This window comes from Aedes albopictus, chromosome 1 (assembly GCF_035046485.1).
Source record: "Aedes albopictus strain Foshan chromosome 1, AalbF5, whole genome shotgun sequence".
NCBI lineage: Eukaryota > Metazoa > Arthropoda > Insecta > Diptera > Culicidae > Aedes > Aedes albopictus.
The window spans coordinates 295696847-295980437 of NC_085136.1; the positions used below are offsets into that span (position 1 = coordinate 295696847).

General features: G+C 39.9%; 9 protein-coding genes, 3 long non-coding RNA genes and 2 pseudogenes across 14 annotated transcripts; 10 read left to right on the plus strand and 4 right to left on the minus strand.

Moving 5' to 3' along the window:
- Positions 1-1071: 1071 nt before the first annotated feature.
- On the minus strand, positions 1072-5466 carry LOC134285710 (cytochrome b-like; annotated as a pseudogene). The gene has a single exon (XR_009996567.1). The product of XR_009996567.1 is annotated as a cytochrome b-like (transcript).
- Positions 1297-3908, plus strand: LOC134291968 (NADH-ubiquinone oxidoreductase chain 1-like; annotated as a pseudogene).
- A 347-nt stretch (positions 5467-5813) lies between the features above and the next one.
- On the plus strand, positions 5814-9627 carry LOC134285711 (NADH-ubiquinone oxidoreductase chain 4L-like). The gene is given in 2 exon segments (XM_062847027.1): positions 5814-6081; positions 6413-9627. Coding segments are annotated over 2 exon segments (315 nt in total). The 5' UTR covers positions 5814-5828; the 3' UTR covers positions 6475-9627.
- LOC134291969 (NADH-ubiquinone oxidoreductase chain 5-like) lies at positions 7443-9627 on the plus strand. Its single transcript, XM_062860535.1, is given in 2 exon segments — positions 7443-7446; positions 8265-9627. Coding segments are annotated over 2 exon segments (843 nt in total). The 3' UTR covers positions 9104-9627.
- Positions 9628-21068: 11441 nt separating this feature from the next.
- On the plus strand, positions 21069-24495 carry LOC134287577 (uncharacterized). Its single transcript, XR_009997386.1, has 4 exons — positions 21069-21731; positions 21802-22171; positions 22528-22630; positions 23590-24495. It is a non-coding gene; the product is annotated as an uncharacterized LOC134287577 (long non-coding RNA).
- A 5549-nt stretch (positions 24496-30044) lies between these two features.
- Positions 30045-42059, minus strand: LOC109403613 (golgin subfamily A member 7). The gene is made up of 4 exons (XM_019676430.3): positions 41892-42059; positions 41630-41791; positions 41340-41492; positions 30045-31496 (listed from the first exon to the last, which is right to left on the minus strand). The coding sequence occupies exons 2-4, from the start codon at positions 41774-41776 to the stop codon at positions 31356-31358; spliced, it is 441 nt and encodes a 146-aa protein (XP_019531975.1). The 5' UTR covers positions 41777-41791; positions 41892-42059; the 3' UTR covers positions 30045-31355.
- Positions 42060-56133: 14074 nt separating this feature from the next.
- On the plus strand, positions 56134-58982 carry LOC115266663 (uncharacterized). Its single transcript, XR_009996568.1, has 2 exons — positions 56134-58444; positions 58527-58982. It is a non-coding gene; the product is annotated as an uncharacterized LOC115266663 (long non-coding RNA).
- Positions 58983-62156: 3174 nt separating this feature from the next.
- LOC109410784 (uncharacterized) lies at positions 62157-73654 on the minus strand. Its single transcript, XR_003897753.2, has 3 exons — positions 73367-73654; positions 72870-73305; positions 62157-62335 (listed from the first exon to the last, which is right to left on the minus strand). It is a non-coding gene; the product is annotated as an uncharacterized LOC109410784 (long non-coding RNA).
- A 10513-nt stretch (positions 73655-84167) lies between these two features.
- Positions 84168-84569, minus strand: LOC134291970 (uncharacterized). Its single transcript, XM_062860537.1, has one exon. It carries the CDS (start codon positions 84567-84569, stop codon positions 84168-84170), a length of 402 nt encoding a protein of 133 aa, XP_062716521.1.
- Positions 84570-92282: 7713 nt separating this feature from the next.
- Positions 92283-115749, plus strand: LOC109414760 (uncharacterized). Its single transcript, XM_019688587.3, has 3 exons — positions 92283-93105; positions 104272-104643; positions 115431-115749. The coding sequence occupies exons 1-3, from the start codon at positions 92760-92762 to the stop codon at positions 115565-115567; spliced, it is 855 nt and encodes a 284-aa protein (XP_019544132.3). The 5' UTR covers positions 92283-92759; the 3' UTR covers positions 115568-115749.
- A 12425-nt stretch (positions 115750-128174) lies between these two features.
- Positions 128175-243528, plus strand: LOC109414761 (neuropeptide F receptor-like). Of its 2 annotated transcripts, none has more exons than XR_009996570.1 (5): positions 128175-129157; positions 206723-207264; positions 216180-216349; positions 216767-217684; positions 238262-243528. XR_009996570.1 is itself a non-coding variant. In XM_062847028.1 (5 exons), the coding sequence occupies exons 2-5, from the start codon at positions 207006-207008 to the stop codon at positions 238370-238372; spliced, it is 1257 nt and encodes a 418-aa protein (XP_062703012.1). In that variant the 5' UTR covers positions 128175-129157; positions 206723-207005; the 3' UTR covers positions 238373-243528. The 2 variants fall into 2 exon arrangements, 1 of the variants encoding a protein (XP_062703012.1); XM_062847028.1 differs by having other exon boundaries at positions 216767-217483.
- Positions 141190-143465, plus strand: LOC134291972 (uncharacterized). Its single transcript, XM_062860549.1, has 2 exons — positions 141190-142506; positions 142626-143465. The coding sequence occupies exons 1-2, from the start codon at positions 141190-141192 to the stop codon at positions 143463-143465; spliced, it is 2157 nt and encodes a 718-aa protein (XP_062716533.1).
- A 19401-nt stretch (positions 243529-262929) lies between the features above and the next one.
- Positions 262930-264847, plus strand: LOC134291975 (uncharacterized). Its single transcript, XM_062860559.1, has 3 exons — positions 262930-263235; positions 263311-264632; positions 264722-264847. Exons 2-3 carry the CDS (start codon positions 263337-263339, stop codon positions 264845-264847), a joined length of 1422 nt encoding a protein of 473 aa, XP_062716543.1. The 5' UTR covers positions 262930-263235; positions 263311-263336.
- A 1384-nt stretch (positions 264848-266231) lies between these two features.
- Positions 266232-268247, plus strand: LOC134285712 (uncharacterized protein K02A2.6-like). Its single transcript, XM_062847029.1, has 2 exons — positions 266232-266703; positions 266760-268247. The coding sequence occupies exons 1-2, from the start codon at positions 266692-266694 to the stop codon at positions 267903-267905; spliced, it is 1158 nt and encodes a 385-aa protein (XP_062703013.1). The 5' UTR covers positions 266232-266691; the 3' UTR covers positions 267906-268247.
- The last annotated feature ends 15344 nt before the right edge of the window (positions 268248-283591 follow it).

The window sequence follows — 283591 nt, forward strand, 5'->3', positions numbered from 1 at the left end:
AATAATTAATATAATATAAATAAATTATTTACTTGGGATTGAACTAATTATAATTATTATTAAATTATTTATAATTGATTTAATAATATGTGTATATTTTATAAAATATAATAATATTTATTAATAAATTATAAAATAATTATTTATATATAAATAAATTATTAAAGTATTAAAATATTAAAATAAATTAAGGGGTTATTTTAATAATTTTGATGCTCCTAGGAAGAAATGAACTAATTATAATTATTATTAAATTATTTATAATTGATTTAATAATATGTGTATATTTTATAAAATATAATAATATTTATAATTAAATTATAAAATAATTATTTATATATAAATAAATTATTAAAGTATTAAAATATTAAAATAAATTAAGGGGTTATTTTAATAATTTGGATGCTCCTGGGAAGAAATGAACTAATTATAATTATTATTAAATTATTTATAATTGACTTAATAATATGTGTATATTTTATAAAATATAATAATATTTATTAATAAATTATAAAATAATTATTTATATATAAATAAATTATTAAAGTATTAAAATATTAAAATAAATTAAGGGGTTATTTAAATAATTTTGATGCTCCTGGGAAGAAATGAACTAATTATAATTATTATTAAATTATTTATAATTGATTTAATAATATGTGTATATTTTATAAAATATAATAATATTTATTAATAAATTATAGAATTTTAAATTATTATTTTAATTTATAAAATTATTATTTTATTTTAGTTAATATTTTTGTTATTATTTTATTTTACATGTAAATTTTTGTATGAATTAAATTAATTTTTAAAAAATTAAATTTATAAATATTTATTCGCAGTAATTAATATTAATTAAAAAAGAAATTTTGTATTAGTAATAATATATAGTATTGGTAAAATTTGTGCCAGCTACCGCGGTTATACAAATAATACAAATAAAAATTTTTAGTATTAGTTAAATGATTAAATTTATAGTATAAATTTAAATTTATTAGGTGAAATTTTTAAATTTATTTATTTATTATTATTAAAAATAATTTAAGCTATAAACTTTTTATAATAAACTAGGATTAGATACCCTATTATTAAAAATAAATATTTAAATGCTAAAGTAGTATTAGTTATATTCTTAAAATTTAAAAAATTTGGCGGTGTTTTAGTCTATTTAGAGGAATCTGTTCTGTAATTGATAATTCACATTGAACCTTACTTAAATTTGTTTAATTTGTATATCGCCGTCATCAGAATATGTTATAAGATAAAAATTTTCTAAAAATTTAATTTAATAAAATGTCAGGTCAAGGTGCAGTTTATATTTAAGTAGAAATGGATTACAATAATTTTATTTAAATGGATAATTTTTTGAAATAAAGATTTGAAGGTGGATTTAATAGTAATATAAAAGAGATTATTTATATGATTTTAGCTCTAAAACATGTACATATCGCCCATCGTTCTTATTTTTAAAATAAGATAAGTTGTAACATAGTAGATGTACTGGAAAGTGTATCTAGAAAGACAATTTAAAGCTTAATTAGTAAAGTATTTCATTTACATTGAAAAGAAATTTGTGCAAATCAATTTAAATTGATTAAATTTTATTTATTAATTTTATTTATTTAAGTATTATATTTAATAAAAATAATTTTAATTCAACATAGTTTTAGTATTTTTTAAAGAAATAATAATTTTAATAATAGTTTATTTGTATTGTAAAAGAAGATTGAAATAATTTGAAAAATTTTTATTTTAAAAGAAAATTTAATTTATTGTACCTTGTGTATCAGGGTTTATTAATTAATTAATTATTATAGTAATTTTTCTCGAATTTTAAAGATTTAATTATATATAAAAGTTATTGTGGAATAATTATTTTTAATATATAATTAGAAGTGAAATGTTAATCGTTTTAAAATATATCTAGTTTTTTAAGAAATAAATTTAATTTAGATTTATAAATTAAAAGTATTATTTATTTAATATTTTTAATTTATAAAATTAATATTTTAAGGGATTAGCTTTAAAATAAATTTTTAAATTTTAAAAAAGTATTTAATAAATGTAAGCTTAAAAATAGTTATCATTAATAAATTTGTTATAATTTATTTTAAATTTTTTATTATTTATTATAAAATTAAATTATTTATTAGAATATAAATTTTAATATTAATGATTTATAAATTATGATAAAATTAGTATATTTAATTTATATAAATTATTTAAATTGAGAGGTTTAAATAAGGAATTCGGCAAATTATATATTCACCTGTTTATCAAAAACATGTATTTAATTTAAAGTCTAACCTGCCCACTGATAGATATTAAAGGGCCGCAGTATTTTGACTGTGCGAAGGTAGCATAATCAGTAGTCTTTTAATTGAAGGCTTGTATGAATGGTTGAATGAGATATATACTGTCTTTTTTAAATTTTTATAGAATTTTATTTTTTAATTAAAAAGTTAAAATATAATTAAAAGACGAGAAGACCCTATAGATCTTTATTTTTGTTAATTATAAGTTAAAAAGAATAATTAAATTTATAGTTTAATAAAAAATTTTACTGGGGTGGTATTAAAATTTAATTAACTTTTATTATTTGTTTACATTAATATATGTATATTTGATCCAATTTTATTGATTAAAAAATTAAGTTACCTTAGGGATAACAGCGTAATTTTTTTTAGAGTTCTTATCGACAAAAAAGATTGCGACCTCGATGTTGGATTAAGAATTATTTTTAGGTGTAGAAGTTTAAAGTTTAGGTCTGTTCGACCTTTGAATTCTTACATGATCTGAGTTCAAACCGGCGTAAGCCAGGTTGGTTTCTATCTTTAATAAATTATTATATTATAGTACGAAAGGACCTAATATAAAAAATATAAATTTTAAATTTATGAATTATATTAATATTTAATAAAACTATTTTGGCAGATTAGTGCAGTAAATTTAGAATTTATTTATATAATTTAATTAATTATAAATAGTATTGTTTTTTATAGATTATTTATTATCATTAATTGGAAGTTTATTATTAGTAGTTTGTGTAATAGTAGGGGTAGCTTTTTTGACTTTACTAGAACGTAAGGTTTTAGGATATATTCAAATTCGTAAGGGGCCTAATAAAGTAGGCTTTATAGGGTTATTGCAGCCTTTTAGTGATGCTGTGAAGTTATTTACTAAGGAACAAACTTATCCTTTATTGTCAAATTATATTTTTTATTATTTTTCTCCTATTTTTTCTTTATTTTTATCACTATTAATTTGAATGAGAATACCTTATTTAATTAAATTATATTCTTTTAATTTAGGTATTTTATTTTTTTTATGTATTACAAGTTTAGGAGTTTATACTGTAATAGTTGCTGGATGATCTTCAAATTCAAATTATGCTTTATTAGGGGGTTTACGAGCAGTAGCTCAAACTATTTCTTATGAAGTAAGTTTAGCATTAATTTTATTAAGATTTATTTTTTGAATTGGGAATTATAATTTTTTAAATTTTTATTTATATCAAAAATTTATATGGTTTATTATTTTTTTGTTTTCCTTTAAGATTAGTTTGATTTGCTTCATGTTTAGCTGAGACCAATCGGACTCCTTTTGATTTTGCTGAAGGAGAATCTGAATTAGTTTCTGGATTTAACGTAGAATATAGAAGAGGAGGATTTGCTTTAATTTTTTTAGCGGAATATTCAAGAATTTTATTTATAAGAATATTATTTAGAGTAATTTTTTTAGGTAGAGATATTTATAGAATTATATTTTTTTTTTTAAATTAACTATAATTTCTTTTTTATTTATTTGAGTACGAGGAACTTTGCCTCGGTTTCGTTATGATAAATTAATATATTTAGCTTGAAAGAGATTTTTACCTATATCTTTAAATTATTTATTTTTTTTTATTGGTTTAAAAATTTTTATTTTGTCTCTATTATTTTAATGAATAATTTTTAGTATTAAATAAATTAATAGAAGGATTTAATTCTTTCTTATGTTTTCAAGACATATGCTATAAAAGCTTATTAATTTAATTTAATAATTTATCTCAATATTTAGATAAAATTGGATTAATAATAAAATAAGAAAAGTATAAAACTGTTAAAATTTGTCCTGTTAATACATAAGGGTCTTCTACAGGTCGAGCTCCAATTCATGTTAGAAGAGAGGCAATAATTACTATATTTCAAAATAAAATTTGATTTAATGGATAAAATTGAAATCCTCGGAATTTACTAATATGAGTAAATGGAAAAATTATTAAAATTGCAATTGATAAAACTAATGCAATTACTCCTCCTAATTTATTAGGAATTGATCGTAAAATTGCATATGCAAATAAAAAATATCATTCAGGTTGAATATGAACAGGAGTAACTAAGGGATTAGCAGGAATGAAGTTTTCTGGGTCTATTAATAAATAATTAAATTTTCAAATAAATCCTATTAAAATTCATATAAAAATAATAAATCCAATAATATCCTTATAAATAAAATAAGGATGAAAAGGAATTTTATCAACATTAGAATTTAATCCTAATGGATTATTAGACCCAGTTTGATGTAAAAATAATAAATGAATTATAGTTAATGCTAATACAATAAAAGGTAAAATAAAATGAAAAGTAAAAAATCGAGTTAAAGTTGCATTATCAACAGCAAATCCTCCTCAAATTCATTGTACTAAATCTGTTCCTAAATATGGAATAGCTGATAAAAGATTAGTAATTACAGTAGCACCTCAAAAAGATATTTGACCTCAAGGTAAAACATACCCTAAAAATCCTGTTGCTATTACTATAAATAAGATAATTACTCCAATTATTCATGTTGGAATAAATAAATAAGAGTTGTAATAAATTCCTCGACCTACATGAATAAATAAACAAGCAAAAAAAAAGAAGCTCCATTAGCATGGCAAATTCGTAAAAATCAACCATTATTTACATCTCGATAAATGTGATTTACTCTATTAAAAGCAGTTTCGATATCTGCTGTATAATGTATTGCTAAAAATAATCCTGTTAAAATTTGAATAATTAAACATAATCCCAATAATGATCCAAAATTTCATCAGGCTGAAATATTAGAAGGAGCAGGTAAATCCACTAAAGCGTTGTTAGCTATTTTTAATAAAGGGTGAGTTTTTCGTAATGATTTAGTCATTAATTTATTGGTCGTAATGGGCCATAATTTTTTTTTTGTAATTTTTACTGTTACTAATAAAGTTAAAAATAAATAATTAATCAATAATAAAGTAATTAAATTAGTTGGAAAATTATATATTTTATTTAATGAAATTGTGTCTTCTATTAAAAAATTATTTATTAAAGATAATTTAATTATTTCATTATTATTAATGAAAGGTTCAATGATTAATTTATCAAAAAATAAATAAAATATTAAGAATAATATAATTATGAAAATGCTAATAAATGTTAATTTTATTGATAAAGAAAACATTTCATTAGATGAAAGGGATGTTACATAAATAAATAAAACTAATATTCCTCCTATAAAAATTAAAAATAGCACATATGAAAATCAAAAAGTTTTTATAAGTATTCCTGTTAATAAAGAAGTTAAAAATGTTTGAATTAATAATATTAGACCTATAGCAAGAGGATGTTTTATTTGTATAAAAATAAAACTAATAATAAAACTGATTAATATAATTAATATTGTAATATCAAGAAATAGTTTATAATAAAATATTAACTTTGGGAGTTAATGAAGAGGAAGAATCTTTTTTCTTGAAGTTTTAAAAAAATAATTTTTATTTTTAGTTTACAAGACTAATGTTTTTTTTTAAACTATTAAAACTAATGATAAATTTATATATATATTATTTAATAATTATTATATTTATTTTTGGGTGTATTGTTTTTATTTCTAGACGAAAACATCTTCTTTGTACATTATTAAGATTAGAATTTATAGTATTAATACTATTTATATTATTATTTTTATATTTAAATTTTATAAATTATGAGAGTTATTTTAGTATATTCTTTTTAACTTTTTGTGTATGTGAGGGGGTATTAGGGCTGTCTATTTTACACTGAAAGGAGCCTTGCAGTAATGATAAGCACAAAAATGTTTTTAAATTTACCATGGCAAAACATGACCATCGACCCACCAACGCTTCTTGTGTGCGTTTTGTTTCTTCTCACATCAACCGGTTCAATAGCTGAGTGGTAGCGTGCGAGCCTGGTGATGTCAAGATTCTTGGTTCGAATCCGGTTGCCAACAGAAACTTTTTTTAATTGAGAATCGAGTCCATGGTAAAATTGAAAACATAATTCTGTTGAAATAAAACGAAACTCAGTCTGCACAAATTTAGTGGCGTTGTGCATTTAAATTGACCCTCAGAATAGTAATTTTAACCGCAAGCCGCCGTTCAGTGTAGTATCAATAATTCGGACTCATGGAAATGATTATTTTCAAAGTTTTTCTATTTTACAATGTTAAAATTTATTTTTATACTTATATTTATATTTTTTTTACTTTTTAAAAAAAATATTTATTGAATGGTTCAGAATTTAATTTTTTTAGCAACAAGTTTATTTATAATTAAAATTAGATCATTATATTATTTTTGTAATATTTCTTATTATTTTGGTTTAGACATAATTTCTTATGGTTTAATTTTATTAAGATTTTGAATTTGTGGTTTAATTTTAATAGCTAGAGAAGGAGTAATTCGTTATAATAATTATATTAATTTATTTTTATTTATAATTATTTTTTTATTATTAATATTAATTTTTACTTTTAGTTCTATGAGTATATTTATGTTTTATTTATTTTTTGAAAGAAGTTTAATTCCTACATTATTTTTAATTTTAGGATGAGGTTATCAACCAGAGCGATTACAAGCAGGTGTTTATTTATTATTTTATACATTATTAGCTTCATTGCCTTTATTAATTGGAATTTTTTATATTAAAAATGATACTTATACAATAAATTTTATTATATTAAGTTATAAAAATTTATATAATTTAGATTTTTTATATTTGTGTATAGTGGTTGCTTTTTTAGTAAAAATACCAATATTTTTAGTTCATTTATGATTACCTAAAGCCCATGTTGAGGCACCTGTTTCAGGTTCTATAATTTTAGCTGGAGTTTTATTAAAATTGGGGGGATATGGTTTATTACGGGTATTTTCAATTATACAAATTTTGGGGACAAAATTTAATTTTATTTGAATTAGAATTAGATTAGTTGGAGGAGTTTTAGTAAGTTTAATTTGTTTATGACAAATAGATTTAAAATCTTTAATTGCTTATTCTTCTGTAGCTCATATAGGAATTGTATTAAGAGGATTAATAACGATAACTTATTGAGGATTAAATGGTTCTTATACTTTAATAATTGCTCATGGATTATGTTCTTCAGGTTTATTTTGTTTAGCTAATATTGCCTATGAACGAATGAGTAGACGAAGTTTATTAATTAATAAAGGGATATTAAATTTTATACCAAGTTTATCATTATGATGATTTTTATTATGTTCTGGAAATATAGCTGCTCCTCCGACTTTAAATTTATTAGGGGAAATTTCTTTATTAAATAGAATTGTTAGTTGATCTTGATTAACAATAATTAGTCTATCTTTATTATCTTTTTTTAGAGCAGCTTATACATTATTTTTATTTGCATATAGACAACATGGGAAAATTTATTCAGGAATATACTTTTTTTCTTCAGGAAGAAGTCGAGAATTTTTATTATTAATATTACATTGATAACCATTAAATTTATTAATTATAAAAAGAAGTCTTTGTATATTATGAATTTAATAATTTAAATAGTTTAAAAAAAATATTGATTTGTGGTGTCAATGATATGATGTTATTCATTTTAGATCGTGAATTATCTAGTTAATTATTGTAAAAATAGATTTTATATTTTAATTTCTATTAGCCTTATTTTATTTATTTTGAGATTAAAATTTATGTTAATAGATTTAGTATATTTTATTGAATGAGAAGTTGTTTCTTTACATTCAATATCTATTGTAATAACTTTTTTATTTGATTGAATAAGATTAATATTTATATCTTTTGTTTTATTAATTTCTTCTTTAGTAATTTTTTATAGTAATCAATATATAGCTGAAGATTTTAATATTAATCGATTTATTTTATTAGTATTAATATTTGTAATATCAATAATAATATTAATTATTAGTCCTAATTTAATTAGAATTTTATTAGGTTGAGATGGATTAGGATTAGTTTCTTATTGTTTAGTTATTTATTTTCAAAATATTAAGTCTTATAATGCAGGTATATTGACTGCTCTTTCTAATCGAATTGGTGATGTGGCTCTATTGTTAGCTATTGCTTGGATATTAAATTATGGAAGTTGAAATTATATTTTTTATTTAGATATAATAAAAAATAATTTTGAAATAATAATTATTGGAGGGTTAGTTATATTAGCTGCTATAACTAAAAGAGCTCAAATTCCTTTTTCTTCTTGATTGCCTGCAGCTATAGCTGCTCCTACTCCTGTTTCTGCTTTAGTTCATTCTTCTACTTTAGTAACTGCGGGGGTTTATTTATTAATTCGATTTAATATTTTATTAGAAAATTCAACATTAGGTCAATTTTTATTATTAATATCTGGAATAACTATATTTATAGCAGGATTAGGAGCTAATTTTGAATTTGATTTAAAAAAGATTATTGCTTTATCTACATTAAGTCAATTAGGTTTAATAATAAGAATTTTATCAATAGGATTCTATAAGTTAGCTTTTTTTCATTTATTAACGCATGCTTTATTTAAGGCATTATTATTTATATGTGCTGGGGTAATTATTCACAATACAAAAAATGCTCAAGATATTCGTTTTATAGGAAATTTAAGAATAAGAATACCTTTAACTTGTAGATGTTTTAATGTTGCAAATTTAGCTTTATGTGGCATACCTTTTTTAGCGGGATTTTATTCTAAGGATTTAATTTTAGAAACAGTAATGTTATCTTATATAATTTTTTTTTCTTTTTTTCTTTTTTTTTTCTACTGGGTTAACAGTATGTTATTCTTTTCGATTAGTTTATTATTCAATAACTGGGGATTTTAATATAACTTCTTTAAATATATTAAATGATAAGGGTTGGGTGATATCTTTTAGAATTTTTTTTTTTGATATTTATAGCTATTATTGGTGGAAGAATGTTAAATTGGTTAATATTTTTTAATCCCAATATAATTTGTTTACCTTTTTATATGAAAATATTAACGTTAATAGTATGTTTTATAGGGGGATTAAGAGGATATTTAATCAGAAATATTATTTTTTTTTTTTAATAAGTCAATAAAATATTATAAATTTAGTTATTTTTCTGGTAGAATATGATTTATACCTCTAATTTCTACTGTTGGGGTAATTAAATGATCATTAATTTTAGGAATATATTCATTTAAGAGATTTGATCAAGGATGAAGAGAATATTTTGGGGGTCAAATATTATATAATCAATTAAAAAATTATTCATTATATGTGCAAGAGTTTCAAAATAATAATTTAAAAATTTATTTATTAAGATATATATTATTAGTAATTATTTTAGTAGTAATAATAATATTTTTAAATTAATTAATAAATTTAAATAGCTTATAATTAGAGCATAACATTGAAGATGTTGGGGAAATTATTTTAATTTTTAAATATTTATAAAAAATAAATTTTTATTTTTACAGTGAAAATGTAATGTTTTATTTAAACTATATAAATATTAATATTTAGGTGAAGAAATATGTTGATCAAGAAAAAGCTGCTAACTTTTTTCTTTAATGGTTTAATTCCATTTATATTTCTTAATTGGAATAATAATTATTCAATTATATCATTAACAGTGATATACTTCTTTTTGGTTTCAATTAATTAAGGTAAATTGAATTAAATTCAATACTTTTTAAGTGCAAATTAAATGTTATAATTAACTATTACCCTAAAATATGGGTGAATTTCACCTAAGATTAGGTCGAAACTAATTGCAATAAATCGTATAAGATGTTGAATAAGATGTTAAAGTGGAGGCGATATGCGTACATTTTACATGCGCCTAAATGGAGGCATGCACGCATATGGCCTCCACTACTAGGAATATTGGAAGATGACACTTGTCGATTCTGTAGAAGTTGCAAGGAAGATTCGGAGCATTTATTGTGTAACTGTGATGTACTTTTCTATAAGAGGTGCATATATTTTGATAAGAGTGTAATACAACCATCAGACGTATGGATGACTTCTCCTAGCAAGGTTATACATTTTATTCGATCTGTAATACCTTACTGGGATAATGCCTACAGTCAGTAAGTGGAATCACTTAACTCATAGTGATATGACACACTGGCATATGGCATATATATTAAATAGGGGCCCGCCACAATAGATTAACGATTGGTCGCAGTGGAAATGTACCCAACAGGAAAAAAAATGGCCTCCACTTTATCATCTTATGCAACATCTAATATGATTACTGGTTGTCTGGGCAGGATCTCGTCGATTACGACGAGGAACAGTATCGGTGATAGGATACATCCTTGCCACATTCCAGCAATGACCCGGATGGGATCGGATAAAACACCGTTGTGCAGTACTCTACGAAAATGCCCTGTACTGTGCTTCAATGAGGCCGATGATTTTCTCAGGGGGACCCTTGCGCCGGAGGGCTTCCCACATGTTTTCGTGATTGAGACGGTCGAAAGCTTTTTCATAATCAATGACAACAAGGTAGAGAGACTCTTGGAATTCATTGATTTGCTCCAGAATGATACAGAGCGTGACAATATGGTCCACACAGGATCGTCCGGCACGGAATCCTGCTAGCTGCCGTCGAAGAGTTGCGTCAATTTTCTCATGTATCCGGTTAAGGATCGCTTTACAGAGGACTTTGAGTGCGATACACAGTAACATGATGCCCCGCCAATTATCGTATACAGTCAGATCATCCTTTCTGGGTACCATTTCTAAGACGCCTTGCATCCAGTCGGCCGGAAATGTCGGGGTTTCCCATATGTTGCCATTGGAAAATCTGGCTTTTTCTTTTTTCTTGCTTACTCTCCTAAACAAACACGAGAAAGAGAAGGATGGAAAGGGGTGCCGCGGCAAAAAAAAAAACAAATTTTCTATCAAACTTTTAGGTGGATTGACCATTTTTTTCTTTTTCAATAGAAGAATTCGAATGACCCCCAATTGTAGAGGCGCTAGGTGAGATGAGGAAAAAACCGTTTGTTTACATCAAAAATTCAATTTTTCGACTTCAAAATTAACTAACATTTTGCCTTGGTAGTTGCTATTTTCCATTGGTAATGGCTTCCATTATCATCATTCTTGATGCCCACGCCGACAGACACCGGAGATTGGCCAGCTAACAAAAAATTCGGAAAATCGTCCGCCGGAGGCATAGCAAGAGCTCCTCAAATTAATCACATAAATTGTTCGTAAGTACCTACCGGATCCAAGCGCATCTGAAAGAGAAGTAAATTTTCTTTCCAAAAAGTGCTCGTTGTAGTGTTCGTACGCTTTTCGGAACAGTCAAGGAAAATCGTTGCATGTTCAGTCGTGTATGAATGCACGGGAATCCATCTTTTCACCCCGAAAAAAATCATCATTTTCAGCGACACAAAATGCACCAACAAATCAAGCAAATTCAATAAACTTACCCTGCTTCCGGTCACACATTCTGCATTCCTCCATCCTCTAGCCAATAAAAAATCGAAAACGACTTTTACGTACATTCAGAACATTTATTCACAGAAACTTTTTTTAACTTTTTTTTTTATTGATTCATCATTACTGCTCCTCCGTCCGTTCGTCTCAAACATCGTTCACAAACTGGTTTCATTCGTTTGCCGTACTGTGCATGTCCGTTCACGCCTTCTCGTTCACCCATTCGCTAGTCATTCATTCTCGCCTCCCTTTCCTTCGTATCCAGTTGTTCGTCAGCGCAGCGCGAAAGAGCTTTCCGATCACGCCTAGACATCGTGAGCTCCAAAATCTAAAGCTCAGTTGCAACGGGTAGAAGTCATGGGTACACTCAGAGAAATAAGATTGTGGTAACTATTTGAATTTTAATCGAAATATTTTCTTTAGTCAACCTATATCACTACAATCGCCTTCTTCTCTATTCTTAATTTATAATCGAAATAAACATATATTTAACTAAAAAAATGTGCAATTGTAAAGTAAGCCCTCTTTTTATGTAACAGTATTGACAAAATAAAGAATCCGGAAAAAAATATTGCATCAAACGTAATGGGTTCCTTAGGTGTTCTTGGGTGAAAAAAAAAAAATTTAGGCCAGCTGTCATTCTATCGATTGAACAGTCATTCTATCCACGGAGTTTAAACTTTTTGTTTTGCTTTTTTTTGACATTATTTTTTTTGCTTATTTGACTTTCAAAACAGCGATATTGGAACGCAATAAAATTGTGTTATTCTTAAAAAAAATGCGCTTTTTTGATTAAGGTTAAGAAATCAGCAATACTTTAAGTGTTAACCAATTAAATAATGTTAACTTCTTAATTCCTATATTATATATTAACTAGACCTTTTGCTTTTAATTGGACAGTGTATTCTTAGTATAACTTTGCTCAAAGAACAATAAATATCCTGTCTTTGGTAGATCATTTCGTATTGTTTTGTTTTCATTTCTCATTTAAGCAAACAAACACAATTCACACTTATAAATATTATACTGACTAAATTATTTACAACACTTTTCAACTTTCATGGAATTTGATAACGCAAAATAACTATATTTACATTGTCAAACTAATTTATAAACAGATTCAAGGAATAACTCCTAATTCCAATTCCAGCATTATCATTTGAACTTTTTGTTGTTTGTTCTTACCTTTTAGAATAAACATCGCATCTCTTCAAATGTTAGTCTTAACTTATTTGACTGAGCAACTTGCAAACGTAAAGGAAATTTCCTTGACTTCCTTGGGCATAGAGTATCATCGTGCCTGCCACACGATATACAGATGTAAAATGGTCATTGGCAGAGGAAGCTCTCAGTTAATAACTGTGGAAGTGCTCATAGAACACTAAGCTGAGAAGCAGGCTTTGTCCCAGTGAGGACGTTACGCCAAGAAGAGGAGAGGAACTTGCAAACATTCCGGAACAGGAATATATATTTTTTTAAATTACAATTTTACATACTTGGAATCAAAACAAAACCCCTCAATTCTCATAGGATACAATAAAAACGCACATACTAATCGTATTTAATGTAATAATGTCCTAATAGATACTATGTAACTGCTGCCAATAGAAAAACATGATACAATAAAGATAAGTGACATCTCAACACAGGAACACTAACGCGAGTTTTTTTTTCGCTGTTTCACAACTACATCTACAGAAAAGGCACGCATACATTTGAACGTGATTACCACTATGTGCTCAATACTAGAAATCCTCTACACGGAGAAACTCAAGTACCTAAATTTGAGTATTTTTAAACTCACTTTTGAGTTCTTTTTTTTGTCTTCTCTCTCATCCACTCTCTTTGTTGTTGTCAGAGAGCGAAGAGCAAAACAACTCAACTTTGACAGTTCAGTGCGTAACTTCGTTGCGGTTCAAGTTGTTTTGTTTACATTTTCTAATTGCGGCAGATTTTATTTTTCAAAATTTTGTTAAAATAGCGGAGCAATCGACAAAATATGAAATTCATTGCAAAAGTGGTACACTACTCATGTCGGCAGAAGTGAAGCAAGAAGCAGTATTTGATTTTTTTTTTCGACAAGTGCAGTAACAAAAGTTTCGTCATAAGCATGAGCTTTTGAAAACAGAATTAATTAAATTTTATCTTTTTACTGAACTTACATATGCCGTCAATTTTTTTTATATCAAAATAAATAATTTTAATTTATTTAGTTCCGATTGCAATACCATTCAAACGACGCCTTCCTACGAACGACAAGCATGTTCATTTGGTTCACACTTCGAAAGTTCTCTCTGCACAATTGCCTTACAATGGCCGCCTCCACAGATCTCTATAATGAAGGATTACTACTAAATTCTTATTTCGGGCTATCATCTTGATGATACATAGAATGATATGTACTATCATTAACATAATCGTCTATGTAAGATACATTTTCATGAGGGTGAAGCTTGGACGAATTTACTTTTTATTTTGGTAGGCCATACACGCATCTACTTATATCAAAACAACGTTGTTCGTCTAGCAAGGCTATAAATGTCACTTAATTAAAACTCCCAGTTAAAAATTTCGTATTATTATTCATATTATCACCACTTTTCTCTTCGAGTCTTGGAATTGGAACTGAGATTTTAATCAGTTTAAACATGAACATTGTAAATTTATTAATCATAACACCACAAAGAAGCTTCCACAAAGTTTCCACAAAGTATACTGGTAGGTACTCCGAGTGGTGTACATTTGAAATATAAGTAATACACAATTAAAGTACCAATTATAAACAACCGATTGTGAAAAATGCTTTTTTTTTGCATTTCAAAATTAATAATAACCTTAATATGGTAATGTCAATTCATGTGTCAATTAGTTTCTTAAGTACTTGCAAACTTATTTTCCCCCAGTTTTTTCACGTCAGAACTAACTTTGATTCATATTAGCTATATCATACATGTAATCTAATCAGAAACAGTGTTCACTAACCAAGGATGGGAAATATCATGAAATTTTTATATTTCCTTGATGGCAGATGCAATTTTCCTTCATGAGTATTACCGTATTACTAATCCAAAGAGGCTAATCACCAAGAACTGTAAAATAAGAAAAACAAGCCAACAATGAAATGACACTTACATGACTGAAGCTTCCGTGTGATGCAGAAAAAATTATTTAGCGTTAAAATCAGAAACTTATCATCCAACATCATCATCTAACAACATCCATCGTTAGTAATTCTTTCATAATCGTCCCCATATTACAATAATAGCTTATCTGAACTAGCACCAGGCTCTACAAATCTCTCTTGGGCATAAAATTACACTATGTAATAAATTCTGTTGTGGTCATTATTTTTCATATTTCATTGAAGTATTATTCTGATCAAGAGCGGACCTGGTGTGATGGTTAAAGCACGTGACTATCACGCTGAGAACCCGGGATCGAATTCCACTCCCGACTCACCGAACTCACAAAATGTGCGTAAAGCGCGGGTCCCGAGATAAACTAACCGAATGCTAAAAAATCTCGTTGACACAGTTTGAAAAAAAAAAATATTTTGATCAAACTACATTTTCATAAATTACACATAGTTACACACTATGTTTCTACTACTAGGCTTATACTACATTCCATTTTCTGTATAGGTACAATCTAAATGCACAAGTTCTATCCTCAAAGTCATTGAAAATTATGTTGCCTACGCGGTTTCAAAATCATCCGTTAAGCTTCAAAACTCAATTATAAGCAAATGACCCTATTTATGTCTAACCTCCGATAATCTACGATAGTTAATGCCAAGACTGCTGACACAAAAATCATCCTCAAATGTATTTATGTTGCCCAATTTACATTTTCCGCTCGTTCCACAGCCGCTAACTTTAAGAATTCTACCATTTTCCTTGACTTGCACGCTACAAATACATCGACGAAACATCAATATAAGAAAATCATCAACAAATATCTCTGCCTCATACAAGAAAATACATTATAATCTTGAGACTGCTTCCATGATTCACTAAAAGGAATACTTTAAAATCTTAAGACTGCTTTTATGAAAAACTCCAACGCCAGGCTCCAGAATGATCCATCAAGCATCTAAATCAAGTTAATCTTCATCAAATTGAAAGCCTTGTTTTCAGGCCGAGTTAAAGCTTATCTGGATTGTCAATGTATTACCCCATTGCAATATTAATTGTAAATATGTATCAGAAAAACCATCATACAATACACGAATTCTATTATATGCTCAATATGTACACCCTACTTCCATACTATTCTATCTAATATATAAAATGGATTACAAATTTCTATGCTTCGCCAGACTCCAATCCTTTCAATAAGCGCCCCGGAAAAATAATAATCAACAAACCTCTGCATATTCAGTTTATAAGTCCTATCTATCCACCAACAAATATTGAAAGAGATTTCAAAGGTGCTACCATGGATAAAATTCGCCAATATTTGTTAAATATATATCCTATACTGACTGATGCCGCAAAGTTGTACTGTTATTTTAAATTTTGACTATTGTTGCGCTGATTGCAGCACCGTACTCTAGATTAATTTTGTTTTCATTGTATTGTATTACTACCCAATTCATACAAATATCTTATTTCCACATTTTTCTACTTTTTTTTAATTGGTTTTCGTAACTTTTTCTACATTTAACAGCTACCCTAAAGACGGATCGAAGAGTGTCACAATTTTGCTGATCGGTTCATCTGTTCATGAATTTCAATGCTTCAAATCTATTTTAATAATATTTTTCATAAATAGAGAATATGAACTACAACAGCTGGTCTTGCGTTTGTTTTTATGATGGAGATCATCATATTTCTAATTGCAGTATTCATCGAGCATTATAATCAGAAAACCATCACTGTTCTTCCTGTTCTCTCCAATGCACATGCCTCTCTCTCTCTCTCTCTCAAAATGAACAACCGCTGATCTTCAAATTATTTGGAGTTACATATTTACATACCTTAAAAGTATCAACCAGGCATTAAAAATTTATGGATACCAACTTGTTCGTCAAGACCTCTTAGTTTATATTTATTTATTTATTCGTCGTCAATCATATGTAGACCATTTGTTACAACTATGTTTTCTTAACCTAACATTATTTTTTTAGTATCGGATTACATTCAATTGTCTCTTAAGCTTAGCTTTCGACATACCGAAGTCAATGGACTCACATTGTTCATTATATAACCTCATCATTTGATTTATAGGTCCAAACATGGCATAATTAGTACGATAGTGATTAGTAGAAAAAATGCTGCGATTCCGTAATTGACGAATAGGTGCACTTAGACTGATTGTAATGAATAGGTTATTTAATTACTTATTATAAAGATGTCATAATAAATGGAAACGGGTATAGAATGTGTTGATCCAAAAGTAATCACCAAGTATTAAGAAAAAAATCACCTTCAAATATCTATGTATCTTTATGTCTAATAGCTTATATGTCTGCCACTAGCAAGTTACAACAACTGACTTTCAGTTGGATGTAATAGGCGGAGCTTGTCAGATTCCGAAAGTTCCATTAAGCATATAAATTGGGAAAACATCTATCAACTCCTTCGTACCTCACAAATTTCATACTCTACCTACCCTTAACCTTATTCATGCATTAGCTGACGTTCACCCCGTCATACAATCCTAAGGAAACTGTAACAACTGAACATAATATTGTTATAATGTGTAAACAATAGAAATACTCTTGTTAATAGTTTATATTTTTGTTGACATGTTTCATCATTAAAAATGCAATACATCTGATTGTGAAATCGCTGGGTGAAGTTTTCCAGGCTCCATGAGTATCCATCAAGAAAAAAAATAGGAAATCGTCAATAAACCTCTGATACTGCTTGTATGGTTTCAAAATTGGCAAGTGACAAAAAAACTTCGTATTCTTATGTCTTCTCCACTCTCATGTTTTCTTTCTGAAAAAAGATGCTGCAAAACTAAATTTGATATTGCTACATTGTGTAGAGTTTTCCAGAATCCATTGCTTTACATCTAAATATCAAAAATTATCTTGTTTTTAATTTTTTTTTTGCATGTTTCCTTATTAAGAATCCAAAATCTCTGATTTTGAAACTGTTCAAATAGGTGGCGCTTGCCAGGCTTCCGAAGTATCCCTCGTACGTAACAATTAGGAAATTGTCAAGTAACTCCTTCGTAGTTCTAGTTTTACCCTCAAAAACTACTGACACAACTGTGTATTTGTTTCGACTCCTTTTGATTATTGCTAAACATTAAAAGCAAAATATTACCAACACTCTAGTTATTAGTGTTTGCGTTCTTTTCATGTTTTACCATAAAGAACTTAATACATCTAATTCTAGAATCGCTTTGATGGGTGAAGCTTGCCAGGCTCCAAGAAATCCATCAAGCATAAAATCAGGTAATCGCCAATCAAATCCTTCGTATCTCACAGATTTCGTGGTTTACCCTCAAGAAACTACTCATACAGATTGCATGAGTTTAGCTTGCAAAGTTTATAAAAAATCAGTTAAGCGTCAAATTTCCCAAATTCATTTATCTTTCTCAACATAGACGCTACATCATAAAGAAATTACACATTATTTTAGTGCGTAGAGTTGTCCAGACTCCAATAATAACCATTAGGCCCAGAATATCAGAATTATGTAGTTGTTAGTTCGTGTATTTTTTTGTATCATGCTCTCTGATATGTTTTTAAATTTAATTTCCATAACCTCTGTGTTGAGCATTACTATTATGAAGAGGAACTATATCTCATCATTAGGAATTCTTAATGCATCATTTTGCTTATCACTACACTTCTGCTAAATCCCCAATAAGATGCTATGCAGAATTATCTGTAATACACCTACTCATTTATCTTTTCATATTTTTTAACTTCTTTGACACCTAGTTTATTCAAAGACTTTGTACATACTCATTTGTAATCTCATTTTCTTTCTACTCTGGCTTTTGTTGTCACTTCTGTGAGACCTAACTCATACAGAGACGCACACAGAAACATAATATCAATAACTACCGCTGCTTTTTTTTGTTGCATTGTTCTTCTGTGAGACCTAACTCTTAAGGAGACGCTACACAGAATGGTATATAGACAATCATTTTATTTTTTTATTTTTTGCTGTGATTCTTTGAGACTTGACCCATCCAGAGACGCACACAGAAACATTTTGTGTATCAACCATCTCCTCTGTTTTTACTGCTTTGTCTACCATCTGTGAGACCTAACTCCTAAGGAGACGCTACACAGAACCATCGATAAACCTTGTTTTTTTTTTCTTTTAAACTTCTGTGAGACCTAACTCATATAGAGACGCTACACAGAATCTGTAAGAATTCCGCTGACTTCAAAATTCCAATTATTATATTGTTGAACTTCTGTGAGACCTAACTCTTATGGAGACGCTACACAGAATTTATGGTTCGCACTGCTTAGAACAATTGGTAAAATTATAAAAATGCGCAGACAAACACTTTAATTTACCACACTTAATCCAAAATACGATACCATTCCATTCCAAACAGATAACTGTTAAAAACCAAAATGAATTCTTATAAATAAAAACTTGCAACATTACAATAACCTTTTTATCTGATATATAAATCCATTCCGATCTTTGTAATAATTCTCACCTTGAAACCAACTTATACTCGAAACTCATTAAATTCAGCACCAATTAAAACATCTTTGAAATAATACTTGATAGAATCGAAATGTATTTTTAACTCGTAACCCAATATTGTTCGAGTTAACGCTAGTCCTTTGAATTACTGTAGCACATAAATATTCCTCCTCTAGTTTAAACTAAAATCCGACATAAATTATTACAGCAAACAACAAACTTTCAATGACGTACGTCCTGTTTCATTCTAATATTTGATTCATACACTCGGTTGTACCATATCACAAAAATGCTATTACGCCCCTGTAATAATCCAGATAACTAACAAATTGCTCAACGAAGAGCACTTCAACACTATGTCATTTCGATTCACACAAAACTTCCCATAAAATCCCATAAACTCCATTCACAAAATAAGTAAACCAGCAATGACTGATTATACAAAATGATAGCAACGTTGATTTTTTCGTATTAAAACACCACCTCCTGTCAAACGTTCATTCATAAAATCGGCCCGTAAAATGACCATTACGCATTTTCTTGTTTCGACATTCCACCCACAATTCGTGATCTCGGATCAAAAAAAGAACCTCTGAATTATCAATCCATTAATGTTACCATCAGAGCTATCGCGGTGCCCCGGCGCCACTTAACCCAACTTTTTCCAACATCAATTGCCTTCAAAATTATCAACATAATCAAAGAAGCAATTCCACATTTTCTTGTTTGACGTTCAACTTACAATTTGTACCGAGCAGTATGGACCACAACCAAATGAAAATTTTAAACGAAATAAACCCATACCAACTGCGCCATGTAGTGTTCGTACGCTTTTCGGAACAGTCAAGGAAAATCGTTGCATGTTCAGTCGTGTATGAATGCACGGGAATCCATCTTTTCACCCCGAAAAAAATCATCATTTTCAGCGACACAAAATGCACCAACAAATCAAGCAAATTCAATAAACTTACCCTGCTTCCGGTCACACATTCTGCATTCCTCCATCCTCTAGCCAATAAAAAATCGAAAACGACTTTTACGTACATTCAGAACATTTATTCACAGAAACTTTTTTTAACTTTTTTTTTTATTGATTCATCATTACTGCTCCTCCGTCCGTTCGTCTCAAACATCGTTCACAAACTGGTTTCATTCGTTTGCCGTACTGTGCATGTCCGTTCACGCCTTCTCGTTCACCCATTCGCTAGTCATTCATTCTCGCCTCCCTTTCCTTCGTATCCAGTTGTTCGTCAGCGCAGCGCGAAAGAGCTTTCCGATCACGCCTAGACATCGTGAGCTCCAAAATCTAAAGCTCAGTTGCAACGGGTAGAAGTCATGGGTACACTCAGAGAAATAAGATTGTGGTAACTATTTGAATTTTAATCGAAATATTTTCTTTAGTCAACCTATATCACTACACTCGTTTCTTTCTCTGCGATGCGGAATTCGATATGAAAAAGTGAAAAGAGTGCACTTTGCCTATGCTGCGCCATGGCAAATTTTGGCGGAGTCACTTTTTTCATAGGATTCTCATTCCTGCCACCAGAGAAAAGAGTGATCGTTAGCTTCCGCCAAATTCGCCTATGGCACAAAAGAAGCAATAGCAGTGAAAAACTTCTCCGAAAAAAACCGAAAAAACTGCAACGCTCAATATTATCGTTAATTAACGTTAAATTATTAACTGTGCGCGCTAAAATGACGGAATCAGCCATTGTGCAGTGTTACGCGTATCCGAAGGGGTGACACTTGAATCTTTTGAATTTAATCTTTTCTGAATCTTTTCGGAATCTTTTTGAATCTTTTCGAATCAGCAAAATTCCGATAAAAAAATCAAATCACTTTTGCTTCAGTGTTTTGCGCGCAAATCTGTCAATCCTGAAAACGATCGAAATTGTCAACAAAAATGGTGCGGTCTTGTGCGGTCGATGCTGTGTAATTCCGTTTTTTTAGTAAAATTCGTGCGCGATCGATGTGATTTTCGTAGTGTTTTATAATTCTACGCATCCGGGAACGAGAAAACGGTAGGCTGTGAGCACCAGAGCCATTACGAGGACTGGAACTAGAGGGGGAAGTGCGGGAAGTAGCGACTGCAGGAGCAGAACACCTATGAACACTTCGGAACCAGGTATGATGGTTTGTATTCATTGCCGGAACGAGAGCAGCAGTTTTTGAGGCCGGAGAAGATTTTTATGATTGATTGAGACGCTTCCTTACTCTGGAAAACCCCCCATAAACCGTGAAATATATTAGCTGAAAATGTCCCATTTGAAATGGTAAAACAATGTATTTACCTTGCCAACAAGAAGCATTGCGTGACAGTGCTGGACTGCTTCCCGACTATGGAAGGAACTGGTGTTCTACGTGCTGGATACGCTGGTGTACAAGGAAATGAATCTGGTAATGTGAGTGTCCAAGCCTTTTTATCCTGAATTAAAACAAAATTAACGAAAATCTACCTCTCGTCGCTTGCAGGTATCTTACATATGTTGAACGGCACTCGTTTGGACGGATTTATGTTTTACCACTAAGAGTCGAACTAGTTGTACGAACATGTACGGCCAAACGCCGCTGGTGGCTGTTTTTCTTTATGGTTCCGGATGTGCTCGGAAGCGAATAATGCCAGGCAGTGCACCATCATTATCTGCAGCAGGAATCCATCGGTTACCAAGATTAGAGTTACAGGGCATGGACGACATGGACGGAGGGTCGGGAGAGGTGTTGGGCACCTAGGAGAAGATGTCTGAGGTGCCAGTAAAGAAAACAACGGTTATGCGGACGAAGACCGACAGCGGAAAGAGTTGGACGAGATTTTGCGTCTAGAGATAGAGGGGTAGAACGACAGGTGGGTATCGATTTGCTAGCGATCAATACAATAGAGAATAGAAAATAGAAACTTTGACGATGCAAATCTCCAATTCCAGTGGACTGATCTAACTGAAAATTTAGTCGATTATTCATCACATGTAAGCATACAAACGATCAATTTTTTCAGCCCATTCCATGCAGTGGAACTCGAGATTTGCATCTTCAAAGTATGAGAGCAATGATTGATGATTCTGATGACGCCCCGTAAAGCCTTAAAGCTCCTTATTACGCTCCGTCCTGCCAAAGCACAAGATAATAATTTTTCTTGTCATTATTGAAGTCCTTTCGCTTAACTAACGAGTTGTACTTATACTTTTTTTCTCGTCCTCTTAGTGTTTTATTAATCGGATCCCGGAGTCCTCGCTTCTGATATCAAACGAACATCTTTTGAAAAATGGTTACAATGATGGTCCTGGATGCATCTTTTTATCGACAGGTAAGAAAATACTTTTAAAATATTAAAAAGAGTGAACGATTCGATGTAGGGGATCGTATCCAAGAAAACTTTGTGAGAAGGATGCATACATTTTCTATTTCTTGAAAAAAGAATTCTGAGATACCTATGGTTTGCTGGGGATTGCGATTGAATGAGATCTGATTCCATTTTCGAATTAGAATTTGAATCCGCTTTCTAATATTTATCCTTTGACAGATATGCGTATATTTCGACTACCACTTGCAGTGCTGAAAATGTAATTTCGCCATATCTAGATTCAATTACGTACAGCTCATTTCAGAAGCTGAACCTATGGTATATGAAAGACTTGTGCGGCTATATCAGTGTTTCAAGAAAATTTCGGAAAACCGCTTTACTTTATAATTAAGGTAAATGTCGTCGACTACCTAAGAAAAAAGCCAATTGTTATTTACCGTGAATTGGCATTGTTCGAAGATAGTGGATGACATTGATCTTATATATTGGAGATAGCGCGGTTTTCCGTGACTTTCTTGTAGAACTAGTCTAGTTGCACAAGTCTTCCATAGGTATACCATTTTTTCAGGTTCAGTTTCTGAAATGAACTGTACGTGATTGCTTCTACCTAGATATGGCGAAATGACATTTTAAGCACTCAATGCACTTGTAATCTTGCCCAGTATCGGTTAGATCTGATTATTGTTTTCCAATTTTTGGAACATTCAGTACGCCGTTCAGAAACTCCTTAATAGTAATCTTCTCCAATTTTTATGGTTTGCTTTAGGAGTGGTTTATCGTTTATCGGCTGACAAAAATTTGGATTTTCTCTTATGTCAACAACAATGCAATTGTCTGCTAATAAAATTTTACCTACTGGAGAATAAATAGTGTGTGATTTGACACCTACATTTGGTTTCGCTAAATCATTTATCCCACTTATCTAGAACCAACACATGAATTTATTTTTAAATCTATTGCAGACCTATTAACCATGGCAAACATTTTTGTTGAAAGGTACCGCTTCGCCATCCATACAAAGGAACCAATGCAGTGATCCAAACGGAGCCATGTCTATTTATTATTTTGTTATTGTTATATTAATTTTCTTTTATTTTCGCCTTTGTCAATAAATAGTGTTGTGGTGGGTGGGGAGTTTTGATGGGTACTTCTAAAACATCCGAAATTGAAATACGGGTCTCTGAATACGACCATCAAATGCATGGTCACCTGCATTGTTCTAGGGAGCTTAAAATAATTATAGGTAATAATTAGGATTTTTTTAGAGCTTGCTGATAAAACCTTTAAAATTCTCGAAGTGACACAAAACAAGGAAGTGTAATTTTGTAATCAGTTTCAACTCTCCAAATACCATGGCCAAAAAACATCGCAAGTTGCTAGGTGACGCAGGTACGTTTAATTTTGACTTTTCTCGAAAACGACTTAGAGAGTTCAAACGGTTCTTGCCTGCAAATTAATCAGAATTTTTGAGAACAAGGAAGGTTCACCAAGTCATCTGAAATTGCGAGGTGATGCAAAATTTGTTAAGTTTTGATTTTAAACATTTTCCAAAAACTTTTTGAAAAGTTTAAAAGTTCACCATATCCTCCCAAATTGTAAGGTGACGCAAGTACTAAAAACCTTGATAAGAACTTTAAGAATTTTTTAAACGATTCATGAGATATTCTCCTGTCGTTGTCGATGAAAATGTTCATCAAGTCCTCTGGAGTTCTTTGGTGACGCACAATTCATCTGCTTTGAAAATAGAACCACTCCTCCTTCTCATTAGAACATGTCGTTGAAAAGGTTCACCAAGTCCTCTGTAGTTGTTTGGTGACTCACAATGCATCTGATTTGAAAATAGAACCACTCCTCCTACTCATTAGAACATGTCGTTGAAAAGGTTCACCAAGTCCTCTGGAGTTCTTTGGTGACGCACAATGCATCTGCTTTGAAAATAGAACCACTCCTCCTTCTCATTAGAACATGTCGTTGAAAAGGTTCACCAAGTCCTCTGTAGTTGATTGGTGACTCACAATACATCTATAGAACTACTCCTACTCATTAGAACATGTCGTTGAAAAGGTTCATCAAGTCCTCTGTAGTTGTTTGGTGACGCACAATGCATCTGCTTTGAAAATAGAATCACTCCTTCTCATTAGAACATGTCGTTGAAAAGGTTCACCAAGTCCTCTGGAGTTCTTTGATGAAGCACAATGCATCTGCTTTGAAAATAGAACCACTCCTCCTTCTCATTAGAACATGTCGTTGAAAAGGTTCACCAAGTCCTCTGGAGTTCTTTGGTGACGCACAATGCATCTGCTTTGAAAATAGAACCACTCCTCCTTCTCATTAGAACATGTCGTTGAAAAGGTTCACCAAGTCCTCTGTAGTTGTTTGGTGACTCACAATGCATCTATTGAACCACTTCTCCTTCTCATTAGAACATGTCGTTGAAAAGGTTCACCAAGTCCTCTGTAGTTGTTTGGTGACTCACAATGCATCTATTGAACCACTCCTCCTTCTCATTAGAACATGTCGTTGAAAAGGTTCACCAAGTCCTCTGTAGTTGATTGGTGACTCACAATACATCTATAGAACTACTCCTACTCATTAGAACATGTCGTTGAAAAGGTTCACCAAGTCCTCTGTAGTTGTTTGGTGACGCACAATGCATCTGCTTTGAAAATAGAATCACTCCTTCTCATTAGAACATGTCGTTGAAAAGGTTCACCAAGTCCTCTGTAGTTGTTTGGTGACTCACAATACATCTATAGAACCACTCCTCCTACACATTAGAACATGTCGATGAAAAGGTTCACCAAGTCCTCTGTAGTTGTTTGGTGACGCACAATGCATCTGCTTTGAAAATAGAATCACTCCTTCTCATTAGAACATGTCGTTGAAAAGGTTCACCAAGTCCTCTGTAATTCTTTGGTGACGCACAATGCATCTGCTTTGAAAATAGAACCACTCCTCCTTCTCATTAGAACATGTCGTTGAAAAGGTTCACCAAGTCCTCTGTAGTTGTTTGGTGACTCACAATGCATCTATTGAACCACTCCTCCTTCTCATTAGAACATGTCGTTGAAAAGGTTCACCAAGTCCTCTGTAGTTGATTGGTGACTCACAATACATCTATAGAACTACTCCTACTCATTAGAACATGTCGTTGAAAAGGTTCACCAAGTCCTCTGTAGTTGTTTGGTGACGCACAATGCATCTGCTTTGAAAATAGAACCACTCCTCCTACTCATTAGAACATGTCGTTGAAAAGGTTCACCAAGTCCTCTGGAGTTCTTTGGTGACGCACAATGCATCTGCTTTGAAAATAGAACCACTCCTCCTTCTCATTAGAACATGTCGTTGAAAAGGTTCACCAAGTCCTCTGTAGTTGTTTGGTGACTCACAATACATCTATAGAACCACTCCTCCTACACATTAGAACATGTCGATGAAAAGGTTCACCAAGTCCTCTGTAGTTGTTTGGTGACGCACAATGCATCTGCTTTGAAAATAGAATCACTCCTCATTAGAACATGTCGTTGAAAAGGTTCACCAAGTCCTCTGGAGTTCTTTGATGAAGCACAATGCATCTGCTTTGAAAATAGAACCACTCCTCCTTCTCATTAGAACATGTCGTTGAAAAGGTTCACCAAGTCCTCTGTAGTTGTTTGGTGACTCACAATGCATCTGATTTGAAAATAGAACCACTCCTCCTACTCATTAGAACATGTCGTTGAAAAGGTTCACCAAGTCCTCTGGAGTTCTTTGGTGACGCACAATGCATCTGCTTTGAAAATAGAACCACTCCTCCTTCTCATTAGAACATGTCGTTGAAAAGGTTCACCAAGTCCTCTGTAGTTGTTTGGTGACTCACAATGCATCTATTGAACCACTTCTCCTTCTCATTAGAACATGTCGTTGAAAAGGTTCACCAAGTCCTCTGTAGTTGTTTGGTGACTCACAATGCATCTGATTTGAAAATAGAACCACTCCTCCTACTCATTAGAACATGTCGTTGAAAAGGTTCACCAAGTCCTCTGGAGTTCTTTGGTGACTCACAATGCATCTATTGAACCACTTCTCCTTCTCATTAGAACACTAAACAAGTTGTTTGGTGACTCACAATGCATCTGATTTGAAAATAGAACCACTCCTCCTACTCATTAGAACATGTCGTTGAAAAGGTTCACCAAGTCCTCTGGAGTTCTTTGGTGACTCACAATGCATCTATTGAACCACTTCTCCTTCTCATTAGAACATGTCGTTGAAAAGGTTCACCAAGTCCTCTGTAGTTGTTTGGTGACTCACAATGCATCTATTGAACCACTTCTCCTTCTCATTAGAACATGTCGTTGAAAAGGTTCACCAAGTCCTCTGTAGTTGTTTGGTGACTCACAATGCATCTGATTTGAAAATAGAACCACTCCTCCTACTCATTAGAACATGTCGTTGAAAAGGTTCACCAAGTCCTCTGGAGTTCTTTGGTGACGCACAATGCATCTGCTTTGAAAATAGAACCACTCCTCCTTCTCATTAGAACATGTCGTTGAAAAGGTTCACCAAGTCCTCTGTAGTTGTTTGGTGACTCACAATGCATCTATTGAACCACTTCTCCTTCTCATTAGAACATGTCGTTGAAAAGGTTCACCAAGTCCTCTGTTGTTGATTGGTGACTCACAATACATCTATAGAACTCCTCCTTCTCATTAGAACATGTCGTAGAAAAGGTTCACCAAGTCCTCTGTAGTTGTTTGGTGACGCACAATGCATCTGCTTTGAAAATAGAATCACTTCTTCTCATTAGAACATGTCGTTGAAAAGGTTCACCAAGTCCTCTGTAGTTCTTTGGTGACGCACAATGCATCTGCTTTGAAAATAGAACCACTCCTCCTTCTCATTAGAACATGTCGTTGAAAAGGTTCACCAAGTCCTCTGTAGTTGTTTGGTGACTCACAATGCATCTGCTTTGAAAATAGAACCACTCCTTCTACTCATTAGAACATGTCGTTGAAAAGGTTCACCAAGTCCTCTGGAGTTTTTTGGTGACGCACAATGCATCTGCTTTGAAAATAGAACCACTCCTTCTTCTCATTAGAACATGTTAATGAACTCAAATACGGGCCCGAACAGCCGATAAAAATTGATAGGAATGCTTTTGAAGTTGTTAAACTGAAGGAGAATCATCCAAGGTCGTCAATAGACAAGTTTATACTGAACGATATGCTTGTCACCGGAGTGTAGCCATCGTGATATCCAACTAAAAGGCGTTTCGGACCAGCAAAAATTTCACAAATTTATGTTGGCTAACATGAACCTATATTTCCATCCATTGTTCCCTAGATTTTTGAGATTTTTTTCAAGTTAAGTTACTATTGTTTTGTATATGTGTGTCACTGTAATCATTTTCATAAATGTATGCTATCTGATTTTCTCGGCGAGTTAAGGTTAACCTTGGATACCACGAATGAGACATATCCTGCTCGGCATGTCCCGGGCAGCTCGGTACGTTGTCAGATCAGCACCAGCACCGCCATGTCGGACACCCGGATGAGTTCAATGTCGATCACTTCGCTACCGTACCGCGATAGGACGTATTTGTGGTCAGTCGCAATCGTAGAACTCAATTCGGTGGATGATGCATAAAGTGCTCTAGGTTGACGAGCTCCTTTGGGTTGTCGGCGATGTGTCGAAGTTTTGGAACGTGTCGTGCGTTGCAGCATATTTCGTTTATCCATGCAGCATAGTTCCGAACCTACCCCAGCTTGCTTCACTGCGTGCAACGAAGCACTTCAATATTTTCGCCTTGGCCGACGAACTACACCGGTTTACGGAGGATGCCCTTGGTGAGTGCCTGAGGGCCAACGGATCGCAGCGGCTGAATGGCCATCTCCCATCAGTTCTCGTCAGTGAAAACGTTTCTTACGGCATTCCTCGGGTCCGGGTGTATCGCACGACCATCCGAATTTCTGAATAGAACTGCGGAAGACGGCGGAAATGCCTGAGGTACAACTGAAATAGGTTTAGTTTTCAATTAGTTATTTATTTAGTAACGTAAATTAAAGTAAATTACCTTTAGTTTCGTATTATTTTCTGCTCTCGCTGATCTGAAAGTTGTCCTGCCATCGTCCTCTTCAAAACAAACACTGAACGAAATGGTCCAGTTATTTTGATATAACTGACAGATGCGTTTTTTTATTAATCCCGCCGAATCATTTTGAATCTTTTCGAATCTTTTTGAATCACTTTAAAAGATTCGAAAAAGATTAGAGTGTCGCACCCCCTGCGCGTATCAGACAAACAGACAAACACTCTGATAAGTACTATCGTACACCGATTGAACGGTTTATTTAAAAAATGATAATTGGCCAACTGGTCATCCGTGACGCTCGCATCGTTTTTATTCAAGTTTGGCATTTCTAGATTGAGTTTAAATAAGGGCGAAAGTTACAGGAGAGAGTTCTCTTCATCGACTCTCTCTTCTGCAAATTAAAGTGGCTAGATACAAATTCAATCGAACTTTTTTACACTTAGACGCTAGATTGCATTGCAACCTAGCGATTTATGACCAAAAAGTGCAATCATACTTGCATCTTGTCACTTTAATTTGAAGAAGAGAGAGTCGATGAAGAGAACTCTCTCATGTTACTTTCGCCCTTATTTAAACTCAATCTAGATTTGCCCTCTACCGCCACCTAGTTGATAGTTGGCCAAACTCATTCCTTTTAGCATTGGGCGAACATGTTTCCGTGACTATGATTTGAATCGAAAAATGTTCGAAGTGTTACGTCAGTTTGTCTGTGCTGTGACATTATCTACTACATTCCTGATTATTTAAAATCAATGAACAATGTCAAGCTACATTCCAGAATTTTGTTTACGATCATTTGCACGTTAAACATTTGATACGCCATTTGCTGGCCACGAGCATTGGACTTCTGGCAGCATTCTTTTCGTTAGCCACTTCTCGTCCAACCAACCATATTGCACTGATTTCGCTAAGCGGTGTCACAAGCCGCAGCTCGTTATCTTTGGCAACGGAATGAAATTCATCCGAATCATTATGAATTATTTAAAGGCCGTTTCATAAGTTGGGCCTTATGGAAATCTTGAGGTTATTTGGCTGAGTATACGCTAAAGACACGAAATCTGATGATTGGTGCTGTTGATGATGATTGTCGCGTCATGACGATGATGCTGTCGAGCAATGCTTTTAAAGCGCGTTTGACAGGTCTCCTGCTCGATTGGAATAACATTGACAGCAAATTTGGAATTCCAATTGGAACATTTCGTGTCTTTGCATATAGTGTCTTTAGTCCATACATTTTTTTTAAATGAGTTGAGTGATGGTTTTCTTGAATCTCTTTAGTTCACGGCACTGCAGAGTTCGCCTATCAATGCTTTCTTTCCAAATAAACAACCCCGTTGGTATCTCTTAAATTTGTTAATAAATATACTTTATATGTTATATCCCAAAAACATTCTTCACATTTATAAGAACCCGAGCTCGTTTCGCCGGATCTACGTGATCTAGATGGATTGTATTGCTGTAACTCAATCGATAAAAAGAAAACTTCACGTTGTAAGTATGTTCCATAGGATGTGGTTTTTGGAAGTCATGTGTAGGATTTTTTCCGCCAGTTGCGAGACTTGGATTAGTTATCCAAGTGCCTTTCACCAGTGCGAAGTATCTCACTTTGAATATGCCCTATGGTACATGGGATAGCTATTTCAACAAAATAAGTATAGCTTTTGAGTTGCTATGAATAAAAACGGAAATAGATCAAACTAGTCTTGGTTTCTCCTCTATCATACTACGATTCGAATAGTTTTTTTTTTGTGTTTTTGTCAGGGAATATTCACGTAGGTATGTCATTGCGGATGCTAATACGGTTACCTCCTTTCAGCTGTGATACTGTCATTGTCCAATGCAGCGAATTTCTGTTAATTTCCTTGCATTTCAGTACACTAAATCTTTCTTCTGGATCTTTCCACTATACACAGTTTGTTACAATTTTCCTTGAACTAAAACCATGCAGTCTAATTAGCTTCGTTGATGTTTTCATTGCTGGGACCTAAAATCTAAATGCGATAGAAAAGAGATGAACTAAAATCGACAATTTGTGAATGCTTATTCATTCGAACTTTAACGTATTATTTGCATATGTATCTGTGGAACGTACGGATTCCTGCCTACATCGGAACAATTGGAAAAAGGAATTCCCAGGTATGCATTTGAGTTGGACCTAAATTATAGAATAAAACGATGTATTGAACAGAACATAAAACATTTGCACAAAATTAGTTTTAGAATAAATTTTAGCTTAAAAAAATGATTGCAACCACAATGACATCAAAAAGGCTGGCCTTGCCCCATATTCGAATGAAACTTGACACGTTTCCGATTTTGTCCAATAGGTATAGCCGAAAGCACCTATAGTTTCATCCAAACCGTCAAGAATTCGCCTTATCTTACTTGTGATAGCGTTTTCCATCCAACGCAGCTGGGTCCGATTAAATTAACATGAATTTGCTAAAACTGTTTTGCTTGACGATCAACTAACTCTCCGAACGATATATCACCGCTGCTGGTCTGTCCGCCCTTATCTTGCCTAAAACGTTGTTCCGATGATGGTTTTTGTTTATGTGTGTGTGGAGTAGTGTAGAATGTTACATGCATATCCATCCCGTCCGAAATAGCCTGAATTTACATGAAGAATTCCTCCGTGGAATGCGACAGCGGCAGTCACGTGCGCCCTGGGCGGTCCAATATCGAGATCTCTATGACCCGCAGTCCCCGGCAGACCGGATCGGTGATTTGCAGCCCCTTCGGATTGTACACGCGCTCGTTTTGCATGGCAATGTACTTGGACACCTTGCGCAAGCACTGGAAAAGACAATAAGGTTTAAAATCAGAGAATGATATGGTAAGGTACGCTAGGGGTGATGACCCAACGTGAACGTCGTAATGGAAATGTTTTTGATTTCTTTGACTCGAGGTTGAAACAACGCAACGTATCTGCTACAAAATATGCGAATGTAAAATAATCAAATGACTAAGAAAAACCTTAAGCTAGTATGGCCTGAAGTACACAAGGGCAAATATTTGACAAGGAAAGAACTCAAGAAAAAACATCAGATTCATTATGAATTTTAAATAACTCAACGTGCATATGTACAGATGGGTAAATTATTGATTAAATTGGGAAAAAATCCACAGCTCAGGTGAGATTTGAACTCACGACCCTTATTCGCTAGACAAGTGCTTTACCAACTTGCTTTAGCACTTGTCTAGCGTATAAGGGTCGTGAGTTCAAATCTCACCTGAGCTGTGGATTTTTTCCCAATTTAACCAATAATTTACCCATCTGTACATATGTACGTTGAGTTATTTGAAATTCATAATTGACCACACGGATTGGTATTACCGAAAATTTGCACTTTGAGTGAATCAGATTCATCATGAAAGATATCTTAAGGTGTCAATGCATCACGAAGCTTTCAAACGAATCATTGACTTTTTGCTTTTCAATGATTGTTTGCCTCGCGTATTTGAAGTGATAAAAAATTGTCAATTCTGCAGCAACGCAGCTGGAAAAGTATCATCGTAATCACTGCGAGTGAGCAAATAGAGTGATACTTTTTCATACGAATATTCGCTTTGATTGCAGAGAATCATCACATTGAAATTTCGAGCCGCATATCCAACATGGCTGCCGATGCTGATGATGCCGTAAGAAGCCTTAACCAACAAGATTGAGGTTCCAGCTCCCAGGGCTAAGTCTATAGTGAACGTAGTATCAGCTTACTTTCCTGGTGATGAAGAAGAAACTTCACTGTCCCTGATCATCGAGTTCATCAACGAAAGACTGAAGACAGCGAAATGAACAGTTCATTTTCGGCTGTGACGCCAGACCATAGACATACATACATACATATATACATTTATTTGTTCAACATCACATTTAAGACAAGACATAATCAACAATAGCGGGTAACTCTCGCTGAGACCGGCCCACTATTTATACACTATTAAATGTTTAAGGTGCCGATTTTCTGAAAGTCCTCGCTAAACAAGTAAGGAAAATGCATTTGGTTAATCAAATTGTTGAACCCCCGTTAGTTAGAGCAACAACAATTTTTGCAGACCCCTCGATTTTGGTCAAATGATGGCTCATTTAAACCGTTATAACTCGAAAGTTTCTCCAAAAACCACCTCAAAACGAATTGTTGTTGAAAAGAGGAAAGATAGAGCTACTATTTACAATAATAAAAAGTTGGGTCGGCCATATTGATTTTGACCGCCATCTTGTAATTTTATACAAAAACATTGTTTTCACCACGATGGCAATCACCGATTTTCAAATTTTTTGCATCAATTGAAAGCTGAGATATTTATACATAACATATCAAAAAATTAGAGATGTCTTTTTTTTCCTTTCAAGAGTTATCTGCAGTTTTGTAAATTAAGCCACGTTTTCTCCATACATTTCCATGCGCACCGGCAAAGACATGCAACACACGCTAACGCCGCTCAGCACTAAAGTGCATAATTTCCAGACTACACCAAAAATGTGTAACCCTTGCACATTCACAAAATCAGCTCCTGTGTCCGCAAAATCGTTGAATTCGCTAGTGACCTTGGAAAACAAAAAAAATATCGACATTTCGCATCTAGACGAGTGTACGAGCTGTTTTTGAGAATGTGTAACTGTAACACATTTTTGTGTGGTCTGGAAATTATGCACTTATGAGCAGGGCTTACACATTTTCGTGCTAAGCGGTTTCAATGTGCAGCATCCGATTTTACTCCTGCATGTATACACAAAGGCACCAGCCGCAAAATTCGGGCAAATCGGAGGTTCTTTTCCGTTTTTAACTGTTTCTCAATGATGCGGGCATTGCTTTTATAACTTTTTTAGTGTTTTGAAAAGCTTGAACTTTCAGCCTTCCATTAGTGTGTTCAGATTTTAAATTCATGTTTGTTAACACAGCGAAATATCGCTGCATTTATGTAAACGACCAGCACCGGGCCCAGTGCGCAAAAGTGGCATGGTTTACAAAACGGCAGATAACGTTTTAAAGGAGAAAAAGACATCTCTTATTTTTTGATATGTTATGTATAAATGTCTCAGCTTTTAATTGATACAAAAATTTTGAAAATCGGTGGTTGCCATCATGATGAAAACAGTTTTTGTATAAAATTACAAGATGGCAGCCAAAATCAATATGGCCGACCCAACTTTTTATTATTGTAAATAGTAGCTCTACCTTTCCTTGTTTCAATAACAATTCGTTTTGAGGTGGTTTTTGGAGAAACTATCGAGTTTTAACGGTTTAAATGAGTCACCATTTGACCAAAATCGGGGGGTCTGTAAAAAATGTTATGGCTCTAACTAACGGGTGGTCCATCAATTTGAGTAACCAATTAAATGCATTTTCCTTACTGTTTTAGCGAGGGCTTTCAGAAAATCACCACCTTCAACGTTTTTGAAGACAAGGTGTAAATAGTGGGCCGGTCTCAGCGAGAATTGCCCTAGTACGCCACAATGCACGGTTTGTGGCTGTCGCTCTCCATCCTCGGTCACACCCAGTGCTCGCCAGGTCACGTTCCACCTGGTCCGCCCATCATGCTCTTTGCGTTCCACGCCTTCTTGCGCCAACCGGATCAGTTGCAAACACCAGCTTTGCAGGGTTGTTGTCCGGTATTCTTGCAACATGCCCTGCCTACCGTATCCTTCCGGCTTTGGCAACCTTCTGGATGCTGGGTTCGCCGTAAAGTGCAGCGAGCTCGTGGTTCATCCTTCTCCGTCACACACTGTTCTCCTGCACACTGCCGAAGATCGTCCTTAGCACGCGTTGCTCGAAAACTCCGATTGCTTGCAGGTCCTCCTCGAGCATGGCCCATGTCTCGTGTCCGTAGAGGACCACCGGTCTTATTAGCGTTTTGTACATGGTGCATTTGGTGCGTGGGTGAATCTTTTTCGACCGCAGTTTTTTCTGGAGCCCGTAGTAGGCCCGCTTCCGCTGATGATGCGCCTCCGAATTTCACGGCTCACGTTGTTGTCAGCCGTCAGTAAGGATCCGAGGTAGACGAATTCCTCCACCCCCTCGAAAGTATCCCCGTCTATCGTTACATTACTACCCAGACAGTTCCGGTCGTGTTCGTTTCCGCCTACCAGCATGTTCTTTGTATTCGAGGCATTCACCATCGTTCCGACCTTTGCTGCTTCGCGTTTCAGGCGGGTGTACAGCTCTGCCACCGTTCCAAATGTTCTGGCGATAATGTCCATGTCGTCCGCAAAGCACACAAATTGACCGGATTTTGTGAAAATCGTTCCCCCGCTCGTCGCATCACACCTTCCAGAGCGATGTTGAAGAGTAGGCATGAAAGTCCACCACCTTGTCGCAATCCCCGGCGAGATTCGAATGAACTGGATAGTTCACCTGAAACCCTTACGCAGTTTTGCACACCGTCCATCATTGTTTTGATCAGTCTAGTCAGCTTCCCAGGAAAGCCGTTTTCGTCCATGATTTTCCATAGCTCTGTGCGGTCGGTACTGTCGTATGCCGCTTTGAAGTCGATCAACAGGTGATGCGTTGGGACCTGGTATTCACGGTATTTCTGGAAGATTTGCCATACGGTGAAGATCTGGTCCGTTGTCGAGCGGCCGTCGATGAAACCGGCTTGAAAACTTCCCACGAACTCATTCGTTTTAGGTGACAGACGACGGAAGATGATCTGGGATAGCACGTTCTAGTCAGCATTCAAAATAGTAATCGCCCTAAAGTTCTCACATTCCGAATGGTCGCCTTTCTTGTGAATGGGGCAGATTACCCCTTCCTTCCACTTCTCCGGTAGCTGTTCGGATTCCCAGATCCTGACTATTATTTCGGCTGTTCGGGTTCGAAAGAAGTTGATCATCAATATTAATTTCTATTCCCGATCAGTCTAGATAGCCTTGTAGTGGCGGTAGCAGTTCCTTCAACTGGCTAAGAATATAGCTACGGATTGTCTGATCCGGTGGTAAGAGTCCACCAAACAGGCGACCCCTAATTCATGGTGTCATGCGGCTCAATCAGTACCGTGCCTAAGAATGGATGGTTAGGGGGGTCTAATAAAAATCTAACCGCTAACGGTGCCTGTGGAGTACCTGGGCGCCCTCCACACTATTTTGCCCTTACTGTGTTAAACGGAGCTATAACGTAGTGGACATTATTTTTCTACCGTAAATAGTAAAAAAATGAGTACCATGAAAATTATTCAAACTAATTTTCACCACGCGAAGAGTGCTTCAGCTGTGCTCAGCAGAAGATTTATTAGAGAACAGACGTCGTAGAACAGACGTAGAGAACAGACAGAAGAATAGACGTGAGATCAAGAGCCCTGGGTAAATAGTGGAAGGGTAATGGGTTGCTTTTCGCAAAATTGTAGGATCTTGTACGACGAAAGTCAGTCTTATCCAAGAACAGCCATTTTAGTAAGTAGGAGAACAAAATTTGTCCCAATTACTGAGTTTATTACAAGAGTATGGTATGTGGGGGCAAGATGGGTCAGGGGGCAAGATGGGTCAGTACCGTTTTCAATCGCACAATATATGTTTTGAATCTTTCAATAATTTTCCCAGATGAACGACGGGGATACACAAAAAAGTGGTATATTGTTTCGAAAATTCTATACGTTCCTCGTACAGAAAAAAATAAAATATTTTTTCGTTATACTCCTTATGCTATACATTCCATATAACTACGTGTATTGTGTAGACGGGGCAAGATGGGTCACCCTAATTTTTCGGTATGTTTGCATAGTTTTTGAAAATGTTTTATTTTTGATGGAAAGGCTATTCTGTGACCTACATTATCGAAGCGATGAGAGCACTGAAAATTTGAGAACATATTTTTTAAATTTTCCTTCAAAAAATATAGGTTTTCAAAGTCCGTTTATGGCTACCCGAACAAAAATCTTCTAGTTCTGAGAATAATCTACCGATATGTTTCAACACTTTCTTCATGTAATCTGTACGTCTATGAAGCTTAAATGTATAGAGAAAAACTAGAAGATATAGTATTTTTTGTTGGAGGAAAATCGAGTTTTCTTATAGCTGACCCATCTTGCCCCCGTTAAAATGAGGTGGGGCAAGATGGGTCATGTTTTGAAAATTGTTTGTCAAGAAGCAGGTTTCAAGCTTTATTACCTTTTTATACTCTTATATCATAGCTGACTAGTGTATCTGAGAGTCGTGGTAGAATACAGAGAAATGCGATTTATATTCAGAAAGTTATAGGGATCCATTTCTTAGGTGACCCATCCTGCCCCCACTTACCATACATTGTTGCGATTAAAATGGAGGTCCCAACAATCCAGGGAAAAACTGAGGTATGCATTGCTTCTGCATATTTTCCGGGAGACGTTGATGATGTGCCGCCATCTTTGGTCGTAAGTTTTGTTGATTATTGCAAAATAATAAATGTCCAATTGATAATGCCCATCATACCATATGGAGCAGTACAGATATTAATGAAAGAGGTGAGAATCTCCTGAATTACATTTCGTCTAATAACAGGCATATGCAATAAAGGGGATTCTCCAACTTTCGTTACTGCTATTCGACAGGATGTTTTAGATCTTACGCTTTGTAGCTATCAGATAAGATCGCGAACTGGCATGTTTCTGATGAGGATTCATTGTCAGATCACAAAAATATCAGGTTCGATTATAAAGCCGAATCAAATTTAATTGAAAGCTTTAGAAACCCAAAGAAAACTAACTGGGACCTCTACCTTATATGAATGGAAATTCATATAAGGGTGAGCAGATCTTGTCTGTTTCACAGTTGGAAAATGCCTCTGATGAGATTATTGATAAAATGATTTCATCATATCATGCTAGCTGCCCAATCCAGCAGAGGTCATCCAACAGGGATGTCACTTGGTGGAATAATAAGCTGGCAGAACTGAACGGTTGTTCTGATTGGGATCAGTTAGCCCTTACAGAATACAACAGAGAATTGAGGCTAGCCAAACGGAAGGAATGGAGACGGGTATGTGAAGACATCAATAACGCTCCTACGGCTGCAAGGCTTCATAAAGTCCTCCCGAAAGACCATTCAAATGGTCTTGGAAGTCTTAAAAAAGAAGATGGCAGTTTTACTGTTGATTCTTCTGCAACATTGGAAGTAATCATGAAAACTCACTTCCCAGGGTCAATTCCTTATTCGGATGAAGAACAGGACTCAGATAAGGCAAGGATCGATCAATGCCTATCACAAAGCTTGTGAAATCTTCACACCGTCGAGGGTCGAATGGGCATTGAATTCTTTTCAACCTTTCAAATCTGCCGAAAAAGATGGAATTTTCCCAGCTTTACTTCAACATGGAAAAGAGGCAATTTGTCCGCTCTTAACCGAAATATTCAGAGCCAGGATTACTTTAGCTTACATACCAAAGGCGTGGCGTAAGGTTCGTATTGTTTTTATCCCAAAAGCTGGCAAACGGGACGAAACAACTCCAAAAACCTTCAGAGTTCAGATCCACAAGCCTTTCCTGTGTTCTGTTAAAGACCATGAAGAAAATAGTGGTAGAAATGCCTCTAAGCAAATTTCAATTTGCTTATCAAACAGGCAAATCTACCATAACAGCGCTACATTCGCTAGTCAGCAAAATTGAGAAATCGTTTCAAGAGCCGTGGTAGCTTTTCTCGACATTGAAGGAGCATTCGATAACGCATCCTACACTGCCGTGAATCGCATATCAGTCCCATCTTTGCTGGTTTTCCTATGCAAATGGGACAGATATGCGATTCACGGCAGTACAGCTCAATGCGTTCAGCAATGGAAGCAAGAGGCTTGGATAAATGCATTATCGAATGGATTATATCGATGCTTAAAGATTGACAGATCTCTTCCGTTCTTGGAGGTGCGTAACCATCAGTAAGATCTGTAAAGAGCTGTCCTCAAGGATGAGTACTATCGCCCTTATTGTGGTCTTTGGTAGTGGACGAACTCCTTAAAAGGCTCATCAATCAAGGCTGCAATAGTCCGCACTAAGATTACTTATGACTCACTTGTTTGGTGGTCGAAAACAAATGAGGTAACCGCTCAAAATAAGCTAAGTAAGCTACAAAGACTTGCTTATTAGCGTGGTTCAAAAAATCGTTTATGCTCCACACCGCTTATTCGATTCATAACCAGATTCTATGCCTTCTCCCAAAATTTGAACTGAATTGGTTGAAAATTGAGAGTGCACAAGCCCTTCAAAGTTTGTATGGGAATTACTATGGGAAGAGAACGTTTTTCATTCAATTGACCGTAGCATTTCCCCAAGTGCCCTAGAGTGTTAGTTGACCCATGGAACTCCTTGGCTACTCTATGAGCTACTACTTTGCCGAAGACCACATTCAAATCGGACGCCTCATTAATTAGTTATCGATTTTCATCCAGCTGCAGAAACTTTAACAGTGATCTTTCTGCTTCCCAGCAGGCAACATTGCTGCACATGGCGCCAAAGATAGCACACATAAATCATGGCTACTATGTTTCAAGGCAAATTGCAGTGATGCCCATCGAATAGTGTAATCATCATGATCAAAGATTTTCATTCTGGATAAAAATCGATAACAAATTAATGAAGCATCCGATTCGAATGTGGTCTTCAGCAAAGTTGTAGCTGACAGAGTAGCCTAGGAGTACCATGGGTCAACTAACACTCTAGGGCACTTGGGGAAATGCTATGGTCAATTGAACGAAAAACGTTTTGTTCCCATAGTAATTCCCATACAAACTTTGAAGGGCTTGTGCACTCTCAATTTTCAACCAATCCAGCTCAAATTTTGGGAGAAGGCATAGAATCTGGTTACGATTCAAATAAGCGGTGTGGAGCAAAAACGATTTTTTGAACCACGCTATTGCTTATATATCCATGACAGGAGCAATGAAAAGCACTCCATCAGTTGCTTTGGATGCCCTTCTCATTATACTGCCATTGCATCGATTTGTTAAACTACAAGCGGCAAAAAGTGCCCTGCAGTTTATACGCTACAATAAAGTCCTAGACTAGGATCTTGTTGGACATTTGAGGATCATCAAAGATTTGAATTTGAACATGGACATAAATCAGTAGAAATTGGATGATAACGAAGATCAACTACCGTAAACGCACCATACTTTGCGCACCTAGGGCCTAACTTTGCGCACTTTTCAAAAAATCGTTGAACAATATTGCTGATACATAATGCAATTTTTTTTCACGAAATACTAACTAGTGATTGTGAGCATGTGTGAAAAATCTGAATGTAGACGAAATTGGCTTTAAAGGAGTGGTTATCACTCAAATGCGCAATGTTTGGCACTGCGCAAAGTTTGGGGCCTACACGGTATGATGTTCCCTTCAAAGTGGTGAAACCATGTCCCTATGTTTGGGATGCTGGTGGGCCAAGTTTACGTCCAGGTTCTATTGTATATTATACTGATAGGTCCAAGATGGGAGAAAATACTGGAGCTGATGTTTTTGGCCCTGGTACCAGTAAGGCAATACCAATGTGATGCAGTCCCACTGTATTTCAAGCGAAAGTTCAAGCCATTCTAGAGTGTGCCAACATTTGTCTGAATTAAAGAAATTATAGGTTTGCCAAGATCTGTATTTTTTCGGACAGTCAGGCGGCTCTAAATGCGCTAAGAGCTTCCACTTGTCAATAACCAGTAGCAATGAGGAAACTTTATACTGGGTGCCCGGTCATTGTGGAATTCTGGGAAATGAAAACGTCGACAATTTAGCCAGACAGGGTGCGGCATCAAGCTTTGTAGGCCCTGAACCTTTCTGTGGAGTTCCTGAGTGTGCTCTTCGGATGAAACTATAAACTTGGGAAATGTCCACGGTAGAGATCTCAGGGTGATTACTGGTCTGATGACTGGCCACTGCCCGAGTAAATATCATCTGAGTAAGATGGGAAAAATCCAATTCTCCGAGTGTCGTTTCCGTCAAACGAAAAACGAAACTGCCAAGCATTTACTCTGCAGCTGCAGAGTGCTTTTCCATCACAGATTGGCGGTATCTGGTAAAGGGTTTCTAGCGTTTCTAGAGCCCTTGGAAATTTGGAGAAGTAATCCCAATAGGGTAATAAACTTTATAAAATGATTTTTGCCTAGTTGGGATCAGGTGTTGGATGAATGGTTGAGGGGGTTTCAAAGATGCTGGATCTTTAATGTAATCATGCATATGTATAATCATTTCCATAATACCTAGGATGCGTTTTCTCTGCCTTATAAAGGGTTAAATCGTTGGATTCACGGCTGAGCCCAAACACATCAAATAAATAAACTAGATAAAAAAGACTTATATCTAACAGACCCTAAAGATATCTTTCCATGGATTTGGAAGTCCTAGGTGCCTATACAATATTCTGCTAGATCAGAATTTTTCTAAGCAGACGTGGTATAGTCGTATTTTCTTATTTTGAAGTTGATTAGAAAAATACTTTCCTAGACCTGATCAAAGCTTTAGTAACTTGCAGTCTTGAACAAATTACAAATGCTAATGCATATGCATAATCCACATGCTCGTTCGTCAATCGAACACTAAGAAACTGATGCTGATCAGAGTGATCAAGTACTCTCCACATGACCAGTTCCGTGCTAAATTCGTGGGAGGGCCAAATTTTGGGGGCGAATCCGCGTAAATTGTAATAACCATAATAATTATGTGCCGTTCCCTCATACCCCCTCGAAAAACTCACCTTTTCGTAGTGCGTTTCCGTGCAGATATAGATTAGATAGGCGGTGATGCATGCCAGACAGCCCTCGCAGTACGTACTGCAGGATCCCTTCTCCGCCTCGGCAAAATACTCATTCAGTTTATTCATCGTGCTCTCGAATGTGTGGCGATCGATCTAAAAATATTCGCACATCGATTTTAATCAAATTACACCATCGCAACAAACAAGAAGAGAAATCGATAACGCTAAAACAAAAACAGCTGGATGGTCCATCTCCATCGCCGTTCTCGCACGCAGACACCCTGACTCACCCGACTCTCCAGCTCCGGAGGAAACCTGGTCTGGAATTTGACGGAAGTGCCCTCGCTGTAGTCCCGCTGGATGAAAACCTTCATGTAGTTGGACTGCGTCGCGGCTGGCGTTCCGGGCTGGGACATCCGCACTACGTTTCCAGCCATTGTTTCCTATTTGAGCTGATTGATGATGGATGAGAAAAAAAACAACTTCAGTCAGCCCTTCAAGATAGCAGGAAATTTTTGAGTAGATTTTCCGACCCTCAGCAGCCAGTCTTACCTTGATTTCCGTCGGAAACCGCTAGCACACCGATAGACGATCAAAATTCAGCACAAATATTGCAAAACAATTGCAAATTAGTGCAAATAATTTGCAATGTTGATAAATTTTTCACTCCCACTTTTGTAGTTTTGTGTGATTTTTTCTCATGTTGACATTTTGCTGCGAAATGACGGAGCAAGCTGTCAAATCATGAAAGATAAATATCAACGGGGGAGTGACCGGTTCTGAAATGTTTCAGGCAAGATTTCAGGCGAACGAGGGGCGCTTAAATTAGGTTGAATGCGCATATACACTGAACGGCGGCTTGCGGTGAAAATTACTATTCTGAGGGTCAATTTAAATGCACAACGCCACTAAATTTGTGCAGACTGAGTTTCGTTTTAATTCAACAGAATTATGTTTTCAATTTTACCATGGACTCGATTTTCAATTAAAAAAAGTTTCTGTTGGCAACCGGATTCGAACCAAGAACCTTGACATCACCAGGCTCGCACGCTACCACTCAGCCATCGAACCGGTTGATGTGAGAAGAAACAAAACGCACACAAGAAGCGTTGGTAGGTCGATGATCATGTTTTGCCATGGTAAATTTAAAAACATTTTTATGCTTGTCATTACTGCAAGGCTCCTTTCAGTGTAGTATTTAAGGTGAAGATAGCCTCAACTGAAATGATCAAGAGCCCAAATATGAAGATTGGATTCATTCCCTGTTGTGCATTTGGACGAGTCGGACGTGTGCTCCGTATCTCACCACGCGATAGCCTTTAAACAAGTAGAGTTTTTTCCCCCGCAATTGCGGAAGGTTTTTTATATCGTGCGTTCTCCTGCTTGTGCGAAGTGTAGTGTCGCAAGGTGGTATCCAGCGCAACGCGGAAGCGAGGTGCTTGCATCATCGTACATCAAGGTCAAGGAATAATCGCATCCAAAAGTCATCATTATCGCCATCATCAGCCCCTCCGTCAACAAAGAGGACGGCGGCGACGGGTGCGAAGGCAGACGCGACGGACAGCTTTACCATCTGCCTGCCTGATAAATATCTACCTGCTCCGGTCAGATAAGTATCACTCTTTCGATACACTCTTTTGTCTGCCCAATTTGTTTTGATCGCTTTTGTCAATTGTATCCCCAGTCCACATTCGACCACGTGCTTTTTTTTGACATCCATTACAGTGGTTCCCAAACTACTGTATACGGGTAAGGGTGTACAAACTGTAAATAACAGAACTTTTTTTTTTTTTTGTTTTTTTTTATTAGCTATTTTTTCCTTTTTTTTTCAATACCGTATTTTTGCATCCTACAGGGTGCGCTAAAATAATCATAAGAATTGAATTCGTATATTATTAGTACAAGTTTTTTTTTTTTTTTTTTTTTTTGCTTTATTTTTTTTTATATATTATTAACATTGTTTGGTTTACAAACCAAACAGTTGTCGTCCTAAGGAAGAAAGTGCACTGTAAATACTTTAAGGTTTTTTCTCTTCCTCTTTGCACTTTTGAGTTATTTTTCATAAATTTGTTTCCACATGGAAGATTCGATTGGAGGCGAAACGCCTCCTAATGATATCATTGCTCGTACGCGGTTTTATCAGCCATCTTCGCCTGGACCTTGGGTTGTCTATTTCCGGCGCAAATGCAAACCATTGAATATGCTTTCGATTTCTCGAGAGCTGACGCGTAAGTATCCTGGGACCGTTGTTCACCAAGTGAAAGCATCCAAGCTGCGTGTTACCGCACCTAGCTACAAAGCAGCAAATGAAATTGCTCAACACGAAGCGTTTACTGTTGAATACGCGGTCTATGTGCCAGCACGAGAAGTGGAGGTGGAGGGGAAGATCCTCGACGAAATGCTGACATGTGAGGACATCAAGACCGGCTTTGGTCGATTCAAAAATAGGTCAATTCCTGATGTGGCTATCCTAGACTGTAAACGCTTATCTAAGGTTTCCATGGAAGGAAATAAAAAGGTGTACTCGCCTTCAGCGTTTTTTCGAGTGACTTTTCCAGGTTCCGTCCTCCCGGAATTTGTTGTAATTGATGGTGGTTTTTACCCAGTGCATCTTTTTAGGCCGAAGGTTTTTAATTGTACCAAATGCAAGCAGTTTGGTCACAGTGATAGCTTTTGCGACAACAAGCCCCGTTGTGGCAAATGCAACCAAGCTCATTTGGAGGACTCTTGCACACAGGAAGCGGAAAAATGTAGCTACTGTGACGGAGATCCACACGACTTGCAAGTTTGCCCGGCTTACAAAAGACGCATTCGAAATGAGAGTCGCTCTATCATAAAGCGCTCCAAACAGACATATGCGGAGATGGTGAAATCTTTTAAAACACCAGATTCCGTGTCTGAATCAGCTGTCCCAGTTGAAAATCCCTATCAGGAGTTGTCTTCCGATGATCAGGACGATGGCGAAACTGATGAGGGTGGATCTCTTTCGGAGGTACACGCACCTGGAAAAAGGAAGTCATCATCTTCCCCGGGATTGCGCCGAAAGGTCTTTTTAAAGTCTTCCCTCAAAAGTTTGCCTAATGTTAAAGGAGACGGGGTAAACTTAAAAACTCCGAAGAATCAGGTTCCTCTAGCTTCAGATCCATGTTGTAGCAAGAACCTGTCACCCCCGTCTCCGCCTGTTAAATACACTTCAAAGAGAAATAATCGACAAGGTAGCAAGAAAAAAGCTACCAAAGTTCCTCGCAGTTCAAGCAAGCCTCCTAGACCCAAGCGAGGACTGTTTACTTTTAGGGTTCTCGTGGATCGCTTATATAATGCCCTCAGCCTTCCAGAAACATTTAGAGGCATTATTGATATGTTTATACCTACAGTAGAAGAATATCTTCGGAATCTGACACAATCATGGCCCCTCCTTGCTGCGATCATATCTTTCGATGGATAATTCATCAAGTGAGGTACAAGATATGATCACTGTGCTACAGTGGAACTGTCATAGTCTAAAACCTAAATTAGACCTGTTTAAGTTTTTGATTCACAACTCTGATTGTGATATATTTGCCCTTTGTGAAACATGGCTTTCTTCTGAAGATGAACTCAACTTCCACGATTTTAACATTATACGCCAGGATAGAGATGACCATTATGGGGGAGTTCTTTTGGGGATCAAAAAGACTTACTCATTTTATAGAATTCCAATCGCGACTCATCCTGGCGTAGAAATCGTCGCTTGCCAAATAAACGTAAAGGGTAAAGAACTTTGCGTAGCTTCCGTTTACATTCCTCCAAGAATTTCAATTAACCGCCGTCATCTTTGGAATGCGGTTTCTGCACTATCACATCCAGTTTTAATTCTGGGTGATATGAACGCGCATGGTACAGGGTGGGGCGAACCATATGACGATAATAGAGCGGCCGTTTTCTATGATTTGTGCGACGATTTCAATTTGAACATTTTAAATACAGGTGAAGTGACACGTATTGCATCTGACGGCAAAGAAAGTCGTCTCGACCTATCACTGGGGTCAAGTTCACTATCATTCGATTGCTTGTGGAAGGTAATCGAGGATCCTCATGGTAGTGATCACTTACCCATTATAACCACCATAAAGCATAATAGTGAAAGGTCAGACCATCCAATTCAGGTTCCTTTTGACCTCACAAGGAATATCGATTGGCAAAAGTATGCAGAAGCGGTATCTTTTGGCATCGAATCATTCAATCCCCTCCCACCTTTGGATGAGTATCGATTCCTGTCTGAACTGATATATAAGAGTGCATTAGAATCACAAAAACGACGTGTTCCAAGTGCAACCTTCAAAAGAAGACCAGCCACACTAGGCTGGGATGATGATTGCACCCAGTTGTATCTTAAAAAATCTGATGCTTTCAAAACTTTTCGTAGGCACGGTACCTCAGATCTTTATCAAGAGTACGCAAAGCTCGAAAGACAGCTGAGAAACCTGCTGAAAGCGAAGAAGCGTAGTTATTGGCGACACTTCATTGAGGGTCTCTCAAGAGAAACTTCAATGACAACGCTTTGGAGAGTGGCTCGCAACATGCGAAACCGCTCTTCTTCTAATGAGAGTGACGAATACTCCAACCGTTGGATATTCAGCTTCGCGAAAAAGGTCTGCCCAGACTCAGTCCCAGCACAACCGATTTCTTGGGAAACATCCCCAAGAGACGGTTCTCTGGACAGACCCTTCACTATGCTGGAACTTTCTATGGCTCTTCTTTCATCAAACAATTCCGCTCCGGGAAGCGATATGATAAAGTTCAATCTTCTAAAGAATCTCCCAGATATCGCGAAAAGACGATTACTGGACCTGTTCAACTCATTCATGGAGAACAACATCGTTCCGCATGAATGGAGACAGGTCAAAGTAATAGCTATTCAAAAGCCTGGTAAACCAGCGTCTGATCATAATTCATACCGCCCAATTGCTATGTTATCATGTTTAAGGAAATTGTTGGAAAAAATGATCCTATCACGACTCGATCATTGGGTCGAATCGAATAACTTGCTTTCAAATACACAGTTCGGGTTTCGCAAGGGCAAAGGAACAAACGATTGTCTAGCGTTGCTTTCAACAGATATTCAACTGGCCTTTGCGGAAAAGGAGCAACTGGCTTCAGTTTTCTTGGATATTAAGGGCGCCTTTGATTCAGTTTCCATAGGAATATTGTCAGAAAAACTGCGCAATAGTGGACTTCCAGGAATTTTGAATAATTTCTTGTATAATTTGTTGTCAGAAAAACATATGAGTTTCAATCTCGGACAACTGACAACTTCCAGAATTAGTTACATGGGCCTACCCCAAGGCTCATGTTTAAGTCCCTTGCTTTATAATTTTTACGTGAAAGACATTGATAGTTGCTTGGAAGGACAATGCACGCTAAGACAACTTGCAGATGATGCTGTGGTTTCTCTAAAAGGCCCACATGCAGAAATGTTGCAAAGACCATTGCAAAATTCTCTAAATAATCTGTCAATCTGGGCAAGAGATTTAGGGATCGAGTTTGCTCCGCAAAAAACTCAATTGGTTGTGTTTTCTAGAAAGCGGAACCCAGCCCAACTGAAACTCAATCTTTTGGGAATAGAAATCGACCAGTCTTTGACTTCGAAATACCTTGGGGTCTGGTTTGATTCAAAAGGCACTTGGGGTACCCAAATCAAGTATTTGGTGCAAAAATGTCAACAAAGGATCAATTTTCTACGCACAATTACCGGAACATGGTGGGGTGCTCACCCGGAAGACCTCATAAAACTTTACAAAACGACTATTCTCTCTGTTATTGAGTATGGCTCTTTCTGCTTCCACTCAGCAGCAAACTGCCACCTAATAAAGTTGGAACGAATTCAATACCGTTGTTTGCGTATTGCTCTCGGCTGTATGCACTCAACGCATAATGCGAGCCTTGAGGTCCTGGCAGGGGTGAAACCTCTCCAGAACCGATTCTGGGAGCTCTCGCTAAGGTTACTTATCAAGTGTGGAGTGAGCAACACACTTGTCATTGAAAACTTCGAAGAAATGCTCAGTCTGAACACTCAATCAAAATTCATGAGAATCTATCTGTTCTACATGTCATCTGACATAAGCCTACCAAGTTATAATCCTCCCCGTGTACACTTCACTAATGACAGTACCTCTGTTAAATACGATCTGTCCATGAAACAAGCTATTCATGGAATACCAGATCAACTTCGATGTATATCTATTCCTCGCATTTTTAACGAAAAGTACCAAAATGTCAATTCCTGTAAGAGATTTTTCACTGATGGGTCTCGCATAAATGGATCCACTGGTTTCGGTGTCTTCAATGAAAATTTCACCGCCTTCCGCAAACTTCAGGAACCTTGTTCGGTTTATGTTGCTGAGCTGGCAGCAATCAATTTCGCTTTGGGGATGATTTCAAACATGCCCGTAGACCATTTCTTCATCTTCTCGGATAGCCTTAGTTCGATTGAGGCACTCCGGTCGATGAAACCTGTAAAACATCCATCTTACTTTCTTACAAAAATAAGGGAGCAGATGGGTGCACTGGTCGAAAGATCATACAAGATTACCTTTGTATGGGTCCCCTCACATTGCTCAATTTATGGCAATGAGAAGGCGGACTCTCTCGCAAAGGTGGGCGCACAGGAAGGTGAGATCTATGATAGAAGAATTTCACATGATGAATTTTTCCATTTTGTTCGCCAGAGTTCTCTTCAAAGTTGGCAAAATGATTGGCGAGATGGCCAGCTGGGACGGTGGTTACATTCCATTATTCCTAATGTTTCTTTGCGAGTGTGGTGGTATGGTCTGGATGTAAGTCGCAATTTCATTCGCGTGATGTCAAGACTTATGTCCAACCATTACTCGCTAGACGCGCATTTACACAGGATTAACCTCGCGTTGAGCAATGTTTGTACTAAGTGCGGTTCCGGTTATGATGACATCGACCACGTAGTTTGGCAATGCCCGGATAATGATGCCTCCAGAGCGCTACTTTTGGATACCCTTGAGGCCCGAGGTAGACAACCCTTTGTTCTTGTGAGAGATGTGTTGGGGACCCGCGATGTCACATACATGGGATGTATTTTCGACTTTCTTCGCTCTGCTGGTATAAAAGTTTAATTTGCTTGTGTTTTCTTCTCCAGTTTTTTTTTCTCTGTTTTGTCCTCTTTGTGTTACCAAGCTGCTCCTGGCCATCCGGAAGACCAAGTCCCACAACAAGTTGGTACCAACACCACAAGGCACCGAATACGCTAGCAAGATGCGATTCACCCCCGGATGAGCAGCAGTGAAACCTTTGGCCCAATCCTTACCCTGTCCATCCCTCAAAATGTGACCTTCTAACCTCGAGCTGCCACGAGTACCCTGGCTTCCACCCATTACTAACAGATATCATTAAAAAGTTATTACTCTGTATAATGTATACTATTAAGTACAAAGAAAGATCCTCGGCTCCGTAAAGCGTTATACGCGATTGAGCCCCAAATAAACGAACTAGATAAAAAAAAAAAAAAGAAGATTGGATTCTTTAGCGTGTGTTGGTTTGCACTGAAAAGTTGATCGATTGGTTGCGATTGCACTGAAAAGCGCGATTTTGCGATTAAAATTGAGATGCCTAATACTGCAGGGAAAAAGTACAAGAAAAAACATCACTACCCTGATAAAAAATATCACAAAAATACAATAAATTTTACTGTTACAACACCATTTTTTCGAAAAATATTCACCATTAAATATATTGTAATTTGCACAACGCACTCACCATCACCCCTATTGTTCTATCCTATTCGGCGAATGGTAAATGGCAGTTTTACAATAAAAAATGGTGGTCGGTATGTATCTTAACCATAAAATTTTGAAACAATTTTCATACCTTTTTCCACGAAAAACAGTATAATGTATTGTGTTTTTATGAGACATTTTTAGGGCAATTTTCAAAAGAAAACAATACGTCCTAAAGTTTTTTCATCGTTCTTACAATACAAATTCAATAAATTGAATGACGTCAAATGAATCGTTGTTACAATAAAAATACAATAATATTTGTTGTTATTTGTAAGCAGTTTTCGCTTATGAAAACCCATAGAATTTATATTTCCCGCATTAACGAGCACTAAAGGCCGCCAGAATGATATGTACATTTAATGATAAGAATCAAACACTCTGATGTCTGGTATGTATTGCTTGGCAGCTGTTGATAAGATCTATCATTAATCTTTTCAAATAACTGCCAAATATCACATGTCAGACCTCAGGTCATATCTGGAGCTCGATTTGAATAGGTCGTATGTGCTTTCGTCGATATAAAATTTGATCAGTTGGATTCGCTTATTGAAGCAAAAGCTGTTGAAATTAAACAAAACTTATACATACAGCCGATTCCTTACTTAACAGGCTTTCCGTTCAATCACTAAAAGTCCTCGAAAAATAATTAATATTGCTATAGTAACTAAAATAAACTGATCGATTTTTATATCGACGAAAGCACATACGACCTATTTAAATCGAGCTCTAGATATGTTCCATACCATATCGTACACAATATGTACATAAGGCCATATGTAAATGCGGGAGAAAAATGTTACCGAGAAATATGAATTATATGGTTTTTCAAAGGCGAAATCTGTCAACATAACAACAAATAATATTGCATGTTTATTTTAACCGTTATGTGCCCGACAAACTTTTTGCTTTTTTCTACACCGTGCTTTTTAAATGGGCGCTGGGTACCCGGGTACCCTGTCGGCCACATAAGGGTTAACATTGGTTCAATCGAACCCATTAAACTAGTTGTTTTTGTACAGTTATCAATGGTAGTTTCTATTTACTAGATTCATTTAATTTATTGGAAAACAACAGAAAAATCATTGTTTATCTTTTTCTTGTCGTAACGGCCTCACTTAGATAAACCTGCTTTTCAGCAAGTGTTCTATAAGTACTTCCTCAGGTTTTAATAGACAGCTTCCCTTGCCAATATCTACTGTATTCAAATTTGAAACGAAAACTAAAAAAATATGTCAAGTGATTTTGTATTTGATTATACAGAGTAGAATAACATGATCCAAGCAACAATAATATGTATTGTTGTTAATTTGTGGCGAATTGTTTTAAAGTGTAATTGAGAAATAAACTCTTTTTTAATAAAAAGTCCGTGAGAACTTTACAGGCACTTTTCCAAATGTATAAAAACAACTCATTTTTTTTACTAATAGTAACTTTAAATTTTTAAAGAACTATTTAAAAACAATCGAATCAATTAGTCACTAATAAAGCTAATGTTCACTTATGGTACAAACTATATCGGATTGATTTCTATTGTAAAAAGTAACCATATCAGGCCAAACATTTCAATAGGTCCTATCTGCATTTGAGAGGCTCTCTTTGTTCACTTTCTCTTTCAATTATTGCAATGTAATGGTACACTTTTCAACTATTTTTGCAGTACAAATCAAAAGACGATTGTTTTGACCATCGTTAAATGCAAGGAGACAATCATAATACAAGTAAACAGCTGAGATATTAACGAAAGAGAGGGAAACCAAAGAGAGCCTCTCTTCTGCAGATAGGACCTTTAGACATGTTTGGCCTGATATATCTACTGTGTGTTTTATTGTGAACAATAAAAGCAGTCATATATTAATAATATTTACCATGTAATGAATGGTCATATTTTATCCGGGTAATAAAATCATTAGGGCATTCACAAATAAATTAATGACGATTTGAAACTCTATAAGCAACACAATTTTTGAATCTTTCATAAAGGTCCAATAAGGACCGAAACATCGGGTTACGAAAACGTGTAGACAAGTGCACCGATGAACATTGGTAGCACGGCGGGGTTGACTCTCAACAACTTCTACTCAGAGATGCATCACCAAAATGCGCTGATAATTTTTTTCTTTGATTTCTTAGGCTGCGGCCAGAGTGGACGCGGCGCGCGACGCGACGCGGTGTGGCGCGTTTTTGACGCGGCTTCCAACGCGGCTTGATAGCCACAGTGAACGCGGTGCAACGCGTCTATTCGTAAAGCAAACTTAAAAGTTTTCATAATTTCCTCCATCTTTGCACATGAATACTGACCATAACTATTTTATTTATTAATTATTTTATTAAACTCACCATAATTATTTTATCTTTCAAATTACAACACACGGTGAGAAGTTTTGATAAGATTTTTTGTATTGCATCTTGCATTGCTGTATAGATTATCGTGCAAATGTTCAATCGTCTAAAATATTTGTTCACACGTCAAACACCAAAGAAAGTAGCAAGTAAACAAACCGATTATTCCATGCACCATCCAAAAAGTGTAACCGACGCTTAAAATTTCTAGCAGCGAAACGAACCAATGTATGCCGAAACTGGTGGGAACATATTGTGGTGTGACAAAAAATTTCTGCAGGGGGTCGAATACGGTGCAAAAAAAGCAATATTGTTCGTGCAGTTGAAAATCGGAATTTTTGAAACGCGAAAATCGTTGTTTCTCCTAAACCGTGTGTCGGACGTATGTCGGGCACAGTGCGCTGGATAGAGGGCCAGGTCCGCTGTCCAGCGCACTACGTCCGACATTAGGTTTCACGTATGGATTTTGAGGAAATTCGATTGTCGGGTGTGGGGAAACTTCGGGTTTCAACCGCGACGACAATATATTGGATCACTTCACACCATCAATGTATAATTTCCAACTCGGGTTGCAGAGATAGTTTGTGACAGGTTTGCCTTGACAACCAGTAGCACACAATCAAAGCGAGCTGTCTCCTCTCTATCGGTTTAAAAGCCATAACATTTCAACAGTTGTCTAGAGTTATCTGATGAAAAATTTCTAGGAGATATGTGATTATTGTGCTCAACCTAAAATTAAAAATGAACCATTTATCTAAATTTACCTTCAACAGCTATTTATTTCAGATGATTCAGAAGAGGTATACATTTGGGACAATGATGATTCCCTAACCTCAAATCTACCCGTCCTGCAGGTACAAATTTTTAAATTTTGTGAACAAGTGAGCTTGTAGTCAGAGCTACCACAGGGTTGCATGCGTAAAAAAATGGCACCCCTTCGTTTATTTTTAAACAGCAATGCAATGGAACAAGTTTGTTAACTCAAAAATAGTATATTTTTATGTTGAAACTTTTTTTATGCTTACAGCCCTAGTAGAATACTTTGAGAAAGTAAAATAAACGAGAGGGCGCCAAACGTTTTTGTGCATGAAACATGGATAAGGGTAATGTGAAAGCTCTGCTTGTAATGAATGTAGAATGACAGAGATTTTGATTATTTCCGTTAATTTTTTAGTCATAAATTGGAAGGAATTACTGATTTTGATTCGCAGAATAGGTGAAAAGTGAGGTTACGAGACGCCACCGGATAATAAATATGTGGTATTATTCATGTTAATATTTTTTACATTCACATTTGAATGCATTTGAAAAACAATTTCGTGAAATTAGCGCCATGATTTGATAAAAACGAACGAAATATACACAAAAATACAAAATTCTCCGCGCGAACCGCGTGACTTCCGCATCAAAAACAGTGCATGCACTGTTTTGTCGTGCGTCGCGCGGCTAAACGCTTTCCGCTTCGCATCGTTCCGCGCGCACTCTGGCATGTTATGATTGTTTTACCTATATTCTAATGAACGGAGTTCTGCCGCGCGTCGACGCGCGGCAGAACTCCGTTCATTGGAATACAGGGAAAACAATCATAACATGCCAGAGTGCGCGCGGAACGATGCGAAGCGGAAAGCGTTTAGCCGCGCGACGCACGACAAAACAGTGCATGCACTGTTTTTGATGCGGAAGTCACGCGGTTCGCGCGGAGAATTTTGTATTTTTGTGTGGGTTTCGTCCGTTTTTACCAAATCATGGCGGTTATTTTACGAAATTGTTTTTCAAATGCATTTGAATGTGAATGTAAAAAATATTAACATGAATAATACCACATGTTTATTACCCGGTGGCGTCTCGTAACCTCATTTATCACCTATTCTGTTAATCAAAATCAGTAATTCCTTTGAATTTATGACTAAAGACTTAACGGAAATAATCAAAATCTCTGTCATTCTACACCCACTACAAGCAGAGCTTTCACATTAGCCCTACCATGTTTCATGCACAAAAAGGCGTTTGCACCCTCTCGTTTATTTTACTATCTCAAAGTATTCTACTAGGGCTGTAAGCTTAAAAAATAGTTTCAAAATAAAAATATACTTTTTTGAGTTAACAAACTTGTTCCATTGCCTTGCTGTTTAAAAATAAACGAAGGGCGCCATTTTTAACGTATACAACCCTGTGGTAGCTCTTGTTGTATACGTTAAATCTTGTTGTTCATAAAATTTCAAAATTTGTACCTAAAGGACGGGTAGATTTGAGGTTAGGGAATCATCATTGTCCCAAATGTACACCTCTTTTGAATCATCAGAAGTAAATAGCATTTGAAGGTAAATTTAGATAAATGGTTCATTTTTAATTTTAGGTTGAGCACAATAATCACATATTTCTTGGAAATTTTTCATCAAAAACCTCTAGAAAACTGTTGAAATGTTATGACTCTTAAACCGATAGAGAGGAGACAGCTCACTTTGATTGTGTGCTACTGGTTGTCAAGGCGAACCTGTCACAATCTGTCTCTGCAACCCGAGTTGGAAATTATACATTGATGGTGTGAAGTGATCCAATATCCAAAAAATCTTATCAAAGCTTCTCACCGTTTGTTGTATTTTGAAAGATGACATAATTATGGTCAGTTTAAGGACAGACTTGTTAGAATCCCAAAATGGCCGCCACAATGGCCGACTTTGACACCTACTCACGATTTCAAACGCACAAATCTCTTCGTAAACAAAACCAGCGCATCTGATCTTCTTATTTTAAGCTTATTACGAGTGAGAAAGAACAGAATAATAAAATACACTGTTGTTTGAAGCTTGCTTCTTGAGATTTGTGCGTCTGAAGTTCTGATGCACTGTTGAAGCGGGATTTCAAGACGTTTGTCCTTAATAAAATCTATATAAATAAAAATGGAATGGTGTTTGTATGTCACGAATAGGCTCGGAAACGGGCCAACGAATCTGCGCCATTCTTTCAGTGTTTTATTCGTGCAGGGCTCCGACGTGTTCGTGCAAAAAAAGAATTAGAAACATCGACCGGGAAAGCACCGAAAACGAGAAAGTTTGAAATTTCATTGTGCGGGGCATTTTTCTACGGAGCTGCATGTCAAAAAACGCAGTAGGCAGGCAGTACGACGTTTGCCGGGACAGCTAGTCTATATATCTATATATATAAAAATGAGTTTGAAGTTCCTTTGAGGCAACAAAACTCAAGAACGGCTGAACCGATCAGCATGACTCTTGAACGGTTCGGTTCGTATTCGTGGTGGCTGTGTTTATATGTACAAAAAGCTACGAAAATCAACTAGAAAAGTAAGAATATTGATATAATACTGATTTTGTATGAACTGGGAAATAAATCAACACGATCGAAATGAAACCAATCTAGAGTGCCGTGTTATTTTGAACTCAACAGTTGTCAAACCACCACAAGACGGCAAGACGAAGTTTGCCGGGACAGCTAGTCTATATATATAAAAATGAGTTTGAAGTTCCTTTGAGGCAACAAAACTCACGAACGGCTGAACCGATCAGGATGACTTATGCAGGGTTGGATTTGTATTCATGGTGGCTGTGTTTATATGTATAAAAAGTTATGAAAATCAACTAGAAAAGTAAAAAAAAATGATAAAGAACTGATTTTCTATGCGCTGGGAAGGAAATCAACACGACTAAAATTAAATCAATCTAGAGTGCGGTGCTATTTTGTGCTCAACAGTTGTCAAACCACCACAAGACGGCAAGACAAAGTTTGCCGGGACAGCTAGTAGTTAATAAATAAAATATTTATGGTCAGTATTCATGTGCAAAGGTGACGGAAATTATGAAAACTTTTCAGTTTGCTTTACGAACAGACGCGTTGCACCGCGATCACTGTGGCTATCAAGCCGCGTTGGAAGCCGCGTCAAAAACGCGCCGCACCGCGTCGCGTCGCGTGACGCGTCCACTCTGGCCGCAGCCTTACATGAATTTTCATTTAATGTGATGCATATGCATACAGTCAATGCACTAGCCCATACTTTTGCAACTACATCGCGATAACTAGTTGCAATAAATTAAACAAATTTTCAGCTGGGTAGAAGTTGTTGAGAGTCGACCCCGCTATAGACGAGTGTACCGATGAACTGAATTCATCGCGGTCCGAGAATTTTGACACTACAGCAGGGTCGTTCACAATCAGAATTGTTCAATTCTGATTGGAAATCTATCATTTCTGATTGGAAGCGACCCCGCTGTGGTGTCAAAATTCTCGGACCGCGATGAATTCAGTTCATCGGTGCACTCGTCTATGGTGTCAAAATTCGCTGCCTGAGTGAACTTTCAGCGGGCAGTGCACTCGTCTATAGTTGTTTCAAGCCGCATTTATCCGTTGCTAACCGTCGTTATCCGCGTCTACCTTCTGCTCAGTAATCATTTCACTTGGGTGGAACATTAGGGGCCGTTCATAAACCACGTAGACTTTTTGAGGGGAGGGGGGGGGGGGTCTGGCCAAAGTCTACGCTCCATACAAATTTCAAAATTTTTGTATGGACAAAAGTCTACGAGGGGGGAGGGGGGGGGGGTCTGAGATGGCCAAATTTTGGTCTACGTGGTTTATGAACAGCCCCTTACTGAAAACCTTCCTCTCGCCGATGCCAATTCAAAACGTCCAAAAAAAGTTGACAAGATCATCGACCCACTTCTAGCGTTTAGTATCATACGGGCGTATCTGCAATGATTCATTCTTTTCATCGATTTTCTCTTCCGTTAATAACATTTCATTATTCTTGATGCTAGTTCTAGTCGTTCTCTACATGACTACATCGAGGAAAATTCACGACTACAAGGGAAAATCGAGGAAGAGAAACCAATCATTGTAGATACGCCTGTTTGATACTAAGGGTCAGTTCCAATTGGAGAATTAAAATTAGATTTCACTTAGGCTTGACAGTTCGATAATTATTTCCTTAGGAGAACTGTCAAGTTTAAGTGCCGAACTGTCAAATTTAAGTAAAAATCAATTTAATTCGTCAATTGAAACAGACCCTGAGCACGAGTTTTTAATTCTTTCTTCCAAGATGGTCTATTCCGTCTGGCTGATCAAGGTCCTGTACTGGTCGTGCCATTATTTGGCTCAATAGTTGCTGGAAAATTCGAGAATCCAGTAGAAATAGGAAGCCAACCCATGGTAACTTCCCAACTTATTTTACAAGCACCTTTACGACGAATTGATTCAGCATGATGCTAAATAACATTTGGATAATTTTCAGGCACAACCTTTGTTCGGGTTTTCTTCACACAAATTTGGAGAAACTATAAAGCATAGTGTTGTGCACCAACTGAACTGTTTGTTGTTAAATCGTTTTACAACTATATAGTAAAGCTGTTATTTAGCTTTAGCAAAAATGATTAAAAATAAATAAAATGCTTTTTTTTAATTTGCACGAAAGTTTATGATTGGAACTTAATGCTGTGAACAAAAATTGTGAAATAAAAACTACACATAAATTTACCTAAATCCAGATTTGAACTCGAGACCCGTCGATTGCCAGTCGCATCTTGAGCCGCATGCCTACCTATTTGCACCATCCTAGAGATGATGAATTGCAGCTCTCAAATTGAAACATAAACCTCCCGTGGTTTAATAATGATCAGACTTCGACTCCTATTCAGCAGTGGTGAATTAGTACAGACATTATTGTTAACGACTGAATAACATATTAATTCAGCCCTTGTGTAATTAAAAACACGTGTTTTTCATCATATATTCTGAGTCGAAGAATGATGAAACGAGAGCGCTTATTTGACTTGTGAAAAACACATTATACAGATACATTTGCTAATTTTTACATGAACTTAAACAGAAGCAGAAAAAAGTCTTGTTAAACTATGTTGTAAAGGAATTACTGCGAGTCTAATAAATATCTTATTAAACGCTTGAAAGGTGTTTTAAATTATTATTGTTAATACTAATACGAAAAGTTAAACATTGGCTACCTTTTCAATTGAAATAGCATTTGTACAGTAATGTGTACAGCATAATTTTAGTTCAGCTATAATTACTATTATAAAGCAACAATTCAGCATACATGCTTATTTGCGGCTGGCGATTGTTAGTTGGGTTGTCATGTGGCGACAGTTACCTCTGTCGGTTATCAACTTGAACAATTTTGGCGCATTGAAGAGCTAATCCAGCACGATCGAATGATTAGATCGTCCAAGCTAAACTACTCGAAAGCTGAAATGGTTGGAGCAATAATTGACTGAGTATCACGATTTTCTTCAAGAATACGTCGCTCTAGGCCAAATGACTCCCCAATAAGGTGGCCCACACTTACATATATGAAAAACAAAATTTTCGAAAAATGCCAAGTCTTACCTCCTCAATTAGTTGTTTTGGACTCCCAGAAGCTACGTTCAAAATTTGAGCAAAATCGGTTGAGCCTAAGGGGGCGCTCAAAACGCTTGAAGTTTGTATGGGAAAACTTGGCCAAATGTATGTAGAAATTTTAAGTTTTCGAATTTTGCTGTTAGGTGGCGTTCAATAATTATAATCAAACCTTTTGGTATTATTGTAGGTGACTATATCACAAACGAAGATACAGACGGAGCAGTAATCGTTTTTTTCGGTACCACTTTTATTTTCACCCTTTGGTAAGCCCCTCTCGCTTTGTGTAATCAGCGCGCTTCGGTGAGCCCCTTGAACGGGCGAACTTAGCGAACTGTCAAGTCAGTTGTCAACAACATGTTTGTTGACTTTGCATGCTTTTTATCTCCCCAGCAGCAACACCTGATAGCACCGAAGACGATGGAAGAGGATAGTTTTTTTTTTCAATTTAATCCGTTATTCCATCGAGAACTTGGCCGGCCGACAGATCCAGAGACTAAAGAATTTAATCTACAACCTTTGATACCGATGGCTGGTTCTGAAAACGATGTGGCGTCAGTGAAAGTTCAGCCACAAAACTCGTCTCGCCGCGGATGGATTTTCGAAAAATGTATTGCCAAGGTTAGTGTGTGAATGTTCGTTTCTCCCATTATCTGTGAACGAATTTCGATTTAATCAGTAAAATTTCTGTTTACGCATCCAGGATCCATGATTAAATCGTCCACGCATTACAATGATGGGAGGTCTGAAAGTTTGCGGCCTACCACTCGAAAAAAGAAGCAAAGTCAACAGAAAGTCGGTCAAAGCAATGCATCGATAGCTGTTTCGCTGGACCCGGTCCGGCGCAAGACTTTCCTTCCGATGGAACTAGATAGCAAGCGGTTCTACATCAAAGGTCGCTCTTCGTGCAAAGTATGCAGCTGGATTTTGGGATAGCTTTCGGTAGTTGGGCAGTATGGGCGTGGAACAAAATCAGCCAGATGTAGAATAGGTGTCTAAAAACCGAAACTGGTTCGCTGGCAGGATTTCGATGAGTATATCGGGAAATATGCCGATATGCACTTCTTGAATTTCAGTTTGTATTATAATTATGTTATTCGATTAATGTTCTCGATAAATGTTGACTTAAATAAAGGCTACCTGCTTGTGCAACAGATAATGACGGATGTTTACTTTGCTGGTGGAAAGAATGAGTTGGCTACAGTTTGAGCTAAACAAAACGAGCTAGGTACGATCCGTTCTACTTTCGATCAGGATAACATTGCGGCGTTTGCAAGTCGTCAGAAATTTGACCTGGCCACAGACCAAGGCAAAGGCTGGCAATCGCCCAGGATGGAGATCTTTCAATTTCGCCCTATGCTCCACCATGGGTGCCCAGGACTGAAAGTAACTAAGTTCGTGGAGTGCATGAAGGTGCAAACAAACCGGCGTAATGAACAACAGCCTTGTGTTTGGTGCAAGTGATTTGGTCAGGTGGAAACGCTATTCTGAAGGTGAGAATTTCTTATCGGGAGAATTTTCAATTTTTTAAATTCATTGGTATTCCAAATCCTACCTCAGGGACCACAAAGTGCGTCTATAGCTACAACAACGATGCTCTAGTTCATAGGACTTGGTGAACTATTCTTTACAAAAAAGTATTGGAAATCCAAATTTAACATTTTATGCGCCACCCAACAACAAAGGGACTTGGTGAACCCTCTGTGCTTTAAAAGTTTGTATGACACTAATAACAAACCTATACTTACTTGATTCGTGTCACTTCCTAAATTTAGAAGGCTTTACCTGTATAAAGTCATAATTTAATAAAAAAAAATTAGTAGAACAAATGACCAATGAGTAATAACCATGGATGAGCGACAAATTTAGATCAAATGGAAGAGTGTCCCAAGAACCACTGGTGTAACTATAAGTTTCAAGTGTTTTGCGTCACCTCGCAACTTATGAGGACATGGTGAACCTTCTGAGTGACAAATATAGGTCAACAATTACTGGAAGAATTCCATAAGTTTTAAGTGTTTTGCGTCGTCTTACACCTGGGTGGACATGATGAACCTTCTGAGCGATAAATTTAGATCAAATTGAATGATATTTCAATAACTACTAAAGTAACTCCACATGTGTTAAATGTTTCGCGTCACATCACAACCTGGGAGGACAGGATGAACCTTATGAATGACAAATTCATTGCCCCCACTCGCATAATGTCCCATTTGGTAAAAGTAGGAATAGAGAAAACTTGTTTCAGACAATTTTAGATATTTTTGGTAAAGGTGGTCAGTATTAAATACCGATATTTCTTGCATCGCCATGGAATTTGGGAGGACTTGGTGAACTAAAGAATCTGTCTAAACCTCTGGGACAAATTTAGAAGTTTTTGACAAAGGTGGTCAGTATCAAGATCGATCATTTTTGCATCACTATGCAATTTGAGAGGACTTGGTGAACCAACGAATCTATTTAAACCTCTGAGACAAATTTAGAAGTTTTTGACAAAGTTGGTCAGTATCAAAGACCGATAATTTTTGCATCACTATGAAATTTGAGAGGACTTGGTGAACCAACGAATCTGTCTAAACCTCTGAGACAAATTTAGAACTTTTTGACAAAGGTGGTCAGTGTCAAAGACCGATAATTTTTGCATCACTATGCAATTTTAGAGGACTTGGTGAACCAACGAATCTGTCTAAACCTCTGAGACAAATTTACCTAGAAATTTTTGACAAAGGTGGTCAGTATCAAAGACCGATAATTTTTGCATCACTATGCAATTTTAGAGGACTTGGTGAACCAACGAATCTGTCTAAACCTCTGAGACAAATTTAGAAGTTTTTGACAAAGGTGGTCAGTATCAAAGACCGATAATTTTTGCATCACTATGCAATTTGAGAGGACTTGGTGAACCAACGAATCTGTCTAAACTTCTGAGACAAATTTACCTAGAAATTTTTGACAAAGGTGGTCAGTATCAAAGACCGATAATTTTTGCATCAGTATGCAATTTTAGAGGGCTTGGTGAACCAACGAATCTATCTAAACCTCTGAGACAAATTTAGAAGTTTTTGACAAAGTTGGTCAGTATCAAAGACCTTGTCAAAGACCGATAATTTTTGCATCACTATGCAATTTTAGAGGACTTGGTGAACCAACGAATCTGTCTTAACCTCTTAGACAAATTTAGAAGTTTTTGACAAAGGTGGTCAGTATCAAAGACCGATAATTTTTGCATCACTATGCAATTTTAGAGGACTTGGTGAACCAACGAATCTATCTAAACCTCTGAGACAAATTTAGAAGTTTTTGACAAAGTTGGTCAGTATCAAAGACCGATAATTTTTGCATCACTATGCAATTTGAGAGGACTTGGTGAACCAACGAATCTGTCTAAACTTCTGAGACAAATTTACCTAGAAGTTTTTGACAAAGGTGGTCAGTATCAAATACCGATAATTTTTGCTTCACTATGAAATTTGAGAGGGCTTGGTGAACCAACGAATCTGTCTAAACCTCTGATATACATTTAGATGATTTTACTAAAGGTGGTCAGTATCAAAGACCGATAATTTTTGCATCACTATGCAATTTGAGAGGACTTGGTGAACCAACGAATCTGTCTAAACCTCTGAGACAAATTTAGAACTTTTTGACAAAGTTGGTCAGTATCAAAGACCGATAATTTTTGCTTCACTATGAAATTTGAGAGGACTTGGTGAACCAACGAATCTGTCTAAACTTCTGAGACAAATTTACCTAGAAGTTTTTGACAAAGGTGGTCAGTATCAAAGACCGATCATTTTTGCATCACTATGCAATTTTAGAGGACTTGGTGAACCAACGAATCTGTCTAAACCTCTGAGACAAATTTAGAAGTTTTTGACAAAGGTGGTCAGTATCAAAGACCGATAATTTTTGCATCACTATGCAATTTGAGAGGACTTGGTGAACCAACGAATCTGTCTAAACCTCTGAGACAAATTTAGAAGTTTTTGACAAAGGTGGTCAGTATGAAGACTGATAATTTTTGCATCACTATGCAATTTTAGAGGACTTGGTGAACCAACGAATCTGTCTAAACCTCTGAGACAAAATCTCCATGCAATTGTGCCTAATAAGATCAAATATTCTTGGACCCATGGAACAACTTCTTGAAGAAGTAACGTCAATTTTTTGAGAGAAAACATCGCACTTTTAAGAGTACGATAGACTAGCACAATTTGTTTGTAAGACTATAGATTGCTGTTGAACGTGCAATGCGGATGGACCTTACTTACGGCGCATCAAGACGTTTTGTTTGTTTGGGGGTTTTCGGATATTTTACGGTTACTGTTGAAACTGCCCCGTCCCTCGCAATTTTATGTATCAAATGTTCAATAATATACATATTTCGATAAAATTCAACCCCGTTGGAGACGTGACGATTGTGCAAGCTAATGACGGCGCAATAGTTTCAGCTTGCTAAGTACGATTTGGTCTCGTAGCGTGATGAATATCAGCCATGGTTGTCATGAATGGCTGAAACGAATGTAAAAAAACAATGTTCATGAAACTTTGATTAATGAATTACATCATACAAGACATTTCTCTTAATAGCAGGTATACTTCCGATCGAACATTTATTGATTTTTAAATTTCATAAAATGAGAACTTTTTTCTTATAATGTCATGGAGGCGTTAGCAGATCGGTTGCGTTTAATCGTTTCGGTATCTTGTACGTGGTCAATTCTTAGCTTATTTTCACATTTATTGTAGAAGACATGAATATTATATGATGTACTGGCGACGATCTATGAGAAATTTGTACGTTTTTGCGTGATAATCCACGGCAAACCGCGCAGTATTTTTTTTTTTTTTGATCCGAGACTTGATCCCTTTTTCTAAATTTGCCTATAACTTTAAGGAAAACACAAAACTGGTTTCAATTTTCGCACAGAATGGCAGGTAAACATAAGGGCCCATATAGCCGAGGCGGTAAACGCACGGGTATTCAGCATGACCATGCTGAGGGTGACGGGTTCGATTCCCGGTCGGTCCAGGATCTTTTCGTAAAGGAAATTTCCTTGACTTCTTTGGGCATAGAGTATCTTCGTGCCTGCCACACGATATACACATGCAAAATGGTCATTGGCAGAGGAAGCTCTCAGTTAATAACTGTGGAAGTGCTTATAGAACACTAAGCTGAGAAGCAGGCTTTGTCCCAGTGAGGACGTTGCGCCAAGAAGAGGAGAGGAGAGGAGGAGGCAGGTAAACATCTATTGCAAGTTTATACGCAACAGACGAGCTTTGAATTACATATTGCTAAAGTTTTTAAAATTCAGTTTTTATGGAGGCATGTTTTATGAAGTATTTTACAAAAATGGTTCATACTTGATCCCCTTTTGAACACATAATTCATATAGAGAGAAAATAACTTCAGAGGCTTCCTATTTATTTTCTGTTCAAGTTCTCTTTTATTTTTGATGAATAGAGTGCATTTCAAATTGTAAGATTTCCTTATATTTGTATGAATATGCTTTATTTTGAAAATGGGGAGACTTGATTATCTGACGCTTTTTATCATTGAATATGTTAGACTTCCAAGCAAATAGTGGAAGCCTCTAATTTATGTAATTTTAATTTTCGTACATATAATGTGTGTGTAATCCTCGAGGGATCAAGTGTCCCCATGCCACTGTTGAGTACACTTAGCTACATTAGTTAAAATATTTTTATAGCAACCTTATTTGGATAAACATTTAAAATAAATGTTAAAAATGTTTAAAATATGGGCTGAGAAATTTTGACACAATTTGGTTCAGTTTTCACAAAGGTATTAAGATTTTTCGAAATCGCTCAAAAGATTTCTGAAGGACTGAAAACCAACCATCACCTGTAGCTCAAACATAGCCTTTTGTCCAAAAGTAGTTTTGAAAGAAATATGCTAGAAAAAAAAACTGGTTTTTATTCCGAGAAAACATGGGGGGAACAGGGATCACGTCTCCTCAGTCTCCCCTAAAGAATTTAATCTGGATATAATATTAAAAACTCATCTGATTTGCCGAACAATTTTTAGCAAGACCCGACATTTCGATAAGTATTTTTAAAGGGTGGCGGAGACAAAAAGTCAAAATGAAATTTATATCCGCCTAATTGGCCTAAACCCTACAAACACATAATTGTTGCTTATTTCTGTGCATTAAGTTCTCTGAAACTTAAATAAATTGAATTTCTGCTATTATCAACGCATCCCCTGGCATTTGCCCATCTGCGTTGTCTTTTCACTAGGCAATACGTCTACCAATTGGGTTTTTAAATTTTGAAAAATATATTGATTTATCGATTTTATAGGAAAGAGCACCTTTTTCTGAGCCACTATGATTTTTTTCAGATTTTAGAACCTTATTTTGGTACCTAAAATCAATTTCAAAGAAATTTTCTGAAATCACCTTTTGACAGCTGGGCAACCGTTTGACAGCTCCGCCCAGTACAAACTGCGACGAGGGGTGATTCGACAAATCGCTTCCATACAAATTTCAAATTGATTTTTAAATAGGTTCCCGTCATTCCTAGTCGTGCACTCGTAATAGCAACATCGCAAAATTGTTGCTCCGCGCGTTTTCGGATTTTTTTTTCAAAGTGGTTTTTTCCGCCCAGCGCGAGTGTCCCCAGTGTACCACGGGAAGTAGTTGACCGCCAGCCTAGTCTGACGTGTCAATTATCCATCAGCTTGGGACAAAAAATCTACTCCAAACGCCACCGGAGTAGATTTTAAAGATCACCGCCGAGGCCCAGTTCAAGCCAACCAGCCAACCGGCATCATCATCATCTCCGTCATTGTCGTCGACGAAACACAAAGGCTCGGAAGAAGATTGCTCCACCACACACCATCGCCGGCGCGCGAAACAAATTAGGTGCACCCGAACCGAAGCAAAGCGACCAGCCGGGATATTGTTTGGTTCACGCTGTTGACCGGTGGACGAGACGTGATCGCCATCAGCAAGCCTCGTAAATAGCATCACATCGCTCTACATTGCAGTGGTAAATAAATTTCGATTTTCCGCTCTCTCTCTCTCCGCTGCTTACCCCTTTAGGCAACAACTAGTGTTCAACACAGTGTGGTACAGAAATTAGTATTGTATTTCCCATATTTTTTTCGGATTTTTTTTTTTTTTTGCTCATTTTTGTTTGCTTATTTTGACGTTAGCTGCAATTTGAGCAGACGTCGAGTTACGTCATTCATTTTTTTTTTCTCTGCTATTTTTTTTTTGTTATTTTTTTTTAAGTTATTTTTTTCATAATATTATTTTGTTGTTCTCGTTATTATTATTTTTTTTATTACTATTATCATTACTACTATTTTTTGACAGATTTTTTTTTCTCTCGCTATATTTATACATATATTTTTGTTCAAATTTTGTATAATCATCTAGTTTTAGTTATTTCATTGTGGATATTTGTATCAGTTTTTAATTATTGTTGGGTTGTGTGAGTAATCTAACTAGGTCAACATTTTATCTTATTTCCGTGCGGTAGGAAAAATAGGCCCGCATGGAAACAAATGATACCGACGGGGATTCGGCCGAATTCATTTTTTCATCTGACGACGAGCCAGCTTCATGTCAGTCCACGGACTCAATAGTCCAAACCCAGAATCCGGAGACCATGGATACTGAAGAAAATGGAAAAGCTACTTCTTCCCTGGTTTCTCAAGTAGCTTCTGCTCATCCTGGAAATATGGTTACGCTGGTGAACGAAACACACACAATGGTGCAAAATCCGCTGAATAGCAGTTCTGGTCTGCCAGCCCATTTAGGCCAATCCTCGGTGTACCCCTCTTCTTCTGATTCGGCTCCTAATCCGGCGAATCCCCGTCAGAAAGTTTACCCACCCGGATCTAAGGGTCCCTTTCTGGTTTTCTTTCGGCCCAAACCGAACGGAAAAAAACTTAACAAATTACAAATCGCAAAAGATCTGGAGAAATCGTTTCGAGGCATCCTTGAGGTTGACTCACCAAGTCGCGATAAGTTGCGCGTTACTGTAAGCGACCGCGACCAGGCCAACAGGATTGTTAACTATGAGCTTTTTACGAGGGAGTACAAAACTTACCTGCCTAGCCTCGAGATAGAGTGCCAAGGAGTGGTCAATGACGACAGTTTGACTCGTGCCTCCATCTTGTCTGGAGCTGGTGGGTTTAAAAATCGTGCCGTCCCACTGGTTCCAGTACTTGATGCCGTTCAAATGAATAAGGCACAACCTGATGGCTCAACAAAGCCGTCAAAATCTTTTAGAGTGACCTTTCCTGGCTCGGCTTTACCAAGCGTTCTCGTGATTGGGCTCCTTCGCTTACCTGTTCGTCTCTACGAACCGAAGGTCATGCACTGTGAAAAATGCCGGCAGTTGGGCCATACCGCACTTTATTGCAGTAATAAACCACGTTGTGGTATGTGTGGTGAACAACATGCCGAGGACTCCTGCAACACGGAGCCAAAATGCGTAACTTGTGGTGAAACACCACCTCATGAGCTCAGTGCATGTCCAAAGTACGTAGAGCGGGAGAAACGTTCTATAAATTCTTTAAAGCAGCGGTCGAGGAGGTCATATGCAGAAATGCTCAAAAACATCATCCCGGCCGCTGTTCCAGCTACCCAACCTCCAACTAACAACAACATCTTTGCATCCCTGCCAGATGACGATCAAGGCTCTGACTCTGAGGGTGGTGTAGAGTACACTGTAATTGAGACAGGGACGAAAAGGAAGCGAGCTGTTGCAAAGCGGCACATGCAACAGCGAGCTCCTCAAACCATTCCTGTTGCTCAACCAGCTTCTCAAACCCCTCTGGTAAAATCAAGAAGTGGCGGAAACACCAAAAAGGTATCACCTCCAGGTTTCAAATTTTCTGCTGGAGATTTTCCGTCACTTCCGGGAGCTTCTAAAACCCCAGTCGCCCCAATTTTTCGCCCAGAAAGACAACAATCTAGTCAACAGGAACGTCGACAAAACCCAGTCGGTCTTTTCGGAAAATTGACTCTTTCTGGGATAGTGGATATCATCTTCGAAACGTTTAATATCTCACCCGCTATAAGAAGTTTGATAAACGTGGCACTTCCCTTTGTGACACCCCTTCTGAAGCAACTGGCTTCAAAATGGCCGATTCTTGAATCATTCATATCTTTCGATGGATAATTTGTCCAGCGAGGTCGAAGATATGATTGAAGTCCTACAGTGGAATTGTAGAAGTCTAATCAAAAATATGGATGCGTTCAAATTTTTAGTTCACAGAACACGTTGTGACATATTTGCCCTTAGTGAAACATGGTTAACTTCCGATAAAGATATTTCTTTCCACGATTTTAATATTATTCGTCGTGATCGAGGGGATGGATATGGAGGGGTGATCTTGGGGATCAATAAGCTCCATTCCTTTTATAGAATTGATTTCCCCCCGATGAACGGCACTGAAATAGTTGCATGTCATGTTACTATACAAGGAAAAAGTTTCAGCGTAGCCAGTGTTTATATACCGCCTAGTACAAGAGTATCTCGCAGAGATCTTGCGGAAATATGCTGTGCTATGCCTGCGCCTTGGTTGATCCTAGGAGATTTTAATGCACACGGAACAGCCTGGGGGTCTCCGAAGGACGACAATCGCGCAACCCTGATATATGACCTCTGCGACTATTTCAATTTGACAATTTTGAACTCCGGGGAAGCAACGCGAATTAAACCTCCAGATCCTCCAAGCATGTTAGACCTCTCAATATGTTCGAATTCACTATCATTGGATTGCACGTGGAATGTAATTCAGGATCCCCATGGTAGTGATCATCTGCCAATTAAAATTTCAGTTACCAATGATTCGTGTCAGGCTCGCCAGATCGACGTCGCGTATGACCTCACGAAGCATATTGACTGGGGTAAATATGCTGAGTTGGTATCCGAAGGCGAGCAGTCGGTTGACGTTCTTCCACCGCAGGAAGAATACCAATTCTTGTCCGGGTTAATCGTCGAAAGTGCTCTTCAAGCGCAGCGTAGACCGGTTCCGGGAACTTCGATACGGCGAAGACCCCCCACATTGTGGTGGGATGAAGAATGTACCGGAACCTATCGCGAAAGATCCGCCGCGTTTAAAGCATACCGGAAGCGCGGTACACGGGAGAACTACGAGCGGTATTCCTCTCTTCACAACAAATTCACGAACCTCGTGAAGGCGAAGAAACGTGGTTATTGGAGGAATTTCGTCAACGGTTTATCGCGGGAGACATCAATGCGGACTCTCTGGACGGTCGGAAGGAGAATGCGTAACGCGGTATCGGTTAATGAGGATAGAGAGAGCTCGCCTCGATGGATTTTCGACTTCGCAAAGAAAATCTGTCCGGATACGGTTCAAGTACAAGCGAATATTCGTCGTTATCCGCCCGAAAGGAACACGATGGACTCGCCCTTTTCGATGCTAGAATTCTCACTCGCGCTTCTGTCATGTAACAACTCTGCCCCAGGAATGGATAGAATAAAGTTCAACTTGCTCAAAAGCCTCCCAGACGTCGCGAAGAGGCGCTTGTTGAATTTGTTCAATCTATTCTTGGAAAGCAACACTGTTCCGGATGACTGGAGACGAGTGAGGGTTATCGCCATTCAAAAGCCCGGGAAGCCCGCGTCGGATCACAACTCGTACCGTCCTATTGCGATGTTGTCGTGCTTACGGAAGCTGCTAGAGAAGATGATTCTCCATCGGCTCGACACATGGGTTGAATCGAAAGGCCTTCTTTCAGATACTCAATTCGGTTTCCGCAGAGGCAAGGGAACGAGCGATTGTCTGGCGCTGCTTTCTACAGAAATTCAACTGGCCTACGCTCAGAAAGAGCAAATGGGTTCAGTATTTTTGGATATTAAGGGGGCTTTTGATGCAGTTTGCGTTGATGTCCTTTCAGACAAACTCCACGAGTGTGGGCTTTCTCCGATTTTAAACAACTACTTGTACAACTTGTTGTCTGAGAAGCACATGTTTTTCTCTCATGGAACCTCGGCAACTTCACGAATTAGTTACATGGGTCTCCCCCAGGGCTCATGCTTAAGCCCTCTTCTTTACAATTTTTACGTCAGAGATATCGACGAATGTCACGTGGAAAATTGCACGTTAAGACAGCTTGCGGATGACGCCGTGGTTTCTATCACCGGACCAGAGGCGGAAGCTCTGCAAGGACCATTGCAAGATACTCTGGACAATTTGTCTGCTTGGGCTGTAAAGCTGGGTATCGAATTCTCTCCGGAGAAAACTGAGTTAGTTGTCTTTTCTAGGAAGCGAGATCCAGCCGATCTAGAGCTTCAATTTTTGGGTAAGGAACTCTCTCAAGCTCTTTCACATATGTATCTAGGGGTCTGGTTCGACTCTAAAGGCACCTGGGGAAAGCACATTAATTATCTGTATCAGAAGTGCCAACAACGAATCAACTTCATGCGTACACTCACCGGAACATGGTGGGGAGCCCACCCGGAAGATCTGATAAAGCTTTATCGTACAACGATACTGTCGGTTCTCGAATACGGTAGCTTTTGCTTTCAGTCCGCCGCGAAAACACACATCCTGAAGCTAGAGCGTATCCAGTATCGTTGTCTTCGGATCGCGTTAGGCTGCATGAACTCGACGCACACAATGAGTTTGGAGGTACTAGCAGCAGTACTCCCTTTATCAGATCGTTTCGTGGAACTGTCGTTAAGGTTCCTCATCCGCTGTGAGGTGCTGAATCCATTGGTAATTGAAAACTTTGAGAAGCTGATCGAACGAATTCATCAAACAAAGTTTATGACAGTGTACTACTCGTACATGACTCTGGAGGTTCACCCTTCATTGAACGTTCCCAACCGCGATTGCTTCCCAGACTTCTCCAATTCCACTATAGGTTTTGATCTGACCATGATGCAAGAAATCCGTGGAATCCCAGATCCGCTCCAATCGGAGCACATTCCAAAAATTTTTGCAAGCAAGTTTGGTCATATCAGTTGTGACAGAAGGTTTTTCACTGACGGGTCAAAAACAAATGATTCCACTGGATTTGGTGTATTTAATGAGCTTCATAGCGCCGCCTATAAACTTCAAAGTCCTTGCTCAGTATATGTCGCAGAATTAGCGGCTATACACTACGCATTAGAGCGAATCGCCTCTCTTCCCTCTGATCAATATTTCATTTTCACGGATAGCCTCAGTTCAATTGAGGCTATTCGTTCAATGAGGCCGGTAAAGCACTCCACGTATTTCCTAAGCGAAATACGATCATTTTTGAGTGCTCTATCGAATCAAGCATATAACATCACCTTGGTTTGGGTCCCTTCGCATTGCTCGATCCCGGGCAATGAGAAAGCGGACTCACTCGCCAAGGTGGGCGCTATGGAAGGCGATATTTATGACCGTCATATCGTCTTCAATGAATTTTTTTCGATTGCTCGTCAGCATGCCTTGGTCAGTTGGCAACAAAAATGGGATGCAGGAGAATTGGGCAGGTGGTTACATTCAATTCTCCCACAGGTATCGAAGACGGCGTGGTTCAAGGGGTTGGACATGGGTCGAGATTTTATCAAGATAATGTGTCGACTTATGTCCAATCACTACTCTCTGGGCTCGCACTTCTATCGAATTGGGCTCACAGATAGCAATCGCTGTAGCTGTGGTGCAGGCTATCAAGATATCAACCATGTTGTCTGGGAATGCCCCGAGTACGGTATTGCTAGATCCGATTTATGTGCATCCCTCAGGGCCCGAGGGAAACCAGAAAAGGAAGACATTAGAGATGTGTTGGGTAAACTTGATCTTGAGTACATGAAGCTTGTGTACGACTTCTTGAAACAAGCTGAAGTCTTCGTTTGATATCCTCGTCTTGTTGTTCCACTTGTCCACCTCGTGTCCCTTCGAAAACCGTTTGTTTGTATCGTTGCAGGTTGTTTGTCCACTCTACGCTTGACCAGCAGCAAATACGTCACGCCATGCTGCAGAGAGTCAACGAAAAGCCCCATTATCCCATCCCTTCCTTAAAAACTATTGTTCCCCCTAACCTCGACCAAACCGCGAGTTTTACGGTTCCCCAAAGCTAACATAGTAAATAAGACACAAACATGAAATTGTAAAAATGTTTCAAATTGAATTCGGCTCCGTTATGCCCGATGGCGCATGAGCCTTTAATAAACGATTAATAAAAAAAAAAAAAAATAGGTTCCCGGGCTCCAAAATTCATGAAAATTTGGATTTCGGCTCAGTTTGACATGCAGATTCAGAATATCGAATTATCCCAACACCGTTAAAGAAGCCAATTGATGTTTATGGGCTTGCCGGACCAAGTCATGTAGCTAAGCCAAACACCCCACCTACAACTGTTGGGTAGGCACCATTGTCCCGCCCACACTGGTCTTTTACAGCTAGTTGTAGGTGCATGTGTGCGTGTAAGTATTGGTGTGTGTGTGTTAGTGTTGGTGTATTGTAGGTGCCAACTCGTTCTAATCCACTCTGATTGCTAACACCCTATTGAACCATTACCCTTAAATCTGGCAATCTATGAAATAGAATGAGTTAACAGTCAGTTAAATCAAACTAGGAATATTAATATTAAAGCGAAGATACAACGAAGCAACGCCCCGAACCTCGAGAGCACAAACCCCAAGAACCAAATGACAGGCTGCGCCGACAGTCGATCGACTGGCCACCACCAGTGAATAACCAATCGAGCAAACCCCCCAGCACAAACCGCCACCAGCTCTCCCGACCTGCGCCCAACAAATCCGAGGCACAGCCCAGCTGTAGCTTCACCTTAAAACCAAAATCTAGATTGCAGAGCACAATACATCCCAAGTAACCACGCAGCTCGGGCCGCAAATCACGCACAACACGTCACAAATAAGACAAACATTACCCCGCCCGTACAACCGGGTCTGTCTCTGCGACCAGTTTTTAGATCTACCTATTGTGACATTACCCGTATCCTTAGTTTAGTGCAATGAAATATCGATTTTGATACAGTTTTTGTTTTGTATTCTTAGAAATTTCTTTCTGATAGACAACAAAACAAGAGCACTGATAATTGGCCACGCATCGGAAACCTAGCATCACCCTTATTTACTGCTAAATTCTCCCCAGTAAGAAGTTTAGAACCCGGGTTTTAAAAGACACGAACACGTTCAATGCTTCCAGTGAGCTATACGCTCTTTGAAGGAAGCACGACACTAGACAATGGACTAGCATACAACGCCAAGTGGCACAGCCGAAAACTTTTCCTGACAGCTGCCTCGATAGCTGCGGCGATAGCACGATGCGACTAAATGCTTGGTGACACTAGCCGCACCACCACGAAGCCACACAAGGGTTTTAACATTAGCAGCAATACCATTCAAATATGTAATGGAACATGTGTTCAGTAATAAAGGATTCTAGCATGTCTAGGACGGTTTGGTAAGTCTTTCACCGCAACGCAACCCAAAAATGTGATCTACCCACGCTACGGGTTCCATTAAAGATCGAGCATATTTTAAACCCCCTCAACCATTCATCCCTCAGCACGGGTTGCCTGACACATTTAACCTTTGATTGGGGTTAACTGTTTGGTGGACTTTCACCCACGGAACAGGTGGTCCGTAGTGCTAATCTAAGCCGGCAGCTACACGGGCACAGATGTAACATGAGCATGAACAGGACGGCAACAAGATCGATAAACTAGAATATATAAGTAAATAATGCGCTCAAAAATTGCAATAAACTGAGCAGTTATCAAACCATGATAAATGCATAATGATAGTTTCAGTTGGCGCATGATGTCTGAAAGTATCAGTATGCGCTTGGGCACCGCCAGGTAGCCCAGGTAGTGGAGGTAGCTAGACAATCAGGTCTAAATTTACTTCGTCATGTAAGACTAGACTAACCAATTCCATCTTGTCTCAGCTCTGAGAACTAGCAGCAGAAGCCTAAATCAGTAACAAATTTTGAAAACGACGTATAATCAATGGTGTAGCATTGATTATACGTAGTTTTCAAAATTTGTTATTAATGAAATCAAAATCAAATCAACTTCACCATGCTTGGCAATTGACATACCTGTGATTTATCAGTTTTTTAACGTGTTCTCCCTCGTTTCCTCCACCCCAACGTCGGCCTTTTCGAAGTTCCCGTCGATATTTCCAAAGTGCCTCTCCAGGCTTCACAGCGACCACATCCTCACGGGTCTCGTAAAATTTGCCTTCCCTGGCTATTTTGTAGATTATTTTTTTATGGTGAATCATCAGCAGAATGTTCTTGCTGTGGCGTGGCTTACACCCCATCAATAATGCCAGTTCGCTACAGGTGTTGCGGTTACCCGGGAGGGCACCAACGATCAGGGATTTGATCGAATCTACGGCAGGGATGTGCAGATGATGTGGCATACGGCACGGTTACGGCTGGAACATACTCTTGCTGCGACGTCTGCTGTGAATACGCGAGAAATTGCAACTCCAGAACCGCTTAACCTGGCGCTTTTATACGCTAGCATTACCTGTATTATAAAAACAAGAATTAATAGTAGAAGTAATGATGATAAGTATAAAAATACTTACGAAATCAAGAACAATAATACAAAAAACTCCAACAATCGATTCTGCTGAAAAGTTAAAATGGGAGCACAACAACAACAAACTTTTGCCGCGGCGGTAGTGACGGAGTCGGAGGAGCAAAACAGGCGAAACGGGCGAAACTGTCAAAATTTTGTCAGGAGGGGTAAACCAATGCGTAAAAAACAACCGCAAAATGGTAATAACTAGCCCCCTCGTTAAACTTCTGCCCAACAAGAAGAAGAAAACATGGTACCGAAAATTTTCAGTGGTTTGTACCGCACTCTTACGTCTGTATAAATTCGTCTGTGACTATATGCCAAACAACTTTGTCGAAGACCGCAAAGTGATTCAACGTCTGTGAAAAAAGTTATACCCTAGGTAAAGTGAGGATAAACTTTATTGTTGTTTTTTTCCAATACATGTAAAGGAATAATATCAATAATGAAATCTCAAGACTTTGCCTTACTTTGCCTAGAGTGTAAGTTTTTTACATCATGTACTTTGTATTCGACACATTAATGACTAATTCGATTCGCCTGGCTTCACTCTTTAGTTGGATGTACGTTTCCGCCATTGTTTTAAATTTACGAGCAATAATGCCAATATCATCAGCGAAACCAAGCAGCTGAACGGACTTCGTTAAAATCGTCCCACTCGTGTTTATCCCCGCTCTGCTTAAAGCAATGTTGAACAGCAAGCACGAAAGACCATCGCCTTGCCGTAACCCTCTGCGAGATTCGAAGGGACTCGAGAGTGTCCCTGATACTCGAACTACGCACATCACTCGATCCATCGTCGCTTTGATCAATCGTATCAGTTTATCCGGGAATCCGTATTCGTGCATAATCTGCCATAGCTGTTCTCGATCGATTGTATCATACGCCGATGCAAAATCGATGAACAAGTGATGTGTGGGCACGTTGTATTTGTGGCATTTCCGCAACACCTGGCGGATGGCGAACATCTGGTCCGTTGTAGCGCGTTCACTCATAAATCCAGCCTGATATTGCCCCACGAACTCTCTTGCAATCGGTGATAGACGGCGGCATAAAATTTGAGAGAGTATCCTGTAGGCAGCGCTCAGTAGTGTGTTCGCGCGGTAGTTTCCGCAATCCAACTTGTCGCCCTTTTTGTAGATGGGACCAGAGCCGTAGCGTGCGGTTGGCCAGGTTGGCCACCGCCAAGGGCGCCAGCCTCAGATGGGCGCCGAAAAGGCCTAAGACTAGAAGAAAATAGGATGATGATATTTTATTTTATAGATTTTGAGTATTTCTTCGCATATTCTTGCTAGGTTTCCTTCAGAAAATCTCTCAATAATTCTTTCAGAAATTCTTCTAGGGATTTCTTTCAAAAATTCTCAAACAATTCCTCCAGAAATTCTCACAGAAACTCAAAACAGAAAATCAAAAATTCTTCCGAAATTTTTCGATAGATACCTATAAAAACTCCTCTAGGGAGACATTCAGAAGTTATCTAGTAATTTATTCAGAAATTGGTTAAAGGTTTTCTTCTAATATTTTTCTAAGGATTTTATTAGATGAAAATTTCTTCCAAGATACCTTCAGAAATTTCTCCACAGATTCTATAAATTTTCTGGGGGCTTAAGCTTCTATTTCTCCATACTTCTATTTCACATTTTTTCCTATAGAAGAGCCCTTCCTATAGAGAGATTCCTTTAGAAATCCCATCCATGATTTTTTCAGAAATGCCTCTGAGAAGAAATCTCTCATATCGCTTAGAAAATTTACCATTGATTTCTTCCAAAATTATTCCATGTTCACTAAAGATTTCTCCATAAATGTCTGCTGGAGTCCCTCTATAAAACCATGAGTTTTCCCATAAACTCTTCCAGAAAATCATGAACTTGTTTTTTTTCATAAATTTCCCCATGTATTCCGTTAGAAAATCCGCCATTGATTTCATCCACAATTTCTCCAAAGGTTTTTTTTTTGAAAGCCTTACACGGATTTCTTCAGAAGCTCCTCCAGGGATTTCTTTGTAAAACCTTCTGAAGATTTTTAGAATATCCTCCAGAGAATCCTTAAGTTTTTTTTTATCAGGGATTACTTAAAAAATTCTTTCAAAAATATTTCCACAAATTCTTACAGGCAATTTTTCACAGACTGTTTTAGGATTTCCAGGAACTGAATATTCTTGCTGAAATGTTTCCCGGGTTTTCATCAGGTATTCCTTCAAATATTCCTGCAGGAACTCCTCCAGAGTTTCAGAAGTTCATTCAGTGATTCCAGCAGGAATTCTTCTGGAGATTCCAACAAAAAACTTATAAAGATAGTTCTACAGGAATTTTCCCGGCATTCTTCCATGTCCATGGTGCGTCTAATGATTACTGAAAATTCACTTTTTTTCTGGGAAATATTTTGATTAAACTTCAGAGGAAGCCATTGGTAAATTTATTTGGTAAAGCAAATTTAAATTTAAATAACAATTAAAAAGGTCATTTCAAACTCCCAAAGAAATAAACAACTGAAAAATACTCTAAGAAAAAAGAAAAATTCGGGGAAAATCTGTTTCTTCGGAACACCAAAATCAAACATTTAAAGAAAGAGCACCTTTTTCTGAGCCACTATTATTTTTTTAGATTTTTAGAACTTTATCAATTTCAGACATTTTTTGAAATCACATTTTGGCAACTGTTTACAGCTCCGTCCCTTACAAAATGCAACGAGGGGTGATTCGACAAACCGAGCCCATACAAACTTCGAACTGATTTTTAAATAGGTTCCCGGGCACCAAAATTGATGAAAATTTGGATTTCGGCTCAGTTTGACATGCAGATTCAGGAGTCATCTAAACACCGCTAAAGAAGCAAATTGGGTTGTTTAGGGGTGTCCAGATTATTTCATAATCGAAATCTTCGTCCAAAAATTAGTCGAAATCCAAAATTTCATCATTTTTGGTGGTCGGGAACTATTTTTAAAATGCATTTAATGTTTGTATGGGGATTTTTTTTTTGTTCGAGACGAACTGTCATTTTATCGATTGAACTATCATTCTATCCACGGAAGTTAAATTTGTTTTGTTTATTTAACCATCAAAACAAAGGAATTGAATCGCAATAAAATCACGTAATACTCAGAAAAATTAGCTCTTTCGATTAGGCGATAGAAAATATCAAATTTTATTCACTAAACAACCCAATTGTCGTGGGCGCCAATCTGAATGCTTGCCAAGGGCGCCATGGGACCACGCTACGGCTTTGGATGGGACACACGATACTTTCCATCTATCCGGTAATACTTCCTCCTCCCAAATCTTGGTAATGACCCAGTGTTGTGCTCTCACCAGTGCTTCTCCACCGTATTTTAGAACTGCGCTTGATAGTTGATCTACTCCAGCGGCTTTGTTGTTTTTCAACTGGCTAACCTACTCTTCAATCTCTTGGAGGTTAGGGGCTGGAAATCTTTCGTCCTGTGCACGTACTCCCAGATCTGTTACCACGCCACCTTCGGTGCTTGCAACGTCGCCATTGAGGTGCCACCCCTCGACCACCTCACGCTCGCTCGTGAGAATATTCCCGCACGCAGAAAAATGGTGCTTGTTTAAAACAATAAAACGCATGGTTGATTTTCAAACTGAGAATTTACTTATTCCAAAATTATATTTCTTTGTTTTCATTTAGAGTTTATCGATAAAAACAACCGATTACCATCATTTCATACAACGTCAATAATTTCATTTGTTTCAACAAAATAAAAACCATAAACATGGTCCGAAAGCACTCACACATCTTTAAAATGCTTACCCCAACATCGCCACAACGAAGAAGGTGTAGCAAATCCATCACGCCAACTTCCAAGTGCAGCTTTGGCCGTGATGAATAACGCGCAGGTACTCACGACAGCATCTACAAAAAGTTGCCCGTTTTCGCCTTTTTTGTTTTTTTAGTCGTTCTCCTCCCCATCCGCTTACCGACGGTCTAAAAATAGATTTCCGAGCTGCCGCTGCAGCTGCCGTCACCAACACAATCACATTCCGGGTTTGTTAGTTGCAAAAGTGCAGTCGTTTGAATCAATCCATTATTTCATGTTGAAAATACCATATATCTGTTTGTTTCAACAAACTGTCAAAAAATTCGACAAATGAAAATATTTGTATAATCAAACCAATAGAACAGTTCAGTTTAAACTAGAAATCAGTTTGTCGCTATAGTAAACTGAAAAATTGGTTGATTTGAACTAGAGCTTAATTGTGTTTACAATTTATTTTTCTGCGTGTATTTTACGAAACGACAACAGTGTTTATATTGATATTAACACTCACGGGCTTGGTCGCAACCTCCTGTCAAATTTTCATTCATGAAATGAGCGATCAGCTGATCCGAAACGTCTCGTAAAATGGCTCATTTCTAAAAGTGGAAGAATTGAGGTACATTGAAGTTCTAGTGACCCGCGAGTTGACAAGTCGTCTACGGATTTTCTACAGCCTTCGTATCCAGCTGAAGTTCAGTAGTTTGCAGACGAAGACAAAACTCGCGTTGTAAAGACCCTGATCTTTCGGGTTGCTCGATTGGTAAAGGACGGTTCCAAAGTATCCAATTAAGTAGCGTACATCTGATTACTTCATTACCTACATATCAATCCACTCCAAGTTTGTATGTTTGCATGTTTCGACTTTTTTTTATCTGAATATCATTTGTCTTGATTGCCTAGCAGCGCATTATACAGTCTCACCATGCTTGAGAGTGTAGCTACATGCACAGACAAACAGACGTAACACTCTTCAAAATGGCTTGGCACATGCATTTAACGATCAATTCAAATTTCATTTGATTTGCGCGATCGTTACACCAGAGGCGCTAGTGTTCGATCGCTTTGACGTTTGCCAGTGTACACGTTGCTGAATGATGCGAACGGAAATTACAGGCAATTTGTGTAGTAGTGTGCGTGTCAGCGAAACGTCAAATCGAAATCCATCATGGCCGACAGTGTCGCGCGCGGTTCTACCAACAGGTGGCAGTGTGCTCATGAAAATGACATCGGGCAAAAGTTTTTGATAAATTTCCTCTAAGAGTTACAGACGTTTGTCTGTGCTACATGTGTTATTATCGGTTGTCATCGATAGATATGTATAGTGGAGGTATGCTTAATATCGATCGCAGCGACAACGAGATGGATTAGCAGCTAATTTTTGCGTACATTCTACCTTCTCTTGATGATAGGTGAATGCTGAGCTGAGTAGGGAAAGTTTTGCTATTTACAACTCTGGTTACTTTCGCTGCTTATTGACATGCTATTAGGTTTGTCGAGCATAATTATTGAATAATTATTAGTATCGTGAGATGGGCGAGAGGAGTTCATTGACCGATATTTCCAAACGATAACTTAAGAGAATATAAAAAGATCGCATAAAACTTAAAATTAAGAAAATATAAACGATGTCAAGTTATGGATAATTAATTAGTAGGAGATGTTCAAACACAAGTTGATCATACATAGTTAAGCTACAGACAAACAGACGTAACTCTTAGAGGAAATTTATCAAAAACTTTTGCCCGATGTCATTTTCATGAGCACACTGCCACCTGTTGGTAGAACCGCGCGCGACACTGTCGGCCATGATGGATTTCGATTTGACGTTTCGCTGACACGCACACTACTACACAAATTGCCTGTAATTTCCGTTCGCATCATTCAGCAACGTGTACACTGGCAAACGTCAAAGCGATCGAACACTAGCGCCTCTGGTGTAACGATCGCGCAAATCAAATGAAATTTGAATTGATCGTTAAATGCATGTGCCAAGCCATTTTGAAGAGTGTTACGTCTGTTTGTCTGTGAATGGAGGTTATGTTTAACTGGGAAAGGGAAATTAAAAATAAGAAAAAATTTCTTTCACATAGCATATTAATTCATACCAAAATCAAATTATGTTTAACGTCTATAAAAAACTTCTTAAATACTTGGAACACCATATCGATTAGCGATAGAGCTATACGTCTAGGTATGTAGAAGAATATAAAAACGGTGTTTACAGCATCGTTTTCACTCCATTCTACCCATACGAACGCGCGCCATGCATTGCTCCGGAATGGAGGTGAATATTGATGTGAAAATTGCTTATGATGTGATTTTGCTCGTTACCAGAACCATCTAACGAGCAAGCAGATGTTTCCTCTTTGTTGTGTTTTCTGGATGTTTCCGGTGGCTCTGTGGGATTCATGGAGCATCACTGCTCCTTATTGAAAATGAAGAAATCGATGGTTGCTGAATCGCAAGGTAGTCATTTCATTCGACAAACAAAACATAATCTAGTTGAGGACAGGCACGGTCTTCTGTAGTGCTGTAAATCTAGCTGATCAACTTCTACGGAAAGACAATTTTTGCTCACACTGAGTGGCAAGTGATTAACGCCTTGGATGGATGCAAGGGAACGTGCCAAACAGCATCACGTTCCAGCTTTTATTTGGACGTCAACGACGACGGGAAGCCACAACGAAAATCATAAAATCGGTTGAGTAAATAATCACACCCAAAGTGCTTCTATCTGGAAAAGAAGGAAAATTGCTGTTCTTGCTCGTGGGTTAAGGAATTGCCGCAGGTTGCTTGTTGGGTTTCTTTTTCTGCGGAAGTGGGCGAGAAATCGATACCCCGGTCTGTCTGTGCGCCTGGCTTCGACGAGAGGGGAAAACCTTGCAGATGGAAAAGTAATACATCAAAGCCGTCGAAGATTGTTTTCCTAGCATTAACCGATATTTGCGAGATGGTGATAAAACAGACCCCGAGAGTGGGATATAAAATTAAGAATTAATCTTTCTCATTGATGTTTCAATTGCTTGTGATGCCAAGAAGACAAGAAGACAAGAAGACAAGAAGACAAGAAGACAAGAAGACAAGAAGACAAGAAGACAAGAAGACAAGAAGACAAGAAGACAAGAAGACAAGAAGACAAGAAGACAAGAAGACAAGAAGACAAGAAGACAAGAAGACAAGAAGACAAGAAGACAAGAAGACAAGAAGACAAGAAGACAAGAAGACAAGAAGACAAGAAGACAAGAAGACAAGAAGACAAGAAGACAAGAAGACAAGAAGACAAGAAGACAAGAAGAAAGAAGACAAGAAGATAAGAAGACAAGAAGACAAGAAGACAAGAAGACAAGAAGACAAGAAGACAAGAAGACAAGAAGACAAGAAGACAAGAAGACAAGAAGACAAGAAGACAAGAAGACAAGAAGACAAGAAGACAAGAAGACAAGAAGACAAGAAGACAAGAAGACAAGAAGACAAGAAGACAAGAAGACAAGAAGACAAGAAGACAAGAAGACAAGAAGACAAGAAGACAAGAAGACAAGAAGACAAGAAGACAAGAAGACAAGAAGACAAGAAGACAAGAAGACAAGAAGACAAGAAGACAAGAAGACAAGAAGACAAGAAGACAAGAAGACAAGAAGACAAGAAGACAAGAAGACAAGAAGACAAGAAGACAAGAAGACAAGAAGACAAGAAGACAAGAAGACAAGAAGACAAGAAGACAAGAAGACAAGAAGACAAGAAGACAAGAAGACAAGAAGACAAGAAGACAAGAAGACAAGAAGACAAGAACACAAGAAGACAAGAAGACAAGAAGACAAGAAGACAAGAAGACAAGAAGACAAGAAGACAAGAAGACAAGAAGACAAGAAGACAAGAAGACAAGAAGACAAGAAGACAAGAAGACAAGAAGACAAGAAGACAAGAAGACAAGAAGACAAGAAGACAAGAAGACAAGAAGACAAGAAGACAAGAAGACAAGAAGACAAGAAGACAAGAAGACAAGAAGACAAGAAGACAAGAAGACAAGAAGACAAGAAGACAAGAAGACAAGAAGACAAGAAGACAAGAAGACAAGAAGACAAGAAGACAAGAAGACAAGAAGACAAGAAGACAAGAAGACAAGAAGACAAGAAGACAAGAAGACAAGAAGACAAGAAGACAAGAAGACAAGAAGACAAGAAGACAAGAAGACAAGAAGACAAGAAGACAAGAAGACAAGAAGACAAGAAGACAAGAAGACAAGAAGACAAGAAGACAAGAAGACAAGAAGACAAGAAGACAAGAAGACAAGAAGACAAGAAGACAAGAAGACAAGAAGACAAGAAGACAAGAAGACAAGAAGACAAGAAGACAAGAAGACAAGAAGACAAGAAGACAAGAAGACAAGAAGACAAGAAGACAAGAAGACAAGAAGACAAGAAGACAAGAAGACAAGAAGACAAGAAGACAAGAAGACAAGAAGACAAGAAGACAAGAAGACAAGAAGACAAGAAGACAAGAAGACAAGAAGACAAGAAGACAAGAAGACAAGAAGACAAGAAGACAAGAAGACAAGAAGACAAGAAGACAAGAAGACAAGAAGACAAGAAGACAAGAAGACAAGAAGACAAGAAGACAAGAAGACAAGAAGACAAGAAGACAAGAAGACAAGAAGACAAGAAGACAAGAAGACAAGAAGACAAGAAGACAAGAAGACAAGAAGACAAGAAGACAAGAAGACAAGAAGACAAGAAGACAAGAAGACAAGAAGACAAGAAGACAAGAAGACAAGAAGACAAGAAGACAAGAAGACAAGAAGACAAGAAGACAAGAAGACAAGAAGACAAGAAGACAAGAAGACAAGAAGACAAGAAGACAAGAAGACAAGAAGACAGGAAGACAAGAAGACAAGAAGACAAGAAGACAAGAAGACAAGAAGACAAGAAGACAAGAAGACAAGAAGACAAGAAGACAAGAAGACAAGAAGACAAGAAGACAAGAAGACAAGAAGACAAGAAGACAAGAAGACAAGAAGACAAGAAGACAAGAAGACAAGAAGACAAGAAGACAAGAAGACAAGAAGACAAGAAGACAAGAAGACAAGAAGACAAGAAGACAAGAAGACAAGAAGACAAGAAGACAAGAAGACAAGAAGACAAGAAGACAAGAAGACAAGAAGACAAGAAGACAAGAAGACAAGAAGACAAGAAGACAAGAAGACAAGAAGACAAGAAGACAAGAAGACAAGAAGACAAGAAGACAAGAAGACAAGAAGACAAGAAGACAAGAAGACAAGAAGACAAGAAGACAAGAAGACAAGAAGACAAGAAGACAAGAAGACAAGAAGACAAGAAGACAAGAAGACAAGAAGACAAGAAGACAAGAAGACAAGAAGACAAGAAGACAAGAAGACAAGAAGACAAGAAGACAAGAAGACAAGAAGACAAGAAGACAAGAAGACAAGAAGACAAGAAGACAAGAAGACAAGAAGACAAGAAGACAAGAAGACAAGAAGACAAGAAGACAAGAAGACAAGAAGACAAGAAGACAAGAAGACAAGAAGACAAGAAGACAAGAAGACAAGAAGACAAGAAGACAAGAAGACAAGAAGACAAGAAGACAAGAAGACAGGAAGACAAGAAGACAAGAAGACAAGAAGACAAGAAGACAAGAAGACAAGAAGACAAGAAGACAAGAAGACAAAATGACAAGAAGACAAGAAGACAAGAAGACAAGAAGACAAGAAGACAAGAAGACAAGAAGACAAGAAGACAAGAAGACAAAAAAACGGATACATTCATGAATTCAAACATTCCGTCGACTCGGCAGATCATAATTAAGTTAATTTCATCCTGCTCCCGGAATTTTCCATCTTGGGCTCGGCATGTGGTGTGCAACTATCGTCATCACCCGACGCACTGCTGAGAAAGAAAGTGAAACAGAGAAAACCGATCTGAGGTTGTTTGGCCTTGCTTGATCCGGGAGTGCTAGGTATATCGGCTCACCCGAACCGGAAGGATTCAATTAACTAAATTTCTCCGCCGTACGACGCCAGAGCACTGGCACTACTGGTTGACTGCGGAACTGGGAGTGAAAATTTCCCCCGGCCTGCCAATAGCTCGCGGAGGACGTCGTCGTTGTCGCCGCTAAGACGCGAAAGATGAATGAACAGATCGGTATGCTTGAATAAATTTGAAATTATTAATCTCATTAATAGTCATACCCCCTTACGGTAGTAGCTACAGCTACTACCTAGTGCTATGCTAATGATAGCAGCAACATGCATCTTATCGCGTGAAACCACGACGCACGATTGATAGCAGCGAAGCGACATCCACGCAGAGCGTCGTAGATCTATATTTATTTATGAATTGAGTGCGTAAATGGCGATAGGTGGAAATTTGCCAATAACAAACCGGCGCAGCGTGAGGGCATCAAGGGAAAAGCATAATCATTAGTGCGACACCCTTCGATAGGCTATAAGGTGCGTGCAATGAACTGAGCGTATCAAAAGCCGGAGTTTTGCACCATTAATTTACAGGATGAGTTTAATGATGCATTAATTTCGTGGAAGCTTTTTGTTATAGAATTGAATAACGCTTTTTAAGCAAAAGCAAAATAACTGTGAAGAAATAAGTTGACTTCAGTCAGTGGTGTCATGCTGAGCCCTTTGGCTCCAGTTAGTAATGTGTTAGTACTAATTTATTCGCCACTCAGCGACTGATTTCGGCTCCTAACACTCTTCATGCAATTCTTCTCTCCGCTAGACAAATTTCGATTCCGGTTGAGATCGGCTTCCGGTTCACAGGCGCCCCAACGACCAAGCTCCGGTGCTTTTTCACGATCTAGTCGTTCTAGACCTCGGCGGTAGACCTAGCCTACTCCGACGGAGACAATCCTGGGGGTCCCGACCAGTCAGGTGCCGAGGTCTGTCTGGCGATTCCGGTTGGTGGTTGACTTCCGGTTCACCAGCGCTCCGACGACTCAAACCGGTACTACGTCACGGATTACTCGGTCATGTCCCCTCCTATGGATCAAACCTAATACGTTCGCGGTTAGCCATCCTCTGAACTTCCCGCCATTTTTGCTGCAGCGATGACATGATCTGCAACGACTGTCCTATTCACCACGTTCCACGTAACTTCGTTCTGGCACATCTCCGTAATGATGTTGTTTGCGTTTAGATTCCCAACACTGCTCGCTTGCATCTCGCTACGTTCCGCCATGAACCGTGGACAGTTGAATACCACGTGCTCCGGTGTCTCCTCCTCGTTCGGACAGGGCGGACAAAGTGGGGACTCTGCGTGGCCGAATCGGTGCAGATACTTCCTGAAGCAATCATGGCCTGACAGGATCTGTGTCAGATGGAAGTTGACTCTCCGTGTTTTCTGTCCAACCATAACGAAACGTGCTATCCCAGTCCAGCTGCCACTTTCTCGTCGTGTCAGCTCTCGCATTCTTGCGGGCTCCTGTCGTTCCTCGGTGGTTGTAACATTTGCAGCCTTCTTCCAGTACGATTTTTATGGGAATCATACCCACTATGACGCAGATCGCCTAATGCTGCGTCCGGTTCTGAAAGTAGCACCTAAGTATTCTACAGCGATACTCGTGAACGTGCGCTACTGAATGCATCTTTCACGTGTAGAGCATGGGCGAAACTATGATTTCGTGCCAGGGGGTGCACTGCAAGCACACGTTCATTGATTCATCCATTCATCATTCATCGCCCCATATTTCACAGCAATGCATTTAAATTCTAGGGGGTGCCTGGCAACCCCGGCACCCCCGGTAGTTTCGCCTATGCACTGACGACCTCACAGTAGCGATTACTTCTTCTCTTTTGCTTCATGGCTGCTTCGGCTTCTTGAACTACTAACGGGATAATGTCAACTGTACATCTACTTCTTCGGAACCCGAACTGCATCCTCGATAGTCCGTTCTCACCTTCTATGTAATTCCTGAGCCTGTTTGTCTGTGATCAGCATCACATCATCTGTTTGTCGTTTGTCTGTGACCACCATCACATCATCTGTTTGTCAGAGTTATCCCGCTATGGTTGGCTTTTCGGTCCGGATAAATTATAAGCGGGGTGATACTATTTCATCCGACGTTTCGACCCTTGGTTTGGGTCGAAACGTCGGATGAAATAGTATCACCCCGCTTATAATTTATCCGGACCGAAAAGCCAACCATAGAGGGATAACTCTGCCAATCCGTCGGTCGTTTCCACAATCATCTGTTTGTCTGTGATCATCATCACATCATCTGTTTGTCTGTGATCAGAATCACATCATCTGTATGTCTGTGGTCAGCATCACATCATCTGTTTGTCTGTGATCAGCATCACATCATCTGTTTGTCTGTGATCAGCATCACATCATCTCTTTGTCTGTGATCAGCATAACATCATCTGTGTGTCTGTGGTCAGTATCACATCATCTGTTTGTATGTGATGGGCATCACATCATCTGTTTGTCTATGATCAGCATAACATCATATGTTTGTCTGGGATAAGCATCACATCATCTGTGTGTCTGTGATCAGCATCACTCCATCTGTTTGTCTGTGATCAGCATCACATCATATGTTTGTCTGGGATCAGCAACACATCATCTGTTTGTCTGTGATCAGCATCACATCATCTGTTTGTCTGTGATCAGCATCACACCATCTGTGTGTCTGTGGTCAGCATCACATCATCTGTGTGTCTGTGATCAGCATCACATCATCTGTTTGTATGTGATGAGCATCACTTCATCTGTTTGTCTGTGATCATTATCACATCATCTGTTTGTCTGTGATCAGCATCACATCATCTGTGTGTGGGGCCATGCACAAATTACGTCACGCTTTTAGGGGGGAGGGGGGGTTTTGCATAACGTGACGACTCATACAAAAATTGGAGACGTCCCATACAAATAGTTTGACATAGGGGGGAGGGGGGTTGAAAAAGGTAGAATTTTGCGTGACATAATTTGTGTATCACTCCTGTATGTGATGAGCATCACATCATCTGTTTGTCTGTGATCATTATCACATCATCTGTTTGTCTGTGATCAGCATCACATCATATGTTTGTCTGTGATCATCATCACATCATTAGTGTGTCTGTGGTCAGCATCACATCATCTGTTTGTCTGTGATCAGCATCACATCATCTGTTTGTATGTGATGAGCATCACATCATCTGTTTGTCTGTGATCATTATCACATCATCTGTTTGTCTGTGATTAGCGTCACATCATCTGTTTGTCTGTGATCATCATCACTTCATCTGTTTGTCTGTAATCTTACCTCCCGGCCTACTCCTCTGCCGTTGCGTCAGGGAGCCTTTCCGGGGAATTTTGTAGATGGCCTACCAAGGAATACCCGAGAATCCTCATCCGGTGTAAAGATCTAGCTATTGCTTCCCAACTAGCGCTATTGATTGAATGCATTTTTCACGTGTAGAGTGACGCCCGTACAGTAGCGATTACCACTTCTTTTTTGCTTCGTAGCTGCTTCGGCTGCTTGAACAACTAGGCGGATAGCGTCAACTGTACATCTACTTCTTCGGAACCCGAACTGTATCCTCGATAGTCCGTGCTCACCTTTTGTGTCATTCCCGAGTCTGTTGGATATCACCTTCTCCAAAAGTTTTCCAACCGTGTCCAGCAGACATATAGCATATAGGCCTATAGGCCGATGGTTCTTCGGGTGGCTTGCCCGGCTTCGGAAGCAGAACCAAATTCTGCCACTTCCAATGATCGGGGAAGTTTCCGTCGTCGATATACTTCTGCAATGTGGTTCGAAACATATACGGGGTTTGTTGGATTGCTGTTTTCAGAACTAAGTTTGAGATGCCATCTAGTCCTGGCGCTTTCTTGGCTTTTAAGCTCTTCGCAACCGTGATGAGCTCCTGGTTGGAAATACGGGATTCCTCCATATCAGCGGCGACCTCCTCATACGGTGTGGGAGGCCAGACCGTTGGCTCGTCCTGAGGGAACACCCCATCTACTATGGCTTTCAGCTTTTCTGGACACCTCTCGGGTGGGGTCGCGGGGCCTTTTATCCTTGACATAGCTACTCTTTAGGCATCTCCCCATGGGTTTGCATCCGCGTTACGGCAGAGTTCCTGCATGCAAGCTGCTTTGCTGAGCTTGATGCCTTTTTTGAGGGCCGCTCTTGCTGCCCTAAACAAAGGTCTGCGCTCTTCCTTTTCCTCATCAGTGTGAGCCCGTTGCATTCTTCTCCTAGCTCGAAGACATTTCCGACGGAGTTCGGCGATCCTCCCATTCCACCAGTAGCCTGGTCGGCGGACTTCCCGCGGCTGTATCTTCCTCGGCATAGTTGCATCGCAAGCTCGAACGAGAACCGAAACCAGTTCATCCGGACTCAGGTTTATCAGGTTGCGCTCATATCGAATCGAAGCGCTTCTGCGAACACTTCCTTATCGAAAGCATCTGTCCTCCACTTCCACTCTTTAGAAATATTCATACGCGCCTCCAGCTGTACTCGTTTTCCTAGACAGTTTTCACAAACTCTCCAATTCGTGCTTCCCACTAATGCCGAACTGCAGAACGTAACATCGATGATAGACTGTCTTCCATCTCTTCGATAAGTGCTTGTGGATCCTTCATTGGCTAAAACTACGCCCAATCTAGATAGTGCTTCCAGTAGGATCCAACCTCTGGAGTTTGTGAGACGGCTACCCCACTCCACCACCCATGCATTGAAATCGCCGGAAATGCGACTGGCCTTTTGTTACCGAGTTTCTCCAACATTTGGTCAGGCATCTAATTGAACCGATCTATTGTCCAGCGCGAGGTGCGTAGACGCCGTTGACTTTGGCTATCACGAAACCCTCTGTCGCGCGATGCACATCTTCCTGTAGGGGATATCTTCAAACCGTCCAAATTGCAGTGGTTCCAGCATCATCCGCTACCCAGTTACCACTTCCGGATGGGATACGGTATGGATCCGAGATGACTGCTACGTCGCATTTTGCTTCCCTTGTGGATTGCCACAGCAATTGCGATATCACAGTGGTTGAGGTTAATTTGTACTACCTCCACTGTGATTTACCGGACATCGCCTGTTTGAACGCTGGACACTTTGGGCCACCAAGTGAAGTGGTCCCTGCGCCCCCCCATTTACACAGATGATACAGGATACACTTTGGTGGCTTCTTATAATCTTGTGCTTTATGATCATCCTGTTCGCATCTCCTGCATAATTTTGATCTATCTGGTCCCCGGTGGTTTCGTGCCAGATGTCCAAACATTTGAAGCATATCTCCGGTTGCTGAGAAACACGTAGTGAGCATACTGAAAACCCGACTTTCACTTTGCCAACTCGCAATGTCCTGTTGCCAGCATCCACCGGGAGCTTGATATGCGCAACCTGCGCCCCGGAAGGCCCTCTTCGCAGTCGGACAGACATTCCCATGTCTCCTATCTCCGTCTGCTTCTTTATTGCAGTTTTTACTTCTTCCGCCGTAGTGATCTTGTCTAGGACGACGCATTGAAGAACCACTTCTGGCGTCACAGCTCGGCCCTTCGCAGTATCTCCCACGACCTTCTCCGTAAGCTCTTTGTACGAAGAGCTCCTGTTCTTCGAGGCCTTTTTTTTAGGTCGAAGATCATTTCTGCAGACCGTGTAAGCCTGACTTTTTGTACGTCCGCGCCGAAGTTCTTCAGTTCCGGAGCCGTTCGCGTGGTACGGAGAACCTCAAGGTAGCCTTCCTTCACAACAATCGCTTCACCCTTTTTCTTGACGCTTCTCTTAACAGATTTCGGTCTTTCGCCTGCGTTCGTCTGCTTTATCTTGCCTTTGCTTCGTACAGTCTACCACTGGGTCTCTTTGTTTCCGTCACCGACCTGTTCTGCCTGTGCAACGTCCATTCGCTTGCGCAGAGTGTCTCTCTGCTTTTAGAGCCTCCTGGCCTTTCATCTCCTGACGAGCATCTGTGTCTCTTTGTCGAAGAGATCAGCGTATTTTCCGTCAGCGCTAGTTTTCCCTTCTTGCCGAGGTTTCCAGAAACTGCTCTAGGTGTTTGCTGTAGCAGCGTTTAAGCAGCAAGAGCGTTTTTCGTCGATGCCAATCCGTTTTCGGCTGATTCCGGTCTCTGCAACACGATGGACCACTCCTTAACGGCTGATCCGAGAGCTCTCCGGATCTTTAACGCCAACTTCCTGATGTCCTTGTGCACATTGTGTTTCTTGTCCGTGGATTCGTGGAGCTCGTCCGCCCATTTTTTCTCCGCTAGAACCTTCGGCTGTTGCTGGGGCACTCCCCACCCGCTATTCGTCGGCAGCTGCTGCTGTTGCTCTTGGGCCACCATTTGTTGCTGCTGCTGTTGCTCCTGTTGTACACTGTGGTTATGTTCGTGTACCGCGCTTCGCTGCAAGAACGCTTCTTGTTGCTGTTCCGCTTCTTCTCTTTTCTGAGGAGACCTCATCAATCCTCCTCTGGCGAACGGATTCGCCACCTTTCCGCTGTTATTCTTGTTTTCTCCTTCCATGTTGTTGGGTCCCCCCTCCGAGCCGCTATCTCCACCTGCTGCACATAGTCGCTTTCATGATCTCTTGGTTGTCTATGAATCAGGGAGGCCAAGCGAGGGTTGAACACGTACCTTCATGGGGTCCGTGTTCAGAGCCAGATCAGCGTAAGTCGGGAGTGTTACATCCGAGCCTAGTACCCATCAAAATTGATGGACAAATGAAGAACGTATCCGGAGGCCTGCCAAGGTTTTACCGGGACGGAGGCAGACGCATCATTAGCCCACTCGCCGTTTCAAGTAGGTGTCACCCTTCCTTACTCAGGGAGCAGAATGGCACGAATGTCAGCCCATCGTCGTCATCCTATGCGTAATCCGTAGTCCGTTGTTGTTTGCTTTGACCAGTATGCCATAATCAGGATGTTACTGGCATCGATCCTGATGTGCCGGTTTGCACTCCGAGTATTTTGGCTAATGCACTTTGGAAGCGGTGCCAGGTCGCTTGTTCAGAGTTGCTTGCGGATTTGTGGCTCCTGTCCCTGCTGCCCCGTTAGTCTAGTCTAGTCTAGTCTAGTCTAGGGGGCTGTCCATAAACCACGTGGTCATTTTTTTTGGACTTTTAAACCCCCCCCCCGTGGTCATTAGTGCATACAAAATTTATTTTTTGTCCATACAAAACGGTCATTGCCCGACCCCCCCCCCCCCCAATGACCACGTGGTTTCTGGACAGCCCCTAGTCTAGTCTAGTCTAGTCTAGTCTAGTCTAGTCTAGTCTAGTCTAGTCTAGTCTAGTCTAGTCTAGTCTAGTCTAGTCTAGTCTAGTCTAGTCTAGTCTAGTCTAGTCTAGTCTAGTCTAGTCTAGTCTAGTCTAGTCTAGTCTAGTCTAGTCTAGTCTAGTCTAGTCTAGTCTAGTCTAGTCTAGTCTAGTCTAGTCTAGTCTAGTCTAGTCTAGTCTAGTCTAGTCTAGTCTAGTCTAGTCTAGTCTAGTCTAGTCTAGTCTAGTCTAGTCTAGTCTAGTCTAGTCTAGTCTAGTCTAGTCTAGTCTAGTCTAGTCTAGTCTAGTCTAGTCTAGTCTAGTCTAGTCTAGTCTAGTCTAGTCTAGTCTAGTCTAGTCTAGTCTAGTCTAGTCTAGTCTAGTCTAGTCTAGTCTAGTCTAGTCTAGTCTAGTCTAGTCTAGTCTAGTCTAGTCTAGTCTAGTCTAGTCTAGTCTAGTCTAGTCTAGTCTAGTCTAGTCTAGTCTAGTCTAGTCTAGTCTAGTCTAGTCTAGTCTAGTCTAGTCTAGTCTAGTCTAGTCTAGTCTAGTCTAGTCTAGTCTAGTCTAGTCTAGTCTAGTCTAGTCTAGTCTAGTCTAGTCTAGTCTAGTCTAGTCTAGTCTAGTCTAGTCTAGTCTAGTCTAGTCTAGTCTAGTCTAGTCTAGTCTAGTCTAGTCTAGTCTAGTCTAGTCTAGTCTAGTCTAGTCTAGTCTAGTCTAGTCTAGTCTAGTCTAGTCTAGTCTAGTCTAGTCTAGTCTAGTCTAGTCTAGTCTAGTCTAGTCTAGTCTAGTCTAGTCTAGTCTAGTCTAGTCTAGTCTAGTCTAGTCTAGTCTAGTCTAGTCTAGTCTAGTCTAGTCTAGTCTAGTCTAGTCTAGTCTAGTCTAGTCTAGTCTAGTCTAGTCTAGTCTAGTCTAGTCTAGTCTAGTCTAGTCTAGTCTAGTCTAGTCTAGTCTAGTCTAGTCTAGTCTAGTCTAGTCTAGTCTAGTCTAGTCTAGTCTAGTCTAGTCTAGTCTAGTCTAGTCTAGTCTAGTCTAGTCTAGTCTAGTCTAGTCTAGTCTAGTCTAGTCTAGTCTAGTCTAGTCTAGTCTAGTCTAGTCTAGTCCAAGAAACACACATTTCAAGTGGCTTCAGCAGAAATTCATCCAAGAATTCTACTTAGTCATATGTTTTCCTTAATCTTCATCTAAAGATTTTATGTGACAACATTCAAGAATTTGCCCAAGGATATTCCTGTAGATGCCCCCCATATTTCAGTAGAATTTTTTACAAGGGTTACAAGGTTTAATATTAACTCAAGCTCTTCACAGGTAACGCAGCAACAGCTCCGCCTTATATACTGATGTGATACCATGCTGCTGCAGGAAATTGTGTACAGATCGATGTCTGATACAGGAAAAGTATCTCTCAGGCAATCGCGTGTCACTCCGGTTGGTTGTGCGAGCGACCGAGCGTACGTGCCACACTCGTGCCCCATTTATGCTTGTATACAGAGCACCGTACCGGAATGTTTATGGGATGGCATTCCATGCGGGCTGGCGCCCGGGACGAAACGGGATCCGATGAACTGCGCAAAGGTATACCTACTGCATTTTATCGATAGTGAAAAGCGGGAATTACGTGATAGCTGCTGCTAAGTAAGTATCCGGGAGTAATTTACGCTCGTCAGCGATGTTAGGCGCAGCTCGCGAGTATGATGATGATCCGCCAACCCGGGCGGTGGCGATTGATGAACTGTCCGAGGGAGGTTGTTTTTGTCGTTATCGTATAGGCTTATCGCGGCAGGTGCCTCGTGCCACCACGCACGGGGACGACGACGCACCGCTGCCCATGTTGTCCGGGATAATTAGATTGAAGAAGGGTACCAATCATGTTGTGGTCGGTCATGGATGTGATGTAGCGGGGGTAGAGAGAGGATGTCGACTGCTGCAAGTATGTAGATTAGATGTTGGTCGAAGAACGACCTCGAAAGGAAAGTGCGAGTTGTTGTTCAAGGGCGCACATTATCCGCGCGACGGCCAAGTCACCGACCGAAAGGGAGGGGAGGGATATTTGATGATACTGTGTATAAAAGCCCCTGGAGCCGGGGACATGAATCACAAACCATCTGTGAACATTGATAACGCAAGGTTCCTGACCAGCTGCTGTCGTCGGTCGGTGGTCTAGAGTGTGTGTGATAACGGGGCGAAAGGATTAGGGGACAGTGTACAACCGAGTCGATGTGGCCATGAGGACGTTGATTGAAGTGCAAACATTGTAGAACAGAGTGTTATCCTGGACTGAAGTGTGTCCGTTAATTGAAAGTACTCGTAAAGTGATTCGGTTTATAGCTCGGCAACAGCTGGCTATCGAGTGAGGGAGAGCAAAGTGTGGAAGTGCTCTGATTGAGTTGTGCGTAGATCAGATTGTCAGGGTTAAACATGATTCCACGAAGATCCAATGCGGCGGCGGCGGTGGTTATCCTGTTGCTGGCAGGTGTTGTTGCCCTAAGCCAAGCTGACGACGGAGGTGTTGGCTCCAGCCCGAGTGCACCGAACAAGTTGGATGATTACGTGCTTACCACCCAGTCCGAGTGCTATAAATCGAAGCGGTTGGTGTCCTGTTTCAAGTATCGGATTTCGCGTTACATTTGGTCGTTCGCGTCCGGTCGTATGAACTGGTTGCTGTCGGAGGATAAGGCCTACGAGGGTGGCAACGGGTTGCGGTTAGTGCGACTAAACGAGCCACAGGAGGACGATGTGTTCCCGGAGGCACGGCAGATTTTACGTAAGTTGGGCAGCGATGTTGGGATTTTGACACTAAAATTTAAATGTTCTAACGTAAGAAAAGAACTCGTATGAACGTGGGGTGGTTTCCCAAAATTATTTTTCCTTAGTTTTAATAAACATGCATCTCGTGAATCACCAACTTAAATCAACTGAAAAAGAAATCTACCAAAAATATGTTCAAGTATTTGCAAACTATAAAGGAAAGAATCTATCCATCAGAAGTCAAATTCCAGTGCACTTTTTCTTCATAGAAAAAACAGTTTTCTTACTGATGAGTAATGGATGAAAATCTCATTATGTATCTTCGAAGAAATTTTGCGCCGGAATTTGGCAAAAATGGGATTCTCCAATACCAACAATCTTGGAATCGACAATGTACGTTCAAGAGCTTTGCTTAAATTCTCGCAAAAGATTCAATTAAGATTTTCAAATGTATCTATTTTCAATAGTTTAATTCGGGGGTTTGCAGACCTTTTGGCTAGTGTTGCACTTTTTAGGAAAAAAAAAACCCTTTGCGGTGCTCCTTATGAAAATTTTCGGACAACAGCCTCCGCTATGCTGAGTGAGGTCCTGATCAGATTAACTGTGAAATACTTGCCAAGTTAATGGTAAATTTGGGTAGATTCCTAACGAGAATCTCGGCGAAGTCCTCCGTTTCCCCCTCAATGATTCCTAATAAGTGTTTTGCAGGTGTAATAAGATGATAAAGTGGAGGCCATATGCGTGCATACCTTCATTTGGGCGCATGTAAAATGTACGCATATCGCCTCCACTTTAACATCTTATACAACATCTTATACGATCACTGGTTGACTGGGTAGAAGCTGAAAATACTGAACCGATTTCAATGAAAATTTTTCTGTACAAAAAGTATGTATGTAGATGTATTGCGTCAAAATTTCATTCAATTTGATTTGATCTTTAAAAAGTTATAGTCATATATGTAGCACTATGTCACAATAAGCAGATGTGGTTTTTGGTATAGTGACATTCAAACTGCTCTAACTTTTAAAATGTTCAATCAAAATGGCTGAAATTTTCACCGACAACAGATTAACACAACGATTTTACACTGTCAAAGTTTCAAAAAAATCGGGACAGTGTTGCCAAAACTACAGTCAAAATAATGCACAGTGATTTTAAAATGTTAAAAAGTGCCCAACATTCTTTGTTTGAATTGTTAAAAAACTGAACCGATTATAATGAAATTTTCACCACTTATTATGACTTACTGGAAGAACTTACAGTCAAATTTTCAGACGTTTGATGAGCTAACAACCAAGTTATAGCCTAAACAATTTTTAAAATGGAAGCCCAAAATTTCCAAAACTCACATGCTATTGTATCGACAATATTTGCGCCAATACTGAACCGATTTTGATGAAATTTTTAGGGCATTAACTACACATAACATGCTATTCCTGGTTAAAAAATCAGCAATTTTTGTAAACGCAATCAAAAGTTATACATTATTTTGAGTGTCTCATTTTTTTCGAGTCCAGTCTTTATCTCCTCTGGTGCTTGTGTAGTGAAATCGGAGAAGCGTGGGCAATGGTTTCAGCCGCGACGGAATCATATCGCCACGTTCGATAAGGTGCAAAATCGACAATACTTTCGACGATTTTTGTTTTTCAACTTTCAATAACCACTATTCCGAATCCTCAAACTTTCAGTGAAATAAAATAAGTAGTTTCCAATCAGCCTCCCTCCAACACAGAACCTTAAGTTCCCTAGCTTGATACCATACCAGTGATCAAACTAAATACACAAAGCTTAAGGTTGTGACAGTTAAGACAAAAATGAACTCAATCTTTCATATCAGTGGAACATTTTTTAATGCACTTCGAAGAAAAACGAGTTCGATCGAAAATTGCAAACTTCAGGAGGCAACTTTCACTTCGGCACCAACATTTCAAAAGGGCGTAACTGTATTTACAACCAATGCCTTCTCACAAAGCTGTGGAGCGTATCCCATCCCTCTCGAGCAATCCAGTAGCACAAATAGAAAGATAAAATCCTCCTCTTTCGATTAATGGATGCAGTGTGTGGATTTTTATCGCGAACCACTGAATGGTCCATGCTCAGCAAGTGATACCATTCACGAATGTAACATTTCGTGAACCAACATGCTCGGGAATGCTCCTCGAAATGCTGTTCATTCTCTTGTCCGGTTCACGCAGAACTCGATGTACACAGCGCAACGAGTAACTTTCACGCAGCGACCGAAAAGACAAAGGAATTTTCACGCAGATTTGTGTAACAGCGGATCAACACAAAAAATGTGCTGATCCGGTGTTACACAAATCTGCGTGAAAATTCTTTTGTCTTTTTGCTCGCTGCGTGAAAGTTACTCGTGCGCTGTGTTGTTTCATTTAAGGGTGTTCGATACGAGAGCGCAATCAAGAGAGATGCTCAATGACGCTAATGAAAGCGATGCATTCGGTAAGAATATATTATTGCCATAATTCTTTTTTTATTGTGACTACACAACCTGCAGCGTCATGAATACAGTTAAATTAAAAAGTAGTTCACGTTTTTAAAGCGAAAACGTATTAAATACTGATAAAAATAACGATTATTCACAGTTGCCCCAAGCCAACGATGAGAGATCATCGGTAATGTCGAATTCGTTTTTGATTCAGTTCCAACCTGGGTTGGAACTGGATGAGATCACAGTTTCAACCCCAACCCGACTTCGGTTTCGCTTGTACTAAAGTTTGTTTGAGTTTGTTTGACGTTTGTTTGTTTACACATTTTCCGCCAATCCAGTTCCAACCCAGGTTCAAAAACGAATTCGACATTAGCGATGCCCGCTCATCGCCGCAGCTTGTCTATATCGGAGTAGGGTTTTTTGCCCTATTCCCGGCACAACATGTAAACAAAATTATTTAGAACCTAAATTCACAACGAAACGACTGTTTTCAACCACTTCTTCCGTCTAAATCAGATACCCTATTGATTGAACTTGTTGTTAACATTGATTGTTGTGAAGATTTTCTGCCGGAAAGTTGATTTTGAACGAGTTTACTGCACCTAGTCCAAGGCCAATTCTCGGCATCAGTGCCGAACTTCCAGCAAAATCAAATGGGAAATCACTTGGGCACCCATCTTTGTGCTGCCGAAGTGCACCCGTCTGCGAGTAATATTTGTTTTGAACACTTGTGCGGCTTCAGAGTGAAAGTGTAGCTCATTGACTGTGGATTCCGTTGCGGGAGCCGATTACCTACGGAAGGGCGTTTGGAAAACATGCGGCAAGTGATATTTTGATTTGTTTTGCTGTGAGGTGCCGGAAATTGACGCGGGTGCCGAAGTAGTTCGAAACCCTATCTTCTTTGTGTTCCTTCGTGAACCATGCGACTCGACGAGAGAACATACACCGCTTGGTAGGGTATCGGGATGCTTCGTTGGCATGGTTCCCTCGTTCGGCCTATCTCAATGTAATCCAAAAACTCAAACAAACACGCATAACTGGATATCGGAAAAGCTATGCGCCAAACAACTGTAACATTTCGTTTCAATTTTAGCACTTTGGAACATTAAAATTGAATGAAAATGTCACTTTGTTTAGTTTTTGTAGACGCCATGATTCTTCGGCTTAGTGGGTAGTCTATACACATGATCATAAATGTCATGACTCTGGAACATTTCGAATTTACTTTTCAATAACTGAACATTTGATGCGACGGTCAAAGACGCTATTTTGAACTTGTGTATTTGTTTTCAACGAATAATACCCATTTTACAAATTGAATGTGGGCCGAATATTGAGGACATTTTTTTTTACTATGTACCCAAATCTTGGCCCATCAGTAAAGTGACGTCAAAAACAGTGAAAAAAGACGTCAACAGCATTTCTTGCGTAAGAACCAGAAAGAACGAACAGGAAGAAAGATTTTGTGTGCGGTGACTGTAAAAATATAACAAAATAATAGGGTTGCGTTGTTTTCGTTATTAAATTAAAAAAGAACTTTAGTTAAAATGATTTATTTATAGCTTTTTGAAAATTTGGCTCCGAAAATATAGTTCAAAAGTAAGATTGGTGAACAAACAGAGATAATACTTCAGCAGAAATATTGAAAAAATGAGATAGTTAGTGGTTCTAGTGCATGGATAGCAATAGGCCAACGTTGTATCCACTAATAGGCCAATTTTTGTACCATAGACCAACGTTGCATACCATCGCATCGCATCTTTTCAACTTAATTAAGTAAATTCTTGAATATTTACGTTAGTTTACTTCCAATTGGTGAAACATGCATTGCCTAGAGTGTGTAATAGGGTCGACATCATTAGCGGAGCCAGCTTTTTCTTTTTTTCTTACTCACTCTCCTAAACAAGCAAGAGAATGAGCGAGATGAAAGAGGAGGCAGGCTGCCCCCTCTTCCATCTGTTTCTTTCTCGTGTATGTTTGGGAGAGTGAGTAAGAAAAAAGAAAATGCTGGCTCCGCTAATGGTCGACATATTATTTCTAGTGCTATTAATTCATGAGTTATGATCAAAAATGTCAAGGCGGCTTGCAAATTAGGCCAAGGAATGGTACATATACCCTAATTGGAACAGAACCAACAGAAGGGAAGAAAAACTGCCGAATGGTTCACTGATCACTTTTTCGTCCAAACACTGAATGGATGTGAATTGCGTGAGATGAATGAAATACGACCCACAGCTCTGTGAGAAGGCATTGGTTGCAAAAGCAGTTACGCCCTTTTGAAATGTTGGTGCCGACTTAATTTCTTCGGTTTTGCTTAACTTTTTTTCTGAATTAATAATAGAGTTAATAAACTATACAGGACGAATGTCGCTGCTGTTCCCTTTGTTTTCGCTCGCAAACATGTCGGGTATCTATCTGTCAAACTGCATACTTTTTCGCTCAGACACTTATAGCCCGGCCTATCTCCGCCAGCAAGAGATGTTTCGGCAGCGACGCCAGCGACATTCTTCCTCTATAGTTTATTAACTCTATTGAATTAATACGTGATCTGTAACAGCAGTAAGGGGCTGTTCATAAACCACGTAGACCAAAATTTGGCCATCTCAGACCCCCCCTCCCATCTCGTAGACTTTTGTCCATACAAAAAATTTGAAATTTGTATGGAGCGTAGACTTTGGTCAGACCCCCCCTCCCCCCAAAAAGTCTACGTGGTTTATGAACGGCCCCTAAACAAACCCAGCATTGATGGTCTTAAGGTGAAACAGAAGTTCGTGCAGGTTCATTTTTGATTCGCGTTTTCAATACCGTTTTATTCGGGATCTCGTCAGCTTCAAAGTACACGAAGTCGAAATGCTACTCAATGTTTACCACGAGTGGAAACGCAATGAGTAGCAATTGCAGCTCTGTGCGTTGTTTGGACGACGAGATTCATGCTTTCGTTATTTGCAAGACATCCATTGAGGTAGGTAGCTATCTTTGGCTTATCTCATATATGCACAGATAAAAATAATGAGATTTACACGTCATGTAAACTTCATTTTAGTTATGTAAACTTATGCCGTTTTTCTTTTTGAACCTGGGTTGGAACTGGATTGGCGGAAAATGTGTAAACAAACAACGTCAAACAAACTTTAGTACAAGCGAAACCGAAATCGGGTTGGGGTTGAAACTGTGATCTGATCCAGTTTCAACCCAGGTTGGAACTGGATAATAAAGAAAAACGGCATTAGTGTTAGGATGGTTTACATGATATATCATGTAAATTTGTGTTATGTCATGTTAACACTCAGAGAAATATAATGGAAGTTTACATGATACTTTATGTCTCTTACATGATATGTCATGTAAACTTCTGTGATATCCTACGCTCCAATTATGTGCATCATATGTCATAGAACTTTACACTGCTTTTTCGATCTGTGTGTCTCTATAATCGCAGTTGTGGTTGTTATACCAATTAATTTGCCATTTCTCCTCCTGCACGTAATAAATAAACAAGCGATTCGATCGTTGTCAACTCTAAATTGATGGACTCAGATTGGCTTTGAAGGAGATGAGTTGAGCGAACTGGCAATAGAAGGATGGAACTACACAGATCGAAAAAAGAGTGTAAAATTCTGTGACATATGATGCACATAATTGGAGCGTGGGATATCACAGAAGTTTACATGACTTATCATGTAAAGTTCATGAAATATCATGTAAACTTCCATTATATGTCATGTAATTCAGCATGACTCTGAGAGTTTACATGACATATAACACAAATTTACATGATATATCATGTAAACCATCATAACACTAAGTTTACATGACTAAAATGAAGTTTACATGACGAGTAAATCTCATTATTTTTATCTGTGTATGTACCGCTTTACCACGGTCACACGACTCTTTTTATTTCGTTTAAAGACATTTGTTGAACTATTGCGCATTTAACATAGCGAAACCCAAATAACAATGAATGCTGTACAGCGAGAATATTAGCTGAACAATAGCTAGTTAATGATGTCAATGGCTGAGCACAATGACAGCTGAATATTGGTCTGAAGTATGGTTTGTTCAACTTCTTTAATCAGCAATACATGGATGGCTGAATATCAAGTTGAATAGAATATTATCCATCTGGGTAACCAGCTTCAACCTTCCAGGACGCGCGCCATCAAGAAACCGAAACTACACAGCGCTCGCGCTGTATACGAAAAGCGAGGTTTTTTGGTAGTGTTATACTTTTTACAACAGCGCGCGCGCGCTGAAGGGTTAAAGCATCAGTAGGTCGGCTCCAGAGGCACGTTCTCCTTAATTTGGGATATTTGTGCCACAAAGCATACACCAACATGCAGAGTTAATTATCTGTTGTTCAACCTTTAAGCAAATACATTTTGACAGCTGACCCAAGTATTTTTTCGTGAAGCCCACATCGCTTCTTCTGCCTCATTACAGACTTACAGGGGATACTCAAAATAACTGGGACAGGTAAAATTCTCACTTTTCGAAAAATGTTCAACTCGCTGTAACTTTTCGAAAAGAGCATCAAATATTCTCAAATTTTTACTGTAAGTTCATCAACTAGTTGTGTATCAGTGGACAAAATTTGGAAAAGATCGAGCCATTCTACACGAAGTTGTAAAGGTTCTAGGAAAAGATATAATTATCCGATTACCAACTTTGAGCTGTTATATCTCCGGATTCAATGGACCGAATGCAATGAAATTTTGATCATTTATGACTAATATAATGAACTTTGAAAAACAGTTTACATAATTTGAAATTATTAATAAGAAGAAAAGTTAAGGCGATTTCATTTATTCTATGGTTTTTAGTAAATTTATCTATTTTTCATATGCATCCCATTACTTTTTCAATTAAATGCCGGCTATTTGGTTGCTTTCCTTTAAAACATAAATATATTCAAGTCAATTAGAGGGAATATTAATGAACTATTATTACTATCTCGAATTTTGAAACGATGATGAAGTTTTGAAATAATTGGTGTTATATTAGAAAAATAATCCAATCGTAATAATTTTCTTTCGTGTAAAGAATTTTAAGTTTAGTCAAACGTTTTTGATAGCTCATTATTTAAGTCATAAATGATCAAAATTTCATTGCATTCGGTTCATTGAATCCGGAGATATAACAGCTCAAAGTTGGCTATCGGATAATTATATCTTTTTCTAGAACCTTTATAACTTCGTGTAGAATGGCTCGATCTTTTCCAAATTTTGTCCACTGATACACAACTAGTTGATGAACTTACAGTAAAAATTTGAGAATATTTGATGCCCTTTTCGAAAAGTTACAGCGAGTTGAACATTTTATGAAAAGTGAAAATTTTACCTGTCTCAGTTATTTTGAGTATCCCCTGTAGTTCAACTTATGTTCTTCACTATTCAGACACAACAGGTAATGCTCTTGTTTTCGAGGATATGTATACGATTGTGTGTGGTGTAGGTGCTAAGACGAGTGACTACAAATCAGGAGGTCAGAGTTCAATTCCCAGTTTTCCAACAGATTAATTCATACATTCCTAAACATCTCTTCTGGAAATAGACGCAGCTTATGGTAAAAATAGGCTGACGAAAATGTTTTTATTTTATTTTTACACAATTAATAAATCTAATTGATTACTGATTAAGCCTTAAATCAGCGTTCCAATGAACCTCAAATCAGCTAAATGTTGAATAAAATTACCATAATCAGATGTTTAGGAGCTGAATAAAGTATTGTACCTCTTGAGCTCAGCTTTTGTTCAAATGAAGGCTGATTTTAAATAGTTGGAGAAATGTTTCTAATTTTTTATCTGGGAAACCTGTAAAAAAGTGCACGATTGCAACAAATCGGGTTGGTGTCTTCGGTATTAACACACACGGGACGCGACATGAGACAATACATAACACTTATCGTTCTTACAATCGTCAAGAAAGGATTAAAATTACCAAGATATCCTTTGAGTGCAGATACAGAACATCGGATCTACAAGCGTAATCAGTCTGGAACAGCTTGAAGTCAGGGGATTTTTTTTTTATACAGGCCTTAATGATTGCTATGTTAAGCTTTTGGTCATGGTTGTTTTTCAATCGGTAATACGGAAAAGAAATCAATAAGGTGCACCCACTTGGATGCAGTGTGCTGAAAGCGAGTTCTAACAACACCCAATTTGTATTTAATTTTCTGTGTGTTTCACCCGTGGTGGCATATGAACGAGTGCACCGATGAACTGAATTCATCGCGGTCCGAGACTAGAGCGAGGCCGCTTTCAATTAGAAGTGAACGATTTCCAATCAGGAATGAAGAATTCTGATTGGGAATAGCCCCGCTCTAGTGTCAGAATTCTCGGACAGCGATGAATTCAGTTCATCGGTGCACTCGTCTACAGGGCACTCACTCTCGCTGACCACTGCACTGCTTGAGACTGATGGTGTGTCAACACGAGTAGTGTTTGGATGATTGAGAATGATACTTGGTTGGGTCGCTCACGAATCGAGCTCGCGGACTCTGTCGGTTCTCACAACGTAGCAGCCTCGCTTGAAGCCATCCTCAAAATGCCAGGAACGATTTGAAACGCCTCTCAAATCCTGCTGAAAGCATGTGAAGTCCCCTAAAAACTCTCTGAAAGCATCTGCAACGTCATGGAACGCCTTGAACATCTTGAAATAGCTCTAAAACCCCCTCGACGCTTCCGTGAAACTCACCTAAGGTCCTGTGAAACTCCTTAAGGCCCCTCTGAAACCTTCTGAAACGCCATGAAACTTCCTGAAACCTTTTGGAAATTTATAAAACACCTTAAAACGCTTTAAACTCCCGTGAAGCTCACCTGAGAGCCTTGTAGCCTTGACACCTTTTGAAACGCACGTAATCGCTCTGAAAATCTCTAGAATTCCCGTGAAACACACTTGACAGCCTATGGAGCCACCTAAAATTCCTCTGTTATCTTCTGTAACGCCCTGAATCGGTTTCAAACATCTTGAAACGCATTAAAATGCATCTGAAAATTTTGAAGCCCCCGTGAAAATCAGCTGAGAAGCCACGAAAATGCTCTGAATCGTCCTCTATCGCGTTAAAGTGCCTTCGAACCTCCCCTTATAGCTACCGGAAACCTATGAGCTATTTTACGAAGTGACAATAATGTTGATGATGATATTGATTTTCACGGGTTACTGGACGCTACCTTTTGTCAAAATTCATTCATAATCGGCTCGTAAAATAAACTATTGGTTTGTTTGAAATAAAAGGTAAAAGTACTGAACATAAGAGCTAAAATTCACTCCTCGACCAACATCAGCATATCAAATTTAGCTCTTTTGAGAGCTAACCAATAGCAGCGAGCTAGTCGGTTGGTATTCAAATATCATATTTTGTTATTGGTCAGAAGCTCTAAATAGGAACAATTTTTTGCTATTATTATCAGTACTTTTACCTCTTATGTCATTCAAACCAATATCACGTTTTGATCGTCAGTACTAAATCTTTCCTTTTCTCTGTAATATTTTGAGGGAATTTTCGAGGGAACTTTTGAGCTATAACAGTTTGAATGAGCCAACAATTGATAAAATTCGAGGAAATTTAAGGACAAGGTGTGAATAGAGTAAGTCCATCTCAATGAGAATTACTCCAGTATGAATTATATATTTTTTCCACTAAACATCGTAGCTTTTTCATAATACCCAAATCGGTACACGTTTACAAACTACGTCCATTACTCTGCGTAAATCGATTAAAATTTCAGAATTGTCTTTTACTATTACTATCAAACAGCGTGAGTATTATGATTTCTTGATTTATTTGATGCTGTTTGAGAAAATTTTTGGTTAACTGAGTAGTTGAATTGGCAAGAAATGGAGAACACAACAACACAGTTACCCAAAGTTTTGCTGAATCAGCATCAATTTAGGCAAGACATCACTTCCGTGTGCAGCATAGTTGTTCCATATTAATAGGGATTTCCATAGAACTTCGGACAACTATGTTGCACACGTCAAATCATTAATACGCACCATTTCATTGCCGAAACGAAGAATCATCTCACCATACAGAAATTAAGCTGATCACTATAAATCTAGCACTTCACCGATGATGTTCAATTTAGCAATTACTAGCAATAGATAATGGCATAATTGCAACAACGAAACCTGGTGGAGTCCTTGCATGGCCTTCCTTTTTATTGAATGCATAACATACATATTTAAAAAAATCCATTCAAAAATAGTTGTTTATGCGATTCAGTATCATTCCATTTTATACTCGGCAAGCCTCGTTGCATAAATGTACGACTCGTGCTGAAAAAATCAACTTTTTGTAACTCATTACATAAATAACCATTAACAGAAAAACGTTATTTTTATAATGCCAGTATAAAGTGTTTGGCGATTTAGACTCAATCTTCAGCTGACGTAACATTTATACACAGATGTCTTTTTATTCAACCTTTTTTCATACCACTCTGAGAACAGAAGTGCACTTTGTTAAAGTTCAGCAAAGTTAAGTGAATTTCAACCGTATCAGTAGGTCGGCTCCAGAAGCAGTTTCGACCGTACCTATCCTTCGAAATTTCGTTTATTTGAATTTTCTGCTTCAACTTTGCAAAATAACATTTACCGAACACACATCCAATTATGAACTTCATTCAAAATCCGTTCTATCCAGTGACCTTTGAAAGCATCCATCGCTAATATGTATTTAGCATACTAAATCATAATATCTATCTTCCATCTCCCAATCCCCATATTGCAGCGCACGACAACGAAATCATGAAGGCAGCCAAATTCCTGCAACGTTCGCTGAACACATTCATCGCCGCCCACGGCGTACGGATCGGCATGGGCTCGGACAGTGGCGCCCGGTTCTTCGACGACGTGGACAACTTCGACGGCCGGGGCAAGAAGAAGAAGCGGTGGAACATGATCCTGCCGTTGGCGCTGATGCTGAAGCTGGTGCACATGAAGCTGCTGCTCAAGACCATCCTGCTCGGTGTCGGTTTGATCCAGGTGCTGCTCATCGCCGGCGGTCTTATTATATTCAATTACTTCCGGCACAGCAGCATCTGCCGGCTGCAGCCGCATGTGGTGCACTCGCACTCGCACATCGCCAGCGAATCGTCACCGGGTGAGTTTGGGGTGGATACGGTGTGGGTTATGGGCGAAGATTGCGTATTGGAAGAGTGGGAATTTTTTGGGTTGTGTCAATCTGTTTTTAGAATCTAAACTTTAAATATGACTTTTAAATAACATAAATTTGTTTGCACTACATCACCTTGAGGATAACAAATCAAAAATAGTACGCCACAATACTCTGTTTGTAAATGCAGCTCTCCATCCTCGGTTAAGCCCATTGCTCGCCAAATTACGCTGCACCTGGTCTGCTCATCGGGCTCTCTGAGCTCCTCGCATCCGTATCATAACCGGATCAGTAGCTAACACTAACTTTGTAGGGTTGTTGACTGGTACTCGTGCAACATGGCCTGCCCATGGTATTCTTCCGGCTTTGGCCACCATCTGAATGCTGGGTTCGCCGTAGAGTACAGCGAGCTCGAGGTTCATCATTATCCACCTCACACCGTTCTCGTGCTGAAAGTCGTCCTGAGCACGCGTCGCTCGAAAACCCCGAGTGATTGCAGGTATTCCTCGAGCCTTGTCCATGTCTTGTGTTCGTGGAAGACTACCGGTCTAATTATCGTTTTGTACGTAGTGAATTTGGTTCGTTGGTGAATCTTTTTAGGCCGCATCTTCTTCTGAAGCCCGTAGAAGGCACGACTTCCGCTGATAATGCGTCTTCGAATTTCACGAATGACATTGCTGTCAGATGTCAGTTAGGATCCGAGGTAAACGAATTGATTCACCCTTTTCGAAGGTATCCCCGTCCTTCGTCACATGACTGCCTAGACGGATGCGGTTATGTTCGGTTCCACCTCCAGCATGTAATTTGTATTTGACGTATTCACCAACAGTCCGATCTTTGCTGCTTCGCGTTTCAGGCGGGTGTACAGTTTGACTACCGTTCCGAATGTTCTGGCGATAATGTCCATGTCGTCCGTAAAGCCCACTAATTGACCGGATTTTGTGAAAATCGTTCCCCGGCTGTTGAGCCCGGCTCGTCGCATCACACCTTCCAGAGCGATGTTGAAGAGTAGGCATGAGAGTCCATCACCTTGTCTCAGTCCCCGGCGAGATTCGAATGAACTGGATAGTTCACCCGAAACCCTTACGCAGTTTTGCACACCGTCCATCGTTGCTTTAATCAGTCTAGTCAGCTTCCCAGTAAAGCCGTTTTCGTCCATGATTCTCTATAGCTCTGTGTGGTTGATACTGTCGTATGCCCCTTTAAAGTCGATGAACAGGTGATGCGTTTGGACCTGGTAATCACGACATTTCTGGAGGATTTGCCGTACGGTGAAGATCTGGTTCGACCGTCGATGAAGCCGGCTTGATAACTTCCCACGAACTCATTCGTTTTAGGTGACAGACGACGGAAGATGATCTGGGATAGCACTTTGTAGGCAGCATTCAAAATAGTGATCGCTCTGAAGTTCTCACATTCCAAATGGTCGCCTTTCTTGTGAATGAGGCAGATTACCCCTTCCTTCCACTCCTCCGGTAGCCGTCCAGTTTCCCAGATCCTGACTATCAGCCGGGGCAGACAGGTGGCCGACTTTTCTGGGCCCATCTTGATAAGTTCAGCCGCGATACCATCCTTACCAGCTGCGTTGTTGGTTTTGAGCTGATGAATTGTTTCCTTAACTTCCCTCATTTCCGTCCTCCACTGCACTGGCAACGTCTTTTCCTCTGTTGCCGCGGTCTCCTTCCCTTCGTTCTTCACGCCATTCAGGTGCTGATCGAAGTGCTGCTTCCACCTTTCGATCACCTCACGTTCGTCCGTCAAAAGGCCTCCGTCCTTATCCCTGCATATTTAGGCTTGCGGCACGAAGCCGTTGCGGGATGCGTTGAGCTTCTACTAGAACTTCCGTATTCTAGGGAACGGCACAGCAGTTCCATTTCTCGCACTCCGCTTCTTCCAGGCAGCGCTTTTTCTCCCGCAAGAGGCGGGTCTGCAGTTTCCGCTTCTGTTTGTAACGTTCCACGATCTGTCGGGTTCCTTGCTGCAACATTACCGCTTCTTTCACTGAACTCCAGCAGTCCTCTAGAGGGGCCTCATCGAGCTCGCCCTCGTCTGGCAACGCGGCCTCGAGATTCTGCGCGTATGCTGAGGCGACATCCGGTTGTTTCAGTCGCTCTAGGTTGTAACGTGGCGGTCACCGGTACCGTACATTATTGATGACGGTGAGTTTTGGGCACAGTTTGACCATCACCAGATAGTGGTCGGAGTCGATGTGGGCGCCACGATAGGTCCTGGCGTCGATAATGCCGGAGAAGTGCCGTCCGTCAATCAAAACGTGGTCGATTTGAGATTTCGTCTGCTGTGGTGATCTCCAGGTGTAACGGTAAGGGAGGCTGTGTTGGAAAAAGGTGCTACGTATTTCCATATTTTTGGAAGTGGCGAAATCGATGAGTCGTAGGCCGTTTTCGTTCGTCTGCTGGTGGGCGCTGAACTTACCAATCGTTTGTCTGAATTCCTCCTTCTGGCCTACCTGAGCGTTCAAATCTCCTATGATGATCTTGACGTCGTGGCTTGGGCAGCGGTCGTACTCGCGTTCGAGCTGCCCATTAAATTGCGGCCTTGTCATCATCAGTGCTTCCGGAGTGTGGGCTGTGCACGTGTATTAAACTGCAGTTGCAGAATCGACCCTTGATCCTCAACCTGCACATTATTTCGTCGATCGGCCACCAACCGATCACGCGCCTCAGCATATCCCCCATCACGATTAAAGCTGTTCCCAGCTTGCGTGTGTTGCCGCAGCTTTGGTAGATGGTATGATTGATTACCTCTAAACGTTTACACATGGATACTGTCCAACACACCTCCTGCAGCGCTACGATGCCTATCCGCCTGTCCTTCAGTAGATCGGCGAGTATGCGGGTGCTCCCAATGAAGTTGAGAGATCGGCAGTTCCACGTACCGAGTTTCCAATCGCAAGTCCTATCTGTTCGCTGGGGTCGTTGCTGTTGGTCTCGGTTGGTATGATTCTGTTGCTGATTTTCCGTTACAATGGTTTTTTACGGCTGGCTCGAAGGGCCTGACTCCAACCCCCTACTTTCCGGAGGACCATAGTGCACAGTTGAGCTTAGGGGTCATGCACAAACTACGTCACGCTTTTAAGGGGGAGGGGGGGGGGGGTTTCAGAACGTGACGACCCATACAAAAAAATTGTAGGTCCCATACAAAAAGTGTGACATAGGGGGGAGGGGGAGTTGAAAAAGGTCGATTTTTGCGTGACATAATTTGTGTATCACGCCTTAGAGTCCTTCCCTGGCACACGGACATCGATCAGTCATCCCTCAAATGAGGATCAAACGCTGCTGTGCGCCGCTTTTCCTGGAGAACAGACGCTCAGGTTTGCAGAAACAAACCACCCTTTCCGTGTCATCTTACGGTCAAAGTCCCCACGGTGTTGGTTTCCGGATCTTTCCTAAGGTTGCTCGAAGCCTGGTCGGTGCCACGTGGATGTAGAGATAGGAGTTGCTGAATCTCAATAGGATCTGTATTGCACGAATTACCCAGCCAGTACTGTGCCGAACTTAGGAAATGTTATCTATAAAAAGGACTGAAAAGAAACTATAATAAGTGCGCGTTGAAGGCTATTGAAGTAGATTATCAAAGTACATTGGAAGTAAACTCAGGAAACTGACAACAATTATGACAAATTCAGGCAGTAATTCCATCAGAAATCTAGGCTTTCTTGGAAGACAAACAGTACCACCGGGAGCCTATCATGGGTTTTTGGGATAAATTTGGTAACAAGTTTCATGGGAATATTGTAAGGTTCTCAGAAAAAAATCCGAAAAGATCTCACGATCAGGGACCTACATTCAGTAATTCGAATTATTGTGACCATCACGAGGTAACCATTGGATTTGGTTTGTTATGTCATCCTTCAATTCTTTGCAGCAATAGCAGTCAGGCGGCTTGCGAGAGAGTTAATCTCTCCTAGCAGTGATGCAAAACGGTCGATCTGTGAGAGCTAACCGCGGACAAAACGAACCGTTGTGCATGCCTCTGCTTCTCGCTAGTATAGCTGAAGAGAGAGTCATGACAATCATATTCATGATAGTAGTGATGAGGGTACCAGGAGGTCTAAGGGTCGTGTATAGCGATCCTCCCAGAAGGCTATAAGGGGTCCAAGTAGGTCACATGTGCGATTCATGTGGTTCCATTGACATCTTAGGGGTCTAATAGTGGTTCCAGCGGCGCTTCAAGGGGTCTGGGGGGATTCATGGGGCATTTCAGGATGATTCAGGGGGATTTAGGAGACATTTCAGGAAGTTCCAGAGCATTTTCGGTGGGTTTCAGAGGCGTTACGGAATCGTTCTCGGGGTTTTCTGAAGTTCCCTGTGTAGAATCGTCCTTTGGGAGCTTTGTTCAGTTCGTGGCCGTGTCATTTCACTCAATAGCTACTGCGCCCGTTCAAGATTCCGGACGGTTCAAAGGAGTTATGAAGGCGTTTTTGGGGGAGTATCTGAGGGTCTCATGTGTATAACATGGGGTCCGAGGGGATTTTAGGGGGATTTCGCATGTTTCAATAGCATTTCAGGAAGCTTCAGAGGCTGTTGAGAGGTCTATTCCCAAAAACCCTTTAAACCCCTTGAAACGCCCCTGATTTACCTTGAACAGCCATTGATTTCTTCATAATATATTTCAATGGTATTATGAAGGTTCCCTTCGTAATCTATTAGAAATACCCATGGGACCCCTTTGATTTAAGTATGTTCCTGAAACTTCCCTGATACGACCCTGACCTGAAATGCTTCGAATCGCCCCTGAAACCTCCGTAATCCTATTGAAACGCCTTTGAAATGAGCATCATCAAATTGAAATGCCCCTGAAACTCCTTGGAACGCATTTAACCTTCATCCAGCCAACGTATATTTTACACCTTCGGAAAAGCACAAAAATGGTCATAACTTTTTTGTTTTTCAATGGATTTTGAGGAAATTTTCACAACTTCCCGAAAAACTCTTCTAGTTTATGTTGCCGGGGACATGGGTGCCTTGTCCACATGGTTCCGGAGTTATTCCGGATTGTCTTGGGGTACCAAAATTGGCTACATACTTTGCGCAACGTATATCTCAAGATCCCGATGAGGTAGAAGTATAGTATCTTCGGCGAATTTGTTCAGCAGGTTAAGAACTAACTGGCAACGGCGACTTTGGTTCGCGATTCGGCCGCTAGGTGGCGCCATGGTCAAAAATGTTCAAACCCTCATATCTCAGAAACCTGATAAGATAGAATGATGCTGTCTTCGGCAAAATTGTTCAGTAAGCTCAGAACAATCTGATAGTAAAGTCTTTGGTTTGGGATTTATCCGCTAGGTGGCGCGTTGTGTCTGAAAAATTCAAACACGTATATCTCGGTACCCTAATGATGTACAAGCATGCCGTTTTCAGCAAAGTTGTTCAGCAGGCTAAGAACTAACTGGCAACGGCGACTTTGATTCGCGATTCGGCCGCTAGGTGGCGCCAGGGTCAAAAATGTTCAAACCCTCATGTTTCAGAAACCTGATAAGATAGAATGATGCTGTCTTCGGCAATATTATTCAGCAAGCTCTGAACTATCTGATAGTAAAGTCTTTGGTTTGGGATTCATCCGCTAGGTGGCGCATTGTGTCTGAAAAATTCAAACACGTATATCTCGATACCCTAATGATGTACAAGCAAGCCGTTTTCAGCAAAGTTGTTCAGCAGGCTAAGAACTATCTGACTATGGCGTCTTTGGTTTGAGAATCGTCCGCTAGGTGGCGCTAGGATAAAAAATCCTCAAACTTCTATATCTCAGATTCCTGATAAGATATAATGATGCCGTCTTCAACAAAGTTCTTCAGCAAGCTAAATACTGTCTGATATTTGAGTCTTTGATTTGTGATTTATTCACTAGGTGGCATCTTGTGTATAATATTGAATCACGTGTATCTCGTTACAATGGCAACGCTATTGACACCAGCAATCAAAACATTCCAACAATTTTATCTCAAAAATCGGAAAACGTCCAGCAAATTGTTCTGAATGTTAAAAGGAAGTAAGACGTATCTGGTGTCCTTGGTTCTGATATTATTTGATAGGTTCCGTCTAGAAAATATTTGTATTCAGCAAGCTAAGAGTCATTTGGAAGGATAGTAGACGGTCGAGTACGGTGGTACAAGAGGCAATACTTTAACTTAACACCGTCTTTGACCCCCTGCAGACAAATTTTGCCGCCCTACAATATTGCTTCTTTTGCTTCGTTTTTTCTTCCGGCAATGTCTTCGGTAATTTCTACAGGAACTCTTCCGGGTATTTTTCTAGGCATTTCTCCGGGAATTTATCCAAGAATTCCACTGGAAATTCCTCAAGAACTTCCTCTAGGAATTTCTTCAGGAATTCTTCTAGGACATCCTCCAGAAGTTACTTCGGGAAATCCTCTAGGAAATCCTCCTGGAATTCCTCCGGAAATTTCCCCAGCATTTCATCTAGGACTCCCATCAGAAACTCCTTCAGGAATTTCTTCGGCATTTTCTGCAGGAATTCTTCTGGGAGTTTTTCCAGGAATTCCTTCGTACTTTTTTCCAAGATTTTTTTTCGGAAATTTCACTGAGAATTCCCCCAGGAATTCGTCCATGAGTGCCTCCGAGAATTCCTCCATAAACTTCTCCGGGCAGTGTGTGGATTTTTATCGCGAACCACTGAATGGTCCATACTCAGCAAGTGATACATCCGCGAATGTAACATTTCGTGAACCGACATGCTCAGGAACGCTCCTCGAAATGCTGTTCATTCTCTTGTCCGGTTCGATACGAGAGCGCAATCAAGAGAGAAGATGCTCGATGACGCCAATGAAAGCGATGCATTCGGTAGGAATATTTTATTGTCATAATTCATTTTTATTGTGACTACACAACCTTCAACGTTATGAATACAGTTAAATTAAATAGTAGTTCATGTTTTTTAAGCGAAAACGCATTAAATACTGATAAAATTAACGATTATTCACAGTTGTCCCAAGCCAACGATGAGAGATCATCGATAAGTGTTACACTTAGAGATACCCGCTCATCGCCGCAGCTTGTCTATGGACTTATCCATCGATGAATCAAATTCATCGCGGTTCGAAAATTTTAACACTAGAGCAGGGCCATTCCCAATCAGAATCGTTCAATTCTGATTGGAAAACGTTCAATTCTAAATGGGAACACAGGGAAAAATTTCTACTCAGTGGCTGAGTTGGCCTTACTCAGAAATCGAAAAATCCTTTGTTTTCTTACTCAGTTTCCGTTAAAAGTGGGACAACCCATTGCCAATGAGTTGTCCCACTTTTAGCCGAAACTGAGTAAGAAAACAAAGGATTTTTCGATTTCTGAGTAAGGCCAACTCAGTCATTGAGTAGAAATTTTTCTCGGTGAATGGCCCTGCTTTATTGTCAAAATTCTCGGACCGCGTTGAATTCGGTGCAACGGTGGATAAGTCCATATCGAAGTATCTTCTTTGTGTTCCTTCGTGAACCATGCGACTTTTCTCCGGGAATTTTTCCAGGAGTTTCTTCAGGAATATATACGGGATTTTTTAAAGGAAAACTGTCGGTTCTTTTATTCAAGAAAATTCTCTGAGAATTTCTCCAGGAATCTCTTCAGGATGTCTTCTGTGATTTGTTTTCTCACAAAACCCTCGACAATTTTTCCCAGAATTCCTCTAGGATTTCCATTACGAATACCTCCGGGAATCTATCCTGTAATTCCTCTGGGAATTTCTCCAGGAATTATTTTGGGAATTTCTTCTGGAAATCTTCCAGAAAATCCTCCAGGAATTCTTTCAGGAATTCCTCCGGGGTCTCTTCTGATATTCCTCCGGAAGTTTTTAAAGCAAATCTTCGGGATTTTCTCAGAAAATCCTCTGTGAATTTCACCAAGTATTCCTCTGAGAATCCCTCTAGGATTTCCTCCTGGAATTCCTCAGGAAATTTTTAGATGAACTCTTCCGGTAATTTCTCCAGAAATTCCTCTGGAATATTCTTCAAGGAATCCTCTTTCTTGGGGGATTCCCCTCAGGAAATTCCTGGAAGAATCTTTGGAGGAATCCCCTGAGTGAATTCCTGGAGGAATCCCCGGGAGAATTCCTGGAGAAATACCAGAAAGAATTCCTGGAAATAATCCCGGAAAAAGTCCTGGAGGAATTACTGAAGGAATCACCGGAGTAGTTGCTGATAGGAGACTCAGGAAAATTCCCGGAGAAATTCCTGGAGGGAGTCATAAAGAAATTCCTAGTGGAATTCCAGGAAAAATTTTGGAAGGAATTCCTGAAGAAACTCCTAGTGGAATTTCTGGAGAAATTCCAGGGAGAATTTCCAGAGGCATTCCCGGAGGAACTCCCGGGGGAATTCCAGGCGGAATTTCTGAAAAAAAACAAAGGAGGAATTCCTAGAGAAATTCCCAGAGGAATTCCTGGAGAAATTCTCAGAGTGTTTTTCTGATAAAAATAATTCACGAAAGACTTCCTGGAGAAATTCCCAGTGGATTTTTTTTTTGAAAAAAAAAACTGAAGGTTTTCCTGAAGAAATTCCCGGGAGAATTTCTGGGAGAAGTCCCGGAGGAATTCCTGGAAAAAATTCCGGAGGATTTCCCGAACAATTTCTTGAAGAAATTTTCGAAGCAATTCCTGGAGGATTTCCTGAACAAATTCCCGGAGATATTCCTAAAGGAACTCCTCGAAAATTTTTCGGTGAAATCCAGCCTTAAGAAATTCTTGAAAGAATTCCTGAGGAAAATCCCGGAGCAATTCATGGAGTAATTCCCGGAGGACCTCATGGAGGTATTCCTGGGAAAATTCTCCGAGGAAATCCGGAGAAATTCCTGAAGAACTCCTGGGGAAATTCCCACAAGAATTCCTGGGAAAATTCCCAGAAGAATTCCTGGAGAAATCACCGAAGGAATTCCTGAAGGAATGTCCGCAGGAGTTCCTGATGTGGGTCCTAGAGGAAATCCTGGACAAATTTCCGGAAGAATTCCCGGAAACATTTCCAGAGGAATTCCTACAGAATTTCCCGGAGAAAGTCCTGGAAAAAATCTCGTAAGAATTCCTGTAGAAATTCTCGGAGATATTCCCGAAAGAAAAAAGGGAGCAATATTGTGGGGTGACAAAATTTGTCTGCAGGGGGTAAAAGACAGTGTAGCGAATAACCTAGGGAATAAATCACGAATCAAAGACTCAACTATCAAACAGTTTTTAGCTTGCTGAAAAACTTTGTTGAAGACGGCATCATTATATCTTATCAGGATTCTGAGACATAGAAGTTTGAGGATTTTTGATCTTAGCGCCACCTAGCGGACGATTCTCAAACCAAAGACGCCATTGTTAGATAGTTCTTAGCCTGCTGAACAACTTTGCTGAAAACGGCTTGCTTGTACATCATTAGGGTATCGAGATATACGTGTTTGCATTTTTCAGACACAACGCGCCACCTAGCGGATAAATCCCACACCAAATACTTTACTTTCATATAGTTCAGAGCTTGCTGAATAATATTGCCGAAGACAGCATCATTCTATCTTATCAGGTTTCTGAGATATGAGGGTTTGAACATTTTTGACCCTGGCGCCACCTAGCGGCCGAATCGCGAACCAAAGTCGCCGTTGCCAGTTAGTTCTTAACCTGCTGAACAAATTCGCCGAAGATACTATACTTCTACCTCATCGGGATCTTGAGATATACGTTGCGCAAAGTATGTGGCCAATTTTGGTACCCCAAGACAATCCGGAATAACTCCGGAACCATGTGGACCAGGCACCCATGTCCCCGGCAACATAAACTAGAAGAGTTTTTCGGGAAGTTGTGAAAATTTCCTCAAAATCCATTGAAAAACAAAAAAGTTATGACCATTTTTGTGCTTTTCCGAAGGTGAAAAATATACGTTGGCTGGATGAAGGTTACGGCTAAACAAATCCCATGAAATCCACCTAAAAACCCCTTGAAACGCCTCCGAAATGTTATCAAACGCTCTTCAAGCCTCTAGGAATACCCATTAAAGGTTCCTGAACCCACTGAAACTCTGAATACCTCTGAAATGTCTTGTAACGTATGTCATTTGTGTATATATGTCATAATGTACTTTATTAATACTGAAATGTTCAGTTACTCTTGTAGCAACAATGCACTTAATGCTCTTTGAAATTTTCAATTGAAGCAAAATCGATGTGAAAATCGCCCGAAATAGCGTCGTTGCGACGAAGAAAGTGGCAAGAGTGACGAATGAAGTGATGCGCTTGGATGTTGTTGTGAGTGTTTCCGTTCTGGGCATTCCTGCAATGTTGAAGGAAGGCCGCATTAGGCGTCATGTTCTAAAGGCATAGTCACAGACAAAGAGACGTAACATTGGCGAAATTTCCATCGACCACGCTTTTTACGATCAACACGTAACACCTACAACAATTTTCGTGAAAATCCATCGCCCAGTTCACAGTACCATCACCTGGTGAAAATGTTTCACGACACACTGCGTTGTACAATATCGTCAACAGAAAGCGCTAGTGTGAACATCAAACGTAAAGAAAAACGATGCGCACGCCTCTGGTTGTGAAAGCCATAACTATGAAGATTAAAATGATCGTTAAAAGCGTAGTCAATGGAAATTTCGCAAGTGTAACGTCTGTTTATCTGTAAAATTTATGATACTCTCTAGACCCTGGGTTTCTCACAGGCATCTTGTTAGAAATACTACTCTTCCAAATACACAATCTTTGAATTCATTACCATAGTTTGTTTATGCGATTAGTGCTGATGATTAACATGGCTGGTGTTCTGATCCTTTCGTTGCAGAGATTTCCTATTCCGCCTACGGAGCTTATCCATCGTACTCGGCCTCACCGTACAACGCTTACAGCAAAGATTGGGCCACCAACCGGGCCTACAGTGCGTACAGCTTCCTGGATGCCATCGACAATCACAAAATCTAATAATGGCACCCAAAATGGCGTGTCCCAGTTCAAAATAGGAAATCTAGGGGATCATCCAGTGTTCCAGTACTAACTCAATCAAAACCCTCACTAATGCTGAATTTCCATTCAATTGACTTATTTCTGTGTTCATCTTAACTCTCAATCTGCTCTATCACTTCAGCTAACTAACTAAGTCTTTTCCACATAATTTACCCTTTCCTAACTCTTCATCTTGATTTCCGATCTAAATATTTACCTAATCTATCATCCACTTCACTCTACCATTATTTTTCATCCTCCCTCTCACCGGTATTGCTAGTCTCAGATCCCACGTAGAAGATTATACTATAAACGCACTTTCGAAAGCGCCGCTTCCATTTTCCTTCTGGAAATGTAAGTGTTTGCTTGAGGATGACGACGGTAGCTCTAAAGAGCACAATCTATTTATTTATATTTATTTATCGAATTATTTATTTTCCTTACGAAATCAAGCGTGGATGGCAAAGGCAAGGAAGCGTAAGCCCATCCTCCCGTTCCCCAAGCAGTGCCCCCACCAACTTAGTTTGTACACTTAATAGCCGAAATACAAAGCCGACGCAAAACTCAAGCTCAGCTGTTATCTGTAGGATGGTGAATCTCCTCCATGAGCAAATAAAATGACAAGCATGAAAAATAGTCGATGTGATAGTCGTGTCTGCTTTTGCACCTGCTGTTGGTTGGTGCCACCACCACCGCCTATGAGAAATCCTTGCGCTTTTCACCTCCTCTGCTATTGCGTTTCGTTGGCAGGTATTTTCCACTGGATAAAAACGCGTTTTTTAATTTCCATTGCGTCCGGGTGCCTCTGTTCGCTCTCGCCTTGGTTCGTTTATAGGGGCGGAGGGCACGTGCTTTGAGACCTACGTTTAATGCTAATCCCTTAGCAGGTTCGTGAACGGAGAAAATTGCCGTTATGAATTAGGTCTTGTTGCTGCTGAGGTTGTCCCTAGTATCAAGGGGTATGAAGCGAGCTTTTCTCTGGATTTGGAATTCACGGAAATGGTATGACAAATAGGATTCATATTTTCTGAAATGGACTAATTTGAGAAAGTTAAATTCTTGGTTTCCGGTAGCCAATTTGTCATATCATGGAAACAACCAGGCATGCTTTTCTTTCTTTCTCTCTATGTTCTCACTGGAATTCGGCCTGCCACTCTTCAGTGTAGTATCGTTCGAGTGCCTCTGTCTATAGTTATTAATTGAAGGGTATTCCTTACCATTAAATAAATTTATTTATTGCCTGGCAAGCACAATAAATCGCTAGGTCCTGGAATTCGGAAAACATTTCTAAATCGATCGGGAGCCAAACAAGCCGGCCGAATGATAGTGGACAGTACCCAGATTACCAGAGAGCTCTACAGGACGACAAGAGCAGAACAGAAGAAACGGCAACACAAAAAGAGTGCCATTGCTGTGGAAAACGTGGATCGGAACGATATGCGATGGTTTTATGTCAGTGGTATAAGGCACCAACCTGCGTCAGTACATGCCATGTGCAATATCCCAGAAAGAAACTTACTGACTAAATGGAAGGAGCACTTTGAAGAATTGTTAAAGGGTAGCAATGAAGGTGAGCAGCTGAACTAATCAATTCACCACATTCTTCTAAAGATTTGGCAGGGGGAAAGATTATTCATCAGCTGCTTGGATGTCCTCATATCTACAAGAAAGGGCACAGACTAGTGTGCCAATTTTAGAGATATCACCCTTCTGAATTCGGCGTACAAGATAAGATACTGTCATGTGTCAGAACATAGTGTTTCGGCGAAACTAATTAGGCCGATATGTGCAACGCTTAATGGTTAATTTACTGCTTAGCATCCTATTCGAAAACAACGCGATTTCGGCACCGATAGTGAAGGAACCGATACCCTATTGGTATGAGAAAATAAGCGACATTTGTAGGTGTTTTACAGTGTGTTTTATATGTTTCCATGCTCGTTTCAGAAGGGTACCAGATCTGTTTCAAGGGGTTCAAAGCATTTCCAGTTACTTTTAAGTGGCTGCAGGGACATTTCAGAGCAACTCAGAAGGATTCAGCTGAAGGCCGCATCTGTAAACCCCATATGACTTTTTGAAACGTCTATGAGCCCCCGAGACCCCTTGAAAATCTTTGAGTTGTCCTGAAATGCTCCGGATTACCCCTGTAACCCCCTGAGGACCCCTTGAAATTTACTGAAATACCTATCGAAACCCAGCAAAGCCCCCTCAATCTCCCTTAAAACCCTTTGATACACCCCTGAAAAGCCCCAACAACGCTATTAGACCCAATTAGACTGCTAAAACATCAGTTAAACGCCCCAGAGAAGTCTTGTAACGCGCTTGAAAGTCATTGAAACCTTCTGAATACGTCTCAAATGTACCAAACCTGCAAAACGGTCCATTTGGACCCCAGGCATCTTTTTTTTTTATTCTTAATCACTTAACCTAATTTACACTCCACTGTCCACTGGGGCACTACGTGAGCAATTTCAATTGACAGCTGCACTTACATTTTGTACAGCGCCTAGATTCTATTCTACTTTATCGAACAGGTTGCCTTTCTGCTGCTTTCACTTTCTTCTACTTTATACCTAGTAGAATGATGAGCACAAGGATGATGATGGATGGCCGTTGTTCCTTTCCAGTCCGATTGGGGGTCCATTATGAGTAGCAGTTCGCTGATGTCCAGGTATCCGGGTCCGTTTGAGCCATGGGGCTCAGAAGAGGGTCAGTGTCAGTTGCTGTCGGGGGAAAAGCAACTGACGAAAAATTGCAAGTGCCGGGGCTGGGAATCAAACCCATGACCATCCGCATATGAAGCGAACGTGTGACCAACTACGCCACGGGCCCCGGCCTCCCAGGCATCTTTGGAGTAATGACAAACAAGTTTGGTAAAACATATTGACTTTATTTTTGCAATACCTTCAAACTAGACCTAGTTCTATTATTTAAGCAAAACAAAAAGTTAATTTCATGGCATACTTTGATTTTCATTCCATGTCAAAGTTGAACCGGGCGATTTTGTATACCTGGGGTCCATTTGGACCCCAAATTAAATTCTCTATATCTTTGTATTCTGTTGTTTTAGAATATTCATGTCTTCGTCAAATTTATTCGGTAGGTCAAGCGCCATCCGGCGGTGAATTGGTTAATTCAAAATTTCCCCACTAGATGGCGCTATTTGGAATTAACAATTTAGTAATATAATGTCTTAGAACGAAATTATCGGAAGATCCAGAGCTTGTAGACGCGTCACGTCTTCGGGAAAGATGCTCAGTAAGTCAGTGTTTACAGATAATGGATCGATTGATTTGAAATTCCACCACTAGGTGGTGCTAGTGTGCATGTACATTTTGTATGTCATAATATGTCACTGGATCCTTATCACTTAGAAAGATGACGTCTTCGAGAAAGTTGCTGTGTTGGTCAAGTAAAAAAAAGACGCAGACACCGTCTTCAGCCAAAGGCTGCACAGACTGAAATGAAACTTAACACTAGACAAGGACACACAGAGCATGCACCAGTGGATACGGAGAAGAAACTATTCTCACGAAAAGTTTCATCGCCCGGAGCGGGAATCGAACCCTCACCCAATAGCGCGGTGCGATTAGAAGCTTGGTGACTCTAACCGCACGGCTACGAGGCTCCAAGTACTTCCAGATGATGGGCCGTTTGATTTGAAACTCCACACATAGGTGGCGCTTGTGAGCACTCTAAATGTACATCTCTTATATCTCCATATCCTGATCATATAAAAATGTGTTCGGCAAAGTTGTTTCATATGTGAAGAACTTACAGATGATGCAAAATTTGTATCGGAAATCCACACATAGGTGGCGCTACTGAGTATGCCAATTTTATACTTCAAATATCCCAGGATCCTAATAACTCTCTTATCGTCTCTACTATCTTTAGCAAAGATGTTTGGTAGGTCAAGAATTTACAGATAATGTATCGCTTGAATCGAACATCTGTCACTAGATAACGCTAATGAGCATACACATTTTGAATCATTTATACACCAGAATTCCGATTATTTAGAAAAAAATAAGATTCTGCAAATAAGTTGCAAGAACTTATAAATGATGAGTCGTTTTACTCTGAATTTTGCTCATAGGTGGCGTCAGTGAGCATGCAATTTGTATCTCATGTAGTACAACATTCTAATAATGAGAGGAAAACGCACAATTAAAAACATAAAATTGCTCTCATGCAGAGTTTGTGTGCGGATGACTAGACTCCTGCGTGAGAGCAGTGAGAACCAGCAAGTCATAATCCCAGTGCACAATTTCTGCACGCACTCAAAAAAAGAAAAAAAAAACCACTCAGTGCACACGTAGAGTGTTCACAGGAGACTGTTCCAATATTTTGATGAATCAAAAGCATACCAGTGGATCTCAAATAAAGCTAAGATACATCACATCTTAAAATATCAGAGACAAGCAGACATAACACTGACACAATTTCTTACCCATATATCTCAGGGTTTTGAATACTTAGAGTATTGGTGTGTTCGGCAATACTGTTACGCTAGCAAGGATGGGAAAAAATCATTCATTTATTTGCGCATCCCTCACTCATAACCACGCACAATCTGATGCGAGTGTGCTTGTCCCCCAGCCAAGCAAAATCTTTCCACATTCATTGCCCTTTCTCTTCAATCGCCGAGCACCGGGCGACGCAAGTAACGACGGCCGAATGAATCGCAACTGAATCTGTGTGCCGTAGACGAACGAACCAATATTGAACGAATGTTTGCATACTGAATCGGGTGCGAGAGCATTCGTTTTGGAACGTTCACTCAGCGTTCAGTGGCAGCATTCAGTACTGGGAATTGAAACAGTGAGCGCGTTTTGATTCAATCAGCTGAATGCCACTCGGTAGTTGAGAGAGCGAACGTTCTTTCCGTATACACCGATCCTAGCTGATTCATTTCACACTCTATTTGTTTCTCTCCTGATTCGCTTCGGTGGCGTCGGTGGCGAGCCGTTCGTGTTGCGTTCGTTCATGGTGCCCCGTGCTCTCACTCAGTATTGGGTTGTTGGCGTTCTTTTGGCTATTTTGAATCGCCGGCATTCGGGTGAGTGAATGATATGAGTTTTCCCATGCTTGTACGCTAGTCAAGGACTAACATTGAATGGACCGTTTGATTCAAAATTCCACTAATATGTGGCGTTAGCGAGCCTTTAAATTTTAGTTTTTCAATTTCTCAGGACACTGGTTACTTAGAAAGATAATGTTTGGTAAGTTAAGGGCTTACAGTATTTTGTACCAATTAATGCAAAATTTCATCTCAGGCGCTAGTTACAAATTTGCAATAGGTTGCAAATTAAAAGAATTTCTAAAAATATATTCAACAAGATGTAACTTTTTTCCCTTCAGACATATTTGAGTCAAGTCTAATGATAATCAAAGACCAATGTATAAGTCATACATTCTCAAAATTTCATTCAATTTAGTTAACTTAACCGTAAGATATAGTACCCGAGCAGAAGGGAATAGCAACAGCATAATAAAATATGTTATTTTGACAAAATAACTGAGCAACGTATAGAGTTATTTTCATGTTATCTGCATAACATATCATGTTATGAACTTGTCTGACATAAGCGGCAAAACAACAAAAATCATAACAAAAAATGTTCCTGGAAGACCAGTTAAATAACACGTTTTGTTGTTTTTAATAACAACTTAATAATAGCGAATTTGTAAAATATTTCAATAACAAATTTTGAAATGAATAAGTTATTAATAACAATCAAAAAACAAAATAAGTTGTAAAATAATATCAAAATCAAAGTGGCCTTGATGCAGTGAACGTGACTACTTTTATGACATTTTTGTCCAAAATATATAGTTTATCCTGGATCCAGCTGATCAAAAAAAAAAAAATAAAATAAAATAGCTAACACTCTATTGCACTTTCTATATACGCACTCGTATCCAACTGAAACTGAAAAAAAAAACAAGTATACTTATCAAAATGCTTCTGTTACATTTAGAATGTAATGTCGAAAAGGAGAGGAAGAGAAACTGATGAGAAAATAAAATTTTCCCATCAGTCCCTCGTGAAATGCTGTGGACAACGTTAATCTTGAATGGTGTAGTTTGATTGCAAAGCTTCTTATTCTTGTGCTAATAATGATCAAATATTTGTACAATCTCAATGACACAATAATAGCTGAACTTATGCTTAAACAAAACATGTTATTGAAATGTAATTTAAAGAAAATATACCAATAGCACGATCATAACAAAATAAGATTGTCCAACAAAACATGTTATGGAACGGTAATACCTCAATAAGCTAATAATAACAAACTAAGATATAAAAACAGGTTTTGTGATTCCATTTTATTATTTTGATATTCTTCTCTGCTCGGGTAGTTTAATGAACTGCAGTGAAATAAGGAGTATTTTACTAGAAACACTTCAACTTCACGTAGAGTTAATCCATCAAGCCTAAATTTGTACCAGTTATAGCTAACTAGTTGGGAAACTTGCAGTCAAAATTTGATATTTTTTGGGACACTTAATAAGAAGTTACAGCTTGATTGAAATTGTCTAGCTAATAATTAAAATTTCTATGTTTTTGCAAATTTCCTACTAGCGCCACCTAATGACAGAAACTTCAACCAAATAATAATTCAACTGAAAGTCCTTGATCTTTTGAACAACTTTGCCGAAGACACCATATTTATAAATAATCAGGATTTTGAAATATGTAAAATTTAAAATTTGTTTTTACTCTAGCGCCGCCTAGCGGTAGAATTACGAATCATACTGTTCATCATCGAAAAGTTCTTGAGCAGGTGAATAACTTTGCCGAAGACACCAACTCACTAAATATTACATGGAGCTTTGGTGTCTTCGGCAAAGTTGTTTGCTCGAAAGGACTTACAGATGATGATACGTATGATTCGAAATTCCTACGCTAGGCGGCGCTAGAGTGCAAACGTATTTCAATTTTTACATATCTCAGGATCATGATTATTTGAATATATTGTGTCTTCGGCAAAGTTGTGTGGTAGATCAAGGGCTTTCATTTGAATTATTGTTTTATTCGAGTTTCTACCACTAGGTGGCGCTAGTTGCAAATTTGCATGTTCAGGCAAATTTCAATTATGTGCTAGAAAATTTTCAACAAGCTGTAACTTTTTATTGTAAGTCTTGACCCAACAACTTTGCCAGAGGTGCTCAGGATCATGAGATAGATGAAATACAAAATTTGCACGATTAGTTGCGTCATCTATGTGGAATTTTCAAACAACCGGTCCATCATTAGTAAATATTTAGCCCAATAAACAACTTTGCCAAAGACATCAAATTTCTATGTGATCAGGATCTTGATATAAATGTGATCATATACTTAATACTTACATGCTCACTAGCGCCACCTATGTGTGAAGTCCCGGATCAAACGGATCAGCATCTGTCAGTCCTTGAGCAACTCAACAACTACTGCCTCCGGAGCTACCCGATAAAGAAATATCGCTAGTACTAGGTGAACAATCCATTCCCAGTCATTTTAGCAAACTACTGTAGAATCACTTGGCATGATAGGGCACCTCGCGATGCAGGCGACTTGTTCCGCCAAAGCTCCACTCCACAAAGCATCACATTGCACACACTGAGAGGAAATTACTTTTAAATTTCACTGGAAAAAGTCAAGTAACTGTTCGAAAATTAATTTTTCAGTAGATTTACATGAATCAAGTGAAACCCGCTTGAAAACATAGTGAAACTCCATAGAAAAGTTTTTGGAAATTTCGCACTGTATCGTATTATAAATTGTATATGGTTTTCAAGTGGAATTTATTGCAGCAGATAGTATGCAAAATAGAAGCATGTTGTTGTCACACATCACTAACGAACCATGCATCAATGTGATAATGGCAATATGTTCTGTGATTTTAGGTGTTTCCTCTTTTTCAAGGAAACCATTTTGGTGGTCTGCGATGGCACGGAGACAAACCAAATTTTTAAGTATAGGCCAATCGGAATTAATAATAGCAAAAACTAGAATAATTCTACTAAAAAATTGTTTTGAATTTATATGATTTGGTAGTGAAAAATGTCACTTAAAGTTTATTGGATTTATTCAGTAGAAAATTTTTACTAACTAATCATTTCGACAATGATTTTTCTTCGTCGACTCTCTCTTTCGTTAATAACTTGATCAAAACAATCAAAATCATTATTCTTTTTGTTTCTAGAGCAAGGTGTAGTCGTCGTCTTCGCATTTGATTCAAAAAATCTTTGGAAAACTTAATACACTTTCCGTAATAACACAAAGAGAGGATCGATGAAGAGAAATCGAAAATGTCAGTTAGGCCCTATTGAAGAATCAGTGTCGATTTAGGTTTTAAATGTTAAGTTGGATGGAAAAAATCTACTTTAGATTTCTAGTAGAATCTAAGTGAATTTTTCGCTCAGTGCACCTCGTCATGCTGCTTGCTGTCACCGGCGCTTGCTAGGGCAAGGACACCCAAGGGGAATGTCACTAATCTATGTTCACACCCCACGCTAGGAAACTACGGGAAAGTTGAAGGAGTGATACGGGAGAAATTTCCTGCCGATATCGGGTAGGATATTTTCAACGGCGTTCGCAGTACATATATAGACGCTAAATTGGAAATACCGTCAGCGCTGCACTCTGTTCGGCTTCAAAACGTTGAGCCGATAAACGAAGAGCGTCCAACATAGCTCTGGTCCTCACAAGTTCCTACCTCATGTTTCCACGGGTCAAGCGATGACTAAGACCGCCAGTAAAGAGTTGTGTGCTTAGTTGGTAGTGTATCCTGGGCACTGTTGTTCTTCTGAGTTCAGCTAGATTGTCCCGAGCGTCTGTTCACCGAGGAGGTACGGCTCAAAGAGCGTCTGTTCTGGCATCCAGTGGCTAAATATGTACCTAAGGTGGCAGCCCCATCACGATGGATAGGGGACCATAGGCCAACCACCCTTTTGATCCCGAAACCCAAAAACCGTTACAGAAATCGAAAATGAAATATTACGAACGGCAACGACTTTTAGCGTGAAACAACGGGCAAAAATTGGAACTTGTAATGTATTAACCCTAGCCCAGCAGGGTAAACTGACACAACTAGCCAATGAAGCATACCGTATGGAGTTTAAGACCCTGGGTCTGAGTGAAGTCCGTTGGCCGAACTTTGGAGAACACAGATTGGCATTGGGTCAAATTCTGCCATACTCTGGCCTACGCGGTGAACACGCTCCTCGTTATCGTGGATGTGATTTTCTGCTCAGCGCTCACGTCCACGCCACACTCATGAAGTGGGAGCCTATTAATGAGAGGATAATTGCAGTCAGATTCAGAGCACGGGTTCGAAACCTTACCATGATCCAATGTTACGGGCCAACCGATGCCGCCGAAATGCAAGACAAAGGAAACTTCTTCAGCCAACTGAATGCGGTCGTGTATATGTTTCCGAAAGGTGACATCTAGATCTCATGTACGACTTCAACGCGAAGGTTGCTTCCGACAATTCGTACTATGAGCACGTCATGGGATGTCATGGTCTCGGAGAAATGAGCGAGAACGGAGAGCTGTTTGCAGATTTTTGTGGCAACAATGACTTGGTGATTGGGAGTTCGCTCTTTCCCCCCATCGATCAGTGCACAAAGTGACATGGGTTTCTCGTGATGGCGTCAAATCGACCACATTTGCATCAACCGTAAATGGAGACGGAGCCTTCCTGATAGGCGGAACAAACGTAGTGCCGATATTGCGCCCGACCATTATCTCCTAATCGGCGAGATCCGATTGTGCATTACTAGGATCCATCGATAGGAGGAGAAAATCGGGCGCCACGCGGTTCAACACACACCGTCTGGAAGACGATGCAGTGAAAAAGTCCTTTGTCGAGGAACTAGAGAACCGTGCTGCGGACATTCCGGAAGGTGGAAACGTAGAAGATCAATGGAGCGCCATCAAGAACGCCTTCATCGTCACCAGCGAGAATAATGTGGCTGAGCTACGCACTCGGAGAAAGCAGTGGATCACAGATGACAAGAAGAAGATAGAGGAAGAAGATAGAGGAGCGACGGAACGCCAAATCTGCGATAAAGCGAGCGAAAACACGAGGAGCCAAAGCCGTAGCCCGTCAGCGCTATTTGGCTCTCGAGAAGGATGTGAAACGCTCATGTAGACGGGATACGAGTGCGTGGGCGAACTCCCATTCGTCTCTACTATACGATGTTTCACGTCGCCTTAGCGGAACCAAGATGAATGCTACGATGCCCGCGAAAGACACGTCTGGACAGTTACTGACCGACCCTGCTGACCAAACGCTGGTTCGAGCACTTTGGAAACCTTTTTATGTGTCGGTCACGCCATCAACACCTCAGCATCATCCGCCAAGGGTTCGACGCATTACCCGTTTCAACACAGAAGCTCCATCAGTACAGGAGATAGAAACAGCCATCCGTTGCATGAAATCGAACAGGGCTCCAGGGGTCGACCGCATACAGAGCCGGATTTACAAATGTAAGGGCCCGGGGCCACAGTGTTGTGGGGACCCTCTTTCTAAAGGAATTATTTTTGCTTATAAAGAATGGAAAAAATCGTGAAAAAATCAAACAAAATGAACTATTGTCGTTGTGGAAGATTTTGAATCATATGTATTACAAAAAATTGCTACCCATTCATAAGTAATATTCAGATTTGATTCTAGTGTAAAAACAATGATACAAGAAATTACGTAAAGTATAAAAACATTTTACATTACGTAAAGTAAAAACATTTTTTGTAGCGAGTGTGCTGGTGGCATAAATTTTTTAACTCAGACAGAAAGACAGAGAAATTTGAAGAAGAATTTATAGTAGAGATCTTTGAGAATTTTTGAGTTAATTTATGATGCAATTGCTGGGGTAGTTTTTGCGTAAGCTTTCAAAATTGTTTCTAGCGCAATCCTCAGTTAGAGCAGTTTTTAGCGACCTCCCAAAAGAATTTTTGACAAAATTCTGAAATCAACTTCTGGTAAAACTTTATGGAAATTTTGTAGAGCTATTAAAAAAAAATAACTTCTAATATATTTACTATATTCTAATATAGTTATAATATAGTAACTATTTGTGAAATTTCAGCGATAATCTGTAGTGAGTTCCTGACGGAGCTTCTGACTTCAATTTGCTTCTTTTTGATTTTTTGAGAAATTTGAAGAAAATTTTTGGTGGAGATCTAGACGCTTTTTAAGCCGAATGAAAAAAATGAAGAACCTTTTATATTTTTTCATGATCTATTAATATTTTTCCACAAATTTCTTCTCCAATTTCCTATGTGTTTTGTCAGAAGTTCACCAACATTATATGCCTAATTCAGAAATCAAATCTCTTAAGAACTATAAAAATACAGACCGAAACTCTTCGAAATAATCCTTTTATGCGGATTATTTTGAAGAGTTTCGGTATGTATTTCTTGGGCTTGCTAGAGTTTCTCTAGTACAGAAATAAACACGAATATTCAGCCGGAACTTTTTGGCTCTCCATTTTACACAGTTTTGGAAATTTTCCAGAACTCAGACGAAGATTTTTACCAGGACCGTTGTTAAAACATCTTGTGCAATTGCAGAAAACTGATTTATTTATTCAAATGAAATATTGTTATCATGTTTTGAGGAAGTTTCTGTAAGTCACTAGACAGTTAGCTATAATCTTTTCAATTAGGCCGAAACAAATTTCATTCTCTTTTGTCACTGTGCTCATTGGTTCGTCATAATATCACAAATAATAAATGAATTTGATGAAAATGTATGAAAATCTTTAAACTTATCGGATTTGTTGAAAAAAAAAAAATCACGACAACGTAAAATTTATCTTAAAGTTTCAAAATTTCTTGAATAATTTATTTGTGACCACATATGTTCACATCATATACATCCTTCCAAAATTTTATTGTTTCACATTTTCGGGAAGTAAGATTTTGTGGGGGCCCGGAGTCAAGGGGTCTTATAGAGGCGATCCAGGGTGTTTCAGGGGCAATTTGTAGGTACGGCACAGTGCAATTCAAAGCTACCTACTCATAAATTTATGTCCAGACAAATGGAACAGCCATATCATGAACTAAACACGTTCAACGGGGCTACTAATCTCTAAAGTGAAGCCATTTATAACTGTTGTGTGCCAACCTTTGTCGGCAGAGAACAAACTGCACTATCATCGTGTGAACTATTCCGCGTGTCACACGTGCGGTTCAACGGCTTTGACACGGTTTTTTTTTTTTCATTTAGCGGAATAACATGTGCAGTTGAACTGATTCCACAGAGGGTGCTACTTCCTGTTATAACCGGCTAACGGTTAATCGCACCATAGTCAATTTGAATCACATCAGAAGCGCAGGAGCTCCCCATTTCGAGTTCCCGGAAGCGGCGATTATGGTGGATGAAGCTTTGCCGCAGAAATCCGCTCTAAGCTATCTGGAGAAATGGCACATCTAACAGCGGCGGCCGGCGGGCGTGACGGATAACCAGACAGATAGACAGACAGTACAGTGCAGTGTCGTATCTAACAGTATATTTCATTCTCGATTGCCAAGCACGTCGGGCCGGGCCATATGTTTTGGTTCCCGGAGCTACAAATGCACGTTTATCTCCGGCGAACTGATTGAGAGTTGTGGTGGAACCACGTGCCAGTGCGCATCCACGAAGGCGCAGGTCAAAACAAACGGCGCTTCGGCCGCCGGTGGTTGGTGCTACCGGGCAGAAGCTGAATTTTCCAGCATCAACAAGTGAAATGTCCTTTCCGGGGATGGGACTGCTTAGTCTACTGATGGCACGGAACGACCAAAGTTCAGTGTCACGCTTGCTTCCGCCCGGTTCGGATGTGTTGTCTGATCTCGCCTGGAATTCGGTTAAACTGGCGTTTTAACAGTTTGGATGGAAACAGTCTGCCTAGCTGAAGGGAATATAAGTGTATCGGTTCTGAATGTAATACGGTTACAACAGGAAAACCTAATTGTGTGGTCGTGATTGATATATGCGATTGTGCTAACTGTGGAAAACGAAGGCTTACGGAGGATAAACCGGAAAATCTTGGATTACGGAGTGAACGCGTTGATTGAATTCGGCTATGATGAAGCATGATATCAGCACTCTTATTGGGCTGTCGTTCAGGACATGCAATGAATTTCATTGAAATTTTGTCTCGTGGAGTTAATGGATAAATTAAACAAGAAGAGTGTATTGTATATACCCCCCCGGAATTTCACAATCTTGTGCCATTTATGATCACATCGAAAGGATGTATCCGCGTTCGGTGAAAAGTGTGGAGGTTTATTGCAACATGATCCTTTAATGGAATACCGTGTCAAGAGGATCCTTTCAACGTGTGAATGAGTGCCATCGTGATATATTAAATTTCTCATCTGCAAAGTGAATTATATTAACTTCTTGTTTCGTTGATGCTGGGATGGTACAAGTGATGCCAAGTTTGAATGAAGTCATAAAAATAGCTCATTACATTATTCAACACGGTTTTTAAGCATCCTAGTGGAAGATTATTAGAACATCTCGATAGATTCAGTTAAACTCTTGTAAAGTGCTTCGGACTTGTTGCAAACGGTATGCAAAGGTGAGTTTTGATAAAATTAAATCAAACATTTAGATAACGTTTCGGTTGGGTAAAAATGTTTTCAAGGAACTTTTTTTCTGCCCGACGCCGGAAAAGTGTTCAAGATTTCTTAAAAAATAAAAATGTGAATAATCCTCCAGTTCATTTTTACGGGGGCTTTTGATTCAGTTTGTGTCGATGTTCTTTCCGACAAACTACACGAAAGTGGCCCTTCACCAATTTTGATCAAGTTTTTGTATAATTTGCTGTTTGAGAAGCAGATGAGTTTTGCTCATGGCGACTTGACAGTTTCACGAATTAGTTACATGGGTCTCCCCCAGGGTTCATGTCTAAGCCCTTTTCTTTACATTTTTTGTGTCAGAGACCTAGGTGATTATCTCATAGAAAATTGCACGTTAAGGACAGACTTGTTAGAATCCCAAAATGGTCGCCACAATAGTCGACTTTAGCACCTACTCACGATTTTGAGCGCACAAATCTCTTCGTAATAAAACCAGCGCACCTAATCTTTTTATTTTAAGCTCATTACAAGTGAGCAAGAGCAGAATAATATAAATCACAGATGTTTGAAGCTTGCTTCTTGAGATTTGTGCGTCTGAAGTTCTGAAGCGCTGCTCAAACGGGATTTTAAGACGTTTGTCCTTAAGACAGCTTGCGGATGACTGTGTTGTTTCTGTGACGGGATCAATAGCTGCCGATCTGCAAGGACCACTACAGGATACTTGGGACAATTTGTCTACTTGGGCTCTCAAGCTGGTTATCGAATTCTCTCCGGAGAAAACTGAGATGGTTGTCTTTTCTAAAAAACACAAACCGGCTAAGTTTCCGCTCCATCTGATGAGTGAGACAATCACTAGTGACGCGATCGCTGGGTAGTTGTGATGGGGAGCTCAGTCGGGCCGAATTATTTGGTGGGAAAAGCGGAAAAGTGACGCTATCACGGGTAGTTGCGATGAGGCTCTCGGATAGCATTGTCCGAAGCGGAAACTGAATAAAATTTAATGTACATTTGGTAGCCAACGGTCTATTGCACTAGTTTACAGCATTTTTGAACTCGATAAGCTGATGATCATTTTTGGTGTAGAATCATGCCCTGAGTTTGAAAACGCGAAGGAAAAAAATTCCAGTAGAGCGGAAATTTTTTCGACTTTTCATACAAGGTTGATGATTTGAAATCGATTTTTGTTCTATTTTTAAGCAACGTCGCTCACTTCACACATCTCATTCTCCATAATCAATGCTCCAAATGAGCTGATTTTTTTACTGTAACTCGCCTACATATGATATGTCAAATAAACGTTGAGAGAGAATTTTTAGATTGTTTTTTTCTTATTCTAAAAAATACATATCTTCATATATTTTTGGAAATTTGGCTAAAATTTAAGGAGATCGTCCCTAAAACTCGCCAATATCTTGAATTTCATCAATCTGACGCAAAACCTGCATTCAGATGATCGAATGGTATTGTATTGAGCTTTTAATTTATGGAAAAAGATTTGAAATTGGCTGAACAAAACGCAAGGTATTTGAATTTTAAAAAATTAAATATTTTTAAAAGTTTTAAACCTTGATATTGAGCTAAAACTCAAAAACTGCTCTACTTAAAATTTTTTGAAGCACGATTTCGAAATCAGTGCTAAATTGTGCTTCAAAAATTTTGATCGTTGACAGAAGTTCACGACTTTCGTTTTATTTTGTAAACTTGTGTTGTCTTCGGTGCAGACAATTATTAATGGAGTCAAGGCGGGGGTGTGGTCATCCGACGAGATGGATCTGGGTGAGATCATTCTGATTTTTTTCTTTATATCCTAGAAAGAGTCGAGGTAATATTGCCAATGGGGACTCATAAAGTCCAGTTATGTTGGAATCCCAGCGTACGGTCTCACAATCGAACCGACCGACCGAAACACGTCCCGGGATTTTCGTGAATAATCAAATTAATTTCAAACTATGATTGCGTTCCCGACAACATCTATTCACAAACACTGAGTAGTACGGACTAAATATAAACAATAATACACATTTATCATCTGCATAATGGTTCGTCGTCCTCTTACTCATACACATACACTTAAGCAGTCACTCAACTGACATTTGACTTCGCATCAGCCGGGGGATTACCCGTTCAATATTATTACTTATTCTACCAGGGGGCTGCCACTACACTAATTCAACAAGTTATATCTACAAATTTATCCTGCAGCTCTTTTTTGACTTGACTTGATATTAAAGCAATGAAAATGTTAGAAGAAAATAATTCAAGCTCTCAATAATTTAGAAATATCGTACACAAATGGCCAAATTACCTCAACTTCTGATAACAACCATCACACGAGACTACTTTCGTTCGAACACATAATACGTAAATAGCTGTCTAAGCCTGAAAGTTTATTTTACGCATACTCCAAGTAGAATGTATATAACTCATAGCGACGCATCAAGTTTATTAAATTTTTCTTCAAGTGATATGAATACTTAATTGAAAATATGTTGCTCATCCAATACTTTGAAAACGACGCAAATACACACATGTGTTTAAAAAAAACATTTCTTGTAGTATGAACACAATTTAACTACAGTAATCGCAAGTATGACTCAGTAAGTCGTTCAATATTATCAAGATCGTTATGGCATTACAGTGTACGGAAGATTCAACGTTGTTTTCAAGCATCTTCAGTTGACTTTCAAGCGGCCAAGTTAGGTGATTTGCGTGAAAAAAAAACAAGTGACAAATATTTAGGGTCAAGTATGTATAGTTCGGTTCTGCACGAGTAAAATGAGGCGTTTGCGCGGATGGTTTTGAAGGACGCGGGTGCATTGCTGTGTAGTGAGTATTGTGGAAATATATCGTGTTTTTATTTTATGTTACGATTGATCGATGAAATCGGAATTGTGCTTGTTCTACGATTATCGCAACGCGTATTTCCATATAACCAGTGCCAGTGGTGTGGATCATATCACCTACCATAGGTGACTCCCAGTTTCACACCCTACCTTACCCTACTAACAAATACTGCTTTCCGTGACAACTGTGGGGATGCTGTGGATTCTACGGTTTCTAGTAGCAACGGTTGTCGAACTAACATCCCTTCCCTTTCCCGATGACCGTAAGGACGTGACCGGCGCCGTTATTAACTTTCAAATGTTGAACTTTCAAATTGTGCACATTGAGAATGGTTTAGCTAGTCCCATGCTTCCACATTCAATGGTTCTCTGTGCAACTTCGATTGTTCTGATCAATCACGGAGTAGCAACTACGATGTGTACGATTATCTTTGCTTTGCTTGCTTTGCATCAGATGGGTAAGACAATCACTCATAGCATGTCTTCTCAATATCTCGGCGTCTGGTTCGGCTCTAAATGCACCTGGGGGAAGCGTATTGTGCATCTGATACAAAAGTGCAAAAAGCGAATCAACTTTATTCGGGCATATAGGCGGGGGCAAACAGTTCTTCACAGCTGGTTCAAAGACAAATGATTCGACTGGTTTTGGTGTCTACAACGATTTTCATAGCGCCGCCATGCCTAAAAAACCCTGTTCGGTATACGTTGCTGAGCTAGCGGCTATATACTACACCTTAGAGTACGTTAGCACTCTTCCACCTGAGCACTACTTCATTTTTACCGACAGTCTAAGCTCTCTGGAAGCTGTTAGGTCAATAAAACTGATGAAGCACTCAGCTTACTTCCTGAATGGAATACGCCAAGACTTGAGTGCATTGGGTCCCTTCACATTGCTCAATTTCGGGTAATGAGAAAGCACACTCTCTGGCTAAGGTGGGTTCCGCTAGCGAAGGCGATATTTACAAGCGTCAAATCGCCTTTGGCGAATTTTTTGCATTGGCCCTTCAGGAGACCTTCATCAGCTGGCAGCACAAATGGAGAGATCCTTTTTCCTTTTCTATTATGATTGGTGTTTTTCGGTGACGATTGAAAACTCCTTCTTTATTCTTCTTTACGTTTCAACCTACTTTATTAACTTTCGGTCATCTTCAGAACTGTCAAATAACATAATACAAAAAAAAAATCACAATTACAATCATTACAAACATTCAAATTCACATTACAAAACACTTACGATTCCGCCGGACGTTCGTTTGTCAAGGCGGTACACTTAATTCTAAATTGCTTGTCTTATGTAATATCGTTATGTCCTCGTCTCTCTTGCTGTCGTCGTGTTCGTCGTTGTTCGTCTTTAAGCTTGTTAATCAAATTGTTGTAAGTGTTAGTAAACCCGTCTACATCACGCTGTAAGTTAACGGCAGCCAATTAAACGCCCCATAATAAATTAAAAAGTTTCCATAAATAATTCAAATATTGCCAATAAATAAATAGGGGTGGAAGCAATAATAATCTATAAAAGTTCCATAAACAAATCAAAAAATGCATAAATAAATCAAAACTTCCCATAAATAATTGATTTTCGAGCAATAAAAAATGCCAGAATTTCCACAAATAAATCAACAATTGCAATAAAAAATTCACAATACGCGCGACGTGAGACGAAACATAACACTTATAGTTCTTACAATCGTCAAGATATTAAAATTTACCTTTCGTCGAAAGGTAACGACGAAAGGTAAATTTTAATATCTTGACGATTGTAAGAACTATAAGTGTTATGTTTCGTCTCACGTCGCGCGTATTGTGAATGTCGTTACTGTTCTTACGTTGGCACAAATCACGAAAATTTGATAGTGCAATAAAAAACTATATATTTTCCAACAAAAAATTTCGAACATACTACATCACAGAACTATTATGATAGAAAGACTGAAACTATGTGTGCAATTTAACGGACAATCGCTTGCTGTCCGAACTCGCTAACGCTCGTCGGACTTTAAAAAGGAATAACATCTCTGTTCGCATTCTACCGGGCAAATTCTTGGATCTGCGGATTGCCTAGATCCGAATCGACGCAGTTACGGCGCCTCGGATTTCGGACACTTCGGCGGCTTTCTGCCGCCTCAGCTCCTCAATCCTCTATGCGGCTTCGCCGCATGGCTCGGCCACATCTTTTACTTTACTCATTATTTCGTATTTATTGCTAAATGTTCAATTGCTTTTTTGATGTTTTTCAATTGGGAATTTTTAAATTATTTATGGAAAAATCAGATTTATTTATGGAAAGTTTAAACTTTTTTTGGTGGAAAAAAATGTAGTTATTTATTGCAATTTTTGAATTATTTGTGGAAATTCCGACATTTTTTATTGCTTGAAAATCAATTATTTATGGGAAATTTTGATTTATTTATGCACTTTTTGATTTGTTTATGGAAATTTTATAGTTTATTATTGCTCCCACCCTTACTTCTTTATTGGCAATTTTCGATTTTGGTATGGAAAATGATCACTTTTCTATGAGTCGTTTATATTTTAGCCGTAAGTTAACCGTCGTTTCGTTGTTGATTTTTATGTGGACCACTTCAGCAGCCAATCTGCTTGCATCATTATTGATTCTCTCTAGGATCCGAGTTCGAGAGAAGTCAAAGTGGTGCCCGTTGTCTACCGCGTGTTGCGTGAGTCCCGTAGCTGAAGCGTTGGTGCGTATAGAGTTTCTGTGTTGTGTGATGCGCTTGTCCAGTGTCTGAGAAGTTTGTCCGATGTACTCCTTTCTTTCGCATGCGCCACAAGGAATACTATATACCACATTCGTCTGTTTCATTTGTGGTATTGGATCTTTCAGTTTCGTGAAGACCGTGTTCTTCACTTTATCGCCTGGTTTGAAAGACGCCGTGATATCGAATTTTGTCAACGTTTTGTTCACCTTCTCGCTTAAACCAGGGATGTATGGGATGGACACATATTTCTTGGGTTCCCCATTCTCACGTTCGTTCTCCAGAGTGTTGTAGAGAAGGTGTACTCGGCGTTTTATCGTGCGTTGGATGATATTCTCTGGATAATTGTTGTTGCGGAGAATGTGTTTGACCATTCCAATGCTTTCCTCCCTACGTTCGACATCTGTTAGCTTCAGTGCTCGGTCAATAAGCGCGATCATGGTGTTCATTTTATGAGTGTGAGGGCTCAAAACAACCATAAGACAAATGGAGAGATGGGGAGTTGGGTAGGTGGTTGCATTCTATCATCCCACAGGTGTCGAGGAAGCCATGGTTCAAAGGTTTGGATTTAGGGCGCGATTTCATTCGTGTGATGTGTCGGCTGATGTCCAACCATTATTTGTTAAACGCACATACCTTCCGTATTGGGCTCTCAGAAAGCAATCTCTGTGTCTGCTGCGTGGCTTACCAGGATATCGAACATGTCGTGTGGGGATGCAATGAGTATCGTGAGGTCAGATCTGAGCTGCATGAAATTCTCCGGGTCCGAGGAAAACAACAGAAACACGTTAGAGAAGTGTTGGCAGGCCTTGATTTGGAATCTCATTTATCAGTTTTTAAAACGTGTTGATGTCAGAGTTTGATGTAGTCCGTCGTGATCAAGTTAGCCACAGAAGTTAAGCTGATTCATTCTCGCGGAGGGTATAGCATCAGAAACTGGCTGTCCAATTCTTTAAGTTTCCTGGAAGCAAAAGGCGAACAGTGAACAACCACTGCTGTACGTTTTCATCAAGACAAGGAAACACTGACTGAACGCAACGACTACTTTGGACAAGCAAGTTCTATGGACATCCAAGACCTTCAACTCCACATCGTTACCGACGCCAGCAACGTGCATCAGTCTAGTCTCATGCCGTGTCAAGGTAACCCTGCTGAAACCAATATCTGTGCCAAACCTGCTGGAACTGCAGGCGACAGTCTTAGGAGCAAGGTTGGCAGTAGCTGTGCGAATTGCAATCACTCGTCCAACATAGCGCAGCAAGCTTTCTGAACGGATTCTACAACCGTGCCTTCCTGGATCACCTCTGACCTGCGAAGGTACAAGGAGTTTGTCAGACTGTGAATCGGGAAGATCCTGACCAGGTATCCAATTTTTCACTCACGTGATCAAATTCCACGGATTTATCCACCTCCGCGATCATGATATTTCACTGCGTGTGAAGAATTAGCAATAAGTTAAAATTCACAAATACAAAGAAATTAAAAAAAAAAAAAAAAAAAAAATATTTCACTGCATGGGATGAAAAATAAAAGTCCCTCACTCCAGCACACACGATAATTGGGTTTTTAAATTAAGAAAACTGTATCGATTTTTTGATTTTATACGAAAGAGCACCTTTTTATGAGACACTATGATTTTTTCAGATGTTTAGAACTTTTTTTTGGTACCTAAAATCAATTTCAAAGAGATTTTTTGAAATCACCTTTTGACAGCTAGGTAACTGTTTGACAGCTCCACCCAGTACAAAATGCGACGAGGGGTGATTCGACAAATCGCTCCCATACAAACTTCAAATTGATTTTTAAATAGGTTCCCGGTCACCAAAATTCATGAAAATTTGGATTTCGGCTCAGTTTCGCATGCAGATTCAGAATATGGAATTATCTTAACACCGCTAAAGAAGCCAATTCTCTTTCTCTCCATGCACAACTTACGGATAAACAACATATAACTAGAGTGCCTTTAACTTAGAGTGGCGTCAATGTCAAAATAGGAACAAAGATCATGTGTCAAATTGCTGTCAAATCCATACAAACGCGCGTTCCAAACGAGCAGGAGACCTGTCAAAATCGGAACATGACGTCATTCTCCCTTCCAGTCTTTCTACATATAACAAGTCACATAACGTATCCACCGATGCACGAGATTAATTATTTGACGCTTAGTGGTACCGTGTTTACATAAAATGTACTTGTTTCCATGGTCATCTAGATAACACGGCACCGCTCAGACGTCAACCGGGTGAAAACGTGGATTGGTACAGACTGATCCACCATTTCCCCTGTGACAGCAAACGATTTGCGAGTGAGTGCTAGTTGGAGAGAGCATACTTTTATCACGCAATGGAACCGGAGTGAGAACCTTTTTAATCGTCTATGGGCGCTAGTAAAATATCGCAGGCTGCTTTATTCGGATAATATCGCTATGTGAGTGAGGGAAAACTTTGATGCCTGATTCTGACTCTTACCAATTATTGCGAGTGGCGGTGCGTACCTACAAAACTTAACGTGGCGGGTCATCCGACGAAGTGGACGCGTGATCCGGAGCTACACTCAGACAGCGAGTGGTTTATGGGTCCCAAGTTTCTTTATCGAGAGGAGGACCTCTGGCCAAAACAGAAAAAGTTGACTACAGTCATAGCACAATTATGGGTCACCCACAATTATGAGTCAATTCCATTTGAATAGCATGGTGAACCGCCTGACTAATGATTGTGACAGAGTGACCCATAATTGTGCAATGACTGTACTATGTAGGAAGACGTGAGTGCATCTTCTTATGCATGATATCCAGCTATTCGTACCAGATAGCGATGTTCATCGGATCGTAAAATGGAGTGTTTTGGTACGGACTGTGGCAACTGTCTTCTGATTCGTATCCAACTGTCGTAGGAAGTTGAGCGGATTGGCTATTGATACGAAGAAGGCCACAGATAGGCAAGCTACAGTCATCAAGTTGGCGAACTTACCGACACAACAAACTCTGTTGAAACTAGTTGAGCACGAGATGGCGGAACGATTTTTGGTCTTGAAGCTGCATCATTCGATGATGAGGTGAAAGTTTTGACCAGAAATGCGAAGGTAGCTGAGGCAGATCGCTGGTAGATCAAGAAATCAAGCCTCCTGTACATGTTAACACCACTTATTGATGACGACGGAATTCTATGGATGGAGAGTCGTGTAATACGTGCGAAGTTCCTATCGTTTGACCTTCGTTTTCCGATAGTGTTGCCAAGGGAACATGCAGTTACGGCGAAGATTGTTCAAAACTATCACGACGGTAGGCGCTGTTATTATTAAAGTCACCGAAGGCTGAAAATGGTGCAAAATCAACAAAAACCGCTCACAGATTCCTAGAATGGCAGCATTACCGGCACAGAGATTGACTCTATTTCTGAGGCCCTTCAGTTTTGTTGGCGTAGATTATAAGCAGCCATTCCAGTTCACGGTTTGCTGTCGCAGCGAGTAGAGGTGGACTGTTTTATTCACACGTTCATTAGACAGATCAGTTCAGCTCGAAGTGGCGCTTTCGCTTACTTCTTAGTCCTGTTTGATGGCACAGGATCGACAGAAATCTTATCGGGGCCATTTGACGGGGTAAAGAGATGGTAGACAAGGTTTGCTGCATTTAAATGAAATCCTGCCTGGATACTAGCTGTCCCGGCAAACTTTGTATTACCATTATGACCGCAGATTGGTTTCATTATGATTGTGTTGAATATTTTCCCAACTCATCAAAACTTTACTGCCCATAATCGCATAGTCGACGTAAGCGCCACTGCACAATGGTCCACGAACCAGATTTACGAGGAAAGATGCATGCAGCGCCTTCAAATATTTTTTTAGACAAATATGGTCTTCTACAAAGTTGTTCCTAAAAATAAGGCCCTCTGTTCAATATACATGAAAATTAGGGTGGTCAATATTTTCAAAGAAATTGGTAACCAAACTTTTTTATTTGCAAGAATAACTATATACATTCTTCGGAATAATTGTAGATCTATCAATTTTGAGCAAGTTTGCTGAATACACTTTTTATGTAGCTTTAAAATTGATCGATCTAGAGGTATTTTTCTGAATAAGCTTAGGGTGGTTCAAGAAAACCCAGTTTTCTGGCGTTAACTTTTTCAGTTTCGATTTTTTATCAAAGTCGCACAAGAAACATTTGTAGAGATTTTTAAGACGCGTCGTTTCGTGCGCTGAGATGATCGTTATCTCTTTTGGTTCAAAAGTTTCAGGCATTTTTCTAAAAAAATCATAGTTTTTTTAAAAAGGTGTTATGACGGGTTGGGGCAAACATAAAAAATATCTTTTGCCCGCATTCAAAAGAATAAATGTTGTTATAAAACATATCAAAAAATAAGAGGGGTGTTGTTTTTGTAACTCAAGTGAAAAATACTTAAAAAGTGCATATTTTTTCTAGAAAATCATCAATATCTTTTGAACGGAATGACGTAGCAACATTCTCAGCGCACGAAAATGCGCGTTTTTGGAAGCTCTAAAACTGGTTCTTAGACAACTTTGATGAGAAATTTGAAACAAAAAAGATATAGGGTTTAAACTGTTTTGGCCAAATCTGGAGCATTTTCCCATAGAATTCATAGGGTGACGCTAGAACAAATCGTTTTATTGCTTTATCTTTTTTGTTCCAAATTTCTCGTCAAAGTAGCCTAAGAACCACTTTTAGAGCTTCCAAAAACGCGCATTTTCGTGCGCTGAGAATGTTGTTACTGTGTGGGCTACGTCACTGATGTTGGACTAGCACGTGCATCCACCCTCGCTAGGAAACATCGCACGAGTCGACATACAGTCGACCTGATGAATATTTGAATCTGTATCAGATCTAGGCAGGCCATGCTTTTCCCAGGTCATTCAGTTTACCCTTCCCGTGCCAACAGTAAGTGTTTTCCGGAGAAATCCACAACCCCGACGAAAGAGCCGAGCCGATTGGGAATCCTCCATCTAGCACAGGTACGATCAGTGTTTGGACGAAAAAGTGATCAGTGAACCGATCGGCAGTTTTTCTTCCCTTCTGTTGGTTCTGTTTCAATTACCAAGCGGTGTATGTTCTCTCGTCGAGTCGCATGGTTCACGAAGGAACACAAAGAGGATACTCCGATATAAACAAGCTGCGGCGATGAGCGGGCATCGCTAAGTGTAACACTTACCGATGATCGCTCATCGTTGGCTTGGGGCAACTGTGAATAATCGTTATTTTCATCAGTATTTAATGCGTTTTCGCTTTAAAAACGTGAAATACTATTTAATTTAACTGTATTCATGACGTTGCAGGTTGTGTAGTCACAATAAAAAAAGAATTATGGCAATAAAATATTCTTACCGAATGCATCGCTTTCATTAGCGTCATCGAGCATCTTCTCTCTTGATTACGCTCTCGTATCGAACCGGGCAAGAGAATGAACAGCATTTCGGGGAGCGTTCCCGAGCATGTTGGTTCATGAAATGTTACAATCGCGAATGTATCACTTGCTGAGCATGGACCATTCAGTGGTTCGCGATAAAAATCCACACACTGGGTACGATAATTGATTCTTTATTAAACATGTAATAAGAACGCTAAGCGATTCCTATCGATCCTGGCAATTAACCTAAACGTGCACATTGGCGATCCTGCCAGTATTTTTTTTTTGTGGCTTGTGGGGAAAATATTCCGAAAAAAAACCCTAGCCACGTGAATCTTACATAGCGTTTGAGGTTATGATTGTTTCCCACTTTTTTTTTGATAAGTCATTGAAAGGAAACTGATATCATAATCCATGTACATTTTGCTACCAGATGCCTTTAAATCTGGTTGATTAAAAATGGAAAAAAAAATAATAACTAAATTTTATGCAACGATTAAGGTACGCTGAGAAACCTAATCTTGAAAAATCAAATATTTTTCTCACAAAACAATAAAAAAAAAGTCATCAAACAAGACCAAACATCCGCAGAATATAACTTACTTTGTTTGAAATAGTTGCATAGTCCACAGCGAGACCGGATGTCCGCAAATTTAGTCCTCAGCGAGACCGGATGTCCGCAAATCGAGTCCACAGCGAGACCGGATGTCCGCAAATTTAGTCCACAGCGAGACCGGATGTCCGCAAATTTAGTCCACAGCGAGACCGGATGTCCGCAAATTTAGTCCTCAGCGAGACCGGATGTCCGCAAATCGAGTCCACAGCGAGACCGGATGTCCGCAAATTTAGTCCACAGCGTGACCGGATGTCCGCGCCCCTCATTCAAATTGTGAAGAGGCAAATGAATGTTTATTCTCACCTAAGAAGAGTTATAAAAAAAAGAAAATGATAAAATGATGCGCCTTGTCCTTAAAGTAGAAAAAAATAGTCTAAGGAAAAGGAAAACGGGTAAATTTGCCTAGTTTTTTTTTCCTGACGCTAACTGTAGATGACTAAAGTACAAAAAAATATCGTTCTCGTTTTCAGAACGCGACCGTGTATTGTGAGCGATATGGAAAGTAACGGCAAATACGTTCGAGCTCCGAAAGCTCCAGAATCAGAGTGGGAAATTGAATCGATCGGTCATTCTGACCAGGTCCTATTGGAAAATTCAAGCTCTTTCTGCAGCGCTACTAGCCTAGATGACTGCGACGTCGATGAAGGCAGTGAAAGAAGTTTCGACTCTGCACTACCAGCAAGTATTGCGGGATGCAAAGATCAGGAAGACAGCGATGTAATTCCTTCGAAAAACGTCCCGATTGAACCAGACCAGACCCATCAGAGCACCCGCAGTCGCCTCCAAAGAATGGACAACGTACTTTGCGATCTTTCGAAGGCAATGGCTTCCATTCAAAGAGCGGAACCCGAGCCATTCGAACCCGATCAAGATTGGTCAACTCCAACGAACAGCGCATCTGTAACTACATCCTCGAGCGTTCGTTGGGATAACATCAAGCCTTTCCCAGCCGGAGTGCCAGCGAACCAAATGTGGGAGGAGTGGAACCGTTATATAGAGAATTTTGAAATCGCGGCAACTCTCAGCAATGCGAACGATCCAGTTAGAAGGTCACAGTTGCTCTTCCTCTCAATGGGGACTGAACTTCAAGGTATCGTTAGAGCTGCCAAGCTCAGACCAAGTTTGAAGGAAGCAAACTGCTATCGCAATTTTGTTAGTAACATAGGACGTTACTTCCAATCCATGACCGACTCAGCCGCTGAACATGAAGCTTTCTCTAACATGAAGCAACAAAAATCGGAAACTGCCGTCGCATTCCACTCTCGTTTGATGGCAAAGGTTCGCTTGTGTGGGTACAGCCCAGCTGACCACGATAGATTCGTCCGCGCTCAACTTTTGAAAGGCTTGCGGAACAAGGACTTAGTGAAAGCAGCTAGGACGTATGGACACGATACGAATTACATAGTACAGGCGGCTACGCGGGACGAAGCCTACGATGCGGAAATGGCCATGACAGAGAGCTTCGAGTCCTCGTATTCAGTACACCGTGTACACCGAAAGCCGACAATAGCGGAATCGATCAAAAACCGTGCAAGGCCCTTCGATAAAGTTGGCAGACCAGAGGCGAAGCGTTTTCGGGGCAACCGATACGCCGAACAACGATACTCACAGGAACCAAGTCGTCGTTTTCGTTGTCGCAGATGTCACGGACACTCGCATTCCAATTTGCCGTGCCCAGCACTGAACAGGAATTGCAACATTTGCGGAGAGCGAGGTCACTTCGCAGCAGCCTGTCGGCGAGCACGTGTGCGGCAGCTCCAAATCAAATCCAGCGCATCGCCTACACGGGACAGTCGTGCGAATGAGACACAGGTATTGAATGACTGAAATTGTAACATTTAAATTAATAATAAAGCAGCATATGAATTGCGTAATCAACGCTTGTTTTTGTTTTCGCGTAAACCCGTTACATTTTTTTCCTTTTTTTTTAGTATGTGAACACTTTATCTCTGGCAGACGTTATGGTGAAGTGTTCCATAGGCTCGTCAAGTCCCATCCTGTTGCTTATTGACTCGGGTGCGGATGTAAACGTTATTGGAGGAAAGGACTGGTGTCGTCTCAAACAAGAATATGAATCTGGCTTGGTAAATCTCAATGTGATTGAACAGTCAAACTCGAAAGGCATCTGTGCATACGGCACACGGACCCCCATGATCGTAGAAGCTTCTTTCGAGGCCCAGGTCGTTGCAATAGACTGCGGAATGTCTTCCATAAAGGCTGTGTTTCACGTCGTACGCAACGGATCTAGATCGTTGCTTGGCCGATCTACTGCCAGCGATATGGGGCTATTGCATGTCAAAACGTCAGTTAACAATCTTGAAGATGTTAGCAATGCCAAAGTATTTCCGAAAATGCCTGGAATCGAAATAAAATTCAGCATTAATGATTCCGTACAGCCGGTTCGAAACGCGTATTACAATGTCCCCGCCGCGTTTCGAGAAGCTGCGAAAAAGAGGCTTGACGAAATGGAGTCACAGGACATAATCGAAAAAGTGACCGGCGCCCCGATTTGGATTAGCGGAATGTCCGCAGTCGCTAAGGGAAAGGACGATTTTCGATTAGTCGTCAATATGCGAGGCCCAAATCGAGCGATAAATCGGGAGTACTTCCGACTACCACTGATCGAGGAGATGAAGACAAAACTCCATGGTTCCAAATTTTACACTAAACTCGACCTCAGCAACGCATTTTATCATCTGGAACTCCACCCCGAATCTCGCGAACTCACCACCTTCCTAACAGAGAACGGTATGTATCTAAAAGCAGCCTAGTCCTTGTTATATACACGATTGGAGTGTTGGGTTCGATTAAACTAATTACTAATTAGGTTTTAGACCGAGACTTGTGATATGGTAAAAACGATAGTAATGAAACGCGCGTCCGTCCGGGTGTGCAGTCAAGGTAAACAGATATTTATTGTTTTATCTCCACACTGCTGTACCAGACAGTCAGTGGTGTAGCTAGGGGTGGATGCTACAGTTCTCCCCCTTTTAGTTATAAACATATTTACAAAACAGCAAAACTTGACTGCCGTAAGCATCTCTTTAAACAGTTCAATTCAACGGCTAAACTTAACTACCGCGAAACAATTGCAAATCGGTGAAACAACATACCGGAAACTAATTCAATTTCAATGTCTTCACGACAAGTTACAATTCAAACAAACAAACAAACATAAACAAACGAAACTAGTAATATTCAAAGTCATTGTCTTTCTTCAGACGCTTAGGTCGCTTAGAACGCCTGACCAACTCCTGTCGGTTCTTCGATGGTGACGAACGATTCTGCATACGACTTGACGGGCCGGCCTGCGGTTCGACTTGTTCGGGCGGCAAACTTGACGATTCTCGTTGATCTTCCTCTCGTGACACACTTCGTCGGCGCGGAACACTAACCTCCACGTCAGGACTACGAGCTGTGACCCCGTTACGATCGTCTCCGTCACGGTAGATGAAAGATTCGGATGGAAAACCGTAAAATTCGTCTTCGTCGTCGCTAAACCTATCGTCGTCGTCCTCTCTAGATCGTTTTCTTCGTTGAATCCTCTCGCTCCTTCCCAAGACCAAACCTCGGCGCTTCGGGGTGCCAACCAACTTGAGCTGATTGCGGTGAGCAGAGTAAACTCTTCCTCCAACGGAAACCTGAAAGACATTTGAGGAGATACGTTTGAGAAATTTGGCTTCTAACCATCGTCTAATATCCGTAGGTCTGAAATTTTTGTAGTAAACTATATCTCCAGGACGCAACTTGTCAATCCAGTCATGCTTCTTAAACTTAGGACTATGTACAACACACTTATCCACTTCCTTTGGCTTCGTCGAATGATGCTTAAAACTATTCTTTGGATGGATTAAATCCAGCAGCGTCTTCGGCTTAAAACTAAACAAACGTTCGGATGGAAATGTTCTTCCGTCCTCTAAACAAGTATTCCGGTAACCGAACAAGAAATACGAAACCAGGTCTTCAGTACTCAAACCAGTCATATCCGGATCCAGTAGAAACTTCTTTAAACCTTCCTTGACTACTCGAACCATGCGCTCCGCTTGTCCGTTGCTCGATGGGTTGTATGGTGGACTCTTCATCACCTTCACTCCATGTTTTTCGAAGAAAACTATAAACTCTTTCGAACTAAACGGTGGTCCGCCATCTGTAACAACTACGTCAGGTAACCCAAACCTAGCGAAAACGCTCATAAACTTTGAAATGACTCTCCTGGCATCTGTTCCAAACTTCATGTACTCAACTTCCAACCATTTAGAAAAACTGTCCACAATGACCAGGAAAACTTTGTTGTCGAAGTAGAAGAAGTCTGCATGAATACGTGTAAACGGTTTTGTTGTAGGAATCCAACTGGAACTTGGAACTGGCTTTGCAACTGCATTCATCTGGCAACACACACTACATGTTTTGACGAAACTTTCGATGTCACTGTTCATGCCATACCAGTAAACTGTCCTTCTTGCCATCTGCTTGATCTTGGTGATTCCTGAGTGATTCTTATGCAACAGCTTCAACATCTGCTTTTGTAAACTAGCAGGAATAAACACACGATCCTGGTACAATAAACAACCTTCGACCAGTTCAAGATCTTGATGCTGTGCATAAACGTCCAAAAAACTACGCTCCAACTTCTTCGGCCAACCATGCTTCATGTAGAAAACTATTGTCTGTATAAACTCATCTTGCTTTGACTCGCTGGCAATTAAAACATGGTCCAAAGGAAACTCATTGTAAACGTTCAAACTTTTGATAAACTCTCGTTGCAACGAAACTGGAACTTCATCCGGCAAAGGAAACCTTGAGCAAAAGTCTGCATTGCCCATTTTCGCTGACGGTCTGTAAACAATGTCGAAATCGTAGATATTCAGTTCCATTACATATCTCTGCAGACGCGTTACGAACAACGAATTTTTGCCTTCTTTGCCAAATATGCCTATCAACGGTTTGTGATCTGTATACACAGTAAACTTTTTTCCAAACAAAAACTTGTGAAACTTCTTTATGGTACTCACAACGGCCAACGCTTCCAAGTGTAAAATTGGGTAGGACTTCTGCGAGTTAGTTAAACTGAAGGAGGTAAAACTAATGGGCCTCTCTTCTCCATTGATTTCGTGAGCAATCACGCCACCTAACCCATAACTGCTAGCATCTGTTACAACAACAACAGGCTTTTGTGGATCAAAAAACTCAAGTAGCTTTGAAGACAACAAACATTGCTTACTTTCGTTAAACACTCGATGACACTCATCGGTCCAGACAAACTTAACGTCTTTCTTTAGTAAACGATAAAAACAGCTTAAACGTGAGGATAGATTTGGGATAAACTTACCGTAGTAATTTATCAAACCAAGAAACGCTTTCAACTCGGTGACGTTATTCGGAACATTAGCTTTCCGAATCGTTTCGACCTTTTCTGGACACGGCAACAAACCTTTATCGGTTAAAATGTGACCCAAAAATGGCAAACTTGTCACAAACCATTTGCATTTCTGCAAATTTACTTTTATGTTGGCTTTAGAAAGTCGTTCCAAAACCAAATAAAGCTTTCTTAAACAGTCCTCGTAATCCTCACCAGCTATTAAAACATCGTCTAAGTAGCAATAAACTCCGTCTATGCCTTGCAAAACTTGATCCATGACTCGCTGAAAAATAGCAGCACTTGAAGAAGCACCTTGTGGTAAACGATTATACGAAAACAAACCTTTAATCGTATTAATCACCATAATTTTCCTAGACTTTTTCGACAACATTAACTGTGTATACGCTCCGGCAAGATCTAAGGAACAAAAAACTTTAGCTCCGGCTAGTGAAGCAAACATATCCTGTGTCAACGGCAGTGGATAGGTGTTCGGAATGATCACCTTGTTGATCGAAACCTTACAGTCGATAACCATCCTGATACCACCGTCCTTCTTCACTACAACGATCACCGGCGATGCCCACTCGCTTGCATCGATCGGTGTTATGACGCCATCTTTCTCCAAACTGTCCAAATGTTCAACAACCTTGTCCTTTAAACGCAATGGAACGTCATAAGCACGTTTGAAAATCGATGATGCTCCTTTCTTCAACACTAGATCCGCCTCAAAACCTTTGATGGGAGTAAACAAAGACTTATCAAAAACATTGGCAAACTTACCCTTGATATCGTCCACGACACGTTCCTCCGACATCGGCAACGACAACTGATTCAGGTTTGAACTACTGCCGAACGCACTCCTCCATTCCGGGAAAAAGATATCCAGCCAATCTCGACCAAGTAACGGTGTGAACGAGCTCCCACAGCGCAAAACAACTAGTTTGACGAACTTCCGACGTCCGTTCAACTCCACCTGCACTGGAATCTGTCCTTCGACCACCAAACGACTTCCGTTGATCACCGCTAACTTCTTCGTACACTTCTGCATCGGAATATCGGCGAATTCTCCCTCGTAGGTGTCCTTGCTGACTACGGAAACTGCAGCTCCACAGTCTATCTCCATGTCCAGACGAATCCCCTCGACCAACACTGATCGGAAACACGGCTCGTTGATTTTGCCGATGGAAGAGATCATCAAGCACTCCATGTCCTCATCGTCCGAGACAGATCTGTTCAACCGCCGACGTAAACTCTTCGTGTACTCCGTCATCTTCGGTTTTTCTGCAGGAGAATCCACAAACTTCACTGATTTCTTCTCTTTGTTCTTCAGGTCGTAGCAGAAGCGACGCGTGTGACCATCTCTGCCACAGAAACTACAGTGAAACTTGCGTGATCGGGATGAAGAACGATTTCCACGGTTAGACGAAACTGGACTACGGCTCCTGTACCGCTTGCTTGCTCCACGGCTCCGACTCCTACTACGGTATCCACCACGTGAAACTGCTGGCTCTTGTCGCTTTCCAAGCCTGTTCAAAACACTCACTCGACCGGACTCACGAGAAACTAGCTTTCGGTTCGCTCCAGCTAACTCTCTGTTGATGATGATCTTCTCCGCCTTGGCTAGCGTCAAACCTTCCTCATCAAATAAACGCTGTTGTACATCCGGGTCGCGAATTCCACACACAAGCTTGTCGCGGATTGCGATGTCCTTGAACTCGCCAAACTCACACATCTCCGCTTGCAGCTTCACAGCTAGGATGAAATCCTCAGCACTTTCGGTAGAACCTTGGACTCGTTGATAAAACTTGTAACGCTGGATCATGTCGCTCTCTGTCTTGTCGTATCGCTTCTTCAACGCATCCGTAATCTCCTTGAATGACACTGTCTTCAAATCCTTTCCGGGAAACAGAAGCTTCAACTCGCTGTACACTTCCTTGCCGCATGCCGCCAAAAACGATGCTTTTTGTTCATTCGGATCCGCCATCTTGTTGTCGATGAAGATCCATTCCATCTGCTCCAGGTACTGGCTAAACGGAATCGTACCGGGCACGTACGGCTCAACGTGATTCACTAACGGCATACTGACAGCAAAAAACAAACGACGAAAACTAGAAAACGATTTGATGAATTATTACACAAAACCAAACTAGATTTTTTTTTCAGTGTAATTATCGAAAAAAACTGATCAAAACAAACAGCTGACAAAATAAATGCAAAAACTTAAAAACTTTTTTGCGAAAACTTTTTGTCCAATTTTTCAACAGTTTTGACCCACAGTGCAAACTATGTTGTTACTGTGTCAACATGAAAACTTTCAAACTGTTTTCAAATGATCGTGCTCAACGACAAACTTTATCAACAAAACGTGAAACAAACAAACAATAAACAAACAAACCAAACTGTTGTTGTCGCTCAAAACTAGCATAAACTATTTCTGCTTTTTCCTCTGAGCATAAACTATGCAACGATGTCGCACAACAATCTGCGAAACAATTTTTGTTGCGGGGAAACTTGACGCAACACTGTGTGACAAACTACAATGTTGGATGAAACAAACTACTCGTACGTGACAAAAATGTTCGGCTGCGACTAAAAGTCGATCGTGTTTACAACACACAAAGCCAGATCACTGTACGGAAACAAAATGAAACACAATTTCTTTGCTTGCTAGGCAGAAGAAAATGGTTCAGAAACTCACTTTGTGCATGCAATTGAAACTCGATTTCTCTCTTTATTTCCACTTTCAAGAGGTAAAAACTTACGGTTCTTGCAGCAAACCTGTGCAAAGTGGTGAAACAAACCAACTCCGGCGGTGTAGGTACCGCACAAACTGTTGCTGTTGTTCCCTCCGCCGTCGACGTCGTCGCAAGGGGATGAATGGCTCCTTCGCAGTTCAACTTTCCCCCCCAGTGAGAAACACCAAAAATCACCGGAAAACTCGCACTTTTTAGCACTTCCCGGGACGCGAAACAACTCCACTTCTCGTCGCCACTGTTATATACACGATTGGAGTGTTGGGTTCGATTAAACTAATTACTAATTAGGTTTTAGACCGAGACTTGTGATATGGTAAAAACGATAGTAATGAAACGCGCGTCCGTCCGGGTGTGCAGTCAAGGTAAACAGATATTTATTGTTTTATCTCCACACTGCTGTACCAGACAGTCAGTGGTGTAGCTAGGGGTGGATGCTACAGTCCTAGTCATACAAAATTAGCCTCATAATATATCCTTCGAAATTCTAGGTATGTACCGTTTTACTAGGTTGATGTTCGGGGTGAACTGTGCCCCCGAAATCTTCCAACGAGAAATGACTCGGATCCTCAAAGGAGTCAAAAACAAAATCGTCTACATTGACGACGTTCTGCTTTTTGCGAGTTGCCTCGAGGAGCTAAGGGAAACTGTTCGTGAAGTTTTGGAAATATTCGAAGCGAACAACCTTTCGTTGAACTCGTCGAAATGTGAATTTGACAAAACTCATTTGAAATTTTTGGGGTACGAATTAGACGAGAATGGTTTCCACGTTGACGAAGCAAAGATAAAATGCATAAACAATTTTCGCGAGCCCAGAACGATCTCGGAGCTTCGTAGCTTCCTAGGACTGGCCTCGTACATAAGCCCCCACGTGAAGCACTTTGCAGACGTCACTAGCCCCCTATGGGAAGTCGTTTCTGCAAAATCGTGGACATGGGGTCCTCATGAAAGCCAAGCCTTCGAGGAAGTGAAACAGCGAATCATCAAATGCTGTTTGACACTAGGATTCTTCTCTGACTACGACCACACGATTCTGTACACCGATGCTTCTCCTGTAGCGTTAGGAGCCGTCCTGATCCAAGAAGATCAACGAGGGAAGTCTAGAATCATCAGTTTCGCATCTAAATCTCTAACAAATACGGAGAAGAAATATGCTCAAAACCAACGCGAGGCTCTCGCAGCAGTGTGGGCAGTAGAGCATTTTTCATACTACCTACTTGGAAGACACTTCACCCTGCGGACTGACGCTCAGGGTGTATCCTTTATCCTGAATCGATCGCGGGAAAATTCTAAGAGAGCCTTAACTCGAGCCGACGGATGGGCATTACGATTAAGTCCATACAACTACACCGTTGAATATGTGCGAGGGGCAGAAAATATCGCAGACCCATCTTCACGACTGTACAGTGGTGACGACGAACCTTTTGACGAGGATAACAGCCCGTGGGAGATTGCGAATCTAGAAGCCAACGTCGTGGAGTTTCTAACAGAAAACGAAGTAAAGAGGGCAACTTCGGAGGACGAAACTCTTCAATCGGTCATGGACGCTCTAAGCTCTGGTCAATGGCCGAGTAATTTGCGGAACTACCAGAAACTCGAACAGGATTTGACCACACGGGATGGCATGCTAGTTAAAACTGGTTGCGTTGTAATTCCTGCGAAGCTGCGAAAACGAACGCTGGAGGTATCCCATCAGGGGCATCCCTCAGTAGCAAAACACAAGAGCATATTAAGACAGCGTGTTTGGTGGCCAGGAATGGCCAGCGATGCTCAGAAGTGGGTAGAAACTTGTTCCACTTGCGCAGTCAATGGTAAGCCAGAAAAACCCACTCCAATGCGACGAATTCCGGCACCAAAAGCGGTGTGGGATACCATCGCATTGGACTTCAACGGGCCCTATGCGAAGTTCGGGGGCATATCCATCCTGGTCATAGTTGACTACAGATCGCGGTACTTGATGGCCCGGCCGGTGAAATCCACGAGTTTCGATCACACAAAAAGGGTACTGGAGGACGTCTTCGAGCGGGAAGGTACTCCTAAGTTTATCAAGACGGACAACGGTCCTCCGTTCAACGGGGAGGAATACCAAAAGTACTGTGCAAATCGCGACATCATTCCCATATTCTCGACACCGCTGTTTCCACAGCAGAACGGATTGGTAGAGAGCTACATGAAGCTCATAAACAAAGCGATGGCGAGTGCCGCAATGAACAAAACAAACTATGTCCAGGAACTCGGTATGGCAGTACAAGCGCACAATGCTGCTACTCACAGCGTAACAAAATACCCTCCGGAAGAAGTTATGTCCGGTCGGAAAATCAAGCGAGGACTACCATTGATCGAATTCAGCAAGGCGACCGTTGACGATGCACTACTTTCAAAGCGAGATCAAGAGGCAAAATCATCCGGAAAAGAACGGGAGGACCGGCGACGAGGTGCACGGTCCTGCCGAGTAAAACCAGGAGACACAGTGATAATCGAGCGACACACCCGCGGGAAGGCAGAGAGCCGATTCTCGCCAAGAAGGTATACGGTAACCGATGACAAAAACGGAAGCTTGACGCTTGCAGATCATGATGGTCAAGTTTTGAAGCGGCATGTATCTCACACAAAAAAAGTATCCCAATGGCGCAGTGAGAATGAAAATACACCTACGACTGCCGATATACACTGCGAACTCGGCATTACCCTTTAAAGGGAAAAAAGTACCCATTTTTTGCAGATGTATGGAGCTGTCAAAATAAAGGGTACTTTCAAATTTTGAATAAAGGGTACTTTTTGCCCTTTTCTATATTTAAATTCTTTACCCTATAATGGGTGAAAATTTACTTCCTCTTCTGAAAGTTCAGATCTGTTTAATTTTCTAGTCTTAATTTAAGACAAGCCTTTTTTCTATTGATTAATAAATGGAAAACTCTTCTTGAACTAGAAAACCTTTGTGTGATGGTAAGTACATTCATGTTATGATAGTCAATAATAACATTGAAAGTAAATTACATAAAAATTTCAGTTCTGTTCATTGTTGCTCCCATACGGACATAGCCAAGAAACGCATCTACTCCCTTATCTTCCCTGTACGGATGGCAAAAGGAGACGGGATTTCGACCCGGAAAAGGCTAAAGATGAGGACATCGAGGAATCCGTTTATGCTGAGAAACTCAACGAATGCATTCTTGCTACTAAATTTGTTAAATTCCATCTATATATAGCGCATTTAGTTCACCACTGGACTATCGCACTAGTTTTCAAGAGTGCGAAAACGCAAATAAAAGTGCGCGATTGCATCCAATCGACTCGGTGTCTTCAGAGCACTTATTCAGCATACATCGAAGAATTAGTGCGCCGAAGACATCAATTTGATTTGATGCAATCGCGCAGTTTTATTTGCGTTTTCGCACTTATAAAGACTCAGTGCGCAGTCCAGTGGTGAACTAAATGCGGTATATAATAACGTAACAAAATCGATTTTAATAAACCCTTCACAGTTTTCCACCGTCTACGTGATTAATTTGTTTTAATATTAATTATTTAAAATTTAATTTTCTAATGCAACACGAAATTTATTGAAAAAGGAGGGTAAAATTCACCCATTTTATTGTTTTCTACAGTTCAAGATAAAGGGTAAAATTTACACCTTGTTTTGACGTACAGTCGATTTACTCTTTAAAGAGTACGATGACTTTACTCTTTTTATGAGTTCACCTAGTTACTCTCAAAGAGAGTACTTTTTCACCCTTTAAAGAGTAGTTCGGTTTCTCAGTGTACCGAACTCGCATCCAGTAAACACCTCTTCCAGAGGCATCCGTGATCGAAAAGCTCCAGCATATCTGCAAGAATATGTACAATTGATCCAGAAATAGTTGTAATTTAAGTCGTCCTTATAATAGTTATATAGTAAACATTATTAAAACACTAAATAAGCAATTACTCACCAAAATAAATAAGCATTTCTGCTCTTTACCGAAATAAATCAAGTTTCTTGTAGGATTTAGCGAAGACGGCTAATAACAAGACAGACATCTACCCTCTTGCTCCATATACTCTGAGAACTTCAAGCACACTAGCGCCGCGAACGACTCCCGGGAACAACATTACTAATAAGTGTGCGTGAGATGCTACAGCTTCCGTGTACGTATTTGCATGTACACGCACACAATCATGTTTAATGTTCCTGTGAATCGTTGAGGGCGTTTCAACCTTGTCGCCTGCGATAGGGTGGGAGCTGTCTGTCTTGTTATTAGCCGTCTTCGGATTTAGCCTTACATCACTTGTATCACAAAATTAGCTATTCAAAGTGAATAAGTAAACAAGCCGATAGCTAATTTGCTCAAAATGACAGAGCATGGTAAGTGCACGCAACAAAAAAACACCCAATTTTAGTACACGGAACCGCCAAACTACCCAAAATTGAGTTCTTTTGACGCAATCCCATAGTTCGGCCCAATAAGCCAAATTTGAGTAAATCGATTAAACTCACACTAGGTAAATTACCTTCACCTCCAGCAAAAAACATTTACTTAAGAGTAGGTAAATTCAACCCAAGACCCCCCCTCATTCAACCCAATTTTGAGTAAACCTGCATTTACCCAAAATTGGCTTATTGGGCTCAAGGACCCCCGTTGGGTAGATGCATCTCTGTTTGTTTTTGACAACATCGGTGAGGAAAAGAGGGAAAACAACCTAATTTTTGGTAACTAGTTTATTCGATATACTCAGCTTTGAGTAAAATCGACCCAAAAAAATTAGGTTGTTTGATTTCTCCGTGTACCATTGAACAACCTAGCATACACGGAGAAAACGATAATTTTAAAAATAAGCATTGTTGAGTAATAACAGTCAAACTGAAGAAATAGGTAAATTTCAAACTGACCACAAAGCAAGTTTTACTCGGCATTGGAGTTGTTGAGCGGGAACATACGTTCGTTTGAAAGTTACCCACAATAATATTCGGCGTTTGTTTAAGCAAACATATTTAAAGTTTTTCCTCAAACCAATTTTTAGGTAAAATTTACCCACTCTAGATGATTAGTGCAGGTACTCAAATTTAGGAACTATGTCATAAGCTCAAATGTGGGTTTCCCGTACGGAACTCGGGAGTTAAGTAAAAAAAAAAAAACACCCGTATTGGGTACTTTCATTTTTCCGTGTAAATATTTGGATTCAAATGGAGATGGGTCAAAACATATATCCGTGTAGGTAAGTGGAGTAAGCGATCCGATTGAACCACACCAGGCAGGTTTTTTGCATTCATGGATGCTGTTGAAGTGTGATTGTGTTAGTGCATTACCGTCTTACCCCTCTGGTTCGACACGTTTTAATATGACACTTTTTAATTCGCACCCCGCTTATACGACACATATCGAATTAAAAAGTGTTCAAACGTCACAGCGATGTACACTGTAAATGCAAAATAGTTTGATATTGCGCTTATACTCGCACCCGCAGCAACTCCTCTTGCAGCCGCAAATTTCGGAAGTTCTGAGTTGGTGCTATTCAACACCCAAACCGCCTGGAGACTGTGAGATATAAGATGTACTGAATAAAGCTGTGATAAAGAGAATGATCACAGCAGGCGATATAGCGCATTTGAATGTGATGCGAACTGTCAAGCAGACAATGTTAGCATTCCTGCTTGCGTAGCAACAACTCCAGGCGTCACCCAACCGCGTTCACTCTTGCCACTTGCGAACCAACGTCAGCCTGGGTAAGTTGTGTGTGCTGCACGTGAGGGGTGATTCCTTCCCAGAGAAATCCCAAACTCCACATTGGCGAATTCCTGCCAGTTTTTCGTTCAATTGCAAAAAAAAATCGAACCAATTTATTATTTTGCTGGGAGGAATCACTCTTCAATTTGCATGCAAAAGAGAGAAAATTACGACAACAACAAAAGTGAAAAATGTGGTGTGATATTCATCGTGGGCTCCGGATGGTGCATGCTTCCGGATGCGCTTGGACAATTATTGAGGAAGAAATAAAACACGAGAAAAATAAACCAGCAGCAGTAACTGGTAAGGAAAAGCTATAGTGATTCTGTTATTTTGTGCTTACAGCGTGTTGTTTGCCGGGGGGGGGGGGAAACCTCCGGCAATGTCCGTTGCCGAAAAGCAAGGTTAAAAAGATCCTGTTGTTTTGCATCGTGCAAATGTCGGATCGAATGCTTACAGCGTGTTGTTTGCCGTGGGGGAAAACCTCCGGCAATGTCCGCTGCCGAAAAGCAAGGTTAGAAAGATCCTGTTGTTTTGCATCGTGCAAATGTCGGATCGAATGCTTACAGCGTGTTGTTTGCCGTGGGGGGAAACCTCCGGCAATGTCCGCTGCCGAAAAGCAAGGTTAAAAAGATCCTGTTGTTTTGCATCGTGCAAATGCCGGATCGGAAGCTTACAGCATGTTGTTTGCCGTGGAGGGAGAATCCCGACAATTTCCGCTGACGAAAAGCTAGGTTAGAAAGATCCCGTTGTTTTGCATCGTGCAAATGTCGGATCGGAAGCTTATAGCATGTTGTTTGCCGTGGAGGGAGAATCCCGACAATGTCCGCTGACGAAAAGCTAAGTTAGAAAGATCCTGTTGTTTTGCATCATGCAAATGTCGGCTCGGAAGCTTACAGCGTGTTGCTTGCCGTGGAGGGACGGTCCTGGCAATGTCCGCTGACGAAAACCTTGGTTAGGAAGATGGCGTTGTTTTCTTTCGTGCAAATGTCGGATCTGAAGCTTACATCGTGTTGTTTGTCGTGGCCGATAAATCTTAGCAATGTACGCAAGAAAAAAATAGAAAAATCCCGTAGTTTTGATTCGTGCCGTTTATCAAAAGGTGTCGTCAATGTCGGCTAGCCAAAAGAAGGATTATGTTGATGCAGTTTGTTTTCTGTGGCTAGTGTTTCAATGAATGACAATGCTTTATTCTCTTTATCTATAGATAGATTTATAGATTATATTTAATGTATTTTATTAGATATCTCGAATTTAAACGACGGAGCAATGGGATAAATTCGGGTATAAGATTGAGTAAAGACTCAAAGAGCAAGATTTTTTTTCAGAACCACCCAGTACCAAAGCGGTAATTTTCTTAAATATTACAAGTATAGAGCCTTGCATTACAAACAAAACTTCAACAAAATCACATATGATTTTTAAGCATTGCCCTCAAAACTATTTTGAGAGCAAGAACACCTGTGTCGAGCGACCCCGAACGGGAAAAGAGAGAGAGAGATAATGATGACGTCACTGTGCAAGCTACGTCGGAAAACATCATTCCTACAATTAAGTACTATAATGATCGATCTTTTTGGAAAACAAAGTAGCGGCAGCATAGTCAGAATGGTACCTCACAATGAAAACTGTATTCGGCAGCCATGGCAGCAGCAGCAACGTATGTGACGATGTAATATAACAGTTTAAGTAAATACTCCATGGTTGTAAGTAAATACTCCAAATTGAGATACGGAAATTCAATTTTATGTTAAAAAAGTGTAAAACTTCTTTAGAGTAGAAGAAGGATGTGAGATATAAGATGTACTGAATAAAGCTGTGATAAAGAGAATGATCACAGCAGGCGATATAGCGCATTTGAATGTGATGCGAACTGTCAAGCAGACAATAGTCCTGTTCAACGACGTAGGTTGAACTTGCTCGAACTTGCTCCATCCCGCTCTTTCCCGTTTGCTGACAAATGGGTAAGAGTAGGATGCAGCAACTTCGACCAAGTTCAACCTACGTCGTTGAACAGGACTAATGTTAGCATCCCTGCTTGCGTAGCAACAACTCCAGGCGTCACCCAACCGCGTTCACTCTTGCCACTTGCGAACCAACGTCAGCCTGGGTAAGTTGTGTGTGCTGCACGTGAGGGGTGATTCCTTCCCAGAGAAATCCCAAACTCCACAGAGACCAACCGGAATGAACTGAGGATGGCAACAATCGTAGAAAAAACGAGCTTTTCATTCGCGCCACCGCAATATGCGATAAAATTATGTTTCATAACAAATCCGGAAATCAAAACAAAAACAAAAATAGAGTTGCCAGTTGCTCATTGAACATGGTGGCGTAGGGTGACCAGTTTGTCGAATTAAAAGTTTACCCCGGTTATACGACAACAGTCGGTGTCGTATAAGCGGGGTAATACGGTATTTTCATCAGCGAACGGTTTTACTGTGATTTCTCTCTGTGGGACTCTCCCATGCAAATCAGTCGTTGAAGTGTGCGTGCGCTTAACTGCAGCAACCCTTATTATACGGTATACGATTACGTTGTTTCAGGAACACTTTGATGCACCTGTGTCTCGAAAAAAAAGCGTCGTCCAGGATTATTGAGCTAGGCTTCGGAAAGTGATGTTCGCGAGCTAAATTAAACTTAAAAAAAAAAAAAGACGACCAAGCCCGAGTGTTAATGCGTACGCTATCTGTATTCAATTTAAGCAAGTTGTTCCTTCTCACGAATAATCGCATCAATTCTACTCAAGGAAGATATTTTTCTCAGTCTACCGTTAGCAGCACCAATTTCACCGATTTTTTTTTTCCTTTTGAGAAAAGGGGAGATGTGTGGGCTACGTCACTGATGTTGGACTAGCACGTGCATCCACCCTCGCTAGGAAACATCGCACGAGTCGACATACAGTCGACCTGATGAATATTTGAATCTGTATCAGATCTAGGCAGGCCATGCTTTTCCCAGGTCATTCAGTTTACCCTTCCCGTGCCAACAGTAAGTGTTTTCCGGAGAAATCCACAACCCCGACGAAAGAGCCGAGCCGATTGGGAATCCTCCATCTAGCACAGGTACGATAATTGATTCTTTATTAAACATGTAATAAGAACGCTAAGCGATTCCTATCGATCCTGGCAATTAACCTAAACGTGCACAGTTACGTTCATGCAAAACGGTGAGTCGATAAGGAGAGCGTCCAATATAGCTCTGGTCCTCACAAGTTCCTACCTCATGCTTCCACGGGTCAAGCGATGACAAAGACCGCCAGCTAAGAGTTGTGTGCTTAGCTGGTAGTGCAGCCTGGGCAATGTTGTCCTTCTGACTTCAGCTAGATTGAGGAGGTACGATCCGAGTGTCTGTTCACCAAGGAGGTGCGGCTCAAACAGCGTCTGTTCTGGCATCCAGCGGCTGAGTAAGAAACGCTGCACCACGCCCAGCTAGATCCAAGGTGGTAGCCCCATCAGCGTGGTCGTCCCAGTGTTGGTTGGGACGTTAAACAGAACTGGCACGATGGCCCTCCGGCGAGACAGGAGTGTTGGCGTAGGCCCAATAAGCCACCCGTGAAAATCCCCATTGCGAATAACATAGGAGAAAATACGACTCGATACAATCGGCAAAGACCCACGCGACGAAATAAGGACTACGATTGGAAACTTGGAACATGGAATTGCAAGTCACTAGGTTTCGCAGGATGTGACAGGATAATCTACGACGAACTACATCCCCGCAACTTCGACATCGTGGCGTTGCAGGAACTTTGTTGGACTGGACAGAAAGTGTGGAAAAGCGGGCATCGAGCGGCTACCTTCTACCAAAGCTGTGGCACCACCAATGAACTGGGAACAGGATTTATAGTGTTGGGCAAGATGCGACAACGTGTGATCGGGTGGCAGCCGATCAACGCAAGGATGTGCATGTTGAGAGTTAAGGGCCGTTTCTTCAACTACAGCATCATCAACGTCCACGGCCCACACGAAGGGAGACCCGATGACGAGAAAGAAGCGTTCTACGCGCAGTTAGAGCAAACATACGATGGTTGCTTGCCGCGTGACGTGAAAATCGTTGTCGGCGACATGAACGCGCAGGTAGGAAGGGAGGAAATGTACAGACCGGTAATAGGGCGAAACAGCCTGCACGCCGTATCGAATGATAACGGCCAGCGATGCGTAAACTTTGCAGCCTCCCGTGGTATGGTAGTCCGAAGCACCTTCTTCCCCCGCAAAGATATCCACAAAGCCACCTGGAGATCACCCGACCACCAAACAGAAAACCAAACCGACCACGTTCTAATCGACGGTAAATTCTTCTCGGATATAACCAACGTCTGCACATACCGCAGTGCGAATATAGATTCGGATCACTACTTAGTCGCTGTATGCATGCGCTCAAAACTTTCGACAGTTATCACCACGCGTCGAAGTCGAACGCCGCGGCTCAACATCGAGCAACTTCGTAACGTAGAAGTGGCTCAAGACTACGCGCAGCAGTTAGCAGTGGCCCTACCAACGGAAGAGCAGCTTGGCGCAGCTACACTTCAAGATGGCTGGAGGGACATCCGATCCGCCATAGGTAGTACCTCGGCTACAGCACTAGGCTTCGCGACTCCGAATCACAGAAACGACTGGTACGACGGCGAATGTGAACAGTTGAAAAACGAGAAGAATGCAGCATGGGCGAGAATGCTGCAACACCGTACGAGAGCGAATGAGGCACGTTACAAACAGGCGCGGAACAGGCAGAACTCAGTCTTCCGGATGAAGAAGCGCCAGCAGGAAGAACGAGATCGCGAAGCGATGGAAGAGCTGTACCGCGCTAAGGACACACGAAAGTTCTACGAGAAGCTGAACCGCTCGCGCAGAGGCTTCGTGCCACAAGCCGACATGTGCCGAGATAATCACGGGAATATTCTCACGAGCGAGCGTGAGGTGGTCGAGAGGTGGCGGCAGCATTACGATGAGCACCTCAATGGCGACGTTGCAAGTACCGAAGGTGGCGTGGTAACAGATCTAGGAGTATGTGCACAGGACGAAAGACTTCCGGCCCCTGACCTTCAAGAGATTGAGGAGGAGGTTGGCCGGTTGAAAAACAACAAAGCCGCTGGAGCAGATCAACTACCAGCGAGCTTCTAAAATACGGTGGAGAAGCACTGGTGAGAGCACTACACTGGGTCATTACCAAGATTTGGGAGGAGGAAGTATTACCGGAGGAATGGATGGAAGGTATCGTGTGTCCCATCTACAAAAAGGGCGACAAGTTGGATTGCGGAAACTACCGCGCGATCACACTACTGAGCGCTGCCTACAAGATACTCTCCCAAATTTTATGCCGCCGTCTATCACCGATTGCAAGAGAGTTCGTGGGGCAATATCAGGCTGGATTCATGGGTGAACGCGCTACAACGGACCAGATGTTCGCCATCCGCCAGGTGTTGCAGAAATGCCGCGAATACAACGTGCCCACACATCACTTGTTCATCGATTTCAAATCGGCGTATGATACAATCGATCGAGAACAGCTATGGCAGATTATGCACGAATACGGATTCCCGGATAAACTGATACGGTTGATCAAGGCGACGATGGATCGAGTGATGTGCGTAGTTCGAGTATCAGGGACACTCTCGAGTCCCTTCGAATCTCGCAGAGGGTTACGGCAAGGTGATGGTCTTTCGTGCTTGCTGTTCAACATTGCTTTGGAGGGTGTAATAAGAAGAGCGGGGATAAACACGAGTGGGACGATTTTCACGAGGTCCGTTCAGCTGCTTGGTTTCGCCGATGATATTGATATTATTGCTCGTAAATTTGAGACGATGGCGGAAACGTACATCCGACTAAAGAGTGAAGCCAGGCGAATCGGATTAGTCATTAATGTGTCGAAGACAAAGTATATGATGGCAAAGGGCTCCAGGGAGGAATCACCGCGCCCGCCACCCCGAATTCATATCGACGGTGATGAAATCGAGGCAGTTGAAGAATTCGTGTACTTGGGCTCACTGGTGACCGACGTCAACGACACCAGCAGAGAAATTCAGAGGCGCATTGTGGCAGGAAATCGTGCCTACTTTGGACTCCGCAGAACTCTACGATCGAATAAAGTTCGCCGTAACACGAAGTTAACCATCTACAAAACGTTGATTAGACCGGTCGTCCTCTATGGGCACGAAACATGGACCCTACGTGCAGAGGACCAACGCGCCCTTGGTGTTTTCGAACGGAAGGTGTTGCGTACCATCTACGGCGGAGTGCAGATGGAAGACGGGACCTGGAGAAGGCGAATGAACCACGAGCTGCATCAGCTGCTGGGAGAACCAACCATCGTCCATACCGCGAAAATCGGGAGGCTACGGTGGGCGGGTCACGTCATCAGGATGTCGGATAGCAACCCGACTAAAATGGTTCTCGAGAGTCATCCGACCGGTACAAGAAGACGTGGAGCGCAGCGAGCTAGGTGGGTCGACCAAGTGGAGGACGATCTGCGGACCCTACGCAGAGTGCGGAACTGGAGACAAACAGCCATGGACCGAGTGGAATGGAGGCGGCTACTATGTACAGCAGAGGCCACCCCGGCCTTAGCCTGACCGGTAAGGTAAGTAATCTGTTTGAATCCATCTGATGAGTCATTGGCAAAGGTAGGTTGGAATATCTGTAATTAGGGATGGTAACATAAGGCTGAATTTCAAAAGGCTGAATGCACAAAAGGCTGAATACGAAAGGCTGAAAATGTAAAAGGCTGAAAATACGAAAATGCATTCATAAATTATAGCACTTCTTACTTTTCCTGGAGTAACGCCATGGCATATCGTGTAACATGTGCGAAGATACTCAATGCCAAAGGGAATAAAGAAAATTTTCATAATGAAAAGTTCTTAGTCCGAACACGAATCGAACACGTAACCCTCAGCATGGGCATTAGTGTCGAAGCTGAGCTTAGTGAAGAGGCTAGTGACTAGGGGCAAGACACTGTGAAATCCGGAGCAACTCTGAACAATCCTGAGGAACTCTTTTTGTTCGAATCCATTCGAAAACGTCTCTACGAAGTTGGAAATCGGGTAAAACTGCTCGATTTTTCACTGGTGTCACTTCGGGAAAACCAGTGACCCAGAGCTATCCAGAGGAATTCTGAGCAACACTTCGATAACAGAGTTACTCTCGCTGTATCTGTCTTGCACCTAGGCTAGTGGTGCATACCAACGAACACAAAAAGGAACTGATAATATTCATATAGGTAATGTTTCCTTCTTTAGACATAAGCTATTCTTTCGAGTCATGTTGTTTTGAAGATTGTTGTCATTACGATTACTAACAATATCATCAGCGATTTATCCTTCTCTGAAATATATGCTTTTCTTTTGAAAAATGCTGTCTTAGTAATCTGCCCCCACTGGCAAAACAGTCCCATATGAATAGGAAACCCAGCAAAGATGGGACTGTTATGCGAGAGGTGGCAGTAATGTAGGCGTTCAATAATCCATAGCATTATGACCAGTCGTAAAACTTCCTGATTCAGAACATAGTAACTGAAGCATGTTCCCTCAAAATGGCTTAGTTTGGCCAACCATGAACTAAGGGACGGTCAATCGTCAAGCTCATGCAAAACCAATGCGAGTGCAACGGCTGGGTAATCGACCAACAAGCAAATTTTCAAATAGATCGTAAAATCAATGAATGTATGTAATTATTCCCATTTGGAGTGAATTACATACAATGAATGTATGTAATTATTCCCAAACGTCTGTTTTTCTGAGTTGTTAGTGTTGAGGATAGTATTTAGGCGGGTGCGTTTGCAAACTAGTCGAACCACTATTTCAGCCTTTTGATGCATTCAGCCTTTCGTATTTCAGTCTTTTGTTATTTCAGCCTTTCGTAATTCAGCCTTTTGTTCGTAACCCCTGTAATTATTGGTTATTTTCCGCCTGACATGACGGGAAATTAACGCATATGACGATGTAGATTCTATCCTAATACGAAGTTCAGAATTTTCCCTCGTGGACATCTAACTAACGATTAAATCTTGTACTTTAATTGAGAAAACTGATCAGATCAGACATGCGTTACATATTAGGGTACGAGCACCGGTTTCGGTCAGTCGTAGGGAAATTGTAAAAAAAAAATGAATAAACTTATGGAAACTACCAATATGTCAAATGAAAGGTTTACAATATTTATTTTGTAGGAAAAAATGCACAAATCAAGCTTATACATATTGATATTTGTTTAAAAGGAGCACTAGCCAAAATTGAAGCACAGGGTTAGTTTAGGTCATATTCTCAACTTTGGTTTCTATTTTAGCCAATCACGTGGATTTATTGTGGGAATGGTTAACATAGATGCATCCTGGCCCAAATAGAGAGTTGATTTGCTATGGAAAATTATTGTTTTCCATATTTTTTTTAATCAAAATCTATGGTTTTCACAACCGTAATCATCATATTCTATCAGGAGATCAGGATCTACTTGTGAAAATAAGGGAACGTCCATAAATTACGTCACGCAAAAATCGACCATTTTCAACCCCCCCCCCCCTCACCCCTATGTCACACTTTTTGTATTGGACCTCTGAAATTTTTGTATGGGTCGTCACACTTTGCTGAACCCCTCCTCCCCCCTCAAAGCGTGACGTAATTAATGGACGTTCCCTAAACTTATTTCGATTTGGATCGCAATAGGCTGAATAACGAACTATGGCCAAAACAGATGACTGGCCACAGCTGATGCTTCTACCCTAGCTTGTGAACGCTGGTTGACATAGGCAATGATGGTACGTCTACTACAGTTCAGTACTTTCACAATTTGTCATTATTACTTTTACTACTTATAAATACAGCCGATCTAAAAACGAATCTAACTGAGGTAAAAAATCATTATCTATCTCCACATGGCAATGTTAAAAAATATCGAGTAATGGGACACTCCTAGGACATGCTGTCGCTTATTTTGTTTTAAAAACATGTTTTCAACCTCATAACATTCACAATATTTTTTCGTTAGTAAGGCGCAGAAGGTAATCATTATGCGGGTCACATTCAAGCAATTAATCTAAATTTTCTAGCCTCATCAATTTCATATATCTTTTATCTACAATTTTTCCTAATTTTCCTCACAAGGTTAACCTCCATCGCTTGGAAAAATTCGTACTGGCACGCATGCATAGCAAACCCCTCGCATACCACCCATGTCAATGTGCCTATAAATTCCTCCTGCGAGAAAGTCTCCGTGACGACGTAAGATGATGCACTGATTTTTCAAGCTTGACTCCAGACGAGCGAGTCAGACGTCACTCTCCCATAAATAGTTTGCCACTTCATGGAAGGACCCCACTTTTATCACACTGCTTCAATCTTTCTGATTCGGAAGTGGATTTTTTTACACTTCTACTTGGAAGAAGTATACTTCCAGAAAAAGTCACTCCTGCCTCACAATGCTCCGGCTGAGTAACATACCCGTGCCAACAAACTCAGAAAAGTCCCCGGACTCGACTAAATTACTGTCAGTATCAAACTCTTCGGATAAGTAAGAAGTTAGAGCTATACGATTTATCTACATATCAACTGCGCTTGGTCCCAGCTCAGCTGAAGTTATTTGATCGATTCCGTGTGATGAACGAGGGCCCATTCCCCGAACGACAAAATGGATTGGAAGTGATAGAACCATTTAGGGGAACTGGGGGTAAGACGCCCACGTTAAGGAAGAGTTCAATTTTTACCACGAAACACTTCACAACATATTCTTTATTGGCACAAACATGAATCACGAACATGTTTCCTTCCAAATGGAAGAAACCATAAACCAGTTTTATGTTTTACTACGGAAAAATGCAAATTAAAAAAAAAAAGTTTGATTTTAAGAATTTTAGTTTTGATGCGGGGTAAAACGCGCCACTAGCCACAGCTAACGCTAGGATGCCAAATTGTGTACATATACTTGCAGGCCTGGTTTATTGTCAACTGTTGTTGTTCGTGAATGGTTTACAGTCATTACATAATTATGGATCACCTGTAATTATGGGTCAATTCCATTTAAACGGCATAATGAACTGTTTTATCAATAATTACTACAAAATGACGCACGGCTGTGTGATTAGTGAACTTATTCATAGTGAAACTGTGCTATGACCTGGTTTCAACTTGTGTTCTACATAATTTATGCCAGAATTTGGATCTAAATGGCTATTTTAATGCTATTAAGTAGGGGTGGGCATTTTACTCCACACATGCCTCAGAAGTTTGGATCCTTGTAAAAATGTTATAAGGGCCAAATTCAATGCTTTTTTCGCTTGGATCACAAATAATGGGAGTGTGCAAAACAGTTTGTGGGGATAGCGAGAAAAAAAATATTTTAAATGATGTAAAAAAGTGCAAAAATTTGACAGGCTAAAATTACATCAAAAGTAGCAAAAATCTTTTTTTGGAGTTTATGTACAATTTTTTCAGTAATCTCAAAAATAATGAAGCATTTTTGTTCTTATTTTACCGATTGCAGTTGAAAAAAGTACTGAAAATAACGTGGTTTGCCTAAAACAAGGGTGGCGCAACTTGCCCCCTATGGGCGTTATGGCCGTAGTTCCCCTACTGACGGAAAGCTTTTGTTTTATCTTGTCATTTGATATGAGCTGCATGTGATTTGTTGCCATGTGCTGGAAAGCTTGGTGGAACCACGTTTATTGACGTAAACGATCTACACCATAATACGCTTAGTAAGGTACATCGACATTGTTGAGATTGTTTGCTGGTAGGTGGGATGGCGGTTAAAATAAGAAGCTTACCATGTTGTCGGGCAAGAATTTGCATGCCAAAACCGAACAACTTACATAAGACCTCCAGCATGGGTAAACGTCTGTGCTGTGAGGAATACATCGTTCCCATGGTTATTCGTTCCTACCCGTACGATTTGGAAAATGTCGATGGCACTTTTAGTTGTTATGCCTTTGTTCCCACAACACCAAATTGACAAAACCTTTTACTATAATCTATCACATAATCTTCAATCCTATGTAAAGTAAAGGACGTTTTTGCTGTCATTCATTTATGATGCACGAGAGTTTGATAACGCTGCTCAACAAATGTCCAAAAATGTTCGCACTGTGGAGTGAAATCTAAAATTACCCGAGGTTTGAACCCCCAAAGAGCAAAAGTCAAAACAGTTGTGAACGAAATTTGAGCACGGCTCCCCGGTTTAAATCCAAAGTTTGTATGGGGAACTAGGGGTGTTCGATTCAGAAGGGGAATTTTAATAAATAGGTTGCATATGACGATCTGCATTGGTTTCGTTGATTCTCAATCGTTTTTTATTTATTTTTTCTTCGTGGATGAACTTCAGGTTGTATAACTAAAGTTGTTAAACGTTATTTTGTTTGCATCTAAAATTATTCAGAAAATACCGTGTCTTTCCATAAATATTTGAAAATAACATATTTTCTGTGGGACAAGCTGTCTAAGCATCACCCTGATCACATCACCTGAACAGATTACATCTATAATTCATACTATCTGAAGATATTTGTAGTTGGTCTCTTCACCTGGCCCGCCCATCGTGCTTTCTGTGCTCCACTATCTTAGTTTGGCATTCTTGCAACATGCCCTGCCCACCGTATCCTTTCTGATTTGCCACCTTCTGGATGCTGTGTTCGCCGTAGAGTGCAACGAGCACATGGTTTATCCTTCTCTACCACACACAGCTCTCCTGCACACTGGAGGATCGTCCTTAGCTTGCACGTCCTCCGAGTGCTTGCAGATCCTCTTTAAGCATGGTCAAAGTCGCGGGTTCGTAGAGGACCGCCAGTTTTGTAAACGTTTTGTATGTGTACATTTGGTGCGGGGTTGAATCTATTTCGTCTGCAGTTTCTTCTTACATTGTTATTATTATTATAAGCTTTATTAGGGAGATTTTCAGCCCACGGCTGGTCCATCTCCAAAAAAGAAAGGAAAAGATCTGAAAATGCCTTAAGGGTATCAGCAGATAACAGAGTTTTAGCAGAGTAGTTGCCATAAATCTACTTATTTCTAATTAAACCTATCTTCTCATATGGGTCAGAAGGGCTACAAAAATATACAGTCAATGTGTTTTAACTGTCCGATCTAAAAACTTGCTTGATTTTTGTGTGAGGCGGATTAGCTAAAAAGGTTCAAAGGGTTTTGCGAGGGGAAGAGTGCTTGAAAGAGGTATTGCCTGACCACCTCTAGGTGGCAATCCGCCACCCTTTGTAGGCCAGGATGCCCCGACGTGAAAGAGAATAAAAGAGGGAGTAACCTGCGAAGTTACAAGCGGAGCTTACGACACCGGGATAGGAGATCCCGGGCTGCCCAGAGCCGACAAGCAAATAAGATGCTGTTGTATACACTGAACGAAAACCCCCACCAGAAATTGAATGAAAATTGCCTTATCCAAGCCCCATGCCTATTTTCCGACAAAATTAGGATGATTTTCGTTTGAAGCAGCCTCCCTCAAAATCAAAACAAGGTGAATGAATACTATCTCAAAAAAGGATGATTTTCGTTGCATTTTAGGAAGACAATAAATGAATGATATTCATTTCTCTTCCGAATTGGCTTGATGTAGGATCTGTTGTCATAAAAATTTCGATAAAAAATATTTTGAATGAAAATAAGAACTAAGTTATCCATTTTCAAAAATCAATTTATTGACATTCACCATTATCAACTTTATAACATAAAAGCAGTTCGTGGACCTTGGTTATTACGGGGGATTCCTGGGGGATCCTGGATGCATATATCCTGTATAAATGAATATCAATGATGTAGGAAAAGTCGTAACAACGAAAAAAAATCATTCTTACCTTTCGTGATGCCTAAATTGTTTTATTAACTATATATTTTCCTCTTCATAGCCTCCTCAGGAACCAACAAACATCAACTCCGCCATACTGTTTTCAAACAAAGACAAATGCCTGGACAGATGTCGAGCTAAAATTGAATGATTTTCGGTATGGGACACAGAGTCAAATATTTTCAGATAGTTTTGTGATGATAATCAATCACAACAATCCCTAAATCAAAAATCGTTTGATATGTGTATCGATTCTAATTTTAAAACAGGATGATTTTTATTTCGTAAGACGCAGTAAAATCATTCTCCTGTGTAATCATTCAAAATTAGGATTCTGTGGATTTTGATCGCATTGAATGAAGAATCATACTTTATACGGCGGGGGTTTTGGCTCAGTGTATCTGAGCGTCCTTGAGAAAATTTATCAGTTGCCTCTCAAATGATGGGTCATTTCGAAGTGCTCTGATTACGTTGGTGATGTCATGTATTCTTCTCAGATCCTCAAGAGCTGGACAGTGGCTTATAATATGCTCGGTTGTGCAGCGTTCCCCGCACGATTCACAATGTTTGCGGAAACCATCTGTACCACCGCTCATATCTTGCGACATTCTACTGTGTCTAGTCCTTAGTCTGGAAAGCACGACCTGCTCTCACCGGGCCGGTAAGTCATCCCACAGGGCGGTCGTATTTTTGATTTTACGGCAGAAAAGCATTCGTTCCCACCGCCATTCCCGGGACCAGGCATCCCAGACCGTGTTTTTAGTCCACGTTTTAATGTCATCTGATGGAATTTTCCTATTTAGTTCGTTTCGACCGGTCCCCGCTAGTGCGTCCGCTTTCTCATTTCCAGCAATTCCGGAGTGGCCTGGAACCCACATAAACAATACATCGACCTCACTTTGCTCTGATTCGGACTGAATGCGCTGGATGTACGGATGTTTGTTTGTTGGCGACTCGAGCGCTGTCAAGGCACTAGCCGAATCAGTGACTATTGGAACTGGTTTATCGCTTGGGAGTACAATAGCTTGTAGGATTGCCGCAGCCTCGGCGGAAAATACTGAACAGGCACTTGGTAAACTGTAGCATCGTTCTATTTGGTCACCCAGTATTCCTAGGCCGACCTTATCACCTAGTTTGGAGCCGTCAGTGAATCCGACTTCATGATGGTTGTAGTGCTTCTCAATCCTATCGTAAAAGTGAGCTTTGACTCTTTCGGGTGTAGCTTTTCTACGAAAGCTAGCTTTGTTGGTTTCATCCATTGGCGTAGCTAGGGGGGGTTCCAGGGGTGCCTGGCACCCCCTAGAATAAATTTGGTACCCCCTAGAATTTTTCCTTCACAGTAACCTAAGATTGAAAACTTCACAGCTAAACCGAACATCTTAATTCAAATATTGTCGCGCTTATCTTAGATTCTCAGCAAGCTGCGTTCGAAACGCGCAACCTCAGATCGCGCCAGACCGCGCACGTATGATTTGTACACGGTGTGCACCTTGGCTAAAACTTTTTTGCAGCCGCCGGGTGGAGCTGTCAGCCGCCGTGTACAAATCAAACGGGCGCAATCTTATGGCGGCTGACTCAGATCAGCAGGATCTGAGTGATTAAGCTAGGATGCACAATATTTATTAATGACGCATTTGAACAAGGCTTAAGCCATACCTGAGATTACTCCATTACCTGTTTTACGTTTTTACTACTTAAACTGTTTTTAAAAACAAGCTCTAATCCTGGATCCAGTACATTTGTATGATTTTTTAAGTATTGAACAAGATCAAAAAGTAAAAAAGGAGTAGCCACTACTTGTTGAAAATCATGAATTATGAAATTTGATTTTACCTGGAGAAATCAATGAAAAAACAAAAACAAAAAAATTGGTGAAACTTTTGCGAAATTCCTGGAGTGATTTATGGAAAATTTTTGAAAGTAATTGTCTATCACAACTTCGACACTTTCCGCAAAGTTCATCAAAGTATTATATTGAAAAAAAAATCTTGAGAAATTGCTGAAGATATCTTTAAATGATTTGTAGGTGTTATGTGTAGGTGTTCTTCACTAAAGAATTTCTTAGAAACTTCGTTTTTTTTTTAATTCTGGAGGGGATTTTTCACTTTTTTGCAGAATTTCATAGCAAGCCAATGAATTTTTCGTTCAGACAATTTTTTTTTGTCTGTAAGAGTTTGTAACCACTTTAGTAAAGATAATTTTGTAAAGATTTATAGAGCAAATCGCTTTTGAAGTTCTGGAAAATATTTGACAAAATTCCAAATAGAAAGTTAAGAAAGTCTTTTGCAGAAAACTTCAGAAAAAAAATAAAGAAAGAGAGGATTCCAGAAAAAAATTAAGCAAGCCTCAGTTTAACTGGAAACTTCAAAAATTTTATTAAAGATTTACTAAATACGTTTTTGAAGAAGTTACAGAAGTTTGCTTAGTAAGTTCATCTTAATCATTTTTTTTGAAAACTTTATGGAAGTATCGCTAAGCATTTTTTTTTTCAATATCTGAATTTTTTAGTGGATTTCTGCAAGTAACTTTTGGCAACACCCCCTTTTAAAGGGAATTGTGGGTTAACATTGTAGAAGAACATTTGGAATGGATTCCTGATATAATTAGTTGATGCATACTTGAAATTTTGGGATAAACATTTTAAAAAAAATTAAAAAATATAAAAATATGTTTCAAACGTATACCAGTTACAAAAAATTTCTTCAAGACATGTTGAAAAAAAATGAAAAGATAATTGATTTTTTATCATGAAATTTTTTAAAATATTCATGACGAGTTCGGCCAAAAATTGAACTATGGAGAAATGTCTGATTTTTGTTATGTAATCTATTAACGGGCCACATTCTAATTAATTTCAAAATTAGTTCGCGGGCCGCACAAAACCTGCTTGAGGGCCGCATGCGGCCTGCAGACCGCAGTTTGGTGACCACTGGTTTAGAGCAACGATAAGCGACACATTCTCTTTTGTGAAACTGAAGTAATGTGTATGATCAACAAGAAAATAAGAATTTTAAACAATATAGTGGTAATTTGATTCATTCTATTAGACAACGATCATATACTCAACACTTATGTATTCCGGGGGTAGAAAACATTATCAAGGTGTGCAAACTTATCTTTTCTCAGAAAACATTCAAGGAACTAAAACATCACGTGAAGTTATGAAAAAAATTATAAATATAAAATTTATCATACTTTCACAGCTATTTAACGAACTAGTTTACTATAATTTGTTTGAGATTGATGATTAAAATATGCATGAGCGATTCTAATAATTAACTCGTGTCGGCCTGAGTCAGTGCAAACAAACTAAGACCCTTTGTCTTAAAAAAAAGTAATTCTTTAAACTAAACTAAGGATTCTAACCTATGTGATTATTTCATCTAGAAGTGGGATAGAAATTCACTTTTATTTCATAAATTAAGTGTCTTCTGCAAAGTTATACATGATGTATTCTTGGAATGTACCCGAATAAATGAAAAAAAAAAACAAAATTATTAAAAATTTTGTTATTTTCTTACAATATTTTTTATAACACCGGTTGTCCCTGCCCTTCGGTTCAGAAAGGGGTATGGGCAGCGTTCTGCCAACTTGGTCAAGGCAGAATTCTTGGGTGAACTAGTGAAGGGTTGTTTGAATATGTGGATACATGATATTCTAACAACTTCATCAACGATGACATTCAAACTGCCTGAACGATTGCGTTGAGCTTGTAATGATCCCTTGAAGATGAGAGGGAGGATCAAAAATGACATGATACTCTTTCCCATCCGTGGAACCATTCTGAATGGCCGCAGTGAGAATATCACTGAACAGTACTAACATGTATTTCTTGTTTTTTTTATGTAACCATACATCGGAGTTATGTGTCGAGCGGCGGAATGATCATACATCTAACCCGGTTATAAGTGATTAACCACACGGATTTAGACTGGCTGTACTAACTGGATTTCGAGTATCAGAAAGCAGGTTTCAAGAACGGGACTAATTACTCACACGAATTACGCAAGTAGGGGCTGTGCTAAATACTCTCTCAATATCCTCTAAACAACATAAAGGTAAATTACGTTGACCATTTGAGGACAAACGTCTTGAAATCTCGATTCAATACTGCACCAGAACTTCAAATGCAAAATCTCAAAAAGCAAGCTTCAAACAACTGTATAATTTTTATTTTGTTCTTGCTCACTCGTAATAAGTATAAAATAAAATGATCAGGGACGCTGGTTTTGTTTTTCTGAGATTTGTGCGTTTTAAATCGTGAGTAGGTGCAAAAGCCGGCCATTGTGGCGGCCATTTTGGGCTTCTAATAAGTCTGTCCTTAATTAACAACACGTTCTTTCCACAACTGATTACACCAAAAAAAATCTCCCACCTTTCCTAATCCTTGAGGCTACGCAAAACTTAAAAGTCGCCGGGCTAAAGAGGTTGCAATGCCTACTCCCAAATCTCAAGGTGTGTTATGGACAATGTGAGTTCTAAACTTGCATTGGAGACTTGGCCCAGTGACCCCCTTGTGCTTGATGAAATAGAATAAAAATATTTTTTTTTTCACACCGGTTGTCATAAAGCATGTACCGGTGTAGTTAAAATAACAACAATTCTTACAAAACTCCCTACAATTAGAACAAAAATATAACAGATTCAGAAACCATCATAACAAAGTTATATCAAACATTGTTAGATTAAACTTGTTAAATTATAACTAAATTATAATAAGTTCTATAATCTATTTTAGACAAATTTGTTACAAGTGACCAAAATAACATTATAAACTTTTTTTTTGCGACAATACAAAAAATCTAATACAATCTATATAAATAAAAATGGAATGGTGTTTGTATGTCACGAATAGGCTCGGGAACAGATCAACATAATTCTTTCACGGTTGCTTTCGGGCATGGCTCCGACGTGTTCGTACGGAAAATAACTATGAAAATCGACCGAGAAAGCAACGAAAACGGAAAAGTTTGAAATTCCATTTTGCAGGCCATTTCTCTCCAGAACTGCATGTCAAAAAACATAGTAGGCAGGCAGTACGACGTTTGCCGGGATTGAAATCAATTTTTGTTCTATTTTTAAGCAAAGTTGCTCCCTTCATACATCTCTATTTCCGTAACCAATGCTCCGATTGAGCTGAAATTTTTACTGTAACTGGCTAACATCTAAAGTTTAAAATGTACGTTGAGAAAGAATTTTTAAATTGATTTTTTCTTACCAAAAAAAAATACAAATCTCCATTATTTTTTCTAAATTTTGCTACATTTTAAGGATTTTGGCATATTTAATCACCAATATCTCGAATCCCACTAATTTTATGCAAAAATTATGTTCAGAGGATCGAAACATATTATATTCAGCTTTTTATTTATGCAAAAAGATTGAACATTCGTTGACTGCAACGCAAAGTGCTTGAATTTTAGTAAATTCCATGTTTTTAAAAACTGCAGAGCTCGATTTTCAGGAAAAACTCAAAAACTGTTCTACTTAAAATTTTTTGAAGCACAATCCTGATTATAGAACATAATTATGGATCAAAAATTTCGGTCGTTGATAGAAGTTCATGACTTTCGTTTTTATTTGTAAACTAGTGTTATAGCTGGAATTCATCCAAAAATTACTGTTGTGGTTTCTTCAGAGATTTCGTCAAAATTTCATGCTGAGATTCCTTCAGAAATTTCTACAAGGATTCTCCCAGACAATTTTCGTTCCACATTCGTTCCTGTAGCAATTCCGGCAGATTCCTCCGCTGAGATTTCTCAGGCAATACCTGCTGGGAATATTCAATGAATTCTTGAAATTGAAGTCTTTCATATTACTGGAAAATCCCAGCTGAAAATTTCAGTAAGAATTTTTGAAGAAATCCTAGTAGAAATTCCAGAAGGAAACCTAGTAGGAATTTCTGTTGGTATTAAAAGAGAAAGCTTTGAAGCAGTTCTAGTAAGAGTTTCAAGAGAAATCTCATCAGGCATTTCTGGAGGAATTCCCAGAATATTTCTCCAAAAATTTCTCCTAAAATTGGTCTTGGAATTCCTCCAGGGACTTAAAGATCCTTTTGGAATTCTTCCTGTGATTCGTCCGGGAATTTCTCTAAGGATTCTTCCAGAAATTGCTCCTAGAATGCCTGCTAAAATTCCTCCAGAAAAATCATCCTGTATTTTTTCCTTCCATGGATTTCTCCAAGAGTTCCTCTTGAAATTCCTCCGCGGATTTTTCAAGGATTCCTCCAGGAATATCACTATGATAACCTATTAGAAATCCTCTAGAAATTCCCGCTGGAATTCATGCAGCAGTTCCGTCTGTGATTTCTACAGGAATTTTTTTTCCAAATTTCTTTTTTTTACTTCAGAAATTCCTCTTGGAATTTCCTCAAAAATGCCAGCTGCATGCTGGGATTCTGGTATTCTAGCTTTGATTCTTGCAATAGTTTCTCCACGGGCTCCTCCAGAAATTAATTCAGGATGTTTTCCATGGATTCCTTCAGAATTCCTCTAGAAATTCTTTTAGGAATTCCCCTGGGTATTCTTACTGATAATCCTCTTAAAATTTCTTTTGGATTTTTTTTTGGAATTGCTCTATGAGTGCTGCTAGCATTTCTCCATAAATTCGTAGTTGAAATTCTCCAGGAAGTTTTGCTGGGATTCCTTAAGTAATTCCTGCTGGAAATTCTCCAAGAATTTCTGAAAGGCTCTAAAGAGCAATTACTGCAACAATATCATCTGGAAATGCTTGAGAAAAGAAGAAGAATCCCTGGAGAAACCCTGGTACCGATTCCTGAAAGATTCCCAGGAAACAATTCTGGAGCTCCTAAAGTTATCATATAAATCCATGGAGAAACCACAGGAACAATCCCAGCCATTTCTAGAGGGATTTCCAGAAGATTTCCCCAAAAATTTCAGGATGTTTTCTACGGATTCCTGCAGAATTCCTGTGGAAATTCTTCCAGGAATTTCCCTTGGTAATCTTCTTGGGAATTTTTGTTGGAATTGCTCTGAGTATTTCTCCATAAATTCGAATTTTCCAGGAAGTTTTGCTGGAATTCCTTAACTCATCCATTCTGGAAATTCTCTGAATATTTCTGAAGGACTCTTAAAATAAATTACTGCAAAAATACCATGTAGAAAAGCTTGAGAGATACCCACGAGAAAAATGTGGAGATATTGCAAGAAAAGTTCCTAAAGGAATCATAGAAATCCTGTGATATGGAGGAATCGCATCAGGCATTCCTGAAAAAATTCCAGAAAAAATCAAGCTTTTCTACTGCAGTATCTCCAAGCAGTCTTCTTGATGTTTTTGAAAGATTTTTCCTAGAATTCTTCTTGGAATAAATCCAGACATTATTGCTTAGATTCCTTTAGGAATTCCGTCTAGAATTTCGCCAAAAATTTTTTCTTAGATTTTTCAATTTTTTTTTTTCATTGCTATTGAGAGTCGTCCAGGATTTTTTGGGAAACCCATAAAACATCCTAGAGAATTTACACCAGACAAAGCTGGATGAATCCCAGCAGCAGTCCTGGAGCAATTCCAACAGAAGTTACAGAAAAATCTCAAGCTTATTTCCATTAGGAATACCCAGAGGAATTCCTAGAATAATCCCTGAAGTAATTCCTGGGGATTCGCAGAAAGTATTTTTGGGAAAATTCCAAAAGAAATTTCTGGAGGAGCCCTTGGAAAAATCCCTGTAGAAATCACAGCAAGCCAGCGGGCATTCTAAAAGGAATTCCTAAGCAAATTTCCGATGGAACCTTTGGCGAAATCCGCGGAGAACTGCCGAGAAATCCATGGAGAATTCCTTTCAACGGAGAAGCGACGTTTACTTTCTCAAATCAAACTTCAAGATGATTTTCTTCAAGCTGGCTTACTATGAATACCTTAGCCACTGGCGTCACTTGGTGGAATTCCAAGGGGGGGGGGGGCTACAGTGCCAATTTCAGTATCCTAAGAGGCTCTGCAGTGTAATTTGAAGATTTTCTAGGGGGGGGTCTAAGCCCCCTCTAACCACCCCTTATTTACGCCAATGTCAGCTCTATAAGTTGCATTGCAAAATTCTGTTCAAATACAGCGGCCGTTCACTCGTTGCAAACCCGCTCGTTGCAACGCTTTTTAGTTCCAAGTCCGCTAATTGCAAAATTTGACACGTTGTTGCAATTAAAAAGCAATCAAGTGTCAAATTTGTGCTGTCAGTCATGCTGTCAGTGCATTTTGATGCACTTTAGTGTCAAAGTGACGTCGCAAATAGCTCGTTGCAATAGAGCTTGCTGACGTTTATTCACCTTTCTCTTTCTAACATGCAGGCGGAATAGGATTTGTTGTCATCAGGAAAGGTTTTCCGATGACAACAAATCCTATGCCGCCTGCATGCTTGACAGAGAGAGGTGAATAAACGTCAGCAAGCTCTATGTAAACATTTTGCAACGAGCGAACGGCCGCTGTACAACAAACTGATGAAATTTTTTTGTTACTTAATACGCTTCATTCAAATCAATATGATATCCAAAATCGTTTTACTGAAAAATGAGAACGGATCGGTATTTCATTACCCAGAAAACAACTGAAAGGCACAATAACTGGCACCCCCTAGGCACCCCTTGGGAAAAAATCCTAAATACGCCAATGGTTTCATCTATCTTCGGAGATTTAGCCATCCAGCTTCGCGGTCCAATTCGGTGGAGCCCGGCCACCGGTGGAAGCTGAACTGCGGCCACTGATTCAAGAGTCAAGTTTGCTTGCTCGGCTAGAAAGCAAATCGGCCCCTGTTCCTTGGCACGTTAGAGGTACCATTTTGTACGGTTACAGAGCACGAGGATAGCTTTGTGCCGGAAGGGAAGAACTCCCAGCTCAGCACATGCTGGTAATGCTGGAATGGACGGAAGCAATCCAGACAGGTGACGAATAGATTTGTTGGAGATTGGTGCCAGGTGTTTGACAAGTTCGTTGAGACCTCGACAGGTTGCTTCTATGCCGTACAGAAGCCGGCTGCACACCACTGCCCGTGACGTGTTTCCGGGGGGCTCTACTGCTTCGCGCATTTTATCATGTTAACCCGATTCCTACAGGAAACCTTTACATTTTTGAAATAGGTCTAAAAGGAGAGATTCTGATCGAATGTTACACCAAGGATTTTCACATTGTTTCTGGTCGGTATTGAAGCTTTATTTATGAAAATCTTCCCTGGAGGCCGATGATTGGATGTGCAAATATGGATACGGCCACATTTTTCTTGCTGCAGCAATATATTTGAAATTAGATCGTCAATTCCTTTGGGAACTTTTTAGGAAGAATATTGAGAAATTGTCAACGGCAATACTTTTAAAATTTCTTTGGCATTTTTTTTTGGGAATTTCTTGAGATAATGCTTCGGTAATTCCTATGCGAGTTCTTTTGGCAAGTCTTTTGAAAATTCTTTTGATAGTTCCATTGAAGTTTATTAGGCAATCCCTTTGGTAATTTCTTTGGATATTTCAGTGGCAATTCATTTTAAATTCCTTCGGCAACTTTTACGGACACTCCTTTTTTATTCTTAATCACTTAACCTAATTTACAGCTCTTTTGTCCACTAGGGCACTACGTGAGCGATTTCAATTGACAGCTGCACTTACATTTTTGTACAGCGCCTAGATGTATTTAACATTATCGAACAGGTTTCCTTTCTGCTGCTTTCACTATTCTACTCTATATATGGTAGAATGATGAGCACAAGGATGGTGATGGATGGCCGTTGTTCCTTTCCAGTCCGATTGAGGGTCCATTATGAGTAGCAGTTCGCCGATGTCCAGGTATCCGGGTCCGTGGTTTGAGCCATGGGGCTCAGAAGAGGGACAGTGTCAGCCACTCCCGGGGGAAGAGCAACTGACGAAAAATTGCAAGTGCCGGGGCTGGGAATCAAACCCATGACCATCCGCATATGAAGCGAACGTGTGACCAACTACGCCACGGGCCCCGACATAGACACTCCTTTTATATGTCTTTGGGAATGTCTTTGACAATTTTATTGAAATTTCTTCTGTAGTTTCTTTGTATTTTTATCGAAAATTCTTTCGCTTTGACAGTTTCATCTGGAATTTCTATGACATTTTTTTAATGAATTTCTTCGGCAATCCCGTGAAAAATTCTTCGATATTTTTAATTAATTCAGCAATTGTTTTGATAATTACTTCGGAAAATTCGGAATTCCTACGGCAATGCTTTTGGATAATCCTTCGATTATTCCTTTTTTTAAGACTCGGACACCTTCAATGCTTCCTGTAAGCTTTTCGCTCTTTGAAGGAAGTACGACACTAGAAAACGGACTAGCATGCAACGCCCAGTGGCACAGTAAAAAATTTTTCTTATCGGAATTACTGAAATAATGTCCAAGGAAATGACTGTCGACGGAATTCAAGAAGATGTTTCCACAAAAAAATTCAAACAAATTTCCTCAATTCCTGAATGAGAAATTTATGAAAAGATTGCCATTTCAAAAGAATTGCTTTAAAGTTCCCAAGGAGTTACCGAAGGAATTTCAATAAAAATTGTTAATGGAATTCCTTTAAAAATTTCCAAGCATTTCCAGGCAAAAAATTTGCAGAAGCGGTTTTTGAAGCAATTTCCAAAGAAATTACTGCAGACCTTCACAAAGAAATTTCCGAAGAAATTTTCAAAGAATATACCGAAAGAATTGCGGAAGAATTCTTAAAAGAATTGCATGTAAAATTTCCATAGGAATAGCAGAATGATTTTCACTAGGCAAGTTTCGAAGGAGTTTCCGCAGTAGTATCCCAAAAATATTCCCAAAAACAATTCACAAAGAAATTTACCAAAAGAATTTTCAATAGAATCGCCAAATAAACTTGCGGAATGAATTTTCAATTTTCATTATTAAACGTTTCTAGACCGACCGGGAGTCGAACGCAGATACCCTTCACATGGTCAGGTTGAACACCATCGTGTTTGCTATCGGCCCTTAGATTATTATCAATATCAATAACTCACAAAGTATGGGGCTGTCCATTAATTACGTAAGGGAATTTTTGTGATTTTCTGACATCCCCTTCCCCCCTTGTAAGATTTTTTGTATGAAAGCCCAAAAATTTGTGTATGGCGCGTAAGATTTCTCAAACCCCCCCTCCCCCCATAAACCCTTACGTAATTAATGGACAGCCCCTATGGTAATACTAATCTGCTACTGGTCTTGACGTGTGTTAATTACGTTCATTTTCAGAGAATTTCTATTATTATTGCACTAGGCTGACACTAATTTCAATTTTCTCTTATGGCACCCCTCACCTCGGAAAATTTTGGTCGGAATTCAACATGTTAAGGGGGACACAAATAAAGTATTCAAGAAATTTTAAAATCAAAAGTTGAAATTGGAGTCGCAAAAAAAATCCAAATCCGATGAGTTTAACGTTTTCCGGCCTTACAAAATGAAATGTTATTGTGAATACTAGAGCATACACTGTGGTGCAAAATCGATCGGACAAACGCCGATTTTCATACAAAAAGGGCGAAGTTTGAGATGCTGCAACTATGGTTTGATTTGTTGGATTGATCTCAATTTTTGACACAGAACATATGTTGAATTTTACGTGTAGAGTAATGCGGGGCAAAAGTTCGGCAGAGTTATGCGAAAACATGTATTTCTAGCTGTTTTGATGTAATTTTTATACTTTTCGGAATAAGAATTTGTAGTGGCAGAAAGAAGAAGAATCTCATTACCTCTTGATGTCGGAGAATCGTTATTCATAAGTAGTTCGAGAGGTGTACTCGAATGAACAAAAATCTACTTGTGCTTCTTGCAGACAGGAACATTGCTAAAGCCTCGATAGTAGGGCAAAAGTTTGCAATCGCTGTGGCTGTGGGGCAAAAGTTTGCACAAGTTTTCTGAATCTAGAACATCAATATAATTACAGAATCTATGAAGCAATGATAATTTCGTATAAAAACTACTATATATGTATAACATGTGTGTTATGCACCCTCAGATCGTTCCGGCTGAGGGTTTGATCATAGTTTTGGAAGAAAATCGTTTAAAAGGCTATCATTGTGCTCGCCTATTTAAAAAAAAATAATGAAAAATCATTTTTGATTTTTTTTGTCATACTCGTGTCAACCTTAATATGTTTTGAGAGTCATGCGTTAATTTACTTTGTTGGGGTCTTTCATAGCTTAGTTTGTAAATTCTCATTTATGATTCATCACCATGCTGACGGAGGTTAGATCCGATTGCGGTCCCATTCAATAGTTTTGCAGCATATTCCGACCATTTTGTGCAACACATATCTCTATAATTACCACACAATATAGTTTGACGACTTCAGTAAAGCAGGAAAGAGAAGTTCTTGGTTAGTAGTTGTGAAAGTATTCATAAAATACACTGAATACAAAAACTTAGAATCACGCCGTGTTCTAGTTAGGACGTAATGCCATGAATAGAAAGAAACACGTTTAATGGTTGGTGTGAAAGGATGAACATAAAATAAATGAACTTCACGTCAATTAACTACCCTTTACCATGTGTGAACTTTTGCCACGCACAATGCGAACTTTTGCCCCATACAAAAGCCCACATTGGAGTACTTGTATTAAAAATGTTCTAGAACTACTAAAAGAACGCGAAAAAATTAAGTACTACGATATGAAGGTAACATGATACGGAGTTTAACGAGAAAAAACAATATTATTTTGTTTTTGTTTAGTAGTTATTTTATGAAGACTGTTAGGTGCGAACTTTCGCCCCGCCATTCTCTACAAAGTACAAAATGTTTTCGTTCACAGATCTAGGCGTGGCAAGGATTTCAGAATGTGCAAAAGTGATCGGACAGTGGCACCCCTTTGATTTACAAGTTATAAAAAATCAACAACAAAAGTTGTTGTCTGTTGCTGCGCACCGATATACCGATGTTTCATGCGCCATCAACCTTACCAGCTAAATTCAAAAAGATTCAATTTCATCCATTCTGTCGTTGAATTTTTCCGCATTATCTCCCATTAGCAGTTGGTAGCAGACGTCTAAATATTGGCTGCGTGCCTACGAATAGCTACTGCCATGATTAATGTGGGTCCTTAATTTTATGCCTCTGAAGAAGTAGCAGCAGCAGCCGAATCTCATTTGCATAAACGGGCAATTTGTTGCCTACCAGGAAGTGAAATGAGGCTGGGATCTAGCATAGGTCGTTAATTTTGCGTTTATTGGGATCAAAAGAACTGCTTTTGCTATACGATGTTGTAAAACTTATGAACATCCGATTCTTTCTTGCACGGGTCGTTTTTATTTGCTATAATTCAGTCAATTTTGAACCAATTCACACGAAAATGTGTGCATAGAAAGTGACGGTTTGCACAGAACAGCACTATCCGTGTACGAAATATCAAGTCAATAGGTTCGAAATTGACTAAGTTATAGCAAATTCCAAAAAAGCAACGTGTAACTTATAATCCTAGCATATTATTATTATTTGTTTGTATAAACTTTGTTACGCCTTTTAAACTAATCTAGTTCCATCTCAAATACGACAACGAATTTGAAATTAAATTATGATAAGTATTTTTGTCAACATGAGGATAATCAGATAAAAAAAATTAAAAGATTTTATCTTTGCTCACAACCTCCCGATCTATCCACCGACTTCAGATTTGCTTAACATGCTAACGTATTAAAGATTTGCTTAACATGCTAACGTATTAAATTTAACGTATTTCTATCTGATTTCGATCCCGAGAGAGAAATCTAAAACTTTTCTTGACAGCTAGCATCACCTTGAGGCGAAATCACTAACTAATCGGTTAATCCATTAGATTGTTTATGTTTTTCTTTGCCGAAGTCGACACTTTTCTATCTACTTTGGTTCCCATGATAAGGAAATATAAACTTTTACTTGAATACTAGCGCCACATAGCAGTGAAATTACTTACTAATTTGTGAGTTATCAGAATGTTCTTGTCCTTCTGAACAACTTTGCCGAAGACGACACTTTTCTATCTGCTTTGGATCCCGAGATAGAGAAGGTTAAAAATTAATAACGACCGCCACCTAGCAACGAAATCACCTACTAGGTAATTGGTGAACGATCAGATGGTTCTCGAGCTTCTGAACAATTTTGACAAAAATTCCATTCCAAATAAAAAAGATCATAAAATGTCGCATGTTATAGCTCATGACAATTCACTGAACATGCAGCTTATGACGCACGTTTTAGGATCAAAAGTTAAATTGAATCATATTCCGCGAAAACTTTTCAATCAACTTCATCTCTTGTGACATCAGCTACCTACCGGAACCTACAAAAACACTGAATGTTTCCATCTAATGTTGCACACATACTTTGTAAAACCTACATCCATCACCTATCATAAATCACCCCCTCCCATTCTGGTGCAGAATGCACGTGGCTATCGGTGCAATCTCATGAAAGGAAGCATTCAAGTGCTCTGAAGTGCTTTTTTAAGTTTTCTTGGAAATTGCTTAGCTACCTTCGAATTGTGTGCATCGAGACGATAACACCTCTCTCGGTGGTCCGTATCCAAGCCGGGGCAATCTTCACGTCGGCGTCGGTAAGTAAGGTAGGGTGTTATACCATTTGGGCAGGTGTACCTATTTTGGGCACTTGCCGCAATAACTACACGGAAAGAAATTCTGAAAACTACATTTGGCTAAATAACTAAAACGTTTAAATTTCCATTTTATTCGATTTTAAATAAAAGAATTTCTTGCGCACAAAGTTGTAAGCAAGCGCCATACTGCAGATAACCTGTAATTTTACAATCCGATGGAGAACTGTGTTGAAAGCAATTTTGTTATAGCGATCTCGATTTATCAATTTTGAACTGTGTAAGACATTTTCAAACCGATTGATTTGAAACTTTGTGTACGATTAGAAACTGTACGTATTTCACCGTGTACCAAAAAGTTAAATTATTAGGTATAAAATTGACTTAGTTATAGCGGCAAGAGCCCAAAATTGGTACACCTGCTCAAATGGTACAAGAACCTACATAGGTACATAAATCAACATTTTCCATTGGAAGTGCCATGGCTTGGAGAGCTCAACAGCATAGCTGCAATAAAACGTTAACCGTACGGAATTGGTACCGGACGGAGCAGATTGTGCATGTGCAGGTGTGTGCCATGTTGGTGTCGGAACGACTTAAGGGGTTATGAAGTTTATTTTCTTGATGGCTTTGGAAAATAGAATGGTGGATTATACCTGCATGAAGCTTCTGTAACCCAATATTGTGTGCACTTGATGGTAGAATGTGAGGGTTCGAGTATTTGTTTGGATCGAAGGGAACCAATTTACTGTAAATCACGTTCGATGTTTCTTGTTAGGCAAATTGCACATTGTTCAACGTGAGCTATAATTTTGAGTTAAATCCTTGTCCAATTGCCACTTGAGTGCAGAAGGAAAAGCTATTTTCCGATCTAATATTGTGCTTCTTATATTTCATCCGGAAACCCTCAACGCTGTACTAAATAACAAAACGAAACGAAAGCATGTGTACTGCTGTTTACCACAACAGCTTTTATAGAAGCCATTCGAAGAAGCTTCTTCGACCTTTTATCTATCATGTATTGCCTCCGCAAACGGCATAATTCATCGAAGTAAATTCCTACAAGCTGGATATATCTGGTTTCGAAAATACGTTCCACGTCACTCATCGAGGACTACTAGGCAGAAAGTGTTACTTGATATTCTATCTCGTCTTGTAGTTTATTACACGGTGCAATAAATAGTTTTACTCCTCTCTAACTACGGTGTATTTTGTAGATTGGATACTAACAACGTTCATGCTCATTTTGGTAACATAGCCAGTGCTGAAAATGTCATTTCGACATAACTAGATTCAATCGCGGCAGCTAATTAAACGCCCAATAATAAATTGGAAAATTTCCATAAATAATTCGAAAATTGCCAATAAATAAATAGGGGTGGAAGCAATAATAAGCTATAAAAGTTCCATAAACAAATCAAAAAGTGCATAAATAAATCAAAATTTCCGATAAATAATTGATTTATGGGCAATAAAAAATGTCAGAATTTCCACAAATAAATCAGCAATTGCATTTTTTTTTCATCAAAAAATTTTGAACATAATACATCACTATGATAGAAAGACTGAAACTATGCGTGCAATTTAACAGACAATCGTTTGCTATCTGAACTCGCTAACGCTCGTCGGACTTTAAAAAGGGATAACATCGCTGTTCGCATTATACCGGGCAAATTCTTGGATCTGTGGATTGCCTAGAACCGAATCGACGCAGTTACGGCGCGTTGGATTTCGGAAACTTCGGCGGCCTTCTGCCGCCTCAGTTCCCCCATCCTATATGCGACTTCACCGCATGGCTCGGCCACTACTTTCAGCTAGAATTAAATTCAAGTTAATTACTCGTTGTTTCGTATTTATTTCCACATTTTCAATTGCTTCTTTGATGTTTTCCAATTGGGAATTTTCAAATTTATTATGGAAAAATCGGATTATTTATGGAAAATTTAAACTTTTTTGGTGGAAAAATGTAGTTATTTATTGCAATTATTGAATTATTCGTGGAAATTCCGACATTTTTAATTGCTTGAAAATCAATTATTTATGGAAAATGTTGATTTATTTATGCACTTTTTGATTTGTTTGTGGAATTTTTTTTTAGTTTATTATTGCTCCCACCCCTACTTCTTTATTGGCTATTTCTGATTTTGTGATGGAAAATGATCACTTTTTTTATGAGTCGTTTATATTTTAGCCTTGAATCGCCTACAGGTCAATGTCATCGACCACCTTCGAAAAATGCCAATTAATATTCATCATAACCTTGATCAAAGCATCAATTGGCACTTGCCCCCTCTTTTATCTCGCCCTTTTTTGTGTTTATCAAAGAGAATGAGCGAGAAGAAAGAAAAGCTGCGCACACTAGTGATCAAGGATGGAAGAATATCACCGAATCTTGCAGTAGCATGATGCCGACGCCTCACACCGTGCTCGTATCACAGAGACAATCAAAGCATCTGATGCACGCTTTATCGCGTGATGACCCGTTATCGGATCATGTTACAAGTCGTGATAAATTTCATTCATCACAATTTAGGCCACTTATGCACCCGTAAACGGCTTTCATTATTTGAAATAATGCATTCATAAGCATATCTGGAAGTTAAAGAAGTAAGAATGCTCAAAAAGTGAATGAAATCGCGAATTTATCATTTTGACTTCATGATTGATTAAAAAAATATTTCCATGCTTAATGGCTTGCAATCAAAAAAACCCAAAATCGCATATTTTACCCTATAAATTGAAGTATAGCTTAAAATTGTGACGTGCTGGAGCAAATCTGAGCCCGGATTCGGATTCAGCGGCCCAAAATCTGTCAGAGACACATAAGTTTGCTCTTGAGACAGACCAAAAGTTATTATTTGTTACGCTGTGCTATTGAAGAAATCCCTGAAAAAGCTCGTGATGAATTTATGAAGGGATCCCATCAGGAACTCCGATACGAATACCTTAAACAATCCCTCCAGGATTGTCTGAAGCAATCTCGGCAGAAATCTATATTCTTTCGTATTTCTTTTCGGAAAGAATCAAGACAGGAATTTTCAAAGGGATCGTTTATGAAATCCGAAAGTAATATTTGAAAAAAAAAACAGCAGAAATGCCGACTAGAATACCTTACGAATTCTTTCAGGATTTTGTAAAGCAATCTATGCAGAAACCCTTGATGGCATCCCAGGAGGAACCCCTACAGGATTTCCGGAAGGAACATCTGAAGGAATCCTGGTAAGAATCTCGATAAGAATGCCCGAAGAAATCCCGGAAAGCATTCCTGAAAGTATCTCGAGAAAATCTAATCTCATATCATATTCTTCATCCTACTCTCTACCCTACTTTCCACTGTATCCTCAACTTTACCATCTTCCTTGCTCTCTGCCCTAACCCTCTGTCTTGCGGTCTACCTCAACCGTCAACCATACCATCTGCTCTACCCTATAGCCTCACCTCTACCCTATCCCTTCACTAGAGATAGGATGCGACTCAAGACTCAAAACAGCGCCGTACACGCTGCTACGAGACAGCACAGCAAACTAGGGGGAGGTAAGTACGTGCAATCGGTTTCGTGTTGCACAATTTCTTTGCCGTGCGCTGGCGGTCTCATGTCTCCCGCACTCTGTCGTATACACTCTTTCTCTGAGCTTGTCTCAGTGCTTGACACAGTGCTTGACTCTACGAAAGATTGGCGAAATTTTGAATCACACGATTCATCACTTGTAAGTCTATGACAAGCTTAACAACTTTTCCGACAACACAAACTCTCTAATTATTTTTTAAGTGTTTTTTTTCTGTATATTGAAAGAACCAAATAACTGTGACAAGCTCAGTGCCAAGCACTCTCTCCGTAGAGCTAGTACTACTACGTACTACTACGTAGAGCTACCATACCGTGTACCCTAACGTCTATCCTATTCTCTACCTGGCTCTTTACCCTACCCTGCATCCTACTCTCTACCTTAACATCTACCTAAACCTTCTATCCTTCTCTCTTCCCTAACCTCTACCTTATCCCCTACCATATATTCTTCCGTACTTTCTACCCCAACCCTTCACCCTACCCAGGGCCGGATTTACAAATGTGGGGGCCCGGGGCCACAGTGTTGTGGGGGCCCTCTTTTTAGAGGATATTTTTTTCATTGTAGAAAAATCCAGAAAATATGGATAAATTTTCCAAAAATTAGGGTTGTTATTGAAGAAATTCTAGCTTAATAAGCGTAACTAGAAAAACCCAGATTAAACCACCTAGTGGTGATAGTGCCTTTCTCGTCAAATATGCACTCATGAACTTTTCGTCGACGTTAGCCAAAATGTTCCTGAATCCTGAAAACACTTTATGTATATAGAAAAGCAACAATTTTAACAATGCCATCATAGATTTTTGAAACTTATTGATGATACATATTCCGATGTTATGTTCAACAGCAAAACAGAGCTGAAAAATATCAGACCTCTCAGTTGACTGCTTGACAACAACCCTGCAAAGCTGGTGTTTTGCAACTGATCCGGTTGGCACAAGAAGGCGTGGAGCGCAGAGAGCACGATGGTCGGACCAGGTGGAGCGTGACTTGGCGAGCATTGGGTGCGACCGAGGATGGAGAGCGGCAGCCACAAACCGAGTATTGTGGCGTACTATTGTTGATTATGTCTTGTCTTAATGATGTTGATCAATTAAGTGTATGTATGTATGTATGTATGTATGTATGTATGTAGTTGACTACTTGACCACCTTAACCCTAGTCGTGACCCCATTCCATCCGCTATGGCAGCGGAGTGAGCGTCAGCTAATGCATGAAGAAGGTTAACTTTATTCAAAATCACAGATCACTTTATGCTATATTTTATTATCATTGTTAACACGATTCATGTAAAGTTTGACCTTCATTCTAGAAAAATACAGAAAATTTACATTTTTTAAATTCAAATTTCAATCGCAATGAGACGAATGAGGGCTCAACCAGCCGCACCCAAATTGTGAGCAGTAATTTTAAAAGCATAAGGAGAGTGAAGAGAAAAACTGTATAAGGTGTTGATGCGATTAAATTATATATTTTCCCATGAAACGTGGATTCATCCTACTATACATTTACACCGCAGGAATCTGAAATGGTGTGATTTGAAGAGATCGCTTTGGTCACGATTTTGTTCTCTTGCATATATAAAGACTTTGACCATTTCTTCACTTATAATCTTACCTAACGTTTACATGCTATCAAAAAAGCCACAATTTGATTTATCGCTTTGACATTTATTTTGTTCACTTTTATAATTCCAATATTTGATGTGCAGCTTGCATGGGTTTTGTTAAATTTCACGTTTGACCACTTCCGGCGGGACACCTGGAACCAATTCCGGTTGTCTCAAATTTGGTCTAAGACTATATTTTTGTCAACTGTTCATCGAGTTACCTGAAAAGCCGAAAATTAATGTGATCTGAGGCTTTTTTCTTGCTAACCGTTCGGCAAATTTTTGAAAAAGCCGCGATTTTATATATCGCATGATGCTTGATTTTGATTCACTTCTATTAAATTACTTCCGATGGAACACCCGCAACCGCTTCCGAAATATTATTACAAGTTCTAGATGTGGCCTGAGACGATTTTCTTGTTGACCGTTCATCAAAAACGCCGCTATGGTTTAGTTCCCTTCAATATTTTACCACTTCCGACGCGTTACTCGTCCTGTCACCAGTTCTGGAACACTACCGGTTCTCCCAAATATGATCTGAGATTATTTGTTGGTTAACCGTTTATCTTGTTACTGAAAAAGTCATTGATATGTCGCATGTATTGGTTCTCTTTTACATTTGACCATTTCTGGCGGGACACTCGTAATCGGTTCCGTTTCCGTAACACACTGATATGGCTTGTGTCTATTTTCTTGCAACTGTTATGAAATATCGCATGCACGGATTTGGTGTCACTTCCGGCCCGGAACCGGTTGCGGAACACTACCGATAGTCTCTTAAATAGTCTGAGCCCACTTGCTTGCTAAAGTTTATTAGGTTATTGCGCGCAAACCCCAAAATTTTATTCCCACCTTTGGGTTTCCGCGCCGAAGACCCAGCGCCAGATTCGGCGACATAGAAAACTGACAGCAGTCGCCGGACAGTTGGCAATCCTGATATTTGACGGCGGCCGCCCGGTAGTCATGGGAGTGGATTGTTGTCACGCAAATAGATCTTTTCACTGAAAATGCATGTGTATTGAGTTATTGTTGACAGATTTTCTGCAGTGTTAGTGTGAAATTCAGCGATTTTCTGTATCGCGTAAGCCTTCGCTGGAAGAAAACGTCATGTTGTTCAGCGAAGCAAGGAAAATTTTCAAAAGCAATATCAAAAAAGCCATGGATTTGGTTCAATTTTATATTTTGCCGCTTTCGGTGGGAAACCCGGAGCTAGTTTCGGCACTATTGACAGTTCATAATGTGATCTTAGCCTACTTCCTCAATAACCGGCCATCAAGCGGTCGATAAAGCCATGATTTGATGTGCCGCATGCAAAAGTTTTGTCAACTTTTATATACGGCCACTTCCGGCGGAACACCCGGAACCGGTTCCGAAACACTACCGGTTCAGATATGGTCTGAGACTGTTTTCTTGCTAACTGCTCATCAGGTTATCGAAAATGCCGCAGTTTGATGTGTCGCATGCATGGGTTTGGATCACTTTTATATTTGACCACTTCCAGCGGGGCATCCGGAACCGGTTCCGATACACTACCGGTTCAGATATGGTCTGAGTCTTTTCTTATGCCAACCTTTCATTGGGTTATCAAAAAAGTCGCGCTTTGATATATCGCATGAATGGATTTGGTTCACTTTTATATTTGGCCACTTCCGGTGGGACATCCGGAACCGGTTCCGGAACACTACCGGTCTGAGACCGTTTTCTTGCTAACTGTTCATCAGGTTATCCAAAATGCCGCAGTTTGATGTGTCGCATGTATGTGTTTGTTACATTTTTATGTATGGCCCCTTCCAAGGGTACTGGTCCGAAACACGTAAATGGCCATAACTCCGGAACGGCTTGACCGATCCGAACCATTTTCAATAGGAAACAATGGGACCAGATTCCGCGTTGAATGAACCGTCGGTTATTAAAATCGGTTGAGGTTTACTGCCAAAAAGTGATGTGAGTTTTTTTTGTACACATACACACATACACACATACACACACACACACACACACATACACACACACAGACATCACCTCAATTCGTCGAGCTGAGTTGATTGGTATATGTGACTTGACCCTCCGGGCCTTCTATCAAAAAGTCGTTTTTGGAGTGAACATATAGCCTTTCCAGTACACTTACTGTACGAGAAAGGCAAAAAGGGCATCCACTATAAAATAAGCATGACAGTGATCCAGATATGAAAATCTAGTTGAGGACGATTGTAAAAGAAATTATATCAAGTAAATAACGCTTTATTCGAGAGTGTTCATAGTATTAGATTCCATTGATCAAGTCGAAAATCATGAGAAAGTCCTTTAAGAAATCTATTATATGCTGATATTATGCTGATATTATATATTATGCTGATTATGAAGTGCTCACCAATGACATTTTTTTCAATTAATTGGCAATTTTTGGACTCAGATCTTAATTTGGATGACATGGTTGAATCGTTCAGCAGTGAAATTCGACGCATTATTGAGCATCGTGTCCCTTTCAAGCGTCCTCCGTTAAAACCACCCTGGACAAACCGATACCTCCGTAAACTGAAATGCCGAAGAAGGTCTGCACTTCGAAAATACCGACGGAATCGTTCTCCTCAGTTGAAACGTTGTTTCGTGTTTGCTAGCAACAAATACACTAGCTACAATCGACTTTCATACGCTCGATATGTTGACCGAGTTCAGAGGAATCTTCGACTACACCCAAAACGCTTTTGGTCTTTTGTAAAGTCTAAGCGCAAGGAAGATGGACTACCGACGGCTATGCACTTTGGAGAATCTTCGGTAGATACTGCTTCTGGAAAGTGTAACCTTTTTGCGCAACACTTCAAGTCTGCATTCTCGAGCGCCGATGTCACGCCTGCACTATTCGCTGAGGCCATCCGTGATACTCCATCGGATGTAATCGATTTTGGTATTTTCGATGTCACTGAAGAACACGTTCTTAATGCAATTCGGAAGCTGAAGTATTCTACGTCACCTGGACCTGATGGCATTCCGTCATCTTTGCTGAAAAGGTGTTCCGCTGCATTTTTAATGCCATTGACGAAGCTGTTCAATCACTCGCTGCAACAAGGTACCTTTCCTACCAGTTGGAAAAACTCTTTTCTTTCACCTGTGTTTAAGAAAGGCGACAAGCGTGACATAGCTAACTACAGAGGGATAACATCATTGGCTGCCTGCTCGAAAATATTTGAGATTATTGTGAAAAACGTACTGTTTGAATGCTGCAAGAACTACATATCCACGGCTCAACATGGATTTTTCCCTAAGCGATCAGTGTCTACCAATCTTGTCGAGTTTACGTCACTATGCATTCGGTCGATGGATGCTGGAAAGCAAGTGGACGTGATATACACGGATTTCAAATCAGCGTTTGATCGTGTGAATCATAGGATTCTCCTCAATAAGCTTGCTAAATTGGGAGTATCCGCAGGCTTTGTTAGATGGTTCGACTCGTATTTATCTGGTCGATCTACGAAAGTGCGCATTGGTTCGACCCAATCGGAATCAATTCCTATTCCCTCTGGAGTGCCACAGGGAAGCAATCTTGGACCACTTTTATTTTCGCTGTTTATCAACGACGTAGCGTTTGTACTACCCCGCGGTGAAAGAGTGTTCTATGCCGATGACGTGAAGTTTTTCATCGTGGTCACCAGTATTGTAGATTGCTTGGCACTTCAGGCAACGTTAAACTCTTTTGAATGCTGGAGCAGGCGAAATGGATTGGAACTCTGCGTGGGAAAATGCAATGCAATTTCTTTTTGCCGAAAACGGAATCCTATCCTCTTTGAATACTCTTTGCAAGGTGAAAAGTTGGAGCGGAAGAGCGAGATTAAGGATCTTGGAGTGATACTGGATACAGAGATGACGTTCAGACCGCACTATGATGATGTACTTACTAGAGCAAACAAACAGCTGGGCTTCATTTTTAAAATTGCTGATGGATTTCGAGATCCTTTGTGTCTAAAGTCTCTGTACAGCGCTTTAGTTCGCTCTATTTTGGAAACGGCAGCAGTTGTTTGGTGCCCGTATAACCGGAATTGGATAGATCGTTTTGAAGCTGTACAACGGAAATTCGTGAGATTAGCTCTTCGGGGCCTACCCTGGCGGGACGCTGTGCATCTTCCTCCGTATGAGCATCGGTGCATGCTATTGGGGTTGGATACTTTGGAGAAAAGGAGATCGTCTATGCAATCCAGCTTTATTGGGAAGCTATTGAATGGCGAGATTGATGCTCCAGCCTTACTCTCTGAACTTCGTATTTACGTTCCTGAACGGCCACTACGACGACGCAACTTTCTCCATTTGGATTCTCGCAATAGCAGATATGGACAACATGTTCCTCTTAGGTATATGGTAGTGAATTTTAATAATGTTTTTGATGATTTTGATTTCCGTTAACGTATTTTGTAAAACTTAGATTTGTTATTTTTAAAATGTGTGTATTAGTTCTTAGTTTTAATTTTGTATTTTTAATGTGTAATATGTTAAGATGTGGGTTTTTATGCCTAAAAAGGCTTTTCCCAACCACACTTCATTAAGACTCCAGAGGTCAGATGAAGAACTACAATACAATAAATAAATAAACAATAAATAAATATAAAAATGCAGTGGCATACGTGGGACCGCGCATAACTTGCGAAAGGAAGGTCCGATTTTGATCGTCTTTGTTTTGTTCCGTTAGTTTTCACCCAAGGAAGGTTTATGAGGCAAAAAACATGAAAAAATTGAGAGTTTTTGAAAATTGATCTTCTATACACTTTGTGACCGGGGACTTGGTCTTGGACAGAAACTTGAAACGTCAAAAAACGCAGTAGGCAAGACAAAGTTTGCCGGGTACAGCTAGTTTAGAAATAGATTTTATAGGCAATGATGCAAATTATCACCTCACGAATGCTCTTATCAATTGTATTTTTATCGCTTGCGATTGAACTTTGCACTGCTCAGCGATGACCAGAGTCAAAGAGGTGGCAAAACGAACATGATGTAACTCACCAACGATTTTGTACACATCTGTCAGTGCCGCCCGTGCCGCCACATGCTCACCCGAACAGTCGAACAACACCGAATGGGTTGGTTTTAGAAGCTACGGCACGAACGCTCGACACGCACACAGAAGCAACATTCGCATGTACCGACACCACACCAATAACGTTTCCAGCCTACGATGCTTCGTGATAAGCTGATCGAAAAGCATCGAAAGCGATGAAAAGACAGGCTTGGCTGGAACGCAACAGCTCAACGGCGAAAAGGAGCAGCCAACAATGCCGATCAGCGTCGAGTCTGTTCGTGGGCTTTTCGTACGAGAGGTTGGTTTGATAAAGCGAGGAAGGGTGAAAACGTATTTGTTGTCGAAAGCGAATCACATCATTTCGCGAATGTTTTCACCAAATAGTAAGCTTGTTTATAGGAGACATCTATCTATCTATATATATAAAAATGAGTTTGAAGTCCCTTTGAGGCAACAAAAGTCACGAACGGCTGAACTGATCAGCATGACTCTTGCACGGTCCGGGGCCATGGCCCCCCTGGCCCCCCTCAAATCCGGCCCTGACCCTACCCCTTAAACTATCCTCCATCCTGTCCTCTACCCTAACCCTCACTCTACTGTTTACCCTACTCTACCCTATACCCTAAACCTCTACCCTAACCCTTCACCCTATCCACTGCCATAACCCCCTACCCTACCCTCTACCCTACCGTCTATTCTAAATCTGTTCCCTATCCCTTTATCCTAACTCTCTACCCTACCCTCCACCAGAGATGGCATACTCCTCAGTGCGAAACGTGAGAAAACACACACTCTACGCACTACTTCCAACGAGAGCGTGAGTGAGCTACGCTACTTTTTTCACCCACAAACCAGCCGCTCGCTCTCTGGCATCCATCAGCTGCACACCAGAGATGGAAAATTATGAAGATTGCAGCTGAGCAGACACAAACCAAAACAAACCTACTCGTGAACAACGGGGACCCGAGAATACTCGCACTTCTTTATTCGTGAGTAAACGAAGTTGGCAAGCACTCGCATGTGAATCGCGAAGCTTCGTGAGTTTTTTGCATTTTGACGCAAAACGCATTTTAACGACTGGCAATGCTGCTTTTCAGGAACAATGAAGCATAAAGCATTAGTTTATGTTGGATAATCACTGGATTTGCTATTATAACCACAATAAAATGCACTTCCCGCACCTCCACTAGTCGTTCACGAATAAAAACTCATGAGTGTTTCTGTTTTTGTTTGGCTTCTTACTCACGAAGCAGGCGGGTGCGAATAAACTCACACACTGTTTACTCTCGGAATCGTGAGTAAGCCTTGTGCTGGCTTTACACTCGCGAATTGCTTCATGATAAGAGTAATTCCATCACTATTGCACACTCAAAACGAGTGCTCAAACAAACCAGGAAACAAACGTTAGATCAAACATATTTTCTGCATGTACATTTTGTGCGCGCAGAAAATGTGCACATAAAAATTCGTGTTAAGCGCGCACTTAGCCGTGCTTCCAGTGCAATACTGTGTGTACCGCAGGATATGAAAGTTCTTAGAAAGATGGTTTCTTCAGCAAAGTTTTTTGAAAAGCCAAGGGTTAAAGCTGTAAGTACACAGGGTCAAATATTTCAGGTCAAACATTTCTATAGGTCCTAAGTGCAGATGAGAGGCTTTCTTAAAGTCTCTGCTCTTTAGACTATAACGTGCTTGTATTTATAAATTTTGAATTACTTCTGGCGTTGGAAAGTAGAATAAACAATCCTTTTCTGATCTACACATCACAAATTGTCAAAATGTCCACCCATGTAACCAAAAGTTCCGCTTGCCATGACAAAATGCACTTTCAAGTTCCGCGAAATTCAGATAAAGTTCCAAATGGAACTTTCTGGCTGCTTGAGAGGCTAACGATGAGCCTTGCTGGAACTTTGGTCGCAAGTTCCGGCAAGGCTCATTGTTACCCTCTTCAGCAACCAGAAAGTTCCGTTCGGAACTTGATCTGAACTTCGCGGAACTTTAAAGCTGCTTAAGATGCTACTCGGAACTTTGTCGGAACTTTCAAGTTCATAGAAGTTCAGTTCAGTAGCATTGTGTATCAATGAAGATTTAATTTATTTCTTTTACAGGAAACATCTGTTTAAGCATACACGAATAAAAGACAAATATGACTTTATCAAATCAATGAAAATTAGGCTTGAGCAAAAAAAAAATTCCCGCCCATCGGATTCGATTTTCTCAAAAAGGTGAGTGGAGAGAGAGAGCGTGGTAAAACGAGCTCAATCAACTGATTTCCATCATCGTGCGGCGAATGACACCCTCCCCGAGTAGAAGTAAAAATCAAAACAATATCATCATTTGATATTGCTCAGTGAAGTACTCAAGATCATAATTAGCTATTGGTTTGTTTGACATAAGAGATAAAACATCTTAAATAATATCAAAAATTAGTATGGGGAAGAACATAATAATATCTCATTTTTATATTATAAGATCAGACTATTATCTGAGGAGATCTGTGCTGTAGCACATCAAACCAATATCATAAAATGATCTGACAGATGACAGTGACAGTGACATTACCACTGCACTACGACTCATATCTGAAAATAGAAGATAACAAGAGCATCAAGTTCTACGTTTTCCAAGGTGTTTACGACTCATGGTAGCTGTGTTGGTTTGGTCTCGCCATGTTGTAGATGAGTGTGTGAAAAAACTAATTTTGATCTTGAATAGTAGTTTTCAGATCTTACAATTTTCGGATGTTATAGATGAATGTGTGAAAGAACTGATTTTGATCTTGAGCAGTAATTTTCAAATCTTTCGATTTCTGGATGTTGCAGATGGAAATGTGAAGAGCTAATTTTGATCTTAAACTGTATTTTTCAGATTTCCCAATGATCAATGTTCTATTGCAGAATATTAATACAGTTTGCACCCAACATTTGCAAACTGAACCGATAGTATGGAAAATAAAAATAATGAAGGAATTACGAATTGCATATTTACCTAAACTAAAAGAGCACTTTTCTCTAGATGATTTCACATTTGATGCCTATTCTCTGAATTGTTAACAAAGCTAGTGATCCAAACTTTAAAAACGACATGTGTAGAAACATGTTTGGTTTATTTTGCGCATAAAACAGGACGGATTTCTACCAATTTGAGCTGAAGTTTTGTATGGTGAAGTGGTAAATTCTCCACTTCTGCAATTAAATAACGCAAAAAGCGTAGCTATCATGATCCCTTTCCTAATTGATTGCTGTTTGAGCAAAACTGTGTTAGGGCCTGTCCATAAACTACGTAGACTCTTAGGGGGGACGGGGGGTCTGGCCAAAGTCTACGCTCCATACAAATTTCGAAAATTTTGTATGAGCAAAAGTCTACGAGTGGGGAGGGGGGGTGGGGTCTGAGTTGGCCCAAAAAAAGTCTACGTAGTTTATGGACAGCGCCTTATTGTTTTCTCCATTTCTCCATTTCTTGCAACAAAGTTTCCTAAAGTTTTGTTCTAACAGCATTAAATGAGGCAAGGAATCATAATACCCACGCTTTTTGCATATTTTCGTTGCAGAAACGGAGAATTTACCTTCTAGCCATCAAAAAATCAGCTTAAAATCTACTACTTCACTGAACGTGCCCTATTGTGAACTGTCGCCCAGAAAAGCATTGGAAACATTCAGAAGATTGTAGTCGTCACGACTGTCGTCTGTTCGTATACCCAAGGCTGAATCAATACGCAATTTGTTGGTTGAAACTCTAAAAGCTGGTCGTCTGCCGGGTATGTTTTGTTGAATCTAGAATCAAATGGTCCGTTTTTCGAAATGGTCGACATTTTTGAACTCAGTGGTTGGTTCATTAGGATCTGGCGACCTCCATAATGTGTTTTTGTATGGTAACTCCAACTTTTTTGTATGGGTCGTAACGCTAGGTTGTATTCCCTATTCCCCTGAAGCATTACGCAATGTATTAAACCCCTATCTCCTGAAGCGTTACGTTATTTGGGGACGGCGCATAATGAAAGTTTAAAACTTAAAATAGTTTTCATGCGCAATTTTGGGAAATTTAGACATTTATACAGCGGGTTGCACAAGGCTTTCCAAAGATCAAAATAAGTACTAATTTTGAAATCATTTCATGATTAGATATTGAGCAGATATTTGGCAACTTTTTAATTATCACATCAATATCATATTAAGATATGACATCAAAATTTGATCGTTTTAAGATATGATTATGATATTCACGTCTACCCGGGCTGCAGTTTGTGTCAAAAATTCATTCGAATCCATACACTCCGAGCAGATATTGAATTTATTCGCGTTTTATACCTTTTTTCCCATTGTGCATTAGTTTCTTGTCTTGTCAAATGTCGACAAACATATCTAAAAGTCCAATGTGCAAAAGAGAGGCACTCTTTGTTCCGATTCCAAGCTGTGAGACGATTTTGCGTTATAGAGCGACCTTATGAAATTCATCTTAATCATTATGAATTATTTAAAGGTCGTTATATAAGTTAGGCCTTAAGAAAATCTTAAGTTTATTTGTATTTAAGTGTAAAATAAAATCCAGAAACTTGGGTATAGATTTAGTTTTCAGTAGCAGGAACTGCCAACTTAAGTCATTATTAGGATCAACAAAAGATAAAATAAAATAATTACTGCTCTCCGATGTATAATTTATACGCATAAAAAGTTGCCTAATATACAATGATGAGTTAATAGTGTGAATTGAGAAATCAGGAGTGAGAATTAGCTGTGATTAATGTGGTGTGAGTAGTGAATAGTGAAAAGTAAGAGGTGAGGAGTGTGAAACAGTGAAGTAAGCAGTGTAGAGTGAGGGGTAAGAAATGAACAGCCGAGAATTGGTAGTAAGGAGTAAGCAGCGAAGAGTGAGAAAAGAAATATACAGATTGAGCAGGGAAGTGAGTGAGAAGTGAGGAAAAAGTTTGAGTAATGAGGAGTGAGGTGTGAAGAGTGAACGGTGAGAAGTAAGTGAAAAGTAAGCATTGAGAAGTGAACATTGAAAGAAGACGAGTGAGAAGGGAGAACTGACAAGTGAGCAGCAAAGATTTGGAGGCCAGAAGCAAGCAGTGAGGAATAGTAAACTAAAACACTAGCGTGAGCAGCTTTTCCTTTCTTCTTGCTTATTCTCTTTGATAAACGCTAGAAAGAGCGAGATAATAGAGGGAGCAAAATGTCCCCTCTATCATCTTTCTCTTTCTAGTGTTTGTTTACGAGAGTGAGTGAGAAAAAAAGAAAAAGTTGCGCACGCTAGAGAACTAAATATGAAGATCTCAAGGAGTGTGAAGCAGTGAGAAGTGAAAAGTGAGCGGTGATGAGTTAGACCAGGGCTGCCCAACCTTTTTCGCATGTTTCAGACATTTTCAATCGGCACGTTTGCAAAACAAGTCAAACATGGAATATTTTAGCTTAGTATTACATCTAACTCATCCAAATGAAAAAGTTAGAATTTGTTGACAATTTTTAGCTACCGGTTCAGTTGAACCCAAAAAACAGTCCGGCCCGCGGGTCGGATAGATTTTTTTGACTGAATTGCCACGGTAGCTAAGTGGATAAGTTAAATGTGAATTTCAACTCATGCATCAATTAGCCCTGACAACAGGCTTCCATTTGATGCAAAAAAATCTAATAAGCCATTTTACGAGACGTTTCAGAACAGCTGATCGCAGCAGCGGCGTCAACTGACAGAATTCCACGCACGTTTGTTTTGCTGGAATATCGTGTAATTTTTGAAAAGGTACTTATTCGATAAATTGGAGATATGAGAAATTTGAGCCAAAATAGGCTCAAAAGCTGTCGTAAAAGCAATACAAAACTCAATAATTAATCAGGTATTTTTTTCGTTGCGATTCACTCGTTAACTTGCGAAAAAAAATTAAATAAAAATTTCTAATTATGATTTTAGCCAGTTTCAAAAACTACGCTTGACTTGCGTGCAGTCATTAATCATCATCAACCGGACGATGATTGAAAACGTAAACATCAGAGCGCGTACTTCTGTCGTTTGACTAGCCTCATAAAATAGACTATATCTGACCATTTTAACGATCGTACGGACCAAAAATGTACGAAACAAGCGAAAAAGGTTGGGCAGCCCTGAGTTAGACGTTAGAAGTTAGGAATGACCAATGAGGAGTGTCCAGTGAAGAATCTGGATGTTGGTTGGTTTCGGGTGACAATTCCTGCCCTGCCGTTTGAAAGCATACCAAGAAAGATGTCCCACGTATTGCCCCGTTTTCCACCGTAGACGACGAAGCTGTTTTAAAATACGTGAGATTGCTCCTTTTTTACCTACAATTATTCCGACAATGATTTTTCGTTGGGGCCAAGCTGACTTGATCGTTAACTCCTCGTCGATTATCTCTTTCGCTAATAACTTGATCAAACTACACAACAAACTAAAGACACTACACACCGTATTCAGCAAGAGGCTGTACAGACTGAACATAACTTACACTTGACAACAGACAGCATATACGACACCCAGTGGTCCAATGAACGAATTTTCCGTTAGGCGGAAAGTTTTCTCCAACTGGAGTGGGAATCGAACCCACACTCCGTATCTTACAGTACGCCTAAACGACTGGCGCCGCTAATCGCACGGTCACGAAGCCCACAACCAAATCATCATTCTTTTTGTTCCTATGACAAGATGAAGACGTCCTCTACGGATTTTAACCAAAAAATCTTTGGAAAACTCAATACACATTATATAATAACACAAAGAGAGGGTCGATGAAGATAAATCGATAATGACAGTTGTGCCCTAATGAATCATTGTTGATTTATTCATTTGCTATGTGTCCATGTATTTATGGGAGGAGGGTAAGGGGCTGTCCATAAACCACGTGGTCATTTTTTTGGGACTTTTCAACCCCCCCTCCCCCCGCGTGGTCATTCGTCCATACAAAATTTTTTATTAGTCCATACAAAATGATCATTGGCCGAACACCCCCCCTCATGACCACGTGGTTTATGGACAGCCCCTAATTGAGAGGGTATTAAACATATTGTTGACTGGAGGCGGGAGTCATGGTCAACAAGTCCAAATCACGGAGAGATCTTCCGCAAGCATCACAATTCTAGACGAACATTTGAAAAGGGCCTCTCTGCTTTGCGTAAACAAACATGTTTTTGTCTCTGTAGGGCCCATCTGCATCCACCCCCGCACATCAACACCCGTATCAGAAAGAGTGTTCTTCAAGCTATCTGTTAAGGGTGTTGACGTGCGTGGGTGGATGCAGATGGGCCCTGCAGAGACAGAAACATGTTTGTTTACAAAAAGCAGATAGGCCCTTTTCAAATGTTCGTCCAGAATTATATTGATTGCGACTGGTTATGGTTAGATCAGCTCCAGCAGTCTGCAATATTTTTGACGCACCCTTTTAGGAAAACCACAAGACGGAAATCTTAATATGTTATATATTAAGAGGAATCGTACGATATGGCAAGACCTGCACTGGTGGTGGCTATCAGTCACATCACATTGTTACCCATGAGGAGTAACCAGTGAGAAGAGAAGTGAATAGTGTGGAGTGAGAAGTAAGCAGTGAAGAGAGAGGAGTAAGGAGTGAGCAGTAAAGGGAGAAGAGAGAAGTGAGGAGTGAACTATAAGTAGTGAGCAGTGAAAAGTGATAAATGAGGAGTGGGAAGTGAAGAATGAAGAGAGGGCAGTGTTTAGTGAGATGTGAGCAGTAATTAAGTAGCAACCAGGAGTGAGTATTGAAAAGAGAAGAGAGGGGAGTGTTAATCAGTCAGGAGTGACGGGTTCGGTTCTCGGTCGGTCCCGGAACTTTCCGTAATGCAAATTTCTTTGACTTTTATTTTATTACCATATTTTCTCACTTTTAACAAAAGACAAAAATAGGAAACAGAGCACACAGAGCTACATCCACATCTACTAGGATAAAAATAGGGCCTTGGGCGTAAAGTAACTTTGTGCCTGCAACATTAAGATCCCTGAGGTCAGATGAAGAAATACAATTATATAAATGAATATACACGATAGGCACATGCAAAATGATCATTGATAGAGGAAGCTCTCGGTAACTGTAGAAGCTGAGAAGCAGGTCTTGTTCCAGTTTAAATGTTATGCCAAGAAGAAGAAGTTTTTTTCGTAAGTGCTCAAACTTTTCATCATCGTCCTTATTTTGATCCGCCTGAAGTCAACCAGAAAGCATCCTTTCCCCCTTCATTGAAATGCTTCCGCAAAGAGAGATAAGCCTAGATATCGTTAAGCGCATACCACAACCATCACAGAGTAGTGCCTACATTTCATCCCATCATGTCATCGTGGGCGGACGTCCGCCCTTTCCAAGCTGTTTGGCAATCGAACGAGCATGGATGGATGGTTGGTTGGATTTCGCTTGTATTCATCCGATATGTATGTGTAGTATGCAGGATATCTCCATAGAATGCGAAAATGAATGAGCCCATCTTCTTGTACATTCGAGATAACATTTCCGGTCCAAGTCTTTGCTTCGAGGTAAAGAAATATGATGCTTATTTTGATTACGATTCCGTATTGAGAATTTCACCACAATTTGCACAGAGAACTTTTCTCTCTTAATTGCGGTAATATTGTTTTAATTGAAAGCGGTTCCGTTCTCGGCAGATGAAAGACAAACCGTTTTAGATAAGATTCAATAGAGAAATCAGACGGTGCATGACTGCTTTCAGTGCATGCAGTTGCATTTTTGCTTCATTTTAGGCGAAAGGCATTATTTGGAGAAATAATCAAGATCGGTCTTTTGTTGGACTGAGCTGAACAAATACGTGACGAAGCTTTCAATTAGTTTTTCTCTATCCGTATTCGCTAGACCGACATTTTAACCAACTAAGCCACAGAACAAGTAACGATTCTGCGGAAGAGAAGGCCAAACAGACTCCGAGCTGCTATGCCTGCGCCTTGGTTGATCCTAGGAGATTTTAATGCACACGGAACAGCCTGGGGGTCTCCGAAGGACGACAATCGCGCAACCCTGATATATGACCTCTGCGACTATTTCAATTTGACAATTTTGAACTCCGGGGAAGTAACGTGAATTAAACCTCCAGATCCTCCAAGCATGTTAGACCTCTCAATATGTTCGAATTCACTATCATTGGATTGCACGTGGAATGTAATTCAGGATCCCCATGGTAGTGATCATCTGCCAATCAAAATTTCAGTTACCAATGATTCGTGTCAGGCTCGCCAGATCGACGTCGCGTATGACCTCACGAAGCATATCGACTGGGGTAAATATGCTGAATTGGTCTCAGAGGGCGAGCAGTCGGTTGACGTTCTTCCACCGCAGGAAGAATACCATTTCTTGTCCGGGTTAATCGTCGAAAGTGCTCTCCAAGCGCAGCGTAGGCCGGTTCCGGGAACTTCGATACGGCGAAGACCCCCCACACTGTGGTGGGATGAAGAATGTACCGGAGCCTATCGCGAAAGATCCGCTGCGTTTAAAACCTACCGGAAGCGCGGTACACGGGAGAATTATGAGTGGTATTCCTCTCTTCACAACAAATTCACGAACCTCGTGAAGGCGAAGAAACGTTGTTATTGGAGGAATTTCGTCAACGGTTTATCGCGGGAGACGTCAATGCGGAATCTCTGGACGGTCGGAAGGAGAATGCGCAACGCGGTATCGGTAAATGAGGATCGAGAAAGCTCGCCTCGATGGATTTTCGATTTCGCAAAGAAAGTCTGTCCTCAATTCGGTTTCCGCAGAGGCAAGGGAACGAGCGATTGTCTGGCGCTGCTTTCTACAGAAATTCAACTGGCCTACGCTCAAAAAGAGCAAATGGGCTCAGTATTTTTGGATATTAAGGGGGCTTTTGATGCAGTTTGCGTTGATGTCCTTTCAGACAAACTCCACGAGTGTGGGCTTTCTCCGATTTTAAACAACTACTTGTACAACTTGTTGTCTGAGAAGCACATGTTTTTCTCTCATGGAACCTCGGCAACTTCACGAATTAGTTACATGGGTCTCCCCCAGGGCTCATGCTTAAGCCCCCTTCTTTACAACTTTTACGTTAGAGACACCGACGAATGTCTCGTGGAAAATTGCTCGCTACGACAGCTTGCGGACGACGCCGTGGTTTCTATCACCGGACCAGAGGCGGAAGCTCTGCAAGGACCATTGCAAGATACTCTGGACAATTTGTCTGCTTGGGCTGTAAAGCTGGGTATCGAATTCTCTCCGGAGAAAACTGAGTTAGTTGTCTTTTCTAGGAAGCGTGATCCAGCCGATCTAGAGCTTCAATTTTTGGGTAAGGAACTCACTCAAGCTCTTTCACATATGTATCTAGGGGTCTGGTTCGACTCTAAAGGCACCTGGGGAAAGCACATTAATTATCTGTATCAGAAGTGCCAACAACGAATCAACTTCATGCGTACACTCACCGGAACATGGTGGGGAGCCCACCCGGAAGATCTGATAAAGCTTTATCGGACAACGATACTGTCGGTTCTCGAATACGGTAGCTTTTGCTTTCAGTCCGCCGCGAAAACACACATCCTGAAGCTAGAGCGTATTCAGTATCGTTGTCTTCGGATCGCGTTAGGCTGCATGAACTCGACGCACACAATGAGTTTGGAGGTACTAGCAGCAGTACTCCCTTTATCAGATCGTTTCGTGGAATTGTCGTTAAGGTTCCTCATCCGCTGTGAGGTGCTGAATCCATTGGTAATTGAAAATTTTGAAAAGCTAATCGAACGATTTCATCAAACAAAGTTTATGACAGTGTACTACTCGTACATGACTCTGGAGGTTAACCCTTCTTCGAATGTTCTCAACCGTGATTGCTTCCAAGACTTCTCCAATTCCACTATAGTTTTTGATCTGTCCATGTTGCAAGAAATCCGTGGAATTCCAGATCTGCTCTAATCGGAGCACATTCCAAAAATTTTTGCAAGCAAGTTCGGTCATATCAGTTGCGACAGAAGGTTTTTCACTGACGGGTCAAAAACAAATGATTCCACTGGATTTGGTGTATTTAATGAGCTTCATAGCGCCGCCTATAAACTTCAAAGTCCTTGCTCAGTATATGTCGCAGAATTGGCGGCTATACACTACGCATTAGAGCGAATCGCCTCTCTTCCCTCTGATAAATATTTCATTTTTACGGATAGTCTCAGTTCAATTGAGGCTATTCGCTCAATAAGGCCGGTAAAGCACTCCACGTATTTCCTAAGCGAAATACGATCATTTCTGAGTGCTTTATCGAATCAAGCATATAATATCACCCTGGTCTGGGTCCCTTCGCATTGCTCGATTCCGGGCAATGAGAAAGCGGACTCGCTCGCCAAGGTGGGCGCTATGGAAGGCGATATTTATAGCCGTCATATCGCCTTCAATGAATTTTTTTCGATTGCTCGTCAGCATGCCTTGGTCAGTTGGCAACAAAAATGGGATGCAGGAGAATTGGGCAGGTGGTTTCATTCAATTCTCCCACAGGTATCGAAGACGGCGTGGTTCAAGGGGTTGGACGTGGGTCGAGATTTTATCAAGATAATGTGTCGACTTATGTCCAATCACTATTCTCTGGGCTCGCACTTCTATCGAATAGGGCTCACAGATAGCAATCGCTGTAGCTGTGGTGCAGGCTATCAAGATATCAACCATGTAGTGTGGGAATGCCCCGAATACGGTATTGCCAGATCCGATTTATGTGCATCCCTCAGGGCCCGAGGGAAACCAGAAAAGGAAGACATTAGAGATGTGTTGGGTAAACTTGATCTTGAGTACATGAAGCTTGTGTACGACTTCTTGAAACAAGCTGAAGTCTTCGTTTGATATCCCCGTCTTGTTGTTCCACTTGTCCACCTCGTCTCCCTTCGAAAACCGTTTGTTTGTATCGTTACAGGTTGTTTGTCCACTCTACGCTTGACCAGCAGCAAATATGTCACGCCATGCTGCAGAGAGTCAACGAAAAGCCCTATTATCCCATCCCTTCCTTAAAAACTATTGTTCCCTCTAACCTCGACCAAACCGCGAGTTTTACGGTTCCCCAAAGCTAACCTAGTGAATAAGACACAAACATGAAATTGTAAAAATGTTTCATAATGAATTCGGCTCCGTTATGCCCGATGGCGCATGAGCCTTTAATAAACGATTAAGTAAAAAAAAAAAAAGGCTCCGAGCTCATACGATGAACACTTCGTTTTTGATAGTTGTGTGTCTTAATTGGTTAAAGCGCCGGTCTAGGGAATACGGAGTCGGGGGTTCAAATCCCACCAGAACGCATTTTTTTTCACAAATTTATTTCTCAATTTGCCCAATAACAATAAGTATTGAGTGCATTCTAATTGAGGGGCCCAGATGCAAAGGGGTGTAAGTGACCATTTTGTCGATTTTAAGCTGAGTATATCAAGAAATTCTTCAGATTTCAAACTTTCACGAGCTTTTTTAAGATTTAGGGGATTCACTGAAAAGCGTAAACTGATTAAACTGATTGAACGTCGCAATCACCAAGGCATACTTTGATTATTTCTTTCACAATTTCATGAAACATTTCAATAATCAGATAATCATGGCTTACACAGTTATTTAATCTGTTTAGTGAATACCCCTACTATTTTTATAATTTTTAGAAAAATTACAATAAATGGAGACAATTGGGCCCATTTAGAAACTTCATACATTTTGTATGGGATGAAAAATTAGTGTAAAACTTAAAACTTTATTTACTTGAAAGTGGGATTTTGTTACTTACACCCCTTTGCTTCTAATCCTACGAAAGGTTTCAACTTATGATTGCACAGTGGTTTTATTTGTTCAGGGAAGCGGTCATAAATCATTTTCTTCGTTTTTTGAAGATCAGATTTATTATAAGTTATCAAAAATAGCACGTTTGGACTAAAAAAAATATTCCTGTACGTTTTCGTGAACACAACTTGAAAAATATTAACTTTGAACATTTTTTTTTATGATAATGAAAATAACATTTAAAAGCTTTATTTTGCAGAAATCAATAATCAAATATTTTGAATTATTATGACAATATCACAATAGATTCTAGTGAATAGTATCAGTATTAGCATTTTAATTGTGATTTTATTAGTAGGTTTTATTTCTGCTGCAATAAAAAAAATATAAAACTAGAGATTTTTCCTCAGAAATATGGTAGTTTCCATTGTCGAAACACAGAAAAATCATCACAAATCGATTTAATATGTATAACTACAGTATTTAATACCGAATAGTAATAATTCTGAAACAATAGTGCAATAGTGCAATTACAGAATCAATTACTTCTTCAATTAAAAAAAATTCAAACAAATATTCGGGATAATTTTACATTACGTACGTAAAAGGAAATTTTAAAACCTTAAATATAATGATTTACACAGTTATATGTCATACGATTCATGGGCCTGCGTTTCGCACAATGATGTATGCTAAAATAACCATTTCAAAAGTAATTTAATAATAGTTCTTGGATCATATCTGCATATTTACATCATGTGCATCATTGTCGGGCTTTTACATAATGCGTTTTACTGATTTCATCTTATTCACACAACAAACAGTAAAACCCGAAATACTCTTGCGCGCTAGTGTAAAACATATGATGTGCAAATACCTTCCCACATCGTCACTTTTTTAATTATTAAAGGTTTTATGTTTTCACAGTTCACTAGGAATGGGATGTATTTGATGTTGTTGGATTTATATTTTTATCGCAACCCATTGATGAAATATCTTTGTTTGAAGGTTATTGCAAAATTATCGCACGCACCCTGTATATTATATAGGTAAAAATATGTGTCTATTACTCACACCCGCATTGGTTCAAAAACATCTAAATAGTTCCACTTCTTAGTGCTTTGAATTTGAAAGATAATCATACATTCTGATTCTCTGCGTTGAAAACCATTTGAAAATCCACTTGGTTTTGTTATACGAGGACGTGGTGTACATCTCAAAAGTCATGTAGTTTTTCGACAAATCTTGAGAATGTCAAATTGCAGTGCAGTATGTATTGATGGCATAAATTTACCAAATGAAGGAGAACGTGCCTCTGGAGCCGACCTACTGATACCTGCATAACAGTACGCTCTCAAACAAAATATGCAACAGTAACTTACATAAAAAAGGGCTTTTCTGCATTCTTGGGAACATCATTGATTTATAAAAATTATACAAACGCATGAACTAGAAAACCAATTTTTCGATTTTTGGCCTATCGCGGTACCACTGTGGATTTGAACACTGCGAATTACAAAACCTCGCTTGTTGTTCACGACACGAGCGTGATGGTACTGATCATGGGTGTTAACGCACCACCTTTCAATGCAAAATGTTTCATGCCCTGTAGAGGCACATATTGGTGCAAATATGTACAAAATTACTAACTATCCGAGAGCATGTGACCTCCTGAAAAGCTTTACCGATAACATTTGCAAAGTCCCTTCGAGTTGCATGCTATCCGTGAGACACAGCTCGAGAGGTCTCAGGTTACTGAGGTTACTGAGCTTTTTCCGGGAGTAATTGTTTTCCACTACTGTTCCTACGTAGTGGTCCAGAAAGCGTCCAGCAGTTACAAATAACATTCAGTCTTCAACTACATGCCCGGGTTAATCGTGATGGTCTTTCGAAGGCATCAATTCTTTTGAGTTTTTTTTTTCCGTTTTTGTTTCCGTCAATTCCGTTTCTGATTGATTGAATGGTTATGAATAATCACAATTTTTAAAACAACCACACATCAGCTTTAAAGTGATTTCCTCTTTCTCTTCCACAGAAAAATCAACAAATCCGGTTGTCATCGATTATAACATGTGTCGAAAATAGAAAAACATATTCAATCCCATCCACCATGTACGGAGAGCATGAAATGAAAATTTCAATCATCTCGTGTGTTGTTTGTGTGTGATGTGCTGAGAAGAAAAAAAAATCCCAGAAGAAACAAGTGAATCGAAAAAGTTCCACGCGTGGCTGCAGAAGCCAGATAAGTTCGACTGCCCCCCCCCCCCCCCCCCCACCAGTTAACCAATCGGCCAAAGTCCAAGGGTGGCCCGCCAGCCATGGACGTGGTCCTGACCAGGCTGAACATCAGCTTTGATAATGTAACGCTCAGCACCAGCACCATCCGGCAGGGGCTCATCGAAGAGTACAGCAACAACAGGAAGGTCGGCGAGCCTGCCTATCACATATTGATTGTCCTGTACAGCATACTGATCATATTCGGCGCCACCGGCAACAGTTTGGTGGTGATGGCCGTGGCCCGGAAACCGCAGATGCGAACAGCGCGCAACATGTTCATCGTTAATTTGGCCGTTTCGGGTAGGTGGTGGGCCCGCGTTCGTTTTTCTGACAGGGGAGCTTCACGAGGCAAAGCTCAGCTTTCAAAGCTGACATTATGTACTCGGAAGATTGAATAACACACGTAGTGTTTGGGTTTGCTTTCGGTTGTTTGAGATGAAATGAAATTCGACGAGCGATGTTATCGAAATTTCATTAAGCAAGGTTTGGCAAGTGAATCTTGATTACATCATGAGGCCGGAAAATGTTATCCTGTGCATATGGATATATTTTAATGAACATTGAAATTTTTTTTACAAACGATTCTTCGACATGCACTTCATCGAAGCAGTTCCTCTTGCACAAGTTTAGTCGGTATCTCTTTTTTTATCTAGTTCATTTATTTGGGGCTCAATCGCGTATAACGCTTTGCGGAGCCGAAGATCTTTATTTGTACTTAATAGTATACATTATACAGAGTAATAACTTTTTGATGATATCTGTTAGTAATGGGTGGAAGCCAGGGTACTCGTGGCAGCTCGAGCTGAGAAGGTCACATTTTGAGGGATGGACAGGGTAAGGATTGGGCCAAAGGTTTCACTGCAGCTCATCCGGGGATGAATCGCATCTTGATAGCGTATTCGGTGCCTTGTCGTATTGGTACCAACTTGTTGTGGGACTTGGTCTTCCGGATGGCCAGGAACAGCTTGGTAACACAAAGAGGACAAAACAGAGAATAAGAAAAAAAAACTGGACAAGAAAACACAAGCGAATTAAACTTTTATACCGGCAGAGCGAAAAAGTCGAAAATACATCCCATATATAAATTTTTGAAAAAAAAGAATGGCAGTTCTGATTTTCTATAAAAAATCATTTAACTTGAACTTTCATATCAAAGATTACACATATGTTTTTAAAACTGTGTACTCCTCCTATAAAAATTTGGAATTGCAAAAACTGTAGGAAAATATTACATTTTTTCCCATTTTTGCGCAAACATATTCTTTCCCGGAATGCAAATGATATAGGAAAACATTTTTTTTTTCAAAAAAAAAAAATAATCCCCCGCAATTTTGCGCAATTTTTAAAAATGAGAATAGGCAACGTTTTTTTATGCGTCTCCAAAAAACAGTTTCGCAAATAAAAAATTCATAAATTTGAAAATTCGCAACTTTTTTCAACTGGGCATGTATTTAAATTTATTGAACAGGTAGTTTTACCAGAGAACGGAATTTTATAACCTCTTAAAATATTTAAAACTGAGCGTCAACGTTCGACCAAAAAGTAGGTGTTTTTCGGGATGTACCATTTTCTAAATGATGGGGGGTTTTCTATCGAAAATAAGGATTTAAAAAGTCGGTATTGAGTGATATGTTATATACACATTGCTAATAATAATTGCTATTTTCCAAATTTTTCTTCGTACAACTTTTTTTCTCTACAAATTATTTAAACATAAAAAGTTTCTTTAATATAACATTTTGTACAGATTGTTATTTTGCATCCTTCACTTATTCAATCATATTTTAAATAACTATACATTTTCCTCATTTCTTCAGGTTGTTTTAAACTTAACTATATTATGAAGATTTGATAGAAGAACCGGAATGAAAAGATCAACCATGCTTCGAGATAGAGCATTTTGAACATTTATAGTTAATTTCCGATACAGTCCTTAGAAGACTGATCAAAATTGCGCGGCGCTGCGGAGCGTATGCTTGCTGTCGGCCCACTACGCAGGTGCACGTGTGTATCGTATAATGGTTATTGATAAAGTATTTGTCACCACATTCCCCTTTCTTTAATCTAAAACTGAACGTTTATTCTACTTTTGAAGTGTCCTTACGCAACGTCCTTGTTTATTATTAAAGTTACATATTGGATAATCGTTGAATTATGTACCGTTTTTATTTTCAAATGGCGTTGAATTTCAAGGAGTCGCATTCCTCTCACCTTTTCCCCACTCACGTTGAATTCGTAATGTGAGGCAAAACCCATAGAGTAATAGCTTCTTTTGAGTCAGTTCTCTGCCTCCAGAAAAAGTTTCAGCCTAAAAATGACGAGTACATCTACCAATTATTGTTACTTTTTTCTTCGTTGTCTAGAATATCAGAAACTAGTAGAATGAAAACTCCTAGTAAGAGAGAAATTCTGCAACGCGTTAACTTAGTTTCATTCAGTCTGTACAGCCTCTGGCTGAAGACGGTGTCCGCGTCTTTTTAAAATGCCTCGTTCTGTGCTTCAATGAGGCCAATGATTGTCTCAAGGACAGCCTTACGCCTGAGGGCTCCCCACATATTTTCGTGATTGAGACGGTTGAAAGCACGGAAACATGCTTGCTGCCGTCGGAAAGATGCGTCAATTTTCTCCTGTATCCGGTTAAGGATCACTTTGCAAAGAACTTTGACAACGATGAACAGCAACTTGATGCCCTGCCAGTTATCGCATACAGTCAGGTCGCCTTTTTTGGGTACCTTAACTAGACTTACTAAGACTTAACTTACTGATAATAGATTTCATAAATGATTGGGGATGCATCTAGGAGGGACAGGAGAAGTAGAAATTCAAAGTGGGCGTTACGGCCTTTTCATATGTTAGCCTGCAAACATATATTTTGCACCATTACTTGTACCATAAATATATGTTAAGATTGATTTCCATTCAATGATTCATTAAAATGCGCTCAACTTTGAGTACCACATGCAAGAAATTGGAAACAAAAGCACAAATAACCCTGGAAAGATTGTTCAACACATGGCAGCAATCGTTGCAGTTCCTTTTCATTACCGCAACAATCAAGCAAACGAGTTTTTATGGATGGCCGACATGGAAAACAAATATTCAGCATCATTTCCTCCCTGCCAGAGAGTCCCTTGCTCCGTTGGCGCCATAGAAAATAACGTGTAAGGTCACACGGGCGGAAAGTTTTCCATATCGTGGCGTTGTTCCTACTGCTGGTATAAGGACCGGTTCTTGGTGGGAGTCGTGTTGAGGAAACTGAGTATACAAGTTAAACACTAAAAGGAACAACTTCTCGGAAGGACTCGGTGCCGAATATTTTCGTCTCAATTGGCAGCTTTAAGACAAGGTGCGTCATCGGAATGGAACGTGACACTTATTTAATTCATATACTACTGTGACCCGAGCAAAAAAGAATATCCACTGCATGACATTTCAAGGTTTTATTATTAAATACTATCATACCTTGATGTGCCCTTCATTAGGAGGTAATTGGTGGCAAAATAACAAATCCAAATACTTTAATTTTGGATGAATAACATATGGAAAATAACAAGTATTGCTGTTTCAATCATTAAGGACGAGGTTGCTAGAGATAAAAAATGGTCGGCAGTATGGCACCGACTTGCTCCCTTCCTCCTACTTCCCCTAGCCCAAACCTTCGACTAGTACGGAGGTTGACGAACAAATCACCAAAATAAAGCTGACTTACCTGCATAAAATGCACCGAGGTGGCTACTTGTGATAGATTATTCAATTTTCTATCCATAAAATGTTTTTTCTAGTCAATAAACTCACTAATTTCACAGATTCGTGCTAAAATGTAGCATCCAAAACACTATTTTCATTGACGAGCGCGTTGAGATTTTTTTTAAATCACGGTTAATTTCAATACCTGAACTACACAGCAACGTCAAAATTTAATGGTATAGCGAAAACGGCTCCCTTTTTCATTTAATCAACCGTTTATCGCCGAAAATTCGCGAATTTCCCACTTTTGTGGCCGAAAACCGAATCAATTTCGATCGCGGTAAGAAATACAACTCGCTTCAACTCGAAAACGCACCGTAAAACTGAGTGTTGTTGTTCAGCGTTCTTAGTCCACGTTTTCAAAGAAAACATAATTTCTACACAACTATTGCATATTTTTGGGAGATAATGTTCAAAATTCACACCAATGCGATGTCAAAGCGCGACAGTGCAGTTTGTTTGCTGTTTATGCATCAGTTTTTGAATCGGTTAATATCACCCCGTATCACGGTAGAACGATTCGAAAGGAGCGCATGAGAAAAAAGGCAAAAAAACGTAAATAAAACAGCGCACAGTGCGATAAGTGTATTCAAATCTGGACAACAAGAAGTATTTATAAATATTTGAACATATTTTCGAGAACATTATTTCGTGCCAGTGAGCCTGCAAAATTGAGCAAATGTATGTCAAAATTCCAACATGAAAAATACTAATAACTAATCGTTAAAATTTAGTTTGGTAGACTTTTTCTTTCCTTTTTTAGACAAGGTGAACTACACTGTGCGCCGCTAAGTTTATCTTGTTTGAGTGGGTGGTTGGGAGGGTGATTAGAGCGGCAAACAACATCATTGTTGTGATCTATAGGGAGCTTCACCTTAATGCATATCTAAAAATGGATCGCCCAGCCCAAACCAAAGCAACCAAAAGTACGGATACCACTTGAAGAACGAACTCAGAAGTTTAAGTTTGGTTCTATTCAAGTTTCTTTGATTTTAAATCTCCAAAAAGATCCTTATGTATTAGTTATGAACTTGGAAGTACATGTACAAGCTTTTGACATCTCTTCAAAACGACTTTGAAGTCGAATAAAGTTTCAGAAAGAACTTATGTTGAACTTTAAAACCGAGTTCAATCAAATATTAACCGAACTCATGTTGAACTTTTTCGTGCCAACAACTTGAAATGTTCCGTTCCGAACTTGTTTCGGACTTGTTTTGAACTTACTACTCAAAGTTCGGATAAATATTAACCGTACCAAAACTGAACTTCATTTGAACTTCGGCGACAGCGGGGCCGGGGAGAAGTACCCATTTAATTAAATCACTCGGAAATCGAGCGCAGCAGCCACAGCTTGTGTTAATTTCACAAGTACACTTTGTTTCACTATAATATTTCAACGTACTTACTTGTAATCAACCCAAAGTACCCGTATTGCGTGGCTCAAAGGCTGCCCCCGCAGCGGAAAACTGTTCTGCCCAGGATTCCGCCGGAGTTTTTTTCGGCTGCGGATAAAAGTCTTCCAGCTTTGCTGGATGTTTCAACCCCGTCTCACTTGTCGCACCAGCGCGCCGGTAATCGACGCGATCGTTGTCACTGAAAACTTATGAACTTTTCTGAATGATTGGCACTGGCACTAATTTATTGCTATGCACTTGTTTCAATTACGAACCAAAACAAACTGAAAATGTCAAACTGTGTAAGTTCACAAGAAGTTCCACGTAAACTTCTTTCGAGCCTTCGGCTTCAGGTTCAGAGCACACGCAAACCTGATTGAGCTCTACTAAATGATATCAGCACATTGATTAAAATCCCGCGGTGCCTAACAACACATACATGGAGTAGTGGTTAGGCGCCGGCTTTCAACGAGGAGAACCCGAGTTCTATTCTCAGTAAGTAAAAATCATCAAAAATTATTTCAAGGTATTAGTCAATTTGGATTACACATATACTTATGTCTCATAATAATAAATTACTTTTGAGGACTAAGCGCATTTGTTTTCATTTTTTTTTTCGAAGCTTATTTTTAAGCTGAATAGCGTTCTTTTAAGCGACACATGTGTACTTTTTGTGAACTTAAGTTCGGTTAATTACTTAAAAAGTGAACTGAATAGAATGCTATTCATATTCCTTCGAATAGCTGATTAAGCCCAAACATGCTATTTTATCCGAACTTTTGGTTGCTTGGGAATAGTCCCAGACCTCTTTTTGCTATCCAAAAGGTAGACACTTAGTTTATATTACCGAACTCGGTTTGATTTTTAAACGAATTCCATCGGTTGTAGATCGGTATATTTATGAAATTCTGTTGTTTGAAGCCGAGTGTTCGTTGAAAATGACATTTAAATGACGAATTAATATGTCAAATCTACCGGATAAGACGGATGTGTCAGAAATAAATGACTTCGGTTGGCATATACCGGGAAAACTCGGTTCACCGTCACTATGAGCTTAACATTTGGTCGGCCATGTTTGCGGAGACATTTGTCGATGCTGATCAGTTACAGTAAAAAGTTTATATTTTAGATGTTTTGTGTATATTAAATCTTTTGATTAATAAATTTTAACGCTGCTGTTGGCGGAATAAAGCGAAATCCGCCTTATAGATCGTGGTAAATACTCTTACTATTTGCTTATTACTGCGCATGTGGTAAACAATGTGTGTTTAACCACTTTTTTTCAGATTGTTTGTATTCAAGTTCAAACCCGCAGCAACATCTAAAACTGGGCGAGCTATCTCCTATTCTTCATTACACCAACAAAGCTAGCCATGAAAATGTTTGACACTTCTCAGGTTATTTTGACAGACCACACATATGCACGAAAAAGACGGATAATATATTCTACTTTATCGATCTTGTTGCCGTCCTTTTCATGCTCATGTTACATCTGTCAAAATGACCTGAGAATTGTCAGTCATTTTGAGGTTAGGTTCGTTGGTGTAACAAAAAATACCCGCAAACAAACTACTTTATTTGAAAAGCCGCGGACACCGTTCTTCAGCCAGAGGCTGTACAGACTTAATGAAACTTAACACTAGAAAAGGGACACACGAAGCATGCACCAGTGTGGATACGGAGAAGAAACTATTCTCACGAAAAGTTTCATCGCCCGGAGCGGGAATCGAACCCTCACCCCATAGCATGGTGCGATTAGAAGCTTGGTGACCCTAACCGCACGGCTACGAGGCTCCACACGAAGTTGGCATTCGGAAGCATATTCAAAAAACATTATCATGCATGACTAATAAATTATTTACAATCGAAGGAACTAAACTTCTACAGCAGACCTGAACTTCTTGAAATCCGAAATTCATTCCAATAAGAAAATCTGAACTCTGTTCAGGCTACTATGGAACGGCTACATAAGTAACCGATGGAATACAAGTAGCCGCTAAATCCACAATATCATCTCACGGCAAATGGCTGTAATTTTCAAGTTTCTGCTATAATTTTCAGTCGATCCTTAGTTTACGTGTTGTTTAATTTTCATGATTTCTTTCTGTGTAGAAACCAATGTTTTCCGAATTCTCGGTTAGTCTATATTCATCCAAACTGCCAACCGAGCGTTCAGCAGATGAAAACTCAGTTCAAATTCAGCCGAGTTCGGTACAATTTTCTAAGTGTGTATTGAACAACAACGTAATATCATTGATTCCTATTAAATTGAACATTTTTCGATGGCTCCATCATGTAATAGCAGAACTGTTTGTCAGATAATTTCACTGCTAAATCAACATTCAACAAACAGTACACCAATACCAAACTCTGCTCAAATACACAGTAAAACAAATTACGGCAGAAATTTGTAGATCATAAGCATTCAACGTCAGCCGAGCTTCCCGCTGGCTGCTGGTCAGACGACTTCTTTACAGATTTTAAAGCATATTCACTTGAAATTTAGATGAATCTGCTATAAATCATGCCAGCCACTCTCCGTCATCTGCTAATCGAACGACTGCTCGTAGCTATGACGGTTTTCACCGTTGTCTCTCTCAGTATACTCTCTGCAAGCAGCCGAAGTAGGTCGGCAATTCGTTCGTTATGGTTGAAGCAGTTTAACTTTGATTGTCTGCTATTCAACAAGCTGCGATAGCCGAGAGTGCCCGGGCGTGCTACTCACAACCCAAAGATCTAAGTTCGATTCTCGCTCGGAGCACAAGTTTACTTTATATTTTTTGACAGATATCTGCAATGTAATTTTAAGATCGCACAAACATTTCCATCATCATATATGGCGGGGTGATTTTGTTACATTTGATTCGTCATTGTTTTACAGGTTTTTTTTAACTGTGTACCTCCAATTGTTAATGTGATGTTCCTAAAATATTTCGTAGAATAACATGGCAATAACAATTCTTGGTATCAGATCATTTGGTTGCTCTTTGCAGCAAGGTTGCAACCATTCATTTGCAAAAATTTACATTCATTTGCTATTATCTCAGTTCAGAAGCATGCTATCGAAAAACAATGTGTGGATGAATTTAACCTTGTAGTTTTATCTGAAAGTTTGCCGAATAACATTGGGGCCGCAAACGTATACCAAAGTCGCGAGCGAGCTGTGAAGGCAACTCTCCACGCGGTGAATGTAAATTTCATTCACGCTGTGGAAAGTTGCCTTCACAGCTCGCTCACGATTTTGGAATGCGTGTGCGACCCCAATGTTATTCGGCAAACTTTCAGATAAAACTACAAGGTTAAATTCATCCACACATTGTTTTTCGATAGCATGCTTCTGAACTGAGATAATAGCAAATGAATGTAAATCTTTACAAATGAATGGTTGCAACCTTGCTTTGCAGGGTGTTTGTAAGGTATTCCCTTCTGCTCGGGGAACCATATGATGGGTTCAAGTGAGCTCCCACCTTGATACTTTCTTGGTAGGTGCGCTGTTGGTTGCTATTTAGTGCTTAGCAATTGTACCTACAAATAGCCGTCACTACATGAACTCTTCAAAGAGATCTGGCGCTTCTCCGGGAAATGGACGTTTGTTTACCTTAACAAGAGTTGTAATGACCGGTGTTAAATATTCATCTGTAGGTCAAATGCTTAGGCTTGAGCGCTTACATCCATTATTATTTATAGCGCATATTCTCACCTATCGTCTGGCTTTGAGATTATGGCTGCATTTAGTCGAAGTGACGAAAGCAGTCAACCAGCTTAAATTGGTTGCGAAGTTTTCCAGCGCTTTTTCCCTTCCACTTTAATTGATGCGTAAATAAAGTGTTGCGCTTTTATATTCATACTTGGAGATGCCATCGTTTGTCATATTAATCAGCCATCGTCTCCCGCATTTTTCCGCCTCACCCAAAAAAGTAATTGATTTCTGTTCTCAGAACAATTACCAGCGAATGTGATGATATGACAAGCATTTTGTTAAACAGTTTCGATCGAGAATTTCACTCTCCGCATATGCTTTCTCCCGCACAAAATGTACTCATTCTCCCATTTTCCCATTTTGCCGTGTTCCAGATTTACTGCTGTGCCTGGTTACGATGCCGCTGACGCTGGTGGAAATTCTCACCAAATATTGGCCCATGGGTCGGTTGCCGTTCCTGTGCAAATCGATTGGCACCCTTCAGGCCACCAGCATCTTCGTGTCGACCATCTCCATCACGGCCATCGCCCTGGACCGGTATCAAGTAAGTTCCTACATACATATACCACACAACAAGTGGATGACGCGACGGGGGTAGAACAGAGCAGTTGTAGGTGGAAGAGAGGGCGCCAACCAAAATTTATTAGTTTAGTTATTGCCTGTTGCTGCTGGGTTCCCGCGTGTTCTCAGCATGGAGCTGTGGGTTTGGGATTTGTTACGACGATCGATTCGATGGTGGTAGAAACACGCTTGCCGTAAAAGGTGAGAGTAGTAGCATGTTCTAGCTAGAGTTTTTTGGGTTTTGGGGTCACCTTTACGATTGATGTGGTTGAGACTGGCCAAATGGGTTCACAGAGACGTGATTTTTCAAATGTACGCAAATCAGTCGATGAATGTGCAAGCACCTTTTACTTCATTCGTGTGTGTTGTAACCTTTCTCCATTAATCTTTTTTCCCACAGGTAATTGTCTACCCCACACGTGACAGTCTCCAGCGGATGGGTGCCATTGTGATACTAACAGGCATCTGGATATTCTCACTGGTGCTGGCCTCGCCGATGTTCATCACCAGGCGGCTCATTCACTATGACGTCAACTTGGCCAGCCTCGGGATCGAGTACATCTCGTACTGCATCGAAGACTGGCCGATGGCACGCGGTCGGGTGTACTATTCGGTGTTCACGCTGTGCGTCCAGTATCTCCTGCCAATTCTGATAGTGTCGATAGCTTATCTACGAATTTATCTCAAGCTAAAGCACCGTCTGGTGGTGACTACCACCACCGTGAGCACCAACGTCAACTCGAAGGACTCACAACCCGTTCGGGAACGGGAACGAGGTCGGCGGATGCAACGAACCAACTACTTACTGATAAGTATAGCCTTAATCTTCGGAATCTCGTGGCTTCCATTGAACCTGTTCAACCTGTTCGCCGACCTGTACCTCAGTGGGATCACCCAGGAGATCATGGTGGCGTACGCCATCTGCCACATGATGGGCATGAGCTCGGCCTGTTCCAATCCGCTGCTCTACGGTTGGCTCAACGATAACTTTCGTAAGGAGTTTAACGAAATCCTCTGCCGAAAGGAGTCTAGCACACTCGTTGCGAACGGGGCCGGCGGAGGCAAAACCATCTCGCGAAAGATTCGAACTACGGGAGCCGCTCCGGAAGTAACGCAGGTGGGCGTCTTGTGTCGACAAACGACCACAACCTCAACCGTAGTAGACTCGGGTGATCAAACCGAGCTCACCGAGCTCATGCCGTGATTGGTCGAGTAGTAGAGTGCGTGCACACATACGTTTGTCCCCAATTGTTAGAAGTTCTGCTAGCACTGCAACTACAGTTACTACCGCTACTACCCAGCTACCAGTTGGACCAAGGTGTGCTACAAACAAACATATGAAACACTATTCTAGATGATCTAAGTTCCCTTGCCTTACACGATCACACGCCGCACACACCACTGATCACTGATACCACTTGGTAAATGATGGTGCTACATCATTGATGCACATCTATTGTCAACATCATTTGCTGAGAACACCTTTGTCTCTCTCGTAGCGCTCTGCTTTTGTCGTTGCAACTCAAAATTTGAACATTGGATGAAGCTGTTGTTTGAGCAAAACATATTCGGAATCTGAATTACAACCGGCTGTTAGAAATGTTCTAATTTTGAGATGTTTTCTGTCTCATCAATGTTTTTGCTTTGCCTAAAATTTCCTAAATAATACAAACTCTCTGCCACAAGTAGAATTCAACATTACGTTGCTTTTTATAGTCTGCCAATTTTCAATGCCCAGTATCATCCTAGAAAATGCGCTTTGCAGAAATCAAGTTTTGATTTGTAATAAGGTTTAATCAAGTTTTGGTTGTAACAGTACAATTCTGATTTTCCTCTAAGGGGGCATACATAAAGTACGTCACGCTCATAGGGGGGAGGGTTTCGAACAAGCACTGTATTAGGTATTGGAAAACCCCTACGAAGGGGGGGAGAGGGGGTCTAAAATTCCCAAATTTTGCGTGACGTACTAAATGGATGCCCCCTAATGGCTTGCTTAAGGACAGACTTGTTCGAATCCCAACATGGCTGCCAAAATGGCCGACTTTGGCACCTACTCACGATTTCGAGCGCACAAATCTCGTTGTAAACAAAACCAGTGCACCTGATCTTCTTATTTTAAGCTTATTACAAGTGAGCAAGAACAGAATAATGAAATACACTGTTGTTTGAAGCTTACTTCTTGAGATTTGTGCGTTTGAAGTTCGGATGCACTATTGAGGCGGGATTTCAAGATGTTTGTCCTTAACCCTTTTTGTGAATCACCTGGTCTACTGGTGATTTTTTCGCCATAAATACCTATCCTGGCTTTAAGCACATAAGATTGCAGTATTGCAGTATAACGCTGACTGTCATCCACCATTTCATAAAATGTCTGCATATTGCTCTAGTCAAAACTTTCCTTCCATTAGATCACATTCTCTTGTCATGCTTTATGTGTGCTGAGATAATTTGGAGCTATCCATGGAGTTACCTATGTTAATTCATCGATGCTTTCTGTTTGATGATGATCACGATTGAGGGAGTTTGCCGGCCGTCTGTTCTTCTTCTTCTTTATGGCTCTACGTTCTCACTGGAACTTGGTCTGTCTCACTTCAACTTTGTGTTCTTTGAGCACTTCCACAGTTAGTCGAAGCAGTCAGTAGTGTGCGGTAGTTCGGCAGCAGCAAAGTTTCGCGCGCTCGCTTTGCTAGATTTTTGCGTTTTTTTTCCTCTTCCCTCTGCGGGGCTCCGACGACGGGACGCCAAGCAGTCAGTAGTGTGCGGTAGTTCGGCAGCAGCAAAGTTTCGCGCGCTCGCTTTGCTAGATTTTTGCAATTTTCTTTCCCCTTCTCTCTGCGGGGCTCCGACGACGGGACGCCAAGCAGTCAGTAGTGTGCGGTAGTTCGGCAGCAGCAAAGTTTCGCGCGCTCGCTTTGCTAGATTTTTGCAATTTTCTTTCCCCTTCTCTCTGCGGGGCTCCGACGACGGGACGCCAAGCAGTCAGTAGTGTGCGGTAGTTCGGCAGCAGCAAAGTTTCGCGCGCTCGCTTTGCTAGATTTTTGCGGTTTTTTTTTTCCTCTTCCCTCTGCGGGGTTCCGACGACGGGACGCCAAGCAGTCAGTAGTGTGCGGTAGTTCGGAAGCAGCAAAGTTTCGCGCGCTCGTGTGATGGGATTTCGTCCGGGTGCCGGTGTCGCGCGCTTTTGCTTCGGTCGTTCGATTTTTCTTTTTCCCTATTCGGAAATGAGCATTTCGTTGTGTCGCGTCTTTTGTAGCAACACTGAACGATCACCTGACGTGGGTGATCAGTTGTTTGCTTCTCATATGAAGTGAACAATAGTGCGTCAGCTTGCATGTTCGGTCGTGTCATTTACAGTTAAATATTGGCGACTAGCTTCCGCGGTTTGATTCGAAATATTAAGTGACCACCTGATGTGGGTGATCGATTGTTTGCTTTCCGAGTGAAGCGAATAATAGCGTGTTAGATTGCATATTTTGTCGCGTCGTTTGCAGTAAATATTAAGCGGGTGGTCGATTGTTTGCTTTCCGCGTAAAGCTAACAATAGCGCGGCAACCAGCATGACACGAAGGTCATATTACTTATCAAAGTGAATCCAGACCCAACGATACCTTTCCTACTAACAAACACTCCTTCCTGCAGCCTTTGGTGGAGTCGCAGCGGTAAACGCGAGCCTTCACTTAACAAAGATTGTTACTAATATTCCTTCCCTCTTCCAACCTGACTGCAAGGACGTGGCCGGCGCCGTTATTGTACCGTTAAAGAGAGTCTCTGAAGCGTGCAAAGTGAGAATATTGACCACTCCCAGTCAATTATTCAGTTGATTCATTGTGCAACTGTCATTGGTTCGGGTCAATCACGGAATAGCAACCATAGATGTGTGCAGTCAGTCTAAGCTAAGCTAAGCTAAGCTAAAGCTTTGAGCACTTCCACAGTTAGTAATTGAAGGGATTTCTTTGCGTGCCATTGCATGAATTTGTCCATTGTGAGGCAAGTACAATGATACACTATGCCCAGGGAAGTCGAGAAAAGCTCCCGAGCGGAACGAGAATCGAATCCGCCGTCTCCGGACTAGCGGTCCAAAGCCTTATCCACAAGACTAACTGGAGACCACGCCGGCCGTCTGTATGTGCATTATTGAATAAATGTTTATTTGTCAGTCACCATCAAAATGAACACCTAATCGAAGGATAAACATTTGCCAAAGTTTACAAATAGCTACTCCCAGGAAGGACAAATAAAAAAATAAAATCTTCCGAAAAAACTGCACACTGTTAAAAAGGGCATCGTCACTGTTGATAGCAAATCTGATGCTGGAAAAGCACATCCTTCTCGGATGTCTCGACGATCCTTCCTTTGAATAAGGGAAAATAGAAAAGGAAAAATCACACATGCTTCCATGTTGGCGCTGCACGCGTGCCAAGCTGAACCAAGAGTTTCCAATGATTCCAATCAATTTCTTTTCTTCAGTGATGCAGCAAGCTAGGGGAACATTGTGTGGAGTGGATCAGCATTGTCAAATGGTGGATATACGTCGTATTTAATATTGTGGTTCAGTTTTGTCTATTTATTTACGAGAAATTTTTAAGTCATGAACTATTGGACAGAATATGCTTTGAAAATTAACCTCAGAGAATATACGTTCATCTCCGCTTCCTTCTTTGTGTAAAACTTTGTAACGGGTATATCAAAGTAACATTTTCATTCAATTCTTTTAAACATAGGCTATTCTTCCGAGCTATTATATTGACTAAGATTTTGGCGCTACATTGTCGCTATTTTTGTCATCTATTTATTCTTCTTTTAAACGCAGAATATTTGTTAAGAAGATCGAAAGGTATTATATTCAGCTTTTAATTTATTGAAAAATATTTAAAATTAGTTGAACAAAACGCAAGATATTTAAATTTTAGTAAATTCTATATTTAAAAAAAAAATGTAAAACTCGATATTGAACTAAAACTCAAAAACTGTTCTACTTTAAATTTTTTGAAGCATGGTTTCGAAATCAGCACTAATTTGTGCTTATAAAACTTTGGTCGTTGACAGAAGTTCACGACTTTCGTTTTATTTTGTAAACTAGTGTTACCAGGATAATTAATTTCAGAAAAATATATTTGGCTGACAGTGTGCAATGTTTCTCATTTCTTAAGCACTAGGCCACACTTCAATTGAATTAACATCCATTCGACTGAATGCAGTAATTTTCATAATATCAGAGTATTTTTGGCTGTCTAATACTACTCATAAAACTCACTTAAACCCCTTTAAATTATCGTTCATAAACCCTTCCTACAAGCTGCTCTAATAATTCCTAAAGACTCTTTTAGAAATTCTTCAAGGAATTCCTTAAGAAAATTATCCAGAAATTCCTTGAAAAATTTACCCTTCCAGAAAAGCTTTCATTGATTCCTTCAGAAATGTGTCAGAGGAAATGAAAATCTTTGATTGCTTGCTTATGAAATTCTTCCATAAATATCTCTAAGAATTACTCAATTACTGATTGAAACAGCAATTTCTCCGCTTTTAACTTCAACCGTTCTTCCAGAGAATCCTCTAGTAATAAATCTGAAAATTTTGCTAGAAAATCTACCATGAATTTTCTTAGAAATACCCCCATTGATTCTTTCAGAAAATCCTTCGGGAATTATTTCGGATAATTTCCATGGATTCCTCCAGAAATTGTCCCCTTGATTCCATCTAAAAATCTTAAATTGCAGGGTTATTACAACAGCGCGGATTTTGCGAATTTCGCGGATTTCGCGATTTTCGCGGATTTGCCACTAGAATTCGGCCCCCTCGCGAATTTGGCGCGGAATTGGTTTTGCTATTCCGTCATGCAATTTTTGTGCATAGCTGGCACTCTCTCACCTTTATAAATGATCATCTGACATAACATATAATATCTATGTATTAGATTTACAGGAATAAACTAAACTTTGAGCTCTACTCCGAATACTTGTGAGAAATTCCATAACAAAATCCTGGAAATCATCAAGGGTCTTCTTCAAAGTGCATCCCAAGAATTTATCTAAGGATTTCTTCTGATACCATACTTAAGACCTTTGTTAATGAACTTTCATCTTTTTGCCTTTCTCGTACACTAAGTGTACTGGAAAGGCTATATGTTCACTCCAAAAATGACTTTTTGATAGAAGGCCCGGAGGGTCGAGTCACATATACCAATCAACTCAGCTCGACGAATTGAGGTGATGTCTGTGTGTATGTATGTGTGTGTGTATGTGTGTGTGTATGTGTGTGTGTATGTGTACAAAAAAACTCACATCACTTTTTGGCAGTAAACCTCAACCGATTTTAATGACCGACAGTTCATTCGACGCGGAATATGGTCCTATTGTTTCCTATTGAAAATGGTTCGGATCGGTTCAGCCGTTCCGGAGTTATGGCCATTTACGTGTTCCGGACCAGTACCCTTGGAAGGGGCCATACATAAAAATGTAACAAACACATTCATGCGACACATCAATCTGCGGCATTTTCGATAACCTGATGAACAGTTAGCAATAAAATAGTCTCAGACCTTATCTGATCCGGTTGTGTTCCGGAACCGGTTCCGGATGTCCCGCCGGAAGTGGCCAAATATAAAGTGATTCATAACTATGCATGTGACACATCAAATTGCGGCAATTTCGGTAACCTGATGAACAGTTAGCAAGAAAACAGTCTCAGACCTTATCTGAACCGGTATAGTACCGGAACCGGTTCCAAATGTCCCACCGGAAGTGGCCAAATCTAAAAGTGATCCAAAACTATGCATGTGACTCATCAAATTGCGGCAATTTCGATGAACATGATGAACAGTTAGCAAGAAAACAGTCTAAGAACATATCTGAACCGGCAGTGTTCCGGAACCGGTTTCGGGTGTCCCACCGGAAGTGGCCAAATATTAAAGTGAACCAAATCCATGCATGCGGCATATCATAGCGCGGCTTTTTTTGACAATGAAAGGTTGGAATAAAAAAAGACTCAGACCTTTTCTGAACCAGTTGTGTTCCGGAACCGATTCCGGATGTCCCGCCGGAAGTGGCCAAACCATGGGTTAAACATAAAAGTGATCCAAAACTATGCCAGTGACACATCAAATTGCGGAAATTTCGATAACCTGATGAACAGTTAGCAAGAAAACAGTCTCAGACCTTATCTGAACCGGTAGTGTTCCAGATGTCCCACCGGAAGTGGGCAAATATAAAAGGATGCATGTGACACATCAAATTGCGGCAATTTCGATAACCTGATGAACAGTTAGCAAGAAAACAGTCTTAGACCATATCTGAACCGTCAGTGTTCCGGAATCGGTTTCGGGTGTCCCCGGAAGTGGCCTAATATTAAAGTGAACCAAATACATGCATGCGGAATATCAAAGTGCGGCTTTTTTGACAATAAAAGGTTGGAATAATAAAAGACTCAGACCATATCTGAACCGGTAGTGTTTCGGAACCGGTTCCGGATGTCCCGCTGGAAGTGGTTCAAATATAAAATTGATCCAAACCCATGCATACGACACAGCAAACTGCGAAAATTTCATTAACCTGATGAACAGTTAGCAAGAAAACAATCTCAGACCATATCTGAACCGGCAGAGTTCCGGAACCGGTTCAAGATGTCCTGCTGCAAGTGGTTAAATATAAAAGTGATTTAAAACTAAGCATGCGACATATCAAATTGCGGCAATTTCGATATCCTGATGAGCAATTAGCAAGAAAACAGTCTCCATATTTGAACCGGTTCCGGGTGTCCCGCTGGAAGTGTTAGTATATAAAATTGAACAAAACTGTTGTAGCGGCACATCAAATCATGGCTTTCCGACAAACTGAAGGCCGGTTATCAAGGAAGTAGGCTAAGATCGCATTAGGGACTATCAGTAGTTCCGAAACTAGTTCCGGGTTTCCCTCCGAATGCGCCTAAATATAAGACTGAACCGAACCCATGCATGCGACACAGCAAAGCGCGGTTTTTTGATAATCTTATAAACGTTAGCAAGCAAATAAGCTCAGACTATTTAAGAAAGTGCCGGTAGTGTTCCGCAACCGGTTCCAGGCATGCGACGTATAACATAGCGGCTTTTTCAAAAAAATTGCGAACGGTTAGCAAAAAATAGCCTCAGATCATATTAATTTTCGTTTTTTTAGGTAACCCGATGAACAGTTGACAAAAACATAGTCTCAGACCATATTTGAGACAACTGGAATCGGTTCCAGGTGTCCCGCCAAAAGTGGTCAAGTGTAAAATTTAACGAAACCCATGCACATCAAATAGCAGAATTATAATAATTAACAAAATAAATGTCAAAGCGATATATCAAATCGTGGCTTTTTTGATAGCCTGTAAACGTTAGGTCTTGGGTGAGAAATGGTCAAAGTCTTCATATATGCAAGAGAACAAAATCGGACCAAAGCGATCTCTTCAAATCACACCATTTTAGATTCCTGCGGTGTAAATCAACGTTTTATGGACAAATTATAATTTAATCGCATCAACACCGAATAAAGTTTTTTAAATCTTCAATCTCGTTTTGCTTCTAAAATTACTGCTCACAATTAGGGTGCGGCTAGTTGAGCCCTCGCTCTTCTCCTTGCGATTGAAATTTGAATGGAAAATTCACTATTTCTGCATTTTTTTCGTAATTTTACATGAATTTTACATGAATCGTGTTTCCAATGATAAGATAATATAGAATAAGTGTGCTGAACATTGGCGAAGATCACAAAGTGATCTTTGATTGTGAACAAAGATAACCTTCTTCATGCATTAGCTGACGCTCACCCCTCTGCCGTAGTGCATGGAATGGGGTCATAATGACCACGACTAGGGTTAAGGTGGTCAAACAGTCAAGTTAGAGGTCTAATATTTTTCAGCTATTTTGCTGTTGAACATAACATAGAAATATGTACCATCAATAAGTTTCCCATATTGATGATGGCTGTATTAAAATTGTTGCTTTTCTATATAAAGTGTTCACAGGATTCAGAAACATTTTGGCTAACGTCGACGGAATGTTTATGAGTACATATTCGACGAGAAAGGCACTATCACCACTAGGTGGATAAATCTGGGTTTTTCTTTTTTGGATTAATGCTTTCACCTTAAAAAATCTCAAATGAATTGTTTCGTAATGCTTGAAAATTTTCTATAAAAAATCCTGTAGTAATATCCAAATAAATTACTAAAGAAAATTCTCGAAAGAGTTTATCTGACAAAACTATAAGAATTTGAATTGAATTGTCATGTGAAGTATTTCCGAATTACTGGAATCTCGTATAAAATTGGATGAAACTCCACAAAATATTTCTCTGGAGAAATTCTGCAACAATTTCTCCAAGATGATCATGCGCGTAACTACAACGCATTTATCTCACAAGTTGTGCACGCTTGCTGTAGTGCATAACAAGCGCGCTCGGCATTGGAGCACAGGGGACAAATGCGCTGTAGTTACGCATTATGGATATCGAACGATTGGTCCTTTGAGTACAAGTTTCTTAAACATAAACAATAAAAACATTCAAAATTGTTCTGAGATTTTTTTTTACAAATATTTCTTAGGAATCCATGGCTGGAGTAATCCATCCATCAAAAGCCACTAAAAGAGTTCCCGTTAGAATAGCTTTAACAATTGAATTTTCACAGTGGTCCAACACATAGTTCTAGAGGCATTTCTAGTAGAAATCCTTAGATCATTTTAGCGAAGACCACTTTATCAAGAAGACTTGCAGCACTGCTCAAAATCGGGAGTCACTGTTAGCAGCGCCACCACGGGTTAAGGTGGAAGCATTTATGATAGTGTGAGTAAATCTTCATACTCGCACCAATACATTCTTACACTTTTTTACAAAGGTACCACTTTAGCTCAACAGGCGGCGGTGCCGTCGGTGTCGCATGCCGCACATTGGAGTAAATTATATCAAAACCTGATCATAAGTGGAAAAACTCAAAATGAAGTAATTGGGTTTTCCGTTGTGTTTTTGCCAAGTGTAGTTATCGTGTAATCGTTTGACAGCTAAGCAGTGTCCAAATGTTTTGTTTACGCTTGTCAGAAGAGGTTTAGTGAAGCTGAATTTTGGCCGTTCTCTTTGATATAACTCACAGCGCGTGCTAGTTTTGACCGTACAAAGTGAATAAAATTGATAGTCAATTAATTCAACGATGCAGTTTGTTAAAGAAGGTTAATGTTGTTATTCTGTTAATTTGAAACCCAAACAAATTGACGTTAAGTTTACATACAATATATGAAAATATTGAAAAAAAAAATTTGATGGAATCTTTTACCGTAGATTCAAAAAGAAATAAGTTGATTTTCGGGCTGTTTCCGGGAAATCTTCTTTAAGTGTATGATAAAACTATTGTTCCTCTTTAAAATGCAGAGAGAAAACCTTCCAGATGTTTCCGATTTCAAAAGTTGCAACACTTTGAAAAAATCGTGATAATTATATTATTATATGATATTATTTGCCTAAAAACACAATTTGGCCCTCTGAACGTATTTTTGCTGAAAACTAGAATTCAACAGCTTTCAAACAAAAAAACAGAAGTTTAAAATCGGTTAACTGGTTCAAAAGCTGTGATTTTTTGAAAAAAAAATAGTTTCGAAAAATCTTGATTTTTACAATTATAAAATTGGACACCCTAATGACGAAATAAAAGAATACGGGTCTAATTATTTTCGATAAACTACAAAACCATCAAGTATCACGATGTTCGGAGACACACTATATCGGTTTTCTATGGAATGGTTGTATTATTTGAATTTTTTTTGTTGAAGTCGGTTAGATTGGTTGTTTCCCACTGCTAGGTGAATTTATTGTTATAAAATTCATTGAAAACTATGAAATACGTTTCATTACTAATTTGGGTTGCATTTGGGCTGAGAAAATACGTCAAAATAGTTTTGATCAGTTTTGATGTACTAGGTATGTGCTCCACTGTGTGCCGTTAGTGTGGGAAAACAACAGGGGTGCATGTCTTCTTGATAAAGTAGTCTTCGATTTTAGGAAAATCTGTCGATGCACCATGGAGGAAATTACATGTAAATCCGTGTGAGAATTATAGCGAAAAAATTGAAGAAAACCCCTGGCGAATCTTTAGAGGAATTCATGGACAAAAAACTGGAAACTTTCTTAAAACGTTCTTAAAAAAATTCTAAAAAAAAATGAACCAGCGGGTAAATCTTTAAAAAATTGCAACATTGTCTTTCAGGAGCCTTCACAGAGTTGCTGTATGGATTTTTTAGTAGTATAACTGCGGAGGAAGGTATTTTCTGTTTTTCACAGGCATCTCTTTCTCTTGGCATTTCTTCAGAATTTTCTAGAGGCACTATCCGTAAACAACGTAAACTAATGTTTGGGCATTTCAGAGCCATCCTCGCCCCATCCCCCGTTATAGACTTTGTCCATACAACATTATCGACATTAGTATAATTTTTTTTTTAATTTTTTATTTATGTGCATTTTAACTTAGATGCTAATTCTACACTCCATTAGTATAAAGCGTAGACTTTGACCAGGCCACTCCCTGCTCCTTAGAGTCTATATAGTTCATGGATGGGCCTTAAAGTATTCTACTTAGAATACTTATCTAAAATTTTTTTTCTAGAATGTCTCACTGAGATTCTTCAGACATTACTAAAAAAATCGTAAAGTTAAGTTCTAAGGACTACCCCCAGAATATTCTACTAGAATTCATGCTCATTATCTTAAGATTTGTTCGAAAAGGTTTGTATCTGGCATTGTATTTAAAAACTTCAGAAATTCTTCTGAAGTATTTTTGACAGTTTTTAGGGATATCTCCAAGAATAAATTTTAGTATTTTTTTAATTCTCCAATGTTTTCTTTGCTAGCTATTTCTTCAATCTTTCAATTTCAAGCACCCTTACTTGATGCACTATTGTGGAGTGTTCAAATTTAATTTTCAATATATACGTAATATAGAAAAATGAAACTTACGCGTATTTGGCGCGAATTCATTTTCACAATCACGCGGATTCAAATTTTGATCGCGCAGATTTGGCGCGGATTTTTTTCCATGCTTCTTGTTACAACCCTGAAATTGATAATTAGTTCAGAAATTTCTCTTTCTTCATACAGAAAGTCTTCCAAAGATTCCCTTGGACACTCCTCTAAAAATTCTTTCAAAAATCTTTCGGAAACTTCTTAAAAAAATTGTCCAGACATTCATTAAGAAATTCATCTAAAGCTTCCTTCAGTAACTCTCAAAAAATCCTCAAAAAAAATTCTGCAGGAATTCCTTCAGAAAATCCTTTAGAGATTCCTTTAAAAAATCTCCTCTGAATTGCTTCCAAAATTGCTCCATGGTTTTCTTTAGAAGTTCAGGCACGAATTTTTCAGATAATCTGCAACGGATTCCTTCAGATATTACTCCAGCAATTCTATTATGCAATCTCTCAGCAATTCCTTCGGAAATTCTTTAAGAAGATTGATTCAGAAATGTCTCAAAGGATTTTTTTTTCAGAATTTTTTTCAGAGATAATTCTTGTAATATCTCGATGGATCCATTGAGAAATTCATTCATGGATTCCTACATATTTTTTCTCAGAGCGGCCTTCAGGAAGTTTTTCGAGAATTTATTCAAAATGTTGTCTAGGGCTTCCTCCACAACTGTTTTCATGGATTTCATAGGAATATCAAACAAGGAATACTTAATAATTTTCTTTTGGAATTCTTTCAGAAATTCTTCCAGATTATTTTTCAAAAACTTTTTCAGGACTTCATTGAGAAATTTTCTCCACATCCATGGATTTCTTCTGAGATTTATTCATGTTATTTTTCAGAACTTTCTCTACAGATTTCTTTGGAAACTGTTTCAAGAGTTGCATAAAAAAGCTTCCATTCAGTCTTTCTTCCACGGATCTCTCCAGAAATACGATTAACGATTACTTCCAGAAATCATTCAAGGGTTCTTAAAAAAATCTACCAGGGATTCTTTCCCTTATTCCTTCCCAGAACTTTTCATCCATTTGAAATTTATCCATAAATTTATTGAACAATTCCTTTCGAAATGGCTCCATGGATACCCTAGATTTCTTCATTCTTTCTCTTTCGTTCTCAACCCGGACTGTTGGATGGATTAAAAAAAAGAAAACGAGAAAACCCGAAACAAAATGCTTGATTTAATTTCCTATCATTTTAATGGAAATTTTTAATGTTCTGCAGAAGCATAAAACTGTCACTATATCTTCAAAAACCTTGTATAAATTCATTTTTCCTTTGGTTCTAAAATTTGTGATACTTAGAAAACCTTAATTCTGCGGTGTTATGTTGTGTTGCGTGGAGCCAGACAGGTTAAATTTGTATTGGAGACTATGTAACGTTAGTTAATAAAAACCTATAAAAACAAGGAAAGTGAGAAAATGTTTTGTTCAAAAAGTTAGCCTATTTAAAAAAATGACGTATGTTATGAAAATACGAGCTGATATGTCGCCAAGTTCCATAACAATCAAAAGTGGGTCGCTAGCTTAAAGATTTTGAGAACCTCTACTTTAGAAAGTTACACAAGGATTATTTCTCAATCAACTTCAGGTATTCGTCCAGAAATCTTCTTAGAATTCCTTTCAAAAATCTATCCGGGATTTATTCAGAACTTTCTTTGAAGAGTTTCTCCAAAGACCTTTGCATCGTTCTCTTTCAAAAAAAAAAAAAAATCCTCCAGGAAAATTTCCTCAGAGTGGCTTCCAGGAAGGTTTTCAGGAGTTTTTTTTTTCCAAGGATTTTATTAAACCATCAACCATGAATTCCTTAAGAATTTCTTTTAGAAATTCTTCCAGAAAATCTTCCTCGGATTCCATCATTTTCGCCAGGGATTCCCGCAGAAATTCATGCATGGATTTCTTCAGAAATTTAACGAAAATTTTCTTCAGAACTTCAGATTCCTCTCCAGATTCCTTCAGTGTTTTTTCAGATTTTTTTCCAGGAATTATTTCATTAATTTATTCCGGGATTCCATCGGAAATTTCCGTAGAAATAACCTGCGGGAAATCCTCTATAGATTGTTTCTTGATGTCATGCAATGATTTCATCCGGAATTCATTTATAGATTCCTGCAGAAACTCATAGTGACTACTCTTGAACGCCTTCGAGTATTACTCCATGTATTTTCTCGAGTTTCTTCCATTGTACTCTAGGAAATTCTCTACGATTTTTCAGAAATTTATACAGAAATTTTTCCAAGAATATTTACACAAGAATTCCTTTAAAAATTTGTTAACAGATTTTCTTAGGAATGTTTACAGAGAGTTATTCAGATGTTTCTCCAGATATTCCTTCAAAGATTCTTCCAGAGAAACTCCACGGATTCCCCCAAAAATAGCTTCAAAAAATCCTCCAGGAATTTAATAAGGAATTTCACCTGCAGATCTTTCAAACTATTTTCTATAGATTTTTCTATTTTTCTTATTTCTGGCATTTCAAATGGAGTTTCTCGAGAAATTTCATCAGAAGCTTAAAATAGTACTTACACCGAATCTATGACAAAAGGTCGAAAGACATAAGGTCGAATAACAAAAGGTCGAAGGACAAAAGGTCGAATGGACAAAAGGTCGAATGGACAAAAGGTCGAATGGACAAAAGGTCGAATGGACAAAAGGTCGAATGGACAAAAGGTCGAATGGGACAAAAGGTCAAATGGGACAAAAGGTCGAATGGACAAAAGGTCGAATGGACAAAAGGTCGAATGGAACAAAAGGTCGAATGGGACAAAAGGTCGAATGGACAAAAGGTCGAATGGACAAAAGGTCTAAGAGGGTAAAGAGGTTAAATAGACTAAAGACAAATTGGATGACATGAAAAAGTGATCAGAATTCGACAGAAAAACGACGATTAAAAAATAGAACGAGTGATAGCAAAATTATTCAACAACTTCAAAACAATCATTATTGAAAAATAGGAAAGTGTCTTCTGAAACTTGCAATAGCTTATATGCAGCTATTTTTACCGCATTGCAATTCGAAATAGATGCCCATAAATAATGAAAAGTAATGTTAAGTTAAGGTTAAATATGGAAAATAATATTCCTTGCATCCCGAGTAGAGGAAAAGAGCTCAATAATAGCATATTTTGATATGGAGATCAAAAAGTGATATGGGTTTGATTGACATAAGAGATAAAAGATCTAAAAATAAAATCAAAAATTTACTCCTGGAACATCATCATCAAATCATATTTAGATTTTGTAAGATCTAACCAATAGCAGCGAGCTATTCGTATGATCTTGAAATATCAAATTTTGATATTGTTCAGATGTTCCAGGAACATTTTTCAGATATTATTTTCAGATCTTTTATCTCTTATATCAATCAAACCAATATCATGTTTTGATCGTCAGTATTTTACCTCTACCCGGGATGGCATGTCACGCAGAAATTGTGCCCATTTACGCTCATCTTTCACTGAACTTCTCAGTTTCGTTTACCTTACAAAAGAGAAAGAGAAAAAACGCACAATAAAATGTACTTAATTTCTCTCACGCAGAGTTTTTGTGCGGGTGATTAGAGTGTTGCGTGAGAGCAATGAGAGCCCGCAGATCATAATCCCAGTGCGCAATTTCTGCGCGCACGCAGAAAAAACAGAACTCAGTGCACACGCAGTGTGTTTAAAGGGGTCAGTGTTGTTTGAGCACTTGGTGAACCGAAATCATGCCAGTAAGTCCAAAACCCGCTAAGAGGTATCAAATCCTGTGATATCAGAGACAAGCAGACGTCTTAAGCTGGTCAAGGACTTACAGTTGATGAATATTTTGGTTCCAAATTCCACCAACAGGTGGTGCTAGTGAGCTAACAAATTTTGTTTTTCATATATATCAGGAAAATTTGCAAAAAATTGCAACTAGCTCCACCTAGCTGCAGAAACTCGAACCAAACGATAATTATCCTGAAAGCCCTTGATCTACCAAACAATTTTGCCGAAGACACCATCTTTCTAAAGAATCAGAATGCTGAGATATGTGAAATGTAAAATTTGTACGCTATTTAGCGCCGCCTAGCGGTGAAATCACAAATCACACGGCCCATATTCTGAAAGCCCTTGACCAGCTGAACAACTTTGCCGAAGAAACCAACTCTCTAAGTAATCAGGTTCCTGAGATATATGGGATAGAAATTTTGTCCGTGTTGCATCTGCTTGTCTAAGATATCACATAAATCACAGACAAGTAGATGTGACACTAGCGAAATTTCAATCTCATATAGCTCATGATCCTGATTACTTAGCGAGTTGGTGTCTTCGGCAAAGTTGTTTGGCTAGTCAAGGGCTAACCGATAATAAGACTTAAGATTTAAAATTCTACCACTAGGCGGCGCTAGAGAGCAAACAAATTTTAAATTTCGCATATCTCAGCATCCTCATTTTGTAGAAAGATGGTGTCTTCGGCAATATGGTTTGGTAGATCAAGGGCTTTCAGAATAATTACCGTTTGGTTCAAGTTTCAACAGCTACGCGGCGCTAGTTGCATTTTTTGGCAAATTTTCCTGATAAATATGAAAAACAAAATGTTTTAGCTCACTAGCACTGCCTAGCGGTGGAATTTTGAATCTTAAATCCTATTATCGGTTAGTCCTTGACAAGTCAAACAACTTTGCCGAAGACACCAACTTTCTAAGTAATCAGGATCATGAGATATATGAGATTGAAATTTCGTTAGTGTCACATTTATTTGTCTGTGATTTATGTGATATCTTAGACAAGCAAGTACTTTTATACTCCTGTGGTACACACAGTATTGCACTGGAAGCACGACTGAGTGTGCTTTCAACACGACGCGCACAAAATGTGCACGCAGAAACTGAAAAAAACATGTTTGTGGTAACATTTGTTTGAGCACTCAATTTGAGGGTGAGCGGGTAGTTTGTGTGTGAAAAAAGTTGCGTAGTTCACCCTCGCTCTCGTTGAAAGTCGTGTGTAGAGTGTATGTTTTCTCTTCAAACGTTTCGCACTGAGGAGCATGCCATCTCTGATTCCTTGAAAGAACAGCCTATGGGTTGAAGAAGGATGAATCATAGATCGGAATATTCTCATTTGAAATTCCAATCATTAATGCGATTAAATAAAGTCAAGCAGTCTATAAATTTGAAAAGGACAAATCTCTGGGTATTATAGGGGTGATCCATGAAGTACGTCACGATTATAGGGGGAGGGTGATTTGCAAAAGTGTAACAAGCAATATAGTTAGTATAGGACAGGGAGAGGGGGATCGAAAATTCTCAATTTTTGGCGTAACGCCTGTATGAGCAAACAAAATGAAATTGTTTACTTATACAGTATAATTATTAGGATCTACCTATTAATCCAAGAGGGGATGATCACTAAACACAAGTAGTTAATGAATGTTTCTGCAGTGCAGTTAGAAAGAACAGATATTGAAAAGAAGAAGGCAAAATTTCTGATTGAAAAATAAGTCCCTAAGAAGTCAATAAATATTTCACTAACAAAAGTTAAAAGAACAGCCTATAAATTTAAGAAGGAAAAATTCCTGAACAAAAAACTAAACTGAATTGCCATTAAATAAATACTACATTAACAGAACTTGAAAGAACAGCCTACAAACAAAAGAAGGAAAAATTTCCTATGGAAATGTTAGTGACTGAAATGCATATGATTTCTATAACAGCACTACAATGTTTCTTTCAATGAGCGGCAACAAAGACTTCTCAAATATGTTTGTCTCATAAGCGAGAAATACCAGCTGGTAAATTGGTCTACTAAAATTCGACCTTTTGTCCCATTCTACCTTTTGTCCCTTCGACCTTATGTCCATTCGACCTTTTGTCCCATTCGACCTTTTGTCCCTTCGACCTTATGTCCATTCGACCTTTTGTCCATTCGACCTTTTGTCCATTCGACCTTTTGTCCATTCGACCTTTTGTCCATTCGACCTTTTGTCCATTCGACCTTTTGTCCATTCGACCTTTTGTCCTTCGACCTTCTGTCCCAAAGCCCTTACACCAATTTATTATGTATTAAAATTGTAAAGCAAATGGTTTATTTTTTACCCTTCGTATAATGCTCGCAGGTGCTTGTAGGAGTATGTTTTGTGCTGGCTCTTCCAGACAATGTTGTTACTGTTTTTTCGTGAATTGTCGAACAAAATCGTTTGCTTAGTCAGCTGTAGCTACTTAAAAAAAAAGAAAGAAATATTTTTCTCATGATGAGCAAAAAAAATAACACCGATTGCTCATCATTTCAACAAAAATATGTAAAAATAAATATTACTGGGTGGTTTTCAAAATGCCTTCTTTCAAACGTTTTTTTAAACGGGATCCTGGAATAAATCTTTGGAGGAGGGGTTCTTTAATAAATATCTGAAGAAATCCCTGTGGAAGGAGAAATTCTTGACGAAAACCTAGGAAGAATCCTTTAAAGATTATCTGTAGAAATCCCTGGATAAGTTCATGAGAGTATCCTTCAAAGACTTCTTGAAAAAGACCTTGATGACAGTGCAGTGTTTTTCACACCGGAAGCCACTCATCAGCGAATGGTTGTCACTTTTGTTTGTGTGCCTGCTTGTCAGCGACGATAGAAAACGCCGGTGAATGGTGGGAAGCCACGCATGGAAATTATTCATTCGTTCTCACTCGCATCGCAAGCGATCGACAGGAGATGCGATTCGTTAGTGACTGTGCATACTATTTTTTCAAGTATTCGAAAAATATTTACTGTTTTCTTTTCTAATCTAACATTTTAACAACAATACACTTTCAGGAATTTCTAAAAGAGTACTTCTTGAAAATAAATTCGAAAGGAATCATAGGATAAATTACAGAAGAAACTTTTGAATGAATTTCTAAAGAAATCGTGGAAGAATTTTTTAAAAGAATGAAGGATGTTCTTAATGGAATTCTTGGAGGAATTTATGAGGACATTTTGGAAGAAAAAGTTCTAAATTCACCAGAAGAATTCCTCGGAGACTCGAGAGATTTCTTGACGGAGCTCCTAAGAAATTCGTTGAAGGAACTTATTGAGAATCCGATGGCGAAATTCCTCTAGAGAAATTCAGAATGGATCTTTGAGGATTTTTGTGGAATTCCGTGGTGAGACCTTAGAACGAATTTACTCAACTGAATGTTTATCAAAATTTAATTTCTACATACCCTGCCGGCAACTACGAACTTGAAATATGTTTTCATCCAAACACTATTGAACAAATTCTGCGAAATGTGGCCCTTCCAACCGAATGATGGCATTTTATAATCGCCACTGCGAACGTAATTGATTTCATAATGTTTAAAAAAACACGCTTAAAGTCAGTCTGAAACAAAAGTAATTTAAATTCAATCCAGTTTCAGTAAATGTGTATATGCAATGTTCACATGTATACGTAGATTGACGGAATAAATAAATAAATAAAATTCCTGATGTAATCCATGGAGAAGTTCTTTTAGGAATTAATAGAGGAATCCCTGGTTAATTCTTGGAATAGTTTCTGAACAAATCCTTGGGATGGTTCTGATTTTTTGAATCAGTGAAGGAATTTTTCGAAGAAATACTGAAGAACTGCTTGAAAAACTTCGCAATGGAATTTCTGAAGGAACTCTGCGAGAAATTCATGAAACATACTCTGAAGGATTCGTTAAAGGATTCCCCTGAAGATTTTTTTTTGCAGAAACTCATGAAGCAATGCTTGCTGACGAATCTTTGGAAAGATTCCAGAGAGACTCCTGAAAGAATTGCTGGAAAAATCTCAGCTTGGTTGGGAAGGATTTGAGGCCAACTCTGAGACCTGCAGGTTTCAAAAAAAACCTCCATGACAAAGAGAACAAAACTGCCGAGAATACGTAAGTTCCCCTATGTGCATCATGGGTACAAATTTGAGCTCGATTGGTTAATCTTTCGAAAAGCTAAAACCGTTCTCGTAAAACACTATTTTGTAGACAACTAATTTTTGAACTGCCATATCTCCAAAACCAGTGAATCGAATTTAATGAAATTTTGAACATTCATTTACAATATATGTATTGATAATTAATACAACTTCATGATAAGTAATATTTTCTCACAACGAATAAAGTTATACACTTTCGCCCATATAGAGGAAAATAAATCAAATTTACAACACCACACAAAAATACTAAATGTTTTATCCCGACAATCCAAAAAGGTTCTAATATACACCCGATACTTTTTTTGCACGGGTCAACTTTTGGTCATATCTCAGTCAATTTTTATCCAATTCACTTGAAAATTTGTACACAGCGAGACATGGTTAGTGGTATCTGTGTACGAAAAATCAAGTCAATGGATTAAAAAATGACTTAGTTATGGCAAAAAAACGACCCCTGCAAAAAATAATCGGGTCTATCTTATTAAAGATATCTTGAGAACAGAAGTAGAAATTCTTTTGATATCGAAACTAAAATGTAATGACATCGATGTAAAAAAATTGCACTTTTTGAGAAAGATCCCAAAAGTGTCAATCTATCATAACTTTTTTCAACGTTTCACTGGTTTTGGAGATATGACAGTTTAAAAATTAGTTGTCTTAAAAATAGTATTTCACGAGCGAGAATGGTTCTAGCTCTGCGAAAGATGAACCAATCGAGTCCAAATTTGTACCAATGATAATAGGTTGACGAACGGTCAAAATGTGAGAATTTTTGATGCACTCTATGAAATGAGATTTTTTTTATGAAACTCTTTGCTTCTTCTTGCGACGCACGACCCACTTTCGGAATAAACTTCACAGTACATATCCCGCCAGGATTTGGGAATATACCCTGTAGCAAAACTGCAAACAAGTAGTTGTTTCAAAACATGTTTAAAATGATCAAATCCCTTCTGAAGCAAAATAGGATAAATCCCATCTGCCCCAGGAGATTTGAAAGGAGCAAAGCTATTAAGTGCCCATTCAATCGATTCTAAAGTTATGATACTCCGAGCCGAAGCTAAAGAATCATAACTACAAGAAAAGACATCAGGTTCATCCGAAGATGTAATATCCACACATCCGGGGAAGTATGTACTGAATAAACATTCCAAAACTTCCTCATCAGAGGAAGTGAAATCACCATTTGGCAAACGAAGTTCGTTCACTTGAAAATCCTTAGATTTTGCAAGGATTTTGTTCAATCGACTGGCTTCACTCAGACTGGAAACATTTGTACAAAGGTTTTTCCAGCCGGATGGTTCAGCAGACCGAAGAGCTTTCTGGTAGGCCTTGCGAGCCGACCTGAAAGCCTCCGATCCAGCCGAACGTCGTCTGTTTCAACTCTTTCTACATTGTTTCCTGAGCTTCGCCAGATCGGAGTTCCACCAAGGGGTTCCTCTTGTGGTCTTCACAGACTGCAGAGGGCAGGCTTCTTCAAAAGCTTCCATGATGAAGGCCGTTGTAGTATCAACGGCATCATCTAAATCACTTGGAGTGTCAATTGATGGTGAGTATCCATGAAATTTGGCTGCTACCAAATCGGTAAAGAGATCCCAGTTGGTTGAGCGGGGGTTCCTGAAACGCAAAGTTTGCGAAGTAACATTCACATGCTCAGACAAGATGTAGCGATGGTCAGATAAAGATTCTTCATCTGACATATGCCAGAAAAAAAGTTGCCTATCCCAAATATTTTGGCCACAGGCTGTATATACTGTTCAATTTCACTATTAGGTGAACCGTGTAAATCGTAAATTAAAAGTATTCTCCAGTGTTGTGCATTCTCTCCCATTCTGCCCTACTTGTGCACAACGAGCACAAACAGCGCCAATTGAACGACCAACCTCATTTGCTTCACTCAGTTCCTTCCTAGAACGACGACACGATTCGGCACCAGCATCAGCATGGGCGGTGTACCCCGAGCTGATCCTCACAAATACATAATACTAATTTACCGTTTTTCAATTGGTTTCCATATTATCTCGGTTCTTTCTTTCCTTCCGGGAAACCCTTACAGCACAACCCAAACTGGAACGAAAACTCGGATGAACCGTTGGACGAACAACAGGACCGGATGAAGCTGTGCAACGGTGACGAGGACAGCGTTCGAGAGGGAGACTGTGTGTAATGTGCATGCACAAGCAAGTAATGCTGCTCCGTGTCGTTGAAGTTGATACTCGGCGCCAGAAGCAAATTCAGGGAAACGTGTTTTCCGCGAATAAACTGATTAGTGTAATGGAGTGAAGTAGCTGTGCACACTTGTACTATGCCCCGAAGCGTTGAACGCCAATGTGGAAGATTATTGCGATTCATTCACTATGTCTCCAGTGTACTTTCTAAGATACCAGTCGCGGTCCAGTCGTATGCTGCAGTGTCGCACAACATATGCGGTGAGATGCGGTAAGCCAGTTGCGCCTGAAAGTATGTAACGAACGAAACAAAATGGTGAGTATGGAGAATGCGTCGAAGGTGGTTGATCAGCATTAGGTATCTGAAAGGCGATTGCGAAAAATTAAAATCATAGCTACTATGACGAAAAATGATTGAGCCGGTATAATTTTAAGAAACGCGGTCTGTAGGCTGGGAAAAGTGAGATTAGGTGCGAGAAATTGTTTGCGACTGGAACAGCGAAGCGAAATCTTTTGTGTGTTACAGAAATTACTCCAGGATCAGGTCTTAAAATCTACCCGTTTTTTTCAGAAACTACTCTTGCGATTTATTTTGAAATTCTTTCAGGGAATCTTTAAGAAATTTCTCCAGTTATTCAGATATTTCATACTCCTTGAAGAATTTTTCCAAAAATTTCCCTAAGATTATGAATTTCAAATAACTCAACGTACATATGTACAAATGGGTAAATTATTGGTTAAATTGGGAAAAAATCCACAGCTCAGGTGAGATTTGAACTCACGATCCTTATTCGCTAGACAAGTGCTTTACCAACTAAGCTACCAAGCCAAATTAAGTGAGTCGTTTTCGAGCATCTACCTCTACGTAGTTATCCGTCGTATCAAATAGAATGCGAACGACGCGTTTGATCGCCCTACAGGTAGCATTGTTCTTCCTCTACAAGTGGTTGAGGTAGCGGTGCCTGTACGATAGGCAAACAGTTTCAAACAATAAACAAATCGCTTTCGCTCTTCGTACATATGTACGACAGAGATGGTTATATTTGCGGTTTAGGGGAAGATGATATAGATCGATGAGATTAGAATTGAACCTTATGACAACTAAGTTGCCGGGTCATTAACCCTAAAAGGAATACCTTCATGGCCTCAGTTTCGTCAGCTCGCTGAGTGTGTTCCATCAAAGACGAGCTCTGAAAGGCGCCTGGGGTCCAATGGACCCCAGGTATCCCTTTTAGGGTTAATTGGCTCGGTAGCTTAGTTGGTAAAGCACTTGTCTAGCGAATAAGGGCCGTGAGTTCAAATCTCACCTGAGCTGTGGATTCTTTCCCAATTTAACCAATAATTTACCCATCTGTACATATGTACGTTGAGTTATTTGAAATTCATAATTGACCACACGGATTGGTATTACCGAAAATTTGCACTTTAAGTGAGTTCCCTAAGATTGTTTTAGGAAGATTTTCATGGGTTCCTTCTGAAAAACCACCAATTGTTACTACTGGTTACTTTTGATGAGCATTACAAATCTATTGATTTCTCATTCTCAAAGACAAGGCTGAAACAATGCTTTTGAACTTTACTTCGGCCAAATGATTTACAGAAAACAAATGACAGTAGTGTAAACTATAATGCAATACCAGATGTAGTAATAGAGATAGAGAAGAGAATGATTGAAGCGAAAAATATGCGCCTTCTGATTGGCCGACTCAGTGGAAAGCTAGAATGAACAACAAAAGCGAACATACAAAAAGAGCTGCGCATCGTGGATTCAATTCAGTTGATAGACGATAGTGGATACGAACGGACGCACCAAAAGGCAGCAGCAATGGCATTTGTAGTACACAGCAGTCCACCACAGAGAGGTTTTAAAGAGTTTCCTCTCTGCGGTCGGTGTTGTGGCTGTAAGAATAGCTGCAGCGGTCACGACACCAGAATGTCTATAATTTTACATATTTTTTATGAACTAACGGTTTAAATGAACTAACTTTTATTATAATATGTAAACGATCTACAAAATATGATTGATGACAATAAATAAATTTATTTTTTTTCTTAAAATTCGTTCAGCAAATTTATAGGCACAGACAAACAGACGTAACACTTCGAACATTTTTCGATTCAAATCATAGTCACGGAAACATATTCGCCCAATGCTAAAATGACTATGTTTGGCCGACCACCAACTAGGTGGCGGTAGTGAGCAAACGTCAAACTCGAACAAAAACTATGCGAGCGCCACGGTTGGCAGTTGAAAAAGACCGTTAAATCGGTGTACGGTGGGAATTAACAGAGTGTTACGTCTGTTTGTCTGTGTTATAGGTTTTTTCAGAATTTTATGCTCGGGTTCCTTCAATAATTCATTCAAAAATTCTTTCATAAAATCTTCCAGTGTTTTTTTTTTCAAGAAAATTGTTGAAACCAGAGAATGAACTAATCAGAGTGGCACCTCAAATCTGCGTGGGAATCGGATAGGAACACGGAATAACCGGAGAACTGTTTCTCTATGCGTGTTTACATTAATGGTTTGGTTTATTACTAAAAATACACTTGAGGAAAAAGTCAAATGGAAACTGCTTGATTTTTCTGATCGATATGGTCCAGTGCGTCAGCGCCCTGTGGCTGGAAACACCAACAAAAATCTTCAAGCAGAAATTCGTTTAGGTTTTTCTCCAAGAAGTCCACCAGAAATTTGATCAGGAATCATTTTCTAGAGATTCCATTCAAAATTCCCACAGGAATGTGTCCAGGATTTGTTTACAAGGATTCATCCAGAAAATCCTTCAGGATTTTCTCCTGAGATTCTTGCATTATTACTTTAGGTGATTCAGGCAGAAATTTCCCCAGAGATTTTTGCAGGAGTTCAAACAGAGATTCCTTCGGGATTTCCTTGAAAATCTAAAAAAATCTTCGTCGTTTTCTTTAAAGATAACTTAAATATTTATTTTCGCAGATTCTTTCAATTATTATTCAAAAATATGTCCTCGTTATTTCCACAGGAATTGCTTTGAAAATATTCCAAAAAATTTAAAGGATCTTTAATGAAGCTTATCCATTTGTTTTTCTAGGTATTCCTTGAGAAATACGGCCAAAAATTGCTCCAGAAATATTCTCAGAAAAGCTTCCAGGAATTTTATTCAATGAGATCTCGAGGAATTTTCCTAAAAAATCCCTAACAAACTTTTCCTAGGAATTTATGTAGGCATTTCTCTAGGAAGTTCTTAAGAAATTCCTATTGGGAATCCTTTCTCTGTTTTTTTTTTCAGACACTTTTCTAGATGAGCATTCAAAATTACTTCCTGAGATTTCTACAGGGTTTTCAATACAGATTCCTTCATAAATTATGTTCAAGATTTTTTGTGTAAATACCTGCTCTGACTCCTTCCAAAATTAATATGTACAAGGATTCTTTCAAATAGTTCTCCAGAGACTTTTCCAAATTTTAGGAATTTCTTTAGGAATTGCAGCAAGGTATTTCTTCACAAATTCTTCCATAATCTTTTTTGAAATGTCTTCTTAAAATTTCTATACAAAATCCAAAGAGATTCCTTTTTTCAAGCGTTCCTCCACAAATTCGTTGAAAAATTACGTCAATTTTTTTGCGGTTCCGTCAAAATTAGCACCAGCAGATTCCAGCAGGATTTCGTTTGGGGATTTTTTCAAAACTTCTCTCAGAAATTGCACTTCCCATACCTAATACGTGGCTCGTCGCAAAATCAGAGACCCTCTCCTCACCCCTAAAATGCAACCTCATTATTGGACGGTCCCTAAATGAATTGGAGAACCCTTTGCAGGTAGTGGAAGAAGAAATTCTTGGAAAATTTCTTGAAAAATGCGGAGGAATAGATTCTGTAGTAATTTCTGCAAAGAATCTTTGGAGAAATTCCTGAAGCATCACCGGAAATAAAATCAGAACAAATCCCTGCAGGTCTGAATGTTCCGAATAAATCATAAGCAATCCTTGAAGGAATATCTGGAGGAACATCCAGAAGAACCTCTTGTCAATTTGCCAGAGGAATTTCTAAATCAATGCTTGAGAGAATATCAGAGTATGTGTAGTGAAACCTGAAGAAACCTTTGGAGAAATTTCAACAATTATTTATGGAAGAGCTCCTAAAGAAAATCCCTAGAGGAATTTATCAAAGAATACTTCAAATCTCTGTGAAAAAAAATGCTCCTGGAATTAAATCTTTTGAAGAAATCTTTGACTGAATTACCGTAAACCGGGGTCAAATTGATCATTCGGGTACTACATTGTAATTCCATACTAGGAACTCTTAAGCGTCGTAATGATCTTAAAATTTTTACGTCATCTGGTTCGTAGATGTCTAGAGATGAGTGTAGGTTTTACAGAAATTTTTCTGGCAATATTTGAATTGGCAATGATGTTATCCGCAAAAGTTGTTTTAAAGTGATCAATTTGACCCCGGATTACGGTACTGGAGAAACCCCTGGAGAAATACTTAAGAAAAACCTCTGATATAGACACCGAAAATATTTCTGGAGCTGGAATTGCTTGAATCGTTTGAAAAAATGCTTGAAGGAATACACTCACGAAATTCTGTAGAAATCCTTCAAGGTGTTTACTCAAGAATCCATGAAGAAGTTTCAAGAGGAAGTTTTAGAGAAACTCGTGGACTCGTGTCAAGATGAATCTTTTGGGAAGTTTTTTGAGACACTCTTAAAAAACCAAGGAATATTCCTGGTAAAATGTTCGAAAGATTATCTAGGATCCCTGAAGAAATGCTGAAAGAAATATATGAACAGGAATGCATTTTAAAGAGATTGTAGGAGCAATCTTTGAAGTTGCTTTGAAGTCTGCCGAATTCTCCAGATTTAAAGCTTTCTGGAACTTTTTCAAGATTATATTCGCGATGTTTAGAACAATTTAAATAAATAGGAGAATATTGGGTTGGTTTTGGAATTACATACATTGGTAAAATTAGTGAAAAACTTTTAACCTCATTTACCCGAAAATGGTTTTTTGTCACTTACACCTCTTTGCTTCTAACTCCCTCGATTAGTTCTAGGAAATCCTGCACGATTTTGATTAATCCTGTAAGCATCCCCAAAGGAATTATTGGTCATGTCCCAACAGATTAGGCTGGAACAATTCCCATTTTCTTCTTTTGTCACGTTGCTCGTTGACTCGTCATGCCCCCCCCCCCCCCCCCCCCCCATGATAAATAATAAACGTTTTTGATGAAAAGTTACCCAAACAATTAGGCAAAATCATCGAACTCATAGGATTTATTAAGATTTATTAAGAAATTTTCTCGGCGACTCTAATTTCACTATACAATTTTTAAATTTGTTGAAAAATTTATTTGTGTCCCCCCTCAAAATGTCGTTTTCCTACCAAAAATTTTCCGAGGGGGCGGTGACATAAGAGAAAATCGAAATTTGTGTTAGCCGTATTGTGGATTAAATTTCATAGAAGTACATGGGAAAGAATGCATTCTAAAGGAATTCCTAGAGGAATCTTCGGAAGAATTCTTACTGAACTGAATTCCTGCTTGAATGTCCCTTCTGCGGTGGTCACATTAAAAATCGTGAAAACATAATTTATGGAGTGGCTTTTTCACAGTTAGGCGAAGTCATTTCAACAAGGACGTACCAGTAAAGGGGACTGTGAAACTTGGAAACATTGAGTGACCAACTCTTATTTTACAACTACAGTACTGGAACGCGGTCGTTTCGTTTGCAGCGCGCTGCAGCGGTGATCTTCATGTGTAAAGGTGCCATTTAGACTGTTTGTCGTTATGACAAATATTTGTCATTGAAACCCGACATTCATCCAAGGTTGCTATGATTCACGTTGTGTTGGTCATTTGTTGGGCTTGTTTGGCCAAATATTTGTCATGTCTAATGGGACCTTAACGACAAGGAACCGGAGTGAGAACCTTTCTCAATCGTCTGTGTGATAGATAGTTACCGTAAACTGGGGTGTAGTTGATCAGTGGGGTGAACCTGATCGCTCAATTCCCCACGAATATCGACTTTCAAGGAAGTTACCATTCCATTTTATTGCTACGTCATGGGATTGCGAATGGTTAAATTAGAATTGTTGCTTCCTTGAAAGTCGATATCCGCGGGTAATTGAGTGATCAGGTTCACCCCACTGATCAACTACACCCCAGTTTACGGTACCAGTCTTGTAAACATTCGACACTTTTCACTACCTTCATTTCGGTGCCGCAGTCGGGTGTCAGCTTGCTTTGTTACATTCATACTCTTACACACAACACGAGCGGTAGGACGAAGATCAATAAACATAAAAAGGGTCAAATCAATGTCGTCTGACACGATGACATTTGTCTAATTCAAACTTTTTGTATGTATTTTAGTCAATTTCAATTATGAGTGTTAATATTAGTTTATTCTTGCTTGTTGAATTGAATACGACACACATATGGCCAACATAGCTCTCATTGTGGAAGAAGACACGAATAACAAAAGCCGAACTGTTTCCCGAAGGCGCAATCGTGTTCAAGTGCATTCGTTTGAAATGTTTGTTTCGTACGGTAGTTTGATTGCTTGTGTTACGAATGTCGGAGACAAAGGCAGCTGAATATCGACGAAAAGGTGTCAATGACTGTGATCTCTAACAAGACTAATAGTTACTCGCGTGAGTGAGTGAAAAATTTGATGCCTGAAGGCCGTTTTCGTTCGTCAGCTGTTCCCAGCTTGCGTGTGTTGCAGCAGCCCTGGTTGGCCTACTTCGTTTTAGACAGAGCAACTGACCAGGGACCTTGCCATGCTATTCCGAAACCGCTTGCCGGTCAACTCGTCCAGTTACTCGGCGTCTACCATAATTTTCGATATGTAGTCCACTTATGTTACGGTTCAGCGCCCGCGTAAGGTCTAAGCCATTAATCTGAGCTCGCTTTCGTCCATGATTTTCCACAGCTCTGTGCGATCGATTCTGTTGTATACCGCCATAAAGTCGATGAACAGGTGATGCATTGAGACCAGCAATCCTGAATGATTTGGTGTTCGATGATGATCTGTTCCGTTATCGACCAGCCGTCGATGAAGCCAGCTCGATAACTTCCCACAAACTCATTGGTTTAGGCGACAAATAGCGGAAGATGATCTCACCTTGTTGTGCAGAGTGGAATCAGTTACGTTTGCATTGGAACAAACTCAACAAGCACCTATAGATGAGTGCCTTTAAATAAAAGTTATCAATCAGAGGACACATGTGCGAAGCTGGTGAGCAGGGCTGCAATTTTTCGACATGCCTTTATGATAGCGATATTTTGCTGATATTCCTGTCCTAGTTGTTTTCCGATCAGCAACACGGGAACGAAATAAAATAGGTACTCACACTCGCACGCAGCGTGCTGAAAGCGAGAGCTGACAGGGCTAAATTTCCATTCCATTTTCTGTAGTTGAGTGTTTTCACCCGTGGTGGCGTATAGGTCGCTCACGAATGGAGCTCTCGGACTCTGTCAGTTCTCACATCGAGGAACTGAAAATGACCGCCGCACTCGCCGCAGTCATTTATTTTCAGCTGAAAAACAGGAACTGAGACTGATATTTAGCTGGCCTGCTGGCGAGGTTCGAGCTGTAATGTGTGATGTATTTTTATATCGCATTTTGTAACTTGTAACTTGTAAGAAAAAGCAGAAGTTTTGTTTTTTGTCAATGATATATTTTCTACAAAATAAGCGCTGCAGCAGAACATGCCTTCGATGACATAATAGTAGTTTACACAACAAGGTGCAGAATGAAGATTTTTACAGCACGAGTCGCAATTTCAACCAACGAGGCTTGCCAAATTGAATAATTATGACGAGTGCTGTAAAAATCAAATTCTGCACTGAGTTGCGTACAACGTTTTTTGCAATTTCATAAATCACCACTTGAGGATAGTTTTTAATAAAACGTTTTCATCAAACTGCACGCTGATGTTCATAGCCATGTTTATGAAAGTCTGATCATAGCAGGTTATACTGTGCAGTTGTCACAATTTTTCAAACCTGCGTCCAGAAAGCATCAAGAAGTTGATCAAAACAGAAAACAGTGCTGCAATGGTTCATTATGCAGCGCAAATCAATGCTGTAATGAACCATTACCGCACTGCTAGTTTGGTGTGGGAAAGTAGGCCTTTTTCTGTCAGATTTGCGTGAGGTAAAACAGCCTATTACGGTGAGAAATTGCAAAAAATATATTTCCAGTTTATGACCTTTCTTGTAAAAGTGAAACTTTCTTGTACATATTTTGTATGCAGCACTAGGCTGTCCCAAAAAAATCGATGTTCGAAAAGTCAAGGTGCTAATCCTTTAAATGAAAGATATGCATATTCAAAGCATTTTTTTGCCTTTCTCGTACACTAAGTGTACTGGAAAGGCTATATGTTCACTCCAAAAATGACTTTTTGATAGAAAGCCCGGAGGGTTGAGTCACATATACCAATTGACTCAGCTCGACGAATTGAGGTGATGTCTGTGTGTGTGTATGTGTGTGTACAAAAAACTCACATCATTTTTTGGCAGTAAACCTCAACCGATTTTAATGACCGACGGTTCATTCGACGCGACATATAGTCCCATTGTTTCCTATTGAAAATGGTTCGGATCGGTCCAGCCGTTCCGGAGTTATGGCCATTTAGGTGTTCCGGATCGGTACCCCTGGGAGGGGCCAGACATGAAAATGCAACAAACCCATGCATGCGACATATCAAACCACGGCATTTTCGATCATCTGATAAATGGTAAGCAGGAAAATAGTCTCAAACCATATCTGAACCGGTAGTGTTCCAGAACCGGTTCCGGATATCCCGCCGGAAGTGGCCAAATATAAAAGAGAACCAAACCCATGCATGCGACACATCAAACCACGGCGTTTTCGATAATCTGATGAACGGTAAGCAGGAAAATAGTCTCAGACCATATCAGAACCGGTAGTGTTCCAGAACCGGTTCCGGATGTCCCGCCGGAAGTGGCCAAATATAAAAGAGAACCAAACCCATGCATGCGACACATCAAACCACGGCGTTTTCGATAATCTGATGAACGGTAAGCAGGAAAACAGTCTCAGACCATATCAGAACCGGTAGTGTTCCAGAACCGGTTCCGGATGTCCCGCCGGAAGTAGCCAAATATAAAAGAGAACCAAACCCATGCATGCGACACATCAAACCTCGGCGTTTTCGATAATCTGATGAACGGTAAGCAGGAAAATAGTCTCAGACCATATCAGAACCGGTAGTGTTCCGGAACCGGTTCCGGATATCTCGCCGGAAGTTGCCAAATATAAAAGAGAACCAAATCAATTCATGCGACACATCAAACAGCGGCATTTTCGATATCGTGATGAGCGGTTAGCAGGAAAACACTATCAGACCATTTCTGAACTGGTAGTGTTCTGGAACCGGTTTCGGGGGGTCCCGATGGGTGAATGCAAACTTTTTAAGGAGTGATGGAGGATCATAAATGGTGAAAAAATGTGTACGCATATGGTCAAATCTCAACCGTTGCGTAGTAATTGAACTTTACATGTTTTTGACTTTGCTTGCCTCAAACTGGCTATAAATTGAAAATGGTCAAACTTATCGCAGCTTTTTAACCCTCATTCGAAAGTTTGTTGAATTTTCTATCAAAAAACCCAGATTAATCCACCTAGTGGTGATAACGCCTTTCTCGTCGAATATGTACTCAACATTTTTTTCCGTCGCCATAAGCCGAAGCGTTCCTGAATCCTGAGAATACTAAAAAATCTCATTTTCTTCTTTTGTCACAGTGCTCGATGACTCGTCAATGGGGGGAGGGGGTGGAGTTGATAAATAATAAATGTATTTGATGAAAAAATTCTCAAAACATTAAGCAAATCGCTTAATTCATCGGATTTGATAAAAACATTTCTGGAAGACTCCAATTTCACTTTAAAATTTAAAAATTTATTGGTTTATTTATTTGTGCCCTTCTTCAAAATGTTGAATTCCGACCAAACTTTCCAAGAAGGGACTCCTCTGGACTTAAGAGAAAATCGAAATTTGTGTCAGCCTTATTTAGAAAAGCAAGAATTTTATCAAAGCCATAATCGAATTTGGAAACTTATTGATGGCTCATATTCCGACGCTATGTTAAACGTATAGGCCGAGCTGAAAAATATCAAACTTCTCAGTTGACTGTTTGGTCACCTTCACAAGCACTTGATGCCGATCATAACCAAGACATTTCAGCAATTTTTTTTCTGCGCACTTTAGCCTATATTTTATTATCATTAGTTATAAGATTCATGTAAAATTTGACAAAAAAAAGTGCTAGCGAGCGAAATCTCCCGTATTCAAATTTCAACCGTGTTACAGAGCGCGGGGACTCCACCAGTTGCATCAAAATTGTTCGCAGTAAGTTTAGACGCAAAAGGGGATTGGTGCTATAAAATTTATTTTTTTCCATACAACGATGATCCATCCTACTGTATAATGACGCCTCAGGAATCTAAAATAGTGTAATTTGACAAGATCGCATAAATTTTTATCAAGATTTTGTTCTTTTACACATACCGTCGTGCGGGGTGCCATTGGGCCAAAGCGGGGTGACATTGGGCCACTATTCCGCACATTTAGAATTCGACAGGAATGCAGATTGCGTGCTAAACTGCTAGAATACATAATTCTAAGATACTTGGCAACCACCGTCAAATTCTCTGACTTATATTTAATCCGTAGGATCGATGGACCAATGTTACCCTCTAGGCCCAAAGTCACCTCGAACGACGGTATTAATCGCTTGCATCGATTTTGTTCACCTGCGTAATTTATATTTATTTATATTTATTTACATTTTTGGGTTTGGTTTATGGGTTTGGTTTAGTTTTTTAATTGGTCACTTCCGACGGGACACGTGGAACCGGTTCCGGAACACAACCGATTTAGATACGGAATGAAACTATTTTCCTGCTAATCGTTCATCTGGTAATCGAAAAAGCCGCTCTTCGATGTGTCGCATGCCTGGGTTTGGTTCACTTTTTTAATTGGCCACTTCCGACATGACAACCGGAACCGGTTCCGGAATACAATTAGTTCAGATATGGTCTGAAACTATTTTCTTGCTTACCGTTCATCTGGTTATCGAAAAGCCGCTCTTTGATGTGTCGCTTGCATGGGTTTGGTTCACTTTTTTAATTTACCACTTCCAGCGGGACAGCTGGAACCGGTTCCGGAACACAACCGGTTCAGATATAGTCTGAAACTATTTTCCTGCTTACCGTTCATCTGATTATCGAAAAAGCCACTCTTTGATGTGTCGCATGCCTGAGTTTGGTTCATTTTTTTAATTGGCCACTTCCGGCAGGACATCCGGAACCGGTTCCGAAACACAACCGGTTCAAACATGGTCTGAAACTATTTTCCTGCTTACCGTTCATCTGGTTATCGAAAAAGCCGCTCTTTGATGTGTCGCATGCCTGGGTTTGGTTCACTTTTTTAATTGGCCACTTCCCACAGGACATCCGGAACCGGTTCCGGAACACTACCGGTTCAAACATGGTCTGAAACTATTTTCCTGCTTACCATTCAACTGGTTATCGAAAAAGCCGCTATTTGACGTGTCGCATGCATGGGTTATGTTCACTTTCTTGTTTGGCCACTTCCGGCGGGACACCCGGAACCGATTCCGGAACACTACCGGTTCAAATATAGTCAGAGACTATTTTCCTACTTCCCGTTCATCAGATAATCGAAAATGCCGTGGTTTGATGGGTCGCATGCATGGGTTTGTTGTATTTTTATATCTGGCCCCTTCCTGGGGTACCGGTCTGGAACACCTAAATGGCCATAACTCCGGAACGGCTGGACCGATCTGAACCATTTTCAATAGGAAACAATGGGACAATGTACCCCGTCGAATGAACCATCGGTCGTTGAAATCGGTTCATATTTACTATCTAAAAATGAGGTGACCTTTTTGTACACATACACACACACATACATACATACACACACACACACATACATACACACAGACATCATCTCAACTCGTCGAGCTGAGTCGATTGGTATATAACACTTGACCCCTTCGGGGGCTCTATCAAATTTTCGTTTTTGGAGTGAACATATAGCCTTTCGGTACACCTTGGTGTACGAGAAAGGCAAAAACGATCTTTCAATCTATCGGTTTAGTTAAATATCTGAGTTTTCTCAAGCAAATAAGCTCGAAAATATTGTCTTGCCTTTCTCGTACACCGAAGTGTACTGAGAAAGGCTATATGCTCACTCAAATATCCAATTTTCGATAGATGGCTCGGAGGGTCAAGTCACATATACTAATCAATCCAGTTCGACGAATTGAGATGATGTCTGCAACGCGACATCATGCGACACATCAAACTGCGGCGATTTTTGTAACCTTTACCATGGTTTACGAATTTTGTGCGGATTGAACACTGGAGACCAGAAATTCCACGATTTCGGTCAAAAATTTAAGATGGCAGCCAAATATTCAAGATGGCGGCTCCAAATTCTAGATGGCGGCTGTTTAATGGAGTGTCATGCTGTAAAACTATGCAATATGGATATATTTGGTATGATGAAGATGTCCGGAGTTTAAAATGGCGACCGGAATATCCAAGATGGTGGCTCCAAATTCAATAAAGATGGCGATTGTTTAATGGAGTTTCAGGACCTGACACCATGCACTATGCACACTTAGAAAAAATGACGGATTACGGTAAAAATTTACCGTAATCTGAACAGCTGAACATATGGTAAAAAGTTCGGTGATTTTTCAAACCTCCGAACGTACTGCGAATCTCAGGAAAATGCATCTGTCAAAATTACCGGAACGTTCGGTACTTTTTACAAATTTACTGCAAAAATCGCATAACGTTCGGTATGTTTGTTTACAAATGAATTCTCAATATCACTGAACGTACGGTAAATTTTACAAATTTACGGAGATTTTATGCGAGCACAAAAAAACAATATTTTCATAAAAAACGTCGATGATGGGATTGAATACATGACCTTCTGATCAGGAACCACACTTGCTGCCACTGTACAAGAGAGTCTTGCTTGGAGATGATGCGCAAATTCTAATAGAACTGATGCTCGAAGCTGCTGGCGTGGCTGTCAAACGCATTTTACAGTAGTACGGTAAAATAGTCCCATCACCGATCTGTTCGGTAAAATATTCACAGGTCTCCTGTAAATTTGTCTGATTTCACTGGTTCTTCGGTGATTTCTTAGATTTCAGCGATTTTCTCCTGCAATTTCATCGATTTCGCCGTAACACTGTAGTTTGCTTGTTTACAGACCAGTTTCGGTGATTTTTTTCACCGAATACTGTAATTCATTCTAAGTGTGTGGGTATATTTGATATGGGGAAGAAGTCTAGGCTCCAAAAATGGCGACCAGAATATCTAAGTCGGTCTAAAATCCAAAATGGTGGTTCAACATTCAAGACGGCTGCTGAAGGTGTCCAGAGTCCAAAAATGGCGACCAGAATATCCAAGATGGCAGTTCAACATTCAATATGGCGGCTGTTTAATGGAGTTTCAGGCTCTAAAACCATGCAATATATGTATATTTGGTATTGGAAAGATGTCTGGAGTCCAAATATGACGATTAAAATATCCAAGATGGCGACAAAAATATCCCAGATCGCGTATTAAAATTCAAGATGGCGACTGTTTAATGAAGTTTTAGGACTTGAAACCATGCCATATGGGTAGATATGGGGAAAAATCTGGACTCCAAAAATGACAAACAGAGTATCCATGGTGGTCTAAAATCTACACTGAAAGGAGCCTTGCAGTAATGACAAGCACAAAAATGTTTTTAAATTTACCATGGCAAAACATGATCATCGACCCACCAACGCTTCTTGTGTGCGTTTTGTTTCTTCCTACATCAACCGGTTCGATAGCTGAGTGGTAGCGTGCGAGCCTGGTGATGTCAAGATTCTTGGTTCGAATCCGGCTGCCAACAGAAACTTTTTTTAATTGAAAATCGAGTCCATGGTAAAATTGAAAACATAATTCTGTTGAATTAAAACGAAACTCAGTCTGCACAAATTTAGTGGCGTTGTGCATTTAAATTGACCCTCAGAATAGTAATTTTCACCGCAAGCCGCCGTTCAGTGTAAGATGGCAACTCAAAACTCAAAATGACTTCTGTTTAATGGAGTTTTAGGCTCTAAAACCATGCAATATGGGTGTATCTGGTATGGGGAAGAAGTCTGGAGTCTAAAAATAGCGACCAGAATTTCCAATCTGCTGGACTTAAATCCTAAATGGCGGCTCAAAATTCAAGATTGCGGCTGTTTTTTAAGACTTTAAGGCTCAAAAATCAAAAACCAGATGAACGATGGGCTTGTTCACAAATGTAATAACGCTGGAGGGTTGCTGGAGGGGGTGGGTGGGTGTCCTTCATGGTGTTACAGCTCGAACAAAAAAAATTTCTCCCCATATAAACAATGTTACGAAGGGGTGGGTGGGTGTCAGAAAAGGTCAATTTTGGCGTTATGACATTTGTGAATGAATCCTGATCTCTGATGCCATGAAATGGATTTCTGTTAAACGTATGAAAGTGCGATATTCATCAACATGTCAGTTGAGTTGTGTTGAAATGTTGAAGGCACGAGAAAGGCACCATCACCGCTAGGTGGATTAATTAGGGTTTTTTTTTTGAACAATTGGATTTTCTAAATAATCATTTAGATGTTCCGCCAGGGCGATTTTTTAAAAAATATCCATTTTTCATGAAAAGTCTCAAAAAAATTTTTTTTTCATAATATTTTTTCAACTTCTGATTTTTTAAATATTTTTGTGTTTTTCTATGGACTTCTGGGCATTCTTGAAGGGTATTTAGTACCTGTGTATTATGAAACATGCAAAGGTATATGGCCAACTATCATTAAAAACGGCTACGTGTCAAAATGTTGCGCAGGTAATGCTAAATCAAGACTGGTGTAGTCCTTTTTAATGATAGTTGAAACGATATAGTCGAGCCTCCATTAGGATATAGCAAACATTCTCGCACCTGAATTAGCCTTATCCTGTGCTTCACCGAACGCCTAAGGGTCTGTTCATAAACTACGTAGACTGTAAGGGGGAAGTGATGGGTATTCTGACCAAGTGCGGTATCGAGGTCTGATTGCTGGAAATGAGTCTAAGTAGATTATGATCAGTGCCTAACTAATGTTAAGTCAAGTGGAACATGTGCCATCGTTTTGATTCCGTCACGACCGTTGAGAGAAATTTGAGCCCAGCAATGAATTCATCTCTACAAATTGGATGCGATGCAATGGTAGAAAGGTTGTTAGTATAATTTGCAATCAATGTGCAACGACGAATTTATTGTTACATCGGACGAGGAAGGAACACTTTTTTCCACCGAAAACGGTGGCCTTCGGCCACTTGAGTCAGCTTTGCTTTACAATAACGAATCACTTTGATTACCGCTAGGTTAGCTTCCAATTTGCTGTTGGTGTTTATAGTGTATAAAAGCGAATGTCCATATGTATAAAAGGCCTCTTGAAGAGTTCAGAAATAATGAAGATAAAATGTTTTTATATTGATGAAGAATTGTCCACCAGACAATCGGTTTCTAAGTTAGGTTATAAGACACATTAATCCATTAGATTATATTATCCCTATCCTAAGTGTACAGAACCAAGACCAATCCCAGACACATTAGTATTTGAAAAGAGAGCAGTTCGCCAACGACGAAGTCCTACGATTGAATATTCGAAGATTTTATTACGAACTAGTCAAAAGTTTTATCAATGTTGAATCTACTGGAAAGGCGATATAAAAAGTGAAAAAGAAGAAAAAAAAAACAGTCGAGAGCGATAGAGCGAGAGAGTCAATAAATCGAAATTTGATTTTAATGAAGATGATTTCACTTTCGATCCCGCACATATATCACATTCCATGGGTCTGTTGTTTCGGTCAAGCAGCACACTGCTGATGGGATGGGATCCATCCCAAAGGTTGACCATAATCCGTTTATATTGCACGAAAACCGTATTCAGATGAACCCATTTCATCGTTTGTTATTTCCATACACGAGGCGGCTGACCTGGTGTTTCTCAATCGGTAGGTCATGTTTTGAACTTTAAGAGGAGGTTGACGTCAAAACTGGAAATTGTTGAGAAGAGGAATATGAGAGGCCAGTTTGAAGCATGAAGAAATGTTTGAAAAGTATTAAATTTAGGTTTCAGATTCAGATGTTTTGTGACTTCGACGGATAATTTCTTCAAGTACATGAACTTGCCAGTCCCTGCTGAACCCACCGTAAAAGAAAGTCATAGGTATGGAGTTTGGTCAGAGTTGAGCCGTCGTCGCCGCCTCGGACGAGCCAATATTTGTCCACCAACTGGACCGTGCACGCGCAGGTTGACTTCATTTAGGTTGGAGCGGAACTGATCCGATGGAATCTGGTGTAGGGTGGGGCGGGGCAAGATGGGTCGCGGGGCAAGATGGGTCAGTGCCATTTTCGGGCGCATTACTCATGTTTTGATTATGTTAATAATTTTGTTAGATGACCAGCATGAATATACAAAAGTTTGGGGCATTGATTGAAAAATTATTCACTCTCATTGGAAATGAAAAATAAAATGGTTTTTAGCCATTTTTCTTATGCGATACATTCCATATATTCTCCATATAAACGGCCGCGGGGCAAGATGGGTCACCTTCAATTTTGAACGTATTTTTGGAGCATTCAAAAGTTATTTATTTTTTATTACAAGACTATCTCATAACTGACTTCAATCAAGCGGAATGAACGCTTAAAATTATAACATAAAATTATGATATTTTTTTAGTGAAAACATCGATTTTCAAGTCGCCTGAGGACCACTCGAATCGTAAAGTTTTTTATATTCCAAATAAATTTATAAAATGTTTACTAGTAGCTCTTGTTTACTCAGTATGGATATGGAGCATACATGAATGCGGAACAAATCTTATATTTTGACGTTTTTCGTTGAGAAAATGTGAATTACTTAAAAGGTGACCCATCTTGCCCCGCCCTTTTTTCACGGCGCAAAATCGATCACTTTTTAAAACTGCTTGTTTAACATCATATTTTGTGTTTAATGATCTTTTTATCGACTTTTAGCATAGCTAACTAGTGTATTGAAGAGTAGCGGACGAATACAAACCAATACGATTTGTATTTACAAAGTTATGGTGATGCATCCTTAGGTGACCCATCTTGCCCCGCCCCACCCTATGTATTTGCATATCGGCGCTGGTAATTGGACGTCACCCGGCGATCACGATGGCTGCTGGATATCGGTTGACCGGGCTTTTTTCCCTGCTGGATATTGCCATGGATGGCAGATGGGGTTGGGAATGTGCGTCGTGACATACGTTATTCAGGGATGCAGAACATCCGGGGCGCGGCCACAGAAATAGTAATAACGCGTAGAGGCAAACAACGAGCGAGAGAGCCTAGCAGAGCAGGCTGGATGGTCATTGGAAGTGGTTTGATTATCAGATGTGTGAGCTCTTGAAATGAACAGCAATGAGTCGTAAATTACACATTGGCTCTGTGAACTTGGGCAAACAGGTGAAATTGCGGGTAAGTATGAGGCTATTATGGAAATGAGGGTTACCATTTGAGGAGCAAAATCAAAGCGAACTTCATGCATGCTACGCCCTGGGGAGCGACTTAGTGATGACATAGCTTATCGTAGGTACAGGCGATAGACACACGGGTAAAATTCTGCTCCCAAAAATCATAAAAACGACTCATGTTTTCATGAGCCTAGTACATTTTCGTTTTATAAAAATACACCATGATTTATGATCATGATAGTATGATCCATTGTCTCGTAACGCTACCAATGCGTTATTTTTTTTCCTGAAATCATAAAGCTAAATCATATTTTTGAGATTTCGAATCATTGTTCCGGGTGCGCATCGTTTATGAATCTGTCAGATTTTATAGGACCATGAAGCTAAATCATGTTTTGGAGATTTCGACTCATGGTTTCGGGTGCGCATCGCTAATGAATCTGACAGATTTTCTAGGACCATGAAGCTAAATCATGCTTTGGAGATTTCGAATCATGGTTTCGGGTGCGCATCGCTTATGAATCTGACAGATTTTATAGGACCATGAAGCTAAATCATGTTTTGGAGATTTCAACTCATGGTTTCGGGTGCGCATCGCTTATGAATCTGACAGATTTTATAGGACCATGAAGCTAAATCATGTTTTGGAGATTTCGAATCATGGTTCCGGGTGCGCATCGCTTATGAATCTGACAGATTTTCTAGGACCATGTAGCTAAATCATGCTTTGGAGGTTTCGAATCATGGTTTCGGGTGCGCATCGCTTATGAATCTGACAGATTTTATAGGACCATGAAGTTAAATCATGTTTTGGAGATTTCGAGTCATGGTTTCGGGTGCTCATCGCTTATGAATCTGACAGATGTTCTAGGACCATGAAGTTAAATCATGTTTTAAATATTTCGAATCATGGTTCCGGGTGCGCATCGCTTATGAATCGGACAGATTTTCTAGGGCCATGAAGCTAAATCATGCTTTGGAGATTTCGAATCATGGTTTCAGGTGCGCATCGCTTATGAATCTGATAGATTTTCTAGTTGATGTATCATTTATTTAAAACAGTTTTTGGAATTTTTGGAGTCAGAACAGGGTCGGTACTATTCTGTTGTTTGACGGAGCCGGAACGGGGTCCAATAGGTACGGGGCGAATGATTAAGAGGCCCGGCTGTATGCAGTTGGAGCAAAGTCGGTGTCGTTAAACGGAGCCGACACAGGAATCGAACACTGTCGGAACGGTGCCTGCGTCGTTTGATGCTGCGGAAACGAGAACGGATGGATGCGGTTGGAACGGTGCTGCGGGATTGGACGGATCCGGGCGAGGATTAAAAGCTGCAGCCGTTTGAGCTGGAATGAGAACGATGACGTGCAATCAAATGTTACTTAGAAATCATTTTTTCACTCTCATTTAGAAGACATTTTCAAGAGTTTTTTTTACTCACGTGTCGTTAAACGGAGCCGGAACAATAATGTAACCGGACGCTGTCGGGATGTAGTCGGGATGGGGCTGGTGTCGTTTCACGGCGGAACTCGACCAAAGGAAGCCGGAACGGAATTGGACGGAGCTGAAACGAGAACGATGGCGTGCAATAGACTTAAGGAATGAGTAAAAAAAACGTAAGAAAACATTTACTGCACTTTTTTTACTTACAGTTTCTTTGGGAGAATGTTTTCACGATTCCACGCTAGACCACTAAGAACACAAAAAAGGAACAATACAATAATTATTCAAACCTATATTCCCATTTAAATAATGGCTTTTGTCACCATTCGCCAGCGATACCACACACTGAATGACCACGTTTTGACAGGTGTGCGGAGTGTGCGTAACGCTTGAAAATTTTCATGAGTTCGAGTTCATAAAAATGGTTGCAACGAATCATGATATTAGTTGCTCGGATAATGGTCATGAGTTCGAGCTCAGAAAAATGGTTGCAACGAATCATGATAGTAGTTGCTCAGTTTATGAAATTATGATTCGTGATCATGATTTCATAAAATGACAAACCTTTATGTTTTATGATTTGTGAATCATAAAAATAGGATCAGATTTGTTTCCGTGCACAATGATCGGGACAGGCAAAATTTTCACTTTTCAAAACAATCTCCATTACCTGTAATTTTTCGAAAAGTGCATCAAATGTTCTCAAATTTTCACTGTTGTTCAACTAGTTGTGTATCAGTGAACAAAATTTGGAAATGATCGGGCTATTCTGCATGAAGTTTTAAGCATTTTGGAAAAGGTAGAATTATCCGATAGCCAACTTTGAGCTGTTATATCTCCGAATTCAATGAGCCGAATGCAACGAAATTTTGACCATTTATGACTTCTATAATGAGCTCTGAGAAACGCTTGACTCGACTTGAAATTATTAACAACAGAAAAAGTTATAGCGGTTTCATTAATTTTATGATTTTTTAGTAAATTGGACTATTTTTAATATGAATCTCATTACTTTTCCAATGAATTGCCGCCTATGTTGCTACTTTCTTTCAAAACATATCTGTATTCAAGACAATCAGAGGGAATTTAAATGAACTATAAGTAGCATCTTGAATTTTAAAACGATGTTGAAATTTAAGGAAATTTGGTGTTTTATTAGAAAAATAATCTCATCGTTATAATTTTCTTCCGTGTTAAGAATGTATAGTTAAGCCAAAAGTTTTTCAAAGTTCATTATATAAGTCATAAATGGTCAAAATTTCATTGCATTATGTTTATTGAATCCGTAGATATAACAGCTCAAAGTTGGCTATCAGATAATTATTCATTTTTTTAGAATCTTTATAACTTCGTGCATAATAGTCCGATCTTTTCCAAATTTTGTCCACTGATACACAAATAGTTGATCAACTTACAGTGAAAATTTGAGAATATTTGATGCACTTTTCGAAAAGTTACAGCTAATTGGACATTTTTTGAAAACTCAATCTAACCGAAAAGGAGTTCCCACCAATAAAACAGCTGCTACTACACTGTACACTTTGAAAAGTTGCCGAAATCACAAAACAACAGCACTTTGAAGCTCGTTATGCGATATCATTACTGCTAGAAGCTGTAATGGTTTGTCGGATGTAAACATTATAGCCAAAACAAACTGTAAACGGGATATATAACTGCAACACAACCGGAAGACTTGCCGGAAGATGTGTCAATCGAATAAGAGTCCCCACCAATAACACAGCTGCTTTTATTCAGTACGCTTTGTAATATTGGCAAATACGCAAATCATCAGCTTGAAACCTTCTATAGATCATTTTTCAGCTGGAAGCTGTGGTAAAGGAACTCTTGGCGCAACCACACATGTCATCGAATCTAAACGTTACTCCGTTTGACGTTTCACATGATTTTTCAGCTAGATGAAGTTGAGTAAGCCTTCATGTGGTACAACTGCAAAGCCTTGTCTAGTGTAAAACAAAACGGGCTATTTTCTATGCTATTTATTTAGGGTAACCAAGGGTATTATCGGCAGGTTTGTTCTCTTTGTCATGGTTTTTTTTTGTGGGCCAAATTACCTGAAATTTGGGCATATAACTCAACTTCGTTGGGATGGATTTGAGGCCAAATCTGAGTTCAACAGGTTTCATAAAACCCCCATGACGAAGAGAACAAAACTGCCAGAGCTTTATCCTGTCTTTCTTTGTTCAATTTCTGGAGGTTTGTCGGAGTTTCTTTCTGAATCTCTTCAGAGGTTTCTCCTAGGGGGTTTTCCGGATTCCTAGGATCCAGGAGGTTTCCAGAATTCGCTGCTAGAGTTGCTTTCGAGATTTTCCGGTATCCCTTCCGGTACTTTTGAAAGTTGTTTTTGGAACTTTTACCAGAATTTATCCTAGGATTTCTGCAGAAGTTTTTTCGGAGGTTTCTGTGGGAATGTTTTTCAGGAATTCTTCCACGGGTTCAAGGAGGATTCCTTCCGGAAAATCTCCCAAAGTTTATTTGGAAATTCTTAGTAGTGTTCCGAGAATACTTCCAAAAAGTTTTTCCCAGGATTTTTGGGAGACTTCTGCAGAAGCTCTTCCTGACATTTCTCATAAAGAATTTTTCTGGTTTATCTTAGAGTTTCTTGTCTGATTTCTCCAGTTGCTAATCCCGGAACTTCCCTTACATTTCCACTCAAGGTTAATCGCAAAAGTTTTTTTCAAAGATGTCCTTGTTTTTATCGTTTTATTGAACTTAATTTAGTATAAGCAATAATCAGTCTGTACAGTATTTCTGAAGACGGTGACAAATAAATAAATAAAAATAAAAACTTCCTCCCGTTATTTCTCCAGTAGTTCTTCTTGACGTTACTCTCGAGGATCCACTGAGAATTATTCCAATAAATCTTTTGAAATTTATTACAAGGAATTCCGTAGCCTATCATCCCAGGAGGTATTCCGAGAAAAGCTGCTGGAAAGCCCGGACAAACACTCCCGCAGTATTTGTTAAAGAAATCGCAATAGGAACTTCCAAAGGAATCCCGGGATCATCTAAATCTCAAGGATGCTAAGCTAAATCTCAGGATAATCACAGCCAGAAATCTAGGTAACAACTATGAGGAAAACCTATTGGAATAAACCATAGGAAGAATTCCATTATTTTTTAAAATCTTTTTATTGTTCGTGAACTTTAACGCCTATGCAAGTTCTCCACACAAGAACTTTATGAGAAATACAAACAATAGCTCTTGTAGCAACCCCAAAAGGAACACTGAATGGATTCTGGAATAAATTTTAGCAAAACACCAGGATAAGTTTTGCAAAACTTTGAGAGATATTCCGGGAGCATCACCGGTAGAAATCTTAATGGTAACTTCAAGACAAAATCTCACGAGAGCTTTTAAAAAATATCCTGGGTGAAATGCTATAAAAAAGTTCACGGTAGTTTCGTGGAGAAATTCCCGGAGCAAATTCGGCAGGAAACATGTGAAGGACTCTGGAGGTAGTACCGAGAGAACTCCTGGCATGGACTTATGCAGACATCCGACTCCTAAAAACCTAAAAATAAAAGTTGTGAAAGTTCGGGAAGAAATCGTTCTTAAATCTTTGTGAAAAAAATCCAGATCTTGATGACAAAATCCCGGGAGAAACACCAGGAAAAAATTCGAGAAGTGATTAAAGAGGAATCCTGAGTGAAACTTTTTGTAAAATCGCGCGACTTCTGAGTAATATCCTTAGCGAAACTCCTGTAGAAATCGGAGGAAAACTTTGAAAAAAAAATCGAATAGAAATTGATGGATAAACGCAGAAGGAGCTCTGGGTGAAATCTCGCGAAGGTTTATGCCTATGAAAGAAATTCTGGAAAGAAATCCTTCAAGGTGCAAGTGAAAAACTTCAGTATCGGTCACAATCCAGGCATTCTGATCTGGAAGATTCTTAAGAAAGAATTTCTGGAATCTTGGAAAAATGCTGATAGCAATCCGGAAGAACCTCTGCTAGGAATTTAAGGTAATGATTTGGGGGTCAGGTTATCTCAGGAACTCAGGAGCAGGGATGCCAGATGATTTTTTTGAAATCATCACTCCTTTCAAAAATCTGCTCAGGAGGTTTCAGGAACTGTTCAGTCGTGTTTCAGGGTATCTCAGGGGGTTTCAGGTAGTGTCAGGGACGTTCAAAAGGGCCTCAGAGGATTTCAAGTGGCTTTCAGATGCATTTCAGTGGTGGATAGGAAGTTTTGGGGAGTGTCAGGGGTGTTTTAGGGATTCTCAGGGTGTCTCAGGGGCGTTTCGTGGGATGGCAGGTGAATTTCAGGTGCTCTCAAGGGGCATGAGGGGGTCTCAGAGCTGTTCAAAGGGGTCAAATGGGAAAATCAGGCGGATTTCAGTGGTGTTTCAGGGGATCTCAGTGGGTTTCGAGAACTTTTTAGAGGCATTTCAGAATATTTTGGGGGATTTGGTGGAATCAGAGCTGTTTTAGAGGGACTCAAAGGAATTCGGAGGGATTTCTGAGGCGTTTCAGTGGAAGGCCGGGGGTTTTAGGGTGTGTCGTGTCAGGGGTTGTGTGAGGCAATACGACACTGAGTGTGTGTGTCACTCTACAGTCTATAGTCGCCCACGTCGTCGATGTCCCACGCACCGCATCACACAGAGGAGTCGAATAGTTGGCAAGGTAAGACGTACATCCGAACCGGCGAGTGTGTTGACATTCGCAATGGGTGATTTCCCGATGGAATTACAAGCTGCACATTTGGCGACCGTGGCAGGTTTGTTGCAGTTCGCAATATCAAATAAAAAAAGAAAATTGTCGGAAATCACCCATTGCATAGTCAAAACAAAAAGAGTCAGTTGTTCCGGATCTAAGATGGCTACCATCAGATATATTTGTTCCCACAAGCAAGAAGTGTTAGTGCGACGGATAGTGTGCCTTTTTTTTTTGTAGATGTGTTTGTGAAGCTGTCGGAGTACTCGAGAACGTCAAAGTGCTTGGCGCACGCTAAAGATTATTCACCGATATTACAGCTACTACAAATTTAGCAGGGCTTAGATATTTTTTTTAGTTTTGGACCACAAACGTTATCTAAGGATTTTCAAAACAGCGTGTTGAGAGGACCGCTAGGGAAAGCAATTCTCATAAAATAGATGGGCGAGTTTTGAGGACCGCTTAAGACTTCGTAAGGAATGGCGAGTTGTGAGGACCGCCACAGTAAAGCAAACAAGTTTTGTTTGTGGAATGTGCGAGTTGAGAGGACCGCTAGAGATTTCGTGGAAATGTCGAGTTGTGAGGACCGACATAAAAGAGGCAATTTGTGTTATTTGCGAGTTGAGAGGACCGCACGATTAATGATTATACGGATTCATATCTGCCGAGTTGAGAGGACCGCTTCACGTATTAGGTTGAGAAAGAATTTAAAATTAACCATCGTTTTGCTTCACGGGTGTGAAGTAAGAACCAGAACTCTACTCAAACACGATGGAAAAAGTATTTGCTAAGTAAACTAGTTCTAGCTTGAACATTTTATTTAGTTTATTTACTTTTGTCATTTTTTTTTCTTTCGATGCATATTTTGTGATAATTATTTTTACCGTGTAAGCGCATGCATGAATTGACCCCACTTGACAAGTGGAAAACGAAATAGCAAAACGTGGTTGTTTGTGTCTGCTAGTGTGCGTGCTAGTCCAATGCAAATTTACCGGATAGCCCACGAAATATAATTTTGTACTAGTTTGTGTAGCCGCGGATCAGTGATTTTCCGAATACCAATACCATTGGCCGTGATCATAAACTTAGAAGGTTTTCTTGCGAAAAGTTGCTCGGCTCGATTAGTACAGTCATTCAGCAAGTAAAAAAAAGTCAAAAGTCCTACGAATTGTTCCTCGGTTGTTTTCAATCCTGACTCACGATTTGTTTCTTCGAGGTAACGTCTAATGTTTAGGGAAACGAAGCATCAAAAGAGAAAAAGCTTTATTTGTCCCTTCTTCCCCGATTTTAGAGAAAACGTAGCAGTAAAACTGAATCATGTTCTCCGCGGGAAGGTACGTTTGTGCGCCCCCATCCAGTCCGGAAAGCGATTCAGCAGAATCCCATAACGAAGCAGCATCAGTTGGAAGGTTTGTTCGTGCCCCTTGCGTCGAGGATCCAGATGCCGAGCTAGATGTGGATGATGGGTACGCTGCTCTTCCAACTCCAGGGCAAGATTACCAAAAAGATCTGGAAGCAAAGGTATTAGAGCTCAAGAATGCAATCGAAAAGATAAAAGGTACCCTTGATGCCACCCGTGCTGCGCGCGTGGAGAGTTCAGCGGAAGAGGTCAGTTCACCGTGCATCCCGTTCTTGGCCCCATCTGTTGCATCAACGGAAGCGCCATCCGTCCCGTCGACTGATCCGAAGCCCGTTCCGCCATCAAATCCGCCCTTCAGTGGAAGTTCCATCCGGTGGGACAACATCAAGCCTTTCCCGAAGAATGTGGCGGCAACCAAAATGTGGGAAGCGTGGACTCGTTTTCTGGAAGATTTCGAGACGGCGGCTTCTCTTTCGAACCTCTGGGATCCAAAGCGACGTGTTGAACTTCTTCTCTTGTCCATGGGCGACGAACTGAAAAGTATTGTACGAGCGGCGAAACTGCGTCCGAGTGAGGAAGAAGGTGTGAACAACTATAACAAGTTCGTTGAGAACATCGACCAGTATCTCAAAGCCATGACGGATCCCGCAGCCGAGCACGAAGACTTTTCAAAGATGTTCCAGGAGGAGGGTGAACCGGCAGTTAAATTCTATGCGCGTCTCACGGAAAAGGTGATCTTGTGTGGCTACAGTCCAGCGGATCTGGATCGCTTCGTTCGAAATCAACTTTTGAGAGGCCTTCGAAGTCATGAGCTGAAGAAGGCAGCACGCACGTACGGTCACGACGCCAACACGATAGTCCATGCAGCCACAAGAGCTGAGGCATTTCAAGAGGAAATGGCAGCTGCAGGGGGTGAATCGAGCGTCCTTGCCGTTAGTGGCGGTAAGTTCCAGAGAACGGAAGGCCAGGTCAAGCGAAAGCAAGTGTTCCATCAGTCGGCAAGGGATTCAGCGAAGAGGTTCAAATCCGATTTTGTGCCCAATTTCCAGCAGCGGTCCAGAGTAAGCCGCCGTAATAGATGTTCCAGGTGTTTCAGGCAGTCTCATGGGAGTCAAGAATGCCCAGCATTGCGGAGGAATTGCAATGCTTGTGGCCAGCGGGGCCACTTTGCAGCGGCATGCCGAGAGGATCGCTTGAGCATGGTCAAGGACGAGGGCTTCGAAACTGCTGTGAACGATAGCCGTACGGAACAGGTAAAGAAATAAGATGTTAATATAAATAAAGAAAATAAATAAACTGTCTCAAATGTGATTTCATTTCATATATTTATATTTCATTATAGCATGTAAATGCTCTATCCCTCCAAGATGTGCTGGTGAACTGTCGTATTGGTTCGTCGAGCCCGATCAAATTTATGATTGATTCTGGGGCAGACGTAAATGTGATTGGAACAGCTTCATTTGACTAGAGCACACCTTTGCCAAGAACCGATCTCCACGCTTATGCGACAGAGAAACCTATGTTGGTGAAATGCAGTTTCAGAGCTACAGTAGAAGTGATTGGACTTGGATCCCATAAACCAACGGTCACAGCAGATTTTCTCGTAGTTGAGGAGGGTAGAAGGTCATTGTTAGGCAGAGTTACCGCTAGCGACATGGGTTTGTTAAAAGTCGGGGACATGGTGAATGCTTGCGAAAACACCTCTGTGTTCCCAAAAATGCCTGGTGTAAAAATTAAGTTCAGCGTTGACCCTAGTGTACCTCCAGTACGTAACGCGTACTACAACATTCCAGCTGCATATCGTGAAGGAGCTCGTTTGCGATTGGAACAGATGGAAGCCAGAGGCATCATAGAGAAAGTCGTTACCGCGCCGCAATGGATCAGCGGCATGTCTGCCGTTCCGAAAGGAAAAAATGACTTTCGCCTTGTGGTAAATATGAAGGCACCGAATAAGGCCATACAGCGCGAGTATTTTCGTCTGCCGCTCATCGACGAGATGAAGGTGAAGTTGCACGGCGCGAAGTTTTTCACCAAACTCGACTTATCGGATGCTTTCTATCACCTCGAGCTTAGCGAAGAATCACGAGAGCTGACCACATTCTTATCCGAGACCGGAATGTATCGCTTCACACGATTGATGTTTGGCGTGAACTGCGCGCCTGAGGTGTTTCAGCGCGAGATGTCGAGAATCCTTAAGGACGTGAAGAATAAAATCATATATATCGACGACGTCCTATTATTCGCAGAAACTATTGAGGAGCTGAGGAAGACTGTTGCTCAAGTCCTGCAAGTTTTGAGGTCGAATAACCTAACGCTGAACACCATGAAATGCGAGTTCGACCGCACGCACCTCAACTTTCTGGGACATGAGCTCAGCGAAAAAGGCTTTAATATTGAAGCATCAAAGGTGAAGGACATTCAAACATTCCGACACCCAACCACGTCGTCTGAGCTTCGGAGTTTTCTCGGCCTCGCATCGTTCATTGGCCCGTACATTAAGAACTTTGCGGAGATATGCGTTCCATTGTGGTCAGTGGCAACTGCACAGAAATGGTGTTGGGGTAAAGAGCAGGAAAACGCTTTCGAACTCTTGAAGCAGCGGATTATTGATTCAACGTTGTCGTTGGGTTTCTTCTCGGAAACAGACCGAACGTTCTTGTATACCGATGCGTCTCCTAGCGCATTGGGGCTGTCCATAAACCACGTGGTCATGAGGGGGAGGGGGGGGGGGGGTTCGGCCAATGACCATTTTGTATGGACAAATAAAAAATTTTGTATGGATTAATGACCACGGCGGGGGGGTTGAAAAGTCCCAAAAAAATGACCACGTGGTTTATGGACAGCCCCATTAGGTGCGGTGTTGATTCAAGAGAACAGCGAAGGAAAGCCTCGTATCATCAGCTTTGCCTCAAAGTCACTATCAGCGACCGAGAAAAAGTACGCCCAGAATCAGCGAGAGGCGCTTAGCGCCGTTTGGGCAGTGGAGCATTTCTCCTATTTTCTACTTGGTCGACATTTATTTTGCGGACGGACGCTCAAGGAATAACCTTCATCCTGAACAGATCGCGTGAAGAATCCAAACGCGCACTAGCAAGAGCTGACGGTTGGGCTCTTCGTCTTAGTCCCTATGACTATGAAATTGAATACGTCAGAGGATTGGATAACATTGCGGATCCATCATCGCGACTGTATTGAGGTAATGATGACGAGTTTAACGAAGAAGTAAGCCCATGGGAAGTCTGCGCATTACAATCAGGTAGCATCGAATTCCTGACAGAAGAAGAAATTCGTGAATTCACAAAGCGAGACGAAATGCTGATGCAGGTAAATCTATTTATTTCTTTAATGTCCTCATTATTGGAACTTTCTTTTGAAAATAGGTTGTTCAAGCTATGGAAACTCAAAAATGGCCCAGAGATTTGTTGAAATACAAATCCGTTGCGACCGAGCTTAGGTTCAACGATGGAATACTGTCGAAAAACGGTTGTGCCGTTATTCCTCAAGCACTCCGAGAAAAAACGCTTGAGATCGCTCACGTGGGACATCCACTGGAAGCAAAGTTGAAAAGTATCCTACGTAGGCGTGTTTGGTGGCCTGGCATGCCAGGTGATGCCGAAAAGTGGGTAAAATCCTGTGCCGTTTGTGCAGTCAATGGGCGACCGGAAAGACCACCCCCGATGCGCAGGAAATTCGCCCCAAAGGGCGTCTGGGAGACAGTGGCTCTTGACTTCAATGGGCCTTATGTTAAACTTGGAGGGATCTCGATCTTAGTTATCATAGATCTTCGTTCCAGGTATGCAATAGCACGACCGGTAAAGTCTACTAAATTTGAACACACCAGAGCAGTGTTAGACACTGTTTTCGAGAGGGAAGGAATCCCAAGAGCAATGAAGTCCGATAATGGGCTACCATTTAACGGTGAGGACTACGCTTGTTACTGCTCTGAACGTGGAATACAAACGATTTTTTCGACCCCATTCTACCCGCAACAAAACGGCCTGGTAGAAGGCTTTATGAAGGTGGTTAATAAAGCTATGTCCGCCGCACTGTCTTCAGGAACTAGTTACAAGAAGGAACTAGAAGCTGCTGTTCAAGCATACAATGCAGCAGAACATAGCATTACTAAACTGGCTCCAGAAGAAATCATGACCGGTCGTAAGATAAAACGTGGATTGCCACTCATCAACTACGGAAAGGCCGAATATGATGAACAGTCTTTGGATGCAAATGATCGAGAAGCTAAAGTGGCATCGAAGGAACGAGAGGACCCCCGGCGGGGAGCCAAACCGTGCGAAATAAAACCAGGTGATACCGTCATCGTGGAGCGTCCTTCCAGGGGAAAAGGCGACAGCAGATTCGATACGAAGCGTTTCACCGTGCTGCAGGAAGATAACGGCAGTTTGGTCCTCTGTGATCCGGAGGGTCATCAACTCAAGCGCCACGTCTCTCAAACAAAAAAGGTTCAGCAGTGGCGACGTACGGTGCCGCCAAGGATATCCGAAGCTCGTCCAGGTTCCGTGCCGTGATGGTACCGAAGTTAGTGGACGACCCGATAGGACCAAGCGGCCACCAGCGTATTTGGCCGACTACACTCAAACGGTAGAACAATCTTGAAAGACGATGGAGAAAATATCGAATGTTCAATGAAATCCTCTTTTGCTACATCTTAAATACATACTGTGATCATTTTGATTGATTGATTTTTGAGTTTCTTATTGCTTGTACTTCCTCAAGTTTTCTTCAGTTGAACTGGATACGTCTTATTGCTTGAGATTCTTGGGGAAAATTGGACTGTCATGTAGAAATCTTCATGGGCTACTAAGTTTTCATCATGAAAATTGGCATGTGGTTGTTCTCAAGGTAGCAATGTCGAGTGTTAAATCTATGTGTCGAGGCTTGCTATGCTCTCATGCCGTTTTTTTGAAGTTTTCATAGATTCTTCGCAGTTTTTATGAGAGAGAGAAAGGGGGATGTGTGAGGCAATACGACACTGAGTGTGTGTGTCACTCTACAGTCTATAGTCGCCCACGTCGTCGATGTCCCACGCACCGCATCACACAGAGGAGTCGAATAGTTGGCAAGGTAAGACGTACATCCGAACCGGCGAGTGTGTTGACATTCGCAATGGGTGATTTCCCGATGGAATTACAAGCTGCACAGGGGTGATTTGGTTTCATGGTGTCTCAGATATGTTTCACGGGATACCAGGGGATACTCTTGGGAAATTAAGGGTGGTCCCAGTGTTTCAGGGCGTCTCAAGGTTGGGCCAGTACACAGTTAATCGTATTTGGTATTTTTTACCCCTATAAGGATAGAATAGAATCACCCCGCTTACAATTCATCCGGACTAAAAAGCCAGTCGTAGAGGGATAATTTTGCCAATTCTTCATTACACCAACAAAGCTAGCCATGAAAATGCTTGACAATTCACAGGTCATTTTGACAGACCACACTAATGCACGAAAGAGACAGATAATAGTCTACTTTATCGATGTTGTTGCCGTCCTTTTCATGCTCATGTTACATCTGTCAAAATGACCTGATAATTGTCAGTCATTTTGAGGTTAGGTTCGTTGGTGTAATAAAGAATTAGTCGGTCGTTTTTTATCTGTCAAACTCTAACGAAGTTCGGAAAATGTTGCCAGCTTTACCGAATTTTACCGGTAAATAAAACTTAACTTTTGAGATTTCGGTAAAATATTACCGAGGTCGGTGTGTAGGTCTCAAGGTGATTTGAGGGGTTGTCAGATGTATTTGAGGGGTGTCTCAGGAGCTTTTCAGAGACGTTTCAAGGGTTCTCAGAGGATTTCAGGAGGTAGGGAATCGCGCCACTTGGGCGGTGGCTTCTATATTCGTCTGTTTCCCACTATAACTCAGTCAAATTTGAACCAATTGACACAACTTTGGAATGTGGTGAGATAGGTATAGTATCTACCCGTGTACAACATTTCAAGTCAATTGGTTCAAAATTAACTAAGTTATAGTAGAAAACAGACGAATATAGAAGCCACCGCCCAAGTGGCGCGATACCCTATCAGATCAGGGATGTTTTAGTCGGTCTCAGGGGATTGAGGCGTTTTTTAGGGTGACAGGGGTCTCAGATGGTCTCACAGTGTTCAGGAGCGTTTCAGTAGGTTTTCAAGGTGTTTCCAGAGGCAATCCAGGGGGTGTATGAGGAATCTTAGTGGGTGTTCGCGTCCAGCGCTTTCAACAAAGATGTTTGTACGATCGCAGTCACCAATGGTACAACGGCAACCCGGGTTAACAACACCGTTAGCAACCGCAACATGACAGATCGGCTCTGTGGCTTATAAAATGACGGCAACAGATACAGAGATTGTCATTCGACAACTGACACTTGATGTGTTCGGACGTCTGTGCTAAGCTTGTGCAAAGCTGAAACGAGACCGGTCAATACCGTAGCTCGATATGGGGCCAAAACGGACCAGCTGCTGATTGGTTGATTTTATGCCAATAAAAAAAAGCACAGAATTGAAACCACCACCCGACCGCACCCGAGCACGTGTGGGCAGTGTTGTCAAAAGCAATTGAAAATACTGATCTGCCGCAGGTGTGGCGTCAGCTGTTCAGACGCCGTGGGTTTCGTTCGTTTGCGTTCGTTTGTTTGTTTGATTATTTGTTTCAATCGAGTCGGTTTCAATATCATTTTATTTTCCATTCAGAGAGTAAAACATCATTAATTCATGGTTATTATTGAGCAAAAAAGGCTATCCAAAACAAGGGTTATTGTATACAAATTTTGAATGGTGATGACATCAGAAATATAACAGAAAAAGATAAGTTTTACACGGAACGGTCAACTTTGACGTCTTTGACATAATGTCGCTTTATTTTCAGTTGAGTAATCGAGCTGAAACTTGCTGGCGAACTATGAATGTCAGCACCAGTTAAAAATTAAACACCTGGTTAGATTTTTCGAATCTATGCAGTTATGACTCAGGTTATGGCTGCGGCACTATTTATCAACACGTTCTTGATTATTTTGAAAAAAATGTGTATCTTTTTTCAATATTAGCTGTTCCGGTAAACTTTGTATTGTCCAGATGCAGTGGTTTGACAACTTTTGAGTTCATTGCAGCATCGCGCTAAATTGGTTTAATTGCAATCGTAATGAATGATGAAAAAAATCAGTGTAAGAGTTGAATTTATGCTTACATGAGTTTTTTATTTCATTCTATGAATATGCCGTTAAATTTCAGATTTTCAATTTAAGATATTTTCACAAAAAAATAACAAGAACTTGTCTCTTCAATTTGAAGAGGACAGAATCGATCATATTACCTTCGTCTTAGGCAGAATTTATTTATTACGTAACGCTAAAACGACCATGTTTGACCCCACCCCGTAGAGCGTTACATAATTTAAGTACGACGCCTTATTCAAACTCAATCTAGAATTCTTTATTAAAAAAAACAGATGGTGTACGTTCATAGCGCGATCGTACATTGAAACATAGCTATATATTTCATTTTACGGAATCTGTTTTCATTCGCATTACCGCAAAGCACCTCTGTCATCCCAAAAAAGTGACGACATTCATGGGATCTCCGTATGTTTATACTATCTGTCCTATCTCTCACTTTACCGAAAAATTATAAAATGATATTTAACGTAAAAAATGTGAAATAAAAAGCGAAACAAAACTTTTGGCAACACTGGCCCGAGCGACGAACGAAGCGAAATGAAAATATACAGAAAACATATTGGAAGAGAAGAAGAATAATAAGAAGCCAGTTGTCCGGTCTCGTCTCAGGTGCAAAGCAATTTTCCTTGGTGGCGAGTTTCTTTCGCGCTTCAATCCCCAGCATGGGTGATCCGGCGGCCGACTCGGCCGCGAAACCACCTTAGCGCTCCAAGAAAGAAGTTGGAGCCCAGCAAGGCGGTGCATCGAAGCACGCTGCAAACCGTTCTCCTTCAACCAACCGGACGAAGAAGAAGAAGAAGACGGATCCAGGCGGTAACCCGCTGAATGAGGAGGTAAACCTACTCCAGAAAAACACCTACCACTCATTGGAGGACGATATGACCGGTGACCAGCCGGCTCTCGAGAAGCTTCCGCGGAAGGAGAAGTGCCCGCCAATTTTCGTACCGAACAAGGACCCGGCGTTGCTGCGTCCGTTGTTGTTCGAGCGTGACGAACCTGCGACGTGCAATTTCCGGCTTTGCACTGGGGGAGTCAAGCTCATCTTTAATTCCAAAGACTGCTACCATCGGGCTACGCAGTACTTAATGGAGCCGAACTGGATCGAGCACTACACGCATGACGATCCAGCGACGAGGCCGATGAAAGTGGTGCTTCGTGGACTCGAGGATATGGACACCGAGAAACTGAGGTTGGACCTCATCGAAAATGGACTGAAGCCAATCGTGGTTCACAAAATCATCCGTCGCGATACCACCCTTAAGTTTCGCGACCAACCCTACCTCATTCACCTCACTCGTGGGTCCGCCACGTTGAAGGAGCTGCAGAAGGTCAAAACCTTTGACGACTTCGAAATCTCCTGGGAGCGGTACAAGCCGGTGCACCGTGAGGTGACTCAATGTATGAGATGCCAGCGGTTCGGCCATGGCATCAGAAACTGCCGAATGGCACGACGATGTGTGGACTGCGGTGGCTACCACACCGAAAATCGCTGCAACAACAACGAACCAAAATGCGCCAACTGTGAAGGAGGACATCTGGCGAGTTCGAAGGCGTGTCCGAAGCGCGCCGAGTTTATTGCAATCCGCAAGAAGGCATCCACATCCAACCAGCCGAAGAGGAGGAACGCTCCACCGGCTTTCACCGAGGCAAACTTTCCGGTTCTGGATCCAGTACGACCGGCGATGAACGCTGGTATGGCTCCCGGTCCTGAGCCGAGATCGACATCAACATGGGTAACTGCTCCACCAGGCCTACAACAGCAACAGGAGACCGAGCCAGCTCCTGACAAAGACCCAAAAGCGCTGTTTACCCCAGAACAGCTAGCACCGATCTTCAACAAACTAGTTGCCCGACTACGAGGCTGTAAATCTCGAATCGACCAGATCTACGCTCTGGGACTTTTCGTAATAGAAAATGCCTTCTAGAGTGGATCTGGTCGATTTGAATCTTCCGGCTCTTTATGGCCGGCATTGATTAGGTAGGATATAAAATTAATAAATTTAAAATTTCAATGTTACAAATAACACAAAATTTCGAGGCAAAAGCCACCAAACACAACATTGTAAAATACAAACACACACACAAAATAGAGCTGAAAAGCGCAAGGCTGAACCAATCACACAAAATCAAATGTATTGAACATGAAAATCGAAATAAAGACAATTTTAAGTAAAGTAAAGTAACAGAGATTGTCATTACCAATTTGGAAGCCAAGTGATCAAGTCTGAAACCATCAAGCAGTATTAGTCCATTAGAACAAATGTTTAAATAATGGCAGCAAAAGTGTTTATTCCCTCCCTTTCCTAGAAATGGTCCCAGTCCCAGTTCCTCCCATCGTTTCACCTATAAATCGTTGGGTTCACGACCGAACCCAAATAGTGGATGTTTGAGTAAGTCTGAGGGAATTTCATAGCGATTCAGGGAAATCCCTAGATGTTTTGAGGCGTTTAAGGACAAACGTCTTGAAATCCCGCTTCAACGGTGCATCAGAATTTTAGACGCACAAATCTCAAGAAGCATAAGTTTTATTTATTCATATATTATTATTCTGTTCTTGCTCACTTGTAATAAGTATGAAATAAGAAGCTCAGGTACGCTGGTTCTGTTCACGAAGAGATTTGTGCTTTCGAAATCGTGAGTAGGTGCCAAAGTCGGCCATTGTGGCGGCCATTTTGGGATTCTAACAAGTCTGTCCTTAAGGGGTTTCAGGAGTGTTGCAGGAGATTTTAAAAGCACTTAAGCAGGACCAAGGAATTTCGAAAGGTGTTTGGTGGGTTTCAGAGACGTTTCATGGAGTCCCAAGGAATTTTAGGGGGTGTCAGGGGATTTCATGGAGTTTTCATACACACCTAGAAAAAATCACCGACGTCGGTAATATTTTACCGAAATCTCAACCGTTAAGTTTTTTACCGGAGAAAATCGGTGACGTTTACATTTTACCGAAATTTGGTAATTTTTACAGAATTTCCGTAATAGTAGTTTACGCAACAAGGTGCAGAATGAGTTCTGCACCGAGTTGCGTACAACGTTTTTTGCAAGTTCATAAATTACCGCTTGAACAAATTTTTTCATCAAACTGCATACTGATGTTCATAGCCATGTTTAAGAAAATCTGATCATAGCAGGCTATACTGTGCAGTTGTCACAATTTTTCAAAACTGCATCCAGAAAGCATCAAGAATTTGATCAAAACTGAAAACAGTGCTGTAATGGTTCATTACGCAACGCAAATCAGTGCTGTAATGAACCATTACAGCACTGTTGATTTGGTGTAGGAAAGTAGGCCTTTTCCTGTCAGATTTGCATGAGGTAAAACAGCCTATTACGATGAGAAATTGTAAAAAAAAACCATTACCGAACGCTCAGCAGTTGAGATTTCGGTAAAAATTGTCGAACGCGACTAGCTGTGTAGGTGTTTCTGTGGATGCCTGTGGTTTTACGAGGCATCTCAGTGTATCTCAGAGGCATTTCACGGGTCTTCAAGAGACTACCAGGGAAGTTTCAGGTGGCTCCAGCGGATCTCAAGATCATTCTAGAGTGTTTCAGGGGGTTTTGGGAGGTATTCTGAGGCGTTTCAGGAAGTCTCAAGATGTCTCAGGGGCGTTTCAGGGTGATTTCAGAAGTAATTCAGGGGGCTCAATAGTTTTCTTCGGAATCTCAGCAGGTGTTTTTGAAAGTTTGAATGAATTTCATGACGTTTCATTGGATTTTGACAGGTATTTCGGGGCATCTCATTGATGCTTGAAAAGCTCTCCAAGGATTTTCATAGGTATTGCATGTGCATTCGAGGGATTTTCAGGGGGTCTCAGAAGTTTGAAGAAGGCTTCAAGGGGTCCCATGAGGTTTTAAGGGGTTTCCAGTGACGTTTCAGAAAATCAGAAATCCCCGTCATCCTGTCCAAATGCCCTTGAAACCCATTGGAACATTCTTCTGAATATTCTGATGCACCATACAACTTCTTGAAACGTCTTTAAATTCCCCTGATACGCCTTTAGAACTTAATGAATGTCATCTGAAACTTCCTAAAACACCCTTGAAATTTTAAAACGACCTTTTAAGACCTCTTGAATCCCCTAAACACACCCAATAAAGTTCTTAACCTTCTGGCAGTCGCGCGGTTGGTCACCTCCACCAGCACCACGTTAATGCTGAGTACGAGATGCGAGATTTTTTCAACGTGTTGTACAAAATACAACAGCGCGATCGCTCGAGGGTTAAAACATAGAAAGCCGATATCGACAGGAATTAGGTGGAAATAGGGGAAGTTGCATGACCACATTCTACATAAGAGGGGTAGAAGCGAGATCTGCAAGCAAGCGTTAGATTGAAAACTAGCAGGACATCGCTACAGAGGTTGATCCGAAGGCTTATCATGGAGGTGCAGAGTCAGAAAGAAATGAAAAATTTAAGAAAATTTGAATAGGTTTATGAAAGTAAGTAGAATTTTCATCTAATTCCCGTCTATGTAAAAGCTTTCAGCTCAATCGTAATTTGAACACATGATTTGATTTGGTTTGCGAAGAATTTGCCCGACTTTTCGAATACGGAGCTACGGTCAAATAATGATTTTTGACCATCCTATGTTTCAAAGTGTCACGTAGAAGGTGAGCCGGGAGTTGAATTCAGGTTATGTCCAAAATGGACGAGGGCTAGACGGAAAATGATTTTGAGGATTATTTAATTTTATTTTTTTAAGGAAATTGTTGTTCTTTTGTAACATTTTTTACTTGATATGGAGGCTAATTTATAAATGAGTAATGAATACTGAATTTGCCGTTAGGCGTTAGTCGAGGTGCAAGAATAAAATTGATCATTATTGGCCGGTGCTTAGATAGACTGGAAATAAATAAAAGACCTATGTTACTAGTAAAGCATAAATCCAATTTGTGCTAAAATGTAGCTTCGATAAGTTCTCTGTCTATACTCTACACACATAATCTACGGACTTCTGCTGAAAACCTTTCCAAGCTTCTACTAGAAACTTTTAAGTATTTTCAATCTTTTTACGTGGAAGGCTTTCCGATGGATGCCTTCCCGAGCAGAGTCTGACAGCAAATCGAAAACTAATTTCGATGTTGTGATATTGCAAATTATGATTACTCAGGTTGATGTCGTTTTGGTCGTTTTAACGGTTAAAAAATCAAAAATGAGAGCAGAAAAATGTTCCTGTGAGAGCAAGTTGAAAACAATTCCTGCTATCAGTGATGGAAAATTGATTACTGTTTTTGCTATCAGTGCGAAAAAATGGAAAAATCGTTAAATTTAGAGTTTTTTCGAACAATATGGAAACCTAAATGCAATACGTTAATTGCACTGATGGTATATCATTAGAAGCTTTATACAAGGTCGCCTAGAAGTTTTGAAATGACTTAAAAACTTAAACATTTGTAATTATTTTAAATGACAGCGAAACGATATCAAAATTTGAAATCGAAATCAATCAAGTCAATCTGATATCAAAATATGATATCAATTTGCTGCAGATTACAAATCGTGTTTTCGATTTGCTATCATTTTGTTGTTAGACTTTACTCGGGTTGCCTATTCAGGTTTTTGCTCGAAGCCTTTCTATGATTTTTCTAGAATCCATCCATGGCTTCCCCTAGAACTATTCAGATTTCCAGTAAAAGCCGGATGATGAAAACACTAATGCGATAAGATAATTCAGCCGATAGCAGTACTCCAATATTCAATCATCTCACTTTCATACTAGGGTATCGGGATGCTTCGTTGGCATAGTCCTCTCATTCGGCCTATCTTAACGTTAACCAAAAACTCAAACAAACACGCATAACTGGAGATCGAAAAAGCTATGCGCCACACAACTGTAACATTTCGTTTCAATTTTAGCATTTTGGAGCATTAAAATTGAATGAAAATGTCACTTTGTTTAGCTTTTGTAGACGCCATGATTCTTCGGCTTAGTGGGTAGTCTATATACATGATCATAAATGGCCTGATTCTGGAACATTTCGAATTGACTTTTCGATAACTGAACATTTTATGCGACGGTCAAAGACGCTATTATGATCTTGTATATTTGTTTTCAAAGAAAAATAACTATTTTACAAATTAAATGTGGGCCGAATATTGAGGACATTTTTTTCACTATGTACCCAAATCTTGGCCCATCAGTAAAGTGACGTCAACAACACCGAAAAAATGACGTCAACCACATTGCTTGCGATTGAACCAGAAAGAAGGAACGGGAAGAGAGATTTTTTGTGCGGTGACTGTTAAAATATAACACAAAAATGGAGTTGCATTGTTTTCGTTACTAAATTAAGAAAGAAATTTAGTTTAAGTTATTTCTTTATAGTTATATGAAAATTTGGCTCCGAAAATGTAATTTGAAAGCAAGATTGGTGAACAAACAGTGATAATACTTCAGCAGAAATATTAAAAAAATATAGAATAAGTGGTTCTAGCGTTTGGAAAGCAATAGGCCAACGTTGTATCCACTAATAGGCAAATTTTTGTACCGTAGACCAACGTTGCATACCATCGCATCGAATCTTTTCAACGTAATTAACTAAGTTCTTGAATATTTATGCTAGTTTACTTCCAATTGCAGAAACATGCACTGCCTAGAGTGCGTGATAGAGTGAAGACATCATTTATACTGCTATTAATTCACGAGTTATGGTCAAAATTGTCAAGGCGGCTGGCATATTAGGCCAAGGAACGGTACACATACCCTAATTACTATCCCGACGAATCAATTATCTTCGTCCCACCCAGCCGCTACCATCAACATGTTCGACTCATTGGTCTGCCATCCATAGGATACCAGACCTGTCTATGTCCGTAGGCCGTACATCAGAAGCACCAGTCAAAACAAGTCATCATCCTTGTTTCACGCCTGACAAGCTACGTCGACGGCGACAGCGATGCTGATGCTGGTGTGAAACGCTGCCGCCGGGCGCGAACAAATTAATTTCCTTGACCTACATAAGGTTCGTCCGGTGGCCGCCTCCATTCATCATCCGCCGCAACCACCCAAAGTCAAAACCTTCTTCACAGCGCCAAAGTCAAGTTCATAGCAATTTCTCTTATCTACCTACTTGTTATTGGTCTGTCGATGTTTTTTTTTCGGAATGGATAATCGAACCGTTTTGCCTGTGCATCAATGTATTCATAGAGCAACCTACAAGCAAACCTGTTTGTAAACTTCGTAAAACCGATACGCCATTACACGGTGCTGCTGGATGCTGTTTTGGAACCGAGCTCAGACAAGATGCGGATGCAGCAGCCAGTTACCGTCCGAGGTGCTAATACTGACAGCCAAGCGATGCTTGCCAGCTAATTCCATCCGGCATTCGCCAACAAACCGTCGATCAGTAGCAGGTAATGCGGTTCGGATCGTTTGTTCCTACACCGAAAGTTCGAACCGGTTCGGTGTGAGTTTTCACTGCGGCAAACACGAGATCCGCCACCACATGGTTAGATGCGGATTCACGCGCCTGGCGGAGGGGGAGGGTCAGGCTGGCGATGGTTGTCGTTTTTGGCGTCGTCATCGTCATACCGCCCGCCCAATCGATGTGTATGAAAGTTCGTTGCACTACCTACTGCTGGTTTCGATCTCGTGTTTCGTGTAGTTTACTCACTCAACGCAATGGCTAGAGGAAGATGCAGCAGGCAGAGCACGTCAATGCGTCATCAATGCAATCTAATGTGGGGTTGTAATGCAACCCGAGATGCACTGCCGGCTGCTGTGGTGTATTACGGGTGGCTGAACTTGAGTTCCCACGGATAGCTACCGGTTTGTTGAGATTTGGAACGTTTATTTTTACCAATTTCAAAGAAAATGCCGAATCAATCTTTCAAGAATCGCCGAATGCTTGAGGAATCTTTAAAATAAACCAAAATCCAATAGAGCGGCTTTCGGAATAGTTTTATAAACCCCCTATCATTTTGATAAATTAATTCTTTGTCACATATATATAAAAGTTGCTAAAGGAATTTCCAACGAAAATACTTAAGAAGTTTTTACGACTTACTTACTTGCAGTCCTGGGCACCCACGGTGGTGCAGAGGGCCGAATTGAAAGATTTCCATACTGGGCGATTGCCAGCCATCGCCTTGACCTGTGGCCAGGTAAAATTTCTGTCGACTTGCTTGATTTCGTTGTTGAGACTGCGCCGCCATGAGCCTCTGGGTCTGACTCTGCTGCGATGTCCTGCTGGGTTCCAATATAATGCTTGCTTGCAGATTTCGTTTCCGCCCCTGCGTAGAGTGTGGTCGACCCACCTCCACTATCGCTCCCGAATTTCTGCCGCTATCGGATGACATCGACGATGTAGCTCCACGGTGGAGATACAATTGTGAGGCCACATGCACGAATTATATACCGCAGGCATATATTGATGAAGACCTGCAGCCGTTGTGTGTTTTCCGCTGATACACACCAGGTTTCACTGGTGTATAGCAGCACAGATTTCACGTTTGAGTTGAAAATTCGGATTTTGGTGTGTCAACTGATCTGGTTGTTTTTCCATCCATATCTTAAACTCGCAAAAGCAGCTCTAGCCTTCTTGATCCGTGCACCTATGTCGACCTTGGTGCCACCATCGGCCGCCATTTGGCTACCATGATATTGGAAGCTTTCAACATTCTCCACTGATTGCCCAGCTACCGTAAAGATGGAAGGGTTGACCGTGTTTACATCCAACGATTTAGTCTTGTTGGCATTCATGGTAAGACCTGCCGCTGAGGAGCGATTGGCAAGATCATCGAGCTTGCTCTGCATATCAGAGTGCCGATGAGCTAGGAGAGCAACGTCATCAGCCAGTTCGAAGTCATTTAGGTGCTCCATAGTAATGGGCTGCTACAGCAATCCACGATTTGGTTCACGGACAATCGCACCTACCAGGATCTCGTCGATTACGATGAGGAACAGTAGCGGTGATAGTATACATCCTTGCCTCACTCCAGCAACGACCAGGATGGGATCGGACAAAACACCGTTGTGCACTACTCTGCACGAAAATGCCCTGTACTGTGATTCAATGAGGCTGATGATTTTCTCAGGGACACCCTTGCGCCTGAGGGCTTCCCACATGTGATTGAGACGGTTGAAAGCTTTTTCATTGATTTGCTGCAGGATGATACGGAGTGTGACAATATGGTCCACACAGGATCGTCCGGCACGGAATCCTGCTCGCTGCCGTCGGAGAGTTGCGTCAATCTTCTCCTGTATCTGGTTAAGGATCACTTTGCAGAGGACTTTGAGAACGATACACAGGAACAAGAAGCCTCACCAATTATCGCATACATTCAGGTCACCCTTTTTGGGTACCTTTACTAAGACGCCTTGCATTCAGTCGGCCGGAAATGTTGCGGTTTCCCATATGTTGCATAATAATTGATGCAGTAGTTGTGCGGACACTACGGGGTCAGCTTTGAGCATCTCAGCTGATATGTGATCGACCCCTGGGGCCCTGTTTGATGTCATGCTACGGATGGCTGTTTCTATCTCCTGCACTGATGGTGCTTCGGTGTTGGCACGGGTAATGCGACAAACCCTTGTTGGATCATGCTGAGGTGTTGATGGTGTGACTGACACTTGAAAAAGGTTTCCAATGTGCTGGAACCAGCGTTTCAACTGGTCAGCCGGGTCGGTCAGTAACTGTCCAGACGTGTCTTTCACGGGCATCGTAGCATTCATCTTAGTCATACTAAGGTGGCGTGAAACATCGTAGAGGAGACGAATGTCGCCGGTGTTTGCGCACGCTCTTTTGCCCACGCTCTTTTGTCCCGTCTACATGAGCGTTTCACTTCCTTCACGAGAGCTGAATAGCGCTGACGGGCTACGGCTTTGGCTCCTCGTGTTTTCGCTCGCTCTATCGCGGCTTTGGCGTTTCTTCGCTCCTCTATCTTCCTCCAAGTATCATCTGTGATCCAGGTATCCATCTGTAAGTTTCTACGAGGCTGTTCATAAACCACGTAGAATTTGGGAGGAGGGGTCTGTCCAATGTCTACGCTCCAAATAAATTTTAGATTTTTTGTATGTAAAGTCTACGAAGCGGGAGGGGGTTCTGAGATCGCCAAAATTTGATTTTCGTAGTATATGAACATCCCCTATAAATAAGATTGGGAAAGTTGATGGAGCCTTTAAAAGCTCTCAGGAATAGCATGGAGAAGCTCCCACAGATGAAAAGCTTCTAGCAAAGATACCGGCAGAGGCTTGGGAAAGCTGACAGAAGAAGCTTGGATAAATTTTCAGCAGAAGCTTAAAAAAGCTTTCAGTTGCAGCTTGGGCATGCTTCCAGTAGAAGTTAGGGAAAGCTTCCATCAGAAGCATGTGAAAGCTTTTAGAACAAGTTTGAGAAACTTTCAGAAGGAGCATGAAACGCTTAAGATATGAAAGCTTCCAACAGAAGCTTGAGAATGCTTCTAGTAGATGTTTGGCAGAACTTAAAGAAGAGGTTTAGGAGAGCTTCCAACAATACCTTGAAGAAGTTTTTAGAATAGGCTCGAGATTTTTTTTTTAGAAAAGCCATGAGAAAGTCTCCTGGTGATGCTTGCGTAAGTTTCCAGTAGAAGCTTGGGAAAGCTTCCAGCAGAAGCTTAAACCGGGAGCGGTCGTGTCGTGTACTGAGTACACGCACCATGAAAAATGCACGCTTGTGATACACGGCGTGAACGTACACACCAAATTTTTTTCGCCGTAAATCAGCAAAATTTTGCTGAATTTTGCCGAGCTGAAATTTCAGCTAACGATTCAGTAAAAAATAATACTGAAATTTTCAGCAATGTCAACTGTCATCGTGGTTGTCAACGGATTACTGAAAGATCGGCATTTTTTGCTGCAGTTTCAGTAAACTCGACCGCCGCGAGTTTTGGCAGCATTTTACTGAATAGTTTCAGCAAAATGGATCAAAATAATTAAAATTATTGGATTGAAAATTCTCAATAAACAACAAAAGCATAATTTGAAATCAGTTGCGTGAAATTTATTCAATAATAGGCGTCTTTTGGAGCATCGGTGTGGTGTCTCATCTGAAGATTCCAAATGGTCGTTCTATATGTCTTTCGCTTTTACCTATTTCGTGGAACGAAAACTTAAGCATTCTGAATTAAAGGCACTTTATTATGTAAGTACTTACCTACACTCTCGCAGACATTTCACTTGCAAGTGATAGCCAGAAGTGATTAAATTTCACACTTAATTTCAATAAATTTGACCAAATTACTTTAAAAGGAACGATTTTTGCTGCAACAGTGACTTTCCATTTTTTTTCCTGTTTGACAAGCGACCGACGTCGTTGATGACGGACGAGTTTGCTGAAGCTTCAGTAAACTGGACAAGTTTGCTGGTTTTCAGCTAACAAATCGAAACTACTGATAATTTCAGTAAAGCAGGTGATTGCTGATTGATGTTCAGCAAAACATTTTGCTGAAAACTTAAATCGATTTTTGGTGTGTAGTGTCCTTGCAGGTAGACGAAGACGCGACTTCTCGAGGTTTAATAAAGCGGTCTTCTCACTTTACCGGGCCGGGACCGTGCCGGACCACGGCCGTGTCCGGTCATCGATTTATTTCTAACGATATCTATGGCGTGCTTCTCACTAGCCCGGCCGGGGCCCAACCGAGCCTCGGCACGGTGTTATGTAAAACACGCCATAGTATTCGCATGTAAGAAATCGATGACCGGAGCACGGCCGGGGCCCGACACGGTCCCGGCCCGGTGTAATGGGAATAGCCCTTAAAGCTTCCAATAGAGGCTTGAGAAAGCTTTCAATAGAAGCCTTGAGAGCTTCCAGTAGAAGCTTGTGAAAACTTCAAGCAGGAATTTGGATAAATGTCCAGTAGAAGCTTAAGAAATCTATTTTGCAGAAAAATCTTGCGAAAGCTTCTGGGAGAAAAGCTGTCCAAAGGCTTTAAAAGCTTTCAGCAGAAGCTTAAAGATGTATGGGAAAACATAATTTGTTCTGAGTCCCTTATTTGCTACAATCATTAAATTTTGAAGAACGGGTCACCAAAAGTACAATTTAGTCCCATATCATCAGTAATGCAAATAAATCCACTGAATGATAAAATAACCATACATTATTGTGTACACTAGAGGAAACTAAACACCGCGGACGATTCGGTCTATTTGCGTCCGTTGAAACTGAAATCCCTCGTGGATGATAATTTGCAGCTTGCTGCATACGAAACATCATCGCTCACCGGGTGACGTCCGCTGCACAGCATTGGTGGTACATTTGTTCGTCGGTCAGTATGTTTGCTTTATCGCAAAACGGGGTAATAAATATGTGCATAAACCATTCATAACATCAACATTGTCATCGTTGGAGTGGGTGCAAGGGTTGTCCATAGCAAAATTATGAGCAGGTTTTGTTGGCCAAAAGAAGTACTCTAGTGGCATATAGCCCTGATAATACAATCGATACGCACAACTGGTCCATGCACTGAGGTCTAGTGCATTTATCTACATCATCGTCATCAACGTACGAATAATATTTATGCTATCAACAACGGTGCGTCGCAACATATAATTTACTCGTTCAGTGGACCAAAAATCGTTGCGGGGTGCAACTTCACCCGCATGCGCTAGCGCTGTTTGTTGGTTCATTATTGATGACTTCATTATTTGGGCCTTAACTTGTCTGGATGGGCGTATTGGAATAAAAATAATAAATCATTTTAATTAGTATAAGGGTATAATGCTCAAACATAATTATTTGAACACTTTATGCTCAGTAAAGTGATGGTTGTTGAAACGGCTAAGTAATAGGCAATATAAATTTTTTAACAGTCGGTGCTCTGCCCATAACTGCATATTGGTAACATTTGCAGTTTTTGTCAATATTGAGTTAATACCGGGGATCATATCCAAATTATCAGTACTTTCATCCACCAAAATAAAATTGACTAGTTTGATCTACAAAATGTGAAATAAATACCAAGTCGTTTTGTCTCATTATCGAATATTCACGAATATAACCGCATAACAGTCACACTGGGAATACATACAGGCCTCATAGCGAACCGTCAATCATAATTTGGTCTAATTATTTTTCCAACTGTTTCCCCAGCATA

Coding starts and splice junctions, on each gene's coding strand:
- LOC109403613 (XM_019676430.3), bottom strand. CDS start 41,776: ATGGCTGGAAACGTAGTGCGGATGTCCCAGCCCGGAACGCCAGCCGCG. Junction 41,493..41,629: donor CTCCGGAGCTGGAGAGTCGG/GTGAGTCAGGGT, acceptor GAATATTTTTAG/ATCGATCGCCACACATTCGA. Junction 31,497..41,339: donor CGGAAACGCACTACGAAAAG/GTGAGTTTTTCG, acceptor TGTCTTTTCCAG/TGCTTGCGCAAGGTGTCCAA.
- LOC134291970 (XM_062860537.1), bottom strand. CDS start 84,569: ATGCGAGAGCTGACACGACGAGAAAGTGGCAGCTGGACTGGGATAGCA.
- LOC109414760 (XM_019688587.3), top strand. CDS start 92,760: ATGATTCCACGAAGATCCAATGCGGCGGCGGCGGTGGTTATCCTGTTG. Junction 93,106..104,271: donor GGAGGCACGGCAGATTTTAC/GTAAGTTGGGCA, acceptor CCCATATTGCAG/CGCACGACAACGAAATCATG. Junction 104,644..115,430: donor CGCCAGCGAATCGTCACCGG/GTGAGTTTGGGG, acceptor CTTTCGTTGCAG/AGATTTCCTATTCCGCCTAC.
- LOC134291972 (XM_062860549.1), top strand. CDS start 141,190: ATGGAAAGTAACGGCAAATACGTTCGAGCTCCGAAAGCTCCAGAATCA. Junction 142,507..142,625: donor GTCGTGCGAATGAGACACAG/GTATTGAATGAC, acceptor CTTTTTTTTTAG/TATGTGAACACTTTATCTCT.
- LOC109414761 (XM_062847028.1), top strand. CDS start 207,006: ATGGACGTGGTCCTGACCAGGCTGAACATCAGCTTTGATAATGTAACG. Junction 207,265..216,179: donor CGTTAATTTGGCCGTTTCGG/GTAGGTGGTGGG, acceptor GCCGTGTTCCAG/ATTTACTGCTGTGCCTGGTT. Junction 216,350..216,766: donor TCGCCCTGGACCGGTATCAA/GTAAGTTCCTAC, acceptor TTTTTCCCACAG/GTAATTGTCTACCCCACACG.
- LOC134291975 (XM_062860559.1), top strand. CDS start 263,337: ATGTTCTCCGCGGGAAGGTACGTTTGTGCGCCCCCATCCAGTCCGGAA. Junction 264,633..264,721: donor ACGATAGCCGTACGGAACAG/GTAAAGAAATAA, acceptor ATTTCATTATAG/CATGTAAATGCTCTATCCCT.